This window comes from Alosa pseudoharengus, unplaced genomic scaffold, assembly GCF_046254945.1.
Source record: "Alosa pseudoharengus isolate Yale_2024_CS ecotype anadromous, Long Island Sound unplaced genomic scaffold, YU_APseudo_1.1 YU_APseudo_1.1_scf_6, whole genome shotgun sequence".
Classification (NCBI taxonomy): Eukaryota; Metazoa; Chordata; class Actinopteri; order Clupeiformes; family Clupeidae; genus Alosa; species Alosa pseudoharengus.
Genome location: NW_027468848.1, coordinates 39,773,657 through 40,062,014, shown reverse-complemented (window position 1 = coordinate 40,062,014; position 288,358 = coordinate 39,773,657). Strand labels below are relative to the sequence as shown.

At 40.8% G+C, this 288,358-nt stretch overlaps 6 protein-coding genes across 13 annotated transcripts; 3 read left to right on the top strand and 3 right to left on the bottom strand.

Moving 5' to 3' along the window:
- Positions 1-13,330: 13,330 nt before the first annotated feature.
- On the bottom strand, positions 13,331-41,380 carry tctn2 (tectonic family member 2). Of its 2 annotated transcripts, none has more exons than XM_076270179.1 (15): positions 41,182-41,380; positions 31,012-31,112; positions 27,651-27,850; positions 25,899-26,019; positions 24,691-24,829; positions 24,510-24,605; positions 24,257-24,385; positions 23,865-23,939; positions 23,692-23,778; positions 21,750-21,867; positions 21,461-21,564; positions 20,764-20,896; positions 18,859-18,996; positions 17,844-17,932; positions 13,331-14,143 (listed from the first exon to the last, which is right to left on the bottom strand). In XM_076270179.1, exons 1-15 carry the CDS (start codon positions 41,264-41,266, stop codon positions 14,022-14,024), a joined length of 1,737 nt encoding a protein of 578 aa, XP_076126294.1. In that variant the 5' UTR covers positions 41,267-41,380; the 3' UTR covers positions 13,331-14,021. The 2 variants fall into 2 exon arrangements, with proteins under 2 accessions (XP_076126294.1, XP_076126295.1); XM_076270180.1 differs by having other exon boundaries at positions 24,257-24,382.
- Positions 41,381-71,780: 30,400 nt separating this feature from the next.
- On the top strand, positions 71,781-118,996 carry LOC143106512 (tRNA (32-2'-O)-methyltransferase regulator THADA-like). Of its 2 annotated transcripts, none has more exons than XM_076270815.1 (14): positions 71,781-71,940; positions 72,089-72,263; positions 78,812-78,898; positions 79,429-79,456; positions 79,554-79,702; positions 87,994-88,116; positions 88,201-88,336; positions 108,409-108,551; positions 108,887-108,968; positions 109,064-109,200; positions 114,360-114,557; positions 114,849-115,560; positions 115,645-115,797; positions 117,935-118,996. In XM_076270815.1, exons 1-14 carry the CDS (start codon positions 71,843-71,845, stop codon positions 118,051-118,053), a joined length of 2,340 nt encoding a protein of 779 aa, XP_076126930.1. In that variant the 5' UTR covers positions 71,781-71,842; the 3' UTR covers positions 118,054-118,996. The 2 variants fall into 2 exon arrangements, with proteins under 2 accessions (XP_076126930.1, XP_076126931.1); XM_076270816.1 differs by having other exon boundaries at positions 88,201-88,321; positions 117,935-118,395.
- Positions 118,997-119,292: 296 nt separating this feature from the next.
- Positions 119,293-152,523, top strand: LOC143106511 (tRNA (32-2'-O)-methyltransferase regulator THADA-like). Of its 2 annotated transcripts, XM_076270812.1 has the most exons (18): positions 119,293-119,379; positions 120,426-120,586; positions 123,137-123,291; positions 124,479-124,637; positions 124,973-125,118; positions 127,723-127,860; positions 127,970-128,074; positions 128,626-128,826; positions 129,290-129,440; positions 130,186-130,435; positions 131,113-131,352; positions 133,462-133,666; positions 133,758-133,946; positions 140,422-140,645; positions 141,974-142,144; positions 147,515-147,790; positions 147,898-148,091; positions 152,043-152,523. In XM_076270812.1, exons 2-18 carry the CDS (start codon positions 120,564-120,566, stop codon positions 152,309-152,311), a joined length of 3,096 nt encoding a protein of 1,031 aa, XP_076126927.1. In that variant the 5' UTR covers positions 119,293-119,379; positions 120,426-120,563; the 3' UTR covers positions 152,312-152,523. The 2 variants fall into 2 exon arrangements, with proteins under 2 accessions (XP_076126927.1, XP_076126928.1); XM_076270813.1 differs by lacking the exons at positions 119,293-119,379; positions 141,974-142,144; positions 147,515-147,790; positions 147,898-148,091; positions 152,043-152,523 and adding an exon at positions 140,736-141,967 and having other exon boundaries at positions 120,382-120,586.
- Positions 152,524-155,275: 2,752 nt separating this feature from the next.
- On the top strand, positions 155,276-185,715 carry LOC143105740 (V-type proton ATPase 116 kDa subunit a 2-like). Of its 2 annotated transcripts, none has more exons than XM_076269826.1 (20): positions 155,276-156,069; positions 156,769-156,847; positions 157,983-158,080; positions 161,454-161,591; positions 168,404-168,501; positions 168,692-168,818; positions 168,958-169,040; positions 169,137-169,230; positions 171,146-171,358; positions 171,897-172,047; positions 172,646-172,785; positions 173,114-173,271; positions 176,002-176,092; positions 176,186-176,304; positions 177,476-177,686; positions 178,656-178,775; positions 178,898-179,017; positions 180,099-180,216; positions 182,477-182,648; positions 185,359-185,715. In XM_076269826.1, the coding sequence occupies exons 1-20, from the start codon at positions 155,956-155,958 to the stop codon at positions 185,381-185,383; spliced, it is 2,469 nt and encodes an 822-aa protein (XP_076125941.1). In that variant the 5' UTR covers positions 155,276-155,955; the 3' UTR covers positions 185,384-185,715. The 2 variants fall into 2 exon arrangements, with proteins under 2 accessions (XP_076125941.1, XP_076125940.1); XM_076269825.1 differs by having other exon boundaries at positions 185,281-185,715.
- An 18,896-nt stretch (positions 185,716-204,611) lies between these two features.
- Positions 204,612-233,617, bottom strand: LOC143106554 (zinc finger MIZ domain-containing protein 2-like). 2 transcript variants are annotated; one of them, XM_076270877.1, is made up of 21 exons: positions 232,773-233,617; positions 228,082-228,181; positions 224,713-224,827; positions 224,437-224,630; positions 223,017-223,197; positions 221,809-222,012; positions 221,263-221,433; positions 220,486-220,584; positions 219,998-220,181; positions 218,992-219,133; positions 217,786-217,864; positions 217,290-217,421; positions 216,576-216,681; positions 214,400-214,557; positions 214,234-214,301; positions 210,350-210,418; positions 209,954-210,240; positions 209,351-209,514; positions 208,901-209,095; positions 208,430-208,510; positions 204,612-208,091 (listed from the first exon to the last, which is right to left on the bottom strand). In XM_076270877.1, the coding sequence occupies exons 2-20, from the start codon at positions 228,129-228,131 to the stop codon at positions 208,454-208,456; spliced, it is 2,655 nt and encodes an 884-aa protein (XP_076126992.1). In that variant the 5' UTR covers positions 228,132-228,181; positions 232,773-233,617; the 3' UTR covers positions 204,612-208,091; positions 208,430-208,453. The 2 variants fall into 2 exon arrangements, with proteins under 2 accessions (XP_076126992.1, XP_076126991.1); XM_076270876.1 differs by lacking the exon at positions 208,430-208,510 and having other exon boundaries at positions 232,773-233,616.
- A 1,894-nt stretch (positions 233,618-235,511) lies between these two features.
- LOC143106173 (2-oxoglutarate dehydrogenase complex component E1) lies at positions 235,512-287,296 on the bottom strand. 3 transcript variants are annotated; one of them, XM_076270386.1, is made up of 23 exons: positions 287,189-287,296; positions 285,162-285,557; positions 267,452-267,640; positions 266,918-267,011; positions 259,427-259,542; positions 258,441-258,595; positions 258,036-258,182; positions 256,834-256,924; positions 256,547-256,726; positions 255,596-255,724; positions 254,664-254,843; positions 254,311-254,463; positions 244,189-244,291; positions 243,742-243,870; positions 243,456-243,606; positions 243,052-243,179; positions 241,777-241,955; positions 241,483-241,554; positions 240,427-240,552; positions 239,954-240,026; positions 239,660-239,823; positions 239,001-239,155; positions 235,512-236,731 (listed from the first exon to the last, which is right to left on the bottom strand). In XM_076270386.1, exons 2-23 carry the CDS (start codon positions 285,384-285,386, stop codon positions 236,611-236,613), a joined length of 3,060 nt encoding a protein of 1,019 aa, XP_076126501.1. In that variant the 5' UTR covers positions 285,387-285,557; positions 287,189-287,296; the 3' UTR covers positions 235,512-236,610. The 3 variants fall into 3 exon arrangements, with proteins under 3 accessions (XP_076126501.1, XP_076126499.1, XP_076126500.1); XM_076270384.1 differs by lacking the exon at positions 266,918-267,011 and adding an exon at positions 266,490-266,592; XM_076270385.1 differs by lacking the exons at positions 266,918-267,011; positions 287,189-287,296 and adding exons at positions 266,490-266,592; positions 286,451-286,550.
- Positions 287,297-288,358: the final 1,062 nt, after the last annotated feature.

The window sequence follows — 288,358 nt, the reverse complement described above, 5'->3', positions numbered from 1 at the left end:
GGCTAGTAAGGCCTACGCAATTAAAATAGGCTGCTGTAGCTCTGCGGTAGCTATAATGGCAAGAGAAGTAATGAGCAGCAACACGTTATTAGAGAGGATTCCGAGGAACAGAGCAGAGCTACACGCAGGTGCAGGTGCTCCCTTGGTCAGCTAGGGAAGGGCTTTAATATGCTGACACTCAATGAACACAGGCGAAAGCGAAAGAACTCCGACATTTAAAGGAGAAAAATTCCTTCCTTGCCCTTTTGGCAATAAGCGACAGAGCAACAGCTCCTGTGTATCAGCTGCCATGCGGCCAACGCTGGCATTGAGTTAAATTGATGCTCCCTTAAATACATTTTGTGATCATCACCACATAGATTATATTGTATTACTATTTTATGTAGACATGGTCTCAGATGAGATGCCGATACGGTAGCCTATAAGGTGGTGGCACCAATCCAGGGAAAGAGGGGTGGGGGGGAATCAGGGACGCGGTCCCTGGCTGGGAAAAACGCGGGCTCGAACGTGGTTCGCGCCGGCAGGAGATGATGGGGAAAGGGGAAAAAAGTAGAGACGCGGTCACTACGGGGGAAGGGGGAGGAGGTTGCGCAGCACCCTAGGTAGGTGATGGTAATTTTGATACCATAGATTTAATAGAGAGCCAGTCAGACCAATAGTATGAAAAATCAGGAACAGAGTTTATTTACAATGATGCGCATCAAGGGAGAGACAGCATGACTTCACCTAAAGATCCATCAGCTGCTCTAACTAGACAAGGAAATAGTTAGAGTTTAAGTATCCTTCCAGGCTGACGGGAGATGGGGTTGGCCATCCCATCTCACGTGGACTACACTGAATCAGACCCTGATTAGTGGCAGCCTGGCAATCCGGAGCAGATAGCTACTGACGCAGCCATGCAGAACAGTAAAACACTGCAAAGTCATAATGTTCCTGCTTATCTCTAAACACAGTCACACAGAGATATACACAGGGACAGTACAGATATCATACAGTCATTACATAGAATCATACTTTTAGTATCAAAGTGACCTACTAATGAGAAATGCAGAACATTAAACCACATATTGGAATATTGGACATAATGCAGAACATTAAACCATATATTGGAATATTAGACATAATGTTCTATTCCACTTTCTCTCATAGGCAAAGAGAAAAGTGGGGAGGGTTGATTAGCTGAAAAAAGGGAAAGAGGCCGTAGTAGCGGAAGGCAAGGTAGAGGGCTGCACGCGGGCTGCCATAACTTGCTGAGTTGAGTGAGCAGGGGAAAGCTGTTTAGGAATAGAGAAAGAGGCCGCAGTAGCGGAAGACAAGGTAGTGGGCTGCACGCGGGCTGCCATAACTTGCGGAGTTGAAAAACATGTTGCATGAACAGAGGGGGAGACGCCGGAGGAACGGAGCTCGCGCTGCGGCGCTGGTGCTCAGTTGATCGGCTATAGTAGGAGAGGAAAGATAAACTGATTGTTGGAGGAGGCGACGAAGTTCTGCTTTCTTTGCGAAACGAGGGCAATCGATCCTACATCCAACTCTGCTCTAATCAAAGATATGGTCCGCGGAGTAGCTCTCCTTCTTGCAAGCGGAGTGGCGCCGATGCTGCAACTTCGGCAGATAGAGGCAGACTGCGAATAAATAACCTGTCTGATTGAAGGAGGCGTGGCAAATTCCGTCATGCTTCTCCCGAACTTCCGTTTGTAAACGCCGTTTATTAAAGAGTTAATTGAGGTTATTTGTAACTTGCTTTTGTATTCAAAATCAAAGTCTGGCTTTTGGGATTTTAATGCCACCTAGAAGGATAATGAGAAAATCAAAGTTCCATCTTTTGGCCAAATTTAAAGAGGTTGTGACAGACAGTCTAGTTCTATTTTACATAAAATCAAGCTTCTTTTATGAGGCTTTTTAAATTCTGAAGTTAAACGATGTGGGGCTTGACAGGAGTAGAGTTGTATAAGTCCGGCAGTTACTTCAGGAAGTAAAAGACATGTATTGATTCTACTTGTGCACTACACTATTTAGCTGATCTACAGTACCTGACTGAGGAGGAGTTGTGGTAACTAGAATCTGTTGGTTTAATAAATGGTTGTGTGGGGATCTACACAAACAGGCACACATAGCTGCATCACATCCACACAACAGCTAGGATCACATGATGTCTTGAAGTCACATGACTAATTAGGAAGTGATAAGTGTTTGCTGGCTGCAAGTCAGATTCTCTTTGTGTTGGTGCTGGACACTATTGTGCGAGTTGGGCTCCCTTTTCATGCAGGGTAATTTCTAGAAGGTTGTGTCTACTCTTCACGGAGGACACAGGCTTCTGCATGGAGTTTTAACTTTTGTGATCACCTCATTGTGACCTGAGCTGCTGGGCTGCATTGCAACGGAACATTCACCTTTTTGCCCTCATGTGTCAATGAGCTGTGGACAGTTGAGCATATTGAAAAGGACCAGGCCAGCCACTGTTTGCCTGTAATTAGTATGCATTTCTTTATTGTTTTTGTTTGTTTGTTTGGTTATCTGACTTTGCCTCTGGGCCTACTACCCATGTGCCCCGATCATAGTATTGTACATTAACAAGTGGTGCTATTGATGCTGGTGGTTCTCCTCCCTAACTATGTCCTCTGCTTAGGCTATCGCTGTACAAGGCCGGATCCACACTGATGCTTTGCCCCTTCTTGCCAAGGGACCACATTGGGAGACGCTGTCTTGGTGTGTACTTATAACTACAACACGGTGTGATATTTTGTAGTGGTATCGAAAGACCTTAAGTGTGTAGTGCTTGCTGCAACAGGACACGTGTGACATTTTGTAGTGGTAGCTGAAGATCTTGAGTGTGTAGTGCTTGCTGTGTTGCATGCTTCGTCTGGTGTTGGGCTGCTGTCTCCTGTTTTTTCTGTCTCACCAGGGTCCTCCTGAGCAGGGGTTTTGCATTGGCTGATCCGACCTTCCTAGACTGAAGAAAATCCACCAGTTTATAGCAGTATTTTAAGATTTAGAACTTTTCTACTCCTTTTGTACTAAATTGTAATAAATTTGAAATACATTTATATATCTGCCTCTTGTCTACTGTCCCTTTGCAGGGAACATATATAATTAGCCACACTACATTCAGGGAAAGATCTGTGGGTCCTCCTGCCCATCATCAGGGGGTGGCGTAGTCAGACTGTAAAGAAGGTATACCGCTTGACTGGTACCACATTTTGGCGTAGCCGTGTAGGATGTAAACGAGGCATTGATATTTTGTTTTGTTTGTATTGTTTTGTTTGTGTATTCTTTGATTGTTAAAATAGAAACAGTGGCTGGCTCTGGACAACAGAAGACTACAAGTGGACGGCCAAGACAAAACACAATGGGAACCAACGGCCAGTAACTACTACTTTTCAACTGAAGTGTTTTTGTTATGTCTTTGGCATTGTTCCATATTCTCTTCTGTGGTAGTGAGGCTGTTAAGCTGGTAAAATGAGTGAGGTGGAGGAACATGTGCCTGAGGAACTTCTGACTCTTCGGGAGGAAGTGCAGAGATTACGAGTGGCTAATGAACAACTTCAGAGAGGAAGAGGTGCCTCTGGTAATGGCATTACTATTGGTGGGACAGCCCCCAGTGGCGATTTGGACTCACCAAATTTTCCAGAACGGTTTGTTTATATTCAAAGAGAGAGAAAGTGTCCCCACTTCTCCGGCTCAAAATCTAAATCTGATATATTGATTTATGATTGGATAGAAATTATTGAGTCATGCGTGAGGGATAGGAATATGAGCGCTAGGGAGAAGGCCCTCTTCCTTTATGATCATTTGGAAGGAGAAGCAAAAGCTGAAATCAGATTCCGCTCGTTAGCTGAGCAGGAGAATCCGGACACCATCTTAAACATTTTAAAAGAAGTTTATGGTTCCTCCTCCTCCTTTGTCAGCCTGCAAAGACAATTCTTTGACAGAAAACATAAAGATGGGGAGTCTTTAAAAGAATTTTCTCACTCTTTGTGGGCTCTAATTGAAGAAATCAAGCGTGCTTACCCTAATAGGTTGGCAGACCCAGATATATTAGTCAGAGATCAGTTCATGGAGCATGTACGTGATGTTTCCTTAAGACGAGAGCTAAAGAGCATTGTGCGACAAAATCCGGCTGTTGCTTTTATAGCACTACGGCATGAAGCAATTAGATGGATGGAGGAGGGTGAGCGCCCCTCCGGACAAACTCGAGCCGGGCTTCACCACTGTGGGGTGGATCTAAATGTTGAAGGGGCTTGTCATGCAGTGGGGGTGGGAAAAGGGTTGGACGTTTCTGTCCTGCAGGAACAACTTAACCAACAGCAGTCACAGATTAATAAAATCCTACAGAGTCTGTCTAAAATAGAATCTGTGTTAAGTCAGCCTACTTCTCGTCCTCATAACCCCAATTACCAGTTTACCCCAGAAAGTCAACCCATCTGTCTCCGGTGTCGTAAGCCTGGACACGTCCTCCGTCAGTGTCGACAGGGGCCGAGGCAGCGAACAGCCAGTCTACATAATGTCCAGCCTGAGGAAAATCCTGCAGTTACAGGACAGTCAGGTATGCATTGCATTGATCCTAGCACTGTGACAAACAATCCTAGTCCCTCTAATCAGGTCTTGCCCCCTTCAAACGAGTCAACCTCACTTGTAGGTAAATGCCCTGTAGTGGAGGTAAAGATGGGGGGTGTTAAAGTAAAGTGTTTACTGGACACTGGTTCTATGGTGACAACAATCACAGAGTCTCTTTTTAAGGAAGTCTTTCAACATTGGGGAGCACCTAGGCTCAAGTCATGTGGGTGGTTGGCTTTAAAAGCTGCCAATGGTTTAGATATCCCCTATGTTGGATATCTAGAGTTGGATATCCAGGTATTGGGTAGAACCTTTTCAGGACGGGGGGTTTTGGTGGTGAAGGATGCCCCTGGCACATTACAACAACATTCCGTTCCTGGGTTGTTAGGAATGAATGTAATTTCTCAGTGTTATAGGGAGTTATTTGCACAACAGGGTGAGGATTTATTTGCTTCTCTATGTGCTGTTAAGGCAGAGGCCTGTTGGGAGTCTGCTTTCCGCTACTGTCGCCGCCAAGATGTGTGCCATTTAACTCATGAGGGTCGGGTGCGGGTCCTAGAAAGGGGTGGGGAATTCATACCAGCTGGGTCACTTAAGTTTATTAAGGTCACCTGCCCAAAAGTCCCACATACGCAACCTGCCACAATGCTGTTGGAACCTGGAGGCTCAGATCTCGCCCCAGGTTTGCTGTTGTCCCCGTCGTTACTCAGTGTTACCAATGGTGTGACATATGTTCCTGTAGTTAATGTAGGAGCCACTGGTGCCGTAGTCCACTCAAAGCAGGTGTTGGGGATGTTACACTCCGTAGTTGACATTCAGGCAGAGCAGGTGAAGTTTGAAGGAGAGAATAGTGATGTTGCCCTAGTTAATACACATGCTGCTGGGGGGGCACCTGCCTCCATCTCAGAAGTCCTTGCAGCTTTACACTGGTCAGAACTTTCACCTGAAGAGGAAGGCCAAGCAAAACAGCTGTTAGAGAAGTATAGCGATGTCTTTGCTAAATATGATGGAGATCTGGGTTGCACTAATGAGATTGTACATGAGATACCTCTTTTAGATGACGCCCCAGTCCGACAAAGATATAGGTGAATACCCCCTACACAGTGGCAGGCTGTAAAGGACCACATCAAACAGCTTCTGGATAGCAAAGTGATCAGGGAGAGTAGCAGCCCTTACGCATCACCCATTGTCCTGGTGCAAAAGAAAACTGGAGAGCTACGGATGTGTGTTGATTACCGTCAACTTAACGCCAAGACAAGAAAGGATGCTTACCCATTACCTCGTATTGAGGAGTCGTTGGACGCCTTGTCAGGTGCCCAGTGGTTCTCAACTCTGGACTTGGCTAGTGGCTATAATCAAGTTGCTGTTGCTGAGAGAGATAAGCCAAAAACTGCATTCTGTACCCCTTTCGGCCTTTTTGAATTTGAAAGGATGCCATTTGGGTTATGTAACGCTCCCGGAACTTTTCAGAGGCTCATGGAGCGAATATTTGGTGATCAGAGCTTTCACTCAGTTCTTTTATTTTTGGATGATGTCATAATCTTTTCTTCTTCTGTGGCCCAGCACTTGCAGAGACTGGAGATGGTCCTCAGCCGACTCCAACAGAAAGGGCTTAAGGCAAAGCTGAGTAAGTGCCACTTTTTCAAGAGGGAAGTGCAGTACTTGGGACATCGAGTGTCCAAAGAAGGTGTGGCCACTGATCCAGAAAAGGTATCTGCTGTGAGTAACTGGAGGAGGCCTTGTGATGTGACCGAAGTCCGATCATTTCTTGGATTTTGCAGCTATTACCGTCGCTTTGTTAAGGGGTTTGCCCAGTTAGCAGCTCCACTTCACCAACTAGTGGCAGATGTAATTAAAACTGCAAAGATGAGTAGGACCAGGCCAGCTGCAGTCCTACCCAGTATGTGGACTGAAAAATGTGAGGAGTTTCACTGAGTTGAAGAGGATGTTTACAAGTGCTCCCATTTTAGCATTCGCTGATTTCACCAAGCCCTTTGTCTTGGAGATAGACGCTAGCCACCAAGGGCTAGGTGCAGTCCTGTCCCAGGAGAAGGAGGGAAAATTGAGACCAGTGTCATATGCTAGTCGCTCATTGCGTGGTTCAGAGCGTAACATGGAGAATTATAGCTCCATGAAGCTGGAGTTCTTAGCATTAAAATGGGCAGTTTCAGAAAAATTCCGAGAGTATTTGCTTGGCAGCAAATGTACGGTTTACACTGATAATAACCCTTTGAGCCATTTTCAGACCCTGAAGCTGGGATGGGTTGCCCAGTTGGCAGCTTTCGACTTCACTGTACACTACCGACCAGGAAAAAATAATGCTAACGCTGACTCTCTCTCCCGCCAGTACAGCACCCAGGCAGAGACCACAGATCTGGAGACTGACCAGCTGAGAGTTCAACCTTACCAGCCACTCATCCCCGAAAAAGCTGAGGGAGCCATATCTCACCAAATTGGAGTCCTTCCTAGTCGATCTAATGCTGAACTGGCGATGTTGCAGGAGGCAGATCCTGTTTTGAAAGACTTTCTGTTGTTTTGGAGACTAGGAAGGCCTCCCAGCAAGGAACAGCGGGCCGAACTCACCAAGGAGGTACAACGTCTCCTCCGACAGTGGGATCGTATCCTGGAGAAGGATGGCCTGCTGTACCGGAAGACAACTGCCCCTCATGGAGAGCTATACACCCAACTGCTCCTGCCCCAGTGTCTTCACCAAGAGCTTCTCCGGGGTCTCCATGACCAACACGGACATCAAGGAGTACGGCGAACTACTGACCTAGTGAGGCAACGGTGTTATTGGCCAGGGATGGGAGCGGAAATTGAGAAGTACTGTCAGAACTGCCAACGCTGTGTGCTGTCTAAAGCTGTCCAGCCCAAAGTCAAGACTTACCAGGGGGTTCTGATGGCTGGTCAGCCATTAGAAGTACTTGCTATAGACTTTACCCTGCTTGAGTCTGCAACAGATGGTAAGGAAAATGTATTGGTCATGACAGACGTTTTCTCAAAGTACACACAGGCAATCCCAACCAAAGACCAAAGTGCCAGTACAGTGGCGAAGATCCTAGTTGACTGTTGGTTCAACCGTTTCGGAGTGCCTAAACGGATACATTCCGACCAAGGCAGAAACTTTGAGAGTGCACTCATTGCACAGTTGTGTCAGCTATATGGGATTGAAAAGTCTAGAACAACAGCATACCATCCCCAAGGGAATGGCCAATGCGAGAGATTTAACAGGACCCTCCATGACCTTCTCCGATCACTCACTACGGAAAAGAAAAGGGCGTGGCCAAAGTACATCTCCCAGTTGGTGTGGGCATACAACACCTCCACCCACCGCTCCACTGGTCATTCCCCTTACTCGTTGATGTTTGGCGTGCCACCTCGACTCTCCATTGACTTCCTTTTAGGGGCTAATGACACAGAGGAAACAAGCTCTTGGGATGAATGGGTCATACAGCATCAGGAACGGCTTCAGGTAACTCGTGAACTGGCCCGCAAGAACATGGAGGAGGCAGCAGATTACCGGCAGTGAAACCACAACCAACAGGTCTCTGATAAGGGTTTTACAGAGGGCCAACTGGTCTACTTAAAAGATCACCGCAGCCAAGGTCGTCGTATAATCCAGGATGTCTGGTTACCAACACTGTACAAAGTTGTCAGGACACCGACTGACCCGGGTGGGCCCTACACTGTAACATTGGCAGATGGAACTGGTAATGTCCGGCAAGTCCACAGAACAGAGATTAGAGCATCGCAACTGGATACTATACCATCAGTACCAAAGGTCCCTCAGCCATCCACAAAGACTACTTACCCAGAAAGTAACTCAACTTGCAGTGAAGAAGATATCCTTACCTGGATAGAAGAAGCAAGACCTACTCCAATAGCTGCTGTCACTCCAGGTCCACCACCAACAGCCCCCAATGAAGTTGAAGAAGAACCTGTGGGGGAGGATAGGGGCGAGGGCGATGATGATGATGATGATGATGATGACTATGATGATGGCAGTGAGGGCAACCCCCAACTTCAAGACAGGTCACCAGGTCTTAGACGCACCAGGCGGGCAACAGCTGGAAGACACAAGAATCCTCACAATCTGCCAAGGTCCACAGTATCAAGTGTGGGGGTGGTAAGGGCTGCCTGTAATTAGTATGCATTTCTTTATTGTTTTTGTTTGTTTGTTTGGTTATCTGACTTTGCCTCTGGGCCTACTACCCATGTGCCCCGATCATAGTATTGTACATTAACAAGTGGTGCTATTGATGCTGGTGGTTCTCCTCCCTAACTATGTCCTCTGCTTAGGCTATCGCTGTACAAGGCTGGATCCACACTGATGCTTTGCCCCTTCTTGCCAAGGGACCACATTGGGAGACGCTGTCTTGGTGTGTACTTATAACTACAACACAGTGTGATATTTTGTAGTGGTATCGAAAGACCTTAAGTGTGTAGTGCTTGCTGCAACAGGACACGTGTGACATTTTGTAGTGGTAGCTGAAGATCTTGAGTGTGTAGTGCTTGCTGTGTTGCATGCTTCGTCTGGTGTTGGGCTGCTGTCTCCTGTTTTTTCTGTCTCACCAGAGTCCTCCTGAGCAGGGGTTTTGCATTGGCTGATCCGACCTTCCTAGACTGAGGAAAATCCACCAGTTTATAGCAGTATTTTAAGATTTAGAACTTTTCTACTCCTTTTGTACTAAATTGTAATAAATTTGAAATACATTTATATATCTGCCTCTTGTCTACTGTCCCTTTGCGGGGAACATATAGAATTAGCCACACTACATTCAGGGAAAGATCTGTGGGTCCTCCTGCCCATCATCAGGGGGTGGCGTAGTCAGACTGTAAAGAAGGTATACCGCTTGACTGGTACCACAGTTGGAACAAATATTTGGTAGGACTTTAACTCTGTTGGTGCGCATAGGGGAGAAAACAGGCAACTCTGGGCATTCTTTCTAGAAATGAACGACTCCCCTGAATCATCTCCTTCCCTTCTGTGGGAAACAGGAAAAGCAGTACTCAGAAGAAGAATCATCTCATATTCAGCATACAAAAAAAGAAGGAAAAAGAACAGGAAGTAGAACTCAACAATAAAATTAAACAGTTAGAAGAAACCAATGCAAGCAACCCAACTGAAGAAACACAGGCAAAACGTATGAAACATAAATTCAAACTCAATGAAATACTCAATAAACACACTCAATTTATGATTCACCGTCTAAGGCAGGAAAACTTCCACCATAGCAATAAATCAGGTAAATACTTAGCAAATCAAATGTAACAAAGAAAAATCAACAATCCCGGTCATAAAGAACTCAGCAGGGAAGCTAACCAGCTCACCTGAAGAAATAAATCATGTTTTTTTTACCAGTTTTACAATAAACTATATTCTTCAGAAATAAACCCCAACCAGGAATTCATAGACTATTTCCCAAACAGCATCAAATTACCACAACTCAATGAGACCCAAATAAATAACCTGGAATCACCTATAACTCAACAAGAACTGTTTGATGCCCTGAAACAGATGCCTGATAATAAAGCACCAGGTCCGGATGGCTTCCCTGCTGAGTTCTACAAACAATTTTGGACCATCTTAGCTCCACTTTTCACCAGAATGATTAATGAATCAAAACAGAAAGGACGTCTTCCAACTAGTTCCACCACAGCCTCAATTTCACTGCTCCTCAAGCCCAATAAGGACCCAACATTGCCATCCAGCTACTGGCCAATCTCTCTCCTCAATGCGGACAATAAGATAATCGCAAAAATGCTAGCACACAGATTAGCAGAGGTCACCCCATTCATTATCCACCCAGACCAAACAGGCTTCATTAAAGGCAGAATTTCATCCACCAACACCCGCAGACTGTTTAATATAATGTATCACTCCACAAATTTTCAAGATAATACCATCATAGCAACTCTAGACGCAGAAAAAGCATTTGATAGGGTGAACTGGAATTTCCTGTTTTCCACTTTAGGGAGGTTTGGCTTCGGGGAGTCGTTCATTAACTGGATTAAACTTCTATACACCTCTCCTTCAGCCACAGTAATCACCAATGGACTAACATCACAAAGTTTCACTCTTCACCGGGGAACGAGACAAGGGTGCCCACTCTCCCCCTCCCTATTTACAATCTTCATTGAACCCCTAGCAGCTGCCATCCGTCAGAACCCCCTCATCAAGGGTGTCCAGACTCTATATATGCACCATAAAATCAGCCTTTATGCCGACGACATTCTTCTCTTTCTTCAAGACCCCACAACATCAGTAAAAGAAACCATCAAACTCATTGACACATTCTCTAAAATTTCTGAATACTCAATCAATTGGAAAAAATCTGCAATTCTCCCATTACATCCCAACAGCTGGGATGTGACAGCCAACTCTTCACCTATCCCACTCTGCACTAACTATATCACTTACTTAGGGATAAAAGTCTCCCCCAGGCTGTCAGACTTATTTAGCCTAAATTATTCCCCTCTACTCACTTCAATAGATGATGACCTTCAACGCTGGAAGAACCTCCCATTATCCATCATGGGCAGAATCTCAGTAATCAAAATGACAAAATGACAATAAACTATTTACTCTCTATGATTCCAACCCAGCCCACCCCACTCTGGTTTAAGTCTCTCGATTCATTAATCACTAAATTCTACTGGAAAGATAAGACCCCAAGGATCAAACTCACCACTCTCCAAAAACTAAAAGCACTGGGAGGACTAGAGGCTCCACACTTCCAGCACTATGCTCTGGCCAATCAGCTCCACTTCATTTACAAATGGCTACACCCCACCCCCTCAGACAACACCTGGTTAGACCTAGAACAAACAATCTGTAAAGAAATTAAAATCTCAGATCTCCCTTTCTGCAGTCAGTCAATCAAAAAACATCCATCCAAAGCCCCAACAATTTCATCTACTCTGACAGCCTGGTGGAGATTCTACCACATCACTGATTCACCTATAGCACCATCAATTCGCACCCTGATTTGGAATAACCCAGATTTCACCGTCAATAAAAAAACACTTAACTTTCACACATGGATGGGAAAGGGCATCACTCACCTTCAGCACATTCTTCAAGACAATAATCTGGCCTCATTTTCCTGTTTTGTCCAGAAGCACGGCATCGAGAGTGAACACTTCTTACAATACCTGCAAATTAAATCATCTATCCTAGGAAAAATTAACATCCAGACAGCTAACCTTGACATTCCCCCACCAATCTCAGAGCTGCTTAATATTCCCTCTCCCAAAAAAATACTCTATATATATACAAAATTATATCTCGTTCAGAAAAAACAATTGGCCTGCCATATCACAAATGGGAATCAGACTCGGTCCTGGCGGGTCGCTGTGTGGGTTTGGCATTGGTTGGGTCCTGTGGGTTATCTATTGGCCCTGGGCCCCCGTTGTGCACCCTCCTCATACGCTCATGCACACGCCTTGTTCTGGAAGCACACAGCACGCTTTACTCTCTTTTAATTGCACTACATGTTAGGTGACATTCATCAAACATAAACAAAAACTACAAAACAGGCTAGGGTAAGAGTGGAGTGCAGGTAGATGCCTCATCAGGTGTCTATCTGCATGCCTCACTTATTTTAATGCACACATTACAGAGGAGGCATACATCTTACACAGGGTAAGTGTGGTGTGCATGGGGAAATCCTGACAGATATTCACCATGCATGCCCACTTCTTTTAATGCTAGATAGAGCCCTCAACCTAGCCATTCACATACATATTTAGGTCAAGAGTGGCGTGTTGGGTGGAGGTCTGGGGGCGAGGTGTGGTTGGTCGTGGTAGTGGGGGATGTGTGCATATGCTGGGGGCCTGGGTGGCACGCAGGTCCTCCCCTCTGTCAGCTCGTCGCCGTATAACTGCGGGGGCTGGATGGAACTGTGGCCATTAATGGGTGCCCAGGTTGGCAATCAGTCAGGCAATCAGTTATTCTTATTATTACACTTACCTTTAACAGAATAATTACAACTCCTCTCCTCTGAAACCCTCCCTCTCTGTGTTCCAGCTTCTCTCCTCCTGGCCCAACAGCAAGCCAGCCTTACACATATGCACACACACACACACACATCCATCCTCACACACTCACTACCCCTCACCCCCACCCCCATCCCAACACCACCTTATTCACACTCTCAGAGCTACCATCCGCACCCCCCCTTCTTTTCATTCCGGTCATCAATTTCATCCCTGATAATCATATCTGTAATCATCCTGGACGCAAATCATCCTTAGCCTTTCTGTTTTTAATGTTATGTTGTGTTAAGAAGCCAAGTCAATGTGATGTCTTGTTAAGTTACAGTATGTGTTTGTGTAATGTACATCTGTTTGTCTTATGTAGTATTCTTGTGCATGTCGTAGTGTTGCATTTTCTGTAATGTCAATAAAAAAAAAATAAAAAAAATAAAACAGGCAACTCAAAAGTGTGTAAGCCTAACTGATAGTATGTAAAAAATGGAATGGGAAAGCACATCTCATAGTGATTGGTATTGCACACTAGCTCTAAAGTTACAGGATATATATATATATATATATATATATATTTATTTATTTCATACACAGCGTGTCTTTCTGAGGTTCTTATACTAGATAACTTCTAAGTTTTCTAGTTCTGATACATTGCTGTCAAGCAAGTGCAAAAATACTATAGAAATGGCCCAGCAGACTAAAGACAGTTCTGTGAAGACCTAAAATAAACATTGGTGTTGTAAAATTAACACATGAAGGGTTGTGATTTATTTGGGGAAAAAAGTAACAAATGCATTCAAATAAATTGTGCACTGACCATGATTTTGCCTCAATGTCTTTCATAGGCTGGAGTCATAAGCTCAATTCTACAGCTACAGTGTTAGCACAGAGGTAAAGAACAGGAGGGTAATAGACATAAATAAAGCAGTGATTTTCTTTGGTCTGAATAAAGAAGGGGAGTTTATTTTTGAGGTTGAGAACAATTTTCAGATTTTAGGTTTTATAAAAGATTGGTATTTATTGACACCTTTATGCAATTGCATTCCACTATCTGTTAAAATATCACCATCTGAGGGGAATTTACTGCACGTCTCTGTGCTGCAAAGAACTTTATTGTACAAGTTTCTGTATTCTCTCTAAAATGAATGGGAACACAATTCTGGACATCCTACTGCTTCTATTCCTGAAATCATATCTCAGTTTCTGCACAGAAACCCCTTGTTCAGTTCTACCCAAAAATATGAAAGACACAAACACACACACACACACACAAAATTCATCCTCTTACATTATTGGCACTTACATACATAATAATATCTACATTTATTTACATAAACAGAGAAAAAAACATAGTATTTTCCAAAATCAAACGGGAAAAGTCAGTTCAGTTCATTGATAACATAGTTCAAAACGTAGCAGAAGTATTAATGAGGTCCTCTATTAGATTTTCTATTGTGTACATTTCTGCTACCGATAGTTTAAAGTTCAGTATTGCTCAATGCCTGCCTGATCTGTGTCCATGGAGATCCCAGCAGAGAAGCGATAATGAAGAGGAATATTAAATAGATGGCCTTAACCAAGGCCTGTGAGGAAGGCTCACCTGAAAAAAGATGGAAGTAAATGGTCATTCAGAAACCCAAAATTGTCATTCGGTGCAACAAAATTCACCCGTTGTGTCCTACTTGTACCATCCGTCGTCGCACTGAATGAGAATGACAACTTTTAATATTTTAGTCTAAATGTAAATGAAACACATATAAGAAGCACATTATTTTCTTTTATGCTTACTTGTTACTTGCTTTTTTATCATCTATAAAGATTTTGATTCATCTGTCTATCATGTGTAATGATTCTTTTTTTGAAATCTAATGAAGGAAGGTAACATGAAAAAACATGTTCTGTCACTACCAACAGTTTTTTCTATGGCTACAATGGATTTAGTTAGTGATATTCAATTTCTTTAAATACACATTATACTTAATTATTTGTATGATCATCGAAAAATATGGGTGCAAATATTTTAAATGATTTCATTATAAAACTTAGGAGAATTAATCAATATGCTAGTTTCTCTTAAATATGCATGAAGAATCATAACTGGTTTATAGAAAATGTTTATAAATTCCTTTTTGAAAAAATCCGCTTTTTAATTTAGAGGCCGGAGCATCCGCTCTGTTCCGCTCCAATTTCGCTCTGATACTGCTCACACCACGGGTCTGAGGCATGCATGCCCAAATCCACTGATAATTCATGTCTTCCTAAAAAAACCAAGACCATTAAATTTCAAAGATTGGCCATTGTAAGTTTGTTGATGGGGATGGAGTTCGTTAAATATTTTAGAAAGGAAACTGATAGTCATACAAGTGTAGGCCTACTATTTCTACACAACAACTAGATACTAACAATGTAGAGCAAGAACAACCATGTGATGACACTGTTTCAGTGAGTAAAGATTAATTTTGGAATGTAAGAAGACACATTTAGCGGAAACATTAGAGTGTGCTACGGAGACTTCAGTGACAGACATTCTGAACTCAAGAAGAGTCTTCTGGCATCCCCCCCATTTATCCCTTTTTTTAATGAGCATAGTGTTGTTAGGTGTTTGAAATACTGCAATCCAAAGAAAAGCCCTGGCCCAGATAACATCAGTGGCCGCACGTTAAAAGTGTGTGCTGAACAGTTAGGCCCCATCTTCCATCACATATTCAGTTTGTCACTCTCCTTGCAGAGGGTGCCATCTCTATGGAAGCAGTCTGTAGTGGTGCCTGTTGCTAAGGTCAGTCGGCCCCAAATCCTAAATGATTTCAGGCCGGTTGCCCTCACATCTCTTATTGCAAAATCCTTAGAGAAGCTGATTAAAGCGGAGCTCCTAATCAAGGTGCAACCTCTCTTGGATCCTTCCCAGTTTGCCTATAGGGCCAAGAGGGGGGTGCAGGATGCTACCATCACTCTACTAAATCTTCTCTATAAACACCTGGAGGAAAGTGGGAATCATGCAAGGTTGCTCTTTGTAGATTTCTCCTCTGCATTTAACACCATCCAACCCCACCTACTGATTGAGAAACTACTGAACAACTTTAGCCTTGACCCAAGCCTGACTGGTTGGCTACTTGATTTCCTCACGCAGAGAGTTCAGAGAGTGAGGGTAAATAAAGTGCTGTCTAGTGGCTTAACATCATCCACAGGCTCACCTCAGGGGTGTGTCCTTATTTACAATAGGCACTGTATATACACCGTGTTCCAAATTATTAAGCAAATTGGATTTAAGTGTCATAAACATTTTTTTTTTTAAACATTACGTTTTTCAATTAAACCCATGGATGGTATTAAGTCTCAGGGCTCTTTGGATCATTGAAATCAATCTCAGACACCTGTGATAATTAGTTTGCCCGGTGAGCCCAATCAAAGGAAAACTACTTAAGAAGGATGTTCCACATTATTAAGCATGCCGCAGGTTTCAAGCAATATGGGAAAGAAAAAGGATCTCTCTGCTTCTGAAAAGCGTGAAATTGTGCACTACCTTGAACAAGGTATGAAAACATTGCATATTTCCCAAAAACGTATGCGTGATCATCGTACTGTGAAGAAATTTGTAGCTGATTCAGAGCACAGGCGGGTTCATGCAGACAAAGGCATAATAAGGAATTTTCTGCTAGAAAAATTCATAGGATTAAGAGAGCAGCTGCTAAAATGCCATTGCAAAGCAGCAAACAGGTATTTGAAGCCACTGGTGCCTCTGGAGTCCCGTGAACCTCAAGGTGTAGGATCCTCAAGAAGATTGCAAGTGTGCATAAACCTACTATTCGGCCACCCCTAAACAATGCTCACAAGCAGAAATGGTTCCATTGGGCTCAGGAATACATGAAGAGTTTTGTTTATGGATGAGTGCTGTGCAATCCTAGATGGTCCAGATGGATGGAGTAATGGATGGTTGGTGAATGGCCACCATGTGGCGGAGTCATGTTTTGGGCCGGAATCATGGGGAGAGAGCTGGTAGGCCCCTTTAGGGTCCCTGACGGTGTGAAATTGACTTCGGCAAAGTATGTAGTTTCTGACTGACCATTTTATTCCGTGGTACAAAAAGAAGAACCGTGCCTTCCGTAGCAAAATCATCTTTATTCATGACAATGCACCATCTCATGCTGCAAAGAATACCTCGGTCATTGGCTGCTATGGGCATAAAAAGAGAGAAACTCATGGTGTGGCCCCCATCTTCCCCTGACCTCAACCCTATTGAGAACCTTTGGAGCATCATAAAGCAAAAAATCTATGAGGGTGGGAGGCAGTTCACATCCAAGCAGCTCTGGGGGGCTATTCTAACATTCTGGCAGCTCTGGGAGGCTATTCTGCCTCTGACATTAAAGCAGAAACTCTCCAAGAACTCACAAGTTCAATGGATGCAAGAATTGTGAAGGTGATATCAATGAAGGGGTACTATGTTAACATGTAACTTGGCCTGTTAAAATGTTTTTGATTGAAATCACTTTTGATTTAATTTATATCACCTCCTAATGCTGCAAATTCAACAGTTTTTAGTTCTATACAACCTATAAAATGTCTTGAAACTCTGTTGTGCATAATAATTTGGAACAGTGCATTTTGAGTTTTTTATTTTTGAAAAAATACTGTTATCATTGGGAGGTTTGTTCAATCAAATTTGAATTATACTCTAATGGTTGATGATTTGAAAATTATACTGACTGTCATTTGCATCAACTATTTAGAAAAATCTGAGAAAATTGTATAGGAACGTCACCTATTACCAACCGTCCCGTATTTCCGACCTCTTACGTGTGTCACTTAATATTCATTTCTATACAAACCAAGACGGCGGATTCCTAAAGAAACGCAAGCACCCACACCATAAGTGTATCTAAATTAGCTATGTACCAAAAAATAAATTTTACCGTGACTCGAAGAGCTGTAAACAGTGTTGTAAGGCTGCGTGTACAAATCCGCTTGGATCTCCAGTGGAATTTTGATTTGCTACGAGAATTCTCGGTCTAACCGTTGATGTGCCGTGAGGTTGGAAATAGGCACCCACCAGCCCAGCACTAAACCTGGTAAGAACCAAACTAGATTTTGTTCAAATCTACACACCTATGGCTACTGAAAAATGTAAGGTTCATTTATCAAATGTTATTTTGAAGTATTTAGAATTTTCGAACGAAATGGTTGGTGATTGGTGGTTTTACGATAATTTGTATAATAATTTGGAACGCAGTGTATATATTTAAAATACAAATATCTCTACAAAGTATCTAAAGTTTTGTAAGCTAATAAGTACCGAATGCACTCACCTGTATAATATCTAGTGAGAGGAAATGTCAGCTCTGGCCAGCAGACATCATTCCTAGCACAGTCAAATTCTGTAAAGGTAATCTGGAATCTGTGGAATAAATAGCTGAATGTCTCAAAACACTACTTCAGCTGAATACAGTCAAATAAGGACAGGGGCATTCTGTACTGTTGGGACAATACATTTGAGAGTGGGGAATGGGAACATGGTCTACAATGTTCAAAGCTCAAAAGTCTTGGCTATAAATATTCTGTTTTTCAAATGTGCACCTTTTTTGGAGGGCATCTCAGGGTGTTTTGAACATGAAGACACTGGGTTGCTCAAAGTGGGAAAACTATGTCTACAACAGAGCATTGACAAATCAACACTATAAAACAACGTAAGCCGAAGTAACTACCCAATCCCAAGTAAAGAATATAGCCGCAACTGACATTTTAGAATCCAACAATGCACTCACATGTGGTGAGATGTAAGAGACTTTATCCAAAGAAGTAATTAGAATAGGCTAGGTTTACTGTATAAGTCAGGCTCCGTGTTAAACAGTCCATCGCCAAAATTATTGTAAATTAGGGCATTTACTATTACCAATATTGAAAGGGAGGATAAAACAAGTTAATCAAGACCATTTAATTACTCAAGTAGACCATCAATGGGCCTATCCATGGTTTATTTTTTTCCACGAGTTATTATCCATTCTCAGATGCGTGTGGACTAATAGACCGGAGCTGTACTATAGCCTGCTCTGGCCTGCGGGCCGCTGTCTATTGGCCATGAAAAATACTGGCCCTCGGCCAAAGTTACTGGCCGACCCCTGAGTGTAACCAATGGGAGTCAAATCTCATGTATATAACCTCAGTTCTCTGAAGGAAAACACAATCCTATGATGATGGTGGATCAATCTGAAAGAATGTATGATCAACATATGTTTCATTTTTTATTGATTACTCAGGGCTATAGTTCTTAAAGTTAACTTGGCTTTGCTGATAGGCTATATTAGGTAATGAAGTTCTGCTCACCTTGTTTTGGGAGGAGTACTGTGCGACAATTCTTCACTGAAGGTGATGGTGGAGGTGAGAGGAAAATACTGAGTTGTATTGAGATCCTGACAGTAAGTTCCAGTTTCACACTGTAACCTCCATGTTGTTGGTTTGAGACTGGAAAAAAAAACATGGATATATACATATGACACATATGGTAATAAAATACAGAATTTAATTTAAATGATGCAGTATTCCAATTTGTTCAATTCAGTTAATTACTTCAGTCAGAATTACACATTTGTGTTTCATAACTTATAATGGTAAAGACATGCTGATGAATATGAAAGCATCGAAAAAAGCAACTATAGAATTTTGAAGCTAAGGATTTCAAGATCTGTGCTCGAGTAGCGGCAGCCAGCTGGTCCATAGCTGTGCAGTATGTACGTTGGTAAACCTCCCTCCCAACGCCTTAAGAGTCATGCTAGTGAGAGAGCTAGCTAGCAGCCTGGGCTCTTAGCTCGATTGCTAGCATGCTCAACTTCTGATCCTAGGAGATGTTTGCGGGCTCGAGTCCGGCACGTGCAGGGCTGAGCCGTGCGGTCAAACACAACATAGGTTACACTAGGTTACTGAAGAACATTGATTGATTTGACATTGCACATTTCTGTGACCACAGTTATCTTATCAGTGTTTTCATAACATGTTTCATACTGTAGCCTACATTCAACACAGCATTTTGGTCATTGCTTTTAACCTACTTTACTGAAAGCAATATGTTGCATGCCATTATGTAGGCTAGGCCTACAATCCACCTGCCTGGCCATGCAAATTACGGGACTTTTCCGGGCGAAATAACAAAACGGGAGGGCACTGGGAGATGACCATGAAATAGGCTACGGGAGACACCCAAAAACTGGAGTGTTGGCTGGTAGCCTATGCCCAATGTTCACAGACCGCCACCTTCGACTGTGTGCAACTTTCCAGTGCTACTGGGCTGCACGGAAAGGAAAATTAATATAATGTTGCAAGAAAATTGCTACAAAAAAGAAAAACGGTAGCCTACAATTGAACAATATTGCTTTCTAATAAGATAAACATATAATTATTACAGGCTATGTATGCATGCAGGCTAGGCTCCTTGTTGAATAGGCTGCAATCTTTTACATGTGCACTTAAACGTGACATTAGGAACACCTGGGTTAACACTGTCACATTTAACAAGGATTTCATGTTAAATAAAACCAAAATTGAAATAAGAAAATAGAGGTATGGGCACTGTGGACTGCCAGTTGGTTTTCTAAATGTAAAGACTGCCAACTGACGAATGCCAACTTTAGAATGTTGGGGTTTGTTGCCATTCGTTGGGACAGTGTGCAAGCTGCTTTAATTAAGTTTACCCAGTATTGTAGAGACATTGATCACTGAAGAACTGTACATGTTTGTTTTAGCATTTTCAGATGTTTTCAGCTTTTGGAGGTTAGTAAAATCTAACAAAGTGTTACCAATCTTATATCAAGATCAAAAAATCTGTTTGGTATTGTTTTCAGCATAAAGAGACTTACCTAGTGCTTTCTCTTAAAATCATTTGACTTAAAATTAAGATGTTTCATCAAGAAAACAAGCAAATTTGTCAGGCTTTTCCCAAATCACAGAAGTAACGTCAACGCAGCAGAGAGTAGAAGCAATCAGACAAGTGTTATTTATTCTTGTGAACCCAATATTGTGTCTTGTCTCGTGGGCTGAGTGTATTGTTGCACCCCTACAGTTTAGCCTATGGTTATATTTGCTTAGAAGACATTTATCCAAAAGCAGCTACAAGAACAATTTATCAGGGAAGGCTTAAGCTAAATCAATTTCTAAGTCTCATTTTGGTTCCCTCAAAACTCTTGACAAGTCACCATCAGCCACCACTGATTTAGTGTCATGTGTCATGAGACTTACTGAATTTTTACAGCTGTTATCTCAGTCTGTGGTCCACCACTGCAGTAGATAACAACATAGAGTTGAGAAGGGACACCCTCACACAGACCAGGGAAGGCAGGACTTATAATTGTTCTGGAGTTATGTACAACACCTAATGGAAGAGACGGGAAGAATATCAAAAATGCTACTGAGGAGAACATTTTCAAGAATAATTATTATACTATTGTTCAAATGTGCTATATAATCTGACAGCAAATTCAAATGTATACTTTATACATATATACATACAAATTAAAATACATTTTAATTTGTTGTCAGATTATATAGCACATTTGAACAGTAGTTGTATCAAAGAGCTTTCCAGTCAAACACAACTCATTTCAAAAACAGTTGGAACACTGTGTAAAATCTAAATAACAACAGAATGTGATGATCTGCATATCATGTATACCCACATTTATTTGCAAAAAGACAAAGACAAAAACTAATTTTAAAACTGAGAAATGTTTTGCAGAGATCCCAGAGAAATGTAAAGTAAAGATGGGGACATATTCCCTGATTCTGATTCTGACTGAAGTAGTACTGCTTCCAAACTGAACAGGTTGGTTTCTTTTTAAACTGAACTAAATGTGGGCAATATACATGTGAACCTAGATACAGGCAACCGGGGTATAATTGTGATGACATTCACTGTAGCATATTTGATGTTACTCACTGGTAACATTCACCCAGTCAGCCAGGCTGTAGAAGTTAGGATTTCCATTCCTAGCAATGAGTGTAGAGGTCACTAACGATGTTAACATGGTTTGGACAGCATCTCTAGAAAAAGTAAATCCAAAAATGAAAACACATTGACAATAAGAACATCTGATTCAGCTGTTTTGGTGATTAAACAATTGACTGGGGCTTTGTGAAGAAAGCCTAATTTCAAACACACTTTTAACACAATGTATACACGTACCCATGTAAAATTATCTTAGAGTTTGTTGTTAAGGTTAACCTACCTGAGCCTGCTACATTCAGTGAAGTTATCCAGGCTAACAGGAAACATGCAGCCTGAGGTGGAGTTGACTCCAAAAAGCACAGGTCTCATGCTAGCAGACTCACAGAGCCCATGTTCACCTGATGAAAGATGAAAAAAGGTCTTTAAGAGGTACTTAAGGAGTACTTAAGAATACTGCTCTGAGTATTATTTTATAAATATTTTCAATCAGTTATAGATTCCTTGAATTATCTTCGTAAACATATAAATTGATAACATGAAGGGGATAAAAACAACAATGTGACTGTTGTGTTTTCATTGTATGTTGTACAGTCACTTGGCGTGACCTCATTGAGAGCTTTCTCGGGAGATCATCATACATACAATACAATCCTAAACATAAAACAAATAGTGATTTAAAAAAAAAAAAACAGAAATAAGAAATGTTTTACCTTAAATACATATGTGATAACTTAAATGTGACACATGATGACAGTGTAAGAAATAACTTCCCAACTCTATCGTGAACTGTAAATTACACTATATGGGCCATGGAAATGACAGGCAATTCATCCACTTCTGATTTCAAAATGAAAAACACTATGAGATCTTGTATGACAACTTTGCATGAATATTCTTTGCAAGAATATCTGTGACCACAGATATTGCTGTGGCAGCTCTCTCAATTTGGCAACATACTAGTTGTACATTTTGAAAACAAAGGTCTAATATTTCTATTTTAATTAGGGATGTCAAACGACTAAAATTAACCAATTAATCTCATATTTTAAATTGAATTAATCGTGATTAATCACAATTAAAAACAATATTGCCCCATAAAGATTAAAGCTTCTTAAATAGCATTTTAAATACAAAATAAATCACCAAATTGACGAGTAACCACAAAGGATGTATATTTGTGACACAACTCTTTAATAGCATCATAAACCACACACAGAACTATGTAGTTTCAGAGAGAAAACTTGAGCCAGTAAAGAGCCATGCGTATGCACCAAGAACTATATTAACAACAAAAAAAATATTAGATGAACAGAAGGACAAAGATGGAGAGAGAGTGTTTGTTTGGTAGAGACAGAGAGAGAGAGAGAGAGAGAGAGAGAGAGAGAGAGAGAGAGAGAGAGAGAGAGAGAGATCAATCAATCTGGAATGGGACAGCACAGCACTTTTTTTCACTTAGTTTACAGCAGCGTGCACACAGCGCATCACTGTCCATTTAACTCAAATGTATGATCCAATTAGCAATTAGGAAGTAATGTGCAGTTCACTTGTAACTATGTTAAACTAGGATATTCAGTGAATTTCACTAATTTTGACAAGATACTTTTGAAAATATCCTTAAAAGTTTGGGCATATAATGAAAGACAGATATATATATATATATATATATATATATATATATATATAGAGAGAGAGAGAGAGAATAGCATACAGTAGAGTGCATATCTCCACCATGGAGGTTATGTTTTCATTCCTATCTGTTACTTGGTTGGTTTGTTAGTAGTATTAGGCAATGGGCCAAAGAAAAACTAAACTAAACACTAAACAAGCATTTTGTGTGTACATATTTTGTATTTCTTTACATCATTATCACAAAGACATGTATGTATTGCTTTACAGCTTTTGTTGCCACTGCATGAGAACTGCAAAGAGTCAATTGATCTAAATAAACGTCTCCTCCCATTATAGAAAGTGAAAGTTAACCAAGGGTTCGATAATGAAAATAGGACTCCGTGTGACCTTAACCTTTGTATCTAAATCAGAAAATGTACGCTTTGGAAGTAACAGTGCAGAGTTTAGTGAAGATGTGTCAACCCCTTTGGGAGATATCACTCAACTGTATTGTTACAGATGGAACTATGCACGTCAGTCCACATAGCATGGGCAGAGGTATAATTATTCAGTTGTAATATATTACAGATACAAATAGTCAAATCCATAGTTACCTGAATGCCATAAATTCAAGGCAGCTCTGTGTATGACCATGCTTGGTGACATCACACCACCAACGACATGCTTTCCAACTAGGTAACCTAAATAATAAAAGACGTTTAGAAGAAATTCACTAGACCAACAGGTTATATTACATGTTAGGAGCACCACATTATTACAAACTAACCTGACACCCCCGAGTGAGTTGAAGCTGCAATATCTCCATTCACAAATGTTACAGAGATTTTGGTGATAAATGGCACTAAACAGAAAAGCAGGAAAGCATGGAAAACTGTGTTACAAATTGGACAAAAATGGAAAGCACCCCCATAAATATACCTGCAAATCATGTGTTCTACCTACCTTCCGTAACCCTTTCATGCTCTAAGTTGTGCACTCATATTAGGTATTGTAAGTACAGAACTATGAAAATTGGAACACAGTCCTGGTCTACACATCTAGCCTTAGAACCATCCAGCCCCCAGAATAGGCTTTAAAAGTGTTGCATTTACAGTATATTTTGTTCAGTGTATTTTAGCTGTATAATAATCCATATCAAATAATCAGCAATAGACTTACAGTGGTGGTCCAAAAAGACATTTCCAAAGGTGCGCACAAGAGTGATACCAGAAAGGCCTTCTCTTCTCCAATAAAAAGTGTAATTCCAGGCCAAGGTCACATTCTCACACAAAACCATATGAGATTCTGCTGATCAATACAAAAGGGCAGATATATAGACAAATAGACTTTCTATTTAAATTATATGAACATTTTATATTATAGAAAAAATATACTGCACTTCAATTGTACCTCAATATAATTACATACTGACCTGATAAATTATTGGCATTTTGGGAATTTGGGGCCCACGACACAGAGGGTGTTTGGTCAGTTCCTAACTTGTGAGTTACATCGATAGTCACTAACCCTGAGCAAAAGGAATGAAAACAAATTTGATTTCGGTATTGCTTAGTAGTCATATAATCACCACCCATAAACTGTTGAAAAATTACCTCCATGGCCATTTCTTATATCCTCTGCCAGATTAGTTGGCAAGGGTGGGCAGAAGAGGGGGTATCTGATGCATTCAGTCTGAACATTTTCCAGGAAACCTACAGGTGTGTTTTCCATACATTGGCCAAGCAATGACCTCTAAACATGGGAGAGATTGTAGATCAGCAGATAGGAATAAACTCTGAGTGCAAAGACTATAAAAATGCTCTTGTGATGTGTGTGTGTGTGTGTGTGTGTGTGTGTGTGTGTATGGGTGTGTCTATGGTAGGGGTTTCCCCAACTAGGGATTTTCATGGTTGAATCTGATTCGTCTTACAAATCTTCGACTAATAACGGAATCAAGTCTTCTCTTGGAAAAGATAAAGCTACACATCTCTCATTTGCTCTTCCTTTGGTAAGTCCATACCAAGATGATACCAAGAAGAACCCAATGTGTACATCTAAGCATTATAACAGCATCTCCTCCAAAGGGGGACATGGTTGCTTTAACAACATGCATAGACAGCAAAGAATCTTTGCAACAGGCAAGTTAATAGTAGTTATATGGTCCGTGAACATTCACATGAATGTGTTTCGTTAAGACCAAGTGTAGTTAAGCCTAGGTGTAAGTTTGGTCGGCGCAACCAACCAACCAACTTCACAGTTTAGACCAGGCCTGATAAAGACCAGTTGGTGCAACTGGCCCCAGACACCTAGGGACCTATTATCATCAGCTTACAATATGACAGAAAATTCAGGAATAATGTGATATCTGTGTGCTGAGTATGCCGTGAGCAATTCAATTGAGAATTCAGACACGTCCGACGGCCCCATACGGTTACATGCACACAATGCAGGGAGACCATCAACACATTTTGAATTGCCTGAATATCACCCGATTCATATTGTAAAAGCAGAGTGAGTGAGTTAGTGGGCCATTGCTAGAAAAATTGCTGTCCTGTGGCTTGTTGAATGATGTTTATTATTCATCCAACAGGTGGTGGGAGGGTCAAACCTTCCTTTCTGTCTACTAAATCTTTTATATAATGGCATCCATATAACTGCATAGGTCACTGGGCTGATGGGCCTGTATGCAAGGGCTGATTTCTGCTGCAGCACAATTACATTTGCATTTCCTTGCTGATGTAGAAATGTAGGTCTAGTTATTATCCACAAACACCTATAGAAGTTAGCTATTGGAATACACAGCAAGAATACCAATTCTCACCTGAGGAATGGTGAAATATTCATCTGTGGCAGTAATGATTGGCCTTCCTTGCCTATAACTGGTCGCAGAATGTGGAAGGGTCAGCTTTGGATTTTTAAATGATGGAGTACCCTTGGGAGCCCTATAGGGAGAAAGTGTAGAACAAACCATAATCTTTACACTTCTGGTGCTAGCACACCCAACAGTATTTGACTGTAAATGAGGTACCACTTTAAAATGAGGGTATACTTACAAAGGGTTTATGAATTAATTTATAAATGTTGGTAATGAAATTGTAAAGACTTTACAAACCATTAATAACCCGTTATAACCCTTAATAACCTAGATAGGGATGTAACGGTATGAAAATTTAACCTCACGGTTATAGTGACCAACATTATCACGGTTTTCGGTATTATTGCGGTATTTTTAAAAATATGTTCAGAAAGCACTGATAGGCCTACACAAGCTGAAATAGTTTCAAAAGTGTCCCGTTCACTTTTTCCTTGGTCATGTTTAATTGGCTATATACTTATAGCTTAACTTACCCTACCATGACTTGGAGTTTGCTATTTTTGTCATTTGGATCCAATGAGTGAGACCAAAGTAAATGTTCGAAATAAAACTTTAGGCTACTGTATTCTCCTGATAACATGAGAGGAATGGATTTAATGTGGACGCGAACATAGAAAGACGCAGAGTGGCTACATGATACAGTGCACGTTTTGTGGTGAAAATGTTACTCCTTTTCCGAGTCTAATCCGAGTCCCAGTTAAAACCATCAATTAGACAATAGAATTAGTAGGGTACCAGTTTTGTTTCATTGTACCAGGCCTACTGTATGTCAAAAGCAGGCTCGGATGAAGCTGGGAGGGATTAAACACATGGTTTCCACACCATGGTAATCAACCACAATAATTATGATATTTGAAATGATATTTAATAACGGTAATTATTATCGTTAACATTTTTATTGCGGTTTACCATTATACCGGTAATCGTTACATCCCTAAACCTAGATAATAATCACCTTTTGGTTGTGAAATAGTGATCCCATATTCATTTGTTCAAATCTCATTGGTTTTAGCTTACTTTGTCCTGCCAGTATCCTTGATATTTATTGTTCACTACACATAGTGCCACCACTTCAACTACGCACATCACAGACTATGGCTCTTTTCGAAATGGCAGCGGCGGAGAAAGGGCCCCATTCCTGTCCATGTTATGCCCTCAAGTCATTGGATATGAGGTACTACCTAGTACCTACCTAGCAGAGTGTATTTTGGGGATTTTATAATGCACCTGACACAACAGCAGAAACCCTTTTTCGTTGCATCAAGGACATCTTGAGGCTGAACCTTCCTTTGGAAAAACTCAAAAAAATCAACGCATGGTTTTGTTTTGCACCTGGAGCATCAGAGACTCAAATGGATGTAAATAAGTAGAAAGTAGCAGTAGAGTAGAGAAGTAGATAAAGTAAGTAGAAAAAGTGAGTTTTGCATATACATAGACATGAATAAATGGTCAAAAATGTAATGCCAAAAAATTGTCAAGGTGGACAAAGAATCCAAGCAATGTCACAGATGTCAAAAAAGCTGACTGGACAAAGCTAAAACTACTGCGATCCAAGGCTGAACAATATGAATATGGGATCGCTATTTGGCATTTACTGTTTTCTTATGTGTAAACTGTATATTAATGGTTTGTAAAGTTTCAACAACTTCATTAATAACCTATTTATAAATAATTTCAGTAGACCCACTGAATGCTTACACGGTCTTTCCATTATAATGGAGTCCCAGCAGTGGATTGTTTTCTGCTGGTGATGTGACACACAGAAAAAGAAACCAGTCTGGTGTATTTTCAGAGGTTTGATTAGAGCACTGGTAGTCCGGGATATGACTGGCATTACCACCCAATGGTCCAGGCAGACAATAGGACTCAAACAACTGGCTGACAGTAAAGGAACAATCCTGACAGAAAATAAGAATGTAGAAAGAGAGAGAGAGAAATATATGTTATCTTCAGTCTCAAGAATACATTGAATACATATTAGGAGACATAGGAACATTGAATACTGTATACATATTAGGAGACATAGGAAAGTCCAATATTCTTCTATGCTAAAACTCATCTGGCTCATACAATGGAAGCTTATCGGGAACAACGAAAATGTTGAAAAGTAAACTACTTCTTTTCACCATTGACTAGGCTGTCAAAGATAGATCCCAATATAACCACACAGTCAATTTCTTACCCGTCTTCTTCATGATCTCTAACCTACTGCCTAGCATAGTATTCAGTCTATACCAGTCGATTCAGTGTTTGCTGTCCGATAATCCGAATACAATTCCCATGCGATAATCAGCTAGTAGGGACTGAGCTAGGTCAGAAATATTCAATCTATTGGCACCCCTGGTAAACTTATGTAAAAAGAGGTAACAAATCTGCTTTTTAGTGATTTATCTAAAAAAATGACACAAGCGGCAATGACAGGCATTTAAAGCATTTATTTGTACACAGTGTTGATTCCATATCTTGACACCCATAAAATAATGCTGTTTGAATTCACCTATTGAGGCTGTGATATGTGCCTACGAATATTTTTAAATATTCAAATAACCAACAGTGTTATTCGTTATTATTCGCTATCAGCATTGCCGATACTGCTATTTTGAGGGTGCATTATCAAGAGCATAAGGTGGATAGTGTCTGGTCTGGTGTACTTAGCAGCAAATCTCTAGCAATGCAATGCAAAGACAGTCCTTCATTAGACTGTGAATTCCTTGCCTAAACTTTAGCAAATCAAGTAGATTTTAAGCACACAAAGGGGCAATATCTGAGATTTACCATCTTCTCTGTTTTTCGTGGTCAAATCCGAAATCACATAAAATGACAATTATGGGCTTAACACTGCGTATAACACTGTAAAATGATATGTAATGTTTCAAATAATGATCGATGTACTCCTCTAGTCTTAAAATCTCAGTTCTCATCTTGCTTGACCCATCAGCTGCCTTTCACATCCTGCTATCCATACTCTCAAACATTACAGGGCATTACAGGTCACTGGGCAATCGTTTAATGTGTCATGGCTAGGACACATGTTCACATCTCACTGACTCACATGTCCTCACCACAAGGCTCATTGCTGAGGCCCCTTCTTTTGCTGTGTACACCACCTTGTTGGGCCCAGACATCCACTCACATGTCTTCTCATATCACTTTAGGTTGCAGCGCCAGCGGAACCCTAGCGTTGAACAAGCTGAACGTTGAATTGATTCAACTTTCAAAGTGTAACTCAAACGTATTCAATTGTCTCTTAGAACTTATTATGGTCTGAGCATTGTGTTACATCAAAGATACTTTAGTTTAACTATTCGGCAATAGAACAAAAATGGTACTAGTTCCAGACTCCTAAATAAACGTGACCATAACATCACAAACATCAACCTTTCTATGAATAAGCAACAAAAAAATATAAAGCATGTACTGTTTTATTGTCATTGGTTGTGTGTGATGCCAATAAAATATTCTTTCAGACACAAATAATTAATTTGCCGGTTAGCCGAATTTGCCTGTTAGCCAAGCTAGCTAGCAAACTAGCTAACGTTAGCACAGGAAACGTTTGTGAATGGGAATGGCTTGTGATGTTCGCTAGCTCGGTAGCAGCTAAGGATTGTGTATTGCTGTTAACTAACCTGAGATGACATTCGTTCAGCAACTTTAAGGTAGGCTACTAGTTCTAGAAAAGTATGTATCAACTCTCTCTGGGTTTAGTGAGCCTTTGAGAACAGGTGGCTGCACGCAACAGCTTTCCTGGAACAGTGACAGATCATGAACAAAGTGATTTTTCTCTATTTATTTTGTTGGAAAATAGCATTTCAGTCTCAGAAGGAAGACATGTGGCTTGTGGGTTATGGGTTCATTACTCACATTGCGAACGTAGGGCTAAGGACTCGATCATAATCCGAGATCATGTTTATTTCTACCATAGGAATACATAGAAACGAGACCTCTCATTAGACTCATAAAGGGGCGTGACAGTTGTGAAACCCACTTGACACTGACAGGAAATGGCCATGTTATGAATCGTCTCACTTTATCAACAGTTTCTGGTTACATTTAACCACTGCAGATTTGTTATTTCCAATGTGATTCCTGCTTTAACCGCTTGCAAAGTCCTTAATGCTTGCATACAAAGTGATTGCTGGGTCTGAACCCATACTTAATTTAAGTGCTCTCATAAAGGCTTATGTTACCCCTATGCCGCTGCGCTCCTCTAAGATCTGTCAGATCTTGAAGGCTTTACTCTTCCAAGGATACCTCCTCTCTTAACACTTCTAATAACCGTATACACCTAACACACACTTGCCATGCACTTCCCTCTCTTCCCTTCACTACCTCCTTCTACCACTTTCTCCTCCACACTTTGACTATGAAAGTGTTGTGAATCAGACTCATTGCTGTAAATGTACATACTGTGTACTTCTTATGGTCATTTGTGATTTTTGTACCCATGTGTACCCTGTGTGTGTCTTTGGTCTGTATGCAGTGTATCCATTGTTTATCCATGAATGATTAGAATTCAATGAAAGCCTGTCTAGAGGCCTTTTGCTTATCACCAAGTGTGACATGTTAATGTTTGTAGACACAGTGAGGGGTCAGGCCTCTGAAGGACTTCCCAGGAAAGGGGGTAGTTTTAATTAAAAGACAATAGAAGCTGGCCAGACTTGATGGCACCAAAAGGCCACATCCCCACCTTTACATTGCATATTCATACTAGTAGGTCACTCCTTCTCTTTGTGTGTAACTTAAATATGATGGACTGTTTCTGTATAGTCAGAGAATACTGAGAATCTGGTGAAACCCATGATGGGGTGACACAAACTTGCATCTCTCCCTTGAGGGGCACTGGCCCCATATTGAAAAGAATAAAAGCCTGGATCCTGATTTTCCATCGTCCTGACTGAGTCTTAAGAAAAATATGGTAGAAAAAAAATTACTATCAACTAGTACAATGAAAAAAAATCTTCTAAATGAATGCATTCCAAATGTTCAAATATATGTAATTGTTGTGGTGAGCATCAGACTAAAAATAACAATGCAGACAATAAGGTAAGTGTCACATTACCATATCACAGCAGCAACGCAGATCACAAATATCTGCTGTGAGATCACATGGACAGGACCCCAGAGGCTGGTGCACTTGATGAGGAATCTCTGTTTTATTATCTGCCAAAGAGGAAGTTATGACAAAATAAGTTAATAAAAAAAGCTTAAAGGAAAAGTCTAATGTTACAACAACCTGGGTATATTTTTGGATGATAACGATTGTAAACTTTTGTTTAGGATCGATACAAATTTAGAGCAGTTTTGAGTAAGGTTGGAATATGCAACAAAATAGCATATGGTGATACAGTAGCCTTGGGGGCAATTTCAGTTGTCGCTAAATCGCTACTTTAAGCCACTGACAAGGCTCAAAATATCATTATCAATATCTCTGCAACTGTGGGGAGGATCCCTGCAGACAATCTGAAATATTTTTAACTTTGTTAGTGTAAAGAGGAAGTAAACAAAGGGCCATAAAAGGGCCATGGACTTGTACAGACTTTATTCAGAAATGAACAATAGATGTAATAATAGTTTTAAATCATGTCTACCACCTAAACAAACACTAGCACATAAGCTGCTATCCATACATGAGCTGTAGTTTGTCAGTTCTGGATTTGATGTCTATCTGGCAAAATGTCTTTTTTTTTTAAGTGTTGTTACCATCGCATGTTTTGTTCAGTATGCAAAGTCCAAATAAAAAGAAAGTATTGCTGTGCTGTAGCACAAGTCAAAAAGTTAGATATGGCTGTAGGCTAGCTGTAGTTTGTTACTGTATATCCAGCATGTATGCTTCCTGATAGCCTAGTTAAGTCTACTAGTTCTATGTGATATGTGGATAACTTTCAGTGGACCATATAGCCTAAGGCTAAAGGTAATGTTAGCTTATCATAACGTCTAGCTGTGATTGCTCCTTGCATGATGCCAACACAATAAACAAAACACAGCCGGCGGGAACTGCGAAAGTGTGCTTGCCCTGGTCCGGTCACCAACATGAGCAGACAGTGACATACGCTATGCTGAACCTGGCTTGATCCAAGCATTCTAACAGTGCCTTTCAGTGTTGGAGCAGTGGCAATACCTCAAAAGCTCTATTCAACTATTGCCTTGCGGGGTGAATGCAGTTCGTTGGATTTTACCTGTGGCCTGCCTTCGAATTTAGCTTCTATGACTAAAATCAAATCAATAAAATGAAACAACAGCAGTGATTGGCTGCAAAAATAAATAATGTCACGCGTCTTGCACCTCTCAAACTGGGCTATCAGGTAACCTAGAGAAAAATGTGAAATTATGAAATATGACTAAGGCATTAAAGATGAACTGAACTGAAAGAATCAACATTGATAATGTGTTGATTATGACAATTAAAAATAAATGACACTAAAAAAATAATTTAAAAAAATCAATACGTAGCCTTTTTTAAGCAACACCAAAATTGCGTTTGTTAGTATTAGAACGCTGCCAGGTTCAATGACGTCACTGGCATGGTAGGACCTGAGAAGTTCTATAGGCAACAGCTGCAGCATATTATGTATACACGAAAATTTGTAATTTTAATGGCATGGGTTACAAATTTGAGCCTGTGAGGGACAGGCCTGTAGTGTCTTGACTACCACTAGATGGGTTTCAGGCTCCAGCTCAACCTTCAGTAGGATCATTTGGGTGAAAATGACTGTGTGGGCGCTGCCGGAGCATGGACACTGGAATCTATCTGTTGCAAAGCAGTGGCGAAACGTAGGGAAAATGTTCAAGGAAGCCAAAGTGACGGGAAAAATGTGTTTATTTATGTATGTGTTTATTTCGGGGGGTATACATTTTGTGCAATGTACAACATAGATACATTTTGTGCGGCACAACATAGGCTACTGTAGACCTAGCCTAGGTCATGTAGAAAACTGGACGAGGGGCGCTTGAGACAGCAACACGCACGCTGTCTCTCTGTCTCCCTCCATCCCTCACACACATACATTGCCTACTGTACATCCTCCACACAACTGCATACTCACTCACCACCACTACATTAGGCCTATGCGAAGGCTACGTGCATATACAAATAAGCTATATAACACGCATTGTCACGTCAATGTAGGCTAACGCAGTATGGACTACTGGCACTAGTAACAGCAACTCACACGGGCTCTCTCTCTCCCTCCCTTGAAACTGTTAAAAACTTCGTTACCCCAAGTTGACCCCAGATACACGGAGGATACACGAGTTTGCCGTTTATTTTAGGCTAACGTTAGTGGAGAGTTTGCAGATTTTTACCTTGTGGATGTTGATATTGCACGAGTCTCTTGGATAGCAGTACTGCGAGTTAAACTCCCTCGCATCAACAATCTGTCCTGAGACGGTGAACAACTGGCTTCAGGGTGAGTAGAAAGGGACATTGGATTCTGTTTACAGACCCGCTGTGGTTTAGTTACCAGCTAGTAAAAGCATTATTATCGATCTGTGATATCGTCGGAGTCATGGTTTACTCTCTATGGTCGGAGTGCTAGCTTGTGGAGTTTGACATAAGAGTGTTTCCAAGGTGTTAGCTGCTAGCCCTTTCCTAGGTTGGATCGTATGGTAGCCTATCTAACACTGGACCTCACCTGAGGCTACTTTGAGATATTATTCCAAAGGAGACAGATAGGCTACTGCACTTAAAACTTTAAACGATTGAACGAACCTTCCCAGACTTTGTAATTGCGACCAGTGACTGCATTGAATGAACGAAGCCGAAGTTGAAACTTAGGCTCCATGGCACATAGACTGTGGGCTCGCCTTTCTATGAATTGAAAAAGACTACAAGCTGTTCCACCGAGTTTGCGATAAAGTAAGCAAGAAAAGGGTTTTTTAAGTCAGGATATGGCAAGTCAATGGCATTTATTCGTCCAAAGTTACAGACCAGTTTCCATAGTGCACATCTTATCAATAGTTTGAATGTCGTGTGTGTTTCTGCTCATTGACAAAATAGCGTTCAGTATGATTCATGCCAAATTAATTTCCCCTGTTAAAGTGTTCGCCTTTGTTTCACTAGTTTGGTTTCATTTTGTATGAGATTTTGTGATGTAGGCTAGCCTATGATAAATGGCTTATGGCCAATATGTAACTCAGCTAGGCCTAATGTTAGTTTCCTCAGCCATGTCAGCTAGCCTCAGACTCATTATCTGCTATGGCTGCTAGTGCTAGTGCAGAGTAGCTTACCATGCCAGTGACGTAGCCGATTGTTGAAATCCAACATGGCGGCGCCCGTGTAACAACAACACCACTTTCAACGTACAATTTTATCCCTTTTAATAAATTCAGCCATTTTAATCATTGTACCAATGAGAAGAAATAAAATACATCTGTTATATCACCTTTACTTCAAATTCCAGTTCAGTTCATCTTTAAAATGCTGCTTGTTTGTCAGGATACTTTTTCACTGATTTATTTTAAAAATATGAGCTATGAGTGTGAATGTTATATATTCCATCCCCTAATTCTGTTTTACTGGTTTATTTGACAAATAATCTATATAGATTTGCTCTATAAAGACCTTATGTCTGTTTGGGATTGTTTTGAGAGCCTATTGAGGTATCTCAGAATAAAGGAATGTCCACAACATTAGTGATGTTTTTTTTGTGTGTGTGTATGTATTTTACTTAACTCATTGAATGTAGCTGGATATTCATGAACGCATGTCTCTAATAGCCACAATAGGAGTAATTTTAGCAACACCGTATTTTGTGTGGCCCATAACGACCCAGTAGATCATGAAAATGTGCCAAAATTCACATTCCTTGCTTGTTGTTGGTACATTAATCCCATTCAGATTGCCACTTATTTGAGATGTAAGGAGTATGAGTTCAGTATAGGTTTAAGGTCTGGGGCAGGGATTTGACATTCTGTGACTTCTTCATTGAGGGCTTGCTTAGCAGCACTGTCCGCTTTTTCATTTCCTCTCAGACCAACATGGCCTGGGACCCAGCAAAAAACTACACTCAAGTTCTGGTTCTTTAGACGTTCTAGTTGATCAAGCTCAGCTTTGGTTGTACTTTTTGCGTGACATTAAAGCCTACTGGAAAGATTTTTAATTACAATTTAATTGAATGCAATTTACTTTTACAATTAAATAAAATTAATTTATCCCTCTCACCCATAGTTTTCTATTTATTTACAAATGTACATAGGCCTACTGTAATTACATTTATACAGTTATTCTACTGATCTTTATACTATTCATCCTGCACATTAACTTATTCTTACTACTCTTATAATGTTGTTTCTGCACTACAATGACACTGTTTCCACACGGCACATAGCTGTATGTTATGTACATATCTGTTATATATTTGTCATATTGAATATCCATATTTATTCTGTTTTATTATATTCTGTTAATACACTGCATATATCTATATTAATATTTCTACTATTATAATGTTACTGCTACATCTACATAGCCTACATTATTCTACTTATTGTATGAGAACTGCTAATACACTGTACATATTTACATTTAATTCATATTACTCTAAACCACGTTCTGTAAATCAACTGTATACTACTGTCTACACTGCACTATATTTCTTGACCTGTCTCTGTATGTTTCATCACCTTTCTATACTTTGCCTCACATTGCAACACAGCTCAGATCTTTGGTTGCTATGAAGGCCAGTTGTTCTAAATGGATGGTTGCTATGGCCAAAGGCCAGTTCTATCTCTGCTGTTGTCAAGCCGTTGTCAAGCGGGCATATCGTAGAATTCTGATTAACCTTATCTTATTGAAAACATCTCTATTTTACTTAGCCCACTTCCATACAGTGGGTCCCATTAAGAAGTGGCCACTTCATTCACCGTGATTACCGTGATTCACACAGCAGCATTATTAAATTAATCTGTCACCATACGCCTATGCCTACGTTTGCAAAGAAAACATTTTAATTTGATTCACATGAAATGTTACATTTCATGTACATGTTGACAATGAGTAGGCTAGTTTTGGTTGTTGGTGGTGTTATTGCATCCCTTAGTTATGCCTACAATGCAAGTTCCCTCGCGATTGGAAGCTCCTGTAGACAATAGTAGATGCATTTCAAAACATCGAGTTAGGAGTCCTTGCCACTTCTTTTAAGCTGTCACAGACGTAGGTGCTACTTTTAGGGCTAAAGTGCTTCGTGAATTACTGTTAGTAAAAAAAAATAGCAGTCCTAAAGTTACACGTGACGAAGTTACGAGTGCAAGCATCTCATATCAAATGACCATGGCATTACCTAAACAACATAAATCCCAATTAGCAACATACATCTCCTCCCTATAGCTAGCCACACAAGAAATTAATGATACTAAGGGCCCGTCCCAATACCTCCCCTACCCCTAGATTTTTGCCCTAACCCTCGTTTTTGCGCGTGCACGTGTAGGGCTAGGGTGTCCCATTACTTTAGGGAGCCAGGGGAAGTGCTATTTTCCCCTTAAAATCAACCCTCAAAACATAGCCAGGACCGATGCAGGCTTAAAACGAAGTGGGAGATGAAATTACCCTGGATACCGTGCGAGCTCAGCGAGCCGGCCAAATTTTTCATATATTTTCGCAAATAAGCATAATATATATTTCGGAATATGTTGGAATATCTTAGCTGGATGCACATCTGATGGACTGTTGAGTTTTGAACACTAATGTTAGAAAATATCTCACGAAGCTATCTGACGATGTTCATGATATCTGCTGAGTGCTTTGAGAGAGTCTGCCCATCAAATAACGTTATATATCTGATCTGGGTAGTTTCGTCAATATTTAAGGTGGGTGTTCTGGCGTTCACATGAACACGAATATCTTTGTTGATTAACTAGACGTAGATAAACCAGCACAGCCCACACAACAACGACCGCTGGAACGGGCATGTTCCTGAATGAAAATAGTAGCAGGCTACTACTGGTAGACACGTCGGCGCTGCGCGTGACGTAGGTGAGCACGTTCGCTACGCTAATTTGCATTTAGTGGTGTCCCAATTCATAGGGAAAGATCTTCACCTTCACTTCCCTTGTCGAGGGGGCTTTAATGTTGAGGGCAATCAAAACCAAGTGGAAGTTTTAAGGGGGGAGAAATGGGATGGGCCCTAAATCTCTGCTTAGCATGCTTCTCCGCTTAGCATTCTAATAACAGAAGGGGCACATTTATGTTGACCACTACAACATGACTCATTATGTCTGTAACGTTAACTGTATAAAACACTTACTTTCATAAAGGACGCACACCATCCAGCACATGGAAACCGATATTTTAGGTTCTTGGCCACAAACTCAAAACGTGTCTCTCTGAAGCCCTGTTCTAGAATCTTTGCTCTGAAGGCTGTGTTGCTAGGCGACATCAAATAAACGAAATGATAGTCTTTCAGTATTAAATGTGTACGTGTGATTCCGAATGGATGTGTGTGGTTTGCAATTAGGATAAACAAGAAATAACATTTCCAATAATTTCCCATAATAAATTACATAATATTTGCACCTTCCTTACTTGTGAATCTCACACCGTATTTCAAGTAGGCTACACTAGTGAAATGTAATACAACGCTGCCACCTAGCGTTCAGATAGGTAGGCTATTTAACATTAACGTGACGCTTGTTTATTCTTAACTCCATGCTTTTAGGAAAACAATCTTTTTATCATAGTTCCCTCTTCAATGGCGATTACCAGCTCGTTTTTGTAACAGAGATAGCTGTTTATTGTCCCTAGGTTTACAGAAACACCTATTCATATTAATACGTAGCCTATGGAGTGCTGCCGACCACTGTTCATTACGGCCCAGAATGCCTTGCATGTCTTTACAACAAAACAACACAGTAAAACCTAAATGCCCCTAAACATATGCATTTGCATACTTGTAACATTTTTAATAATACTCTCCCATCATGATATGTAACAATAATGAAAAATGTAATTTGAATACCGTCAATGTGAAAACAACTCTATTATGTAAGCTATATATAGCTTCTGTTCTCCTTGCTATTTCAGTTCGTAAGTCCATACTATCCCATGGCAGAGCAAGGATTTCATGATTGGGCAAGGTTGCCCGGAGACGTTGTGGCTGCCCAGAGACATTGAGCATACTTGGAAGGCATTGTGATAGAAGGTGAATGGTGTAATGGTGAATGGTGAGAGTTACCAAATACCTATGGGTGGTTTGCAAAATGATGGAAACTTTTGGAATATTTCTTTTTTTTTTTTTAGCTTATGCATCCTCACATTGGAGTCCCCAGTTAATATACAAAATTTGGTATCGATATGTGACAGTGTTCCTGAGATATGGACGACTTCCTGTTTCGGAGCTTCGCTGCCGATTTCGTTTGGCTGTGACGGGCAAACGCTTTCGAAAATCAAAAATCCTTTCTGTAACTTTTGTGAGGCTTGGTCCAAGGATCATGTACGTCAAGTTTCGTGAAGTTCGGACCAAATTTGTGACCTGTGAAACTTTAGTTTCGCTTTCTATTCAATCCAGTATGGCGGAAGAATGACAAGGGTCAGTGACATCATTTTCAATATCCGCACTACACCGGTTCCGGCCGGACGTTCCAGAGTTGGACCGGTGGCGATATCTCAAAAGGTCTAGGAGCAGGAGCTGGCCAAAAATCGGGCTTACAGGAATAATAAGAAAACTTAAGAAGAACAATAAGTGTGCTGCTTTCAGCAAGCACACTTAATGAATAGCACAATGGTGCCTGGGCTTAAAGGAAAATTCCGGTTTTAGCACTTTAAGGCCCTTTTCTGGTTTGTTTTGGATGAACTAGAGTGGTGGACACCGAAATTTTGACGATTGGTCCTGTCTCGACTTTTCTGACTTGTTTTGAATCCACTAAACACTCGGTGAGTTGCACAGTTTTGAACGTTAAGGGTTGTTTTAGGACATGTTTGAGTAGCCTACTACAGAATGCCCATTGCCAGCCACCGTGAGAAGTGAAAAGGCGATTCAAAACGAGTCAGAAAAGTCGAGACAGGACCAATCGTCAAAATTTCGGTGTCCACCACTCTAGTTCATCCAAAACAAACCAGAAAAGGGCCTTAAAGTGCTAAAAACCGGAATTTTCCTTTAATGGGTACGCTTATCCTACCCCTTACAACAACAAAAAAACTACAGGCCTAGTAATAGGCTACTTTAAGATTTGGACTTCGTACAGTAGTTCTATAGTAGTAGGCTATACAATACTTAGATGATGTTCTGTGATGTATAATAGGCTCTCCTTACCCTCTATAGTCTTCCTCTAGTACAGTCTTAGAATACTTCCCAAAATACTATACGTTTCCTATAATATCTATAGCATTCCTATAAATGTCCTCTTCTATGCTGTGGTAGGCTGGGGGGAAGCACTAAAAAGAGGGATGCTGGACGACTGGACAGGCTGGTAAGGAAAGCTGGTTCTGTTGTGGGCGCTGAACTGCAGTGCATCACTTCAATATAAAAGGACCCTGAACAAACTGATCAACATTTTGGACAACATTTTGTTACCCTATTACTTCAAACCTCTCAAACTTCTTACATTGACTGTTGATTTGTGTCTCTCCTATTTTCTACTAAACTTTATTCCATATTTGCTGCTATCCTTGCACTGCTATAGTTTTTATATTACTAAGTCTACATTATTCTGTCTACATTATATAGCCCATTTGCACAACCCCTCCCTCCTACCCCCAGTCTGGACTTTGGCCATACTAATTACTTAATACTTGACCAATGGCTGTAACCCTATTACTTCAAACCTATCCTTGCACTGTTTTTATATTACCATGTCTACATTATGCTCTTATATTGTCCATATTTAATGCTGGTCTCTAGACTGTATCATTGCACCTCTGCATTGCATCTCTTACTGCCCATATTATTCATGTGGATTTGTTATTTTATCATACTTTTTATGCTGTGTGCTGTGTATTTTTTTTATCATACTTTTGTGTATGCGGTGTGTGTTGTCTTTAAGCTACTGAGACCTGGAATTTTCCCTTGGGGATCAATAAAGTATCTATCTATCTATCTTGTCCCAAAACACTTCAAGATTCCATTAGTTATTTTTCTACAGTCTTGCACCTAGTGTCAGTTGGTCATCAACGGTCATGGAATTCAAATTCATCAGCCTGTGGAGCATGCATAGAAATGATCAGAGAGCACTGTGTTTTAGTCATTTTTGTTTTCATCATCTCTTAAATGTTTAGCTCCACAAGCTTTGAACCACATTTTGTATGACCCTTTTTACAGTCATCAACATTCATATCAGTACCAACAGTTTGTTAATAATTGATAGGTCATATTGGTTTTCAAAATTCACCAGATTGATGCATTTAAATTAAATACAACATTGTCTCCATAGTCTGCAAAAAGCCTGTGGGAAACACTGTAAATGGTTTACCATTTGGAATGTTGTGGAAGTGGATACTTTTAGTAGCGTAAAACAAATAATGTAATACGGATGACCAAAGAGCTTTCTGTCTGGATCATAGAAAAGGTAATACCATGGTAAATATACAAAACTACGGTCAATACCCAACTTTGTAACATCATCGACTGTAGTAGTTACACGGTTACCATGTTAAAACCATAGTAGTAGGCTACCACTGTCACCATGAAGTGTGATAGGGGAACCATAGTGGTACCAAAGCTACTGCTATGAAGAACTATGCATAAACCATGGTAGTATGGTCGGGAGCATGGTGATCATCACCATGGTAAAACCATAGTTATTGCATTAAAACCATAGACCTAGGAAACCATAGTGAATTTTAGTAAGGAAACTAACCATTGAAATAATTCGATTAGGTATTTTTATTCGTCATAGACGTTAATAACATACCACATTATTCGCACAGAGCCGGATTTATTTTCTTCGCAGAGATACGTAGGCTGAGGTAACGTTATTAGACAACAGTTTGTGAATTCAGTGTCGCTAACATCTGCTGTCAAGCTAGCCAGGTAAAACTAGCTTGTGATATTGTTCATGCACGTTTTTCTGATCTATGTTCATTTCCAGTAAACCCGCCTTATTTCCATAAGACACGCAACGCACCGCAACACACCGGTCTAGCTTCCAATAAGTTAAGAGCATGGTGGGTGGTTGTGGTGCACTCGGCGTGTTCTAGGCTGTTAAGTTAACTAAACTGTTAGTTTGCAGCGGTGACCTACCGTAGAAGCTAGTTCTAACCTAATCGCAGCGGCTTTCTAACCAACCTAATGTTACTTACCTGTACTGCTGTTCACTTCTTTAGAAATAATGGTGATAATGAACAAAAATTGGGACCAGGTCCAGAATTTCAATTCAATGGCCATAGCAACAAAAGAACTACGTAAAAAACGTTAACAACCAACGTTATTCACTAATCCCAGAGACGGTTGGTAACCAAACCATCTTTGCTAGTCCTAAACTTGCGGGCGCCATTTTTGTTTTGCTGTTGAACCCATGGCAACCAAAGATGATAAGCGGAAGACGGACCTCGTGAAGAAAATCGTCAAAATAAAAGACAACTCTGTGTGGAGTGAGACATTGGCTGCAGATCATTTGTCTTTTTGGTCACTTCTTGGCCGAGAATAAACAGACACGCAAATTGCAGAGAATGAACCAAAGTCTCAAAATACAATATGAACATAGACCAATCCCACTTAGTGAGCCTCATATGAGACTGGGAATGTGGGACACCTCCTAAACTCCAGTGGGTGTGGCTCTTCCCCAAATTAATGAATGTCTGTGAAAATATAGGTAAGCCAAAGCTGTAGGGTCCTGTGATCAAAATAACATCTGAATTGTCCAGTCATAAATTAGGGTGGGGCAACATAGATTAGAGTGATCAAACAGGAAGCACCTGCTGTGAAAGCTACCAGAAGGTCAGTGACAGTTTTGACCAAAGATTCTAGAACAGAGCTAGAATCTTTGGTTTTGACCAAACTGGTGTTAAGGGTATAAATTAGGCTAATTATTTTCAAAGTAGGCCTAATCATGCTACTTTTTATCTTAATGTGTTTATGAAATGTTTGTTAATTTAAAAATAGTATCATGGTATATTTAAGCTATATATGTGATTTTAATGATTTCTCTGTAGTATGATTAGCCTAATGTAAAGCTACAATCCAGTCAAGAATATGTATTGGAGCTGGTTGGTTATTTAAATGTTCTTAGTGATCTTTTGCAGTATTAAAATACTTTATTACAGATATTTAAGGTCAAGGGGCCTTCATCCGACAGAGAGAGAGGCAGATAAGAAAATGAAATTAAATCAGTGGAGACAAGACAGATGAAAGGAGCAATAGAGGAGTATCAGGCAGGCCATTGACCCCCCCTAACTTGAGACTGCTGGCTAAGGCATGGAACATACCCAAGTCTACTCTCAAACGCAGGGTAAGGTAATGGTCACCCTGAGCACATAATAGGAAGAAAGCCAATCATCAGCAGTGAGGATGAGGTAGGGCTTGGGGAGACGATAGTCACATTATATTGTAATATGCAACATTTTATATATTTACCTTTAAATATATTTCATGAATTTATAATAAATGCATCAAAACCATCAACAAACCATATTGTTTTATTTTTATGTTTCATCATAAACCTTGGTTTTATAACAGGAGCAACATTACAAATGGTAAAATGACTGAACATAAAATTTACCTATGAAATTACTTATTGAGGAAGTGTTACTATCATTCATGAATTAAGGTGCACCATGGTTTAGGCCTTTTAACATAGACTTTACATTGTCCCACATTAGGACAACTGACTGTCCCACAGGAAGCTGCACATTTTCTCAGACAGTTTGGCACTAAGAGCCAGGGCCGTAGTCACCATAGACATTGAGGGGGACGTGTCCCCCCCAATATTCAAATATGACCAAAATGTCCCCCCCCAATATTCGGACATAGAAAAATAAAGAAAGAATAAAGCGCTATACTAGGCCTACAGGAAACCAACACGTATCTGAAATGTAATCAAACGTAAGTAACGCACAAATTAGTGACCTATGGTTCCAGAGTAGCCTACACCCCTGAGTGGTTTGTCCTGGTGATTTTCCGTTTTTCGTTAGTGGCGTGCGCTATCAAAAGCTTCCATTTACTGCACCCTACTGCGGTGAGTGAGGTAGGGCTGTCAACAATATCGCAAAAGCTACCGGTACACTTTTCACAAAACTTCTTGGAAAGGTGTAGCACAGGCTTAGGAAATCCCATACATGTTTGGAGCCAATCAGACTGAAAGGGAACATTTTCCATATTGTAGCCTATTCTCACAATGATAGCGAAAGTGAAACGTTTTATTTTAAATTATGAATTTGTGCAAGCCTGTGTCATTTCTTTCACGTCTTTCAACATAAATAGTGCATTCATATGCTAGTAGTAATGCCAGAAATTACCGTGTATAGGCCTCTTAGAAATGATTGTTGCATCTTGCATATTATTTAGATGCGCACTCAATCGCGCATCCATGCAGGCAAAACGTGATCAAATGTGGCGACGTTTACAATACGTGACAGCCTACAGTTAATGTGAATCGCGGATAATAACCAAAGAAAGGAATTTGCACCTCCATTCACCAATTAAAGGCTGTAGTAGGCCTAGTGTTTCTACATGTTGGCACAAAACGTCATTTCTGTCAGAAGCCAGTCTATAATGCATACAGGGGTAACATGAGGTGAGTCAGACAGAAGAGGGGCCTGTTTTAGTAGTCTATTCCTGAATCCTGTCCCTTTCAAACTACGTTAAAATTGTGTGATTAGCCGCCAGCATAATAAAATCTAAATTAAAAGACAAAATCTCAAACCTATGAGTCTAAGCCTTAGTTTAAAAAAATCTTCAGGTGTAAGTAATAAGTCAAAGAACCACATTCTGTGTAATATAGAGGTTATCATAAGATACTCTAGTTTGTAATTTATTTTAAAGTATACATTTTGAACACAAATGGAGTCACGGGTCCAGGGACGGACCAGTGAAGTTGCTTCTTCTCCACCCTTCTCTTTTCACGGGGGGGGGGGGGGCGTAGTCATGATGTCAATGTTGACATCATGACTACGGCCTTGCTAAGAGCACTGATATCTGTATAATTTCTTCTATGAATGTGTTATCCGCATTTTCTCTTTTGATTTGATTAGGACGCCCCCTAATCAAAATGGTATTGGGTGTGGATTTAATGTGTTGCCTTCACATTGTAATCTACTTCAGAAGTCCGAAAAGCAAAATATGCAATCCACCCTAATGTTTGATAGTTCTCGAGTTCCCTACAATAAGAACAAAAAGCATAAACTCTTTTTAAAGATGATAATTGATAATTGTTGATAATGCCAGCATATAAAGGTCTTTTATTGATCTATATAGGCTACTACTACAACCCCAAAACAGAAAAAGTTGGGACATTGTGTAAAATGATAATGTAATAATCTGCAAATCTCTTAAATTCATATTTAGTTGCAAAAAAGACACAGACAACATGTCAAATTTGAAAACAACAAATTTGACAATCTCATGGAAAATATGTTAATTTTAGGGCTGTCAATCGATTAAAAAAATTAATCGAATTAATTACATACTCTGTGATTAATTAATCTAAATTAATCGCATATATATTTTTTGCTGTGAAAGTATTTAAAATTTTTAAATTCAAATGAATCATTGAATAATCAGCATTAGTGACATTAAAGTTCAAAAACTATTTTATTATTATTTTCACTGTTCAAATAATTGCCATAATAATCTATGATATGACCTAATATGCTGAGGAAATAAATTCAAAAGTGCTTTGGGAAGAAGTTTTTTTTTTCACATACAAGGCATTTCAGGCCACAGATATAACCTAGGGGACACTATGAAAATAAATTAACACTCCCCTCAATATCAAAACTTATTTCTTTGCATTGATGTGCGACTATAGAGTTGATGAACTACGGTGATATGCAAATTCCTTGCTGCAGACATTGCAGAGGACTTTATTTTCAACACTTTATTTTTTATGAACACCATCAGGCCGTTTTTAACAAGTAAATGTTCCAATCAATGATCCAGGCAGCACGTTTTCTTCTCTCTCCTTCATTTTACAGTCTAATTTTTACTGACTAGAACGGCTCGGGGTCAAAGGTCATACGGAATCGATTAATCTGCACAAATTTTTTTAATCAGTTATTTTTTCTCAAATTAATTAATCGAAATTAATCAGTTATTTTGACAGCCCTAGTTAATTTTGAATTTGATAGCCTACCAGCAACATGTTTCAAAAAAAGTTGGGACAGGGATAACAAAATGCTGGAAAAGCTGTGTAATGATAAAGAAAACAAAAGGAGGAATGTTTGACAACTAATAAACTGGCCACACAATTGGGTATGAAAAAGAGCATCCCAACGAGGCAGGGTCTCTTAGAAGTAAAGATGTAGGGGTATTCATCACTATGTAAACCTGTGTGTAAAATGATGAAACAATGTAATTGCAATGCTTCTTAACATGAAGTTGTGAAGTATTTGGGGAGTTCATCATCTACAGCAGTGTTTCTCAAAGTGTGGTCCGGGGACCACTGGTGGTCCGTAAGCTATCTCAAGTGGTCTGCGAGCAGACGTGGTAAAATATAATATAGATGAGTTGTTTGCCATATGTAAATCCAAAAAGTTCTGCAACAACACTGTAAGCTACATCAATTTAAATCGAATTCTCTGACACAATAAGCAAGGTGCAAAGACAATAGGCAAGGTGGTTCAGTGAGTAGGCCTATATTGTGTAATACAGTGTTTTTCAACCACTGTGCCGGGGCACACTAGTGTGCCGTGAGAGATCATCAGGTGTGCCGCAGAAAATTACCCAAATGTCAGTCACTGGTCCAAAAAAACAACTGTTGCATCAAAGAATTTATAACCACATACTCGTATGATTGCACTATTTGTGGTATGCAGGCATTGTACAACGGGGGCCCCATATCCAGTATTCACAGAATCATCACATATCCAGTTCATAACAACAATTAAATTAGATATAGTCACCTACAAATGAAACAGAGTGCGCTTGTTTTATTGAGCAGGTCTTGCATAGAAGCCATAATAAGGCCATATCTGTGTTTAGGCTATGGTATGTTTATGTTTTCTTCACACAGGATGCTAGTGTGCCGTGGGACATTTTAAGTGTCAAAAGTGTGCCGTGGCACAAAAAAGGTTGAAAAACACTGGTGTAATATACTGAATATACTAAAAAACTAAGAAGGCTCGACACAACATGAAACTTTGATCGAAGTATCACTAGGGTCTGTAGCCTACACATGAGCTCGAGCATTGAGAACATTGGGCCTCATTCACCAATATCATGAGAATCTTTTAAAACAATTAGCATATAAACGCCCAATCCCCATAAAAGGGCTTGATATTGCAGGGCCATGTGCAGACAAATTGAGGCTGAGGCACCAGCTTTCATTTGTACCATATATTATACACTACATGACGATGACAATTTGATTACCGTGTGACACATGCTTTGAAGTGAAAGCACTGCTACAGGAATGGAACAGCAAGGCTTTGAACAACTCGGTTTTTCCACTTGCCACCATCTTGCCAGTCAAGAAGTGAGTTGTCCAAAACATTTCTTTTTAGTAAACTCTGTGTACACAAACAATGTTCTCAATGCTCGAGTTCATGTGTAGAAACATACTTCATGTTGTGTCGAGCCTTCTTAGGGTTTTAAAAATAGTGATTTTGATGTGATCGTGCATCAAAATAGTAGTGCCCCTACCACTGTCATTCAAAAGGCCATTTGACCGAAAACGACAATACAGTCAAGCTTAAAAGTGGCGCTTCCGACGTAATTATGCTTTTAAAGGAAAGTTTGACTCGGGTACATTCACAAGAAGACCCTACAAAATATATGGGCTAAAATTGGGTGTACACTGAATGATAAAAAAAAGGTAATACACCATATTGTCAAGTCAAGTCAAGTCAAGTCAACTTTATTGTCAATCAAACCATGCAACAGTACATTACACAGCAGACTGAAATTGTGTTTCTCCCATACTCCAATGTGCAGTATTAAAACAAGATTTGACACACACTAAGCATACATTAAACATAAGACTGACCATAGGACACAACTAGACAAGTGCAAATAGGTATTTAAAAGGTATACAAATCGACACAATGTGCAATATGGCAAAAAGTGCAAAGTGCAAAGTAGCAGCAGTATTTTGCAAACATTGAGTTTATAATCCAGTTTTCATGAGTGATTTGCAACGCATACTGCTGTAGTGCTTGCCAGATGGTAGGAGGGTGAACAGTTTGTGTGTGGGGTGGGTGGGGTTTTTGATGATGTTGGTGGCTCTTTTGTGGCAGCGGGATGGGTATACGTCTGGATGGATGGTTGGGCTGATATGGTGACCTTCTCAGCTGACCTCACCACCCTCTGTAGAGCTTTCCGGTCAGCAACAGAACAGCTACCATACCAGACTGAGAGACTGCTGGTGAGGATGCTCTCAATGGCACCCCTGTAGAAGGTGGTGAGTGCTGATGGGGGGAGGTTGGCTCTTCTCATTCTGCGTAGGAAGTGGAGGCGTTGCTGTGCTTTCTTGACAAGGGAGGTGGTGTTGGTTGACCATGACCGGTCATCAGTGATGTGCACCCCCAGGAACTTGGTGCTTTTCACTGATTCCACAGCGCTGCCATTGATGGTGAGGGGTGTGTGTGGCTTATGATTTCTCCTGAAGTCCACAGTTATTTCCTTTGTTTTATTGACATTGAGATGTAGATTGTTGGTGTCACACCAGTTGATGAGTTGGTGTACCTCATCTCTGTAGAGTGAGTCATCGTCGTTGCTGATGAGGCCTACTACTGTTGTGTCATCTGCAAACTTGATGATGTGGTTTGAGTTGTGTCTGGCACAACAGTCATGAGTCATCAGTGTGAACAGCAGAGGACTCAACACACATTCTTGAGGGACCCCAGCCTTACTAGTATATCAATTATTATATAAAAAATTGTCAACACTGTCATAGAAAGCCACAAAACGGAAAGAAAATTCTTCTCTGTGAAGACTGAAGACTTTCCTGCTAGATCAAGGAAAACTTAAGAGTTTGGAGCAGTTTCTTTACATGCTTAACATACAACACATTTATGTCGCTTGGCTCAACTGGATGCTCCATGATAGGTGACATCTATGTAAATAGCCTGTCCTTAGAGAGGTCAGGGCGGAATAGAGAGGAGGTTAAATGCTGGGGGGGGGGCATTTATTTTTCTTTTCTGTTCTTTTTTTGAAGAGCCGGTGCGGGGAAATTAGACAAGCCACCCCTCCATCGGTACGCTTGTAGACTCGCTCGAGAGAGTATGTAATCATATTATTCTACATACAGTTCTGCGCCCATTTCCCTACCATCTTCATCTCATTCATCTCGGTGGAATAATACTTCACAAACTCTTCACTCAACACATGACAAACCATATCAGAATAAACAGCAGGCCTCACTGAACACAAAGGTGTAAAGCAGCGGTTCCCAAACTTTTTTTCCCGCGGACCACCTTTTACATCCTGACTCGGCTCGCGTACCCCCACCATCCGACTAGGGCTGGGACAAAAAATACGTCGACGCAAAATATGAGCGTCGATTTGTCAAGCATAACGTGTGCTGATAAATATTTTTAATTTTACACCTTCAGTGTTTTCCATACGTTGACTAATCTGTGGCTGGGCACCACGAAATCAAAACCGGCCACCACACATTGATGTTCTATGTTGTAGGCCTACTATTTAAATTAAAGATAAGATAAAATAATTTCATTGAGCTGCACTTTTTAGCCTACTCACACAGCCTTTCCTCGCCCTGCATGCCGCTCTCTCTCGTAACGAGCCCGCTGCTCCTCCTCTACATGTGCATTTAACAAAATATTCACGATTGTTGAAGGATTGTTGTCACATAGAAGCACTGCATAAAACACAGTGGGCTAAATTGCTATTAAATCCGCTTAGCATCGTGACCATGCTGCGCAAATTTGTTCAAAACTGCTGCATTAAAGTTAAAGTAAACTCTGGTCTTATCACAACATCCACACATTGAGGAGACTAAACTAAGTTAAGTTACAGTATGCAATCAAGAAGTATCTCAAAGCTAACATTAGAATACTGTATACCTGTATTCGTTACTCATGCAGGGCTCATGACGAAATTTTACTCATTTTATTGACTCTGAATGTTTGCAAAATCCCGATGTAAATGGAAAAGTGTTTTCCAAGACTCAAAAGTGCTTGTCCAAAGGAGAAGTACGAACTGTTATTTGAACTAACTACGTTATGAATTGCATCCACACATCAGCAGTCTTTTAACTGTGTTAATGTAAATTGCAAGGATTCCCACACGAACGTCTTAAAATGACAGGCACTCAATTAGACATACACTACTGAACTTTATTGAATGCTACCTCTGACTAAGAATGTATTACTTTGCACTTGTATAGTCTTTTATTTTGGAATCTTTTGCAATGTTAAAGAATTCATGTTTTTTTTCATTCAGATATGTAAATAAACATGTATAAGTTGCTATTAGTGAATTAATGGGGAGATAATCGAATCGAATCGAAATCGAATCGGACTGAAACAATTAATCGTTAGATTAATCGATGCATCGAAAAAATAATCGCTAGATTAATCGTTTAAAAAATAATCGTTTATCCGACACATAAAAACGGAACACATTCTATTGACGCATTCCAGACATCAAGTTTAATTAGCCACCCTACATGATAACAAATAACAAAATCAAAATGTGCTACTGGTCTATGAGCTTTCACGCTAAAAAAAACAGTGTGGAGAACAACATTAGACTGGTAAGATAGCACCTCACTGCAAACCACACACTGTGGCTTTAGGCAGTCTGTCTCCAAATCCACGTGAGGCCTAGGCCTATATTAACCTGACTCTCGCCAGATGAATTTCGGTCCACTTAGCTCCGCCTAGCTTCACTCACATCCATCTGGGACCTCTTCCATTGAGAGTGAATTCTGCACCCGATTTTATGGTACAGCCAATCAGGACGCAGGGCGGGAGTTTCATAGATGTGACATAGCGTAGAAGCGACTGTGAGACTGTTATCAGCGTCACGGGTTGGCTTCGATGTGAGTGGTTGAAGTAGCACGTCAATAGATGACGTACAAGTGGCTTATTCAATCATATGCAAGCATTTTTTGATTAGGCCCAGCCTTCTGAAGATGGATGAGTGGAGCTAGGCGGAACGAAATTCATCTGGCGAGAGTCAGGTTAGGCCTATGCCTCATCATACTTTCATTTACTTCGCGCAGTCTTTTCTGTCTCGTCCTTTCTTTCTCCCGAGCCACCTCCGCCTTCATCATTCTGCCCCCCATCCCATCGTTATCTGTCTTCTGCTCTGTTTCTCTCGCTTCTCCTCTTCGTTCGCTTTAATTAGGCCTTTTGGACAGTGTCCCTCTTTTTAGCCAGTTTTCCATGTTTGCATGGCCTCATACTTCCACGAAACTAACGCGCCAGATATTCTGGCTGCCCGCAGAAAGTGCATTGTGGGTAGCTTATTTTTTAATGAAAACATAGCCTACTATAGAGTTTACAAATGATTTCCTATAAAGAAAATTTCCTTTTCACGTTTCCATATCATTATAACTCTATTCGAAATGTATTATTTATTAATTAATTCGATTATTAATTAATTAATCATTTTTAACACGTTTCCGACATTGCCCTTTTCATCTCGCGTACCCCCTAGTGGCAGCTCGCGTACCACCAGTGGTACACGTACCACAGTTTGGGAATCCCAAAGCATTCCCCTGTACAGAGTAATCCGGTTCTGAATTTTAGCAAATTTCTACATGAATGTCTCCAACTTTCAGCTTTAAGTTTCACAATCTGTTTAAATTGTTAAAGTGCGTATGTCAGGTTAAAAAACATTTTTGACAAATGAAGGGACATGAAGCAAGATAGTAGTGAGTAGTGATTTTTCTTGAAAAATCAACTTTAAATACAATAGAACAATATTTACAGTTATTTTTATAACTGAATTTATCAACATTCCAGGAAACATTCCAGACACAATGATGACCTCATAAGAGGGAGTCCAGCAAAGTTGGTCAATTAAAACACATGGGATAAGGGATCATAAAGTAGGTTTTTTTTACACTGATGAGGCCAAAAACATGACTTCATTCCAGTATGTCATGCTAGTCTACTACCTGCCTGACATAAAAATATCCTGATACATTTTTTCTTTACTGGCAACCATTATTGATCTTAAAATGTGATGAAGAGGATATGGGTAAGTAGCAATGCTTGAAAATGCCAGTTGTGTCACTTGCCACCACATATAGGCCATTATATAGCCTAAACTAAGTAGAATCAGTAAGCAACTCATTAGTCTGTGTTCAGCCAACCATGGGCATATGCTTTTCTTTAGAGACCTGACTATAATACCATCAGTGTATATGTGCTACCACACATTTGCTCTTTATATATATACATCTGCTTATCAACTAATGTTAGCTATCGACAGACTATTAATTTGCTTACTGATTCTACTTAACTTGTTGTATATGAAAGCCTATGTTATGGCAAATGACACAACTGCCATTTCTAAGCCATGATACATACTAATAGTGATCTGATCCTACTCACACCCCTAATCAATTTCTCACTGATGATTTGATGGCCATTTGTAGCCTATTCGTCTTTACTTTGTCCCTGCCCGTCAGGCTCATGCTTATGAACCACTGGTATGTCATAGAAAACATTTTTGGCCTTATCAGTGTATAAGAAAATGCAGTTAAAACCCATTCTCCCCTATGCTCAACTTTGCTGGACTCCCTCTTATGAGGTCATCGCTGTGTCTGGAATGTTCATAAATTCAGGTATAAAAATAACTGTAAATATTGTTCTATTGCATTTAAAGTTGTTTTTTCAAGAAAAATCACTACTCACTACTATCTTGCTTCATTTTTTTTTTAACCTGACATACGCACTTTAAATACAAAATAGGCCAAAATAAATGTTACAAATATCGCCTAGATATCCGTAAATATTAAAATCAGAGGATATACAGCTGACTAGAGTTTGTCATGAAGTAGCCTTAAAGGAGAATTCCGGTGTGATATAGACCTAAAGTGTTGAAACATGATACCGAGTGTGAACGTATGTCTCATAGCTCACCTCGGCTTGTCCCCTGCACTCAGAAATCTGGCGCTAGTTAGCCAATGCTACCAACACAGTGTTTCGTTGTGGTGCCTCGGGCATCGGCCTAGCCATGCAAATAAATCACTGTTTTACACCATTTACGAGGCTCAAAGTAGCTCCATACTTCATTGGTAGACTTCCGAGGGCCTTGACATTTAAAACGAGACATAGAGAACTTTGAAAAAGCACTGGTAGTTTTTTTACAAGACGATTTATACAGACAGTACCTTAAGGAATTTTACCGTTCGACGCCATCTTGAATCTTCACGATAAGTCGAGCGACGAGTACGAACGAACGAAATAATTCTGTGAAAATGCATGGATTCCAGTTGCTGCTACTGGAAGCAACTGAATCCATGCATTTCTACTGAATTATTTTTGGAATCTGATCCCTTATCACAGCGGTCCCCAACCACCGGGCCGCGGCCCGGTACCGGGCCGCAGAACATTCCTAACCGGGCCGTAGCCTACGACATAAAAAAAATGCATGCAAACTAAACTAAATTTAATTCGCAATAATGTCACGTTTTTACATGGTGTTAAGGAGAGTGGCAGTCACTGGTCAGTAATAATTAGTAGCCGCTGTGGTGCATTGGATTAAAATGCCGGAGATGATGTACACTCAATGGTTGTATTTATTGCAGGAATGTGATGAATATGAGTTTGTGTATATGTGAGTGTGTGTGTGTGTGTGTGTGTGGTTCTGGAAAAGAGACAAATACAGAAATACTTACTATTCACATCAATATAAACATCCACAGCTTAATGCTTAAGGCTAACGGTGACACACAGCAACCTAGCAGCAACCTAGCAGCAACCTGATATAAGCTAGCAGCAAATCTTCTCCTAAAGTGTGTAAACTAGTGCATTACATTCTTTCCATAGGAGTTACAGTTAAACACGCTGCACATAAGCCTTCAGAGGGAAAAGGCACGATACAAAACATTATACTAGCAAACTAGCAATGTATACAGTAACCACGAACATATAACAATAATTAAATGACACGCACTCGCGTTAATACCGCGGCCCATAAACAAACACTTGCGTTCTAATAGCACATTTACCACACGGAATATTATTGGCAATCTCAGCACAAATATTAACAAACAATTTGTAACTATGTAGCAGTACTTACAGGTCTTTGAACGCACACAATTTAACAATACAAATACAGTGTCCAGTCCAACGCAATAATCCACTCTGTAAAGGCTATAGCCGTCTCCAATGTATCTGCTCCTTCTCTATTCCCGCCACTGAGCACCCTCAGCGCAAGCATCCCCAGACTCACACTCTGATAGGTTGAACAAGTGGAGTCAGAAGGGGTGCACGCGCTGCGAGCATGACCCAGCGGTGACAACTGGCTGCTTACGTGAACAGCGTTGTGGCTGAAACAGCAGTCCTTCGCAACACATGGCATAGGCCTATATGCAGTTGTTTGATTGCACGCATGTTTGCATTTTGCAAGGTCTATTTTCGCAACAGCCACCCCCAAATTTGGTCCACCGAATTTGCCCTACTCCGAAGGGCTGGTTGGTTCAGGGTCCACATCCGGGATAGCGGGAAGTGTGATGAGACGGGCTACTGGCCTAAGGTAGTATCTTCCGTTGACCTGTACTTCTGCCGTCCTGATGCGTCCGTCGACTCCAGGGTGCACTTTGGTGACTCGGCCCACAGGCCATTGAGCTCGTGGCAGGAGCGGGTCTCCCACCATCACAATGGCTTCAGGTTGTAGTGCTGGAGTGTCCTTCTGCCACTTTGTGCGGGTTTGGAGGGCTGGAAGGTAATTCCTAATAAAATGCTTCCAGAAATGATCTGCAAGGATCTTTGAGTGCCTCCAGCGTCTTCGGCTCAGAAGTTCTGACTCAACATAAACTGCTTGGGGTAGTGAGGGGTCCAGCCGCCCCATCAACAGCAGGTTTGGGGTTACTGGATCTGGGTCAGCAACATCACTAGATACATATCCCAACGGCTTGGAATTCAGCATCCCCTCTACCTCTATCAACACAGTCCGCAACACCTCCTCTTGTACTGCGTGGGGTTGTACAGTGGCATACAGGGCAGTCTTCACTGACCTGATTTCTCTCTCCCAGATGCCACCAAAGTGAGGTGCGCCAGGGGTGTTGAACCTAAAGCTGATCTGATGCAAAGACAGTTCCTTCTTCAGTTCAGGTTGCAATGCCTGGAACGCCTCACGGAGTGCTCTCTCCCCACCCTTAAAATTAGTGCCCTGGTCTGACAGCACCTCAGCAGGTTTCCCTCTCCGAGCAATAAATCTGCGGAGAGCCATCAGAAATGAGTCAGTGTCCAAGCTGGCCAGGACATCTATGTGGACTGCACGCGTCGTCAGACACTTGAACAGTATCCCCCATCTCTTTTCTGAGCGCCGTCCAATTTTGACAGTGAACGGCCCAAAACAATCCACTCCAGTGGAAAAGAAGGGGGGCTTAAACAAGCGCAGCCGTGCTTGTGGTAGGTCCGCCATCTGGGGCACTATCGGCTGTGCTCTCCACCTCTTGCAGTCTGGGCAGGTGTGTTGATGGCGTTTAACAGCTTCACGCCCATGTAGAATCCAAAATCTCCTCCGGATCTCTGCAAAGAGGCGCTCAGAACCTGGGTGTCGAAGATCCTTGTCAGCATCATGGATAATGAGCTTTGTGATCTTGTGCGCTGGATCTAAGACCATGGGATGAACAGCATCGGCTTCCAGTTGCTGAACGCGGCGGAGCCGTCCCCCAACTCTGATTAATTTTGTGTCCGGATCGTATTCAGGGGCAAGTGTAATCAGTCGACTGTTGGATGCCACTGATTTGCCAGCAGCTAAATGGGCATAGTCTTCGGGGAAACTATCCTGCTGTGATTGCCGTAGGATATCCCTTTCTACTTCCCGGTAATCATCTGCAGTCGGACCAGTTTGACTGGAGGCCGCCCCATAGCGGGAGAGAGTAACAGCATGCACCATGTACCTGAAGGAGTGGAACAGGTCTGGATCTGGGAGTGGGGGCTCTGCAGTTGTTGTGACGTAACTGCAGAATGTGGGCTTCCGCAGTTCAGCATCTTCCTCCACCACGCCTGCGGAGGGAGTGGAGGGCCAGAATTCTGCTGGTCGTGATAGAAATGCTGGTCCATGCTTCCACCGGCCGTCCTCAGCTATCTCCAGCAATGTTTTACCCCTTGTGATGTCGTCTGCGGGGTTACTGGCCGTATCCACATAACGCCATTCCCTGGCACCTGTCAGTTCCTGTATCTCTGACACTCTTGTGCCAAAGAACACCTTGAACCGACAGGACTCTGACTGGATCCAGGTAAGGACGGTCGTGGAGTCTGTCCAGAGCACAACATCCTGTAGAGGGAGTGTGAGCTCCTTTGGCAGCAGAGCAGCCAGCTGAGCTCCTGTCAGCGCTGCACACAGCTCCAGTCTGGGCATAGATTGTTGCTTCTTAGGTGCCACTCTGGATCGTGCAGTGAGGAATGACACTTCAACCCGTCCATGTTGGTCTTCTGTGCGCAGATAAGCGACAGAGCCATAGGCTCGCTCAGACGCGTCACAGAAAATGTGGATTGTTCTAGTGCATGCCACACTGTCCATTTGAGAACTCGCATAGCAACGGGGGATGGATATTTTCTGCAGGTGTTCCAACTCCTTTTCCCACTTTGTCCACATCTGTAGGGCATCTTCAGGCAGAGCTGGATCATCCCATTCTCTGGGTTTGTTCCACAGGCCCTGCACAAGGAGTTTGGCCCTTGTGGTGAATGGAATGATGAAACCCAATGGGTCATAGAGACTTGCCAGAACCCTGTACTGTAGATATTCCTCATAGTAGGTATGAGGTGACCCCCCAGACTGCATTTATACCCAAGGGTATCTGAGTGGCAAAACCACCTAAGGCCCAAGGCCAACTCCTGCGGGTCTGTTTCTGATGCATTTAGCCACAACTCGTTGCTCTCCGATCTCAACTCCTTTGGCAGGTGGCTGATAGTCCCAGGAATGTTGCTGGCCCATTGACGTAGCTCAAACCCCCCCTCAGACAGGAGAGATTGCAGCTTATTTACCAGTAGCTTAGCTTCATGCTGGGAAGGTACAATTCGGAGACAATTGTCCACATAGAAGCACTTGTCTACTGCTATCCGAACGTCTTCCCCTGGCTGGCTATGATCGGAAACATGTTTCTGCAATGCGAATGTCGCACAACATGGGCTACAAGTGGTTCCGGACGGAAGAACTTGCCACTCAAAGACATGCAGGTTTTCCTCCTTCTGTAGGTCTCTCCACAGAAAGCGGAGAACAGCCCTATCTTCAGGCAGAAGCCTCACCTGGTGGAACATTCCTTTAATATCGCTACTGATAGCGATAGAATGCTCCCTGAAACGTAGCAGTACTCCCAGCAGGCTTGACGTTAGGGTGGGCCCAGGCAGAAGTAGGTCATTCAGATTAGCACCCTTGTATGTGAAGGAGCAATTGAAAACAATGCGGTTCTTCCCATTGTGACAGACCATATGGTGAGGGATATACCAGGACTCAACACTTTTCTTCAGCTCTTCCTCTTTGACCCTCACAACATATCCTGCTTGTTCCAATTTCTTAATTTCCTCACGGTAAGCAGCTGCCCGCTCAGGATCTTTGGCAAGCCGCCTCTCCGTGCTGCGGAGATACGTAAGTACAGCTTCCTTTGGTGCTTGAAGCTTTGGCATGTTCTTTACACGCAGCAATGGGTGGCATAGCGCTGAATCCCTTCTACATCCATCCGCACAGTTCTCCTCTCAAGCAGGTCGATGGCTTCCTTGTCTTGCTTGGAGCGGGTCACCAGTTTTTCACTTCTGTAGGACAGAACGTCCATCTGCCAGAGCCTCTCGATGTGCTGGAACAACTCTGCGGAGGGGAATAGAGTAGACACGTGCAAACACTGGCTTTGCTGGAGCTGCTGTTGTACAAACCTTGTTGGCCCCTGAAGAGTCCAGCCCAGTCTGGTCTTTACTGCAGCTGGTCCACCAGGGGGCCCCAGGCGCACCGGCTCGATTGGGGTTATAAGATGTGTGTAATCTGAACCAATCAGAATGACTGGGTGGACTTGACTGAATGCTTGCAGTGGCAGTCCCTTCAGGTGTTTGTATTTCCTCTGCAGCATCTTCACCGGGTAGGTACACTCTAAAAAATACTGGGTTATTTTCTCAACCAAAACGTTGGGTTGAGGCTGTCAGGGCATTTTGTGAGGTTGTTTTTACTCATGTTGGGTTATTTTCTGTAACCCAGCTTGTTGGGTTGATAGTTTAGGACAGCGCCCCTCCTCTCTCCCACCTGACGTGGAGTACACTACCCAGCACCTGGGTAACTTTAACACAGCTGCATAGTTATTTGAGAGTTCGAAAAAACATCGTTATTCTTCCAACCGTCCAGTCCACCAGCTGTCAGCATGCAATGGAAATCAGGCGATTTCGTAAGGTATGTATCTTTAACTTTTTTTTAAATGTTTTATCCAGACTGATTTTAAAAGTCCACCCAGAGATGTAGAAGCTACCCTTCATGATATGAATGGATATTCTGCCTGCCAATTTCGTTCAGCCTCAAACAGGTTAACAATTGTGTCATTCATGCTAACTAACGTTAGCTAACATTAACTTACAATTACTGTTCATGTTAAATATACACAAAGACAGACTCATAAAAACATAGTTCTTTGTTCACTGGGTATGAACTGCTGACAAAAACAAAACAAACTTTTACAACGAACTAAAATGAGCATACCAAGCTGGTTGACATTAGTAGACCATATAGCTAGCATCAATGCTAATTAACCCTTAGAACCCGATTGACGCAAAGTGCGTCAAAAAACACACCCTTTCTTCTCTGTTACATTGCTCCGGAATGGTTCATCGCAGCAAGATGAAACCTTTATTGCACGACAGAGCAGAAGTGGGGCTTTCCAACGAGACTACACACTTGTCTGTACGATCAAGTATGAAAATTAAAAAAAATCATGAAATTAAATCAAATTGCATCATATTTACAGTCTATACTTCTCTGCGTTCACCTGCACACACATTACTCTAGTTTGAATTACTCGCGAACCCGTGATCGCATCGATATGGCAAGCATATCAGATGAAAGAGGGGGCACAGGGCTATCCATTGGTACCATGTTTATCGATCCTTCTGGCTTATAAAACCAGACGAAGTGACTGCAAAATAATAACGTCATGTACACAAACCAACACTGCATACTCATTACTCTCGTTTGAATTACTCGCGGACCCGTGATCGCATAGATATGCCACGCATGTCAGATGAAAGAGGAGACTCAGAGCTATCATTTGATACCAAGTACATCCTTCTGGGTTATAAAACAGACGAAGTGACAGCAAAATAATAACTTCATATAGCTGGACTTACCCCACGTTTTTGTCTGTTCTTGTGGCAAAGCATGTTTATAATCCAATGCTATCATGTGTTTCTCTATGGCAAAGCATGTTCATATTCCGGTTTTGTGATCCTAGCAAATTCCTGCATGGCATCCAATTCAAGGCTCACATTGCATCCCAATTTGTTCAACAAATAAACACCTTTTTTGCCTTTACTTTGTTCATGGCAATGCAGTAAAGAGTTGAGAATTATTATGACTGCATACACACAGGCACGCAGGCTAACACGCAACCTCGGGTCAAGTCAGGTCAGATCAGTTCGTGTCACAGATATGGAGCGCAGAAAGGTCATTTTTCATCACTAAATAAAAAATAGCATTTATTTCCGTAAATCACACAGCAAATATTTCTGTAAATTGCTCAGCCCCAGAGTATCCCTCCAACATGGCAATTATATCGCCCGATTCAGGACAGTCTGCCCTACACACACATGAAATGCATGTAGAGCTGTGAGCTTGCTGTGGTGAGATACATGTCGAAATATAAGAATTTTTATAATACACTTTTTATATTTTAATTCTTTAAAAATCAAAATAAAATCAATGCTAGTATTAATACATGAAATGATGGCAGATCTGAATAGCCTAAACTCTCCTGAAAAAAACAATATATAATATATGTGTGTGGCACTTACAATGACCAGAATAAATCCTTATGAATAAAGGTAGTGAAAATGCCCTAAAAACAGCTTAGGGTTCTAAGGGTTAAATATGCTTCGTGGTGGTTGTAGCCTAGACTATGGTTGCAGCTAACGTTTGTCAGCTAATATTAGCCAACACAGTTGAAGTAATGTTAGTCTCTTCACAAGCCACACATACGGTAATAATAATGGCAAACAACATCTTATTAATTCATTCAGGGTAGCTTCATATTATAGCCATGTAACTTAACGTTACTGGGTGTTTTTGGTTGTAGCAGAGAAGACGGGCTCTGGTTGTAGTAGCACTATCAGACAGTCATTTAGATAACGTTACCCGGTAACGTTAGCATATAGAACTAGAAGCTACAAGTTATTATAACTGCATAGGTGGTCATGGTTTCCGAGTGTGTTGCGCTAATATTTTGTCTCCTGGTGGATTTTTAATGTTTGTCAACATCATTCAATGATAATGGATCATGAAAATCTTGAGATAAAGTTCTGTAAATAACAGTGATTAATGCACTCTTTTTTTCTTTGATTCACAGGGGTGATCCCCAAAACGGACGGTGGAATCTGCCTGCCTTCATGGAAGTATCACAAGCTTTTTCTAGCTATCTGTTCAAAAAATAAACTGCCAAATAAATACATGTCGAACTGTTTTATTTAATTGCCTGGCTATTGTTGCCCATTGGATGGATTTTAAAACATTATATTGTAACATTAATGATTTGCAAACATTTATTTAAATTATTATTAATTAATAATGATTGGATTAAGGAGAAAAATAAGATACTTAGAATAACCCATAAATTAGGTCAGCATAACCCAGAGATGACAGTGAAAATAATATAAATCCTGGGTTGTATAAGATAGCCTACCCAACAATTATGTAGGTTTAACCTAACAGTTTTGTTATGATAACCCAATGTTTGGGTTAGACTATCAACCCAACTCATTGGGTTGACCGAACAACCCAATTTTCGGGGCTAATATAACTCAGTGCTGGGCTCGACCACTATTTACCCAGTGGATGGGTTGAAATTGGGTTGTTTTTAACCCAATGTTTTTTAGAGTGTATGCTCCGCTAAGCCTAGCTGATCTGCAGTAAACGCTCCACTAATCTTGAAAGTCCTGTGTGGTTGACAGGCAGGAGAGATGGAGAATGTAACAGAGGCCCCATGTATCACTCTCATATCTTGACGCACTGAGGGAGAGGTCTTCAGGTTCTCCTTGCAGCTTTAGAGCCTGTGCTGCCTTGGCCAGCAGAATTGTGCGCTCTGAGCCATCGTCCAGTATGGCATATGCCTCCATGTGGTGCTTACCATTACGCAAGATAACCTTGATCACTTTCAGCATTACTGGACTGCAGCCTGACCGTCGATCCAAATAGAACACATCATTCGTCTTCCCGACAGGACAAGAGCTGTTCTCAGTTGCTGGTTTGGAGTTCACATCATGGAGGATGTCTAGATGCTTCCCTTTACATTTTTTGCAGGTAGTCTTGAGACGGCACTGTGCAGCCTGGTGACCTCTACCACAGCGCCAACACTTCTTGTTGGTCTTCACCCACGAGGTCTTCTGCTCTGTAGTCAACAGACTGAAGTTCGCACACTCGTTCAAATAGTGCTGAGAATTTGAGCAGTACGGACAGTACACCTGTCTGTCCCCTGGCTTGTTACTTACTGACGAAGGTGCTTCACTCACAGCTTTCCTGTCAGGCTGATCTGCTCCGTGTAAGATACTGGTGGGCCGGTTTGACTTAGGATCCCGACGCTTGTCTTTCTTTAGGTCTCCATCTGCTTTCCCACTCCCACTGAGGATCTCAAACACAGTCTCCTGCATCTTCAGCTCATACTCTAACCACTCAGCGAAGTGCAGCAGAGTGGAGATGCGGATACGCTGAGGGTACAGATATCTTTTAAACTCTGCTCTCATGTCTTGTGGGAGCTTCTGCAGTAATCTTGTCACATGTGATCCACACTGCAGCTCTATCTGGCCACTCTCTCCAAGATGGTCAAGCATTCCCACTAGCGCTCGTGCTCGCAGCGCAAATCTCTTGAAGCCACAAGTCAAGTCAAGTCAAGTTTATTTATATAGCGCATTTCATACACAGAGGTCAATCAATGTGCTTTACATAAACAAAACCAAACAATAATAACAAATAAAAGCATAGAAGGGCAATATAGTCAAAGAATAGTTAAAAGGTAAAATAATAAAAACAAAAACATAAGACACATGGTAAAATCATTTAAAAATAAAGAATAATTAGTAAGCAAAAACAAAGGCAAAGTAGTAAAAAAAAGTAATAAAAGACAAAGTAGAATAATTATCAAGGCAGATTCAGAATTTGTAACTCGGCACAGTTAGCAGAAAGCATCTGAGAACAGTTTGGTCTTAAGTCTAGATTTAAAACTGGCTACAGTTGGGGCCTTTTTGATGTCATCCGAAAGTTGGTTCCATAGCTGAGCCGCATAGCAGCTAAAAGCTGCTTCACCATGTTTAGTTCTAACTGTAGGTTTTACGAGCAGGTTTTTCACCTGGGACCTGAGAGGACGAGAAGGTGTGTACTGCTGAAGCATGTCTGACAAGTATTTAGGTCCTGCTCCATTTACTGATTTATAAACAAGCAATAGTGCCTTAAAGTCAATTCTGTGACTTACTGGAAGCCAGTGCAAGGACTTAAGAATTGGAGTAATGTGGTCAGTTCTTTTAGTTTTTGTTAAAATCCTAGCTGCTGCATTTTGTATCACCTGAAGCTGTTTAATAGTCTTTTTAGAAAGGCCTGTGAACAGTCCATTGCAGTAATCAACCCTGCTGGAGATAAATGCATGAATGAGTTTTTCTAAGTCATGTTTTGACATTAGCCCTCTGAGTTTGGCAATATTTTTGAGGTGGTAAAAAGCTGATTTAGTTATCGCTTTCATGTGGCTGTTGAAATTTAGATCACTGTCAATTAATACACCAAGATTTTTAACAGTATCCTTTGCCTTCAACCCTTTTGTGTCAAGGAGAGTGGCAACCCTAAGTCTTTCCTCATTTTTACCAAATATAATTACTTCAGTTTTTTCTTTGTTCAGCTGAAGAACATTTTGAGACATCCAGGTGTTGATTTGTTCTATACACTGACACATAGATTCAAGAGGACCATAGTCGTTTGGTGATAGAGCTAAGTAAATTTGTGTGTCATCTGCATAGCTATGATATGAAATCTAATTATTTTGAATGATTTGTCCAAGTGGGAGCATATAGAGGTTGAATAATAGTGGCAGGTGTCACAGGTGTCATTGGTGCGTATGTTGGGGGCTTCCATCAATTCTGCGATGCGTCTCAGTGCCAGCTGGTGTGGTTGACCATAGTGTTCAGTGAGGGATGCCATTGTGTCTGTGTATGGCTGCCTGGAATTGGTATAAGAGTCTGAAATTAAAAGAGCCTCCTCAAACTTTAGGTGATCCACCAGTATCTGGTATTTAAAGCGCTCAGTTGCATCAGCAGGTAACAAATTGTCCAGTGCTATCTTTAACCGGGTGAATTCTCTGGGGTCTCCTTTTGTAAAGTGGGGAATGCTGGGCTTGGGTCCACGATACACCCGCTCTTGCTGGTGGTGGAAATCCTTTATGTCTGGTTGATGACCTGCTGATGCTCTGCCTGACACAGGGAGGCTGAACTCTGAATCACAAACTGAGCCTGCATCTGGCTCACAGTAAGCTGGGGTGGGCACTGGAGGGTGCTGTGGCATATTCCCCATTCTCCTCATGTGCTCTGTGAGCTCCTCCACCAAGGGGCTGTGTGTAACTGCAGAGGGTGCTGGCATTGGGTGATTGGGGGCCGCTGGCTCTGCTGGAGGTGGCGGCAGTGGCCAGTCATCCTTCTCCTCCTTGAGTGCACCATGGCGTGCACCTGTGGGCTGCATGTTGTGTGGTGGAGGTGGAAGGCTACAGTCCAGTGCTGGCCTGAATAAAGCAGACCGGGGTAACACTGAGAGGGCGGGGGTGGGGGAGGCATGGGGACCGATCCTGAACCAGTGGAGTTGATCTGTCTCTGCATTTGTATGACTGTGTAGTGCAGTCTCTGGTTGTCCTCCTGGAGCTGCTTAAGAGCCTCCAAAATCACAGAAGTGTCCTGTGCTGCTGGTGGACATTGGGGGGCAGGAGTGCTTTGATACTGTGGTCTGAGGGGCACCGGCTGGCTCGGGTTTCTAGGTGTAGCACTGGCATCCACAGATACCTGGGTTACAGGTGCATGGAGGGCAAAAGGGACCATCTCGGCTGCCATCTCCGCTTCCTCTTGATAGGATTCCATAACATGGACCGTATAATCGTCAAACCAAGCTGGAGGTCTTCTCTCACGTCTAGGCCGGGCATCGGCTGTTTGGTTGGACTGGTGGTACATCCTGGTTGATCCACAGCAACTACTCTTCCCGGGTTTCGGCACCAATTTGTTAAGGAGAGTGGCAGTCACTGGTCAGTAATAATTAGTAGCCGCTGTGGTGCATTGGATTAAAATGCCGGAGATGATGTACACTCAATGGTTGTATTTATTGCAGGAATGTGATGAATATTATTGTCTGAGTTTGTGTATATGTGAGTGTGTGTGTGTGTGTGTGTGTGTGTGTGTGTGTGGTTCTGGAAAAGAGACAAATACAGAAATACTTACTATTCACATCAATATAAACATCCACAGCTTAATGCTTAAGGCTAACGGTGACACACAGCAACCTAGCAGCAACCTAGCAGCAACCTGATATAAGCTAGCAGCAAATCTTCTCCTAAAGTGTGTAAACTAGTGCATTACATTCTTTCCATAGGAGTTACAGTTAAACACGCTGCACATAAGCCTTCAGAGGGAAAAGGCACGATACAAAACATTATACTAGCAAACTAGCAATGTATACAGTAACCACGAACATATAACAATAATTAAATGACACGCACTCGCGTTAATACCGCGGCCCATAAACAAACACTTGCGTTCTAATAGCACATTTACCACACGGAATATTATTGGCAATCTCAGCACAAATATTAACAAACAATTTGTAACTATGTAGCAGTACTTACAGGTCTTTGAACGCACACAATTTAACAATACAAATACAGTGTCCAGTCCAACGCAATAATCCACTCTGTAAAGGCTATAGCCGTCTCCAATGTATCTGCTCCTGCTCTATTCCCGCCACTGAGCACCCTCAGCGCAAGCATCCCCAGACTCACACTCTGATAGGTTGAACAAGTCAGAAGGGGTGCACGCGCTGCGAGCATGACCCAGCGGCGACAACTGGCTGCTTACGTGAACAGCGTTGTGGCTGAAACAGCAGTCCTTCGCAACACATGGCATAGGCCTATATGCAGTTGTTTGATTGCACGCATGTTTGCATTTTGCAAGGTCTATTTTCTTACGTCTGTCTGTCCCGCCTTCAACACTTTTACATACAGTATTGCCTTCAGCGCTGCGCAGCCTCAGTTCAGCTCACTTCACTTGATCAGTTCTTGGCGAACGGTAGTGTCACACGAAGTTAGCTAAACTGCTCTTTAGCAGGTCACTGGCCAGAGTGTTTGAGTTGCGAGAGCCGCTGCAGAGATTTCTTACAGAAAAAAAGTCACCGTTAGCTGCACATTTTAGTGATGAGGACTGGGTGTCAAAACTCGCTTACCTGTGTGACATATTCGGGTTGCTTAATGACCTCAACCTGTCACTCCAGGGGAGAATGACGACTGTCTTTAAACTGGCAGATAAAGTCGCTGCATTTAAAGCCAAGCTTGATTTGTGGGGACGACGAGTGGACCGGGGTGTATTTGATATGTTCCAAACAGTAGTGGGGGTTTTGGGAGAGACTGAGGCAGGGCGCTTTATCTCGCAGCTGGTGCGCGATCACCTTGTTGCGCTTTCAAATGAGTTTGAGCGTTAGGCTACTTCCCATCCTCCAAAGATCCACGGCAAACCAATGAGTGGGTCCGCAACCCATTTGTCAATATCCCGAATAGTCCTAACTTGTCAGCGCAGGAGGAAGAGCAGTTGATCGAAATTGCAAATGACGGTGGTCTTAAGAGTGTGTATAAGGAAACCTCTCTGGCGGGTTTTTGGATCAAAACCAAAGCAGAATGAATGAAAACATTTCCCACCATGTATCTATGCGAGGCCGGGTTTTCGGCAATGACTGCAACTAAGACCAAATTGCGCAATCTACTGGACATTTCAATCACACTGAGGGTGTCACTGTCTTCCATCACCCCCAGATGGAAGCTTCTTGTTGCAGGGAAACAAGCGGGGCTCCCACTGATTATATTCGTAATGCACGTTTAGTTCCCATGTTTTGTTCCCATATTTTGTTAAGCATGTTCACACTTATAGATGTAGCTTCAAGTTGTTCAATATTCATAGTTCATATTGTTCAATTTTCACTTCTTCAAGTTCACGTTTTTCACAAGAGATCGTTACCTTCACTTCTTTTCAAGTAATGCATGCACAACACATATGGAACATGGAACCCCGAACCCGGCCCTCCCCCCCCCCCGCCGTTCCGTGAAAAAAAAAATAGGAATCAAACCGGTCCATGGTACATAAAAGGTTGGGGACCCCTGCCTTATCATACTTGTTGGTTCGTACTCGTCGCTCGACTTATCATGACTAAATTCAAGATGGCGTTGAACGGTAAAATTCCTTAAGGTACTGTCTGTATAAATCGTCTTGTAAATAAACTACCAGTGCTTTTTCAAAGTTCTCTATGTCTCGTTTTAAATGTCAAGGCCCTCGGAAGTCTACCAATGAAGTATGGAGCTACTTTGAGCCTCGTAAATGGTGTAAAACAGTGATTTATTTGCATGGCTAGGCCTATGCCCGAGGCACCACAACGAAACACTGTGTTGGTAGCATTGGATTTCTGAGTGCAGAGGACAAGCCGAGGTGAGCTATGAGACATACATTCACACTCGGTATCATGTTTCAACACACTTTAGGTCAAAATCACACCGGAATTATCCTTTAATGATCACAAAATGCTAAGCATGCATGTAGGCTATTTGAGTTTCTTAAAGCTGAGCTCTGCTTAAATTGTTCAATACATGATTTCATAACAGGCCAAATAGAAAATAAATGTTCAATATACCCTAGATATCAAAAAATAAATATTAAAATCAGAAGATTTACATATGTCATGTTTGTAATGTTTCATACAGTGATGCAGGTCTACTGCTGTGAATAGGCTAAATACAACTTTGATATTTTTTATGTACTGTAGCCTATAGTTAACTTTGGCCTTGGTGCCCCCTGCCAAATATGCCCAACTGAGTGGCTTTGACCCTAAAATTATGAAGTTCCAAGCCTGGCTGTGCAGTAAGTTGGGAAATCTCCCAGAGCTAGCAGGCTGGGCTTTTAGCTTGATTGCTAGCACGTTTGACTTCCGATCCGAGTTGCTGCTGTTTGTGGGTTCGAGTCTGGGCGTGTGCACGGCTGAGCCGTGCGGTTCAACACAACGCCAGTGACACTGAGCTAGGTAATTGCTTCAAATGTGATATTTTTCTGTGGACTTATTGACCTTTCTGTTTCTCCAATGTAGCCTACTTTGCCATGTTTGAATGGCTGTGTGCATCCTTATACAAAAACCCAGAACCAGGTAAATAGACATAGCCTCGTGAGACCATCCTGATCTCGCGAGCTTCAGGGTTTCACTCGCAGATCAGTCTGGATACTTTCCGTTAAAGAAAATTTGGAGCAGTTCACCAAACGAACGTCCAATCAGCGTTGGCTTTGAGGCGGGTTGAGGTGTGACGCAACGAACAACATGACGGCATCCACAGAGATGAGCATAGCTATCGCGCAAGTTTTATTCAAATTAGAAAGTATTCCTGGGTAAACTGTGAAGCTATGAGTCTCAGCCATGCAGCTGGGAGGAATGAACGACACAGACATCCTCCACGGCTGATTCCAGTTCATAATGGAGGAATATACTATCTTCAGAAGTGTAGGGCCTACCGTGAAAACTTGATGGGAATTGTCGTTGATTTGGTTCATAAATGGTAAGTTAAAACATCTTAACGTTTGTCACGTTACCTAACTTAATTGTATGTTAAACGGCATTAGAAGAATACTTTGTTCATGTAATTGGTTGATTTGGCCCGTCGATAACCAACAAAGGTGGTGATAGACAGATGGTTTATCCAATCAGCTAACCAGTATGTCCGCCCCTTCCCAAAAGTTCTTCAATGAAAAGTTCCCAGATGGATATGCGGAGCAAATCCATCTGGCGGAGTCAGGTTAAAATAGACATGCCAGGACAGAAGAATGACATGGTCAACGTGGGCTGAGCTCAACGTTGAGCCCCGCCCACATTGAGCATAGTCTCGATCTGGATCTGCACTTGCAGCAAGGTTATGGTTCTTGCTCAGAGCCATATATCTATCATATAGATAATATCATGGCTCTGTTCTTGCCCAAGTAACCTGGCTGTAGCTCGCAGCGGGGCTGGGCTGAATGTGGGGCGGAGCCATATTGGTCATCACATCAGAATACACTCTGTCTCAATTGGTGTACTTACGTGAGTACACTTTCGTGTAGTACACTATGTGCACTGTGTGCTTACGGCGGAGTGCGCAAATTTTAACAAAATAGTATTGTCTCATATCAAACACTAACTCCGTGCACTTCACGGAAATGACGATCGCAAACATTTTAATATAACTTTATTGGCGTCCTCAATTCGACAGTGTCATGGTCATACTGTGTCAAAACATGAACCGTTTATGTTATAACTTGCTTGTACCTCCGTAAAGTCTGTTTTCCACTGCTGCTGCTTCAGCTTTCTCAACCGCGATTACCACGAGTTTGAAAACGCTCCCTCCCCTTCCGCTATTTGGGCAAGATGGCGTCCGTTAAGGGCGAAAAGTGTCCAGCCAGAGAATGTCTAATAAGGGGAGAACCGCCACTCTCGGGAAACTTCCGGTTTCTGAACTGGTTGCAGTTCCTGTTCTGGTTCCACATGAGGGCGCTCACGAATAAGTGCAGAATGAATGGAGGTCTATGGAGCTGTACCCCTCAAATCCACTTTTCTCGGGATATAATTTTTTGGCCAGAAATTGGAATGTTGCATGCGAAAGAGGGGGCAGAGAAAATATACACCGCTGAGTATTATATTTTTTGAGTCACTTATTTGTTCTAAAAAGCCTTTCAAATGCGTCAATGACGTCATTCATTAGCAGCAAGCTAGTGAGTTGTGGGCAACAACGACCCAACCTGTAAGAAATCGAAAGGACGTAAGTACTCGTTCATTCAACTTTTGACCTATAATCCATATTGATCTTGCAGAAACCACAATCCAATCTTCGATTTGTCAACGACAACCAGGTGAAAGAGACACATTTAGCCGTCTAGCTCCATAGACCCCCATTGTTTTTGCACTTATTCGTGATCGCCCCTAGCGGAACTGCAGCAGATTGCAGGTACAATGGAGTTAATAGGGAGTGATCCGGCTCTCCGTAAACGGGCTCTGGTCCAGCGTTGCACATTCAGCTTTTTGACCGTTATGAGTGCACCATACGGGAACTTGCAGCGCCATTTGTGTCAGTGACGCCACTTCCACTTGCCTCCATGGGACCTATCTTTCAAAAAATGTTGAACGCCAGTCTATACACGGGTTTCCCGTTTACCAACAAAACTAGATGCGCGCGCAGCCGCGAGGCAGAAGACGCTTGGTGGCCGTCCACAACGTTATAAACTTAACCTAAATAGTCGGCTGCTGTAAGCTACAATCGGATTTTTTTGTATACCCCTGTTGTCTCAATGATAATAACATCTCATTTCAGACTATATTTCAAAGTTTGACGTTCATTTGGATTATTAATATAACATCATATTTTGTCATTTTTGGCGAAGACATGCATTCCGTTAGGGATATTGAACATATTTAACATTCTCTCTAGCCATCGTGATTTCGAATTGGTGCAGTTTTCAGCACAAAAACTCATTTTATTCTTTTGCTCTTTTGCATTGCTCTATGCTGTTCTGTGGTGCTTTCTGCCTGTTGGTTGCGCACGCATGTTTTTGTGACGTTCCATAGAAATCCATGTATGGCGAAAAAAAAAATATTTTCTGGTCCCGGTTGACTTGTGCCTTGAATTACCCATATGATGTTTGTCAATTTTAAAGACAATTTTTCATGTAAAGACATTTGCAGTTTGTTTCGTAACTATTCAATTACAACATTGTGAAAGATCGTAATTCCAACGACTACAAACCCATCAGTCGCGCTAGTAACGTTAGCTCATTCACAGCCACACTAGATTGTACAAGCATACCAGCAACAGGTCTTAATTGGGCTTTCCTTGCCGATGAAAATACCATGAGACCATTAAACACATCAGGTAAGTTGTATTCGTCCATAGACTGTACATTAGATACTGTTAAGTGACATAGCAGGCAGCAAGATGCAACGTTAACTAGCATAACAGCTATCAGCTAGCTTCTAATCTTATCGTTTCATTACGTTGGTGACGTACATCGTTCGAGACGAGAGATGTAGTCCACTGAGCGGATTCGTACAAAATCAACATAACTTTTGAAGTCTATCGAACAACAGTACTTTCTTGACGTGAAAAATTATCTTTTAAATTCACACACATCATATGTGAAATTCGTGGCACAATTCAAATGGGACCGAAAAATAATTGTTCTCTCTCCATTAACTCCCGTTCATATTTTTTTGAAAGACAGGTCCCTTGTAGCGGAAGTAAAACGGAAGTCACTGGGACACTCTCGTTGGAATTTTCAGTGTGAACACCCTCATGCACTCAAATTAGGTATTGTAAGTGCAGAAGTAAGCGATTTGAGACACAGTCACTAGGGGAGTTCGACTTGCGGCAGATCTGTGCAGATCTGACTTGATGTGATGCATGCTGGGTTGAACACAATGCATACTGGGATGGACGCAATGCATACTGGTTAGAAATTCTGTCCGACTTCTGTCAGCCGGGGAGGGACTTACCACCGTGACACCATGTCACATGGCCTTAAAATATCGCGGGAGTCTTAGCCTGCAGACAGATCTTGCAGTTGCCTTCCACGTTCCACGAGCTGCACGAGCTGAAACACGCCCTCATGACGTCAGTTCAAAGACGTGATAGGGCCATTTGGGAGGAATGTCCTCATGACGATTATGACTGGAGGCTCATGCTGCTTCCTTATGTTGGAATATGCGAAAATAAACAGAAATCGAAGGGATACCTTCTTATATGTGATTTCTGCAACAATGGTAGGCTAGCCTACTGAAAACGTTTGGATATTCTGTTATTTTCTGCTGTTGGCTAAATAGATAGACACACATATAGGGAAAACACTTGATATTGAATTTATGTGCTACAATGCAGGCCTGTTAACTGTATGACAACAGTGGTTTATTTAAACTACATCATAAGAATTTATTTCGTCAGTCATCATGCTCATTTTAATGAGTAAGAATGAAAGTTCTGCTGTGTTTATTGCAAACAACATTCCGCGATATCTCCCGCCATGTCTCCCGCGAGTCACGTCAGGCAGATTGTAGCCTTTCCTAGCGTTCACGGGCTTCGGAAAAACCTTTCTCCGAGTGAAAACATCATCATTCCGCGTCATTCACGTCACTTAATGTGTGAGTCAGAGGTCGGAAACTGGGGCTAGATTTTGCTAACAGAGTTGCCCAGTTAGGGGCTCGTCATCACTTTTGTCGTCACGTTGTAGTTCGTTTGTAGTCCATGTGGCCTTTCATGTCCAACAGTTTTAATGTGAACTTGGGAATTTGCCCTTTTTATCACTTGAAAAGCTGCATATCTTTCTTTCACGAGCATCTTACACTATATTTTAAGCAAATACAGTTGTTTGTTTAGGATTAGTGAGTGTATGTTTTAACCTTTGTTGTGGCATCCGTGTTTGTCACACATTCGATGGCAAAGCACTTGAACACTTGCTGTCGGAAAAACAAAGTAGCCATGGGGGCGGTCCTTGTCATTCCGAGGTGCTCTGAATGCACCCTTTCTGTCCGGGATGAGCTGGCCTCTGTTGTAGCTCCTCCCGGCTAGCCTCTGAAGATCACGTTTACGTAGAAAGCCAGACGAAAGTCAGACTCAGACAAGACGAACAAGCCTATTAGGCTTGTTTGACTTCGGCTGAGTCTGACTTGGTCTGCTGTTGGCTAAATTGGTCTGACTTGGTCTGTCCCTCCCCGGCTGACAGAAGTCGGACAGAATTTCTAACCAGTATGCATTGCGTCCATCCCAGTATGCATTGTGTTCAACCCAGCATGCATCACATCAAGTCAGATCTGCACAGATCTGCCGCAAGTCGAACTCCCCTAATGTCTTCACACAAACTTGAAGTGCACCATAAGAGTAACCATTCACTCGTCCAGATGAACTAACCACTGGACGCTGGTTTTCACTTTCCCTCCCACATGGTGCTCTGACTCTACGGTATTTACAAGGTTTTGTAGGTATTTAGCTCTTTAGTTTGAGACGAAAACTCACATAGTCCTGCTTTAAAAACGTATGAATAAGTTATTGTTGAGAAAAAATACAACTGGACTGGACTTTTATTTTGACGGCGGCCACGTGGGAAGTTGCTGCTTACACCGGTTACACTGACGCATTACGAGCGTGCGTGCAGCTCATGTTCAGTTGAAATCTTTTCAAGTTAGTCATCCCACGTTGAAATGGATGCACATTTTGATAACCCTGAACTAAGAGACATATCATCATCTCATTTTGATATTCTGGAGCTTCTTTTCGGCAAACTAACAGAATGCAGAAGGTAACATTTCACGTGTTATGTTAGCCAAGTGAAGTTGACTGATGGGTCATGCAGAAAGCAGATCAATGGCATTTGACAAGATATAAGGATTTGTAAGAAAATATCACATTGCTAAGATCATTACATTTTTTTATTTTTTTTATTACAGGAGCTCCCTAAAACGCTGCAAAGAGCGTTCGCTCCAGGAAGCTTTCAAAATTCTCAAAGAGAGAGTTCGGCTGGAGTCTTTGGAAAGGTTACAGCTTCTCTCCCTCGTGAAGCTGCTTGTTGCTGTTCAGATGGAAGCGGTTAACATTCCTGTGCTGTGTCGAAAACTTGACCAGGTGTGTCTCTTTCTCTCTCAATTTCAATTTCAATTAAATTCATAAACAAAACATCACATGCACAACATGGCCTCAGACTCAGAGCAGCTGCTCATGCACTCAGGTTCGGTTCATAAAGTGTGGGGCGGGCCCCACAGGTGGGGTTTGAGGAACAGGAGGATTTTTTTTTTGTCCCTATCTAAATGATGCCTTTCGTTTTTTTAAGGGAGATCATAGATTCAAAACAAAATAACCACACACACGTTGTTAGGTTGTTGCTAGGGTAGATATAGAGGTTGTTATGCTAAATAAAGTGGTTGCTATGTTGGTTGCTAGGGTAATTAGATTAGATTACTGTAGTTTCAACTTTATTGTCATTGTGCAGAGTCTGTCTAACCAGAAGTGCAAAAAAGCAATATATACAAAGTAGGTGGTGCACATGTAATCTGCGTTGTGTTGAACCTGTGCGATTCAGCCCTGCACACGCCCGGACTCGAAATTTCCAGTGTATGTACATTCAGTGGACAATAAAGTTTTTATCTATCTATCTAACCTGCGAACAGCAGCACCTTGGATTGGGAGGCGAGCATGCTGACAGTTGAGCCAATAGCCCAGGCTACTGGCTCGCATGCTAGCAGCACTCTTGAGGTGTCGGGGAGTGAGGTTTACCAACGTTCCACAAGCACAGCTAAGCGAGCTGGCATCCTTTATAGGGCTGGGATAAACGATTGTTTTTTAAACGATTAATCTAGCGATTATTTTTTCGATGCATCGATTAATCTAACGATTCATTTTTTCAGTCCGATTCGATTTCGACTCGATTCGATTATCGATTAACTACCCATTAATTCACTAATAGCAACTTATGTTTATTTACATATCTGAATGCAGGGTTCGTACGGGTGCTTGAAATCCTTGAAAATGCTTGAATTTTAATGTTGCGTTTTCAAGGTTTGAAAAGTGCTTGAAAATGCTTAAAATTGTAAGTGTATTTCTTTTGACACAAATAGCTATCTGACGGAATAGTTATATAGCTTAGCCTATTAGATGCAGAAAGTCGGAGAGTTTAAAATTAAAACTTCTCTACCATGGTCCTCGCTTGCGCCTCTGCGTGTGTGACTGATCTGCCCAGTGTATGGATCTGCCTGTTTTCATGCGTGACAACGCCCCCCTGCACACAGTCGGAGATGACCATGAAGTGAGGTTGCCGTTTTAATGAGCGTTGGTTAGAAAACAGCTATTTCGGACTGCTGAACAGAAATCATGTAGGGTCATACAGATGCATTGCTAGCTATGTCGCCATTAAAGCGAACATATTACTGAATAGGCTACTTAGCTCCAATCATTGGAAGACAAGGAGAAAGTTAGGTTGAAGAGGGAGACGAAACTTTATGGTATGTGAATGCAAAACCGCACCAGTCATGTTTATGGCCGTATCTACCATAGAGGTCACCTTTCTTTCTTCAAATTTCGTTTTATTTATTAACGAAAAATAGCCAAGAAGACAATTATCCTTGCATCAACGCACCGTCACGCAACACTTAGTTGTAGATACCTCTTGACATGTCAAAACGAAAGTAGAGTTGACTGCCATCGCGGAGCTATGTCCTAACTAACGAACGCAACACAGTGTCTCACGCAGCTCAAATAAACTCGAATACCCACAAATCCATTGTCCAAAATAAATAATCGTCAGACCTGAACAAAGGCTGACTTCAAGGCCTACTCAAAATTTTATGCTAAAATTCAGTGGAGTTGCAGCTAGCTAAACTGCACTGAAAATTAGATATCAGAGTCTGGACCAATAGTAGCATATAGATAGTAGCATAGTAGATAATAGTAGATATTTATATGGATATTATCTAAGCATGATATTGATTATTGGTCAGTTATTTACACAGGAGACAGGAGAAGGGAAATCAGGCAGAAAGGCGGAAAGGAGGAGAAAGAGTTAGGAGAAGAGAGGGAAATAATAGGCAAAGGGCCCTCACAAGTGAGTGAGAGTCAAGATGTGACAGTCACTGTGTCAGAAGGTACAAGCTCCGCAGCCTATGACCCTAAGCATGCTAAACTTGACATCCAAACAGTATTCTAACGTTAGCTTTGAGATACTGCTTGATTGCACACTGTAACTTAACTTAGTTTAGTCTCCTCAATGTACTATGTTGTGATAAGACCTTAGCAGAGTTTACTTTAACTTTAATGCAGCAGTTTTGAACAAATTTGTGCAGCATGGTCACGATGCTAAGCGGATTTAATAGCAATTTAGCCCACTGTGTTCTATGCAGTGCTTCTATGTGGCAACAACAATCCTTCAACAATCGTGCATATTTTGTTAAATGCACATGCAGAGGAGGAGCAGCGGGCTCGTTACGAGAGAGAGCGGGCGGGGCGAGGAAAGGCTGTGTGAGTAAAAAGTGCAGCTCAATGAAATTATTTTATCTTATCTTTAATTTAAATAGTAGGCCTACAAAATAGAACATCAATGTGTGGTGGCCGGTTTTGATTTCGTGGTGCCCAGCCACAGATTAGTATGGAAAACACTGAAGGTGTAAAATTCAAAATATTTAGCAGCACACGTTATGCTTGACGAATCGACGCTCATATTTTGTGTCGACGTATTTTTTGCGTCGACGTCATCGATTACACTCACCCCCCTAAACCTCACTCCCGATCCGGGTCACGGCACCAATGGAACCTGCGTTGTGTTGAACCTGCGCGATTCAGCCCTGCACACGCCCGGACTCGAACCAGTGAACAGCAGCACCTCGGATCGGGAGGCGAGCGTGCTGACAATTGAGCTAAAAGCCCAGACTCTTGAGGCGTCGGGGAGTGAGGTTTATGGAGTAAAACTTGTGCCACCTTAAACCGAATTTCAATATGTTGTATTTGCATTTGAATTGCTGAATTTGAACAATTGTATTGGAAAAACAAATTTGAATAGTATATGTTGAAACTGAATTCATTAGATTGTAACTGAATCCGTCAACTTGAAATTGAATATAATATTTTGAAATTGAACTCATTTGCTCTGATACATAAATTATCCTGACTGAAAATGTCGCTCTTGGAACTTTCACATTCAGTTCTCACAATTCAGTTTCAAAACGTGAAATTAAATTTCAGTCTACCGAGACAAAAACAGCTTGTAGCTAAGGAAGAGCAATCGAGTGCAGAGCTATTGTGATCGCGTGACTAGTGCCAAGCGCGAAGCAAAGAGCATAGTGTGGGCACTTGGTTTGCACGGTTATTAGATCTGCACGCACGATTCATAAAACACATTACGATTGTAGGCCTACTGTCTCACCTACCGTTTATGTAATTTTAACCCACCCAGCCATCAAACATCGATGTAGCCTAGGCCTACTTACCTACCTTTTTTGTAATTTTAAACAAATAAAACATTTTTTGCAGTATTACATCTAAAACTTCTAGCCTGTCAATCCTTGAAGTACAGAACTACCCAGCTAGCCATCAAACATCGATGTATGGTCTTACCTACCGTTTTTGTAATTTTAAATAGGCTAAAACATTTTTTGCAGTAGGCTATTTCAAACTTCCAGCCTGTCAGTCCATACAGAACTACTCAGCTAGCCATCAAACATCAATGTACTGTCTACCAATTGCAGTACTAAATTGCAAACTTCTAGCCTGTCATTCTTTAAAATGTCATGGGCATAACTTTCTCTCGTTTTCGTTTTTCCTACTCAACTACTGCTCTATTTCTTATCCTGGACTGCCACCTACTGGATAGAAAAGGCAACAACCTAGTAATTATGTGAATAAAAATCTACATGTTTGAATGACCAAAAAAGGACAAATCATTACCGTTTTCTTACGTTTAAAGCCACTCTTGTAATACTATGATGTGTAGGCTACCTTTATTAGCTTCCAATTACATATGGTTATGGTTACGCTTTTGTCCAAAGCAACATAAATACAAAACAATATAATACTTAAAATTTAACAGGGAACAAATTAAGATGTTGGTCAGACTATAATAAAGAGAATAGCAATAATAAACAACCATGTCAATTCAATCAATAGCCTAATGACATAAACAATGAGAAAAAAGGGAAAATAGTAATAATAAACAATAATGTACATTCAGTCAATAATATAATAAAAATAACAATAGCATGGTAAGACTACATTATGGAGAATATCAATAATAAACAACAATGTCAAATTAATCAACAGCCTTATGAAAATGAAACAATACTATACAAACCATAGGTGTTAATGAACTAAGTGCATGTTGAACAGATACGTCTTTAGACCCCTGTTAAAAGACCCAAAACTATCACAGGAACAGAGAGCACTGGGCAACTCATTCCACCAACATGGAACCACTGAGGAAAAGTCTTGAATTTGACCTATGTCTGGTCGACACAACAGACGCTCTTCAGAAGACCGCAGTGGGCAGTTGGGGATGTACGTCTTGATCATTGAATTAAAATAACAAGGAGCAGATCCGGTCAGTGTCCTATAGGCCAAAGTGAGAGATTTAAATTGAATTCTGCCTAATAGGGAGCCAATGGAGAGTAACTAGGAGAGGAGTTACATTAATCCTCTTTGGCTGATTAAAGACCAGGCGTGCGGCAGCATTCTGAATCAGCTGTAACAATCTTACTACACAAGCAGGTAAACCAGCTAATAGTAAATTACAATAGTCCAGCTTGGAGATGACCATGGCCTGAACAAGAAGTTGTGTGGAATCCTGTGTCAGATAAGGTCTGATCTTCCTTATGTTGCAAAGGATAAACCTACATGATTTTGCAATTGCATCATATCTAATAGCTGATTACACACATAAACTAAAATTTAGATTGCCCATACATTTGGAAATCCATTTGGAAATCCATCACCACCAATGGCAAACAAATCAATTCCAGAGAAAACAACAGTGGACATGTTTATTAGTGTGTAAAGTGTTTTACAATATGTGTTGCATCTTGCAAAGATATTTATTAAGAGAAATCAAGCTTCGGTGTCCATGTCTGATCGGTGCCAGTCCAAAGGTCCATTGTCCTCAGTCTATCTCAATGTCCACTGTTCATTGAGGCCTCTCAACCTATGAAAATAAAACCAACAAATAATCAGTGTTTAGCTTAAAGGTCTACTGTGAGTCTTTCTCGTTAATTGTTTATTCATCTCTGCGCAAAGAGGTCTCATAAGCATCAGGCAATCAGGATACAGAGACAAGTCTGTGCACCTAAGAGACAATCAGTTGTTTCTCACACACACATTCATACCTTGCATCGTATACATCATAATAAATATCATTACACCTTCTCTGCACACACACGACTTGGTCAATACAATGAGTTAATTAAGAACCAAGGACATTTCTATCGTCATACAACACATTATTTGCAATCTACACCCACATTACTGAAACAGAAGTATCAAGACAACACACAGTTAAAGTATAATAATTAGGTTATTGTAATATAATGTGTCTATTTCTCAATAACTTTTACAAAATCTGCATGGAGTCGATGAAGAAGCATAAATCAGCCTGTAAAAAATACTGTTAAACTAGGGTCTCTTGAGTCTTGATCATATTATCGATATAGAACATATTCAGTTTGAAACTCTTAGAAGCTAGCTAGCTACCATTTGCTAACAAAGTTATCGCAATCCAGTTGCCTGGCAACATCACGGCACGAAAAAATTGCCCCACGCCAGGTAGCATTAGCTAACAGACAACACAATGATGAAAAAAGCTTAACTAGGGGGACATATCCAGTTTTCCATGAATGATACTGTTTAACCTGAGATTGTAACGTGTTCTTACAGGCCTAAAAGGCACAATGATATGATAATGATATGATAATGACCAATCATATTGTTCTATCAAAGAGTAACGTCTGCTAGTAGCCTAACTGGTTCTGAACTATGGAAAAAACTTTAACTTAGTCGATGAAACTATGCTGGCTAGCCAGACAGCGCTAGCATATAATGTACATTATATACAAAGTAACGTTAACAGACATGACATATGCACTCAGATTCTCAAAGGCATCAATACTGTCTCGATCGAGGCGCCTGTCCCATACCTCAAGGTTTTTGGCGAATGCAGTAATCTTTCCAAATATATCGCTAAGATAGGCCAAAGTGCGGAGAACAGATGCGCTTTTAAGGGCCGGGTCTTTATGAAATTCGCCAATCTCACAACCTCGTTCAAAATCTCATTCAGGTCGGGACTAAGCTGCCTTGATGCGAACGCTTCTCTATGAATAACACAGTTGCGCATAGGGTGCTACCTAGGCCTAGGCTACAGATAATTGTTTTTTTTTTAAAATCCTGTTTTTCACGTCAGTTCGCACCTGGCATGCCTCCGCGACCCACAGTTTGAGAAACGCTGCACTACATCCTTTTGTTATATTGAAATTTGTTTTCATCACAGCCTTGTTACAACATTGTAACTGTCTGTATGTATAAATGAAGTATTAATCAATATTTGTTAGATGTGAAATAGATAGATAGACAGATACTTTATTGATCCCTAGGGGAAATTCAAAATGCAGATTGTCCATAATTTGTCCCATTTTTGCCTGCTGTAGATGGTCCAGTTCATTGGTGAAATGAATTCAGATATTGTTTATGAAGAAATTCAGCTACACATTAATACTTTAATGCACAGCGACCAGGTAAGATGTATTGTCAGGTTAAACCATATTGCACTACTCCACTTGCACTACTCCACTTACACTTGCACACTTTGCAACTTGTTGTTGTTGTCCTGTTGTCCTGAAAACACTTCTGAACACACTTCTGCTGCTCTTACATAACTTGCACCACTATGCCACTTGCATACTTAGGTCAAACAGAACTACCTCAGCCATTTATTGGCTTGACTTTTGCACTATTATATTGACTGTCTACTGTATGCACAATTGCATTTCAACCAAATTTTGCTGCTCTTATTTCTTCATTGTATGTGCCTTCTTATTTACTTTTTATATTGTTTATTGAATGTTATGTTTGTCTGTGGACCTAATTGGTTAAAATATGTCTTGTCTCCACCGTGGGATAGTGGGAAATGTAATTTCGATCTCTTTGTATGTCTTGACATGTGAAGAAATTGACAATAAAGCAGACTTTGACTTTGACTTGACTTTGATGAAGGAACAACGGTCTTAATCAAGGCAGTAAAAATGTTTTATGTTCTCTTTTTCAGATAATGTCAATTGGAGATCTCCAGTTAGGTGTGTCAGATAAATATAGAACATGGGCATTATATAAATACTGCATTTTCCATTTAATTCCATTTTATTTCATGTTTTTATATAATTTCTTGTACAGTGTCTATGTTCCTGGAGAGCAGCACTCTTGGCCAAGGAATTTTAAGACGAGAGAGCCATTCTGTACTTGCTAAAGTTGCTGAAGTCTTTGTGTCTTCTCAAGAAGAGGATGTTTTGAGAAATGAAACTTTGTGTTACCAGGCTGTCAAGGTATGAAATTTTACTATGCAATCTACTTGCTGATTTTTAGAGATTGACATTTCTATGATCTGCAGGCATGGTTGTTCATATAGGCGAAATGGGTGGTCGCAGCATATTTCTTTTTGCAAAAAATAACAGGAACATTTGTGACCTTTCATTTGTGTGAATCGGTTTGCTGTCATTTGCTCTTCACATTGATTATATCAGGTCACTGTGTAGACAGGAGTGGGCGCCCTCTCTATTTTGTGCAGGTGTCAGGTTGCTGTGAAGGTTTCACACAGAGATTTTGGAAGGGGAGGGGGCAGGGGTAACTATAAAATAGCGCACAAGTTGCCTACCTATAGAGTGTGAAAGTGACCACCGTCATTTGAATGTGGCCGATAAGGGGTAACAAGCCTCCATGACAACTTTTAAGTAAGTGGTAGAAGACCCAGCAATCACTTTGTAGACAAGCATTAGTCACTTGAATTTGATGCAGATGGCTAAGTGTGACCCCTGTGAAATTGGCACCCCATATGATGAAAACATTGATACAATTATTCTGATTTGTTTGTGCATGTTTTTGCACAAACCGTCTAAAAGAAATTAAACATTAACTTGTTTTGTGACCTGGGTTCACTAAGCACCCACTGTTTGTGCAGTCAAAATAAACATTTGTGCATCATTGTTTCTTATGTTATTTAGCACTTTTTAGTTGAGGATTGACATCACTCAGCACCCCATTAACACCCAAATGACTCCAAAATGGTTAGAATTGTTTGTGTATCTTTTGTGCACATTTGTGCAGTCAACATAAACATTTGTGCAGCATAATTTTTTTAAAACATTGTTTGCTTGGCGAGTGATGTCACTAAGCACCCCCTTAAAGGACAATTCCGGCGCAAAATGAACCTGGGGGTTAATAACACATTTGTACGAGTTTGACCGTTCGCTGGGATTTATTTTCATGCTAGTCGAATGTGACCAGTTTTATTGCAAACCGCTAATTAGCTTTTAACACTAGCCTTCGGGGCACACGTACAGTAGAAAGAAATCGCTATTTCTATACCACTAACAAGGCTCAAAATAGCACCACACTTAAACAGTAGCATAATGAGGGTCTCTACATGTAAACCGAAGCATTGAGAACTTTGTAAGTGTACAGGCAGTTTATTAAAAAGAAACACATTACCGTTCACGTCTGGTTGTTCACATATACAGGCAGGCGATGTGAACTAAAATCATGTAATTTGCTCAATATAGGCCTATCAGAAATAAGCTCCGATGTAACATAACTTGTATAGTGTACTTACTTAGTGGATGTCCATCTGGTCTCTCTGGTATGGATCGCCTCCAATTTCTTTTCGGGACATGGAAAAAAGTTTCAACTACAGCCCTGTTTATCAATGAGGGGGAATCTTCAGACTCTACAAAACACTGCGTCTCTTGGGGGTCGCGACGCAACAGGTCCCACTCCATGCAACACAGGCACTCCTCTTCGGTGGCTATAGCTTCACAATGTCCGCAGGTAGCCTACAGTTTCTAGAAGTGCGAGGCTGTGTGCAGCATTGACTACAGGTAGCTCTCTCTCTCTCATAGCCCTTTCACGGAGCTCCGCAGCTCTTCGTTGGTAGGCTATATTCCGACGTCCAATAAGGGTTCATCCTCGATGTCTTCAAATTCGTTCAAATAGCCTGCCATCTCTTATGTCTCCTGTTGCGTTCAGTGCTTCTCTTTTGCACAGTCCTTTCTTTCAGCAACAACGTTTCACATGAGATTCACTTCACATCCCAGAGTTTCGTTTTCCCAAGGCGCCTGCCTGTATGTGAACCAGACGTGAACGGTAATGTGTTTCTTTTTAATAAACTGCCTGTACACTTACAAAGTTCTCAATGCTTCGGTTTACATGTAGAGACCCTCATTATGCTACTGTGTAAGTGTGGTGCTATTTTGAGCCTTGTTAGTGGTATAGAAATAGCGATTTCTTTCTACTGTACGTGTGCCCCGAAGGCTAGCGTTAAACACTAATTAGCGGTTTGCAATAAAACTGGTCACATTCGACTAGCATGAAAATAAATTCCAGTGAACGGTCGAACTCGTACAAATGTGTTATTAACCCCTAGGTTCATTTTGCGCCGGAATTGTCCTTTAACACGCAAATGACTCCAAAATAGTTGGAATTGTTTGTGCATCGTATGTGCAGGCAAAATAAAAATGTGTGCGCAAAACGTCTTAGAGAAATAAAACATTAACTTGTTTATTGACTTGGGGTCACTCAGCACCCCATTAAAGGGATATTCCACCATTTGTGGAATTACACTCATTTTCCACCTCCCCTTGAGTTAAACAATTGAGTTTTACCTTTCTCCAGTTCATCCAGCCGTTCTGAGTCTGGCGATACCACGTTAAGCTCCAGCCTAGCATAGATCATTGAATCGGATTAGACCATTACCATCTTCCCTGCTAGCATCACGTTTAAAAGTGACTAAGATTTCCAGTAATAAAGTTTGAAACTGTAATAAGACCAACGGAAAATGAAACGTGCTGATTTTCTAGGCTGATTTGACATGGAACAATACTCTCATAATAATCAAGGAAGACCATGGGCGCAGCAGCACAATGATATGCAGCACCTGAAAATAGTCCCTGTAGGCTAACTTCCAGCAACTAGGTTGAGCTGCAGCGAGATGCTAATGGTCTAATGAGATTCAATCAAGGGCATAGTATAAAACTTTTTCTAAACAACAAAAACAGAAAGGTTGCAGACAGAAAATGTAGAGGAGTCATTTCCGATGGAAGAACAAAATGCTGAATGAAGCCCAAAGCTTCACTGATGTTAAAGCACACCCACATGACGGTAAAATAAAACTAAACAAAAGGTAAATTTAGCAAAGGTGGCCAAATTAATACAGTATAGGCTATTGCTAGGCGTGAAATTAGGCTACTTTTAGCTGACTAGTGCCGAACTTGAATTCTTTGAATGTTGCACCCTGTTAGAGACCAACTCAAAAGTGAAGTTAATTTCCAAAATGACTAACGAGTAAAGTAATTTCAGTGACTTGTAACTTGTTACTTATTTTGAGTTACGACCCCAACACTGTATACGGCTCTGCATTCCACAAGCCTAGAGCATCCTCTCGCGGCTGTAGATGGTAATGTTTACTCCTTGGTTCATGTCAGACAGTATGAATTAACATTTGAAATCATGTTAAATTATATATATTTTGATATATAAGTCACCAGCCAAACTATGAAAAAAAGTGTGACTTATAGTCCGGAAAATATGGTAGCATTCGAACTGCACAGGAGTTCTAATAAACCGTAACCTAGACCTCCGTTTTCTAGCGGACCCTGGTCTGTACCTGGGTTCAGTAGACTGCATTCACATTAGCAAAAATCAAACAAACTCTGGTCTGGACCAAACGGTCTAGTGTGAATGCGCCCTTAGTTAGTTCTGCGCAATATTTCCACAGATGTCCGCAGTGGTAAGTCTTCCAGCAAACTTTTACAGCTGCCTTTTTTGCTTCTTTTCCCGCATGGAGTTTGATTAGGCACCTGTGATTTCTATGTCTATCTTTTATCTTCCCTAAACCCCAAACATTTTCTAAACCGGTAGTTTGACTTAACAATAGGCTACGTTGTTAGGCTATGTTCACACGTGGTCGGCTACTTTCATAAGCGGACATTTCACCCTCTCCGTTTTCAAAAATAACATTGTCAGTTTTCAGAAAAATGTTTGTTTACACTAACCTATTACATTACATCTAAAGAGCTGGGTCTTCAGGAGTTTTTTTAAAATGGAGAAGGATGTCCCTGCCCTTGTAGGAACTGGCAGTGTGTTCCACCAGCGAGGAACAACAGATGAGAAAAGTTTGGTTTGGCCTGAGCGTACCGGTGGTAGAGCTAGACGTCGTTCGTCTGAGGAGCGCAGCTGTCTGGTGGTAGTGTATGTCTGTATGAGGGCATTCAAGTAGGTGGGAGCAGAACCGGAGACTACTTTGTAGGCAAGGGTTAGAGCCTTGAATTTGATGCGGGCCGCCATAGGTAGCCAGTGTAGCTGGATGAGCAGCGGGGTAACATGTGCCCTTTTGGGTTGGTTGTAGACCAGGCACGCCGCCGCGTTCTGGATCATCTGAAGGGGTTTCACTGCGCAGGCTGGGAGACCTGTCAGGAGGGCGTTGCAGTAGTCGAGTCGTGAGATGACTATCGCCTGAACCAGGAGTTGGGTAGCATCTTGAGTCAAGTAAGTCCTGATTTTCCGTATGTTGTAGAATGCGAAACGGCATGACCGGGCAACATGATCTGAGAAGTTCAGTTGGTTGTCGAGAACAACTCCTAGATTTCTTGCAGTCCTGGTAGGTGAAACAGACAGGGAGTCAAATTTGATGTTGATGTCGTGGTGTATGGTAGGTTTAGCTGGGAGGACCAGCAGTTCAGTCTTTGAGAGGTTCAGCTAGAGGTGGTGTGCCTTCATCCATGTAGCTATGTCTGAGAGGCAGTCCGAGATCCGTGCTGAAACCAAGGGGTCATCAGGTGAAAAGGACAGATAGAGCTGTGTGTCGTCTGCATAGCAGTGGTATGAGAAGCCATGCGAACGGATAATCTGTCCCAAGGAGGTGGTGTAGATAGCAAAGAGAAGGGGGCCCAGCACTGAGCCCTGGGGGACCCCTGTGGTGAGATGGTGAGGTGCAGATAGTTGACCAAGCCATGATACGTTAAACGAGCGTCCTGTGAGGTAGGATTCAAACCAGGAGAGAGCAGAACCGGAGATTCCCATGTTAGCGAGTATAGAGAGAAGGATGCGGCGATTAACCGTGTCAAAGGCAGCCGATAAGTCAAGCAGAATGAGTACTGATGACCGAGCGGTCGCCCTGGCTTCTTTTAAGGCTTCTGTTACAGACAGCAGAGCCGTTTCGGTAGAGTGGCCGCTTTTGAATCCAGACTGATTTGGATCCAGAAGGTTGTTCTGTGAAAGGAAGTCAGAGACCTGTTTGGAGACTGCTCGTTCAATGCCTTTGGATAGGAAAGGCAGGAGTGAGACAGGGCGGTAGTTCTCGACTTGAGCAGGGTTGAGAGAAGGTTCCTTAAAGGAACACCCCCCCCAATGTCAGTAGTAATATATGTTCTTACCTTAACTTTCACGAGTTGAGTCATACCTCTCCCGTGTCCGTACGTGCACTCAAACGCTCTGGTGCGCGGCTGGACTGTGTTAGCATGTTGCTATGCTAGCGGGCTTTGACGGCAACTAAGCGTAGAAGTAATCAAAAACATCCACGTTTTACCGACTTAAATACAGTTGCACGAGTAGTTGATAGAAATGCTACGGCCACGCAACGTGAAACGTGGCGATTTTCCAAGCGAATAAACCGGAGAACTACAATGTGTGGCGCAATAGCACTTGGGAGTACTTCGACCTAGCGTAGTAGTATTGTTAACACCTAATTGTAGATCCTATCCACCACAGAGTTTAGAATCCATGCTGGATCGACCCTCAGCCTCTCCCTCCCCTCTGAGCGAGAGAGAGGCACACACACTAGAGATGCGCTGATGGGCTATTATTTCAAACATAACTGCATAGCAAAACTTATCATCCATCAGCCATCCATCAACACCAAAGTTTTTTGACCAATTTTCGAAACGGCACCCGCCGACCATCCGCTGGTTGTTTTAATGTAGGCTATATATATAGAGTTCCGGTTCCGGCGCCGTCAGGTGAGGCAGCCTACTCATCCCCTGGGGATCAATAAAGTATCTATCTATCTATCTATCTATCTATATGGGTGATACAGCGCTGCTGACGTGAGGCTAGAAAGCCCTTGCCTGTTCTAGGAAGACTGATCCAATGCAGCAAATATATTAAAAGGCTAAAGTCGTACATTGGCTATGTTGTAGCCTATCCCCAGAATATCAGCAGCAAACTCAGTCTCTGTCTCGCAAAACAGTCTCCAAATAAAACGCACATCGGCCTGTTGCCTATACTGCCAGCTTGTGAAAATATATCGTCCAAAATGCTTGATTGCATTGCATTCTCCACATTTTTAGCTACATTTTCATGTACCACATCAGCATTTTTGTTCAGTGAATCTTTTGTAAATTGCTTTAAAATGAATTGCGCTGTCTGTCTGAAAAAGACGCGCTCGTGCAGTCAAAATGAATGGGAGTCTTCAGAACAGGCTTTCAGTCACCCTGACATAACAGTGTGTAAAGTAGCCTATAATGTGAATGACTTGTTATTTTATCAAGGATTTCTTTCTTTTTGCAAAAAATAAAGTACAATAGGCATTAATTAGTAGGCCAGGAGCATGTTGAAATTATGTGGCAAATTGCGTTTTTTATTACAATGATAAAATTGTAAAAGGACATGACCGAAGCTGAGGCAAGCCAGCAATAGGCCTATGGGCCCGACGGTAATTGTAAAGCAATTTACAAAAGATTCACTGAACAAAAATGCTGATGTGGTACATGAAAATGTAGCTAAAAATGTGGAGAATGCAATGCAATCAAGCATTTTGGACGATATATTTTCACAAGCTGGCAGAAAAGGCAACAGGGCGATGTGCGTTTTATTTGGAGACTGTTTCGCGAGACAGAGACTGAGTTTGCTGCTGATATTCTGGGGATAGGCTACAACATAGCCAATGTACGACTTTAGCCTTTTAATATATTTGCTGCATTGGATCAGTCTTCCTAGAACAGGCAAGGGCTTTCTAGCCTCACGTCAGCAGCGCTGTATCACCCATATAGCCTACATTAAAACAACCAGCGGATGGTCGGCGGGTGCCGTTTCGAAAATTGGTCAAAAAACTTTGGTGTTGATGGATGGCTGATTGATGATAAGTTTTGCTATGCAGTTATGTAGCCCATCAGCGCATCTCTAGTGTGTGTGCCTCTCTCGCTCAGAGGGGAGGGAGAGGCTGAGGGTCGATCCAGCATGGATTCTAAACTCTGTGGTGGATAGGATCTACAATTAGGTGTTAACAATACTACTACGCTAGGTCGAAGTACTCCCAAGTGCTATTGCGCCACACATTGTAGTTCTCCGGTTTATTCGCTTGGAAAATCGCCACGTTTCACGTTGCGTGGCCGTAGCATTTCTATCAACTACTCGTGCAACTGTATTTAAGTCGGTAAAACGTGGATGTTTTTGATTACTCCTACGCTTAGTTGCCGTCAAAGCCCGCTAGCATAGCAACATGCTAACACAGTCCAGCCGCGCACCAGAGCGTTTGAGTGCACGTACGGACACGGGAGAGGTATGACTCAACTCATGAAAGTTAAGGTAAGAACATATATTACTACTGACATTGGGTGGCGTGTTCCTTTAAGTAACGGTGTTACCCGGGCCATTTTGAACGCTGTTGGAAATGTGCCGGAGGTTAGCACAAGAGCCGTCAAGAGCATGACAAACATCTAGGTGGCAGTGTAACGAGAAGCTCAAGCCCACATTAGCCAATCAGAATCCGAAAATAGCAACAACAGCAACAAATCACTTCCTCTTTCTCTTTTGAACTGTATTTGCAACATCCAACATATATGCGACTACTACTCTGAATGCATCCATGATCATCATAGACAAATGAAAATGTAATCATAGGTCGCACTTTTGGTGCAGGTGCAAGTTTTGGCGCATACTGTGATGTCGGCTGCCTAAAACTCTGTTTTTCTCAGTTCACATGCAAACAAAGTTTTCCGAAATCTCCACTCTGGCCTGATTTTTTAGAAAGAATCATTTTCAGAGGCGAATTTTCCATTTGCATGTAAATGCATGGGGACAAACAAAGGGAAATGTCTCCATTTTTCAAAATAACCATGTACGTGTAAACGGGGTCTTAGTCAGGCTATTGTGTGCCATAAAGTCTCATAGTTCTGCCAAAGTGTTGAAATGTAATTAGCCTATCTGAAATGCAATGGCTTCAGTTTGTCATTTTATAATCTTGGCTTCGTAGCACACAGTTGAACAATCATCTTCGACAATCATCAACGCATTAACCATTTTTAATTATTATTATACAGGATTATATCTTAATTGGCTGCCTACAGACACCCTTTTTTACATACTGTAGTGTACTCACAGAATAGGCAGCTAGCGGATGGTGAGGAGGTGATTGCTGAATGTGACAAAAATGTTATGGGTTTGTAATCGCGTATGATTGCTGACTGCACCTTTAAGAGAGGTGTAGTTGGAGGTCTGGTTCCTTCATCCATGTGAGGCACCTGGAAAAACTTTAGATTACCTTTTATGATGCTTGAAAAGCAATCCATGATTACAACCAAGACACTGTTGTGAAGAATTTACATCCACATGTACGGTTTGCTTTCAGGTGTGTCTTCAGATTTTTCAGATATTGCCCAAAGAAGTGTCATCTATGGTGTTTGGGACAGAACAATCTAATCCAGTTTTGACAAGCATTTTGGGGTTTCTCATGGACATCATTCTTGGATGGGTAGGTCCTTTGCTTATCTGCCTGTCAACTATGTATTAACACATGATTATCAATTTCACACAAATGCCCTCTCTTTATGAACAGAGTATCAACAAAGATACGCGACTTTTGGCAGGCACTGCAGTGGCCATGCTTATTAACACTGCTCCAGAGGAAAAAGTTGGAAGGATGGCTGCATGGTCTCTCCTTCAGTTCACCAGACCAGGTGACCCATATCTTGGTAATTTTCACAATTGTATTAGTAGAATAATGCTATGTTTATAGTTCTTAGCAGACACTTTTGTCCAAAGTAACGTACAATGATATCAATAAACATTACATAACATTAAAATGATAAAAAATGTACAAATACAACAACAGTGGGGGTTCCACTACTGTATACAGGTATGGTGAATCTATAAAAAAATATGTAATACCTAAAATACTAGGAAATACTGAATTACTAAAAAAAAATAACACATTGAGGGCCAGATGCACTAACGCTTTTGCGCCCACTTCAGGCAGGGGCGCCTTAATACCACCCGAGGCCCCTGGGCTATATGTTTTTTAAGGCCCCCACCACCCCCACCAACCGCAAATGTTAATTATGATTAAATGATACCCGGCCCGCGATCTGACCCGACACATAGCGTGCGCTTTTGGTTAACCCTTAGAACCCGATTGACGCAAAGTGCGTCAAAAAACACACCCTTTCTTCTCTGTTACATTGCTCCGGAACGGTTCATCGCAGCGAGATGAAACCGTTATTGCACGACAGAGCAGAAGTGGGGCTTTCCAACGAGACTACACACTTGTCTGTACGATCAAGTATGAAAATTAAAAAAAATCATGAAATTAAATCAAATTGCATCATATTTACAGTCTATACTTCTCTGCATTCACCTGCACACACATTACTCTAGTTTGAATTACTCGCGAACCCGTGATCGCATCGATATGGTAAGCATATCAGATGAAAGAGGGGGCACAGGGCTATCCATTGGTACCATGTTTATCGATCCTTCTGGCTTATAAAACCAGACGAAGTGACTGCAAAATAATAACGTCATGTACACAAACCAACGCTGCACACTCATTACTCTCGTTTGAATTACTCGCGGACCCGTGATCGCATAGATATGCCACGTATGTCAGATGAAAGAGGAGACTCAGAGCTATCATTTGATACCAAGTACATCCTTCTGGGTTATAAAACAGACGAAGTGACAGCAAAATAATAACTTAATATAGCTGGACTTACCCCACGTTTGTGTCTGTTCTTGTGGCAAAGCATGTTTATAATCCAATGCTATCATGTGTTTCTCTATGGCAAAGCATGTTCATATTCCGGTTTTGAGATCCTAGCAAATTCCTGCATGGCATCCAATTCAAGGCTCACATTGCATCCCAATTTGTTCAACAAATAAACAACTTTTTTGCCTTTACTTTGTTCATGGCAATGCAGTAAAGAGTTGAGAATTATTATGACTGCATACACACAGGCACGCAGGCTAACATGCAACCTCGGGTCAAGTCAGGTCAGATCAGTTCGTGTCACAGATATGGAGCGCAGAAAGGTCATTTTTCATCACTAAATAAAAAATGGCATTTATTTCCGTAAATCACACAGCAAATATTTCTGTAAATTGCTCAGCCCCAGAGTATCCCTCCAACATGGCAATTATATTGCCCGATTCAGGACAGTCTGCCCTACACACACATGAAATGCATGTAGAGCTGTGAGCTTGCAGTGGTGAGATACATGTCGAAATATAAGAATTTTTATAATACACTTTTTATATTTTAATTCTTTAAAAATCAAAATAAAATCAATGCTAGTATTAATACATGAAACGATGGCAGATCTGAATAGCCTAAACGCTCCTGAAAAAAACAATATATAATATATGTGTGTGGCACTTACAATGACCAGAATAAATCCTTATGAATAAAGGTAGTGAAAATGCCCTAAAAACAGCTTAGGGTTCTAAGGGTTAATAACATGCAGTGTAGCCTATCATTATTCAGCCTATGTAAAACCTTTACATAAACAGGAACAGAAAGCCCTCGAATCACGTCAGCCTACCCATGACATCGCTTATCAAAAAGGCTAGCCTACTGCACGAAAACAAGCGTTGGACTTTTACAACACTGGCTGTAGGCCAAGTTAAAAGATGGGTACACATATGGACGTTTAAAAGCTTTTCAAAAGTGCATGTGTTTGTCGTGTTGGGGGGTTCCCCAGGAGTTTTTTGAAATTCTGTCTACTTAACACACCAGTTTAACGCAGTTTGGGAGGGACAGAAATACTTTTAGCCTACATAACAAGCTGGCTCATGTGACGTGAACGTGGCTACCTTATGCATTATCACTACACTACGGAGACATATCTCACGTTAACAAGAAAACATAACATAGACTTATATGTGAGAATGGGTTAGCACAAACTTTGCTGTTGGTGAACGGAGATGCAGAGCACTAAGTAATTTATTTGCGCCACAGCCCATGTTCTGCGTTCACTCCAATGAGACAAGTGAAATACGTTTTTAAAGCCGTTTCATTTCCAGGCTATTTGCTACGATATTTACCTGCTATGCCTTCTGTTTTCATGGACAGTTACAGGAATCCACGTCATTCGTTTATCATTCCTACCCACGTTATCTCCAGAGTTTGTATGATAAGTTTGTCAGTCAGTTTCAGCCTCTCCTCTAGCTACACCCGTTGGGATTTATTACGTTTTGTTACATTTTGTTACACTTTAGAATTGGAGAAGACAAAGGGGGCCTCTGCATGGATGTAATTGTAGAGCAGTACGATGTGCTCAATTATTTAGGCTAGCTCCAGAGTAGGCTAATGACGTAGTGAATACGGACACGCCGTTTATTATTATTGATTATCATTATTATTATTAGGAGGCCCCTAATTGGTCGAGGCCCCTGGGCTGAAGCCCAGGTAAGCCCCTGCCTTAAGGCGCCAGTGACTTCAGGCATATTTGTTTCGCAATGTGCGTGTAAAATCATTAGGAGGTATGTACAAACAGGCCGCAATGATGTAAAAGCGCAAACTGCCTGTCGCGGGACCTGAAAGTGGCAGATTGCGTTTGTCATGCCATGCATATGCATTCATGGGAGGATCCAGGGGAAAGTGGGAGTTTAGCGAAAAGATGGGAGGGGAAGAGTAAAGAGCGCCTAATTATGTATTCCGCGGTATGTACAAAGACTGCTCCTGAAAGCGCACGTCTATTCTGCGCCTAAATACTTCCGCCTTGTAAAAGCAGGTGTTAATCCAAATTGCAGTTCAATGCGTCAATAAGAGAACCTTTCAAAGACAACAGAATCGCTATTTAGAGCACCAGTTTTTGTGGTGAAAGGATTTGTACTACCAAAAGCAACCTCAACTTTCGTTGGCCTTTCGAATGTCTTACTTTCACTTTCACGTCATTCACTTAAACTTTCCTACTTGCTAGATTTGACCAATCTTCCATAGCCTACGTGCACAAGTAGTATGAGTAGAACTACTGATCTTCATTATCTCCCTGCTTGTTTACATCTTATCATGTATGATATTATTTCATGATCGCTAAACATTTGATTCTTTTTAATGTTGTCATCAGTTAACTTCATTCAACTGCGCTTGTATGTAGGCGCTGCCATTCAGTTGTGGACGTTCGTAAATTGCGTTTATGGGCGGAGAAAGGCAGAGAAAGGTGCAGTTTACACTAAGGATTGAACGATTGCTAAATACGACGGAAACTTGGGTCTGACAGCGTTTGCAATCTGCGGTGTGTCCATGACGCTGATAACGCTACGTTCGCAAATGTACGTATATCTGGCCCTGAGTGCCAAAAACGCAATATTGTGTTTTTTGTTCCCATGCGTTGAGTGCCAAAATCGCAATATTGTGTTTTTAGCTTTTTTTCGGGGAAAAAAGCTAAGTTTCGTGCGATTTCGGGAACTCTATCATGAACAGAACTGAAATAGATGACTATTTATCTGGACATTTTATCATAACTCGGCTGGTTGCCGTTTTGGGTCGAATCAGTGACGCAAGCACGTCAGGTCAAAACCAGGCCATTTTTATTTTCGTGGGTTTATCACTAGGTGGCAGTCTCACCAGGTCTCGTTAGGGCACCACACGCCAGGTCAAAAACATTAGAAAGAGTAGGCCTAACTGATCACCGTGCTGAGAAGGGAGTTCCATCTCCACCACGGGCGGAGTGGGTAATAGGCCGAGTCGCGTTTGCAAGAGGGCACGTCCTTGCCAGAGTGACGAATATGTCGGTGATAGCAACACAGACGTTACCGACCAAGAGGAGGAGGAATTATGGAGCCCGACTAGACGCACCCTAGTGGCAGCAAATGTAATTTGCCAGGGTAGTCTAGCAACTCTCCGTTGGCTTGCGAGCTGGAAAAATTAAACTTCGATAAGGCCAATCACATCACACAATGTGATTAGAGTCGGTAGGCGGACTTAACATAATGATTGATGGCAGAGTGGCAATGGTTTGGCTTGAATTCCCTGCTACTTGAAAACAAATAAGATGGATGTTGCTGCTGGCGAACAGTGTGACACGAGTTAAGCTTTTATTATGTTGGCAAACGTTTGAACTAGCAACTCCGCTGGTGGGAAACGCATGGGACTCATAGCGCTGCCGCTGTCCTATTGCGTGCAGAGGGAATTTGAAAGACAACTCATTATCCCGCCCCTCGGACTGAGCACTGCGAACGGTGAGTGCCCAGACCCTACATTTTAATGTGGGTCTGGCTCGCCAGGCTAAGAGCCTGTTATTCGTTTTGCAAAAATCCACAGCTCCAGGTTCTTCTGGTCCAATCAGAGCAGGGCTGTGTGAGATCTGACTGTCAATCACAGTCTGGTGTGCACTGACGAGCACAAACTCGATGAGAGGATGCTCGGTGATAGTGGGGGAGGGGCACAAGAGTTGTAAACAGGCTTGGAATTTCACCATTTTAGGGGCAATGCCACTTGGCCTTCAGTTGGGCATATTTGGTGGGGGGCACAAAGGCCACATGTCAGGGCACCAAGGCCAAAGTTAACTATACAGTAGTAGGCTATAAAAATGGTATTTAGCCTATTCACAGCAGTAGACCTGTACTGTTCTTCCTAGGCTTCTTATTATTACAGTGCATGAAAATGCACTGTACTGTTCTTCCTAGGCTTCTTATTACAGTGCATGAAAATGCACTGTACTGTTCTTCCTAGGCATTTTATTACAGTGCATGAAAATGCACTGTACTGTTATTCCAAGGCATTTTATTACAGTGCATGAAAATGCACTGTACTGTTCTTTCTAGGCTTCTTATTACAGTGCATGAAAATGCACTGTACTGTTCTTCCTAGGCTTCTTCTTCTTATTATTATTATTATAGTGCATGAAAATGCACTATATTGTTTTTCCAAGTCTTCTTATTAGAGTGCATGAAAATGCACTCTACTGTTATCCGAATTCTTCTTATTACAGTGCATGAAAATGCACTGTACTGTTCTTCCTAGGCTTTTTGTAGTGCATGAAAATGCACTGTACTGTTCTTCCTAGGCTTCTTTTTATAGTGCATAAAAATGCACTGTACTGTTCTTCTTAGGCATTTTATTCTTATTCTTCCGCTAACGCATTTAATGCAGCTTCAACCGTTTAACGTAGAACTTTTATACTTTTTAAACTATTAATTAAAAACTATTCAAAATTTCCCCATTGACTTAACATTGGGCCTTTATGACATCACAGCAATTAGAATCCTATGGCAGGTGTTCGGGCCAGCTGCATCAACTGCCATTCTCAGGCATTAAGCATACAAACTGGCCCTATTAAGGGCCTGTTTACACGTATCTAGATGTTTGAATAAACGCATACTTTTGTATGCGTTTGGGCCTTTCGTTTACACGTAAACAGAGATTTATCTCCCTCAAACGCATACTTTTACAAACGCACTCCAAAGTGAAGATTTCTTAAAACGATGACGCGTTCAATTGTGTCGTGGGTCAATTCGATTTCATATGTGCAGCAAAGATTCTAGAGCGGAGCTTTTGACGTGCAGTGCAGTGCCTGCCTGAACATTTACATTTCACACAAACTGTAGCCTACACACCACACGTGATAGTCGATTATTTTTAATATTTCGCATACTATTTCGTGCTCACCTCACACAGTTTCACACAGCAACTGTCTGTTGACTTCTGAGTTAATTATAGAGTTGTTTAGTTGTTTACTTCATGTAGCTAAGTAAGTCTCGTCTTGTGACGCTAACATAGCCTAGGCTAGGCCTACTCAATGGATTATAACATGTTGGATTAAATCATCTTCATTTCCAAACCTAGAGGATGTACATGTATGTAGAAGATAAGGTAGGCTATGTTTGTTATTCTGGCACACTGTGGCATGATTAATTGCCGTATCTGAGAAGTTATGCTATGGTGAGTTTTAAATGGGTTTGCTATTCTGGTTAGTTTTGGCATGACGTGCGAGTTTTAGCGTTATTAGCGCATTGAAACGTGTTGTGATGTTGGCTCTGCATGCTGCCAACACTGTCATTAAAACAGCCCCATTCCCCCAACCTTCTCAGTTAAAAGGCCCTATGTGTGCGTGCAGACTAGCTGGATCATTGTCCATGAACACTAGCCTGGCAACTCATGGATACTCAATATCCTACCACACTTACATCACGGCAGTGTTATTACATGTCTTTATTAAAATGCAGATATATTCTCATGAATTAGCCTAGGCCTATTATTGGATGTAATTAAGATCGCAGGATGTGTGGGCGTACTGTATACACGCACGGCATTCTAAATCGCCTGTTTACGTTGTGGATAGCTAAATAAATGTAGCCTAATGTTTAATGTTAACCAGTCATGGGTGTCTTTTGGGTGTAAAACCAATGAGAGTGGCATTCGTCATTCCAGCAAGCAGTGCAACATAACAGCTCATCAGTGTTTTCATTACTGATTTGGTGTGGCGTTGATATAAAGCAGGCGCCAACCTATTTTCATCCAAGAGCTGCTTTGACAAAATGAACATGGGCGAGAGCTAATGTTTATAGGCTATTAGTAGGCTAGCATGTAATCCGTGCCCTCTTGAACTTTCCTCACTTTATACTGTACTAAGAGAAAGTAGCCTAGTTCTACCTCGTCGGTCCACATGTAGGCTATGGGTTGCTTTATGAGTAGCTTTTTGCCATAATTTCCCTTCGGTTTAATCAGCCTAAAACGCGTAGCCTTCTGTACATTTTAAATTTACCTAAATTTATTCTCGGATCTGCAATTGAACTTTGACTGGGATAGTGCAATCTGTTGGCCTGGCGTGTTACAGACGCCGAGTTGTGTAAAGTGAACAGTGAGATGTTGGTAGGCTTTTGCACATTTTAATCGTTCCTTGCCACGATATAACATAACTGACAACTCATCTCCATCTCATATTGTGTATCGTTGGCCTATCATAGCCTACTGTGTTGTGCATGTAATTTCTGCCAAACTGATAAACTAGTACTGGTAAACCAAAGCGTCTTTCCTCTCCTGCTATTAGGCTAATTGAGGGGAGGAGGGCAACGCAGACAAGTAGATGACCTAGACGACACTTTAGGTTCTACATAAACATTCGCCTTTGGAATCATTTTGCGTTCTAGTGTGTATGGATATATTTTCTAATCGAATGTCGTGTAAACGCGATTAAAAAAACAAACGCATACAAAAATATCCGGGTTTTTTTTATATCTAGATACGTGTAAACAGGCCCTAAGACTACACATCTTGTTCAACTGCTTCCTCTGCCAAAAACTGTTTCAAAATAAAAGTCCTCACTACAATATTTCACTGTTAAACAATTTAACCCTTTAAACTACTGAACTTTTTAACTGTTCAGCCATTGTAACTGTTACTTGTCATCAACTATGACTCCTACCCACTGTAGCTAGTTAGCATAGTTAGCATGCTAACATGTTAGCATGCTAGTTAGCATTTTTAGCAAAACTGCTAAAAATGATTAGATAAGTTAGCTAAGTCACATGGTTAGCATAGTTAGCATGCTAACATGTTAGCATGCTAGTTAGCATTTTTTGCAAAACTGCTAAAAACGATTAGCTAAGTCACATGGTTAGCATAGTTAGCATGCTAGCTAGCATTTTTAGCAAAACTGCTAAAAATGATTAGCTAAGTTAGCTAAGTAACATGGTTAGCATAGTTAACATGCTAGTTAGCATTTTTAACAAAACTGCTAAAAATGATTAGCTAAGTTAGCTAAGTCACATGGTTAGCATGTTAGCACGCTAGTTAGCATTTTTAGCAAAACTGCTAAAAATGATTAGCTAAGTTAGCTAAGTAACATGGTTAGCATAGTTAACATGCTAGTTAGCATTTTTAGCAAAACTGCTAAAAATGATTAGCTAAGTTAGCTAAGTCAAATGGTTAGCATGTTAGCACGCTAGTTAGCATTTTTTGCAAAACTGCTAAAAATGATTAGCTAAGTTAGCTAAGTAACGTGGTTAACATAGTTAGCATGCTAACATGTTAGCATGCTAGTTAGCATTTTTAGCAAAACTGCTAAAAATGATTAGCTAAGTCAAATGGTTAGCATAGTTAGCATGCTAACATGCTAGTTAGCATAGTTAGCATAACTATTAAAAATGAAAACATTAGCTAAGTTAAGTAACTTGGTTAACATTATTATCTTTGATAACATAGTTAGCATAACTGCTAGCAAACATTAGAGCCATTCCAACTGTCAGTTTGAGCTATCGACGAGGTTCGAACGCCAAAAATTCAGGCCCGAACCGGTGTAACTTGCTTGTTGATTTCGTGTCGCTGGCCCTTGACGTTTTCGCGGTATTCAGGTTTTTCTGCGTTTTTTGGGCCCATTGAAATGAATGGCGGAATGTTCAGAATTCAATCAGTGACATCACAGCTCTAATTGCTTAAGCTTGCACCTGGAAGAGTTCTAAGCCACCTGGCAGAGCTCTAATGGGCTGGGCTGGGCTGTCTGTGTATATGAAGGTGTGTGCATGTAACTTTTGACCCGTATGTCCGATTTTCATAAATGAGGTACCGTTGGAATCCTTGGACGAGGCCGAGTTCCATGCCCCTGATCAAACCCACTCTTGCAGTTCCTCGGAACCGCAATTCTAGTTTATTTATTATTCCTGTTCACCCACTTTTTGGCCGAACTACTGCTCCTAGACCGTTTGAGCTATCGACGCGGTTCGAACTCCAAAAATTCAGGCCCGAACCGGTGTAACTTGCTTGTTAATTTCGTGTCGCTGGCCCTTGTCGTTTTCGCGGTATTCCCGTTTTTCTGCGTTTTTTGGGCCCATTGAAATGAATGGCGGAATGTTCAGAATTCAAATTTCGATTGTGACATCACAGCTCTAATTGCTTAAGCTTGCACCTGGAAGAGTTCTAAGCCACCTGGCAGAGCTCTGATGGGCTGGGCTGGGCTGTCTGTGTATATGAAGGTGTGTGCATGTAACTTTTGACCAGTATGTCCGATTTTCATGAATGAGGTACCGTTGGAATCCTTGAATGAAGCCCAGTTCAATGCCTTGCCAGCACTAAGTGTAAAGGTAATGTAAAAAAAGAGCGCTGTCTCATCTTTTTTTTAAAGCCAAACCATGTTGATACAGGTCATTAAAAAAAAAATATATATATATTTTCCAAATCCATTCAGCCCAGTTCAATGCCTTGCCAGCACTAAGTGTAAAGGTCATGTTCGCGCTGTCTCCTCTTTTTTTTAAAGCCAAACCATGTTCATATAGGTCATTAAAAAAATAAATTAAGTATTTCACCAATCCATTCAGCCCAGTCCTATACCCAGCTAGCTCCATTTGAACTTAGTCATGTGTACAGTTGTATAGATTATTACATTGAGAAACACACTTTCATACAGATATCATGCATATCCACGCAGCATTACTAATCAAGTTACTCATCGTTGCCCAGCAAGAAGTCCTCAATCAATTCAATTGTCTTGCCACGATCTGTGGAGCTTACAGACAACGTTATATTACTATAGGTTCTGTATGCTATTTAAAGCCGACCTAACGCTGAGTCCCTTCTAGACGGTGTGTTGCAATGCATTCTGGGTGCTGTGCTGTGATTCGACGGCTCGTCACCTGACCCACCAAACAACAACTCTCTGGGATGTGGCAAATATCGCGTAAAAACCTTGTTGCCGGAACAACAGGGAAAAGGCAACAGGATAGCAGCACGAAAGATACACAGGATACACACGGAATTTTGATGGACGTCCTTATCAGTCTATGGTCTAACTTATAAACGTGTCGGGTCAACGTCAACGATAAGTAAGTTAGGCTAACGTAAACGTTAGCTATTTGCTGTTGTCATATGCTAGTGCTATATGCTTTAGGCTACGTGATGGCCATTTATCACACTAATTTTAGGTACTACTTTTACGAGGTCTGTAGTTCTGTCAAAATGTATCTTATCGTTGAACAGACTACAAGGTTATCTTCCTTAGACTTCGTAGATGTAGTTACTACAATTTGGAAGCGAATTTCGAAGTGTAAATATGGTTTTAGTGTGTAAACAGACCAACCGCGATTTTGCAATGAAGTTAATGGAGTCTTTTATGTAGGGCTTCTAGGCTACTTTCACGAAGTCTGTAGTTCTGTCAAAATGTAGCTTATCTATGAACAGACTACATGATTATCTTCCTTAGACTTCGTAGATGTAGTTACTACAATTTGGAAGCGAATTTCGAAGTGTAAATATGGTTTTAGTGTGTAAACAGACCAACCGCGATTTTGCAATGAAGTTAATGGAGCCTTTTATGTAGGGCTACTAGGCTACTTTCACGAAGTCTGTAGTTCTGTCAAAATGTATCTTAACCATGTAGTATGTTTATAGATATCTTCCTTAGACTTCGTAGATGTAGTTACTACAATTTGGAAGCGAATTTCGAAGTGCAAATATGGTTTAAATGTGTAAACAAGACGCCTGATGTTTAATGTTAATGAATGGGCACAGTATTATTGTGTACAGTAATGGGCTATCAGTACTATGTAAACAGTTCATGTGTTATGTGATTTACATAAACTAGTAAACAACTGAAATGTTAAAAGCTGGTATTGTGTTTCCTGAATTCTTACATTCAGGCATTCAAATGAAATGTAATTAAATAGCATATCAATCATGCAACAATGCAAAAACAATGAAACTAGTGTAGGCCTAATTATATTTTACATTAGTAAAGCAGTACTCTGATGTGCATGCTTTCACAAACTTTTGTGAACAATCTTAGCACTTTAAACATTGACTGTTTTGAAGTGCATGTATAGCAATATAGTATAAAAATAATAATAATTGTGATGATATTACAATTTGATGGGGGGTGGGAGGAGGGGGTGGGTTCATGTAGGTGGGCCCTATGACCCCAAAGTATGCCTTGACTGGGCCTCAGGTCAAAGAAGTTTGAGAAAGGCTGATGTAGACGACAAAGCAGCAAGGAGGCGTCGTGTGATCATTTAAACAAGTTTTATGACAAGGTCGATGAGGGTGGGAAAAATCGTACATTTCTGTGCAAACTTTGCCCGCACTTCAGTCACATTGTCTTTTAAGAAAATGCAGTCCATTTTTCGGTTTCAGCAGTCAACAACCTTGACTATTTGAAGATACTAATCTATTGTGTACAGTGATGGGCTATCAGTAGTATGTAAACAGTTCATGTGTTATGTGATTTACATAAACTAGTAAACAACATAAATGTTAAAAGCTGGTATTGTGTTTCCTGAATTCTTACATTCAGGCATTCAAATGAAATGTAATTAAATAGCATATCAATCATGCAACAATGCAAAAACAATGAAACTAGTGTAGGCCTAATTATATTTTACATTAGTAAAGCAGTACTCTGATGTGCATGCTTTCACAAACTTTTGTGAACAATCTTAGCACTTTAAACATTGACTGTTTTGAAGTGCATGTATAGCAATATAGTATAAAAATAATAATAATTGTGATGATATTACAATTTGATGGGGGGTGGGAGGAGGGGGTGGGTTCATGTAGGTGGGCCCTATGACCCCAAAGTATGCCTTGACTGGGCCTCAGGTCAAAGAAGTTTGAGAAAGGCTGATGTAGACGACAAAGCAGCAAGGAGGCGTCGTGTGATCATTTAAACAAGTTTTATGACAAGGTCGATGAGGGTGGGAAAAATCGTACATTTCTGTGCAAACTTTGCCCGCACTTCAGTCACATTGTCTTTTAAGAAAATGCAGTCCATTTTTCGGTTTCAGCAGTCAACAACCTTGACTATTTGAAGATACTAATCTATTGTGTACAGTGATGGGCTATCAGTAGTATGTAAACAGTTCATGTGTTATGTGATTTACATAAACTAGTAAACAACATAAATGTTAAAAGCTGGTATTGTGTTTCCTGAATTCTTACATTCAGGCATTCAAATGAAATGTAATTAAATAGCATATCAATCATGCAACAATGCAAAAACAATGAAACTAGTGTAGGCCTAATTATATTTTACATTAGTAAAGCAGTACTCTGATGTGCATGCTTTCACAAACTTTTGTGAACAATCTTAGCACTTTAAACATTGACTGTTTTGAAGTGCATGTATAGCAATATAGTATAAAAAAAATAATAATTGTGATGATATTACAATTTGATGGGGGGTGGGAGGAGGGGGTAGGTTCATGTAGGTGGGCCCTATGACCCCAAAGTATGCCTTGACTGGGCCTCAGGTCAAAGAAGTTTGAGAAAGGCTGATGTAGACGACAAAGCAGCAAGGAGGCGTCGTGTGATCATTTAAACAAGTTTTATGACAAGGTCGATGAGGGTGGGAAAAATCGTACATTTCTGTGCAAACTTTGCCCGCACTTCAGTCACATTGTCTTTTAAGAAAATGCAGTCCATTTTTCGGTTTCAGCAGCCAACAACCTCAGAACTGACCCTTCAGGCCTCTCAGGAGGCGCTGGCCTTTAACCGCAGCCAGAAGAGAGTCAGCAGAAATTTGATTGCCTTTAAAAAATCTGACTTCTTAAAAAATCTTAAACTGGCTGCATTACTTGATTATTTCTGAGATTCTGATACGTTTTTAACCATGACCTATACACAGTTCTGGTTTGAAAATGTATCTCTTAAAATAATCACTTTATGCAGTCAGCTTAAGATGGCTTACTAGCAACTAACTAATTACCCTAGCAACAACCTAGAAACCACCCCTGTAATGTCAACCTAGCGACCACCATAGCAACCAGCATAGCAACCATGTTATTTATGCGTTTTAGCTTATTGGATGTTGCGTTAATGCAGACAACTTTTGATCCGTGTGCCCGATTTTCATAAATGAGGTACCGTTGGAATCCTTGGATGAGGCCGAGTTCCGTGCCACTGATCAAACCCACTCTTGCAGTTCCTCGGAACCGCAATTCTAGTTTATTTATTATTCCTGTTCACCCACTTTTTGGCCGAACTACTGCTCCTAGACCGTTTGAGCTATCGACGCGGTTCGAACTCCAAAAATTCAGGCCCGAACCGGTGTAACTTGCTTGTTAATTTCGTGTCGCTGGCCCTTGTCGTTTTCGCGGTATTCCCGTTTTTCTGCGTTTTTTGGGCCCATTGAAATGAATGGCGGAATGTTCAGAATTCAAATTTCGATTGTGACATCACAGCTCTAATTGCTTAAGCTTGCACCTGGAAGAGTTCTAAGCCACCTGGCAGAGCTCTGATGGGCTGGGCTGGGCTGTCTGTGTATATGAAGGTGTGTGCATGTAACTTTTGACCAGTATGTCCGATTTTCATGAATGAGGTACCGTTGGAATCCTTGAATGAAGCCCAGTTCAATGCCTTGCCAGCACTAAGTGTAAAGGTAATGTAAAAAAAGATAAGACAGCGCTTCGCGCTGTCTCATCTTTTTTTTTAAAGCCAAACCATGTTGATACAGGTCATTAAAAAAAATATATATATATATTTTCCAAATCCATTCAGCCCAGTTCAATGCCTTGCCAGCACTAAGTGTAAAGGTCATGTAAAAAAAGAGGAGACAGCGCGAAGTGCTGTCTCCTCTTTTTTTTAAAGCCAAACCATGTTCATATAGGTCATTAAAAAAATAAATAAAGTATTTCACCAATCCATTCAGCCCAGTCCTATTAGGCTTATTCGATCTACGTAATAATCAGGTAATAACGTTCGCAGCGGCCATTTTGTTGATATAGAAAATGCATAGGTTGGTCTATTTAATGCAGCTGTCAATTGACAAGCGCCGGTATGATCGCTGTAGGCTATTTATTTATTTGTACAAAATTTAACGTGATGGTAGGCCTATGTTGTGCAATATGCCTAGGCTACAGGGCAGGCCGTTCTAACAACAGCAAATAGCCCTAGAGTCACCCACTGTCAGAAACATACCTGTCAACTTTTTTCCAGCTGTCTTCCTGTTTTAATATTTTCCCGTAAAATATCCCATATTTTATTACTTTCATAACATTAGCCCCATCGGACTTGGCCGTCTCTGTAGCCGCTGTTGTCCTGTACCCCCTGCCCTTCCAGCAAAAATATGTTTTTAAAGCATCGTTTTGCTTGCCTGAAGGCGACCTTAGAGTGATCAGAACAGTGTGGGAGAGCACGCTTTGACGCCAATCTCATTAGACCTAGATTAGCTTCACATCTCGTTTAATTAGTGCAGCAGTTTTGTAGTAGGCCTACGAATTCTTGCTCTCAGCAGAGGGATAGCAACAGAAAGACGAATGTTGACATTTCCCTGTATTTTGGGTGAGTAACCCGGAAAATCTCCCTTATTTTCGTTGCTCAATGTTGACATGGTCAGAAAAAGATAATGAGACTGAGCAGGAGAGACTTGTGGCTACATAGGATAAATAGCCTAGGCTAAACTTACAGCCAACTCCTCACATCGCCATTATTATATTTGTATACTATATTATACTATATTATATTGTCCTCTGTGGGCTTAAGTTAAATACGTTTTAGACAGCGCACAGCGCAGACAGCTGCCCCTATGCAATGCGGAGACATCAGTAGCCTGATGTAGTCGCCTACCGGCGACGTGTGCCGATGTATGAACAAGACAGTTAGGCTATAAATAAATATCGGGGTAATTTACAGTTGACAATAATTACGGATCTTTAGACTACTTAATGCTATTAGATATGGGTCCATAAGTTTATTTACTTATATTGACGAGATGAAGCCGTTAGGCTACTGTGCTCTGCTCAGATCATCTACTTGCTACAGGCGATTGTCACATAGAATAGCCTATAGAACTGGAATGTCATATCAACAATATGGCCGCGGCGGTGTTTGCGAATAAGCCCTATACCCAGCTAGCTCCATTTGAACTTAGTGATGTGTACAGTTGTATAGATTATTACATTGAGAAACACACTTTCATACAGATATCATGCATATCCACGCAGCATTACTAATGAAGTTACTCATCGTTGCCCAGCAAGAAGTCCACAATCAATTCAATTGTCTTGCCACGATCTGTGGAGCTTACAGACAACGTTATATTACTATAGGTTCTGTATGCTATTTAAAGCCGACCTAACGCTGAGTTCCTTCTAGACGGTGTGTTGCAATGCATTCTGGGTGCTGTGCTGTGATTCGACGGCTCGTCACCTGACCCACCAAACAACAACTCTCTGGGATGTGGCAAATATCGCGTAAAAACCTTGTTGCCGGAACAACAGGGAAAAGGCAACAGGATAGCAGCACGAAAGATACACAGGATACACACGGAATTTTGATGGACGTCCTTATCAGTCTATGGTCTAACTTATAAACGTGTCGGGTCAACGTCAACGATAAGTAAGTTAGGCTAACGTAAACGTTAGCTATTTGCTGTTGTCATATGCTAGTGCTATATGCTTTAGGCTACGTGATGGCCATTTATCACACTAATTTTAGGTACTACTTTTACGAGGTCTGTAGTTCTGTCAAAATGTATCTTATCGTTGAACAGACTACAAGGTTATCTTCCTTAGACTTCGTAGATGTAGTTACTACAATTTGGAAGCGAATTTCGAAGTGTAAATATGGTTTTAGTGTGTAAACAGACCAACCGCGATTTTGCAATGAAGTTAATGGAGTCTTTTATGTAGGGCTTCTAGGCTACTTTCACGAAGTCTGTAGTTCTGTCAAAATGTATCTTATCTATGAACAGACTACATGATTATCTTCCTTAGACTTCGTAGATGTAGTTACTACAATTTGGAAGCGAATTTCGAAGTGTAAATATGTTTTTAGTGTGTAAACAGACCAACCGCGATTTTGCAATGAAGTTAATGGAGCCTTTTATGTAGGGCTTCTAGGCTACTTTTACGAAGTCTGTAGTTCTGTCAAAATGTATCTTATCTATGAACAGACTGCATGATTATCTTCCTTAGACTTCGTAGATGTAGTTACTACAATTTGGAAGCGAATTTCGAAGTGTAAATATGGTTTTAGTGTGTAAACAGACCAACCGCGATTTTGCAATGAAGTTAATGGAGCCTTTTATGTAGGGCTTCTAGGCTACTTTCACGAAGTCTGTAGTTCTGTCAAAATGTATCTTATCTATGAACAGACTACATGATTATCTTCCTTAGACTTCGTAGATGTAGTTACTACAATTTGGAAGCGAATTTCGAAGTGTAAATATGGTTTTAGTGTGTAAACAGACCAACCGCGATTTTGCAATGAAGTGAATATGGAGCCTTTTATGTAGGACTACTAGGCTACTTTCACGAAGTCTGTAGTTCTGTCAAAATTGATCGATCTTATCTATGAACAGACTACATGGTTATCTTCTTTAGACTTTGTAGATGTAGTTATTACAGTTTGGAAGCGAAATTCGAAGTGCAAATATGGTTTAAATGTGTAAACAAGACGCCTGATGTTTAATATATGTTAATGAATGGGCACAGTATTATTGTGTGCAGTAATGGGCTATCAGTAGTATGTAAACAGTTCATGTGTTATGTGATTTACATAAACTAACAACAGAAATGTTAAAAGCTGGTATTGTGTTTCCTGAATTCTTACATTCAGGCATTCAAATGAAATGTAATTAAATAGCATATCAATCATGCAACAATGCAAAAACAATGAAACTAGTGTAGGCCTAATTATATTTTACATTAGTAAAGCAGTACTCTGATGTGCATGCTTTCACAAACTTTTGTAAACAATCTTAGCACTTTAAACATTGACTGTTTTGAAGTGCATGTAGGCAATATAGTATAAAAATAATAATTGTGATATCATTACAATTTTAATAGGGGTTGGGAGGAGGGGGTGGGTTCATGTAGGTGGGCCCTATGACCCCAAAGTATGCCTTGACTGGGCCTCAGGTCAAAGAAGTTTGAGAAATGCTGATGTAGACAACAAAGCAGCAAGGAGGCGTCGTGTGATCATTTAAACAAGTTTTATGACGAGGTCGATGAGGGTGGGAAAAATCGTACATTTCTGTGCAAACTTTGCCCGCACTTCAGTCACATTGTCTTTTAAGAAAATGCAGTCCTTTTTTCGGTTCCAGCAGCCAACAACTTCATCTTTTTTTTAAAGCCAAACCATGTTCATATAGGTCATTAAAAAAATAAATAAATAAAGTATTTTACCAATCCATTCAGCCCAATCCTATGCCCAGCTAGCTCCATTTAAACTTGGTTAAGAGTATAGTTGTATAGATTATTACATTGAGAAACACACTTTCATACAGATATTTTGCACATCCACGCATCATTACTATTCAAGTTAAGTTACTCATCTTTGCCCGGCAAGAAGTCCACAATCAATTCAATTGTCTTGCCACGATCTGTGGAGCTTACAGACAACGTTATATTGCTACAGGTTCTGTATGCCATTTAAAGCCGACCTAACGATGAGTCCCTTTAAGACGGTGTGTTGCAATGCATTCTGGGTGCTGTGCTGTGATCCGACGGCTCGTCACCTGACCCACCAAACACAACGATGCTTGAACCAGAGCACTTGAACTAAACGTAGTAAAAATAAATAGCTACCAAGGCTCCAAATAGCAACACACTTACACTGTAGCATAATGAGGGTATCTACATGTAAACCGAAGCATTCAGAACTGTGTAAGTCTACAGGCAGTTTATTAAAAAGAATGTCAACGTCAATGGGTCAACGTCAACGATAAGTAAGTTAGGCTAACGTAAACGTTAGCTATTTGCTGTTGTCATATGCTAGTGCTATATGCTTTAGGCTACGTGATGGCCATTTATCACACTCATTTTAGGTACTACTTTTACGAGGTCTGTAGTTCTGTCAAAATGTATCTTATCGTTGAACAGACTACAAGGTTATCTTCCTTAGACTTCGTAGATGTAGTTACTACAATTTGGAAGCGAATTTCGAAGTGTAAATATGGTTTTAGTGTGTAAACAGACCAACCGCGATTTTGCAATGAAGTTAATGGAGCCTTTTATGTAGGGCTACTAGGCTACTTTCACGAAGTCTGTAGTTCTGTCAAAATGTATCTTAACCATGTAGTATGTTCATAGATATCTTCCTTAGACTTCGTAGATGTAGTTACTACAATTTGTAAGCGAATTTCGAAGTGCAAATATGGTTTAAATGTGTAAACAAGACGCCTGATGTTTAATGTTAATGAATGGGCACAGTATTATTGTGTACAGTAATGGGCTATCAGTAGTATGTAAACAGTTCATGTGTTATGTGATTTACATAAACTAGTAAACAACTGAAATGTTAAAAGCTGGTATTGTGTTTCCTGAATTCTTACATTCAGGCATTCAAATGAAATGTAATTAAATAGCATATCAATCATGCAACAATGCAAAAACAATGAAACTAGTGTAGGCCTAATTATATTTTACATTAGTAAAGCAGTACTCTGATGTGCATGCTTTCACAAACTTTTGTGAACAATCTTAGCACTTTAAACATTGACTGTTTTGAAGTGCATGTATAGCAATATAGTATAAAAAAAATAATAATTGTGATGATATTACAATTTGATGGGGGGTGGGAGAAGGGGGTGGGTTCATGTAGGTGGGCCCTTTGACCCCATAGTATGCCTTGACTGGGCCTCAGGTCAAAGAAGTTTGAGAAAGGCTGATGTAGACGACAAAGCAGCAAGGAGGCGTCGTGTGATCATTTAAACAAGTTTTATGACAAGGTCGATGAGGGTGGGAAAAATCGTACATTTCTGTGCAAACTTTGCCCGCACTTCGCTTAGCTAAGTAACATGGTTAGTATAGTTAGCATGCTAGCATGTTAGCATGCTAGTTAATATTTTTTGCAAAACTGCTAAAAATGATTAGCTAAGTTAGCTAAGTAACATGGTTAGCATAGTTAACATGCTAGTTAGCATAGTTAGCATAACTGTTAAAAATTATTAGCTACGTTAGCTAAGTAACATGGTTAGCATAGTTAGCATGCTAACATGTTAGTTAGCATTTTTAGCAAAACTGCTAAAAGTTATTAGCTAAGTTAGCTAAGTAACATGGTTAGCATAATTAGCATGTTAGCATGCTAGTTAGCATAACTTTTAAAAATGATTAGCTAAGTTAGCTAAGTAACATAGTTAGCATGCTTACATGTTAACATAATAGTTAACATTTTTAGCAAAACTGCTAAAAATGATTAGCTAAGTAACATGGTTAACATAGTTAGTATACTAACATGCTAGTTATCATAGTTAGCATAACTGCTAAAAATGAAAACATTAGCTAAGTTAACTAAGTTAAGTAACTTGGTTAACATTATTATCTTTGATAACATAGTTATCCATTCCAACTGTCAGTTATCGTCAATTATCTACCTTAATAATTTAACCATTTAAATTATCCACCTATTTAACCGGTCAATCATTCCAACTATATTAAACCTTATCTACCAAGAAAATCATTTAACTATATAAACTATCCACCTTTTTAACTGTTCAGTCATTCCAACTATATTAAACCTCATCTACCTAGCAACCAATATAGTTTGTTTTTACTCTCTATGATATTTTACATCATATTTTTTGCATTTTCATGCACTGTATTTCCTTCAGGAGATGCTTTTCTAGTTATCTAATAGTAATCTTCACATTTGGCTAATGTTATCCACTTCCACGAGTAGAAGTAATTGACATGCTGTAACGTTATAGTGTTCTGTTCCGCAACAATGTAAGTTTCCAAAATTCCATATTGAAGTCAATGAACCCAGATATTCTTTAGAACGTTTAATTTCCAACATTCCTGTCACACCGATGTGACGGTACCGCATCTGCTGATTGATAGGATCAGAGATTGACTTTGTATTGTTTGAATGCCTATTATGATTAGTTTCTTTGTCTCTTAGAACCCTGGAAGCTGACTCTGGGAGAACTTCAGGTACAATGTCATTGCAGAACGAAGGATAGATTGGAGAGACTGGCTTTGAGCCGAGGTTTACTGACTGCCTGCAGAAAGGACATTCTTGCCTATGACCTTGATCATAACAGGGTAGGTTTATCAGGGTATTAAGTGGTGGGGCAGGGTGGTAATGGTGGAGTAGGAGGTCATTAATGTATTTTTTTACTTGATCACCTGATTAGAACATGTCAGTGGATAGATAATTAGTCCGATTACCCCATTGCCCAGTTTGTAAAGCATTGTTGTAAATATCAGATTTTTAAATTTATGACACACAATTTACATTATTTGTGTCATTGTGACTTTATTTTCACCAGCTTGTGTGCTGGGTCAGAAGTCTACACTACACACCTCCTCTTGCCATGGTTGTTTTTATGAGGTTTTCTTTGTGTGTGTGTATGCAAGTACATGTGTTTGTGTCCTAGACTTGCCTTCTCCTGGATATGTTCCCTGTTGTTTCTGCTATCTGTGAAGAGTCATTAGAAGATCATTACTATGCATTCCAAGGTATTTTTGTGTTAAAGTTCGTTCATTGTATTATCATTATTTGTACATTATTTTTATTGACCCATACGATGTGCTTAATGTTTTGTTGATTTTAGTGTTTACCCTTTGGCTAAAATGCCTAAAAGAGTGTCAGCCATCTATATTGGAGATGAGCAGTGTGCCACTGCTGGGACAAGACTCAAGTCTTCAGCACCAAGTCATTGAAATCATATGGAAAAATGCAGAGTCTCCAGTGAGTATGATTTTTTTTAATCCAGGGATTCCAGGAATTGATCCTCTGCTTTTTCAATTCAGTTAAATTCAAAATGTTTCACTGGTCCCAGAGCATCAATTTGTGAGATCTTGTAGAGAGATATAATACAAAATACACAAAATATGAAATGTATGAAAATTGATAAATCAAATGTTGTGAAGTGTGTGCATACTTGAGCAGTAAATAAATAAACATCCAACATGATATTGATAAAAGTCCAATGAGGTGTGAAGTAACATGTACAGCTAGTTCAATGAGCCTAATTAAGGCTCAAAGTTGGGTGGCATAAATAGACCAGGAGTGAGGCTAGTACCAAACAATGTATGGCTGTGATGCCAATTTAGGTGGATGGGGAGGAGGAGAATCTGAATATGTGAGGAAGAAGGGGCAGATAACTAGAATATGTGGAGGGTCAGAAGTGATTGAGAGTTGAGAAGCCAAAAGTTGCCAACTTGTATACATAGCCTACCCCAGAGCCATAGTCAAAGATCTTTCGTCTCCGTCTCAACTTATGTTTGATGCTGACATCATATTCAGTGGTCGTTCGGCATCATCTCAGAACACTGCGCGCTCAACAGAAGTGGCTGGCTTATGTTTTATTTTAGACTTGCTTCAAGGCATATCTTCAACGACTGGACAACCATCGTCGTCTTCATGGGCAAATGCAAGTGTTCTGATAGCTGGGTGAACGACCCAGTGTTTAAGGACTGGCTCAGGCCTGTAGTAGGGAATAACAGGCAGGCTTATTGTTGTGGTGTGTCAATCAATGTCAACTGGATGGGAGCTAACGCACTTCGGTCGCATATGCAATCCACTAAACATAAAAATGGAATGCGTGCTCGGAGAGAGCAGTTAATTCTACCACTCTCAGCTGTCTGTGCAGCTGCACCTCCACCACCACCGCCGCAAATTAGTGCCACGGTAGGCCTACTGGCCAATGCTACGGCTCCAGCAACGTCTGACCTCCGGGTGGCCATGGGCACCACACCAATACTGCGCGCGGAGGCTCTGTGGTGTCTGAACACTGCAGTTAACTCATTGAATGCCAAGCTATTTTCGGAAGCTTTGTCCTAGAGTGCCAGTAGGGATGTAACGGTATGAAAATGTAACCTCACGGTTATAGTGACCAAAATTATCACGGTTTTCGGTATTATCACGGTATTTTTAAAAGTGTGTTCAATATGTTCAGAAAGCACTGATAGGCCTACACAAGCTGAAATAGTTTCAAAAAGTGTCCCGTTCATGTTTAATTGGGTATGTGCTTATAGCTTAACTTACCCTAACATTATTTGGAGGTTGCTATTACTGTTATCTGGATCCAATGAGTGAGACCAGGCTTGGAATTTCACCATTCTGGGGGCAAGGCCACTTGGCCTTCAGTTGAGCATATTTGGTGGAGGGCACAAAGGCCACATGTTAGGGCACCAAGGCCAAAGTTAACTATACAGTAGTAGGCTATAAAAATGATCAAAGTTGTATAGCCTATTCACTGCAGTAGACCTGCATCACTGTATGAAACATTACAAAAACATGAAACATGACATATTACATAGAACTGCAAATTATCTGATCATCTAATATTTACAGATATCTAGGCTATATTTAACATTTATTTTATATTTGGCCTGTTATGAAATCATGGATTGAACAATTTAAGCACAGTTCAGCTTTAAGAAACTCAAATAGCCTAGATGCATGCTTAGCATTTTGTGATCTACTTTCACAAACTCTTAGTCAGCTGTCCTCTGATTTACCGATATCTAGGTGATATTTGTAACATTTATTTTGTATTTGGCCCGTTATGAAATCATGTGGAACAATTTAAACACATTGTAAAACTTAAAGCCCAAATTTGGAGACATCCATGCATGTCGAAATGTACTGCAAATTCAAAACTGGATTACTCTGGAACGGCTAACTGTACAGGTGACTGCTTTACATCTTTGTGTTCGGTAAGGTCTGCTGTTTATTCTGATATATGGTTTGTTATGTGTTAAACGAAAGGTTTGTGAAGTATTTCACCGAGAGGAATGGGTAGGGTGATGGACGCAAAACCTTCAGTAGAATTTATGATTAAATTGAATTATATTATTTACTTTTCTCGTGAACCGTTCACCATAGCAATTCACGGCTAACATCGTTTAAAAGCTGAGAAAAAGCTCTTTCATGTGATACTGATGTCTGCGTGATAAGTAGGCTAGTTCGCGAGTAGTTCAACTGAGAAGAATGGGTGAATTTAGACGCACATTCTTTCTTGCGCTGTCACTTTCTCCACTGCATAAAATACTAAATGAATTTGCGCTGTGAATATTTTGACAGGCCATAGGCTAAATAAAAATCGCTATTAGTAGGACGCAAAGCAGGATATAGAAAGAAGGGCACCAAGGCCACCGTGGCCTGTAAACCTCTGATTTTCAAAGGGACATCACGGCCAACGCAAGGGGCAACGACGTGGCCGCCGTGAAATTCCTACCCTGAGAAATAAATCTTTAGGCTACTGTGCTCTTCTGATAACGTGAGTGGAATGGATTTAATGTGGACGCGAAGATAAAAAAGAAAAACGCAGAGCGGCTAAATGATACAGTGCAAGTTTTGCGGTGAAAATGTTCCGCCTTTTAAAATCAGTTGTAGCCTAATCCAAATAGCAGTTAAAACCATCAATTGGACAACAGAATCAGTAGGGTACCAATTTTGCTTGATTGTACCAGGCCTACTGTATGTCAAAAGCAGGCTCGGATGAAGCTGGGAAGGATTAAACACACGGTTTCAACACCGTGGTAATCAACCGTGATAATTATGATATTTCAAAAGAAAACGGTAATTGTTATCGTCAACATTTTTATCACGGTTTATCATTATACCGGTAATCGTTACATCCCTAAGTGCCAGCAATCTAGACCATTGTTGATGATTTTTGTACAGCCACAGCATATTCTGTGTTATAGCTATGAACACATACAATGGCTCGTTTAAAAGGTGAGACTTTAAGCTCTCAGTGGGTGCAAACCGTGTATTTCTACACGCCTCTGTTCCTGAGAAATCCCAAGCTAAACAGTGGCTAGTTTTCATCAAAATCGCTGTTTTTTTTCTAGAAATGGAGATAAAACGTCTTTCATGAAATATTAAGTGTTGCCTGTAAACTTTCCGGGAAGTGATCAGCGAAACCTGGCGAGACTGCCACCAAAGACCCACGAAAATGGCCTGGTTTTGAGCTGACGTGCAAGCGTCACTGATTCGACCCAAAGCGGCAACCGAGTTATGATAAAATGTCCAGATAAAATGTCCAGATTGTGCGTTTTCATGAGTTTTCGATCGTCATATATTTCATTTCCATTCATCACAAAGTTGCCAAAATCACATATAAGGTGTTAGAGTGTCTAGTTTCGTAATAAAAAAAAAAAGCTAAAAACGTAATATTACGTTTTTGGCACTCAACGCATGGGAAGGAAAAACTTAATATTACGTTTTTGGCACTCAATGAGTTAAACACCACTCATTGAATTTCGGAGCTATTTAAAGAAATGTTTCCCGACTCTGACATCGCAAAGTCATTCACGTGTGGTAAAAACAAAACCGGGTACATCATCAGATTTGCCCACAAGTTCATATTAGGCCTATAGCACACGTGCAAACAATAGTTCACCAGTTCATGTAGTGGGTGCCAGTTTGTGAATCAGCAGTTCATAAGATGCCAGTTTGTAATGCATCAACTTGCAGTGAATGCCAGCCAGTGTGCTGGAACTATCCATTCTCTCCATTGCACATTTTATGTAGTTTGTTTTATTTTTATTTACTGAAAAAATATGTGCAATATGTTGTCAACATCAGTGAGTCTCTAAATCTATTCTTTTTTGTATGTTATATATGTCAAAATCTGTAAATAATAGAAAGGTCGCTGATTAACACTTGCAATTCAGTGTCGTGATGGTTTTTAAAAAAATCTGAAGGTAATAAAAAAGGTATTATAAAGTAGTAAATTTAACTTAAGGATTGATGTATATACCCTGTGGAGGGCGTAATCAATTAACTCATTGACTACTGACCAAGTGATTGGCCGTTTTAAGTTCCAAAACTGGCATGGAAAAGCGCTGTCATTTTTTTCCACGGACTCTTATGGGAGTGTCGCCACTCTCTTTTCTCTACCACTCTGGCCTACCCTAGGTCCTTGGCTACTCATAGCCTAAAAAAGTCATATTTCCGTGCTTCTGCAGCATTGTTTCATGTGTGACATCCTCAACCTGCATTATTATGTAGGCTATAACGACATCAAATTAGATCATGTAGCAATTAGATCATGTAGCAAGCAAGATCCGTAGAAGTCCAGTATTTTCGGTCAGGTTATTGAGTTGTTCTGTCATGTGGAATACTAATCATTTCTAAGAAAGGAAATAACAAATAATCATACAGTATAGGTTAGTGCAGCTGTAGCCACTTTGCCTGTTCCTGTTTGGTGCTGGAGAGAGCTCACTATTGGTTGTAATCACTTTGCCCGTTCCTGTTTGGTGCTGGAGAGAGCTCACTATTGTTTGTAACCACTTTGCCCGTTCCTGTTTGGTGCTGGAGAGAGCTTACTATTGTTTGTAATCACTTTGCCCGTTCCTGTTTGGTGCTGGAGAGAGCTCACTATTGGTTTTTATAAATTGCCCACGGCACTATTTGCATGAGACAAGACTAAAAGACTTGGATATGTCACGTTGGATATGTCGTTTTGCATTTTGCAGGCTTTGGTTGTTCTAGATCTGATGCCGCAAAACCGAACCAATTTTCAAACAATTTATGACACTGTGCCTCTCCTGGGAACAACCTCTTCCCTGTTTGCTGCCATGTAGTTTGTGTGTGGGAACTGGGAAGCGGTGAGCCAACTCTGAACTATCGGAGCCCAAGGGGAAGGCGTTAAAGAGGGGTGGAAGTTAAAGAGAAAACTGATTTTCATTCAAATTAATCAACCTGAAATTTGAATTGATCGATAAAATCGATTTATCGCCCAGCCCTAGTATCCACTGCTCAGATAGGGAGGAGAGAGTTCTAAGAGGAAGACAAATAATTTTGGACCAGAGTTTTACTGCATTTTGTAAGCAACTGCACTTAACTTCAGACATTAATGGTTAACTTGAAATGTTTTTCTTATGTATTTCCAGATTGAGGGGATCACAGACTCTGCTCGCAATGCTCTGTGTCTATTTCTGGAAATTTATGAATTGGATTGTCAGCATCATGGTGATGTAGAGAGGGTGCTCTACTTGGAAATGCTGCATCGTACTATTGAGTTGCCTTGGGAGACCAAAGCCAAGTACTTGTTCCTCTGTGTTCTCCTGCCATACTTTGGCTCTGAAGTGGTATGAACAGATCTATCTAAATGGAATGCATAGAAATGTCCTTATCATTTAAATAAAATCACATTAAATTGCTCAGTAACATACTGCATTCTATACATGGTTAGTTTATTCAGCAATAAGCAATAAGCCCTGTAAAGTCAGATTACAGTGATTATAGCACAACTAAGGCATTGTTAATTAGATTAGTTTTCATGGAAACCTGATCCCAAACCTTTGTCTAGTGGTTGTAAACATGACTAATCCAGCTAACAACTCCGTAGTCAAGATTACCTTTTTTTTTTATTTCAACAGGTTTTAAAAAGTTATAATGAGTTTCCTGCTCATCTCTTGAAATGCCTCTCCACCAATCAGCTTTCTTCATGTGCATCTGAGTTCTATAAATTACTCATTCAAGAGTTACGGAAAGAGTTATGCAAAAAGCAGACGTCACCACCTTCAGAATTTGAACTAGCCTCTATATGGAGTAAATATTGGCAAGCAACTCTCCTGGAGGCATTGACCTCAGATGTGAAACTCTTGCAGACCAATGCAGTCAGCCACCTTCTACCCTGGACTCTGCGTACATTTCCATCTGCTCCAATGATGCTGTTGGATTTTCTGGACCCCACTTCACAGGGGCATCTTAAAGCATGGACCTGTATAATGAGCACGCACAGAGCCACCTGCGGAGAGTCTTCTTGGATATCTGAGGAAAGCCATGCATTTAGGACTTTGCAAAATGCCCTGACTTGTCATGATGATGATGTTCGTTTGGCTGCTTTCAACGTGCTGTGCTGCAGTTCAAAATCCAAGGAAATGCCAAATGCACTGGAGTTCTCAGCAATGAGGAAATATATCCCTCTCAATCTGAATAGTGAGGCACCCCCTTTCCGGCAGCAGTTTTACTCTGCTGTGAAGAAGTTTCTCTGCAGAGTTAGAGACACTTGTTTAGCTAAAGTGCTGAAAACCAAGAGCAAGATGGGCTTTTCTCTAGAGGATGAGAACACACTCTGTAAAGGGGTTGGTGAGTGAGTCAATGTGTTAATTTATAAATTTTTTGTTTTCCTTTGAAGCTTGTATTGATCTATTGATTTGACTTATCTTTTAGAGTTTGTGGATTGGGTAGCAGAACTTGCCTTCCACTACTTAAATCCTGGAAGCAAGTACCAGAGAAAGAAGACTGTTTTGTTACTGTTGTCTGCAGTGTTAGAGACTTGCTCTGACACCTGGAGCCCTGAAAAGAAAAAAGGGCAGCCACCAGGTTTGTAAAATGAATATATCACTGGATGTCTCTGGAAGAAAGTCACTATGATTTTAAGCAATAGGCCCCGAGAGGCCCTAGGCTCCTCTTCACATCGTGCCTAACAATGCCCCTTAGCTGTTTTAAAATCACTGCAACCTACAGACTCGAGACTTATTGCTTTTCTAAAACGGTTACTACATATACCTGACAAGATTTCATAAAATAAAGGCACGTTAACGAGACATTTAATTATTTATTCATAGATAATAATTTTTCTCCAAGAAATATGTATTTCTTCTATCAGAAAGGTTGTCAAGCAAAGTCATGTTACAGCAATTCTAACTTTTGTATCAATTCGTGGTGGAGTAGTTATTAGTAATTTAGAATGAAATGTGGTCTACCTGAAGTGTTGTGCTGGGTTTTACAACGGCATTGAACATGATTCAGCCAATCATGATCAATGATCAAGGACCGGAGATATCCATTTTAGAATTTGTACTTAAAGCATCACTAGATTTGCTCTTGGGGTCCCTCTACAGTTGAGAAGCACAATAATAAATGAACTAAGTGTGCATCATTGCAACAAACTATAATCAACTCACAATATAGAGAGAATGCACTGACAGCAGTCTGTAGAAAGAGAACTCCAAATTCCTGTAAGTAGTCCATCTATTTGTACTGTACAGTCTATAGCATAGCAGCTCTTTTCCATTTATATTGTGGGGGAGTGTTCCTTCCCGAACAGCAACTTCCTAAGGCTATTTCACAAGCGATAACACCGGATTATAACAATCAATGATTTTAGAAACGTTTAAAACTATTCTTCCAAAATGTAAAATTGGTCTAGAAATGTAGATTATTCCCCTTTCTTTTTTGCTCCTGAACCAGTGATTGACTGGAATTATTTATGGTTTTATGAGAGCATTTAAGTAAATGGGATCTGATCCCATTGATCACTTTGTATGCAAAACATTAATGACTTGAATTTGATGCGGATAGCTAAGTGTAGATCAATGTGCAGGGGGTAACGTGCCTTTTTTGGTTGGCTGAAAACCATAAGTGCTGCCATGTTCTGAACAATCTGTACCGTTTCACTGCATAAGCCGAGAACCCCGTTAGATGAGTGTTACATTGGTCAAGGCGAGAGATAGTCATGGTCTATACCATGAGCTGGGTGGCGTATTGAGTTAGGAGTTAGATTATTTTATTGAATAGTACAAAACTGCACGACATGGAGACAGAGGCCACATGGTCAGAGAAGATCAGTAGGTCTCAGTCATGACACTAAACATGGGTTTCTCGCAACCATGGGTACTTTTGTGATACTGTCTGGAGTACAGGATAGTCTAACCTGCGTTAAATCATCTCCAGCACATTCTAGAGACTTTCAGTGGGTTTAAGGTCAGAAAATGGAAATTATTCCTGAATCACTGTTTTATAATTTCAGTCCAGTGAACCCTGGCATTGTCGTCCTGGAATATGCCTGTGTTGTCGGGGAAGAAAAAAAATGCATTGGTGGGATTACCTTGTCATTGAGATGGTCATTTGACTTTGTTTCATAGCTACATAACATTGCTGATCCTTACCAACGCAGGCAAACCCCTATCATAACACTGCCTTAAGAGGCTAGTACAGTGGGCACTATGCACAATAAATGCATTGCTTCACATACTTCCCTTCATGCCCAACACTCTGGAATAGGTTGTTTTGTGTGGCCACACATTTGTTAAATTCCAGTCTTATGAGTTCACGTTGCATTGTGAGTGAAGCATTAAAGGTGCCATGTGTAATGTCTGCCAAAAAATCAATTCATACTCCACATTCCATAAAAGATGGGGCAGTATACCTCCAGAAAGTGAGTTTGTCTACCCTAGAGTAACAACCGAGACACGTGTATTGCAGTTTGGCAGGCGGTTATGTTGCCCGCATACTGCCTCCCATGGCCGAAACTGGTATTATGACACTTGTCGGGCTGTGGCTAGTAATTTAGCATGCTAATTCAGGTTGATATCTCTTCAGCACTATACCTTGTCATTTTTTTAATGACATCATCGCCCTTTTTTCCTCTCATTCTTTTGATGCGTGTAGCTCATTTTTTGGATATTTTTACCTCAATTCTTACACATGGCACCTTTAACCCCTCATTATTTTCCAGCAAATATATCCAGTCTAATTACCTGGGCCAGGTCAAAGGGAAGATGGGACTTTTTTTCCAAGTCAAAACAACTGGCTGTCATCAGCTGTTTGGAGGACATGACAAATGAGTTAAGTTAATATCTGAGATTAATATCATGACAATGACTTGCATGCACACCATATTCCTGTATTAATTGGAGTAATGACAATATTTTGATTGCGTGTGAGTTTGGTAAACACCTTAACCCGATTGCCATAACCCGAATATGATCTTAACTAACAGCCTGCAAAAGACCCCCGGCATATACCTGTACTAACCACAATATTAGTATGGAGGTATATTTGGGGCAAAACTCCTAAGCACTTGTGGCAATAGATTTTGTACTTGTAGCCAAAAGTCACAAATGTGTATCCTTCGGTACACGTGAACACATGACAAATTAAAAACATCCTATGCTCACATTTGTGCTACTATCACCGCAGGATATCTGATATCGGTTGTCCGTTGAGTGCCCACCCCTATGCAGATATAGATACAAGGATATTAATAAGCCAGATATAATAACCAGATGATTAGTGTGATTTTGGTCTTACTACCATAATGCCATCCTTATACCAGAAGACTTTGCAAACATTTGGAAAAGATTTGTGAAAGACTACGGTCTCAGACCCTTTCACATTGAAAGACAAGTCATCGAGTTTTAGAGTCACAGACTATGATTTTGGAACGACTAGGGATCTTGCAGGGTCACTATTTACAAGACTGCATTTAGATTCCTTTAAATTATTTCCCATCGTGCACTAGATATCAACAGGAACTCAAACAATAGCCTACTCATATCAAAGTCATTGTTTCTGCAGCATTGTTTCATGTGTGGCATCCCTAACCGATATAGAGTTCTTCTGCCATGTGAAATAGCCGACTAATAATTTATGAGAAATTAAATAACAAATAATCATATATACCACAGCTATCACCTACTTTGCCCCTTCTTATTTGGTGTTGGTGAGAGGTCACTATGGTTTTTATATTGTTCACGTCACTATTTGCATGAGCCATGACTAAAAGACTTGTGATAATATCAAACATGTTTGATATTGACATAACGGCAAGACTAGAAAAAGACTGACTCGGACTGACTTAGAATCGCTAAGATTGGCACCTTAAATTAAACAATTTAGTTGACAGGAGCGCGCCGTGACTCTAGTAAAACTCCCATGATTTCATTCCGACTTTGGAAATTTAGTTGCCGACTGTGAAATCATTCAAAAATTGTATGGTGTAACGCTGACATTAGTTGCCCTGAATAAAATTTTTAAAAATCCCAACTATTTGCAATTTTCACTTCCTCCCCCAATGTCCTTCCTCCCGAAATCAAGCATTTTTGGCCGCACCAATCTCAAAAAAGGCCTGTGAAATCCTGGAAGGACTGGTTGGAAAGTTCTCCTTAACTGAATATTGATGTACGTCTACCCCTGTTCAATTTGCAAGTAGTTTTGGTTGGTTGCTCTAAAACGTGACATGGGGCAAAGAAAGATTTGAATATGATGAAGTGTTGAGACAACACAATATAAAGCTAGAGCAAGAATATTTCATTTTCATTAATTTGTAGACATGGGATGAAAATTATTGCGAGAAATGATGTGCATAGTTTATTCAGATCTCATGACGCTGCTGCTGCTACTACTACTACTACTACTGTACATCTCTAGTATATTCAAAATAAGCTGAATAACATCGAAATGGAAATATTCCCGTAATTCAACACTTTCAGAATATGGACCCTAATCAGAATATGGTGTGCATGTAAATGTAGTCAATGTTTTGTAAACCTAAACTTTTTTGAATGTTAACATAAGTCAGTCATTGGTAGTACCATTAGTGGAGATCCATACCAATTGTGTATTTTGGGTAAAAGTATTAGATTTCCTCTGGTGTTAAAACATACCATAAGGTTCATTTTCAGATATGGAGGTAAGCCAGAAATCACCTCTGAAGACTGGGGGAGTTTACCCCATATAGGGTTTCTAAGTTTACAATGCTACAATTGTACGTTGCTACATTATAGTAGCTATTACACATCATCACAGTTATACAACTATGAGAGGTCAACAACCTCTAATGAAGATATGACTAACATTGGTATTGGAATTGTAGAATGTTTATGTGCATACAGATGCATTACACTGGGTTTTTTCTATCCAATACACTATTCTTTGTGTAGCTGCAAAATAATAAAAATTAGGCCATTCTGAGGTCATTGACCTCTTTGAGGTGCTATCTAGTTTACTTCCACATCTGAAACCTTTTCAGGGCTAAGCTGCTTTACGACATTCAAACTAAATAATGAAGCATTGATTTCTGCTGCCCTATCTTCACACTTTTGCTAAATAAGCCAAATATGACTGATAAATATCACTGTTAATGTCATGGAGACGTATAAAACATTGCACAATGATTCCAGTTGTTGTCAGATATTGTGATTGTAAATCTTGTTTCCAATTAACAGATATGTGAACTGTCTGCTGAGTTGCTTGTCTTGTATTTTCCAAAACATTTTCCGGATGACGTGGTGCCCTTGATATTCAGCCGTGCTGAGCATTTTCTCCACAGTCCTCGAACCCAAGAGTCTCAAATAGGTGCCCTCATGATGAAGGTCCTTCTACAGAAGTAAGGGCTTTGCATATTATACACAACCTGTACAGCATGGTGTCACTGGAAAAAGTCACATTTCATGTTAAAATATTTTTATCCATCGACTTGGAATGGAATAGTGTCAAGGGGCCCTATCATGACAGTCGAAATATGCAGTATATATGCAGTAAGTTACTTTCACTATTGACTGGCAATGGGTTACCATCAAAAACATAGGCTGGAAAAAGCAACACTTACCCTAATATTGTTCAAATGACTCAATAAAACAACATTTATCCTGCAGAGGAGAGGAGTTGCTTATATCTCGTGACAGTGCGTCTTCAGCTGTGCTCCATACGTGTCTCTCGCCTCTCCCCTAATCACTTTGAACCGTCATTACCAATTTGCAAATGATGGTGAATAACTACTCATCATGAGATGTACTTCGTAATATCTTTATTATAGTGCATGAAAATGCACTATACTGTTCTTCCTAGGCTTCTTATTACAGTGCATGAAAATGCACTGTACTGTTCTTCTTAGGCAACTTCTTCTTCTTATTACAGTGCATGAAAATGCACTGTACTGTTCTTCCTAGGCAACAACTTATGTTTCTTATTACAGTGCATGAAAATGCACTGTCATGTTCTTCCTAGGCTTCTTATTACAGTGCATGAAAATGCACTGTACTGTTCTTCCTAGGCAACTTTTTCTTATTACAGTGCATGAAAATGCACTGTACTGTTCTTCCTAGGCAACTTCTTCTTGTTATTATTAGTCCGCTTACCACTTTTTCTAGACGCAATTTCTCTTGAACAGTTTAACTTAGAAACTTCATTCAAACTTTGTAACGTAGGTCTTCAAACAGATCGGGTTGCTATATCTTTTCAACTTTGAAACTTTTATACTTTTTAAACTATTAAAGAAAAACTTTTTAAAAATCCCCATAGACTTAACATTGCCGATTATGACATCATAATACAGCCATTAAGCAATTAGAATCCTATGGCAGGTGTTCAGGCCACCTGCATCAACTGCCAGTCTCAGGCTTTAAGCATACAAACTGGCCCTATTAAGACTACACATCCTGTTCAACTGCTTCCTCTGCCAAAAACTGTTTCAAAATAAAAGTCCTCACTACAATATTTCACTGTTAAACAATTTAACCCTTTAAACTACTGAACTTTTTAACTGTTCAGCCATTGTAACTGTTACTTGTCATCAACTATGACTCCTACCTACTGTAGCTAGTTAGCATGTTAGCAATGCTAACATTGTTAACATTTTTAGCAAAACTGTTAAAAATGATTAGGTTAACATAGTTAGCATGTTAGCATGCTAGTTAGTATAGTTAGCATAACTGCTAAATATGATTAGTGAAGTTAACTAAGTCACATGGTGAGCATAGTTAGCATGCTAGCATGTTAGCATAGTTAGCATAACTAATAAAAATGATTAGCTAGGTTAGCTAAGTCATATGGTTAGCATAGTTAACATTTTAACATTGTTAGCATGCTAGTTAGCATAGTAACTTGGTAAACATTATTATCTTTGTTAACATAGTTAGCATAACTACTAGCAAATATTGGAGCCATTCCAACTGTTAGTTATCGTCAACTATCTGCCTAAATAATTTAACCATTTCAATTACCAACCTATTTAACTGTTCAGTCATTCCAACTATATTAAACCTTATCTACCAAGCAAATAATTGAACCATATGAACTCATCATATTTTTGCATTTTCATGCACTGTATTTCCTTCAGGAAATGCTTTTCTAGTTCTAATTATGTTTCCCATTGTAATCGTGCAATTTGTAATGTTTTGCATGGACATGCGCTGGTGTGCATTCATGGACGATAGAAGGATGGTGCGTTGTGCACCCGCCAATATGACTGTTGACAATGTGCTCTTAAAATAACATATAAACAACTCGCCATAGACTTCTGACCAAGTGTACAATAGCGATTTTTAGACAATGCGCTAGGCCACTCCCTAGGTTGTTAATTGTCACACCCTTGGGCGCATTGTTTAAAAAATAAACGTGCAAAATAAGGAATTAAACTTTGTGCCGGCTGGAAAACGAGTTTTACGGCATGCGCCAGGGTGCAAAATACAGCCCAAGGTTAAAAATAATAATTGCAACATTTTTGTACTTAAAGGATAGCTTTTAAGTCTAAGCCTAGAAACCTGATTTACATTTACATTTAGATTTCATTAGATAAGTGTTTTTGCAGTGTAGGACACTACTTTTGAATATAAAAATCTTAAGTACTGATTCCAGTACTCTTGGTAGTGAACCTGGGTCAAACAAGTTTTACAGCCAGACAGAATATGTTTTCATAAGCCAACATCTGCATACAACTTGTAGCATTCCCCACCATGCAGTGACTGAGGTTCTGTGGAGTTGGGAGGTGGCTCCAACAATAAATGTAATAGAATTAGCATCCATAGCCCACAAGTAATATCTTTACTTTAAATTGCTTCAACCCCTTAGACTAATGTAAGAGTTGTTATAATTCTTTCTGTATGACATTTGTCGTTCAGTCAGGTCTCTTTCCTCTGCTCTTGGTTTGGGTCTGCAGGTCTGTGGATCTGTCACAAGCATGGCTAAACAGCAGAGTTAATGGAGATGTAAACATCACCTCGCTCTGCCAGTACCTCCTTCAGTTGATGCAGCAGCACTACTTTACAGCCAAGACTGATATGCTGATGGCTTCACAGACAGCACCCATACATGGTGAGAAAAATACACTGCACGACTGACATGTTTCACAGGAGACTTAATGTAGTGTTGCAGGCTTCAATGGAGATGCTTCAAATTAACATTTGATGATGTCATATGTTGCCAAACTTAATTGTGGTTCAGTTTCTTTGCATTACTTGTGGTAGAAAGTTGAGAAAAGTGGCAGCACAGGTGCCAACCAATCAAATAGAGTTTTTTTCCAATTTCCTGAGAGTTCTAAACTGGAAGAAATAAACTGAGATTGTGACACGCACATGTTATGCAATATGTTTGGCTTTAACAAAAAAAATACAGAGATATAAACACTGCACAATTTGAAAACCCTGTTGTTGTAGCCAAGAAGATGTCTGGGGTGATTTGCAAGACATCTGCCAGCCAACTATATAATGTTAGCACATTAGGAAACTTAGACTGCTTCCTAACTAAGCATTAAGGAATTCATTGGTTCTGTCAATCTCCTATTATGTATTGTTATACCACTCTTACGAATGCTACAGGAAGTTCAATTGACTTGATAAACCGTCCTGAGGCCCCATATTGTTATTCTTGAAAAGGTTGTCTTGATGCATCTTTCAGACATGTTGAAGGACCATGGCATCATGGAGAAGTTTCAGTCAGACTTTCATCCTATGCATAGCACTGAAACTGCCCTTATCAGATTCACTAATTACTCATTGATGGCAACTGTGCAACTCTGGCAACTCTGTTTAAGTGCTACTAGATCATTCTGGTCCTTTTTACACCACTGAGCATGCCATTTTAATCAGTAGACTAAAATAATGGGTTGGCTATGTCATTCATTTTTTAATGTAATTTTTAATGTCAAGTTGACATTTTTTAGGACACACCTACTTGCCGAAACAAGGAAAGAAACTTCCAATAATGACCCTTTATCTCCTTATCCCTTACATTGGTCACCATAGGTAAAGTTTTCTATGGATGTTATGACTTATTTATATATGATGCAATGTTTGACAATATTTTGTCAAAACAATTATTTTTCAAAATGTTTCGGTAACACTTAACTTTAGGTTTCTACATAAGAGTGACATGACACGGTCACACTCTAACACTAATCCTAACCCTAACTTGTCATGATAAAAAATTAATGACACTTGACTTAACCGTTATGTCATGAAATGTAGATACCTTCAAGTAAAGTGTAACCAATATTTCTTTAGGTGCAGTGAATGCTTTGCAGAGATGTTTGCTGGAGGTGCCGGGTGTCATGTATAATGAAATGGATGAGGGCATGTTTGCAAAAACCCTCAGCTTGATGGAGAACATGACAGTTCTCTTACTTGGTGTACTTTATGGGGACCAGGACACAGAAAGTAAAGGTAGATATATTGTATAATGTCAGTCTTTTGTTTTCTTTAAATTAATGCAAAATATTTAATCGAATAATACCTCATTTCCATGTTTAAACATTAATTGTAATACGTTTTTTTGTAATACGTTTTCTTTTATTAATCTATGTAATTAACTAAAGAAGTTTCATGGTTGTATCTTAGTTTTAAAAGTAACAAAGGTTATATCTGTTAGTCTTAAACCTTTACCCTGTATTTACCTGAAGTGTCTCTAAATTGACTAATTTAGTCAAATTAGCTCTTGGAAAGTAAATAATATATCTTAAAATTATGTTAAAAACTGACATTCATCTTTTCTTTTGTAGAAGTCCCTCCATCCTTTTGTGAAATGGGAAATGCAATCAGCTCTGTGATTGGTCATCAGTTAAGTTCAGATGATCATGAAGAGGAGCATGTCCTGCTTCCAGAGGAGCACAGTCTGGTGCTCACTTGTTGCTGGGTCTCACTAAAGGTGAGTAAGTAGCATACAGTTACCATTATTGTGCTTCAGGCCATTATGGGCAAAAGGGACACAGTTTTCTAGCCGTCTGTATGTGTGTGTATGGTTTGGTCTGTTATGGCACAGTGTTCGCACAATTTCTCCCAAGCAAGTTGAAGCTTCTACCTCAGATTTGGCAGAGTTAACTACTAAAGCTAGCTGAACTGAGTACATACACAAGGTCACATCCAGGCAAGATCCAGGTGATAACACAAGAGCAATATGTATCGTATGAATGTATGTACGTGATTGACACTTTTAATGTAGTGAGCTAAGCTACCCTATATAATATTAAATTATGCTTTAATACAAAATCTTCCTCAAGAGCAAGTGTAAAAAGCTAAATTACATATATTTTGCATAAAGTTTATTGCATCAGAAGCTACTTTATTTATTTGCATTTGTTTGTAAATTACAAAGTGAACCAGCTTGAAGACAAATGCTATTTCAATGACCTGGCTAGCATAACTCAGTCAAACAGACATAGAGTAACCTTTAGTTACCTTTATTTGCACAGGTAAAACATACTGTATGTTCAATAAAAAAAACTATTACCCTTAATTGTTACTCTCACAACTCCAAAATCAAATAGGGGAACAAGGCTCCAGATAATAATAACTAAGGCAGGTACTGAGAGTGTGTGGATGGATATGGGTATGCTCAATTTAGATTTGGGAATTTGTTAAGTTTGCAGGATAAACTGCAGGTTAACTCAAAACTCAGCAACTAAATTTAAAATACATTAGCAAAGGAATACAATGCTCTAAACTGTAGGCTAACAGCACAGGTAGGCAAGTAGACACAACTAAAGGACAGGTAAACACACAGTGTGCATTTGCACACGCAAATCTTGCCAGAGCCTTAAATCATTAAACTGTACTGCATTTGTGTCTTCACTGTCGCCTGTAAAAGCTTCACCTTCTCACAAGTTAAAATTAATACAACCAATTTTGACAGCTTATTTTATTGACATTACTCTAGCAGACCACCAACATCTTTTTTGACACAAAAATATTATTGCTTCAGCTCTGCCATGGAAAATTATTTTGCCTTACAAATTTACACCGAATAGAGTATGTTTCCCAGACAATGTAGTGAACAAGGACCCATGCCCGTCTCTTCTCAGTTTTCATTGGACAAACGCGTCATATTTGCCAGATTCATTGAATAGAGCTTAACTTGCATGGTCGGCCAGAAGAAAGCTCTGCTGTGAATGTAACCCGTGTTGTGTTGCATGCTAGCAATCGAGCTAAAAGCACAGGCTGCTAGCTCTCTCACTAGCACCACTCTTAAGGCTTTGGGAGAGTAGAGTAGGGCCTGGCTGCGGAACACAAGATCCAAGGGCTGGAGCTGATTCTAAATCCAACTCCTCCCACTATATCCGCAATTGCGCCCTACTGTACATTGACGTGATCCCGTAGGTGGCGGTAATGCATCGAAGGGTGCCTAATCTGCTAATAAACGCTCACCAGAAGAAGAGGAAGAAAAAAAAGAAACCAGGAACGTATCCCTTTCTATGATCGCTAGCGGTAGAAGTTGGGGAAGAAGTCATGGCAACAGATATCCTGAGCTGGGCAGCCTCACATTCAGGCTGATCTGACCAAAATCCAGATCCACCTCTGGATCTTGTGTTCAGGCTGATCTGACTCGGCCCACTGGACCGAGATCCAGCTCCACCCCTTGGATCTTGTGTTCTGCAGAGATACCTACTTACATTGGTAGAGCAGTTTACTATAGGTAACAGTAACCAGGGTTCTAAATTAACTTTTTTGACCACCAGCCAATGTGGCTGATAACTTTCTAAAGTTACTAGCCAATCAGAATTTCTATTAGCCAATTTTTTTCCGGTGAAAATAAGAGAATTATGAGTTTATGAGATGAGTGTCACTGAATGCATTTGGTCATTGTATTAACATTGTTGGCATGAATACATACCACAAAATATACACAGAAAGTGCACTTCACTTCATTTCATGTTTGGGATCTCTATCTATCTATTTCTCTGTCGATATTCTCATCCCCTGCTTCATTCCTATTCTCGCCCCCCATCAGTCTGTACCAACCACTGCCACATTTAGTTTAATCTTAACTTAATAAAAAGGAGATATCAATTATCATCAACAATGACAAGCCAGCTACGGCACAGTGGTCATGGGAAATGTAGGAAGTACTGCCGGGGGATATATGACCGAAAACAGAGCCTTATGTATCATGCATGTAATGCCTCATGCATCACCGGCCAAACTGGCTAGTAAGTTTTTATTAACACCCGCCAAAATTAATTTTAACCCGCATTTGGCGGGTTGGCGGGTGTTAATTTAGAACCCTGACAGTAACAATAAAAACAATAGCTTTCTACAGGTTCTTTATTGTTATTGAAGTAAACAGATACAGACCTTTCTGTGGGGAACCTGCCATGTTGTCAGATAAGACTTTTAACCTGCTGAAATCAGTCTGATGTGCATGATTGCCCTGTATGAATGCATTTCATATTTGATGATTTGTGTAGATTTTGTTGTTGTTTGTTGATTCCTTTGCAACCCACAGTTTGACCAGGAATAGGGTTTTTTTGTTCAGGAAATTGGAATATTTATGGGCTCCTTGATTGAGATGATGGCTGATGAGTCGAATAAGATGGAACATTTAGTCACTGCAGGTGATATGAAAAGGATGTCTAAACTGTTCAAAGACATCATCTTGAAATGTCGACACTGGGTGAGCCCACTTTGTTTAGAGTGAATGATTTCACTGTAACATCCTAGTCTTTTTTCTTCAGTACATCAATGATTTTCTGAATACACTCAGATTCTTGTTTAACTTATAGGGAGCAGTAGAAGGTTGCTGTCGTGGATTCACCAAGTTTTGCAGCACTCTGCTGGTCAGTGCTGACCGAGAGATCCGAGACATCCCTGCACAGTTGCTTAAAGAAGTAAGTAGTGTTGGGATGGTTACTTTATAAAGTTTCCTCTTTTAAGTCCCTCATCAAAACTGATCTATAGGAAAACCTATCCTAGTTTTAATATTGGTAATCTCTAAAAAAATGTATTGATTTTATTTTACAATAATAATAATAATAATAATAATAATAATAAGCTTTATTTGTATAGCACCTTTCATACACATAATGCAGCTTTACATTTGGAACATTTAACACTATAATAGAGAAGAAAATAATATTAACAATAATGATACATTTTGAGGCTAACGCAGCAAGTTGTTGCGGTAGTATTGTATAGGCTCTGCTAACAAATGCTTATAATTCTATTGTTTTATTTGTTTTCTTTAAACCTATGTGTTTTTTGGCCTTATATTGTATTGCTTTATACATTTGGTTTTGAAAATGTATTACTTTTATGGTCTGTTTGATTTTGCTGCCTTTGTAAAGCACTATATATGAAAAGTGCTATATAAATAAATATGACTATTATGATGATGGTGATTATTATTATTATTATTATCAATTATGATTTCTTATACCAGGGTCTCCAACTTCTCCAGTCTCCCCGCGGCACCTCAGTGACTCGTAGAGCTGCAGGTCTCCCAATGCTTTTCCTCTGTGTGGTTTCAGCAGCAGAAACCAATCAGAGCAGGTCTTTGCTCTCTCTCAGTATTAACACCCTTCTGGAGGTGGCAAATAGACCTCTGCCAGACAACTGGGACCAGACAGTTGATCTACCACAGGTTGTATTGTGTATTTTTCTGTGATGTTCCATTTTATGCAAGAGCACATGGTAGTGAGCCTAGTATGAGTATCAACTTAAAGTAGTTGAAATATACATATTGTAGCAGAACTTCAGTACTATGTGAAAGATTTTTTGGGAACTCTCCTTTTACAGTTTCCTAATATGTTAGTAATTAACTAGTGAACACATGGTAAATCCAAGTATATTATTGGGTAATTATTACCACAAACAACATAAAGATAAATACAGAGAAACTACATGTGAGATACAGAAGGTCCTTCTAAGAATGACTTGCTGGACTGTTGTTTTTAATTGGTTCATCTGAGTTGTTTTAATCTGTGCATACAAAAATGTGCTATATAAATTGACTTCATATATTTCATTGATCCAAAATATTAAGACAAACAGCTCAGTGTAACATTACTTAACTATAGCTTGTAATGTACTGTATCTTTTTGTAGGTGTGTGCAGTTCATTCTCTGAATGCTTTAGTTCGTGGATCTGGTCTCGCTGTTGCCATTCTTAAGTATTGTACAGTCATGGCCACCCTTGCTCTTACACTTCTCAATTCCCGCTGCTGGGCTGTGAGAAATGCAGCATTGCAGCTTTATAGTAAGTGATGAATTCACTTCTTCAAGTGGCCAGAAATTATTGTTAATTCCAGCCATACACATCTCTCCTTCCAGATGATATACTTTGGATAGAAATTCTGACTTTTTCACTGTATTTTGTGTATGTGTGCATGCGTGCGTGTGTGTGTGTGTGTGTCTGTGCGTGTGGATGTGTGTGTGTGCATATGTGTGTGTCTGCCTGTGCGTGTGTGTGTGTGTGTGTGTGTGTGTGTGTGTGTGTGTGTGTGTGTGTGCGCGCATGCGTGTGTGTGCGTGCACATGTGTGTTTATATATGTGTGTGTGTGAGAGAGAGAGAGTGTGTGTGTGAGACAGTCCTGCCTTGATGCTCCTCTCCTCATCATTCTCTACCAGCAACCCTTTGCTCAACACCACCATCTACAGGCCGATGGATGTATAGTCACTAAATGTACACATAAATTCATTTATTTTTTATGCCCCCATGGATGAAATTCCATGAAACTTTGCATACCCCCAGGGGATGTCAGGTTAATCCTACACATGGAATTCGATGCAGTTCAGAACATCTCAACTGAAGATAGGGGCAAATAAAGCAGTATAATATTGCATTTTCATGATACTGAACTGATGCATGCTGTTCAACACAAATTTGGACTCTAAACAAGTGTTTGTTTTATGAAAAAAAAGGCTTTTCTAAGTGACCCGAAACTTTTGAATGATGGTCTACAGTATATAGACAGAGATTATCAACCTGTTGTGTTGGCAGGTTCGTTGTGCACACGGATGCTTGGCCAGAGTCCCGGAGGTGATCATGCCACTGCCCAGTGTGGCATGAGCGCGCTGACCTTCTTCACTCACTACCCATCACTACTGCCCTTCCTTCTCGGTGAACTAAGAAATGCAGCCATAGATCTTCATCATTCATCTCAACAAAGACGGCTTTGTGTTCACCCCTCTCTGTATCCTGTGCTAACCCTCCTTGCCAAACTTCAGCCTGGTATTCAACCTGAAACAAGGTGCATTGACCGTGACGACTGATGACTGAGTGAGTGACGAGTGACTGAGTGACGACTGATGAGTGACGACTGAGTGACGACTGGTCACACTGACACAATGGGTCATTGCTTGACTACTTATCTTAGCTAAGTAAGGGGGAGCTAGCTGTTTAACTATGATGTCTCATAGCAACAGCATATTGTATACACAATCAATTTCTAACTTGTGTTTTTTTTCCACACTCATCATTTTGGAATACTCACATCTTGGAGGTGAACAAAGTGTGTCAGTGCGATCGCTTCCTAATACTGCTTTATATAGGATGTGTTATTAACCATTTTGGTCATCAGGGAAAATGAATTAAACATTAAAGACAAATATCCGACAAACCCCCATCATGCCCCATTATAAATAAAACATTAAAGATGGACGGGGTGGTAATCGGGAGGGTCGGGAGAATTACTCGGAGGACCTCACTTTAAAATTCCAGACATCCAAAAGTGTGTCCATGAGATCAGCTCGGAAAACAAATAGACTGATTATAACTCAGCAAACGTTATAATGTGTCTGATTTCAAAATTACTGTTACAGCTAAAATAACTTTGAGAAGTGGAGCGAGTGCACATCTTTGGGATGAACCGGTGACTTTTGTTGGACATTGTCTCATGTTATTCCTGTGGTGTTTTTTTTTCCTTAGAGAACTGTCAGAGGCTGTGACACCATTGCTCCAATTAGCCTCCAGTCCTGTGTACAGCGTCAGAGTGATGGCTTCCAAAGCAATGGTGGCCATGATGCCTTCCTCAAAATATCCTGCTTTCCTCTGCAAGATGGTTGAAGAGTTACCAAGATCCACCGAGGAGCCCTACTCTCACAACTATTTGCATGGTCAACTCCTACAGATCAGAGCTATTCTAACTCAAGTTATGCAGACTGATAAGTAAGTATGAAAGTATAATGACTAGGTATGGTTAGTTAGGATTTTATTGATATCAATATTGATACTGCTTATTGATCCTGGTTTTTATCAATACTTCTCCATATAAATAAAGGAGGACACTTTTGTCTAAAAGTGATGAGAAATAAATTATGTTAACCCTCAGAACTCCAGCGGCACGCCGGCGTGCCACTGATGCACCCTTGGGAAATGACTACGGTAACTTTAACAGACTTACCCTCGTTATCCAGAGGTGCCAGGGGAGGGTTCAGGGATGGGTTTTCCGATTATTAAAAAGAAACAACGTTATCGTCATTTTAAAAACATGTAATTTTTACCGCGACCAGAATGTTTCAAAGACGTTGCGAAAATATAATAACGGGACAAACTCCCAAAACATCGTTTTATCATTATTTTTGGGAAGCAAACTGAAATGACCATGGGACGTTTGTATGGAAGTCATTTCCTGTCCAGGGATTAACTAGATCAGCAACAGCGGCATCTATCCATAGACCGTAATCCACCCATTAACTTGCATTATAGAAAGTAGTCTCAACATGACTTTGAGGAGGGATATCTCTCTGACTATAATAGTTGTAGTAAAAATGTCAATGGTATTTATTTCAAAATAAGTGTGTATGATATCAAAATAAGTGTGTGTTATTTCAAAATAAGTGTGTGTATAAATCGGTAACGCCTGAAGCCTCAGATGTCTGGTCAGCTCCACCACCACCAGAGAAAAAAAAGTGTCGGGTGTATCTGTCCGAATCAGTGACATTGGAAGTGGAGGTGCGGGGGATACAGCCGCACCAAGACACTTGTCATTTTCCGCGTAGACAGACCCCTGGCCTCCTCAATCAACGAGGAGATTGCTGGTCCGTGGATAATTTACGGCACAATTGAATGGTATAATTTGCTCAACTTGACTAATTAAGAAGCGATAATATTATATTTGACCGGATATCATCAAAATGTCCGGAAAAGGAAACCTCTGACCGGCACCATTTTCAAGCGTAAACTCTGCCCCTAATAATAATAATAATGCTTGGACCCCTAATAAAAAGGGTAAACATAAAAAGACTATAATAAACTGTGTATAAAAAACAAATGGAGGTCAGACCCAGTGACATAACATGCAAGACAATTAGCTAAACAATTAAAGTTTTTTTAAGTTTACTGAATGGGTTCACTTTGGGGTAGATACTGAAGGTCAGGCTGCTAACGCCCTCTGCATGTCTCTGGAATGGACCTGGAGGGAGGACATAATGTATTAAAGAATTATTGTAGCAGTGGATTGTGGACAGTCAACAGAATAATGAGAGAACTGAAAAAAGTGTCTGTCTAAAACACCCCCCCCCCAGACACACACACACAGGTACGCACACACTCACAAACACGCACGCATGCACACACACATAAGCACACACGCACATAAAGACACGCACACACATACACACACAGTAGATATGCAGGCATACATACGCACGCACATGCACACACAGACACGTACACACAGTCACAAGCACACACATACACACATAAACACAAATACGGACGCATGCACAAACACACCCACACGCGCACACACACACACACACATAAACACACGCAAACACGCACACACACACATAAAAACACACACATGCAGGCAAGCAGGCACACGCGCACACACACATAAACACACACACACACACCATTACCCCCACTCACAAGCGAACACACACATGCAGGCAAGCAGACACACACACACACACACACATACACACACACCATTACCCCCACACACACACTCACAAGCAAAAACACACACAGAGAAGCACACATATGCACAAAAGAAAACATACACATGCACACTCTCATTTACATACACAAAAGCAAGAATAGAGGATGGAGAAGGAGATGGAGATAAATTGACAAGCGTGATTTATTTTTGCAGAGAGAATGTGCAGGACTGAGCAGCGGTCATATTTTTGTGGTACATCTATCCATCTAACAATCTACAGTTAAGATCGCATTCTGATTTGACAAAAAAGTATTGTCAGTAAAATATGATCGTGTGGTCTTTTTATGTTTAAAATCTTTTTACATGGTTGTTCTTCGTGTTTATTGCAGGGCTGCCTTAAATTCACACAGTCTTATTGTGGAAGTGCTGGAGTCCAAGATGTGGCTTGTGACAACAACACAGCAGTGCCTCATGATCAGAGGGTTATATTTGGATGTGATCAGTCTTGTCAGGAACAGCTGCTCTAAGGACTTCCTGCACCAGTTGTGTGCACTGCTTCTGTCAGAGCTTCATACCTCATCACACCATTTGCAAGTGCGCACTATCCATATGCTAATAAACTGACATTTGCATCAATTTCAGTCACTGTTTGTGTGCCAAAATCAAATGTTTTGTTCACATACAGGTTGGCTCAGACTCCTTTTACGGTGTGGCCCTTCACTTCCTGTGTAAAGATCGAAGTTGGATGTGTCTGGTATGGCAGAATTTCTCCCGTTGGAATGCTGTTTTTAAACTGTCATTGCTCAGATGGGCATCAGAGACATGTGGTTCAAGCATGACCAATATGCCACATCTGCTAGAAAAAATACTCCAGGTATGTTGGCTAATCATATCTCTTACTAATTGTAGATACATCAGTGCAGCAGTGAAACTAGTCCTCAAAATGAACTTAAATGGGTGCTCAATGGTATGTACAGGGCATTGTTGTGAAAGTGAAAAGCTTTGTGTTCGTAGGCATTTGATAAGGGATGTCATGGGTAAAGAGCGCCTGCAGGAATAAATGTTATGCCACGCAGACTACGCACAGCCATCTAGTCTATCTATGCATAGGTTATGGTAGGCATCCTCTGCCGTTTGTCCAATTGTAGGTTCGCACATTGGTCAGCTTAAAGGACATACTGTATAGTAATTTAACGGCAGACAATATTAGCCTACATTAATATGGGCAACTTTACACAGCCATGAACAAAATAAAAGTTACCTTAGTTCGCTGTGTGTGTGACTTTAAACAGTGTAAGCTTTGACATACAGTAGGGCTGAGCGATATGTCCTTAAAAAAAAAAAACTATTTACGATTTTAATCTACCCCCCTACCCCACCCCATCCCCCCATATGAACTACAAATGACAAACAAACTGTTCTGTTTTGTTTTAATTTTCCCTCTGGAATTTTAGCCTATCTACAGTTTGGTATTAGGCCTAATAATCCTTTGGTAGTACCAGACAAGTTGGATGGGGGATATAGTGCAGATATTAGGCCTACTCTTGCATTTACTCATGGTGCTCATATGTTTGCTGCCCATCAGCTACTGGATAAAGTTTAGAAACATTGGACATAGCCTATGCCAGATCGTTTTTCAGTGATAGAATTTAAAGAGAAAATTTATTTTCATAAAAAACAATTGTTCTATTTCGTTTCTCCTGACCGCCAGAGGCGGTGCTTTCAGCACATGGATATTCATCACACGAACGTGCAGGTTGAGTATTAGTAACAACAAAGTCACCTGTGACCTGGGTGACGTAATCGATGTGCACCGGCACAAAAGAGAGGTCGACCCAGGAAGTGACCTTGAATCTTCTCGCGATTGAAGCAGGATTGCAGTTGTTGGACTAACACGCTGAAGTTTCGCTACCCACAGAGGTTGGAGCTGTGACCAACTGGTTCACCCTCCTAGAGACTACGTTAGTCTACATTATAATTCTTCAAACCGGTAAAGCCATTCATTGATACTTTGCTTCGCGTCTGAGTGGCCTCGCTCGGGGAGTGTTGAGTTCTGCGAGGCGGTGTTTCTCGCCGCGGACTCGCGGGCGGAGGTTTTCAATGGCTAGCTCTCCGGTTCATTTAAGGTAAGTTATACGTTTGGTGAATTGTTTCGCTGCAGTCAACGGGTGTCGCCGACGGTGTTTCTCGCCGTAGACATTGTTTTCTTTTCTTAGTTGCCTGTTACAGGCGAGTCGTGGCAAAGTGCGCCATTTAAATTAAGTTGTGTGTATATATGTTTGGCAGCGTGATATTCGCTCCGGTGAAGGGACAAAGCCAACATAATATATATATTGTTTAAGTTAAACATCTTTGCAGAGATTGTTATTGTTTACAGCTGTCAGAGCCAGGGTGCACTCGCCGGTGGCTACAGCTTTATCTATTGATCAGCCTGGTGTTCTCCCGCCTAGCTACATAGGGCACTTTGCTGGACATGCACTCGTCCTGTGCCGGCTGTCGGGCCCCCCTCGAGCCAGAGGATGGCCACACGGTATGCCCCTCTTGCCTGGGGGTTGAACACCTGAGGCAGGGGCTGACTGAACAGGCATGCATGAATTGCATTTGCCTCAGTGTGGCAGCGCGGTCAGCTAGGCTAGCCCAGGTGGATCAGCAGCCCGGTACTTCCCAGGGCAATGGGGGGCAAGAGGTGGCGCCAGCCGTGAGACCTGGCACGCGCCAACACGGGGCTTCACACACAGCCTCTAGAGGTAAGAAGCAGAAGGCCGACTTAGCTTCTAAGGTGGAGAAGATGGCTGAGGAGTTTGAGCAGATCAAGACTCTGCTCACCGCCTTACGACCACCGGTGTTGAGTGCGCAGGGCAGCAGTGTTCTCGCTGAAACCCCTTTAGCCTGGCAGGATGTGCTATCTCCGCCGTCATTGTCACCCGCGGTCAGGGCCCAGGGCGAGGACGAGCTTTCTATCAGGGCTTCAGAGAGCTTAGAGTTGGGTGAACCTGAGCCGCACGAATCTGCCTCTCGTGACTCTCAGACCAGCTCCCACGCCGCCAGTCAGAGTACAGGGGCAGTGTCAGAGGCTGGTCAACCTTCGATTCAGCCAGCTTTGAAGGCAGCGTTAGCCCGTTTGGGACTGGATGCGGCGCCAGCCGCCGTGCCTAGGCAGAATGCCTTTTTTAGGGGCTCCATGCATCCCTCCACATTGGCGGTGCCGCCCTCGGCCCCGTATATTGAAGAGCTGCAGAGGTGCTGGGCAGACCCTAGACGGCTTTCCCATCTCCCCAGGGACTGCAGGGCGCTAGCGACCATGCAGGGCGCACAAGCCTATGGTCTGCAGAGCATGCCGAACATAGAGCCATCAATGGCAGCCCTGGTTCTGTCTCCCAATGAGGCTCTTAGACCTGATGCCCGTTGCCCCCGGGCACAGTGCCGTCACGGATGACTTGATTGTCAGGAGCTATGACACGGCAGCACGTATGGGACGCATTGGTAATTCGATGTCCCACCTGATGCTGGCCCTCGCCCAGACGTCACAGGGAGCGGACGAGACATCGTCTCAGGAGCTGAGTGACGCGTCACTCCAGGCCCTCGCCTACATGACCAGAGAACTTGGTAGGCTAATGGCATATTTAACCCTCGCCCGCCGCCAAATATGGCTAGCCCAGTCTCCGCTAGCAGAGCCTGACAGAAGGGTACTTCGCTCTCTCCCTGTCCTCCCTGGGGAGTTGTTTGGTCAGGCCGCACAGCAGGCCCTTGATAGGAGTGCACAGGTAGTACAGGCAAGACAGCAGTTTGCCAGTCTCCGTCGGGTGAGCCAGCCCATGCACAGGGCTCCAACCTCAAGGGGGCCAGCGCCGGCGCTTGCACCATGGCCAACTGCCCGCCAGGAGCCACAACGCATGTATGACTTTCGTCGCTCCGCCACCTCCCGCACTCGCGGCCCTGCACAGGACACCAGAGCCGATGCACGTCGCCCCTCTAGAGACCAGAGGGGGCGGGCGGGCAGACGGTGACAGCTTTACACCGGCGGTCGGCAGTTTTTCCAGCCAGCAGCTCGAACGCTGGAAAACAATAACATCAGACCCCTGGGTGCTGGCAACCCTGTCAGGGGGCTACAGCATCCAATTTCGACGCCGACCGCCAAGCTTCAGAGGGGTCAAGACCACCATCGTGAGCAACCCAGGGAAGGCCCTAGCCCTGAGACAGGAGATCAACGCTCTCTTAGAAAAGGGGGCCATTACGCCAGTCGACAGGCAGACACAGGAAGGTGGGTTTTACTCAACGTATTTCATTATTCCCAAGAAGGACGGCGGTCTCCGCCCGATTCTAGACCTGAGATCTCTCAATGCCCACCTCAAGGTCCTGAAATTCCGTATGCTGCGCACTGTGGAAGTTCTCCAGAGCATTCAGGGGGGCGACTGGTTCACAACCATCGACCTGAAGGATGCATACTTTCATGTGCCGATTGCACCACATCACAGGCAGTTCCTTCGGTTTGCCTTCGAGGGACGGGCGTACCAGTTCTGCGTCCTACCTTTTGGCATTGCGCTGGCGCCTCGTGTGTTCACCAGGTGTATAGCAGCGGCGTTGGGTCCATTGCAGGCACAGGGAATACGAATTCTGCCCTACCTCGACGATTGGCTGACCTGCTCCCAGTCGGAGGCTCAGGCCCACATAGATGCCGCTGCAGTGATCGCGCATATCTCAGCGCTAGGGCTCAGGGTCAACCACCAGAAGAGCTCTTTGGTGCCCAGTAAGGAGACTGTGTTCTTAGGCATAGAGTTAGATTCACGGACAATGAGGGCAACCCCCTCCCAGAGGAGGGTTCGCAATATCCGCCAGCTGATTGGCCGCTTCAGAGAGGGCAGGTCACTGACTCTGAGAACATTCCAACAGTTGGTTGGCATGCTCACTGCTGCCTCATCCCTGGTCCCACTGGGCCTTTTATCACTTCGGCCACTTCAAAGGTGCCTGAACAACCTCCACCTTCATCCGGCGCAGCATGGGCACAGGTTAGTGAAGGTCACGCCCAGCTGCAGACAGCTCCTCTGCCCATGGAGGAGGAGGGGGTACCTGACACAACGGGTTCCCTTAGGCTCTATCCCTTCCCGGAGGGAGGTCATCGCCACGGATGCTTCTCAGGAAGGGTGGGGTGCAGTCTGGCAGTGCCGTACAGTCAGAGGCCGCTGGAGTCCACTGCAGCGGCAGCTGCACATAAATGTGCTAGAACTATAGGCGGTGTTGCTCGGCCTACAACACTTCCTCCCAGCAGACGTGGCTGGCAGACACGTACTGGTGAGGACAGACAATACAACAGTGGTGTACTACGTCAACCATCAGGGAGGCACCAGGTCTCTGCAGTGCTTGGGAGTAGCCTAGCCTGCACAGGATTACAGTGGAACACCACGAGCTGCTCCTGATCGCCCCAGGGAGAGTTTGGTTTCCCAAGTTGCTGCAGCTGCTCGACGGAGAACCCTGGGGCCTTCCAGTGAGGAAGGACCTGCTGTCACAGCTGGGTGGTCAGATCTGGCACCCGGATCCAGCTCGGCTGCAACTCTGGGTTTGGCCACTGTGAACCAGCAGTGGTCAGCACCATTAATAGCTCTCGGGCACCCTCCACCAATGCCCTCTACGCAAGCAGGTGGATAATTTTTTCTGAATGGTGCCAAGCGCGGGGACAGGGGCTGACAGGCTGTCCCCTGCCAACCATCCTGCAGTTCCTTCAGTCACTTTTCGACAGGGGACTTACACCTTCTACCATCAAGGTGTATACGGCTGCCATCTCGGCGCGGCAAAGCAGCATTGAGGGGAGGACGGTAGGGTCCCATGCCTTGGTGGCCCGTTTCCTGAAGGGCGCTCTCCGGTTGAGACCCCCCCAACGGAGCCAGGTGCCCTCTTGGGATCTCCCTCTGGTGTTGCAGGCTCTCTGCAGAGCACCATTCGAACCTTTGAGGACAGCAGACATTAGCTGGCTCTCCTTGAAGACAGCCTTTCTCCTCGCCATAACGTCAGCAAGGCGAGTCGGGGAACTGCATGCACTTTCAGTCAGCGGGGATTGCCTGCAGTGGCATCCTGGAGGCAGTGGGGTCACTCTATGGCCGAATCTCTCCTTCCTTCCGAAGACCCTCTCTTCCACATTTGTCAACCAGCCTCTTAGCCTGGCAGCTTTCGAGACAGCTCAGGATGGAGGGTCAGACTTGAGTGCAGAGCTTTTATGTCCAGTGCGCGACCTCAGGAGGTACGTCACAAGTACAGAGGGATTCTGCCAGTGTGATGCCCTGTTTGTCTGCCATACAGGGCCAAGGAGGGGTCAGGCACTCTCCAAGCAGAGACTGTCTAGGTGGATAGTGGACGCCATTCTGCATGCCTACAGGCAGAGTGACTCCCCAGTCCCTCAGCTGGTCCGGGCACACTCCACAAGGAGTGTAGCAACCTCGTGGGCTTCGCTGAGGGGCGTGTCCCTTTCTGATGTATGCAGAGTAGCCTCCTGGGCATCAGGCTGCACTTTCACAAGGTTCTACAGGGTCAATGTTGTCCCCCTCTGGCAACAGCAGTGCTCCCAAGCTTGGCACAGCATCTCTAGAGATGGGTAGGCACTCCTCATGACCTTTGTTGGTACTAGTCATCCATGTGCTGAAAGCACCGCCTCTGGCGGTCAGGAGAAACGAAATAGAACGAGGGTTATGCATATAACCACGGTTCTATGAGTTTCGGATGACCGCCAGAGCTTGGCCGTCACTCGGAGGGAACACGAGAAGATTGCCATGAGGTCACTTCCTGGGTCGACCTCTCTTTTGTGCCGGTGCACATCGATGACGTCACCCAGGTCACAGGTGACTTTGTTGTTACTAATACTCGACCTGCACGTTCGTGTGATGAATATCCATGTGCTGAAAGCACCGCCTCTGGCGGTCATCCGAAACTCATAGAACCGTGGTTATATGCATAACCCTCGATTTTTGGTTTGTTGCCTAGCCCTACTTTAACATTAGTAAAGCCTTGTGCTTCATTCAGCATGATAATTCACTTCCTCTTAGGCTAAGGTTTTGACCAGCAATTTATCTTACTCTTGCCTATCTTTGATGCCTTCATCATTTCTGTTTTCGAAAGAAAAAAATATTTCCTGCTAATACAGGTTTTGAGTCTGAGTATGGAAATTTAGGGGGAAGTCCATGCAGTGGTTGTAATTTTTAAGCAACACACACATACACACATTTATGCATAAACCCTAGGGCAAAAGTCAACATTAATCAGCTGTGGAATCAGAATTACTTCTGAAAATAGACCATTTTAATTGTCATAACACCCCAACCCCCAAAATATTAAGCTAGCAGTCATCATATTGTCTTTCTTAGGTTAACCTGAAGGAGGTTTTACTGAATGAAGATACAGAAATCCGGGTAGTGTATCTCAAAGCCTTTGTATCAGTCATGACTGGAGGAGTTTGTTCCTTGGTACTTGAGGAAGCGGCCATCCAAGAATGTTCAGAGATCCTGGTTAGAAGCTTGGAAGTCTCAGATGGGGGCTCAGAGTACCTCTCACAGGCCCTGTGTGCTGCCAGCCTGCTACTCTCTAAAAGGTATTATCATAAAAGCTACTTTATCCTTTCTATTTTATACTGTATTTTCTAAAATCATATTCTCTAATATGACATTGCTTTTGTCACCAGCCATAATTACCATAACGATCACCAAAATCACTGTAAAGCATGGGTTCAACAATGGCAGTAATGTGTGGTCCATGCCTAATGTGTACCTTTTGTTTGCTTGCAAGCAATGAATGATTCTGTTATTGACCAGGTGACTGTTTTGAACCATTAATAAGTGAAGTGACTAAACTTGTACTATATGTATAAGTAAGTATAAGTATATATACTCTTTTGATCCCGTGAGGGAAATTTGGTCTCTGCATTTATCCCAATCTGTGAATTAGTGAAACACACAGTGTACACACAGTGAGGTGAAGCACACACTAATCCCGGCGCAGTGAACTGCCTGCATCAACAGCGGCGCTCGGGGAGCAGTGAGGGGTTAGGTGCCTTTCTCAAGGGCACTTCAGCCGTGCCTACTGGTCAGGGTTCGAACTGGCAACCCTCCGGTTACAGGTCCGAAGTGCTAACCAGTAGGCCACGGCTGCCCCCATGTAATATATATGGCTGCACAATAATATTCAAAATGGCTTTGAAATCAATATCGCTCAATGTAATTGCTCAATATCGTAAATTGTATTGATTAATGATTGTAGATGGTCATTCTGCTAATTCAGCTTCAACTTCATGGGCCTCATTCACCACCTATTCCTATAAAGTAATTGGATTTGAATTGAATAAATTCCTCAGTTTTCACAAAGATTCTGACATTCATTATTTAAGTTATGCAAATTCTATCACCTCGAAATAGTTCGACGCACTCACTAAGGCCCCACTGATAAGCTTATAGACCGAATAAATTGGTTGATGTCTCTCAATTCCTGTAATTAAGAGAAGACAGAGGTCCTAATTATTGGACCTGAAGCCCAGATAGACATGTTGGGCACTAATCTGAAATCACTGGCACTGGCACTTCTCTCTCAAGCAGATACAGTGAAGTTATTACAAAGATTTATCACTGGCAGGCTCTCAGATAATTCTGCATTATCCAAATAGGAGGTTGGATAGGCTTTCTTGTTTCTACAGTTTCCACAGTGGCTGCCTGCACACAGCTATGACTCATTCATATAAGCTATGACTCATTCATTCAAGATACACACACACACACACACATTCCTCATGGAAATGTAATCAATTTATAATCAGTAACAGTTGCTTTTGAGTATAGCCAACCCCACTTTGTGTGTCTTTGGTGCTGTCACTTTAGATCTTTGACATGTTGCTCTCTCTCTCTCATTCTCTTTTCTCCTTTCTCCAAGCCTGGACCATACATTGTTCCCACGTTTGTGCAACATATTACAGCGTCACATGGTGCCAAACACCTCAGAGGCACTCAGAATGGCTTGTGCTGAGTCCCTTAGCCTTGCTGGGGTTCCTCTGATGTGTAAAGACCAGAAAAGTAATCCACACAAACTGGGATTGAGCATTAGGTAGATATATCTCTTTAATTTACCCTCTATCCTTGAGATAAACCCATTTTACAGTAAATATTGTTTTGTGTGTTCAACTAGGTCCAAGTTTCCATATTAAGTTAGTACAAATGATCATACCTTATGTGTTGGTTTTGTTGCATTGTGCAGCCATTTTTTCTGCTGTGTTGTACAGTAGAAACCAATTATGTAAACATTTTGTGTCCATCTAAGCATTAAATAATGAATACTGAATATTATATTATATTATAATAAATGTGCAGTGAACAGAATTTAAGCATGGCTGCATGTGACATTTTTAACAGATCAGAATGACATGCCTTACAGCTGTTTTGAGTTAAGGTTATATGTTTAGCCTATTCAAGGATTAAAGTTCTCCGTCGTAGGACGGATTTCCGTCAATTTGATTTTAGAAATGTCATATTTGAGATCGATGCAGATCCGATGAGAAAAAAAATAGGAGGGGGGGGGGGGGCTGTCACCTTTGCTTTTCCTTTTTTAAGGCAACTACAAATATTAGGTAAATGTTTAAAGACCTAATAGTGTTCTTGAGAACTTTCTGTGTCTCAATCAGTGACCGCTCAAGAAGATAGCCTACGTCAGCCATGAGTTTCGCATTGTTTATGTTGTAGCTACACACTTGTCTCGAGCGTTTGCTTTAAAAAAAAAGAACACGTATGGAGGACTATAACGGTATAAAAGTTGGATTATAGTGACACAATCGAGACAGCTGATGAGGTTGGCCAATCCGTTTAACTTTTTTGGATATGAGAAGAAGCGTAGGCTGTGTTCTTTCCGTGCATCAATGTAGACAATTTCGCGAACTCTTGTCAGGGGAGGTCATTCATTTTGGGTGTCACCTATGACTTGAACTATGAGTTTTTAATCAGTGCAACTAACATTATGTGTAAAGCGACGCAATATAAACCATAGCCTATGCAATTTATTATCCCGTCTGTTATGACAACAATGTTTTTCACAATTTGCGACGGAAGGTTTTGACTGAGCGTGTTAACATAAAATAATAATAATATTGTCATCATTGCGAACTGTCGAGTAAGGGGGTCAGTCGTGTTTGTGACGCACAGACAGCCTTGTAGCCTATTTTGCTTAGGCCTCACTTTTAACGACAGTAGGTTGTGAGTGTATGTTGACAAAAAAATATCATGCAATTAAAATAATCAACTTAAAACTTTGCTATAAAATATTATTAATTTATAGCACAAAACCATAACCAGTAGGCCTACCAGAACCTCGCATATTAGCGTCATGATTTGTGTGCGTCTATTTGGCAAGGCCACTAGCCGTCATGGATGCGTTGTTGCTGAAGGAAGGCAGGTGTCAAAAGTTAAAAAATAAATGGAGATGGGCAGCTGTTGGAAACGGAGGAGAACTAACAAGCCATGGTGTAAAGAAATTAAAGTGCCAGGGGTTTGCTTTTGCGCGGTTCGCTGCAAGAAAATTGTTTATGGATGCAATAGGAAAACGTTTTAGCACGCCACCAATCAGAAGACCGCCATAAGGTTAACGTTCGTGCACTTCAGGACATCTTCCCTACCTGGTGCAACTAGCCACCACGACAGAGGTGGGCTACGTTTATCTATGGCTGACCGTTTTTACGTTTAGAAAGTAGGCTACGCATGTTCTTTCATAGCGCAACACGACCTGTCCTTCACCATATCGCAACCTCTTGTCAAACTTATACAATCTGTTGCTGAAGACAAAAGCGCCGTCTCCAGATTGTCGTTATCAAATGCGCAGACCTCCTGCATGAGCACACACAGTATTGCTGCTCATTGGAAAACTGAGTTGTCTGTAAAACTCAAAATTACCATGTTTTCATTAAATGCGGATGAGGCAACAAATGGAAATATGAACAATATCTAGAATGTTCTGAATCGTTACTTTGATGAGGAAATGGGAAGTCTTGCAAACTTGATTTTATAGATTTTACTTGGTGTTGAATTGCATATTAACAAGAAAAAAAATCTCCCCTTTAAACACTTTTGGCCTGAAGTAATTAAATAATAGTGTGTTAAAGCCTTTCTACAATATTGCTGCAGTAGAAAAGAACAGCAATGGCTAATCAGCAATGGTCAGGGATGGTACTAAAATATATTTTTGTTCATCAGGAAAACTCAATCTCAATCAAGAACACTCTCAATTCGCCTTTTTCACATGGTGGCCATTGGCGGCTAAAACGAGGCTACAGGGTACACAAACCATAGGATTGTTATGTTCTATGCATTCACCTGTAGGTGGCATTAATTATATAGTAAGTGTACCCTGTAGCCTCGTTTTGGTTTAAACAATGGCCGCCGTGTGAATAAGGCAAATACTCCCTTTACTTTGCTGTTTGCATCTTTTTGTACATTAAAAACCAATAGGTCGCGACCGCAAAAGGGGTGCTATCTCTATAGGTAGATATGAACAACGTATGACTTATGGCCTGAAAAAAAGTTCAGTCAAACGATTTTGTTTCACTTTAATCCCTGCCTATTGAATAACTTGATAATATAGAAGATAAACCATTTAGTAGAATGATACATCATATAAAAATTTGCACCAGTGTAACTCAAAAACAGTCTGTGGTAGCCTATAAGTGGCATCACACTCTGTCTGCCATTCGTTGTCTGTAGCTAGCTGGTCATGCTGTGCATGTGTGGCATTCTGAAACGTCCTTAAATTCGGGACCATTATCTGTCGTTTCAATTTGGGACCTTGCAGTTGGAATTGTTGTTTGTTTAAAAGACAGTCCAAAGGATTGAAGCACATAGTTTTTATGTTGTTTTGAATAGCCATTGCTACCCGTGTTTGTTTGCGTGTTGCAAAATCCACAGAATTACAGTATTTTATACAAATTGCATACAGAGGCATTCTTTATTGTTGAGGTCAGACATGATAATCAGTGCTGCAAAAACATTGCTTTGCATGACGTAACCTGCACGATGAGGGAGTAGCCCATCATTTCCCAACCTTGGGGTCGGGACCCCATGTGGGGTCACCTGAAATTCAAATGGGGTCGCCTGAGATACTGGATATCTTACAATTGACCAGTAGATTACATTAAAATATACATTCATTAGATGAAAAATATTAAAAAAACCCATGTAATGAGATCATTCATTACAATCTGGCTAGATAAAAATAAACTTAGACAGCCCACATTAGGTGCTTGATTGAGGTAATCATGCTTGATCAACATCAACAAACATCAAAAAAAGAAACAAAGAAACACAAACTAATTAGCTTGCTAGGACATTTGGGGAGAATCAAAGTCCCACTCTCGACTGGGTGTTACAACAGAGATGTTTTGAATGATTGGGGTCGCCAACTAGCCTGACGTTGTCATACTCAAAACTCCAGTCAGAATATGGGTCTGATAATGCTGGGATGTGATTATGGGGTGTTTTTCAACCAATACAGGGGGTGAATCCTGTATGAAGAACACCCGAACCATCCTTCTTCTCCACAATTGCCTTAACATTGTTTTCTGGTCATTTTTTCAAAACTATTGCACTATCAATATCTTCTACAACAGACAAAATGGCGAAATCTAATGTCTACCTTCTAGCAACAGCGTTTCTGTTAGGGAGATCCGGGATGAATGAAATACTTTGTAATTAAACGTCATTTACAAAGACATTGTACCATACTGAAAGCTAATATTATGTCACTAGCAACCTACATCTGTCCTCTGTTAAACACAGTTGCATTTTCAGCTCAGTTTTTCTGGTCCGAACTGCTCTGGTTCAGGCATAGTTGCACCACAACGGAACAAGTCCAGAAAAATAGTTGGTGACCCCTGGACTAGCCTGTGCTTGTGTTGGAACAGTCTAATAGTCTAGGACTCTAAGTTCTGAGGAGCTTGGTAGGTTATTGCTAGACCACAGTTAAATGACTCACCCCAAGACAACACACCACACAAGATTCCTTTTAAATGCAAAATATGTTTATTTTAACATTCAAGATCATTCAGTTCACTCTATGCAATCATAAGGTATTCTGTATATTTAATGAAGGTATCAGTGAAACTATAAAAATATTATTACTATTGCGACATATATTAAACTATTTAATTTGATTTATATTTATAATCTATGTAAACCTTATTTGAAACCATTTGTTAAGTGACTTGGTTATTATTACATATCATAGATAATAGTTAGATAGATAGATAATTGTTTGGGGTTAGCGACTCACCAAGATTGAGGGTTTTCGGATTAAAGTAATGTGTGATTGCAGTATGTTCTATTTTGGTCAATATTATTTCGTTTGGAAACTATTCGTCTATTCAAATCTATCTCTGTAGTTGTCAGCTCCTAGCCTGGGTTTTCCCATGCTGCCTTACGCGCGCAATTTTATTTACGCTGCTAGGCAGCCTGGATTCTATGGACTTCGTTTTCACCTCAACGAAGGAACCAATCACAGAACGGAGGGAGGTCAGCAAGACGATGACGAAACACCGAAGCCGTTATGAACTACGTACAGATGCATTTGATATTGGACATTCGTAGTGCCCAATCAACGGCTCTGGGCATTCGTAAACCATGTTTCAAATACGAGAAAATGAATGTTTAGTTCCCAGACCCCATCTCAATGAGATGAGATCTGACGTTAGCCAGGCTAGTCAGCTCCAATGTCCGTCTCGAATTTCAAGTGGCAGTTGTTTATTATTATTTGATTGTTTGACATTTGTCTAGGGGCTATCAGAGAATTATCGGTACAGTACATCATAATGGATTTGGCAAATCATGTGGGTTACACATGCACTGTAATAAAAATAATAAGAAGCCACCGGATTACAATACAGCGTGTTGCTTTGCATGCACTGTAACTACAGTGGTAATTCCAACGATGGAAATGGAAACTACTGTAGATTGGTTGCTAGGGTGCCTAGGATCAATATTTCTAGTTCATTGACGAAACGCATTGAGAAAGACAGCTTTACAAGTTCTGTACCGTGGGCAAGAGCAGGGTCAATTGGTTTGCTGGTCAAAACGTTAGCATTAGAAGAATTGCACTGCAAAAACTACTCATCTAACCAGGTGTTATTAATCTTCTATTAAGATGAAAAAATATAGTTGGTATTCTTTTTAGTATAAAGAGCCTTTAACCAGCATTTTCTTGTAAAATCATTTGACTTAATTTAATAAGAGTTCATTTATAGAGAGCTTATTTTAAGACATCTCATCATGAAAACAAGTAAATTTAGGACATTTTTATTTAATGTTTTGTTGAGGGTGGGAGATGGGTGTGGATGCATAACATGTATTCTTGCAAGCACCCTTGTTATGAATCATTCATAAATATGATCAATTCATAAATCAGCAAATGGCCATACTACACACTTTTTTTCTTCTTCTTTAGGGTGGTCAATATTGGCTTATGTTTACTGCAGGATCAGAGTGAACAGGTGAGGGTGAAAGCTGCTGTCTTTGTGTCAAAGGTGCAGAATCCCACTCCAGGTGGAATAGAACAACAGCAGAAGAGTTCATTTCTAGCACATGCCAATCAATCCATACTCATGCTCCTGGATCTGCTTTTAGAAGATTTCTGGGATCACTGTGACCTTTTAGGGGTTTTGTTATACCATTTACCAGAGTCAGACTTCAGCAGACTTCTTAAAGATACTAAGGAAACAAAGTGAGTGAACGATTTGTGTGTTTCTGAGCTTAATATGACACATTACATTTTATTTTTGTGTTTAAGCATACAGTATATGATACATGTTTCTATCTCTGATTCACCAGTCTGTATGAACGAGATGATGCTAATATGTATGCGGAGCCTTTGGCCATCAGTGAGTGTGTTCTGCCATATTTGCTCCAACTGGCTAAGAAGTACCCAGAATCTTCAGGGCTGGCACAGATACTTGATAACTGGGTTCATGATAATCTGGCTCAAATGCTGGAGAACCTTACAATCTGTAAAAAGATTATATCAGGTAAGAAGAAATGACAGGCCTTGACCACATTACGCAATGCATTATGCCGAATGTCTTTTTAAGTATTGCAAATTCTGTGTCTGCCTTTTACTGCCAACTATGGTGTAACTGCCTTATTAAGACTGTTTATCAACCTTATGAACTGGACTGCTTGCAGAAATGGAAAATTATAACCGAATTATTGGTTGTTTGGATATTTTGAATTATTCGTATACACACCCCTAACCCTAAGGTGATCATACTGTATTTCCTCTTCAATGCTTGAAAGATTGTGTCCAGCATTCCTCCAGCATCTTTTCTTCACAAGGCTTCTTCTTAGCAAATACTTCATTTCAGGTTTTTATGCTTATAAAATGTTTGTAATCTTTCACCAAAAATCTCCTTCTTTTTGCCACATTAGTCTTTTTCTTTCACTGGCCCGTTTCAGAGATAGTCTTTTCTTTAAAAACTTGGCCAACATTCCAGAGCCACTTGGGCTGAGGACCTGGTATCTTTTTCTCATATTAAACATTCTGATACTTCAGTCAACCTTCAGTCACATAATGATTCAAATTATGGGAAAGAAATTACAGGAATATATTCTTGAAACTACAGGAAGATGTTTCGTTTAGGTGTTTAGGTACATAAGGCCTGTTAACAAACCATTAGCAAGCTATTACTAAATGGTTGATTAACAATTTACTATTCATTTGATAATGTTAGTAGATTACTTAAGCAGTTTATAAAGTCACTTATACCATTCATATTGTAAATGCTTACATGTCTCATATTTAAAAGGACACTGAACATACTACTACATTTTACATATACTATTACATATTACATACTATTACAACATATTGGATCTGTTCAAAATGGAAGGCAGTGCCTTGCTGCCTTGATAGAGAGGTGTCTAATAAGATATGACTTTGGAGTGACATCTTTTTAAGAACGATGGTTTTGAATGATCTTTTAAGATAACTTTAGCACAATTATAATGATGATAATAAATATAGCCGCAAGCGGCAATGGCGGGCCCGAGCACCTGCGGGCCGCAACCTGTGACATGTCGGAATCCAACAAAGCACCGACGTGGAGCGTTTGTGAAATGTACATATTTGATGCGTGTGCTATTTGTTTTTGTATTTTATTTTTTGCCACATGTACTTGCTTGGCCAGGTGGGGGCGCAATGCAAGGCAGGCCCATTGGGTGTCATCATAATCATAATATATATTAACCTGAGAAATTTCAGACCATTCATTTTAAGCAAAGAACATTTCTGATACACTTTTTGGTTGGCCAGATGGTGGCGCTATGTTAGACATGGAAATTACACATGTGAATATCATCACAATAATGATATCCAAATTTTTTGTAAACGTTCAGATCAATCACTTAAGGCATTGTCCATTTTCTGGCACATTTCCTGCTTGACCAGGTGGTGGTGCTATGCCAGGCAGGCCCATTGGGTGTCTGGATATCATCATAATTATAATATCTATTAACATGAGAAGTTTCAGACCATTTATTCAAAGCATAGAGCATTTCTGGCACATTTCCTGCTTGGCCAGATGGTGGCGCTATGCTAGGCCTGTGAATTACGAATGTGAATATCATCACAATAATGATGTCTGATATTTTATAAAGTTTCAGATCAATCACTTAATGCATTGTACATTTCTGGCACATTTCCTGCTTGGCCAGGTGGTGGCGCTATGTCAGGCAGGCCCATTGGGTGTCTGGATATCATCATAATCATGATATCTATTAACCTGAGAAGTTTCAGACCGTTCATTCAATGCACTGTGATTTATGACACATTTCTTCTTTATGTGGTGAGATTAAAATCATATCAAATATATAAGTTATCAAAAATCCCTTCACAATTTAACATCAGCGACATCTTGGCATAATATTTGCCAAATTTCAAATGAATCTGACAAACCGTCTAGGAGGAGTATGTTCAAATTTATCATATGGCATCAGTGTAATTGTCATTCTTTCTGTTGCCAGTTGGTGGCGCTATGCCAAACATGCATTATGGGCATGTGAATATTATCATTAACATGGTCTTTAATGACCTGTGAAATGTAAAACATTTCTAGCCATGCATGGTGAATTATGACACATTTATTGTTTATGTGGAAGGGTATTAAAATTAATAATTTCGCCATTTCGTCAAATTACAACATATCAACATATCAATTTATAATCAGGAACATCTCGGCGTCATGTATACCAACTTTGACATGAATCGGATCAACCGTCTAGGAGGAGTACGTTAAAATTGATGATGTCCACAACGCACAAAATCTCAATTACCTCACTTCCTGTGGGCGTGGCTAATGGCATGTTAATACAAAAGTTGTTTGTTTTTGGGAGTTACATACACCCACCAAATTTGGTGTGTGTATCTAAAACTATATGCCAACCACAAGTCATAGTGACATAAATGGGCGCTATGGAGTTCCTGGGCAACGCCCGGTGCCAAGCTTTTATCCCTGTGTATTCATGGTACCTCTTGACGTGTGTGCCAAATTTCATGCGTTTTCACCGATGGGAAGAACCTCTTTTGGCATCACAATTCATCACATTTTAGTCCGCACAAAAGCCCAAATACCTCACTTCCTGTTGGGTGTGGCTAATGCATTGTACATACGTAAGTTGTTCATCTTGGGGAGATACACACACACCTACCGAATTTGATGCGTCTAGCTGAAAGTATGTGCCAACCACTGCCTCAATCACCCAGGGCCAAGCTCTTGTACCTAACTGCTTTGCGTGACACCTGATATGTGTGCCAAATTTCAAGACTTTTCACCCATCTTAACCACCTCAAAATAATAATACTCGTAATAATAATAATCCTTACAAAAACAATAGGGCCTTGCGCCCTTCGGTGCTCGGGCCCTAATAATAATAGTAATAGTAAGCTTTATTTGTATAGCACCTTTCCTACACAGAATGCAGCTCAAAGTGCTTTACATTTGGAGCATTTAGCACAATAATAAAGAGAAAAGAAAAAAAAGTTGTAATAATACAAACAAACAAACAAACAAAGTAATAAATTAAACATACATTTAGAATTAAGTAAAAATGAGATTTCAAAAGAGATAGACAATACAACAACAACACATACAATACAATTCATGCAGTGAAAATAGGAAGACCCTGTAAATAGCAGCAGTAGAATGTAAAATAATGTGAAGAAATATGTTACAAGATAAAGGTGAGTTAATTAAAAGCTCTCATATACAGGTATGTTTTCAGGTCTTTTTTGAAAGATGTTTTACAGAATTTGCCTGTTTGATGTACAGAGGCAGGGTGTTTCATAGCTGCTGTGCATAATGGACAAAAGCAGTGCTTTGGAAGATCTAAGATTCTTTAAGTGGTTGATAAGATATAAAAGCTCAGAGATATATGAAGGGGCTATGCTATTTAGAGCTTTTTAAGTCATTAACAGGGAACAGGGAGCCAGTGCAGTTCAGCTAACACAGGGCTGATGTGCTCCCTCTTCTTGGTCTTAGTTAAAAGTTTAGCAGCAGAGTTCTGTATAAATTCCAATGGTGTGACGTTAGCAGAAGTAATAATGTTAAATCAGCTTACGGAAGCTAGCAGGCTTCTTGCTAGATTTTGACAAATCTATGCAAAACAAATGACATTTCAATACAATCAGCAGTTGTTTCAATGAGTTGCCGCGCAGATTTGTGGGTAATAGGCAGCTTCAAGGATTCAGTATATGCTGTCTTCAAAATTGACCTACACATGGACAGTTTGAAGGTATCTTAGAAGGCAGGAAAAGACAGATAGGTCATTTGTTGCCTCACTCCCCTGTTAGATATCTTAAAAGGCAGCGTTTTTTACCATTTCGAACAGAGCCATTTTTACACAGATGTTATTTGTACATGAATGTTCATAGGAAGATGCATTCTGCTCTAAACTTACACCCCCTTTCTTTTCTTTCTACACAGGCCAGCAAAGTCTGGAGTGTTCTTGGTTGAGCGTTCTCTCAGAGCCTCTTTTCCACAGCCACCTGTGTGGACTTTTCACAAGAGCAATCTTTTTGAATCAACTTCTGATGCTCTCTGCTGAGTTGCATCTCCTCTATAATAGCACCATTCTATCAAGAGATTTACTGGATGTCTACAGACAGCTTTGTATGAATGGTGTTTTCTTGCCACAAGTCTTTCCTGATGCTATAATGAGCTTTTTGGAGAAATCAAATGTTCAAGTGCTCTAGGATGGTTTATATTACCAGTTGACTGAAGCTGATATCTTGAATTTAGCAGTCCATGGATCATCTGCCATCGCTAACAGAATACACACTGGGACAAACAGTGGCTGCTGCATATTTTATTGGATTGAGGTCCTAATATTAGTGTAAATGTGTTGAGAACATGGGTGCTAATTCAAATGCTGGACAAAGTGCCAAGTCTATAGCCTGACTAAAGCGTGCTATTTGCAAATGTAATACCATGAGAAAGAAGCACAAATATCAGTACAGTAGGTCAGATAAAATGGTCTCATGCCACATGGTGCTGTTAGTTTGTGCACATTGAACTTCGCTCGTAGACTGACTTTGCACTTTGACCAACATTTAAATTTGGGCCCATAATGTTTTTTCTTATCATATGGTTATTGCAGATGAAGAGAAACCACTAAACGGGAGTAAAGTGAACTTCTTTGTGCCTTTGTAAACATTTTGTTTTAGTAAACATATATACATTAAAGAAAATGAAATGATTAAGACAGTCCCAATGCTTTTGAAAATCATACCCACTATCAAGTGTACCACATCTGTTAAGAATATCTTCTGTTGTAATTATTTGTCAGAGTAGATTTCTTTGTGATTCTAAAATGGATAGTTCCGGTCCTTGAATATGATTGGCTGAATTGTGTTCGATGCCGTTGTAAAATCCAGCACAAACATACACACACACACACGTAAACAAACACACATAGGCCTATACACACACAGTAAACATGCACGCACATGCACACACAGGCACACGCACGCACACACACACACGACACCCCCACACACACATAAAAACACACACATGCAGGCACACACATAAGGAAACATAACATGGAAACATAAGGAGGAAGGAGAGAGAAGATGAGAAATTGATCGAAGAGATCGCAATAAAATCATGGAGGAGTTCAGCAACATTCTCATCCCTTAAAAGAGAACCAGCAAATTCTGTACAACATCATGAATGGACAAGTGGCACCAGACTCTGTGAACGTGCAGAATGCTCTTCAGATTGATGAACAGCAGAGCAAAGATTTTGCAGATTCTCTTCCAGAAGGCTTCCATAGCCCCATTGGTAAGAGAATCACAACCATGAAGGTGATGAAGAAAGCTCTGACTGTGAAAGGCAAGCCCTTCTACGACCTGGAAGCCCTCTTTGCTCGACTCTTAGTCGTGGGGCAGCAGCGTGGTATAGAGTTGAAAGATGTTTTTGATCATGAGCTCAGTCCAGTTCCACCATCACTCATTGATGAATTTGGTTGCCTGAGGAAGGGAGACAAGTCTGTCCTTGTCAAAAAATTAGGAGTACCTGATGAAAATGCTTCACTTCCCAATGTTGTTCTAGTTGATGAAAGTCAGTTGATATATCACATTGTCTGGCCGGTGGTATGATTAAGGACATTGCCTCAAGCATCAATACACGCCTCTCCAATGCCTATACTGCAGCTGGAGTTAATGAGATCCTCATCATCTTTGACCGGTACAATGATGAACCCAGTGCTAAGGATCATGAGAGGAGAAGGCGAGGAGGAATTGGTGTAACTGTTTATAAGCTTACAGTCAACTCACCCCTTCCTTGTCGAGAAGCTGTGATGAAGAGCACATCAACTAAGACCCAGCTATCACGCCTTCTGTGCACATTTGATCTCACCACTAATAACATCTTATTGGTGAACCACACAGACTGCATTGTGAAGCATGAGAAGGCTGACATTACCCTCATTAGCTACATGCTGCAAGCAGATGAAGCAGGGGCTCCGACAATACGTATCCTAAGTGATGACACTGACATATTTGTTCTATTGGTGTACTGGGCTTGGAAGGCCAATGTTCGATCAATAGTGCAGATGGAGAAGTGGAATGGCACCATATAAATGCCACTGTCAGAGAATTGGGTGACCGATGTCAAGGTCTCCTGGGGATGCATGCGCTGTAGGGATGTGACACTGCCTCCTATCCCTGTGGGAAGGGCAAGACATCTGCACTGAAAGTACTCCTAGGAAATACCATTCCTCAGTCTCAATACAGTGCTTGGGGAACCTGATGCCACTCATAGTGACCTAAAAGATACTGGGACCGAGTTCTTTGTCGCACTGTATGGGCAGAAGAAGGCCAAGTCGATGAACACTCGCTACCAGATCTACAGTCGCAGCAAAAAGCCTCCTAAACTTAAAAAGCTTCCTCCAACTGATGCCAACCTGATGCTGCACATACTGCGTGCTCATCTTCAGGTCATGTTGTGGAAGGCTGCAGGTCAGAGAGAGCCTCGTGCAGATGCCAGAAACCAGATTTGGTGTGTATGCAAATTTGAGCATTTTTAATGAGATAGGGCCTTATTTGCATATTTAAACATTAAAATATAAAAACATACGATACATTTTTTTCTCATCTTAACATAAGTAACCAACTGAGAAAGTTTCATGGTGATATCTATTTATTTATTTTTTACCCTATTCACCTGTACCGTCTCGCCTTAATTGCCTATTATGCTAATTATGCTCAAAGTGCAACTTTAGGCAACCAAGTTAAATTCCATCCATTAGGCCTATAGATGACTAGCCTAGAAATCTAGACGCGCCCCTAGCGGCAGCAAATTACATTTTTAATGTGGGTCTGGCTCGTCAGGCTAATAGATGACATTTGATTTCTGCAATAAAACTTTAGGGTACTCAACATTTCTGGGTTCAGGAAATTATGATTAGACTAGGCTACACACTGATTTGCATGCACAAAAGTTGCAAGAGTAGGTGATGGAGTAGAGCTGGAGACAAATTGACAAGCGTGATTTATTTTTGCGGAGAGAACGTGCAGGACTGAGCGGCGGCCATATTTTGTACCGCTTTCGGTACATCTAGTTGAAAAAATGCAACGAATAAGTTCCGACTTTTATTTTGAAGGAATGCCAAAAAGCGACGATATTGTAACTTTCGTTATTGTCGCCGGCTCCACGCAGCTGCTGTTAACGACAGGAAGTATCCCTGCTTGGTTTGCCTCTGTAACTTAATTTGCCGTTGTTTTTGAAAGGTTTGGGTTATATATTGATATCGAACGTGAACCTTTCGTATTGTTGAGTGTGTTGTTAGCTGTTTGGCCATACATACTCGTGTCTCTGGTTATGTTTACACGTCAGCACACAACTCATACGTAACCTTTCTTTTACTGTCTATGTGCGTAACAACTCAAAGTGGACTGAAGTTGAACGTGGAAGGAAACGTCGTCTAATGTGGGTACCAAACAGGAGCTGCTAAAAGTATATAAAACAATGGCATCTTGTCATAGTTACTGTTTTATTGGTTGATGACCTAGGGTAGTCTGTACTGTCTATGGTCCGACACCATCTACATTTCTGTCACAGTCTTAGTAGTCACCAGCTAGCGTGGGAAGACAGAATTGTTCAGTAGTGCATCAGGTAGAACTAGAGGCTATACGTGTCAAGTGATTTGAGTAACATTAGGAATTAGCCGGTTGTTCGTTTAGCTATTCCAGCTTTGTTTTCACTCACTCCTTAAGAACAGTAGTGTAAATGTGCTGGCGAATAAAACTCGGATAACGAGCGCACAAGGCTACATCGCAACAACTGCCACAGCCTTTTTGACATACAGTCAAAATAACATAAGGAAGGACTCAACATGGGCCTGTTTCGGAGCGAGGAGATGTGCTTGGCCCAGCTGTTTTTGCAGTCGGGATCTGCATATGACTGCATCAGTGAACTAGGAGAACTGGGACTTGCGGAATTCAGAGATGTGAGTGCATAACCGTATTTATCCAAGTACTGTAAAATAATTTTAGCTGGACGTGATGTTTTTGCTGGTTAAAATCAGCTTAACTATAGTTTTAGATGTACTCAACTGCTTAGGCCTAGTTTGTCTACAGTCTATACAAAGGCTTGCCTAAACTTTTGTCAGTTATTCGTTAGTTGCTTATTCCTTCAAGCACCCACAATTCCATTTTAATGTGTAGTTGTTGCAAATTCTATATCCGGAATATTCTACTCTACAGAAACTTTTTTTTTTCTCACTGGAAGAAATCTTGGAAAAAATATTTGTATTCTTGAATCTGAACATTGAGTCATATGGAGGCAATCTTAAACTATGAGAAACACTTATTGTGCTATCTCAGGATGTTTTTTGTTTTCTTGCATTTTACATGCATTTTTGAAAATCACTTGCCCTGTAAGTAGGGCTGTCAGTAATTTTAGTGGCCATGTGAACATTCTAGGATTTTTACCTTTTCAGATTACAACAATTCCATTATTTTCTAAGATATTTTAGAGTGACGTAAAGTAGCTATGCAAAAAACTTTAAAATCAAATAATTTAATGAGAGGACTTACCCATGATCTATTCCAGCTTCACCTTGGTCAAATAATGTCACAGCCATTGAGTAAAAACTTTAAAAATGTCATGTCCCACCTGACTAAATACAGGTTTACTCTCTTTCCAGCTTAATCCAAGTGTCAACACCTTTCAGCGTAAATTTGTAACTGAAATTAAAAGATGTGAAGACATGGAGCGGATTTTAGGTAAGGGGGAGAAAGGTAACAATTTTGTCTACTGCTTCATCTCTATCAGGGCCATTTGATCCCCCATGGGCTTTGTAGGTCTCATTAGAAGTTTTTCCTAGAGTTTTTTTTTTATATACAGTATATGAAGAGATATTGGATGAGGCAGAGGCAAGCATGGTTTGTTCCACCAAGTCCATATTTCCATTTACCTGGTTTTCACATAATAGCAAAACATTTGGTTCAGTTGAAAAAGACGCCAACCTGTGTAGTAGTACTAGCATGTTAGCAATAATGACCACTGCTAGCACAGCACTATCATAAAGGTTTTGTAAACATTGTTTACAGTGTAGGGCTGGGATAAACGATTATTTTTTAAACGATTAATCTAGCGATTATTTTTTCGATGCATCGATTAATCTAACGATTCATTTTTTCAGTCCGATTCGATTTCGATTCGATTATCGATTATCTCCCCATTAATTGACTAATAGCAACTTATACATGTTGATTTACATATATGTAACGAAAACGAAATTGACAAACAGCTGTAAGCATGCTAAACTCAACATCCAAACAGTATTCTAACGTTCGCTTTGAGATACTGCTTGATTGCATAACTTTGCTAAGGTCTCATCGTTAAAATTGCATATTGCAACTGTTATTTTGATAAATAATTGTTATACATAATAATTGTTATAAATGTAGTACAGAGTGTTTAGTCTATCGCAGAATCACCCCCCCACTCCCCCGTCATCGCCGTCCACGTCTCGCTTATCTCCCTCCGAGATCCAGGGTTACATAACGTAACCAATAGTTCTGCGTGAGTAGTCTACAGTATGCCTCAGACAATTCAAGCTGTCATAAAGAGGTGCCAGAGGTGCAACAAAGTACTAATTATGAACTTTTTGGGTTTGTGATTCCATATTTTTTCTTTTACATGATCTGAAAAGTAAATATCCTTTAATCACTACAATGTTAATTACTACAGTGTTAATGAGCTATGTTTCACAAAGCCAGAATGTTCATCTGTTAATAAAAGAGCTGAATGAACAATGTCCAAGAGTGGCGATTCCATAGTTTTTGCCAGGGGTTGTAGTAGGGAGGGAAACGTTTTTACAGATTTTCTTATTATGTTTTTTTACCCTAATTGCAGGATATTTACTAAAGGAGATCAAGAAGTCAGATATTCCACTACCTGAGGGGCAGGTGAATCCAATTGCTCCCCTACCTAAACAAGCTTTGGCCGTTATGGTGAGTTCAAGTCATTCACTTTCAGATACGGATTTTGTTCAAACCTTGTCTATATCATCAATGGGTCCTAAAACCAAGGCCTGTGAAATATTTTTGTGCAAATCTTCTGTCTTCATATCTTTTTCAGACCTTGAAATTCTTTCATTTATAGAGCTTGAAAAACACATGGGGCTTGGTACAATATTGGTACTTTACACACTCAATGTCCATATTTATCCATTTCCACATAAATGTTCATGGCTCTACAAGTTACCCCAGTGAGGATAGGAGCAGGCTTCACTCAATTTGTCTATTTCTAAACTTTAAGAGTGCTGGCCTGGATAGTTATACATACAAGAAAAATAGGAGAGAGGCCGCACTATGCATACATACTCTTTTATTTGCACATACGCGTTTCGGCGTGTGCCTTCTTCAGTGTGCAGTCTACAAGTTACCCCACATACCATTTCAGTTGCATGAAAATGACACAAAAATACAAACACGCCTTGTTTTATCCTCATTATTGTCATGGCCATTTGTTTTGGAGACTTCGCATTTTGGGACATCCTTAACAAAGGATTATATTTCTAGAGAAAATACTGATTGATGGCAGGTGTGTCCCAATAAAAGAGTTTTGAGACTTAAAAGTTAATCTGAAACTAGTTAGTTCTATAAAGTCAATGAGACTGTGGTACAAAGTTTTAATGGCTGAATCTTACTGAGAACATGTTTGTCTTCCATTTTACAAGGTTTTGTCAGGCTAGGAATAGTACTTTTTAAGATATGATATATGTCCATAGATGGCCTCCAAGATAAGGCCTTTTAGAAAGTGTAAGGGAAAAATACTATGAAAACAATAAAAAATATTTTACAGGTTTTAGTTTTGGAACCTAAACATTGTGTAGACAAATGGAGTCGGTGCTGCAGCCATTTTCCTGGATTTTGTCTGATTTCACACAGAATGACTCTTATACATTTCAGCTCATCTTAATGAGGTGTTTGTTTGTCAGCTTATTACATATTAAAATAGTCTTGAATTTATATATTAATTAATATATTTGAATTTCTTTGACATCTTGGTGGTGATCTGAGTACTTTCAACCATCTCATTTTACAGTCGGATTGCACAATTGATTGTACAAAGTTTTCATCAGTATAGAGATCCTTCAAAGTAACTATAGGGTAATTCCACATCAACACAACAATGTTGGTTTTCGATACCATGGTTTGGAGATTTTTGCTCAAATATTGTCTAAATTGTCTGCCATGTCTTTTCACTATTACACAAAAACATCAGCCAAATATCTTCTTTTTTTTACTTGATATGTCTATAGGGAGGGAAAGTGAAAAACAGCACCCCTAGTGGTTTTGTTCCTATTGAAGAGCAGTTTGAAAAATATATATTATGAAGCCAAATCAGCAAAATTGATATAGTGTATACAGAAATAATCTACTAACTATGAAAATTTCAGACAATATTTTGCCGCCTTTTATAAAATTGCGTGAGTAGAGGCACAGCACAAATTACCTGTACATAAAGGTCATCACCACTCAGTTGATATCGTTCTCTGCCATTAGAAAAACTGTTCAGCCAGTCAAGCAAATTGGCATTTTGATCAGTTCGATGAAGCACCCAATCTGGTGACAAGAAACTGTAGTTTTTTACCATGTTACAAAAAACTTGAAACAAACCATACTGGCGCTAAAAAAAAGTATGCAATAGACATTACCCCAATGCATATCATCTGGAAGCCATTCCACTAACTTCCCGATGTGGACTGAGATATTATTTTCTTATAAATATAATATATAATAATATAATAATCTTATAAACATTTTAAATAATCTTATAAAAAGATCTTTATGGAGCAAGTGTTTGGAACCAAAATCAGTAGTGGGCGATAAAATTGCTCTCCCTCTCTATTCAATCCAACTTATTCACGAAACTGGAAATCCATCTGGTTTTCATCTTCTGTCTGTTCTATTTACATTATAACTTAGTGCAGTCTCAGAAGGATAGATAGAATATGCTTCAACTATATATCTTTCTAAATGTTAAAGGAGCTGTATGTAAGATTTTCTTTGTAATAAATCATAAAATACCATCAGAGAGTAAGGAAACATGTTGTTTTCAAATTCTGACTTCACTGACAACAATGGTACAGCCTGGATATTCACAATGTAAACGTACACTTCTTACGGTCCGCAAATACTGTTTATATTTTGAGTTTGTGCTTTGGCTTGCCACGTCACCCTTCGCCAAGTTTACCAATCACACACCTATTAGTAATGCGACCTTCAGGTTGCCAGATAAATCAAGATAGCACACAGAGTTCAGTAGATGGTCCTAGATGAGTGGTTCTCGAGCTTTTTCTGTCATTCCCCACTTTGGAGCTGGGGAATTTTCAAGCCCCACCTGACCCCATCAACCCGGCAAAATGGTAATGTTATTACACCCACCTTTACATTTGCCGTCTCGGTGTGCTGGATCAGATGTTATTTTGATTCATATGTCCGTCTGTTTATTACTTGTTTGTGTGTGGCTATTTTGTTTTGAATCTACAGTATGATCTTCCTTCCTTGCCCCCCCCCCCCCTCTCTATTCCCCACTACACTCTAGGAGCCACTGAACTAGATATATTTGCAGATTAACATAATTTCTTTGGTTTTTAAAGATTGGATTTTGTGAAAGCTAGCGAGAAATAGACACTACATTCTTAAAAAGGCCGTTCTTGTTACGCTAAAACTGAAGTCTAAAGTGTTAGCAAGCTACCTGCTCTGCATTCAGCTACTAGCAGCGACTGGTTATTGAGCTGTCTCCCTTCAACACAAGCATAGGCTACCCCGAAACCCAAACTTTGACTGAAGGAAGCATACCATCGCCGAACAGTGGACTTTTGTTTTCGGGATATCTAGCTAAGTTTTGGTCACCTATGCATTCAGATAACACTGACAATAGATAGTTTATGTGTGCTAGTGTGCTAACATCCAAACAGACAGTAGTGGCTTTCATTGACAGAAACATTCACCCAAGTTTATGGGGGAGGGGGGTGTAACAATAGCACCTTTAACAATTCTGCACTCTGCACTATATATTCTATATAATATATGACTGACAAAAATATAGAAGTTTGCTTTTACATGGCTTTGGATACTTGCATTGCAGGGCTATTTAAGCTGTGCACTCTGAAATGTTCTGCTTGTGCTCCTAAAATGTTCAGTAACATGATACAATATGCCTGGTAAAACAAGTCAGTCTGGAGCCCTGCATTTAATTTTTTCATTTAATTCTAAAAAATGCCTTTCTCATACTATACTAGAACACTTATATGATAATGTTGTGTCCTATAATTAATTTTAAGATGATTGTCTTCCTTTCTGCCCTGTTTTTTAGGAGCAGCTTCAGAGACTTGAGCTGGAATTGAGTGAGGTGACCAGGAACAAAGAAAAACTACAGAAGAATCTTCTGGAACTGACAGAGTACACCCACATGCTGCACATCACAAAGAATTTTGCACAGCGCAACACAGAGGTGTGTAAGCGAACAGTGATTTGCTGTAGCCTTTGCTCCTCAGTGTCACAGATAGCCTAATGGAAAGTTCAACTCATCTACTGTCAAATTGTTAAGTTTAAGGCCTCTCTGAAGTGTCAGAAGTGTGGGTGTTGAAGGGATAGCTTCTCATGACCATGAACGCACTACTGAGTTATAATGAGGTGATTTCACTCAGTTATAATGAGGTTATTTTGGCTGTTTTTATGGTCTATTGGCTGTACATTACTGCAACCATGTAGTCATGTGGATTATGTCGTTAAGTCATAAAAGGCTTCAGAGTACATTTAGTTTTCTGCTTCTTTGAAAAATATGATAATAATATTGAGCATCAATGATACAGAATACATCTATGATACAGGAAAACAGAAATGGTTAGATACAAAACCTTTCTCCTTCCTCTCCTACAAAACTCATTCCTCCTAGATACAATAAAACAAATCCAAACCCACCATAAGGGAAACTAGAATAACATTTTTACCCTTGAAGAATACACTCTGACATGACCTCCCAAAACTAGTTTTGTAGAATATACTCAAAATGTCATTACAAGACATTGTATCCAGTGTTTGTATAGTTTGTCACATACCTCTGTTTACCTCGGTCACTTCCTGTAAAGTCGAAACATTGGATTTATACTGTTTCTTCACAATTACTAACTTAAACATCCATAGTGGTATCTCGTAAGGATCATGTTCATGTTGCACAGCACTTGTAAGGACATTTTAGGTCTGTTAAGAAACACAAACACACATTCACAATGATTTGATCTCAGAACAAAGCACTGTAAGATTAGCTTGGTGAATTTTAGTTTATGTGGCAAAAAACATTTGAGCAAGGCATTTTAACTAAAGCTGCTCATTTGGCGTTTTCAATTCATGCATTGAAGTTAAAGGTTTCAGTCTATGTCACGAATGATTTAGGATACAACAGAAAGATTAACTTTGTAGCCTAGAGCTTCAGTGAATAAACACTAGGGGTGTAACGGTTCATGTATTCGTATTGAACCGAAACGGTACGGGCGTCACGGTTCGGTGCATGAATTTACACGGAGAATACACGGTATCAAAATCAGTGTTGGGAGTAATGCGTTACAAAAGTAATGTAATTACTGTAATATATTGCTGTTTGCGGTAACGCGGTAATGTAAGGCATTACAAAAAAAAATGTGGGTAATATTTACTCGGTACAAACTTCAGTAACGCGCGTTACAATGCAGTTTAACCCAAAATTAAGCGCTTGTTTTGTTTTGATACATATTCGCAAACACCACGCGAGAACAACAGAGGAGAAAAAATCCGCGCAAAATAGTAGAACGTTATCTCCTGATGGTTGAATATGACTGTGGCTGCAGCAGACTCGCAGGCGGACTCTATGCGGGATGGACATAAACCTACGCTCATTATTTTCAGCTTGTCAGAGACAAGGCTATGAAGAACATAATAGTTAGTGCACTTTGTGTGCGAAACCGAAAGATCTCAGCTCGCGAAATAGCACAAGTAAATTAATGAAACATCTAAAGTAGTGCCACGCTAATCTTTTTGATTCTTGATAAAACACAAACTATGCTGTTGTGCATGTAAGCTTTGTGCTGTGAACTTAAATTGAAGAGAATAAGGGGATAGAAATGCAGTGCCACCGCTCCCACCACGCACTTGGGCGTTGGGCACCAAAGGACAGAGGGGGCACCCAAATGTAACCAATGAATAGTAGCTTTACTGCAAACTGCGTTTCACTCTTCATCACGTTTACAATGTCAAAATGCACTAACACGATGTTACATGCAAGTTTGATACCTTTTGGGTTCTCTCAATCACCACGTAGTACTAGAATTGGTGGGTCTTCAATCATTCGTTTTCCAAGCATTTAGGCTACACGAAGCACATGATATGCTGAGTCGACTGAAACGCATTCCATTCAGATAGCTAGGTGGATACCAGGCTCATAATTCACTTGTATTCGCAAAACGAAATGTGAAGCAACATGTCATTGCATACTTCCATTTCCAAAGCAATGAAGGTTTCTTAAAACAACTTAACATTGTGCATATTATTGTTAATATTGTGCTATCAATGTAACTCAAACAAATAAGGCTTGTAGGCCTAAACAAGAGCTAGCAAAAGGGCATTATGACAACGTAAAGATCAATGCTCTTAAAGTGACAGTGCACCATTTATAAGTAAAACAGCATTTCTTCAGAAATTAATGTTTAAAAATACACAGTAATGGTCTGTAAATAATAGGCCTTTTATTTTACTTTAGGTGTTTGGGTTATCATTTAAATGTCACTCACTCAAAGCCACTCACTTAGGGCACCGAAATGGCCAGCAGGCCACCATCTTGACATGTCTTTATTAAAGGAACCGTATGTAAAAATTGTATTTCAATTAATCATAAAATTGCCCTGATATGTCACTAGACATTAAGAAATCATGTTCATTTCAAATACTTATATCACTGACAACAGTAGTCTGGCCAGGATATTGTCATTTAAAAAGTGAAGTTGCAGCCCTCAACTGATGTTGATGTTGTCATGTTGTGTTTTTGCCTAATGCGCCACCCTCCACCTATCTACTAATCACAAAGTCAGTAGTGTTTCGTCATCCGGTTGCCAACTCTGCCAGTCAGAGGGGAGGGGAAGGGGATACACCGCTCTACAGTAATTTGAAAGTGATTGTAGTACCCGTTTTTGGCCACAATCTTACATATGGTTCCTTTAAGCTTTGATTTACAATATAGTAGGCTCTCTATTGATTTTAATGAGTAGGCCTAGGCCTTAAAGTTACAGTATTTCTATCACAATTTACCAAACTTTGACCTTTTGTCGGTTTTTAACAAAATTCTGACTATGATTGTTCCTTGTATTGCATTATGAGCACTGCGCCTATTGCATTCTACTGTTGCCTTAAGCCTAGCTCAGTCATTATGCTATACCACATCTCCCTCCATTGGAAGAGCAAGCTGCATTGAGCGTAATCAACTGCATTTAGAATGGCAAATCCATATTTCTAGATATTTTGGTGAAAGTAACTTAAAAGTAATGCAATAGTAGTGTAATGCCTTACAATTCAGAGACAGTAATATTATAATGTAACAAATTACTTTGAAATGACAGTAATAAGTAATGCATAGTACATTACGATTTTGAAGTAACTTGCCCAACACTGATCAAAATACATAAAACTCGTGTGCGGATTAATTAATGTCATGCGCAATTACTGTTAACTAGCGAGAGTTACGGGAGTTCTTTAGCGACACCTAACGCTAATCTGTAGCCTCGCCTTAGCTCTGAAGCTCTGATTGGCGCCTATGTTCTTTTTTTGTCAGGTCGTCCGTCAAGTCAGAGATAGCAGCAACATAAGCAAGTGGTGGCGACCCAAGAGTTAGAGGATCCGCTGGTCTCTTTAATATCGCAAGTTTGAGAACTTCAGTTACAGTAACGTTAGTACAGGCGAAAGAGTGGTGGATAAGATGAAACTGTGTGTCGGCATTGTTCAGCAGTTGTTGTTGGGTATGTGAGTGGAAAAAATGCTACACATATTAGAAGCCATCACCCAGATGATGTAGTAGGCTAGCTACCAATCACTGAAAAAAAAAACTTCCCCTGCGCTTCAGCAGCCGTTGGATACATACAAATAGGGCCAAAACCTATGGCTTAAATTAAACGATTTCGTAATGACAGAAAGCTATGTAAATCGCGTGGTAACTTGTAACTTCTCACATGAGGAGCTGGTAGTGTTAAAGATGAACTGAACTGAAAGAATCAACATTGATAATGTGTTGATTATGACAATTAAAAATAAATGACACTAAAAAAATAATTTAAAAAAATCAATACGTAGCCTTTTTTAAGCAACACCAAAATTGCGTTTGTTAGTATTAGAACGCTGCCAGGTTCAATGACGTCACTGGCATGGTAGGACCTGAGAAGTTCTATAGGCAACAGCTGCAGCATATTATGTATACACGAAAATTTGTAATTTTAATGGCATGGGTTACAAATTTGAGCCTGTGAGGGACAGGCCTGTAGTGTCTTGACTACCACTAGATGGGTTTCAGGCTCCAGCTCAACCTTCAGTAGGATCATTTGGGTGAAAATGACTGTGGGCGCTGCCGGAGCATGGACACTGGAATCTATCTGTTGCAAAGCAGTGGCGAAACGTAGGGAAAATGTTCAAGGAAGCCAAAGTGACGGGAAAAATGTGTTTATTTATGTATGTGTTTATTTCGGGGGGTATACATTTTGTGCAATGTACAACATAGATACATTTTGTGCGGCACAACATAGGCTACTGTAGACCTAGCCTAGGTCATGTAGAAAACTGGACGAGGGGCGCTTGAGACAGCAACACGCACGCTGTCTCTCTGTCTCCCTCCATCCCTCACACACATACATTGCCTACTGTACATCCTCCACACAACTGCATACTCACTCACCACCACTACATTAGGCCTATGCGAAGGCTACGTGCATATACAAATAAGCTATATAACACGCATTGTCACGTCAATGTAGGCTAACGCAGTATGGACTACTGGCACTAGTAACAGCAACTCACACGGGCTCTCTCTCTCCCTCCCTTGAAACTGTTAAAAACTTCGTTACCCCAAGTTGACCCCAGATACACGGAGGATACACGAGTTTGCCGTTTATTTTAGGCTAACGTTAGTGGAGAGTTTGCAGATTTTTACCTTGTGGATGTTGATATTGCACGAGTCTCTTGGATAGCAGTACTGCGAGTTAAACTCCCTCGCATCAACAATCTGTCCTGAGACGGTGAACAACTGGCTTCAGGGTGAGTAGAAAGGGACATTGGATTCTGTTTACAGACCCGCTGTGGTTTAGTTACCAGCTAGTAAAAGCATTATTATCGATCTGTGATATCGTCGGAGTCATGGTTTACTCTCTATGGTCGGAGTGCTAGCTTGTGGAGTTTGACATAAGAGTGTTTCCAAGGTGTTAGCTGCTAGCCCTTTCCTAGGTTGGATCGTATGGTAGCCTATCTAACACTGGACCTCACCTGAGGCTACTTTGAGATATTATTCCAAAGGAGACAGATAGGCTACTGCACTTAAAACTTTAAACGATTGAACGAACCTTCCCAGACTTTGTAATTGCGACCAGTGACTGCATTGAATGAACGAAGCCGAAGTTGAAACTTAGGCTCCATGGCACATAGACTGTGGACTCGCCTTTCTATGAATTGAAAAAGACTACAAGCTGTTCCACCGAGTTTGCGATAAAGTAAGCAAGAAAAGGGTTTTTTAAGTCAGGATATGGCAAGTCAATGGCATTTATTCGTCCAAAGTTACAGACCAGTTTCCATAGTGCACATCTTATCAATAGTTTGAATGTCGTGTGTGTTTCTGCTCATTGACAAAATAGCGTTCAGTATGATTCATGCCAAATTAATTTCCCCTGTTAAAGTGTTCGCCTTTGTTTCACTAGTTTGGTTTCATTTTGTATGAGATTTTGTGATGTAGGCTAGCCTATGATAAATGGCTTATGGCCAATATGTAACTCAGCTAGGCCTAATGTTAGTTTCCTCAGCCATGTCAGCTAGCCTCAGACTCATTATCTGCTATGGCTGCTAGTGCTAGTGCAGAGTAGCTTACCATGCCAGTGACGTAGCCGATTGTTGAAATCCAACATGGCGGCGCCCGTGTAACAACAACACCACTTTCAACGTACAATTTTATCCCTTTTAATAAATTCAGCCATTTTAATCATTGTACCAATGAGAAGAAATAAAATACATCTGTTATATCACCTTTACTTCAAATTCCAGTTCAGTTCATCTTTAAGTGACAACGCTAACCAGGCTAATAAACAAACCATGCTACGGTGAGTTAACGTCAAAGGGCAAAGTCACGTGACTTCTAGTTGTAGTCTCTATGAAATGAAAGGAGCAATTTCGCCCCAGTGGGTGTTTTTTTTTTTTTAAAAAAAGGCAAAATAGTGTGATATTTTCACAGTTAGTAGGCTAGATTATTACTTTACACACAATGAAAAATATTGAGGCAAATTGTAGACCCTTCCATATACAACTAAACACAGATGTTGAAGGTCTTGGCTAAGTGGATTTTTAAAAATAATTTTTCTATGTAATTTGCACTTTCAGAAATAAGAGATGCTGTAGGCCTATTTTCAGTTTTATAGCTGATTGTTTTATTTTTTTTACAAGTTACAGGAGTCTGGGTACTTATTGTACTGTTTAGCCTACATCTTACACACTTCAGGCTGTTGCAGATAGCTCAGGAAAGAGACTGTAGGACACTAGGTGGTACAGCCTGAGAAATGTACCAAAAAAAATGCTTTCTGCATTTTTGTTTTGCTTTTCCCTCCATTGTACCAAACTCGTACCGAACCGTGATGTCCGAACCGAGGTATGAACCGAACCGTGACTTCTGTGTACCGTTACACCCCTAATAAACACTGATTCAATCATTAACGATGTCTAGGAAAATGGTTGAACAACTTGCAGTTGTCTTTCAGAAGTTTTTTTTTTTTTGCATTCAGGGCCACAGTAATTGCCTAGTGTCTTGATGAAGTCTTTCCTACCAGTTGGCTGTTAAAAGTACAGCTGACAGACTGGCTCTCCTCAAACCTTTCTCTACAAGTACAGCTCAAAATTATTGATGACATCAGCTCAGTACTCTTGATTCCTTTGTTATTGTGATTGTCTTTGAGTGTAATTACTTTGGTGTGTGTGTGCGTGCGTGTGTGTGCGTGCGTGCATGTGCGTGCGTGCATGGGTGCATTTGTGATGTATGTGTTTATGTGTTTATTTCAGTATGAGTCTATTCAGACCCAGTATGAAGAGTTCCCTTTCTTGGAAAAAGAATCCATCATGGATTATAGCAGTATGCAGAGGCTGGGGGCTAAACTTGGGTGAGTCTAACTATGAATATTTTAACAAATATGAATTTATGATTTTGTTGGTCATGGACAATCATAACAGTATTGTGTGATTTATTACAAAATAAGTTCAATACATTAAAATGTTTTGTAATTTCAATTGCTGCATAACTTTATTATGTATTTATTTTCTATTTGTACATCAACCCACACCTTTATCCAGCTTCATCTCCGGCTTAATCCAGCGGGTTAAAATAGAGGCCTTCGAACGGATGTTGTGGAGGGTCTGCAAAGGCTACACCATCCTCAGTTACTCAGAGATTGATGAATGCAATCAGGAACCTGAATCGGTACCACTGCTCTAAATAACCACTGCAGTAGATGTAACACAAAAACACACAGAAACTATGACAGACAGACAAATCAGAAATTGTGGGAAATGGGTCCACTAAAACAATAGTTTCTCATTGTATTTGCCTCTATTTCTAGGCTGAAGATCCAAGGACTGTGGTGTTTCTAATATCCTATTGGGGTGATCAGATTGGACAGAAAGTGAAGAAAATATGTGACTGGTAACTACTTTTAGACAATATGCTTGATCAGTCAAATAAACCAAACTATGCGTGAAAAGTTGCTGAACAGATTTTGTGTCTATGTTTTTTTTCCAGCTATCACTGTCACCTTTATCCATACCCCAATAGCAATGAAGAAAGGGCTGATGTGATTGATGGGCTGAAAACACGTATCCAGGATCTGCACACAGTAAGTACTCTCAGTTCTTTCAGTTTCCTTTTTACCCTTTGACAAATGGTTTATCACAGTCTCATCAGAACACACAGACACTCTCTAATACACACACACACACACACACACACACACACACACACACACACAGTGCAGTGCTAAGTTTGATGTTGTTTGGATAAGAAATGCAAAAGATATCGGTAAAAGAAGCACAGATTGGCTTTTGCCGCTCTAGCCGCTGGCCCCTCCCCCTTTCACACACGCAGCACCAGAGAGGGTAGAAGTGGCGGAGCTTTGGCAGCACTGAATCAGTAGGCCTACAGATGGGTAAGTCAGTGAGTGCAAGATGTTTGGATGATTATCATGTCTGACCCCAACAATAAAGACTGCTTCTGTATGCGTTTTGCTTGCATAAAATAATTCAGTGGATTTTGCAATATCACCAACCCACACGGGTATGCAGCGGCTATATAAAATTATGTAAAAAATGATGTGAAAACTGATACTTGAATAGCCTAGGCTATTTTGGACTGTCTTTGAACTGTTCCGAACGGTTTCAGGATGCCACACATGAAAAGCATGACCAGCTAGCTACAGACAACGAATGGCAGACAGAGCGTGATGCCACTTCTAGGCTACCAGAGACTGTTTTTGCAGTCACATTGTTGCAAATTTTATATCACTATTAGGGTTGGGCACCAAAACCTGATTCTAATATGGCAGACCGCCATATAGTGCCGGTAGTAACGACATTGAATAACTGTGGATTTTGGTACCTCATTCAGTGCCACTGAAATCTCCAGTGTTTTTTTTTTTTGTTGTTTTTTTGTTTCAAATACGAGGCATATAGCTTTACTGCTTGCTTGAGTATCCCAACTTTGTTTATTCAATCCCATTCATTCATTCCTGCTTTTAAAAAAGTAAAAGATTCTCGAACACTACGTGGCTGTTCTGAAATCATTGGTCAGTATATTGTACCATTCATTATATAGTAAGTCATGAAAATTCAAAGGGAAAGTCATGAAATTTTACATTTGACTTAGAGTGGGAACCCTGTTTAAGTGAGCCCGTATGTCCGTGTTACAGAATTTGCAGTGTACCTTGTTGACTGCATTAAAGGAGAATTCCGGTGTGATATTGACCTAAAGTGTGTTGAAACATGATACCGAGTGTGAACATATGTCTCATAGCTCATCTTGGCTTGTCCCCTGCACTCAGAAAGCTGGCGCTAGTTAGCCGATGCTACCAACAGTTTTCCGATGGGGGTGCCTCGGGCATTGGCCTAGCCATGCAAATAAATCACTGTTTTACACCATTTAAGAGGCTCAAAGTAGCTCCATACTTCATTGGTAGACTTCCGAGGGCCTTGACATTTAAAACGAGACATTGAGAACTTTGAAAAAGCACTGGTAGTTTATTTACAAGACGATTTATACAGACAGTACCTTGAGGAAGTTTACCGTTCGCCACCATCTTGAATTTAATCACGATAAGTCGAGCGACGAGTACAAATGAACAGGTATGACAAGGGATCAGATTCCAAAAATAATTCCGTGGAAATGCATGGATTCCAGTTGCTTCCAGTTGTGTATGTAGGTGCATAATGTAGGTGCATAATCGTTATGAAAACCCGCCAAACTGATTCAAACCAGCCCAATTTGTTCGCCTGTCTAAACCATTTTTTACCTGCAATATAGAACTCAAAACTGCCTAATCTGGTAACACTGTCAGAAATAGATTATTAGATGTATAAATAGAGAAAGGAATCTATATAGTTTGGTCATGACAACTAGTTATTGATTTATGCAAATATTTATTCATTCATTTATTTCTGTTATGCATTATGGCACACTGCACTTTTCATCACGACACAACGGTTGAGAACCACTGTCCTAATGATGTGACCATTGTTTTTATATAACCACTTTATCAGGTTCTTCATCGGACTGAAGACTATCTGCGGCAAGTGTTGAACAAGGCGTCTGAGTCTGTATATACCTGGGTAATCCAGGTAAAGAAAATGAAGGCCATATATCATATTCTAAACCTCTGCAGCTTTGATGTCACCAACAAGTGCCTAATTGCAGAGATCTGGTGCCCCCTCAATGACCTACCAGCCCTGCGAAGGGCACTGGAAGAAGGTTCGGTGAGTGTGTTTAACTGTGAACCTGTGATAAAGTTTCTTGTTGGTGGAATGAGCTACCTAGCACTGCATGAAAAGTGGGATTTTCATCAGTATGCGGCACTGTAGATTGTCGTGGAAGTTCAGGTATATGACTGTACACGGCAATTTGCAGGCAACAGCGAAAACGGCCATGAATTGTCGGAAATTGACGTGGGCCTTGCTTGGCAGTCGTCTCCCCATGACCCCCCTCCTCCTAATTCTAGGGGAGGCTTTAACATGTTTAACATGAAAATGCTGTGAGCTATACAAATGCAAATCAGGGTAGCAGTTCTCCACTTACCTTGTGAGAAAAAAGAGAGTAAACATCTCAGAACTCCTTTGATTAAAGTAATTTAGTTCGAAAACAAAAGATTGAACCCATTATCATCCATAAATTCCTTTAAAGGCACTTCTTCCCATTTGCTTCGATCCCGATAATCACTGATTGCAGTTATGATTTTATATTGTTAAATTATTGTTAAATAATACTTATGTTACTTTTAACATTTTTTAAACGTAGCGAAGGAGTGGAGCCACTGTGCCATCATTTGTGAACCGCATTCCCAGCAGTGACACTCCACCCACTCTTATCAGGACCAACAAGTTCACCTCAGGATTCCAGAACATTGTGGATGCCTATGGTGTGGGGAACTACAGAGAGGTCAACCCAGGTCAGTATCAGTGTGTGTGTGTTGTATTCTGAGCTAGAAAAAGGTATAATGAGAATTGCATCATGCTGAAGGTTACAATGAAGAATATTGGTATGGGAAACCGACGAGATAGCAGCTTAAAATGAGTGCTGTTCCTCATTAGCAGTCATCTTTGATATTTACAAAAACTGTTTCAATGTCGGTGCTCTATCATAATCGTCTAAAGCCTGCCTCAATGGTGTGATTGGTGCCTGAATTTAGGCACATTGGAAATGGGCTTGAATGGGCTCTTGGTTAGGCGGACCTGCAGAGCAAATCCCAAATTTGCCAGAAGTTCATCTTGATTTCCCAAGCTAGCGATCACTCACATGTTGCATATAATCAGAGCCGTACAGACCAGCGATATTAATAACTTGGCTCATCAATATATCATATTCATCTCTAAGTACACAATTCGCTACAATAAAACATTAATATAAAGTTATAGTTATCATTAATGTTCAATAAAACATGTGGTTGACTAATTTACTCTTATCACTATCCTTTTCAAATAGCTGTAATACATTTACTAGCTTTAATTAGCATAAATTCATATTTATTATAAAATGTTTTTCTGCAGCTCCATATACCATCATCACCTTTCCTTTTCTGTTTGCTGTGATGTTTGGAGATCTGGGCCATGGCATTTTAATGGCATGCTTTGCTTTGTGGATGGTACTGTATGAAAATGATCGTAAATTGAAACACACCAGAAATGAGGTACGTGTTGTTCATTCATTTTGCTTGTTGGAATTTCTAATGTAACTTTGCAAAGTCACTATATGGTGATTTTTTAAGAAGGTAATTTTGGAAGCCTATGCCAATGAAATAAAGACTTTCCCATAGTTTTGACAGCAAGAGCTTTGCACACTAACGTACTGTAAATGAATGTTTGATGAATGTAATGTACTTACTATTGAATATATGGTACAGCATTATAACACTTCATATGTCAAACTGTCTGTGAAATTGCAATGTAAATTAGTCTTTATTGCCAATGTTCGAACTTCCAAGAAATGAGACCATCACAATTCCCATTTTCCCATAGATCTGGAACACCTTCTTTGAAGGCCGCTACCTTATTCTGTTGATGGGACTGTTTTCGGTGTACACAGGACTTATCTACAATGATTGTTTCTCCAAGTCCCTCAACCTCTTTGGCTCTAGATGGAATGTGACAGCCATGTTCACCCATGGTAACTGGACGTGAGTTCCAATTTTAAGACTAACTAGTGCAGTGCCCGTTCAAACATGACATTCCTGTAGAAAACTTGTAGCCCAATTACATGTCCGCAGGTGTGCCTGCTTTAAAAATAGGATGATGGGGAAAAACAGCTTCCAGCTAAGCATCCAATAATGAATACTGAGTATATAATATATTAGCCTATAATTAATTTGCAGTAGGCAGAATTTAGGCATGGCTGCATGTGATATTTTTACAGATAAAAATGACATAGGTCTAAGCCTAACACCTGCTTTGAGTTAAGGCTATATGTTTATTGGTAAGCTTATTGAATAACTTCCTGATAGAGAAGACAAGCCATTTTGTGGAGGGATGCATCATCGTATGAAATTTACAAGGATGTGAATCTTATACCATCACGCTGTCTGCCACTCGTTGTCTGAAGCTGATCGAAATTACATAAGCCTAAAGCTTTGATGTAAGGTTATATGTTTAGCCTATTGAATAACTTAATGATATAGAAGACAAGCCATTTTGTAGAAAGATCCATCATCATATGAGATTTTCAACGATGTGACTCAAACAGTCTTTGGTACCATAAGTGTCGCTCTGTCTGCACTCGTCGCCTAGCTGTGTGACATTCTGAAACGTCCATAAATTCAGGACCATGAGCCTATCGCTCATTTCAATTTGGGACCATTTGCTCAAGCCATTTGCATCAAATCCAAAGTAGCCTGGGCTATTCGAAGTGTCGGTTTATTCATTTTCATTTTTACGTCATTTTGAATAGCCACTGCATAGGCCTACCCGTGTTTGACATCATTTTTACGTCATTTTGAATAGCCACTGCATAGGCCTACCCGTGTTTGTTGGCGTGTAAAATCCGTGGAATCTTTTCATGCAAACTGCATACAGGAGGACATGAATATCATCCAAAACATCTTGAATCTTGACCCGTTCTGTCTTGATTCAGTGCTGACAAAACTCGGCTTACCCTCTGTACTTACTACCTTTACTTTTAAACTCTTATCTTGGTCATTGTAAGGGGCATCTACACATGCCATATCTTGAGGGGGGGGGGGTTCAAGACAGCCTAGGCTAGAGGAAGTCTTGGTCCGCACCATCTAACAAACTCTGGTACGGTCCCGCTGGTGAGAAAGTAAACCTGAAAGGAATATGTCCAACGGTCTAGTTGTAATGAATTATGGGAGTTAAGATTACTGGACTGTGGGTCAAATTAGGTACATTTAATTTCCTATTCACTTCCTAAATAAATGCGAAATTGGTCCTAATAACGTGAAACGTGGACAAATGTGGATGCAGGAGGTAACAATGTTTCATAGATGTAAGGTCGGCTAAGTACACGTCAACACAAATAAGATTATTTTCTGGTCGCAGTCACGACTCGTTCCCAAACTCTACAATTTGTCAAAAGTGACCAATGCAAACAATGTAGTCTAGAAAAGCGGTCAACTTGGATCAAAATTGACAAACACAAACTGAAAAATCGGTACTACCTAGTTTGAGTTGCTGCAGCCAACAGCCAGGGATAGACAGTATTTCTGATACATGTGTTTTTAAAATAAGTATTTCAAATATAAAATACTATGTTGTCATTTGTATTTTATTTTGTTGAAGAACTTTGCTTTGTATTTTGTATCAAAATACTTTATACTTTATAGGTGTGTATTTTTGTAGTTGTAGTGACATCAAAAAAGTGTAAAACAATAAATGCAGCCTCTGACTGGTGCTGACTTGTAATTTGCGCAGAGTTGTTGTTCTAGGGATATTCCAAGTATGTGGTTTAGTGACAAACCTGGGTATGTTAACTCAGAGTAAGTGGTAAACCTCCTACAACAAGAGCCCTGTGACATTGTTTTGTAAGGAGAATGAAGCTATGGCTCTTCTATTATGTTTGCCACTTACTCTGAGTTAACTTAGTTCCTGTCTCACCCCCATATAATGGCTCTGACGCGCATGCATGGATTTATTGTAATCACAAATCTGATCAATGCTGAGTTGTTAAATTGTCAATTCCTGGGGAACTGCATTGTTTTACTTATCAAACTTTTCATCATGTCATAATTGACTGCTATTTTGCAGTCAAGTCAGTGATGATCGTGCTGTGGGTGTATATTTACCAAATGGAGTTTTCAACATCAAGGATATTTTTGCAGTATGTTAATGCAAAAAAATAGATGTACCGCAAAGTGGTACAAAATATCAACGCCGCTCCGTCCTGCACATTCTCTCCGCAAAAATAAATCACGTTTGTCAATTTGTCTCCATCCCCTACTTTTGCAACTTTTCTGTATGTAAATTAGTGTGTGCATGTGTGTGTTTGCTTTTGTGTATATGTGTACTTTTCTGTGTGTGAGTTTTAGCTTGTGAGTGTGTGTGTGTGTGTGGGGGGGGGGGACGTTCTTGAGATGTTCACAGAAAACTGTGTCCGGCCTACCCTCCTTTCGGGGGGTCCAGTCCGGCGGGGGGGCGTGACGTAAAAAACAATGGTTCTGTGTCATCCTTGTGGGGCTACATGCCCACCAAGTTTCGTGCACCCCAGTCTTTCAGTGTACCAGGAATCGTTGACACAAAATTACTGAAGAAAAAAAAAGAAAACCCGGAAGAAAAAAAACTTTTTTCTATGTCTTATCACATTTTTCTATGTGGTATGACACTTTTGAACAATAGTTTATGTCTGTCATTAGCTAACTCTATATTTAATTATACTCACATTATCTCCCATACTATAGGCAAGGAACAATAAGCAAAACTGGATTGCACGCTCTTGATCCCAGTGTCATTGGAGTCTTCAGTGGGCCCTATCCGTTTGGTATCGACCCAGTGAGTACCTGTTATATGGGCAACATTTGCAGTCAGAGCAGATGTACCGGTCACTAATGGTTTCCTAAAAGGTCTCTCTCTCTGGTGTTTCAGATATGGAACATGGCATCAAATCGGCTCACTTTCTTGAACTCTTACAAGATGAAAATGTCTGTGATTCTGGGAATCATCCATATGAGCTTTGGTGTTATCCTTGGAGTCTTCAACCACCTGTAAGTGTATCTTTTGGGTGTCTGGATCATGGCTATACCTAATTTACACACACCTTGGCTTAAATCCCTTTCAAATCGTTCTACTTATTTGCTAATATTTTAGTGAGAATATTTTCTCCTTGATAAATCATGATTTGACACTGAGGTCATTGGATGCCAAGTCAGGTTGTTGCTGTGATGTCTAAGATTTTGTTCCTACCTTGTCCATATCATGAATGGGTCCCAAAACCAAGGCCAGTAGCATTTCTGCTCCAAAGCTAGGTCTTCATATTTTTCAGCCATTCATATTATTTTAGTTTTAAAGCCTGAATCAGAGCTGTAGTGGAGGCTAAACACACGTAATTGCGGTTTACGCACCTCCTGAATTTCGGATAGAGTTCGAGATAAACTATAAACTCCAAGAGTTTATAGTTTACATTCCAAGTCATCAAACCTTCTGGAATTTGTTGCCATTTTTTTAGCTAGAGATCTTGTGTGCATAGGCCTACACACATGACATTATTTGCCACCTGTTTACGGATTCAACTCTGATGGTCTTAGAATTAGAGCAACCAAGAGTAAACTGTTAATTCATTAAAGGAAAGATCCGGAGTTAAAACAACCTGGGGTCCATTTATAGATGATAACGAGTTCAAAGTTTCGTTTGGGAGCAAAATTACATTAATTACATTAGCATCAAAATGGTTTATAGAATGTAGCAGCTATAGAATAATCGCTATTTTCAAACCACTGAATAGCCTTACACTTTGGTAGTAGCGTGAATAGGGTCCCTGCAGACAAACCGAAGTATTGTAAACTTTGAAAGTGTACAGAGAGGTTATAACAAGGGCTGTTTCTGAAGGCATTGCATTGCCTTACTTCCTGTTCCAGTAGCATCAAATCAGTGGGCGCGTTTGGCTGCTTCTCACTGCACAGATCAGGCTGAATACAAACATGCACCACGTACAGTCAGATCTGAACAACACTGGAAGAAGTCGAACACGCCTACTGAACGGAATGACCCATTAATAAATATGTTATTTAATTGTGTAGACAACTAAGAATGTCTTATGTGTTAAAGGGGTTGAATCTACAGTACTGTATATATAGAATGAGAGAGAGAGATAAAATTCACACAAGTAATGCAACACATGACTAAATCTGTTTTTGTTTTCTGGTTGTGTTTTCACAGGCATTTCAGAAAAAAGTTTTGTGTATATTTGGCGTTCATCCCTGAGCTTCTCTTCTTGTTATGCGTGTTTGGATACCTAGTCTTCATGATAATTTACAAATGGCTGGCTTTCTCTGCTAAGGACTCGAAAACTGCACCCAGCATCCTCATCCATTTTATCAACATGTTCCTGATGCAGGGGGACACGGCCCAACTTTTATATTCAGGACAGGTGAGAATTCTCAGAGACAACTTCCAAACAGTTCTTCAGTAAGACTGTGACTCATGAAGTCCTATAAACTGTAGGTACTATCAACTGTAGGGGGACCCTGAAGCAAATATACTTTAGTGCTACTTTAAGCATCAACACATGCATGTTTATTTTCGTACCAACATTTTCTCCACATGACATTTCTCTCTTGCCCTCCTAAGCTGTAGATGGCGGCATGCAGACTTGATGCAGTCCACCTTAAGTTTGAGTGTTCACACATCTGTTTCGACTTGTAGTATCAACCTACCAGTTGTCGTTGTTGGATTAGTGCCAAAATTGCACATAATACTGTCACAAACAAATTGCTCAACAACTCGAGACACCTTGATAACTTAATGTCCATGCACTGTAGTGCAAATAAGATTGTCCTTTTAGAAAGTATTAGCTCTTCCGCGAACGCAAAATGGACACAATAGTCCTATTTTAAAAACCCTGCGTCTCACCACTCTGTCTGTCGTTGCCAAACATCCATCCAGATTAGATCCCGAATATAATAAAAACAAATGTAAAAACATCCAATAATCTGTAGTCCTAGAAAAAAGGGTAATACGTACAGTGCGGCAAAAGTCTGTCTAGCAAATAATACATGTTTGCGCAACCTAACCTGATAGCAGAACATAAAAAAACTTTCCCCTGTCCCACGAACGCCTTCTGTTGTTTGACAGACCAATCAATAGTTGTTTAGTCCTTAACCTGTGTGAATTCAGTCCAGTGTATTTGCATCAGTTCTGGTATCTTATGTTCATGTCTCATATAAGTTTATACATTATTTAAACAGTCAATCCATGTTCAAAAGAAAATGCATCATTTTAATGGATGACCATTGAATGATTTTTGGAGTCTTATAGTTTTACTGTACCAATTAACTTTCTGATGTTGGTTGTGGGATAGTTGTGACACATTTGATTCTTGATTCCTCTTGTGTTTCAGGCTGGTGTGCAAGCGTTCTTGCTGGTCATTGCCTTTCTTTCTGTGCCTGTCCTACTTTTTGGAAAACCATTGTATCTTTACTGGCTCCATAAAGGCAGAAACCATCTCCATATGTATCAGGTAAGTGTTAAATCTGAGAGTTTGTGCAAGTGTGTTATTGAGATATACAGTATAGTTCAATATCAGATTATTGTTTTGTCATATAATGTTGTTTTGATGCACTGCCTTGTCTTGTCTCACAGGGCTATGAACGGGTTAGACGCTGCAGTGAAGAAGAAATTTGCCTCATGCGGGCTCATGATGTGGAAGAGGGCAGTAGCCATGATAGTCTGATGTCTAGTTCAGAAAGCCAGTCGGAAGAGGTGAGTCATGAGTGTAGCGCAAAAAGCTACTTGGTGAATTAACTGTAAAGTATTTTGGTGTTTGACTAGATAATGGGTCTGTTCGAAACAGAAGGCAGCTGTCTCGTTGCCCTCAGCTCTCTAACGAGTCACTTGCCTTAACAAGTTGACCGCTAGAGCAACAGAATGTTACTTCCAAGAGTTGATGACACAGGGAAGAAATCCAATCAGCAGAAAAAACTGCATTGCAATTATTAAGTTGCATCAATCAGAGAAACTTTGTTATTCATATAGGGAATCATGAATTAGTTTCCGATATTTGATTTAGTAGGAGAAGAGGAGACATGTTGTTACACACATTAGAAAGCCTACCAGCAGGCTTTGGCTCAGATAAGTTGACCTAGCTTAAAACTATTGATCAAGCTAGTGAAAGTTACTACAAGCACATTCATGGCAAAAAAACAGCATCGGAGTAAAATATTGTATTATTATACATCATTAGGCCTATAAAGACTCGTGTTGTGTACGACTGGACAGTGACACCAAAGATAGGTGGAGCGACAACCCATAGCCATAACATCTCTGTCTACTTATGTATAGGCTGCCGCCGGCTTGCCTGAATCGCCTGAAACATAACCTCTCTGTAGATGTCCTGAATAATTAACCGGTTCCACGAGGATTTGATGTACTAATCTCAGTAGTCTGACTCAAAAAAAAACAAAAACGATTCAAGATGATTGGCTGTTGTGCTTTCGGTGTGCAAGTGAATGTCATTATTACCCATGATATATCCTGATCATGTTACGGAGTCTAAAAGTTAAGCGCTCTCGGAGGGAAAATTAAACCGACATAGCCAGTTCCATTGATTCTAATGGAAGCTAATTGTTGCAGCATGTGCTCTGTGAACAGAACTCTTTGTGTTGCCTGCCTGTGAACCTCTCTGCTACATTATTATATTATGTTTCTTTTATAATTGTTGTGCTTTTTTCTCCTTACTGTAACGAAAATGAACCAAACCGTGACTTCAAAATCTTTTGTGTACTGTTGCACCCCTAGTATGTGTGTAATTTCACTCTGTTTTTGGACTTTGTGTCTTCTACAGATTGACTTTGCTGACGAGTTCTTGCATCAAGCTATTCATACCATAGAGTACTGCCTCGGCTGTATCTCCAACACGGCATCCTACTTACGACTATGGGCTCTTAGTTTGGCACATGCACGTAAGAAACCTGAAACACATTGTTTCATACTCACTCCCCTTAATCTCCAAGACTTCTGGTGTTGTGAGTACAATTCAATGAAACGGCATCAACAAAGACTTACTACACTAAAAGTCTACCTGACATGTTTTAAAGAAACCCTAATTCCTTCCACAGAATAATATGCAAAATCATTCTAAACAGCAAAAGTTAACAGTTACGCCAATACATTTTTTATAATAGCTTCAGACACCTTTTCAATGGAATATTAGACATTGTCTCATGTGGTATTCCTAGACTTCCATGTTATGTCTGTTTTCACTGCCTATCCATGATCATGTAATGACAGCACCCCCACGTGAAAAAAATGTGTCCATAAGATCTACTATTGTGAACCAGTCCTCAGGACAAATTGAATGAAATAGTGTTTTGTGAGTGAGAATTAGGGATGGGCATTCGATAAAATTTTCTTAGTCTATCGTCGGGAGAATTAACGATCGCCTATCGATTAATCATTAATATTTCTAGGCCTATATTAAAATTCATTATTTATTTACCTTTTTATAAATTTTAAAAATGCAATGAAAACAAAAATGTACAAAAATACAGTGTGTTTTTCCTTGAGGAGATCTTTATCACAAGAAGAATAACTTGCGGCAGTTAAACTGGACGTTCGGTTAGGCTAAACTTGAAGATATTAAGCGCTGCGGTGCTCTAAAGCAGCGGAATGCAAGCCTGCATTCAGATTAAACAGAGACCCTCGTTTGTTCCAAAATAATAAATTATAAAAAAGAATCATGTTAAACAATAAACTTAATATAACCAAAAACATAATAAAGCTTAGATCTGACTGGTTTTGTCAAAATGTAACTCAAAACTATCCAAGGCACGGAGTTGAGAAAGAGGGTGAGAGATTAGCCTATAACAATTAATTAGGCTATTTAACAAAGCCTCATAAAAAAATAACTACCGTAAATCCTCAAATTATGGCCGGGGTCTTTTATTTACGACGTGTTGGAGACCCATGGTGTACGACTTTTCATTGAGAATAAGGTATTAAACCAACCAACAATATGAAATATAAAGAAGAGCTCTTATTTCATTGAGTTAAATCGAAACAATGTCTTCTACTGCTTGTGCACTGATAGCCCTACTGGTAGGAAATTATTACATTGCAGTGTTTGCAGTGAACTAACGTCCCACGCCACACTTCACCGTGAACTCTTCATAAATCAAAATGGAAACTCGTAGGTAAATGAGCGTCAAATATTGTCCCCTGGTGGTATAATGTTTAATTGCTGCCACACAGTGAAATTCATTTCATTGCTTCAAGACACACTATGTAACGCAACCTGCATTAGTTTAATCGACAACAAATTAACGTGATCGATGAAATTCTTAATGATCAACTATCGATCGTCGATTAATCATGCCCATCCCTAGTGAGCATTCTGGTGAATTTGCGTAAATGACCATTCAGAATATTCAGATTGAGAATAGGGTGAAGCCCCTGTCTCTGGGAATTATGAAGTAGCGAGAATAAAAACATTCTGGGTTTCTTTCTCAATAACTAACATAACTAACAAATAATACCAACATCGATAGATTAGCTATATATCAAGAGCATAATAGACTACTATAGCCTGCTCAAGGTTTACATGGGAAATGAACCTGAAACAAGCAAGGACGACTGAATTTAAATGTCGTAGTGGTACAATTTTCAGTAAAAGTGTCACTCCATATTAACTAGTAAATATGTAAGCCCATGCTTGGCGAGACTGTCTGACTGAACAGGCTAGTTCAGTGTAAGCCACAGTAATGGAATGGAATTCTCACTTAAATTAGTGAGACTTTTAGCTTGCTTGACGGAATACACCTCTGGTGTAATGAAGTTTTGGATTAGTAAAGGCCTGTACATAACTGAAATACAGTATTTTTGTCACACTGCCTAGTATGTGATTTATTAATGATATACTGATAAGGGTTGAACAATTTTGCTTGTGGATGTTTTTGGAGAGATTTTTATTTTCTGTTTGAACTAATTGTGAACTGAATTCAAGTCACCTGAATTTGTATCAGTAAACTTTGTACTCTAATCAAAATAATACTTTGAGAGGATTAAAATGGTTGAATGTAGTGTTTTTCTGTCAAAAATCACAATTCAAAAACCTACCTGATAGTCTGCTTGGGCCATGGTGCACACTAAGGTTTGTGATTATTGTTTGTGTGACAATTTGCTTCCACAGACCCTAACAGATTTCTCTGCACTTTCTTCTTTCAGAGCTGTCTGAGGTGCTGTGGTCAATGGTGATGCGTGTAGGACTACGGGTGGACACCAGAGTGGGTGTTGTTTTTCTGGTGCCAGTTTTCGGTCTGTTTGCGGTGCTCACTGTGTCCATTCTGCTGATAATGGAGGGATTGTCTGCATTCTTGCATGCTCTGAGGCTCCACTGGTTAGTGTTATGCTTGTATTATTGAATATTGATTTTTAAGAAAACGCAATCACTTTGTTTCTTTTAAAAAATATATGTCACTCACTCAGACCTAAACAAATGCACAGTACTGGAGTGCATCTGCACATCGTTGACTTACCTGTTAGAATGAGAGCGGTCTGCAGTTGGAGTGTTCAAAGCATAAACAGTTACCTAAAATTCAAAGAACATTGGTTACATGGAATGCATCTGTGATCGAATCTATCTGCAGCCTATGACGCAAATCCAATAGCCTATTGCCCAGTCTGTGGATGTCTGGTTTAGTTGTTGACAGTGTAGTGTAGAGAATTCAAATGATACAAATGATAGTTTTTGGCCAAGCTAAAGACTGGCGTCTTTTATTGTGTGAAAAAATATAGACTGATTCATGCCCCTGATTCATGCACTCTGGCTCAGGTAATACAGCCTATTAGAACAGTACACACATTAACCTGGCAACACATGACGTTACTGAACAAGCTTCAATACGTTCATAGCAAAAATTGATGCATGCGATTAATTTAGATGAATTAATCACAGGGTATGTAATTAATTCATTTTTTTTAATCGCTTGACAGCCCTAGTTTTTATTTAAGTTGTCTTGGTAACATACTTTATGTTTTACAATATAGCCTTTTTACTATGTTTTTAATCCATTAGCATATTTTCCACCAGACATTCCGTCCATTTATACTTTGTAATGTTGGACAACTACACGTAAAACTTGCCAATTTCTGGCTGTAGCCGGGTTAACCTAAACCCTGCACATGTGTACTAAACTAATTTTTAATTTGTTAATTTGAGTTTTTGATGTTGGGAGCCCTAATTGCTAAGTTCCTGGTGGTGGCACTATAACATAGTCTTTTTACATGCAGATGGCATTAAGGTATCCTAAATGCATAAATAATTATGTGTGGTTTGATAACTTGATCATGCATAACTACAAAAATAAAATTGTATCTCCCCCTCTCCCTAATTAATAGATTCAGTCATAGCCTTCAGCCTAATGAGCGAACCAAATGTGAATCACCCATGCATTCAACAACAATACATTTCATTCAAAAGTAAAAACTCTTCACAAAAAAACATAGGAGTAAGGCGTTCAGCAACGATTGGACTATAAGCCCAAAAACACATGAAATGGCAAGGTTTGGAAAAGCCTGATTCATTTCGATGGCTATGAGGAATGGTAGGATTCTGTTTTACTTTAAAGATGCTCCAAGCGATGTTGGGTAACGTCACTTCTGTTGGCGTTCAACCAAAACAGAAAGTTATCTCATCCCTCCCTCCCTTCCGTGCAACTGAAACTCCTGAACGCACATCTCGTCTGCGATTGGCTGGAACTGTTTGTTATGGTTCACACTGGACCAGGCTGTTTTTGTTGCCGTTTTTGGAGCCTGGCTGTCCACAGAGACCACTTTTTTACAGTGTATTCAGGGAATAGGCAGCTAGCAGAGGGTGAGGTGATGTTTGCTGTGTTTTTTTTATCCATACACAGCTCACTGTATATTGCATGAAACGTGTGTGTGTGTTAATGTGACGCAGCCATCTGGAAAATTCTAACTTGCGGTACTTAGTGTTCTAACAAGCTGACAAGTTGAACTTACGTCTTTGGGGGTGTTTCATTTGCAATTCTGGCTTATAACTGGGAGGAACGACTCGGGTAAAATGACTTGCAAGTACAAGCACCAATAGGCCCTTTTTGAATGGATATTCCTTTTTTTAGTGGGGTTGCACCAAAATAAAATCTCGCTGCCCTGTATGCCCCCATTTTAAAAGCTTTACATTTGTCTAAACTATACAAAACTGTAGCTGGACAAATGATACGGCTATAATTACCAAGCTAGTTAGATAACAGATGGATCATAAGTTATTAGGTAGAGAAAACTATTACTGTCATAACATGTTGCATTCCACAGTGGATGAAAGAAGCTGAGATGATGAAATTCATTCCTCCTAGTCATTAGAACAGTCTTCCTGCACAATTTACAAATACTGTGGTCTGGTCATGGTCAGACCTTTTGTACAGTTAATTACCTTAAGATAACAGCTTAAATCTCATTTTAATGCTACACTGGCACTATGTTACAATATGTAACAATGGAGTCTCTGACATTACCATTGTGTGCCTGGAACGCCTAACATTGTTGTTGCGGCAGGTGCATGACCCTTTTTTGTCAGTTTTAAACAAATAGGTACCTTGTTAGTGCTAAATGGGTATCCAGTAAGTTGAACATTGACAAAAAGGGAATTCCCACTGCGTGTTATTTTAATAGTAGAGTGAGTGTATAGTATTTACATTAGCACACCCATTGTGAAATAAGTTTCCCTTGCGTGGTTAAAATTGTACAAAGAACAAAGTTCTACGATGCAAGTATTTATCATCATTTTTTCTGAACTAAGATTGTTTGCTCATGGAGTATGAAACGGCACTACAGTCCCGTAATTTTGCTTGTGTAGGTCTGAATGAGAAGCATATATTAATCAAGAAAATGGTACTCTCATTTAAAGCAAGATTAGCCATGAAAGCTTGATATACTGTATCTTACATTGCAACTGTATTATTGGTCTGTGGTGATGTGTGTGTCACTTTGAATTTCTATTTGTTTTTAAGGGTGGAATTTCAAAATAAGTTCTACAGTGGGGCTGGTACGAAGTTCAACCCCTTTACTTTTTCTGTCTTCCACAACAGTATCAACAGTGAAAGCCTTCTCTAAGTACAGTAGGAGCCAGTAGGAAACCAACTTTCTTTATCTGCTTTTTTTCTGTACTACCACTGCTGACTTAAAATAAATGTTAAGATGTATTTTTTCAGATATCCTTGTACAAATTCAGCTAAATGAGTATTGTTTCATTCCTAGTGCTTGGAGACCAGTTTGGAAATCAACTTATTTTAATAAACATTATCTTCTGTGTTTATGAGCACTTCTTTTTTAAAACATGCTCATAGGCTCTACTATGAAGTAATTGCAAAGCATTCTCTCTCTGTGCACTGAAGGTTGACTTGGTATTTTATCTATCTGTGAATTAAAATGGTATGTGGAATTTAGACTATTTTTGGCTGTTTTGTGCCAAATTGTTTCATTGCATTTTATTTCTGATTAAATGTATGAAATCATTAAATAATCATTATTGTTATTATTTAATGAAGATCATTCCGTGCTTTGTTATAGAACACACCACTAGTATGTGATAAGCAACATCCCAGTGCCTTACATATCAAAGTGAAAGAGACAACAGCGCAAATGTCGTGCACGAGGGGCTACAACTTCCCCAGAACACAGGCCTCAGATCCACCCAAGACACATGCAACAAAGTTTAATTTAGATTGTTATTTTATTTATTTATACAAAGGCACACAGGACTGGAGATCAGCAGACTGATAGAAAATGGCACCACTAGGGGCAGTCACACACCCGGCTAACAGTCACTAGGCTAGGCAGGTTGAACACCCCCCCCACACACAGTGCATTCACCCACAGGAGACACTTCAGAAGATCACAGCAATAATCACGCAATCCGTTCAAATTCAGCAAACTTAGTTCAAATAGCAATGCACACTAGTGACACAATCCACACAAAGGGAGGGATGGGGAAGCCGCCAACCTAGGCAGCAGCTGGTTCTGAAACACCCCCAGTAGCCCACAAGTCCCCTCCCCACAGTCCCTTAGTAAAAATTGTCCGTACTGGTCGGCTGTCCCCACCGACCAGTATAAAAGAAACAGTCCAAGCTCGGGGCAGCCAAATACAATGTTTAGTCAACCCCACAATTTAGGCCACCAACCCAAGTTCACAGTCCAGCCTCCAGTGAGGACAATGGGCCGCGTTGTGCAGTTCTGGCCTCAGCGAACGCTCCCTTGTCGACGGCTGCAGGCGTAGTGGTTCAGGCTCCGCCCCCACGGCTAAAGCGGAACAAACAAACAGTGGCTTAGTCGTCGCCTTCACAGAGCAATAGGCAGAGGTTACGAGCTAAATATCAAGCGATTAAGAAGAAGGACTTCCCTTTTCCTCGGAATAGAGAGCGCTGAAAAAGCTTTTTAGATCACGTGCTGTTCGTCGCAGGTCCAAGATGTTGATCGGATCACCCGTCGCTGTCCACACACCTCTCCCAATGTGTAGCCCCTCGTCAGCTGTTGGCCTCCTCCAGCAACACTTCCCCGCTGCAAAACAGCTGTAATCAGACACAAGCCGCTGTGCACCGCGGCTCTTCACACAGGTACAAATGCACAATATCGCAACAATCACATCCCTTTTTAGAATACTTAGCTCGCGTTGAATCATTGAGTCACGGCGTTGCTCCTTTGGCCGTCTGCCAGTAGGTCCACACAGCCAGCGGCGTCACACGTCCCCAGTCAGCCGGCGATCCCTCTCCCCCATCATTTCAGAATGCCCTTTTTATGGAGAGGGAGAACCTATCCCTTTCCAGAGCTCATTGCAGACCCATCAAGCAATCGTACATCATTGGCAATTAGTCAGGTGTCCCACACGATCGCAGTTTAGTTCATCAACACAAAAGCAACAGTCCCATCGCGAGTCACCATACAGTCCATCATACACAAAATGGTCATTATATCAACAATCAGCCAGTACACATTAAACAGGATATACACCATATAACATCAGTACCCAGTAATCAAGCCCAATACACCATTGTCCATAGCCACCCACGACATTTTCCTCCCCCCTTTACCAGTGGTCGTCCCGACCACTAAGCTAATGTCCGAACCGTGCAGGGGGCACCCCAAAGTTACCTCTGTTGGAACGCCTAGGTTCGAGCACAGTATTCCCAGTATCCCCATTCTCTGCACCACTCACTGAGGTAAGCAATGGCCTCGCCCCACCCTGTTGCACTGAACTTGGGCCAGGTTCGCTTACCCCTACTTGGTTCTGGGAAGGGACTGGGTGCCTCATATACTGAAGATTCACAGGCCAGAACCCTACCCCCTCCTGCGAAGCCACCCTTCCTGGCTTTCCCACTTCACTGCTCAATGGCCAACCCCCAGGACAAGAGCGCAGATTGTTTCGGTGGATTGTACGTGTGGGGCCTTCCTTGCCTTCAGGACGTATCACGTACACAGGCTGTTCTGGGTTGAGCTGAGAGACAACAACAAAAAGCTTCGGTACCCAGTACGGCCCCAACTTCCCCCTAGCCCTCCTCCTAAAGTTCTTACACAGGACCCTTTCCCCTGGCACCAGGGGATGAGCTTTGGCCCATCGGTTGTAACGCTGTTGATCCAACTCTTGCCGGCGTTTGCTATGCCCCTGCACCTGCCTATAGGCCGTAACTAGTTGTCTCTGGTGGCGTTCCACCCACCCATCGATGGAGCCCCATATCTGAGGTGGGGAGATCCCCATGGCCATGTCCACTGGCAGCCGAGCATGTCTCCCATACAAGACATAAAAGTGAGCAAGGCCTGTGGAACTATGGGGGGTGTTGTTGTAAGCCTGTAGCAAATATGGCAACTGTTCCACCCACCGCGTCTGGCCCTCCTGGTCTAACGTGTTCAATAGCCCCAAGAGGGTCTGATTAAACCGCTCACAAGCCCCATTGCCCTGTGGATGATATGGGGTTGTGCGGCTCTTTGTGCATCCATACACATGGCACAGCTCCTTCAGGAGCTCAGATTCAAAAGCCCCCCCTCTGTCTGTTAAGATACGTTCAAACATACCATACCAAACACTTTGATGACATACCTCCACAGAGCCTTCACGGTTGTCTGGGCCGTCTGATCTTTTGTGGGGATGGCCACTGCATACCTGGAAAACAGGTCAGTAATTACAAGTATGTAAGGATATGCATCATTGGCCCGCCCCAAAGAGAGATAGTCCAAGGCCAGGATCTCAAACGGGTACTGACTCACCACTGGATGGAGGGGAGCCCTCACCTCTGGTCCTGCATGTCCAAGCACACACTGCCGGCACTCAGCCACCCATTGCCCAGAATCTCGAGCCATGCCATCCCAGTAAACCCGACTTCGGAGGGCTTGCACCATTCGCTGACCCCGGGCATGGCCAAACGCCTGGTGGTATGATGTCCACAACTCCCGCTGAACTTTGGCTGGCACAATTGCTGGAGTCAGAGACTGTCCTGTCATCGGGTCCCGACTGGCCCGGACTAACACCCCGTCACACAGCTGTAGGCGCTCCCATTCTCTTAGCAACCTCCGTCCACTGGATGTGAGGGGTTGTGGGTCCAGCTCTTGACGTGACTTACTTTCGGCTTTCCACTGGCGTATCAACTTAAGGTCTCGGTCGGCTTCTTGAAGAGCAGTCCACTTCCCCTGAGGAACGTCCACCTCAGGGGACCCCCTGGTGTCTTGTCCATCTGGGGGTCGGGGAAGGACTTGGGCCTCAACTAGGTGGCTGTTGACTTCTACCGGCACCCGGGACAAGGCGTCTGCATTCTGGTGTGAAGACCCAGGTCTATAGCAGAGCTCAAAGGTGTAATTGGCCAACTGCGCCATCCAACGCTGTTCTGTCGCCCCCAGATTTGCTGTTTGGAGATGGGTCAAGGGCCGATTATCCGTGAAGACCTTGAAGGACGCCTCCCAAAGGTAATCCTTAAACTTTTCAGTTACCGCCCACTTTAATGCAAGAAATTCCAGCTTAAAGGAGCTGTAATTCTTGTCGTTCCTCTCGGCTGGGTGAAGGCTGCGACTGGCGTACGCGATTACCCGCTCTTTCCCCTCTTGCACCTGAGCTAGCACTGCCCCTAGGCCCTGGAAGCTAGCGTCAGTGTAAAGCCAAAAGGGAGCCTTAAAGTCTGCATAGGCCAGAACCGGAGCCTGGAGGAGGGCCCCTTTCAATGTCTCAAAGGCAGTTTGGCAGACAGGTGTCCAGGTTATGGCGGCAGTCTTCTTGCCCCCTGTTCCCTGGAGCAAGTTGTTCAGCGGCAGCGCCACCTTCGAGAACCCTGGGACGAAACGTCGGTAGTATCCGGCAAAACCCAAGAAGGAGCGGACTTCTTTCACTGTGGTGGGGATAGGCCACTCCCGTACCACCGCAGTCTTCTCTGGGTCTACGGACACTCCCTTCTGGCTCACTACATGGCCCAGATACTTTACCTCCCGTCTAAAGAGCCGACACTTCTGGGGCTGCAATTTAAGTCTGTGATGATGGAGCCGATCAAACACTTGCTCGAGGTGGGTTAAATGACTGTCAAAATCAGAAGAGAATAATTACATCATCAAGATAAATCAACAGGTAATCGTGGACCCGCTCCCCCAGACACTGCTGCATGAGGCGCTGGAAGGTAGCGGGCGCATTACAAAGTCCAAACGGCATCCGCTCCCACTGGAAAAGCCCCATCGGTGTTACAAACGCAGTCTTTTCTTTATCTCGGGGGTCCACCTCAACCTGCCAATAGCCGCTGGCAAGGTCAAGGGTCGAATACCACAATGCCTTCTTCAAGCCTGTCAAAGATTCCTCAATGCGAGGGAGGGGAAATGCGTCTTTGTGGGTCACGGCATTAAGTTTCCGATAGTCAACGCAGAACCGCCAGGTACCATCTTTCTTTTTCACTAGTACCACTGGAGCGGCCCAGGGGCTGGAACTCTCGGTCACAGTCCCACTAGCCAACATCCCCTGCAGCAGGGTGCGCAGCTCTGAATACAGACTGGGTGGAACTGGCCTGTAGCGCTCCCGTACTGGGGGGGCCTCACCGGTGGAGATTGGGTGCAGCACTGCACTGGTCCGCCCGTAGTCCTCCTCATGGGCGGCGAACACACATGTCCATCTCCGCAGCAGGTTGGTCAGTTGCGCTTGTTGGTCCTCCGTCAACCCCTCTCCCTGGAGGGACATGGCGGGATGGTTATGGTCGTTCTCAGCTCTCACTGGACGTACGTCGACCTCGACTTCACCTCCCCCCACAGGCCGCAATACCAGCTGTTTCTGGCCTTGAACATCAGCGGGGTCTATCTGCGTGACCTGGGCCAACGGCTTGCGGGGGGGTAGCTCCACAGGGTAGGGGTGTGGATTGCATACCCGGAGGGGTAGTTTGCCTGCCTTTAATTGCACAACTGACTGGCCTATTCTCCACTCCCTCTCCTCTCCCCCCAGATCTTCTACCACTACACAGCAATTGGGGAGCCCTTTGGCCTGAGGCACAAAAGGGGGGGGAGCAGGATGGCGTCTGCTGGCTGCAGCCGTGCTGTTCCCTGGAACTCAGTACTCAGTAAGTGAAAGGCCTTCTCCCATGCTTGACCTGCTCTACGTGGGAGAGTGGATTTAAAAGCAGTCAGACCAGGGTGAGTGTCTTTGAGAAGGGCCTCCCAGCAGTGAGTAATCACATTCATTCCTAAAATGCCAGTCCGATTGAAGGCAGTCATCTTTCACTATCACAACCCCCTTTGCAGGCACCACTACTCCCCCAATCTAGAAATCTAGAATGGCGTATCCAATATAGGGTAGGTTAAGTCCATTGGCCGCTTTTAAAGTCAACCAAGGAATCTCTTTAGCATCATGGACCTGCTCTTGCACATAATGCTGGAACAATGACTGGCTAAACAACGTCACCTGCGAGCCTGTGTCAAGAATGCAGGGGATATTTCTCCCCTGCACTGTAATCTCCACTTCTGGACACTGTCCAATAAAAGCGGGCTTAAGGGGGGTTTCAGTCTGGGTTCCCTCCTCGGCCACCTGCCCGACAGTGGCCGAGGTGGTCAAAAATCCTGGGACGGGGCTGATCGTTGTGGGCACTCCCTCTGCATATGTCCAGGCCGGTCGCAGTGCAGGCATATTGGCCGCCCTTGGTCGTCCCACCTCAGTGCTCTCTCTCGACGTCGTCATGGGGGCGGATCAATGGTCTCCCACCGGCCACGATTCCTAGCACCACGTGCGTCAGACTGTGCTTGGGGGGTTGACTTGCTCGAAACCCTTGCCGTATTTCACCTAAGATGCTCTCCTTGAGTGTGTCGATCTGCTCCTTCACCTCTGACAACACCTCCGCCTTCAGAGTCTCTCGGATCTGTTGCCAATCCTCTGTAGTCTTGGCTGGCGCGGGGGCTGGTGAGGGCATGTAGGTCCGTCTAGTGCTGGCCTCTTCAATGCTGTGGTTCTGCTCCTGCTCTACGACCTTGGCTTCTCTGCTCACCTCTGAGAACGTCATGGTGGGGTTCCTCCTTAACAGCTTCTGCAGCTCTGCCTGTAGTGGACCGGAGCGAAGACCCGTCACCAACTGGGACCGCATCATCTCATCGTGGTTCGCGTCACCCACCGGCCTCTCCTCCTTACTCCGCCACCTGGCAAGACATTCACGAAGACGTAGGATAAATGCCCCCACCTCCTCCCCAGCCTGTTGCCTGCAGGTGAAAAAACGGGCCCGCAGCTGAACTACAGTGACTTGCTCCCCATACACCTCTTCCAGGGCTTTAAAGATCTTTGTTGGGCTGTCACGGTTGTCAGGGGTGAGTAGCAGGATTTCTCTTCTCGCCTCCCCTTGTAGAGCACTCAACACAAAGTCAACTTGCTGGGCCTGACTTAGGTTTTGGGCTCGAATGAATGTCTCAATTTGGAAGCGCCAATCTGCTAAACCTGTCTGTTTCTCTTTGTCTCCAAATTTAGGCACCCAGGGCCCACCCAAGAACCATGGCATCATAGCCACATTACTAGCCTCTCTCGGTGGTGCCTCTCCCTCCATGTTGTCTGTGTCAAAGGTGGATCCTGCCCGACTACGCCAAAATAATGTCGTGGACGAGGGGCTACAACTTCCCCAGAACACAGGCCTCAGATCCACCCAAGACACATGCAACAAAGTTTAATTTAGATTGTTATTTTATTTATTTATACAAAGGCACACAGGACTGGAGGTCAGCAGACTGATAGAAAATGGCACCACTAGGGGCAGTCACACACCCGGCTAACAGTCACTAGGCTAGGCAGGTTGAACACCCCCCCCCCCCACACAGTGCATTCACCCACAGGAGACACTTCAGAAGATCACAGCAATAATCACGCAATCCGTTCAAATTCAGCAAACTTAGTTCAAATAGCAATGCACACTAGTGACACAATCCACACAAAGGGGGGGATGGGGAAGCCCCCAACCTAGGCAGCAGCTGGTTCTGAAACACCCCCAGTAGCCCACAAGTCCCCTCCCCACAGTCCCTTAGTAAAAATTGTCCGTACTGGTCGGCTGTCCCCACCGACCAGTATAAAAGAAACAGTCCAAGCTCGGGGCAGCCAAATACAATGTTTAGTCAACCCCACAATTTAGGCCACCAACCCAAGTTCACAGTCCAGCCTCCAGTGAGGACAATGGGCCGCGTTGTGCAGTTCTGGCCTCAGCGAACGCTCCCTTGTAGACGGCTGCAGGCGTAGTGGTTCAGGCTCCGCCCCCACGGCTAAAGCGGAACAAACAAACAGTGGCTTAGTCGTCGCCTTCACAGAGCAATAGGCAGAGGTTACGAGCTAAATATCAAGCGATTAAGAAGAAGGACTTCCCTTTTCCTCGGAATAGAGAGCGCTGAAAAAGCTTTTTAGATCACGTGCTGTTCGTCGCAGGTCCAAGATGTTGATCGGATCACCCATCGCTGTCCACACACCTCTCCCAATGTGTAGCCCCTCGTCAGCTGTTGGCCTCCTCCAGCAACACTTCCCCGCTGCAAAACAGCTGTAATCAGACACAAGCCGCTGTGCACCGCGGCTCTTCACACAGGTACAAATGCACAATATCGCAACAATCACATCCCTTTTTAGAATACTTAGCTCGCGTTGAATCATTGAGTCACGGCGTTGCTCCTTTGGCCGTCTGCCAGTAGGTCCACACAGCCAGCGGCGTCACACGTCCCCAGTCAGCCGGCGATCCCTCTCCCCCATCATTTCAGAATGCCCTTTTTATGGAGAGGGAGAACCTATCCCTTTCCAGAGCTCATTGCAGACCCATCAAGCAATCGTACATCATTGGCAATTAGTCAGGTGTCCCACACGATCGCAGTTTAGTTCATCAACACAAAAGCAACAGTCCCATCGCGAGTCACCATACAGTCCATCATACACAAAATGGTCATTATATCAACAATCAGCCAGTACACATTAAACAGGATATACACCATATAACATCAGTACCCAGTAATCCCCAATACACCATTGTCCATAGCCACCCATGACACAAACACCTGTGACCACTATGCAGATTTCTCTCAGAACAAGTGGGCATCATAGGGCTGGTAATACATAGAGCTTCCCAAAATGCACATTGTCCATTGTAACTGTGCAGGTTCAAAAATAGTAACATCATCAACACTTATGCCTTTCTAGATTTAGGCAGCTCTGCTACTTTTTGCACAGAAAATATCCTGAGCAGACTTAACATCACTGGGAAACATAGTAACATCCAGCTAAGAACCATAAATCAGGAAAAAATCTGTGAATACTTACATAGTAAAAGGATTAGAGGTCAGTAAATTAAAATAACTTCATGGCGCTTCCAGAAGTGTACAGTCAGAAAAGTATGCCTGTGGATATCAAAAGCATTCCTGAGTGAGCTCCATATCCCAAAACTCAAAGCTGAAGTGGGAGTTGTTGATTGGAAACAATGCTCCTAAAGCCATGGAGCCATGGAAAATAATCAACAGCCAACAGCTCAATACAGATTCAGGTAAAACATCAGTACTAGTGCTACTGGACCTTAGTGCAGCATTTGACACTGTTGATCACAATATTTTATTACACAGAGTAGAACACTGGGTTGGTTTTACAGGCATAGTTATCAACTGGCTGAAATCATATCTACAAGAAAGGAGCTTCTTTGTTGCCATCGGAAACTGTACCTCAACACCAACGTCCTTGACCTGTGGTGTTCCCCAGGGGTCAATCTTGGGGCCACTATTATTCAACCTCTATATGCTCCCACTTGGACAAATCATCCAAAATAATTTGATTTCATATCATAGCTATGCAGATGACACACAAATTTACTTAGCTCTGTCACCAAACGACTATGGTCCCCTTGAATCTCTGTGTCAGTGTATAAAACAAATCAACACCGGGATGTCTCAATTTTCTTCAGCTGAACAAAGAAAAAACTGAAGTAATTATATTTGGTAAAAAGGAGGAAAGACTTTAGGGGTTGCCACTGTCCTTGACACAAAAGGGTTGAAAGCAAAGGATACTGTCAAAAATCTTGGTGTATTAATTGACAGTGATTTAAACTTCAACATCCATATGAAAGCGATAACTAAATCAGCTTTTTACCACCTCAAAAATATTGCCAAACTGCCAGAGGGCTGATGTTAAAAGATGATTTAGAAAAACTCATTAATTCACAGGCCTTCCTAAAAAAGACAAAAATCAAACAGCTTCAGGTGATACAAAATGCAGCAGCTAGGGTTCCCACAAAAACTAAAAGAACTGACCACATTACTCCAATTCTTAAGTCCCTGCACTGGCTTCCAGTAAGTCACAGAATTTACTTTAAATCACTACTGCTTGTTTATAAATCACTAAATGGAGCATGACCTAAATACCTTTCAGACATGCTTCAGCAGTACACACCCTCCAGACCTCTCAGGTCTCAGGAGAAAAACCTGTTGGTAAAACCTGCTGTTAGAACTAAACATGGTGACGCAGCTTTTAGCTGCTATGCGGCTCAGCTCTGGAACCAACTTTCGGATGACATTAAAAAGGCCCCAACTGTAGCCAGTTTTAAATCTAGACTTAAGACCACTGTTCTCAGATGCTTTCTGCTAACTGCACTGAGTTACAAATTCTGAATCTGCCTTGAAAATTAATCTACCTTGTGTCTTTTATTTTGTCTTTTTAATTATTCTTTATTTAAATGTTTTTACCTTGTGCGTTTTATGTTTTTTAAAATGTATTTATTTTATTTTTATTATCATTATTATGATCTTTACCTTTGCAACTATTCCTTCACTATTGCCCTTTTGTGCTTTTATTTGTTACTACTGTTTGGTTTTGTTTATGTAAAGCACATTGAATGACCTCTGTGTATGAAATATAAATAAACTTCATTTGACTTGACTTGACTAGTGTTACAACAAATAGAATATCAGTTGCACAGCTGGAAGATTTTCTTGTACAACAGTACAACCAGTGGTTAAATTGACTTTTGTAAGGAGGGGGAGCCCTTATTTACGGTGAATGGTCATCATTCAAAATCGCGCCGTAAAATGACAGTGTTTTTACACCAAATGGGCTCTTTTTCCAGTATTAATGTAAGGTAGGACTACTATTGTTGGGGGGGGGGGGGATGATTTCCTGTAATCTGGTGCATTTTGGGGATGGCCAATACTAAATTCAATCAGATTCATAGCCTATCCTGATTTGTTGATATTGAGGCAATGATTCCGTGCAAAGGCTTGGGCCCCCTGACCCCTTGGGCCCCTGGGCCTGGGCCCGGTAGGCCCGTGCAGTAATCCATCCCTGGCCTACTTTATTGTTTTTCTACTAAATGCATATTTCTATGGCCTACTTCAAAATGACTGATTCTGCACAGTTCTAGGTTTACATCTTCAATCTCTACCGCCCCTCAAAACATCTTCCAGGGTCCGTTTCATCGTTATAGATCAGGGGTGTCACTAGGCCTAAACTGCACTGGGACACAAGCCCCTAGGGAGGTCCGGGGGCATGCTCCCCCGTAAGAAAATTTTGTATATTTTAACGTTTAAATGCATCAATCTGGTGCACTTTCAAAAGAAATTCAGAGGTTAGACTTAATAATTACATAATATTATATAAAATTATTATAAAATATATGGATGGAAATATTTGTGCGGTTCAGAGTTTTAACCATGCACACACAGAATAGTTATGATACTGCAATAAATTCACAACCACAAAGCATATTTTCAAAAATAGGTCAAAAATAGTGTACATTTCAGCCCTCCATGAAATGATGCAGTAGCCTGTAGCAAAACAACCTGTGTTGTTCAGCTAGTTAATCTAAGGCTTAAGCTAGTCATATTGGTTATTGAGTTATATTGGTCATTGTAATGGGCATCTATACATGCTATATCTTCCTTTTTTTCAGGACAGTCTGGGCTACCCATATCTGGGAAAGTAGATGTGATAATATTTGTCTTAAATGCAATATGTCTTATGTCAGCCTTTATATCAAGAAAAAATTATTTGCGTCTCATGATTTTTCCCCTCATATTTTTGCATTCATGGCATTAGGAAGCATTATATTATATTATATTAGGCTATATTATAGCATCTGGCAATATAACAAACATGATGGTTGGATACTCTGGCTAAGCAATTTACAGAAACGTTTCTACTGACATACTGTAGGCTAAATAGTTTAGATGAGAATACATTATAATTTTGGCCCAAAGTTGGAGACCATGTAGAAATGTATTGCAATTTAAAAAAACGGATTACTCGGGAACCGCTTGTTGTAGCCTACAGATGTATGCATTATATCCTCGTATTCGGCAAGGTCTGCTGTTTATTGTGATATACGGTTCGCCTTGTGTTGAGTGAATAGTTTGTGCAGAGATGTGTGCAGAATGCAAATATGACTAGGTCTACATTTCATTACAAGTTCAATGTTAAGTTTCTCGCGAACCATTGATCACAGCCACTTGGCGTTAATATCATTGGACAGCTTAGATTCCGCTCGTTCACGTGATATCTGTGTGACGAGTACACCGCGAGAAATTCAATTCAATGGAAGTTCAATATTAGGCTAGTCTTGCTAATTATTCAGTCTCATATGCCATGTATTTGCTAGGAGATGAAAAATAATTCTAGTGTAATAATAATATTTGGTGCTGAAGGAGACGGAGCTGAGCTCCGGCAGGGTGTGTTGTGGACCTGAATAGGCGGAGCTGCGCTCCGGTGCGCTGCGGCCCAATTTAACCTCTGAGTACAACTATGATTTTATGAGACACTGGATGACAAAGAAATGTCAGTGAAAGAAAATATTGCTGAGCAGTCAATCAAACTGCAAGATTGACATTACCGTATAGACTTACCTTTCAGGAGTAAAAAACCAGTCAAGCCCACCAACTATCAGGTCACAGAACAGCATCTAATAAGTTTGAAAAGAAAGTTCCAAAGAAGCCAAACTTCAAAGTTCAGATGGAAAGGTAATGGTGCACTTTGGCTGTTGGGATGCTGCAATATAATTGGGTCCCAGGGTACTGCAATCTGATTGCCTGTTGGAATCCTGCAATCTGATTGGCTCACAAAACATGCATTCTGATTGGCTCCCATAATCCTGCATTCTGATTAGATCCCATAACCTTGCAATCTGATTGGCTGTGGAAATCCAGCAATCTGGTTGGCTCCCAGAATCCTGCAATATGATTGACTATTGGAATCCTTCATTCTGACTGGCTGTTGGAATCCTGCAATCTGATTGGCTCCCAAAATCCTGAAATCCAATTGGCTGTGGAAATCCTGCAATCTGATTGGCTCCCAGAATCCTGCAATCTGATTGGCCGTGGGAATCCTGCCATCTGATTGGCTCGTAGAATCCTGGAATCTGATTGGCTCCTGGAATCCTGCAATCTGATTGGCTCTCAGAATCCTGCAATGTTATTGGCTCCCAGAATGCTGCAATCTGATCTGATCTGATTGGCTGTGGGAATCCTGTCTTCTGATTGGCTCTCGGAATCCTGCAATCTGATTGGCTCTCAGAATCCTGCAATCTGATTGGCTGTGGGAATCCTGCAATCTGATTGGCTCTCAGAATCCTGCAATCTAATTGGCTCCCAGAATGCTGCAAACAAACAATCAAACACATTACATTTATATAGCGCTTTTTTCCTCAAGACTCAAAGCGCGTCACATGGATGGGGGGACCTCACTAGTAACCACCACCAATGTGTAGCACACACCTGGGTGATGCACGGCAGCCATTATGCGCCAGAATGCTCACCACACACCAGCTTGAGGTGGAGAGTGAGGGAGTGAATGAGCCAATTACAGTGGGGGATGATTAGGGGGCCAGATTGAATGAGCCAGGTTGGGAATTTAGCCAGGACACAATCTGATTGGCTTCCAGAATCCTGCAATCTGATTGGCTCTAGGAATCCTGCAATCTGATTGGCTCTAGGAATCCTGCAATCTGATTGGCTCTCAGAATCCTGCAATCTGATTGGCTGTTGGAATCATGAGTTCTGATTGGCTCTTGGAATCCTACAATCTGATTGCCTCCCAGAATCCTGTAATCTGATTGGCTGTTGGAATCCTGCCTTCTGATTGGCTGTTGGATACCTGCAATCTGATTCGCTGTTGGAATCCTGAGTTCTGATTGGCTCCTGGAATCCTGCAATCTGATTGGTTCTCAGAATCCTGCAATCTGATTGGCTTTTAGATTCCTGCAATCTGATTGGCTGTTGGAATCCTGCAATCTGATTGGCTCCCGGAATCCTGCAATCTGATTGGCTCCCGGAATCCTGCAATCTGATTGGCTCTTGGAATCCTGCAATCTGATTGGCTCTCGGAATCCTGCAATCTGATTGGCTGTGGGAATCCTGCAATCTGATTGGCTCCCAAATCCTGAAATCCAATTGGCTCCCAGAATCTTGAATTCTGATTGTTTGTTGGAATCCTGCAATCTGATTGGCTGTTGGAATTCTGCATTCTGGTTGGCTCTCAGAATCATGCAATCTGATTGGCTGTGGGAATCCTGCATTCTGATTGGCTTTTGGAATCCTGTAGAAAAGAGCAGATTAGGTAATCGCTTTATGTTGATGGTGACTGACTATGCAACAAAATATCCTGAAGTATTTCTCTTAAGAACAGTCAAGGCTAAACAGGTAGCGTTCTGTTTGGTGCAGCTGTTTGCGAGAGTTGGATTCCTAAGGGAAATCCTTACTGACCAAGGCACCAACTTTATGTCCACTCTACTAAAGCAGGTCTACGAACTGGTATCAGAAGCCTACCTACAACCCCTTATCATCCCCAAACTGACCGACTCACTGAGAGATTCAATCAAACGCTTAAGCAGATGTTGAGGAAATTTGTCAATGACACTGGTTCTGGTTGGGATCAATTGCTCCCTTACCTTCTGTTTGCATATAGGGAGGTACTCCAAGCCTCCACGGGCTTTTCGCCATTTGAGTTGCTTTACGGCCATGAGGTGAGGGGGTCCCTGTCACTCCTTAAAGATATCTGGGAGGGAGAGAAAGGGAAGGAAGATCCCATTAATGTAGCTGCTTATGTTATACAGATGCAGGAGAAGCTGCAGCAGATGTCCACTCTGGCACAGGAACACATGGCCCAAGCGCGAAAGAGTCAGAAGTCCTGGTACGACCGGTTAGCACGCCACCGAAACTTTACTGCTGGTCAGAAGGTTTTAGTGATGTTGCCTAGTCATGACAGTAAATTGCTTGTGAAGTGGCAAGATCCATTTGTCATACAGGAAAGTTGAGCCAACTACTTACCGGGTCTCAGCCCCAGGGAAGAGGCGATCCAAAGTCCAATGCCAACCTGTTAAAGGAGTGTTTCCCATGGAAGAGGACAATGATGAAGAGCAGTACCTACCCAGGACAACACCACTGGACTGCTACAACATCTCCCTGAGGACCAACAGCATGAGGTGAGGGCCCTGTGCACTCCTGACATTTTTTCTGAGACTCCTGGACTGTGTTTAAAATCGCGTACTTCTGCACTTACAATACCTAATTTGAGTGCATGAGGGTGTTCACACTGACAATTCCAACGACACGAAGGGCGCTGCAAGTTCCCGGATGGTGCACTCATTACGGTCAAAAAGCTGAGTGTGCAACGCTGGACACTTTTCGCCCTTAACGGACGCCATCTTGGCCAAATAGCGGAAGGGGATGGAGCGTTTTCAAACTCGTGGAAATCGCGGTTGAGAAAGCTGAAGCAGCAGCAGTGGAAAACAGACTTTACAGAGGTACAAGCAAGTTATAACATAAACGGTTCATGTTTTGACACAGTATGACCATGTCAGCTGTCGAGTTGAGGACGCCAATAAAGTTATGCTAAAATGTTTGCAATCGTCATTTCCGTGAAGTGCACGGAGTTAGTGTTTGATATGAGACAATACTATTTTGTTAAAATTTGCGCACTCCGCCCAAGGGCGTAGGTTTGGTCTGAGCTTTGGTGGGGACACTACCCGGGAAAAAAAATCAAGATAAAAGCTAAGATAAGATAAAAAAAAAGATTAAAATGTGCTACTGTCCAACTTGATCTAACTACACTGTGTAGCCTACTTAATCTGATTTTAATATGTAGGCTACAGAGATATGTAGGCTATATTTAACATTTATTTTCTATTTGGTCTGTTATGAAATCATGCCCATTTAAGCACAGCTTAGTTTTAAGAAACTTAAATACATGCATGCTTAGCATTTTGTGAAAAGAAATCATTAAGGCTACATTGACAAACTCTTAACCGTGAGAATTTTAAGAAATGCAGCCGAAAGACCATGTTGAATTTTGCTATAATTTATTTCAAAACCGGATTACTCTGGAACAGCTAACTATACATGGGAATGCATTACACTTTTGTGTTCGGTAAGGTCTGCTGTTTATTCTGATATATGGTTTGTCATGTGTTGCGTGAAGAGTGTGTAGGCCTACGATATTCCACCGAGACGAATAGATGTGGAGATGGGCGCAGAGAATAATTATTAAATCTCTTGAAATTATTTTTCTCGCGAACTGTTTATCACAGCAAACAGTGACTAGCTAGCACTGTTTAAAAGCTGAGAAAAGGCTCTTTCATGTGACACGTGTGATGAGAGTAGCCTACTTCTCGAGGAGTTCAACAGAGAAGAATGGGTGAATTTGGACGCACTTCATGGTTGTATTGAAGTGAAGCTGAAGCACTGCATGCTGCGCAGGAGACTGCGGCTCACTGGTAGTTATTATAGGTAACTTCAAATCAGCGCGATTTACCCTTAGGCTACTGCACATTACAAGATCTGTAGCCTACGAGATGATCCGCAGCACTGAAGTGAGAAATGATTTAACTCTTTGTGTAGCGCATGTGAGCGCTTTTTCCCCCATTTCAACCTGAATATTGGTGGGGACATTTCAGTCGTAATTTGACATTGGTGTGGACACGTCCTTCGGTCCCCTAATTGGCTGTACCATAAAATCGGTTGCAGAAATCACTCTCAATGGAAGAGGTCCCAGATGGATGTGAGTGAAGCTAGGCGGAGCTAAGCGGAACGAAATTCATCTGGCGAGAGTCAGGTTACCTTTGCTAGGGCTGAGACTGAATATCTGGGCTTTGTTATAGGCAATGGGGAGATCAAGCCCCAAGTCCAGAAAGTTCAGGCAATTAAGAACCCTCTGCCTCAAACCCGAAAGCAGCTCAGGTCTCTTTTGATGGCTGGGCTTTATAACTGTTTTATTCCCAACTTCTCCTCTAGAGCTGCACTTCTGACAGACATGGTGGGTTCCAGGTGCCCCAATCAAGTGCAATGGACAGAGGCAGCAAAGGCAGCTTTTGAAGACCTCAGACAAGCTTTGGGTAAGGATCCAATCTTATACAGTCCAGACTTTGAGCAGATGTTTATCCTTCAGACTGATGCCTCTTGATTCGTTCAGATATTACCTGCTGGGAAGGGAATTCATTCTGGAAACTGACCACAAGGCTCTGGAATGGATGGGAAGGATGAAGGACACAAACAGCAGGGTGACTCGCTGGTCCTAGCAATGCAACCATTCACCATCCACCATGTCCTTATTACTTATTTAACATTTGACATTTTACAGATATGTTTCGCACGGGCGCATCTCTTCCTGGTTCCGGTAAAAGACCCGAGGTTGGAAGGAAGCTAAGTTGAGTCCCTCGGCCACAACTACCAGCCTTATGACGTCATGGGGACAGGAGGAACTTATGTTTACTTTAGTTATTAGATTTATGACTTGTTGATATTCTTTATATTTATTTATAGTTATAGGATATTAGTTACTCACCTTAGTGATTTATGTTAAACTGGCCTGGTCTTCGTGGTTGTCCTCTTGTCAATTGAATGTTGTTGTGGTTCTCCCTTCTGTGTTTTATTGGTTTGATCAGCCGATATGTTCCCTTTGTGTCTCAGTCTGGTAGGTCAGTGGTTGAGTTCAGTTCTGTTATCGTTTGTGTTGAGTTCTGTTCAGTTGACCTCACTTTGGTTTAGAATGTCTTTGTTGATCTATTCTTTAGTTAAAGATTTGCTTTAAAAGGCACAAATTATGTTTTTTTTATTTTTGTAAAAATAAATCCTCAGTTTGAAACTTTACTTTTGCGTCCCGCTTGCCTTACTGCCTGGTCCCTGACATGCCTTATATAAAACAAATGGGCATGCAGTGCCTTTTATATTTTGCTTGTTCTGATTTGCTTTTATTTTCTATTTTAAGCCATATCCTCTGTACCAGGGGCGTCACTAGACCTTATTCACTGGGGCACGTGCCTTAGTAAAAGTCTCCAGTGCCCCAGTACAATTCTAGCGCTGCTCTCGATGGAAATGGCATTCATGAGCGCATCTCCGTGCCTGCTTTAGTTATGACTCGAGCCGGTCACTTACCAGCCAATAAAAAAACAAGGAAAAAAGAAAGGGGCCATAATAGCCAATCAGGAAATAGCACCTCTGTAGCTGGGTAAGATTGAACGCAACAACCAATGAAAATCGTTCACATGATTCTTCCGAGTATTTTGTCTGCTGGAGCTCGTCATATCACTTTGAGCACAGAGTAAGTCGTCCCCTGTTTTAATGTTACAACAAATTCACAACTTGTTTGACAGAAAAAATGACAAGTTGATCGCTGTTAGAGAATGTTGCCCACATAATTAGCATCTGTTTTTCAATGCTTAGCGTCGTAGCCTAAATTTAGCAACAGTTTACCAGTTTGTGCTCTCTCCCTCACACAAAAACCGCACACATGCGGACAATTAACATTTATGCGGACAGGTAACATTTATGCTGATAATATAGCCAGTGCTGTGATTTGATCAGTGGTTTAATGGCAAACTTAAATAAGTTTGCTGCATTTGTAAATGTAGCCTATAATAATCTACACAGAATCAGACTCTGATTCTGTGTAGATTATTAGGCTACATTTGCAAATTATCACCAAAAGTCAGTATGAAGGCTTTAGTAGGCTATTTAAGCTACAAAGAACTGCAGTATTGCCAGGATGACTACTGGACCCTTGCCTGGGAGGGAAGTATATCTCAATTTTGACTAAAAATAAGCTTCCCTTGTGTAGGAAAGCCTATTAAATTCATGCAGTGAGTAGGCCTACGTGTTTGGATGGCCTATGTGTTTGGATGTTGCTGCAGTGGCTGCTACAACAATTGAGGGAGAGAGTGGAGGAGAAGGAGAAGGAGAAGAAGGTCGAAAAGAAGGAGAAGAGAGGGGAGAAAGAGCACAGGCTGGGCAGTCCAGTACCAGGCAGGAGGAGGAGGAGGAGAGAGACAGGCAAGAAATGGATGAGGACATGATGGGGGGCTAGACAAAAAAGCCATTAATGTCATATTGCGCACATTTAAATGTTTTTTTTTTATGTATTGGGAGTTGGGGGCCTGTGCCCCAGCAAAGCTCTAGGTCTAGAATCGCCCCTGCTCTGTACAGCACTTTGGTGAGTGGAAACTGTTTTAAATGTGCTCTATAAATTAAATTTACTTACTTACTTACTTACTTACAGTGCAAACTTTTAACAGTCCAGTCATTCTAAGAACATGTCTTCCACCCAACAAAGTTTGGGCAGGCTAGGAATAATACTTTTCAAGATATTAATGCCCAAACATGGCCTCCAAGATAAGGCATTCATGAGAGTGTAAAAATGATACAAAATCAAGGGTGAAAAGTGTTATGAAAACATTGGAATTTAACAAACATATTTGACAGGTCTTCGTTTTGGGACCTAAATATTATGTAGACAAACTTTGAGCAACATCTGAGACGGTGCAGCAACCTGGATTTCCTGGATTGTGTCTGATTTGACACGAAATGACCCATAATGCAGCAATAAGCACTGGACAATTCTGAATAATAATAACAACAATAATAATACCATACTCAGTGCTTTGTTCTCTTTACCATTTATTAAATTAAAAAGAATATTTTTCTTGGTTCAAGGTGGACTTCACCACTACCCACAAATAGGTATTTGGGCATATCCACCATACACATTGCACTTGTGCAATTTACAACTGCACTGATTTAAATGTACAATACATGTGAGAAATGAGCTCTCCACACTCACGCACAGACAGGAGAGCAAAACCTCAGTTTGTCAACTAAAGCTGTGAGTAAAAATTAAGCTACAAGAGGCAGTTGTTGACAGATATAAAACATTAAAATATTATCAGAGTTCATAGTAGACACAGCGACACAGATATAGGCCACTGTGTCAAAAAATTATTTATATTTTTTGCTTTCCCACTTTGCCAGTGAATTTAACAATGTTTATATCTTGATCAATTTCCATTACATTCTTAGATTCTGCAATGGCTTGCAAAAGTATTCAATCCCACTTAGTCATCACCATTTTCACAATAACAAAAGATACTTACACTTATTTTCCCAATCAGTATTTTTATTGTGAACATTTACACTTAATATTGCCAAAAGCAGTATATTTCATTTGTGTGACATTATATATAAATTAAAACCTGACTCTTTGTGTAAGTATTAAAACATCTGTGCTTTTGAGTTCCAGTTTAAGGAAGCTGACAAATTATTTTCAGATGATGCTTTAGTTAAATAATCATTATTAGGTACTATCTATAAATGGCTTAGTAAAGTATGTATGTCCTTTATCCTTACTCCTCCTTGGATATAAAAATCACTGTCTAAAGGTGCGTACTCATGACTGCTGTTGGGTGGTCAGAGCAATGCTAACCTTGGGCCTGATGCGACGCTCTCTCTGAAATATATCTATATGCATTCCCAGAAGTGTTGTTTTAATGAGCATGGGGGGGATTTGGTAAAGGCAAAACCTTTTATTTTCAAGGTTGTATCTGAGCTTAAATACATGTGCATGTGTTAAATAGCCTGCATTAAATTAACTACCTGGAAGTCCCATCCCGCCGTTTTTTATCTCTCCAGGAGTTTTTTTTTAATTTAGATCATGGTAAGCTTTAGATGTAACGTTATACAGCGCCGGGAAGCTCAAAATGCATGAAATTAGCCTCTTCATTTTGTAGTGGAACCTTTTACATTTCTGCCCATGCTTGTGTCACACTGTCAAATCATTGTCTAAACACTGAAAAGTCAGCGGCAAATGGGGTCGAACTGGGGAGCTTCAACTTGAAGTTACATTTTTTGTTGTGCCACAACTCTGACTTTGATCACAGAGCGGCTCTGACCGGGTTCACTTCACTTCACCCTCTGCAATTATCGCAATTATCTGTTACCACTGTACAGCGCAAGAAATGTCTCTAACAAACTATAAACATACCTCGGATACGATATAGAGGCAATGCATGGACAGCAGTCTGGAGAAAGAGAGCTGAGGATTCCTGCAAGTATCTATTTGTACAGTCTATAGCATAGCAGTTCTATCCCATTTACCTTTTTGCTAGAGATTCAAATGGAATTGTAAGGTAAGCAAAAGTCTTTCGTGCAGCTCTCCAAGAAAATATCCAAGTGTTTTGATGTTCAAATTAGCACCACTGGATCCAGAAGAAGAAAACTGAAATTTGCATTACATCACTTGCTTGCTTTGTAGGATTGTCCCTCCTACAATGTTGTGACTCTAACTAATCTTTCCAGGAAATATTAAGTTGTGGAGGAGGTTAAGCAGAATTCAACCACCACCCCGAAATATCTTCAAAGTTCAGTGTTCAGTGACTGGAATTTGGAAGGTGGTGTAGGTGGTGCAATCTTAATAAGTATTAATGAAACTGGACTGCATTAGACATGTGTGGAGATTGGTAAAGATGTGGAGTTTTCTATGGCCATGCAAAAACCAAATTAGAGCCGTCTGGACAATCCTAAAAGCACTACCTGTGGCACAAATCAAACCTGACAATGCCTCAAAAAATGCCATACCAACTGTAAAATATGGGGATAGTTCTTGTTTGTAGGAAAAGGGAAACTTTTTAGAATTTAAGTGAAAATAAATGGAATTCATTTCTATACAATATCACAAGAAAGCTGTTGCAGTCTGTTGTAAAAGTGAGGCTTGGAAGACAATCACCCGAGGCTAAAGCAACAGTGGAGTGGCTCAAAAACAACAAAGTGAATATTGTAGAATGGCTCAGAGCCCTCATCAAAATCTTACAGAAAACCTGTTGCACTCTACTGTAGGACAACTATCCAATCAACAAAAAAAGTCAGAATCAAATTCTACCAAGAAGAAAGGGGGTAACACTTCAGAACAATGAACATAGATAGTTCTGTCTTGACCGTCTGAAAATCTTAAGCTGTTATTGCAGCAAAGGTTTCTCTCCTATTATCGGGTCAGTTCCAAACGGAAGGTATTGTCTTGCTGCCTCGCTGCTGTGGTGGAGAGGGTGTCTCATAAGACTGACTTTGGAGTGACGGCACCTTTTAAGAATGATGGTTTCGAACAGTCTTTTAAGATAACTTTGATAACTTAGGATTTAACTTTGGAGGACTTTTTTTTGAGTCTCTTCATTAGAAAGTCTCTGCTTTAGCACAAGCAAGAACGTTAAACTAGCTTACAGAGGCTAGCAGGCTAATGGTAGAAAGTTGTCTGACAGACGGCACATAAATCAGACCAGACGCCATCAATGGTAACAACAACAGTATAATCAAATAGTACAGTTATTATTTCTTGCTAGATTTTGACAAATCTAAGCAAAAGCGGTCTCAGAGAGTTGCCGCATAGATTTGTGGGTAATAGGCAACACAGAGGATAAATGGCCTTCAAAAATGACTGTTTTGGGGGTAGATAGAAGGCATGAAAAGAGTTTGATCAAACACACTTGTTGTCTCACGTCCCTGTTAGATATCTTGAAAGGCAGCAGTTTTTCCCGTTTGGAACAGAACCATCATTTACGGTTTATGCTTATGCTCATATACGGTTATACTTATGCAAGTGGAATATTTTAGGTTTTTAGAAAAATAACTTAGTTTTTAAAGGTACTGCATAAGTGTTCAAAATGAAAATACTGATTTGAAAAATGTGTGAGTATCTTTTGTAAACCAGAAAATGGCGATGACTTTCAGGAGGGTTGAATAAAATCTATGTATCTCTTCAGGAAGCAAAGGAGGAACCAAATATGTGTGAGCACATACGCACGCACATACGCACGCACACACACACGTGCACGCACGCACACACACACACAAACAGACACACACACGCACGCACGCACAGACAGGTACACAGATATACACACACACACACACACACACACACTTAGGTTGGAGGACGGTTTGAGAAGATCTTAAAACAATGTGAATGAAGTCCTTTTCAGTTGCTCTCAAAAAGAGAGAGCAAATCATCATTGCTGTTGTTTGGGAGATCAGGAGGACCAAGGTATGACAGCAACTCGTCTGGATTGGTCAACTCAGGGAGCAACTAGAGAAGAGAGGCAAATACAGAACTGAATAGCTGTACAATATAAAACACACAAGAGCCAAACTTAAATAGAGTCAGAGTTAAGTAAAGTAATTCATATACACCTTTCATGATTTTCAAACTGAATAACTGAATTATTCTTCACTTAATTCTTTAATCTAATTGCTATATTCCATATAGATTTGTTGTGCATTCTGTAAGTAATGTTAAATTAAGTAACCTACTGTATAATGTGAAAACATAATCCAACTAATATGAATGGCTCCATGGCAACTTGTATAATATTCTGTTAATAATCCAACTATATGTCCAATCAGAATGAAATTTCATGTAATCACCTTATTCCGATGGTTCAGAGCATCCTACTTATGATGGTCTGAACAGCTGGATTGGAAGGGCTGGATTAAACCCTTGACATTCTATTTGATAGGAAAATATCAGCGACTAAAAGCCAAGTAAACGTACAATCCACATAATGACTGCAAAGCAGACAATGTAAACTCCATGATTTTTGTATGTACACCCCACTATTTTTTTAGTGCATCAAGATACTATTCTTGGCACATTTTGAGAACATGTAAACTCACTTAATTAGATCAGTATTCAGATCAGATGTAAAAGGTGAATGGAGTGTTTCAATTGGAGTGATTTCATTTAGAATGAAAGAAAAACCTTGCATGCAAATTTTGCTAGAGCGTAAATCATATAAAATTGCAGTTGTACAGCAGTGTATTTTGTTGAAGTATTATTACTTGTGTTTAAAGCTTATATGTTACATAAGTTTAATAACATAAATGTAATATTCTTACATCCAGAGCAGGATCTGCCATCTCTGCTCCTGAGGGCCCCACAAATCCAAAAGAGCCCTCTGGGTTCAGCCGTGGATTTTGGGAGGTGTGTGGAGGCAAAGGTACTCCTGAACTCTCAACATTGTTGTGCACACTCTGCTGTTGTTGCTGCCTCTGCAATGAATTGTGGGAGTCCATTCTGCCTGCATGGGCCACCTAAATGAGAGCACAAACAACCATACTGATGCTGATGGGAGTAACAGCTGCATATTATTATTATCATGAGTAATTGTCATCATCATTATGACACTTAGCCAGTCTCCTTGGAGCATATCAGGGTTAATTGCCTTGCTCAAGGGCACAACAGTGGCAGCTGGGAATCAGACCCATGACTTTCTACATGCTAGCCTGGTCCTTAGCCACTACACTCCCATTTATGCAAACATGGCGATCAAAGAATAAGAGACAGACCTGTGAGGGTGCAGCAACTCCTGCTTGCTTTTCTGTTGTGACACCTCTGGGATGGTCAGCTTGGTAGGTCATAGATGGGCGTCCAGAGGAAAACTCTCCCATGGTTGGAGTTCCAGGGGAGTTTTGGAATTCTGTGAAGCCTGACTGGTTGGTGAATCCTGAACCTGCAAAATGACATGTGAGAACAATGCGACTTAAAGAGCATTGCTAAATTGCTAAATGATAGGTAGGGAGGGAACAATATCCCACATTGTTGGGACGTTACCTAAAAAAGAAATCTAATGATCACTGCTCTCAGATTAGCGTGATTAATAATAGAGTACACCACTTTGGGCTAAACATTATTTTTTCCATAGGGGAAAAATAGAAATATACAACAGCATGTCAAATAACCATATCTCAAACGGGCTCAGAAAGGGTTCAGACTCCAGAGTGCTGTTGGCCTAACAATGACATAATATCTGAAGTGACAGCTGATTGCCTTTTAAGCTCACATATTGGCAATCTTTCTAAAGACTCACAGACTCTTCCCAGAAATACTTCTAAATCTTCCTAAATATATCCCCATTGGGTTAATACAAAAATGCCCAGTTTGCCATCTACCTGGAGCATTGTAGTCCTGACCCCCTCCAGTCCCTCCACTTGTTATGGAGGGGTATGAGGAAGGGGTAGGTCCTGAGCTTGAGGTGGATGCAGGTCCAGGTCCTGAAGAAGGCCCAAGGGAAACTATCATCTCCATGACATTGGGCAGGATCATATGACTAGGGCTAAGGGTGCGGCAGCGCTTCAGAATAGGCCCGTCAGACTCTTCCTTAATGTGGATGTCTGGCTTGACTGGAACTGGCTTCCAATTGCACACTGGATCTATTGTAATTTCCTCATAATCCGAGCTAAAATAGCATGATGGTTGGAGTGGGAGAGACAGAACAGGCAGTTATTTATTATCCATGATTAAAAACTGAAACATATCTGGTCATAATTGTACAGAAGAAAACTTACTTTTGGATGTAAATCAGAATGCCCAGCATGTACTGGTCAACTTCCAATCCCTCCAGCAATGCTGTTTTACTGTGAAAAATGCAGCATGTCAAATTGTGTTTGCACCTAAAGTTAACGTCATAAGATACTGCTGTGTAAGTGCTAACATTTAACATGGGTGTCATTCACTTGTTGGAGCCACAAAAGAGTTGTAATGAGCTACAGGCATTTGCCTCCAAAGGCACCAACATAAAATGTGTAATTTTTGGCGCAATCAATAGTCAAGCTATTGCTAAAAATGTGTTGAGCCTATCCAACTTCAGAGGGGCCAAATTTAAGAAAGTCTATTCTTAGATGAAAATGAGTCTAAATTTTTGTTTCATGCTTGACAATAAAAATGTGTACACAGACAGTAATGAAATGTATTAATACACGGCTCTTCAGAGTGCTGCAGAATGCTCCATTCACTTGAATGGGCCTTCCCAACGTTCGGTGGTCTGCTAATTCTCAATAACAGACCGTTGCTAAGTATAACAGACCGCTGTCAAGGAAAATGGGCTTTGTGCTTCTAATTTACGTCTTTCATATCATGCTGTTGTCGAACTATTTGTTTCTCACCAAATGCCACGATGAAACGGTAACAAATAGGCTATAGCCTAGGCTATGTACAGGCATGCAAACTGGTCAGGGGTGAAAAAGGTGAGAAGGGCACGCGAAGTGACAATAGTGCATAGCTTCCACGGAGTATGAAATGGCCCAAACCCAGAGATTTACACAGAAAACAAACTATAAAATCACTAAAAAAATTGTTGTGGCCAAAAAGATCATATGTATGATAAAAATAAGTGAATATAAAAAAAGTGTCTTCTTCTCCTATTTCTCCTTAAGTGTGAGGGGCCCGTTGCACTGTTTGGCAGCATGCTTCAGCATGGCCCTCCTCTCCTCCTAAGCAATCTACATGAGTTTTCTTTATTTCTTTTTTCTCTGTGCCTGAAGTTCAGACATTTCTGAAGATTTCAGGCCTATTGGACATGAAGACATAGTAGGCATAGTATTAGAATAAAGATGATAAGTTTGAATATTTGTTGAACCAAACCAGGTGAAACTTGCTTGAGACACACTATTTCAGACTAACATTATATAAAATAGGGTAGACTAGACTAATTTGTAAAATTGATTTGATATATGGGCATCAAATATATGGAATGGGCATGTTTGTGTCTAGACCAGGTCTTGTGAAGCCGTGTGCAAAAGTAGATCAAAATAAAATGAAAAATTAGTCATTTAGACCATTATTTGCTAAGGTATGCTCATGTGTTTTGTAAAATGCCCAATAGAAACTCCCCATAGGACTTTTGGTTACCCAAAATGCATACTGACAATAAAAGCCTTACTGTGTGGTTTCTGGACTATTTGGATTGTTTGTCAGAGGTTCTGATGGAATGACTACACTATGGAATAATTACAGAAATGTCTTTGCATTTTCTTTGTTGGTTCAATGGGTGTGGATAAGATGAATTATACATCTGCACAACAAATATTGGATAAAACAATGTATAAAAATATGGATTCCTGTGACTATTTCAATACCCAATTTGCTGCATCTATCTTATTGATACACTGCAGCTAGAAGGTAGGGAAGCACAGGAGGGGGAGGAGGGCAATTTGATACAATTTAATTGAGACATAGTAAGATTAATCTGACAATGTAAAGCACTATACAGATTGTACATGAAAAAGGTTGTCATATATGGACTTCCAAGTGTCCAAGCTTTCAAATGGTGTATAACATTACTATGCTACATAGCAATATGGTGCAATTGATTTATAATGTTGGGGGGGGGGGGGGGGGGGGTGGGTGTGTTGTGGAGGGCACACTGTTTCATAACAAGTGTTATCCTGCAGCCTAGGTTACTTACAGATTGTGGCATTGTGCTAGTTAGTTTGTTTAACCAACCAATAAAGTTGTGTTGTGTGAATAGTGTTCACACTACATGTTAAACTGTAGCCTACCCTATAGGCACAGGCTACTTCAGATCAGGTCACTGAACGTTTCTTAAAGACATGTCAATCAACACTGATTTTGTCTCTGAGCAAGATCAGTATAGCAAAGATCAGTATAGCAAAGGCTAATGTGAATAATTAAAGAGTTAAATGTGAATAATTAAAGAGTTAAACATTTTGCACAGCCCAGTTTAGGAGACATTTAACTCTTTAGGTTATTCACATTAGCCTTTGCTATACTGATAAGGTCTGTGTATTTGCTTCACCTTTTGCCGATCTAGACCAAGTACAGCACGTAACCTATTCATCAAATTAACTCGTTGTGTCTATATTTCTGTCTCATATCGCTAACTTTAAAAACATTAAAACAAAACCGCCAATGCTACGTTGCTACACTAATCTCAACGTCTTTTGCTAACAGAAGTTGAAAGTTTCAACTAGACATCTCTAGGCACCTCTCCTCGCCGTGCTCACATTCCAGCTGACATTTCAGACGCATCTAGGCCTATCTGCGCTCACAAAAGGAGGCTATACCTGTGCAAGCGTTCTGTTCACGTTGCCTCTGCAGCAACAAGCTTCCACTGATGTTTAGTAAACGCACATAGCCTAACATTCGTTGCTGAAATTTTTAATGGCGCTCTAGCAACACCAAGATGTGTTTGCGTCTGCACAATAGTAAACTCAGCTCACGTTGACCCCCCCCCTAAATATTTTCTCATCGGTTCTGCACAAACCATGTAAGTCAGTCATTTTGGATTCAAAACGGCGAATTTCGCAGAAAGGTTAGGAGTTTGCATGCCTGTATGTAGGCTAAAGAGTCACATTGTGGGGAGTTTATAGTTTTGTTTTGGCAAGTAGCCGTGTAATAAGCGGGCTAATGTATAGAACGCCGGTCATTATTGGGAAAATAAGTCCCTTCAGGGCGGAACAAGACCGGTTCGCCCTGTCGGGACTTATTTTCCCAATAATGACAGGCGTTCTATACATTATCCCTTACATAACGCCCAACAACTTCATTTCAAACCATGTACTTAAGGAAAATTATCTTATGTATTGAAATTAGTGGCTTAGCATGAATAGTAATTGGGTTGAGCATGAGTGAATGCGTTTCTAAATTAACCATAAGGACATGGGTTATTCATTTTTTGGGCATTAATGTATTGAAAAGTATTATTCCTAGCCTGCCCAAACTTTGCACGGTAGAAGACAAACATGTTCACAGTATGACTAGACCGTAGTTTGTACTGTACTGCAAGCCCATTCGTTTTATATAAGGCCTTAGATATGGAAGAAACTGGTGATATTAAGGGTCATTTAAAAAAAAATTTGCTCTGACGAATTGCTCAAATCTTTTGAGACCTAAGTGCGTGGACCCTGGTTGAATTGACATGGAATGACCCAAGAAATATAACAAGAAGTCGAGAAGAGTTACAAACGCAACTGATAACACATTTATTTCACCTGAATAGTGTTTTTAATCCTGTTTGTATTCACTGGAAAGCACAGGTCTGCACAAAGCACAGATTTCATTGCTGTTGATCTGTTATCACAGATTTCATTATCCATATTAGCAATGTAGTTACCTTTACAATTTAACTGCTACAGTAGCCTAGGCCTGTGAAATTTTCCCACAACACAAATACAACAAAATAACCACCAGCAACTAGCTGGCAACTGCTGATTATGCAAATTATATTTTACAAAATAAAATATAAGAACTCCTATGTCGCTGGTATACTTTACTGTATCTACAGCTGTTAATGTGATTACTCATATTTCAAGCTGAATTTCTCAGGCCCCTCAGATGAACTGGCCCCCATTACTAAAAAATATTTTTAAAAAACCTGCTATATATGAATGCATGGGTTTAGTGTTGATGCATATAGCAAATGATGACTCACTTGCATACAGGACAACGCCAGGTTCCCCTCTCGCAGTTCAGCTGCAGGTATGACTCTAGGTCGAAACACTGGACAGGGAGAGGTTTTTTAGGGGAATAAATACACCAATAATCACTTCCCCAGAAGACAATCCATATCTGCATTAGTAAGCTCTGTAGCTGCTAACCTGAATGTGCCTGCAGTCGTGACCACGTGCTGGAAGTTGAATGCGGCGGAATGTAATTGGGCATTGCAGGGACACCCTGATGGCTGTCTGCTCCACTCCGTCCTCTCCATTTGGCCCTACAGAGCCTGGTATCGTGCCACTGGTGAAGTTCCTCTTAACTGAAGAAGAAGCGAAGAAGTGCACAGGAGTGAAGCTGGGATTTTATTATTGTTCTAAACAAATTATGTTGGGACAAGATGACATAATTAGATGGGTAGGCTCATACAAAGCTGAGAAGAATAATTGCAATAACAGCATCCTCATGCGACTCACCACACGGCGGGGATCACATTAGCCAGCGGCAAGCGTTAGGTTTCCTATTGGTCTCTATTGTTCGGCAGCGGAACGGTGGCAACGCTGGCGTAACGCTAGCGTTGAACAAGCTGAGCGTTGAACTTGGTTCAACTTTCAAAGCACAACACGAGCATGTTCAATTGACAAACCATTTGTGTTGCTTAGGAACGAGATAAAACTTATTATGGTCTGAGCGTTGCGTTGCGTTACGTTTGCCGCGTGCCGCTGGCTGATGAAATCCTCGCCTTATGGTCTTTACTTGATTTGGAGTAAATTACATTTCTGCATTGTTTGATCAGTCAAAAAACTATGTTAACATGGGCATTAAGGATGCAATGGTACAGTATGACCATGGTTCACCATATGCATCACAGTTTTTGGGCCACAGCAATGGCATAGTTTCGGTAGATTAATGTAAAAAAACATTAGATTAGATTCAACCTTATTGTCATTGTGCAGAGAGTACAGGTTGCCTTGAGATTCCAGACCCAAATCCGAAAGGGTCTGGCCATGAATAATGTAATGGCCCAACTCGAGGGGCGGCACCAAGCATGCATATGAAAATCTCACTGCACGCCTATATTAGATAGATGTGATTGGTTCCTCGCGATACAAGGGACAAAAGTAACGTGCATCATTACTCATTGCCAGAGTGACTTGCTGAGCAAAGAACTCTGCCAGAACTTTGGATTCCCAGGGTAGGGTTGTCAAGTACAAAGACAACGAAAAACAATAAACTATATATTTTGCCTACAGTATAACCAAAAAAGGTACTGCAGCGAGGTAGCTTTCAATTGCTCTGGACAGCAACTAGACAAAGTGGCTCAAAATATGACCGCCGCTCAGTCCTGCACATTCTCTCCGCAAAAATAAATCACGCTTGTCAATTTGTCTCCATCTCCTACTCCATACCCTACTCTTGCAACTTTTGTGTATGTAAATGAGTGTGTGCATGTGTGCGTTTGCTTTTGTTTATATGTGTGCTTCTCTGTGTGTGTGTCTTCGCTTGTAAGTGTGTGTGTGGGGTTAATGGGGTGTGTGTGTCTGCTTACCTGCATGTGTGTGTGTGTTTTGTGTGTGTTCACTTGTGAGTGTGCGTGTGGGGGTAATGGGTAGAGACCGACCGATATGGTATTTTGAAGGCCGATACCGATATTGATATTTGAGAGTTTCAAAAGCCGATAACAGATATATCGACCAGTAGTCATTTTAACACAATTTAAAAACTTTCTCACATTTTGATAATATTGTTTTCTTAGTGTTGCATGTAAGAAAACAAGATGACTTACTTTCTACCGTTTGCATTGAGTAAATTCAACTTTCAAAGGTGAGAAAAACTGTTTTCATCAGATGGCCACGCATCGCTTCTGACTGCCTCTTCCTCCATCTTGGTTCGAGCAGTTCGAGGAAATAAACGAGCTTGCCGTGGCGGGAGTTAATGCATTAACATTTACATGGCAAAGGTGATCTACTAATCAAAAGGCTTTTACATTTTTTGAATTTTGGGTAGTGTAGTACCACTTTTCTGTTCAATCAAATAGCCTAGGCTTATGCATTTTTACTGTAGCCTACTGTCCTGCTTTTTCACAGAATGTCCCATTCTAACGATAAAGGGATGTTTGCACTTTTTTTGCTGATATACAGATCAGAATTTAACATGCTGGTTGCATGTGACTGGTTTATCGAAATTCACTTCAGGTCTCGCCCATTTCAGAGTCCCTGCCTTGATGTAGCTTCCCACTACCGTTACTACTACCACTTTGCTGCGAAACTCGCACCCTTATAGTGTTATCCAACAATTCCAAATGTGACTGATGCAATGACTACAAAGTAGAAAACTCACTCTTAGCGATACAGTGATCGGCAGGCAGCAGTCTCTTCTTCATTAGACCTTGAAGAACGGACTGCACTGATGGTCTGTGAACCAGTTGCAGCACAAACAGATGGGACTGGATAGAACATCCAGAGACAAAGAGAGTCCACCAACACATAGGGAGAATAAGGGAAAAGAGGATACTTGTCAACACCTAAATCACTCTCCACTTGATAGTGCTAATCAATGGCGTAATCAATCTATTGCTCATCACGACTACAAAAACTCAGCTAAGAATAAATACTAAGGGAAAATAGATTTTAAAATGAATGCCAGTGCAGGCAAAGCCTTTTTTAAATATTTAAATTGTAAAGTAAATGATAAACCATTAAGATCGGAGGCATGTAAATAAATACACAGATGAATAAAATGTGTGTACGTAGATAGATAGATAAATAGTTGGATGTAGATAGATGGATGGATGGATGAGTGAAAAGATGTTGAAATATAGATGGATATAGATAGATGGATGGATAGATGAATACATGGCTGGATATATGGATGGATGTAGATAGATGGATGATGTAGATAGATGATGGATGCATGTGAGAGTTAGACAGATTGATGGGTGGATGAGTGGACGGATGTAGAAAGATAGATGGATGGATGGATGGATGAATGAATGTAGGTAGATGGACAGATGTGTGATGTAGATAGATGAGCTTCACATAAAGTTGTACTCACACAACAACAAGCAGAGACTGTGATCTGGATTGTGTTGCGTCCAGGCTGACACACAGTCTTCAGGTAAAGGGGCTTATGAGAGGTCTTGTTGTCCCCACGTTCAATGGTAAGTGGAGTAGCATTAACACTCACCTGAGAGATAAATAGGCTTGTAAATGTCGTCTTGGGTATAAACTTGTACATATGTTCACATTCAATTCTGAGAAAAATGTCAACAAGACCGCAAGAAAATTATGTAGTACAGTTAATGTTTTCCCTCTGATGAGCTCTTTGACAGGGTTCCATGAGCTTAGCCAAGCCAGCCTTGACCAGGAAAAGTCAACAGGAAACACGGTACAATGGTTATGAGGAATTAACCAGAATTTTAAACTTGCGGGTACATGTGTTACCTACAGGTAATAAGTACTCACATTCCTATTCATTATAAGACTATAACACTATAACAATGCTTTTTTCCTCAGTCACAGGTTTAGTCCTAAAACTATGCCGGACCGACCTGTACAGAGGCTGGCCAGTTAGTGTTCATCTGTCGATCCTCATGGTGGTAACACTTGAACTGCAGTTCCAGATCTGGTCTGGGGGTGAATGAAATTTAAAATTTAGAGTTAATCAAAAAATAACAATTCGCAGTATGTAACATGTATGCTATGCAGGCCAATAATAGGGCTACCGTATCATGATAATAATGGTGTATTCAAATACTGTTAACTAAGTCCGAGCTTGTGCATGTCTGACCGTGCATGAGCAAATTATTTTGGAGGTCACACACACTGGATAAACAGCTAGGGGAACAACCTCGTCACTCTGCTGCCATCTGGAGGGCGTTGCAGATCTTTCCAGGGTCGCACTTCCAGACTTTTGAATAGTTTTTATCCAAGTGCCATAAAACACCTGAACTCATGACCCATATGGACTGCACTGCACTTTATGGACTATGTCTTCTTTTAGACACTATCAATTCTTATCATTTGTTCACAGCGTTCCCACTCTAAGTCAGATGTAAAATTCCATGACTTTTTCATGACTTTCCCTGATTAAAAACCTGAATTTCCATTACCTACTATTGAACGAATCGTACAATATACCGACCAAAGATTCCAGAGTAGCCGTATAGCGTTCAATACTTTTTTTTTTTTAATGACAGATGGATAAATGGACTTTGAATAAACAAAAGTTGGGCTAATCACTACCACTTAAGACAGCAGTAAAGCTAATTACTGGATATACTGCACACCAATTCTGCCTGGAAATATATTTGCATTATTGCATTTTGGCAAGTACATTTTAAACTGCTAACAAAATTCCCTGATATTCCATGACTGCCCCACAAATGATACAATTCCCTGACTTCCCATGTCTGGAAAAGACCATCAAATTTCCATGATATTCCAGAAATTCCATGACCCGTGGGAACCCTGTATTTACCTATTTTATTTATTACTGTGTTCATATTTCTTAGCTCTCTTTTTTATGTCTTAATTCATGTTTTACTATGTTGTCTTGTCATACTATGTGTCATCACTAGGGGAAGTGCAATTGAATTTCATTGTTATGTACAATGACAATAAAGGCATTCATTCATATTTTCGCTGAATTCAACAAAAGTGTGATAGTGGATTATAATCGAAGACTACACAACTAAATAGCTGATGTCACTGAGGCACTACAGAAGTGGTTTAAAACCTGATCACCCTCTGCTTACCTCATCATAAGCGTTTTAAAGACAGTCTCTCGAAGCTGGTAGACATGGTTGCTAACAGCCAAATTGTGCTCCAGGCGGAACGGTTCTAACACCACACCATCACGCACAGGGAATGTAAGCCGCAGTTCGTCTACTTGATTGGCTATATGGGAGGTTAACAGAGGAAGAGTTAGTGAGCATCTCCAGCAAAACTGCAAATTTCAGCCATCTTTTTGTCATTGGTAAGCACAAACTCAGTAAGGAGTACCAGACTCTGTTAAGTGGTAACAAAATTACAAATACAATAAATACAAATTACTTCTTTCCAAAATGCAAATGGTTCACGTATGAATTAACAGAATTAAAATAATTTAAAAAAAGGTCACGGTGACTCGCTTTACATTATTTTCTCTTCAAGAAAGATGCTAACTTGTCCCACAGGTTGAGCTGGCAATATCAGCAAGTTAGAATGGAGGTTTATTACAGCATGTTTACATAAAAAGGCATATCTGTGAGCTCCCATGTACATGCTCCCAGACTCTAGCGCTGTAGCTGCCTGGCTGCGTTAGCTGCTAGCTGTAGCAACTCAAGCTAGGCAAAACCGATTGTTGTCGTTTTTTCTGTGCCGACAGTACTCGGTGACCTCGAGAAAAGGAGATCTATGTGAAAACTCGCCGGATTTCTCCTTTAAGGTTAAGTGCACACACATAGCAGTCACTACAACTGTTCACCCCTGGTTGCTCATAAAACTGGAAAAAAGCACATTGCGGAGGATCAGCTACTGGAGCTTTGTAGTTCACAACTACATTACAAGTGATATGGCGCCTTTTCATCTGGACATGAAAAGAACTTCTGCAGTTGGAAAGCTCATTTTATAAACTGAAGCATAACACAAGAGTTTCTTAGTTTTTTACTTGAATTTTGTACAGTTCTTTCTTTACTCTTAATTAGACAAAATAGGTAAGACATAATTTGGCTCGACTAAACACTGGCATAAACACACTTGGCAAACTTGTAGTGCTTTCACCTGTGGGTGGTGGAGGTGCAGGAGGCTGCAAGGTGGTGACATTTGGCTTGACATCAGACAGGTAGGGGGATTTGACATCATGGCCAGGAGACATGTAAGGAGCCATGGAACTGCCTGGAGTCATAGGAGGGGTTGGGTTTCCAGGCAGTGGTGAGCTGGGGTAATTGGGTAATGCTCTACCAGGCTAGAAAAAGGAAAAAAATCAGTGGAATTATGTTACTTATTTGAAATCATAGCACCACTGGAAACATACAAAACACTTCTTGACGGTTACATACAGTACATTAGCCCTTATTGACACCTCCAAATATCTGATCGTATACACTACAACCATAAGGGGTCTTTACCAAAACCAAATTATGACGGGGTCTTTTTGCTGTATCTTATTATTACATTTTTGTTTTTATAATATTTAATCACAATTCCTATACTTTACTGAGATTTTTAGTAGCTGTCAGCTGGGAAATTAGCATGTTTTCATATCTTACCCCATTGACTGTGACCTGGTTAAATGTGTTGTATGGTCCTCCAGCACTCCCCGCTAATGTGTTCAGAGATGTGTTGCCTGGTCCATTGAACTGCTCTGCCTGGAACACACAGGCATGTTGATCAACACTATAACAGTTAGAAGTTACTTTATACTCCATATTTATAAGTTAACAGTTGATGGCTGATTGTCTAATTCACAAATTCATACTGTGTCTGTCTTGCTCCAGTTGACTGTGGCTATTATTGTGCTTTGTCTATGGGCACCCTTTCAGGGAGGCTACACCGGGCACGGAACTACAGTAAAGCGTTCCATTCGCGGACCATCTTCTGCAACAATTAGCTTCAACTGTAATCAATGGAACTGGCTACACCAAACATGACGGCGGGGTGTACGTTTGGACATTTTTATACCCCCAAACGGAGCGCTTCAGTTGCGGACCTGGTGTTGCCCGGGGCTCATTATCAAGGAACAGTTTGAACATACTGGTTTTCTATAGAAATTAGGCACAACATTCAGTGCTCTCCCACTTCTTTACTTGGCTCTGTACACTGCAGTTGACCTCTGTATATTCTGTTCTGAGTCTGTATTACTATTTATATTACTATCTGACTATTTACAAAATAATTACACAAAATAGACAGTGAGACAGAAAACAAAAAGGATTTCATCCTTTTTTTTAAAAACAAGTTACAGATACACTCAGCCATTGATGTGTACATACATTGGACTTTCTAAAAAGAGTTTTCATTTCTAACAAATCCATGTGAAACCTTACTTTGTAGTACTGGCCAGGATTTCCAGGTGCAGGTGGGTATTGTCCAATGTTCCCTTGCTGTTGAACAGCAGGGTAGGAGGGAGAGGAGGAAGCCTGACCAGAGTACTGCATAGGTTGCCCAGGATAAGGACCCGGTCCTGGCCCTTGACCATATGGTGGACCAGGATATCCCTTGAATAGTAGAAGAAAGACTGCTTAGAAAAAGAGCACAGGTAGTGACCATGAAAGATTGGTTGTATGATGTTGGGGAAGGGTTTTTCATTTGGTGTATACAAATAAAGCCCTATTTTCATGATGCAATCTCCTATGACTAGCATGTGAAATCTTAATGCACAAATGATTGATTGTTTGTATCTGATGTCAATACAGCATCAAAAAACTAAAGTCATAAGAGACAACAGAAAAGGTCATTTCAAAGGACAAGTTTAAAAATTCAAGTTGATAACTCTAATTTTACATGATTTAATTTACTTTTAAGATCTGTGGGACATCATTTTAGGTGATAAGTTGTGTTGTGTTAAGGTCTTACTTCCACCACAGATATACCTCTGAGTTGTAGGGCCGTTTGAGGCCTTGAGGGAGTCGTGGAGGTCCTTGCTGCCCTACAGAATATGATGGGTGATGGGGCATCCTCTGACCCTGAGCAAACATAGGACCCATGGAGGGTGGTCGTGAGGGTCCCATCCCAGGGGGATATCTAGATCCAGAGGGTGGAAGGAACTGGGAGCTGTAGGGGCCAGAGTTGCCCATCTGGGAATACAAAGACAAAAGTGTTGTGCATGACTTCATTCTGAGGTCAAACATCTTTATTTTCACTCGGCTATGCCTATTTCTGTGTTAAGCTTTAATTTTGAAATACTAGGTCAGAATTCTGAGATACTAAGACAAAATTTTGAAAAAGTCTTGAGATAATTTATTTTATTTTAGGGCCTTTTTGGTGAAAGGAAAACTCTTCCTCATTTTTAACACAGAGCTCAGTTGATCGTGTTCACGGAATACTGTCCATGCACCTGATCAAACCCACTTTTGCAGTTTTGCAGAAATGCAGTCTAGTTTATTTCTGTCTTTCTATTTCTTCATTTATTTATTCATGCATTTCCACACTGCTTCATTTATCTATTTTTCTATTTCCACATTGCTTCATTTATGTAGGCTATTTATGTACCGGTAGCCTAGGCTATTTCTATATTGTTTCATTTATTTACTATATTTCCTGTACATAAATAAGGCAGCAATTAGGTAATTGCAGAAATTAATTAAGCCTACCAGTTTGAGCAAACTCTAGATAGATTTATTGATTTGTAGCCTACATATCATCTGCATTTATTTATTTATCCTGTCATCTTTGGTCATCCATAATCCATTCAGTAGCATGCCGTCCTATCAGCTGCTACCATCAGCTACCAATCATTATTATCTTTTATGTCTGATGAAGGGCTAGGGCCCGAAACGTTACACATGGTGATATACAATTAAAAAACGCTAAGTAGCAGATTCTGGTGTGCGGACTCATCGTTCTTTAGCAATTATTAGACAGATGAAACACAAACTCATGTACATGCACAATCACTGCATATTCTTTGTGGGACACGCATAGCATAGAGACAGCCCATCCGGATGCAATGGGGATTATAGAAATCATAATCAGACAAGCAAATCATGATCATAGTCAGACAAGCTTTCGATATAACAATCAAGTAGTGGATAAGTACCTTCGGTGAAGAAGTACAGTAAAAAACAGGCATTTTCTTTACCTGGCCATAGTTCATTTCCTGGTTCTGCTTCTCTTGGATGGCAGCAACAGTTGCTGTGGCTGTGGCTGTTGCTGTGGCAGCGGCAGCAGCTACAGCAGCAGCGGCTGCAGCTTGTGTAAAATCTGTAGATCGAGCCCCATGGGGAGGCATGCCCATAGAGCCTCCTCCATTTCCAGAGTAACTGAGAATGCAAAAGTTAAGATAATTTTCCATTATGCCTTATGTTCCATAATGCCATTCGTATAGGTAGGTTATCATTTCGAGAACACAGCAGGATATCAAGATGTGTTATTACAGCACCACCTTGAGGTCAACGTGTGTCATTTTATGAGCCTAAGCAGTGGGTGGTATTTTCAACACACCAAGTTGGACGTTTCTGGGCCTTAAGGCCTTGGCAAGCTTCTGCACAGTCCCACTGGCGTCCGTATGTTTTGAAAAGTGATGGGGACAATAACCATCAACTTAAGTGTGCTTAGGAAACTGCTGGGGACAATGACGTTTTTTTTTTTTTTTTTTACTTTTAGTAAGGCTACATAATATGCATTTGCAATTTCTCTATGAAGCATTCTACAAATGTTTAACAGTGTTGAACCTAAACATCACCATTAAAAAATTACCTTGTGGACTGGCGGACATTGGAAATAGTTTGTCATGCAGGACTTGACCAGTGTTTCCCACTGTTCATTTTGGTTTTGATGGCTGCTTAACTCACGCCTCCTGCCTTAAATGACGCCGACGACCAAATTCACACCTCTCCTTCTCACACCTCTTACTGCATTTCAGTGTTAATTTTTTACAGTGCGGGTCCTGCGGGACCATTATCGCTTGTTTGAATTTGGCACCTTGCAGTCAAAATTTTCTAAAGACAGTCAAAAGTAACCTGTGCTATTCGAAATGTCAGTTTATTGCACATCATTTTCTACGTCGTTTTGAACAGCCACTGCATTAGTTAGCAAATTATTGCAAAATAATTTTATGCAAGCAAACTGCTTACAGGGGGTCTTTATGTCATATGATAATCATCCACACATTTTGCACTAGCTTAACTTTTTACCCTTGTAGCCTACACTGAATCATTTCTGCCAAAGCCCCACTTCTATCCTCTCTGGTAGCCTACAGTGCTTTATGAGAGAGGGAACGGCTAGTGTAGAGCGGCGAAAGCCAATGGTGTGCTTCTTTTACCGATATTTAACGATATGTTTTGCATTTCTTATCCAAACAAAGTCAAACTTGAGTGGTTTCAAAAAGTGGTGGGGACGAAATTAATCATGACAAAAAGTGGTTGGTTCACATCCCAACTGTCCCCACCTAAACTGACGCCTATGCGGACAGCTCATGGTTACTTCAATTATTACAAATATTTCCTATATTAACACTATTATTACGCCAATATTATGTTGCCACAAACACACAGACTCACCTCCCGCCATAACCAGGTCCAGATTGGTATCCTCCCCCTCCTCGCCCATAGACACCCTGCTGCATGTAGCCCTTATTTGCATCAGGGTAACCCGGCTGTCCCATGAACTGAGCAGAATTCACACCAGGCCCTCCACTTGACATCATAGCACCACCCACGTGATTCCCACCTGGTCCAATAGGAGTGCCCAGAACCTGCCAAATCATAACATTTCATCACTGTTGTTGGTAGAACAAATATCTGGACAATTTAGTCAATGCATAATAAGGTCATTACCTGATTTGGCGTAGGATTACTCACACCCCACACTGTGGTTACCACAGAAAGGGATCCTGCTGATTGGTTGCTTTGTTGTTGCCAGGATGCAGGGTCATATGGGTAGGAGCTGTCACTGAGACCATAAAACAACATTGTGAGTCAAACTATGTTAGACAATTCAACATTAGAATTTGCTAATGGATAATCATACACAGCTGTATTACCATGTAGTTGATTTCCCCTTTTGTTCTTACCTCCAATAGTTTGATAATGTCATGTAAAATGTGATTAAAAAGGGCCTGTTACAGGGTGCAAGCAAAAGCTATAGGGTTATAGGGTGCTAGCAAAATTCATTATGTGTGTTACTTATGATTATACAACAATTGGGTTCTATGAAACTATTTATTTGTTTCTGATTGGCCGAGAGACATGAGTTGGAATATCCCTGAACATATCAACTCAGACTTTGCACAGCTAATAATAGGCCTAAATCACTCCGCGATACAATGGGAAGATTCGAACGCTTTGACACAATGTAGCAATAATCGTTAAATTAAAATTAAATGAAAGTTCTCATAATTCAAAAAAGCAAGTAGCCTTGGCAATTGCAACTGGAAAAAAAAATGGAGATCGATTTCCCTAAAATAACTTTTGAGTTAATATATGAAATGTCGGATGACGAGGAGGAACAGACGTTCAAGCGGGAGGAGAGTGCATCTTCATCCAGGTGCTGTAACCAAGCCACGGTTTATTTTTAAACGAAATTACAAATGTTTTAATGAACAAGCTTTTCTTCATGAAATCTATCGGAGTGATTTAAACTTAGTTTGTGTTATGGGTGATGTTGAGCTGGTCTTATTTTAAAAAGACCTTTTTAGCCATAGTTGACAAACATGCCCCTATTAGAAGATATAGAGTGAGGGGCAGAGATAATCCTTGGTTTAATGACTCTATTGCAACTGCTATTAGAGACCGGAATGAAGCATGGATCAAAGCAAAAATAAATAATAATGGTAAATGTTGGTTAAATGATAGGGTATTAAGAAACAAATTCACACAACTAATAAAAAGTACAAAAAGTGAATATTATCTGAATATAATAAATGAAAGCTTTAATGACCCCAAAAAGTTTTGGAAAGCAATTAAGCTTAAATCTTCTTCAGATGACGTGCCACCCCCCACTATCCCTGAAGTTATAATAACAAGCCAGGGTGAAGTAAGGGGTAAACAAAATATAGTAGATAGTGATACTTTAAACACAGAATTGAATTCGTGGTGGTTGGTTTGCAGAATTAACTTGAACACAACAGTTTTTAACAAATTAGCACAGGGTGGTTATGATGCTAACCAGATTTAAGCACAATTTAGTACAACCTGGAAAATCATTGTGTGGTGGTCAATGTTGATATTGTGGTGGGCCGCCACAAATAAGTCAATGTATGGGAAACACTGTTCAACAAGCACTTTATTAATGCAGGAATAGCTACTCAGTCAACACTTCCAGCCAACCCCACGGATAGTGTAACCTCCATCACAGACTCATCTAATGCAAGTTTGAATAATTTCAACTTTACTTCTATATCTGTCTCTGAAGTACGAAAGGCACTGTTAGGCCTGGACCGTAAAAAGTCTGCTGGCCCAGAACAGATTGAGCCATATTTCCAAAGCCTGGCGGGCCATCCTATATCATTGAAATGTATAGTCTGGAATCGACGCATTCACCTCGCTTAATCCAAGGGGCGGGCAGAGAATTGTCTTTCAAACTGCCTAGGCATGCAATAGGCCAGTGCTAAGACCATATCCGTATCCAGTCGGCAAAACGGCAAATACATCCTTCTTCGAAAGGAATGACTTAAGAGCATTGTGTTGCTCAACTTTAAAAAAAAAGTCCAACTCCTCCATATTGACGGCAACGCCGATTCAAGCAACCACTCTTCGTTCGCCATAGCCACCTTCCTTGTTGTTCACCGTTGCAGGACTGTCGTCATCCTGTTAAGCCCGCCTTAAGACTCTCTAACAAAATAGAGCACTGTGATTGGATGACGTCCACGGCGTCAGCCAATAGAAATCCCTATTGTTTGCTACTAGACGTACAGGCTGAGCAAATTAATTTGCCGCCGCTAGGGTGCGTCTAGATTTCTAGGCTAATATTTCCTCAAAACTGCTGCAAACTTCATTGCTGATCCTATCTCCTCCATTTTCAATCTTAGTCCACACAGTGATTCTATTCTCAAGTCATGGAAATCTGCATTTGTTCTCCCACTTTTAAAAAGTGGAGACCCGTCGGTCTTAACCTTTTTGACGCAAAGTGCATCAAAAAACACACCCTTTATTCTCTGCTATACTGCCCCGGAACTGTTAGTCGCAGCGAGATGAAACCTTTATAGCTTGGAAGAGCAGAAGTGGGGCTTTCCAACGAGACTACGCACTTGTCTGTACGATCAAGTATAAAAAAAGGGGGGAAAAAATCATGAAATTAAATCAAATTGCATCATATTTACAGTCTATACTTCACTGCGTTCACCTATGCACCCATTACTCTCGTTTGAATAACTCTCGTTTGAATTACTCGCGAACCCGTAATCGCATAGACACAGAGACACAGAGCTATCATTTGATACCAAGTACATCCTTCTGCAGTATTGGTGCACCGTGCAACACAGGTCAAAGAAGAACAAACGCTTGGTAACATGTGCGGTCAAATTGGTCGCGCTATAGAGCCCTGCGATATAGCCTTAACTCAAAGCTTTAGGCTTATGCCCTTTTGATCAGCTACAGACAACAAGTGGCAGACATTTGAGTCATATCATTGCAAATATCTGATGCATCATTCCACAAAATAATTTGTCTTCACCATCAAGTTATTCAATAGGATAAACATATAGCTTTAACTCAAAACAGCCGTTTTACTTTGTAAAAAATGTCACATGCAGCCATGCTTAAATTCCGCTCACTGCACATTTATTATAATGTATTATAATGTAATACTCAGTAGTCATTACTGAATGCTTGGCTAGAATGATGTTTTCCTATCATCTTATTTTTTCTGTTGGCCTGTAATTGGGCTATGGGTTTTCTACAGGAATAGCATGTTTGAACTAGTACTATTAATAACACAGAAAAACTGAATGGGTAGTATTGTCAGTTTATCTCCAATTTCAAGTTAAAATGCGTAATTGCTGCATAGTAACACCTAAAGCAAGGGTGTAGCAACATGTTTTTGCTGCAACAAACACAACATCCAATTGTAGACTAACTTAAAAACACAATCATTTTTGTATGTTGTTTATAAAATATTAGATAATGTTCAGTGCCATTTCACCAAAGACATGTTGGGTAGGTGCCTAACATTACATTTTGCTGCCAGCATGGTTTTATTTTGTTTACCTGTGCGGTGTTGGAGGCAGCCCAGGTTTCATGGAATTGATGGGGATCATTGGAGGAACTGGGGGTTACCACACCCAAATCTGCTCAACCTAAAGGCAGTCTACAAAAAATAGGAAGATGTTAACGACACTTGTGACAGGCTATTACCACATAATCAAGCTAACCTTTGTGTGTAGTGAAGACATCCCTGTAATCAACAAATAAATCCATAACATGTGAAGAATAACTGGGTCATTCTACAAAAAAGGTGGAAATGGCTGGTACATGAACTTGTGAAAATGATGTCCAATTTGTAAATTCCGTCAGATCGTTTTGGCCATCAACTTAAGATTGTCAGTGTTTCCCACACATCGAGTTATTTGTGCTGCACCGGCACAAATTCAAAAATGACCGCCACATAAAAGATTTTTTTCTTGTCTTTTCAAATTCAGTGAAGTCCTGTTTAATTACGCACCCTTCTATGTGCACCTCTAACTACAGCTTCTGCCCCATTCTCCCTTTCTCTCTGTACGGACGAGCCACTCCTCTGCTCATCAATTGAAATGCTATCGTGCAGGAATTGTTTTTTTTTTACAGTCTATGGTTTGAAGAGAACAGGCTAAAATGCTATTAATTCCGATTACCATCATGCAGTGGGCTTTTTAAATGCCTTCCTATCGAAGCGCTTCAGATGTAAATCATTGAATGTATGGAATTTGGTCTCTGCATTCCATTTAAAGGCATTGCTCAAGACTGCTATTGGTTTGCTTTCACTAAATCTTATATGAATTAACCTAGGCCTGACTCTGCCCACTTTGTGCATCTGACTCGCTCTGGCCACAATGCACTGGTGGCATAATACGCTGCCTAGACTTTATGTCAGTAGCATCATTTTCAAAATGCAAATGTATTGCCTCTGCAGCAGCTGGACGTTGCATTGCGTAACCTATGCAATTACGTGGATGCCATCAGTCCCCTTTGAAAGAAAGATGTGACTTTCCTGCCACCTGTTGGATAATAAATAAATAAGCAATGCTCTAAGAAAGGTCCACTCTGCTGAAAAAATGAATGCCAATATTCAAAATGAGCAGATGGCCTCTGTTCATAGTGTGTGATGTACTTTATCAGATACAGTGGTGGAGAATACTTAAGTAAGCTACTGTACTCAAGCACAGTTTTTCTGATGTTTGTAAATCAATAATAATATTGAATTAATAATAATTCAATTTTACACTACTATATTTCCACTCGAATTAATTTCAAAGGAAAATATTTTCCACTCCACTAAATTTATTTAGCTTATTTATAATTTTAAATGGTCAACACAATTGATAGGCAACCGACAGACATACCAATACCAACAGCACTAGAGCACCTCAACATTAACAGACCTCCCCAAATTATAATAAATTATAACAAGGCGCAAAATCCTCACGTACAGTTATAATTATATTTTGCAATTTGTTCGGAAATTTGTCTACCTAATGGTTTCAGCTTGTATGCTTGAATAGGAGATGGGACACTGCCTGCCTACTCCTCACTATTCAAGACCTCAGATCAGTCACACAATTTTTCTGTTACCGCAATCTTACTAGACATATTGACTAGGCCAGTGGTTCTCAAAGTGGGTTCCTGGTAGTCTGCGACCCCTAGACAGGGTCAGCAGAATAATTTGCAATTACAAAATTGTGCGGCATCATGAAAAATGCATACAGATGGGGGCCAATAAAGCAAGAATATTTTGTCTGTTACTTTTTCTCATGTTAACTTTAGGCCATAGAAACTCTAATATGATTGTGACAGATCATGTCAGTCCGTCATGAATCGCTCACTTTGCTCAGGGAACAAGGAACCATACTTACTGCTACTTATTCAATTAAATTTAAAGAACTTTATTTATCCGTTAGGAACTTCACATGTGAAGGAGCAGCAAGATGTGTCCAGACCCAACAGTACAGACAACAAATAAACAAACACACATGCACACACACACACATTAGACATATGGCAGATATGGCAAAGCCTAAGCAAATAGTACCCCCATAATGGAGGAGCAATAAATAAAATAAAAATGAAAGAGTCCAGTGTTAAAAGAAAAAGAAAAAAAGAGAAAAAAGTCCAAAAGGTGTTCAGCCATTCAAAACTGGCTGCCATTCAGCTTAGACTGGCTTATTACGAAGAAATGTCCACTTTGTCATGTGACACTAAGACCAAACAAGCTAAATTGAGAAACTGTTACATTGAATGACTGAAGGCCATAATGCATCACGTGTTTCAAGTGCTCACAAACAAAGCCATGAGGCCACCCAAACATAATTGAACACACCAACGTTTGGCAAAGTGCGGAAGAATTGATTAAAGCAACCTATGATCACAAAACTCCTTGAATGTAAGGACAAAACTAATTTCCTCAGTTGAACCAACAGCAGAAAACATGGATTGTAAACCTGACCACAACTTCATTGTACATGTCCCCAAGCTAAATGTATTAATAGGCCCCCTAAAATCCAGAATTAAAGTGCAAACGAATATCGGTTTCAATTAGAACTGATTGAAAGTAATTTTGTACTCGTGTTGAAATATTCAATCAAAGTATTCCACAAAACTCCTGGACTGGTTACACCACACTCCATGAGAAACGTAACCAAAGTTAAAGGTATACTATGCAGGTTTAGGTATTTTTGGTGAGTTTAGAGCTCCCTATAGAGTCGCGATGTATTTAAGCTTACAGTATGTTACTCTGCTTTTGTAAATAGCAAACTTCTCGCAACTTATCCCCCCTGTACACAATGCTTTTGTTGTGGAGGTGAATGATTAACAACAGGCAAAAACTATCTCCAAAGAGCTATATCTACTGACAAGGTAATGTTTCAGATTCTCACGAGTTTTGACGGAGCACCACTCTTGGAAGTTGCATGGCTGGTTTTCTCGGTAGGGACTCGCTAGTTCTATGCTGTATAGCTATGCTAGGTGAACGATTCGCCTATTACAAAGTTCGTTTATTATCAAATTGGCTTCATAAAGGTGAAAATCTTGCATAGTTTGTCTTTAAAGCTACAGTCAGGGATTTTATGCGATTTCAAACCCATAACATGTTTTGTCATATTCAGAAATGATCTCTTCATGACCACACTCCAGGCTCAAAAAACTGGAAACAAACAAAGTGGGGGCAGCCTTCCCCCAAACAAAAACTAAACCCTGTGTGGAATTTCTCTGTGAATACTAAAGGTAGAGGTAAGCAACCTTTCTGGCGTGTTTCGTTTGTTCCCTGGTTAAAATATAATGTACATTTTTTGCACAAAAGCGTCTGCTAATAAATGTAAACATAAACACAAACAAACATGACTCCCTGCGAAATCCCTGACTGCGCCTTTAAGGGGCTGTGAGAAATTACATACCTCACCTTTAACTCATGGTAACGTAGAAACGTCTGTATACCTTTAATACAAGTCAGATATTTCACCCTGCAAGAGCTATGAAAGCCCAAGGGCAAGTTTCAAGGCCCAGTCACTGACAGGCCATAACTATTCCTCTTCTCAACTCTGAGGCCCTGTCCAGAGAAGAACTGACTATTGATACCTGCTGTCAAACACATCCCTATCCCACCTCCAGAGAACAAGCAGTTACCCAAAAACATATAGAAACTGGAGATATAAATTAAAATGCAACAGAGTTTAACAGTCCCTCTCTTTATAAATAATCGTTTGACATCCTGCGTCTGATGTCTGGAGCCATGTCATCTGCAGCTTATCTTTTCTTCGGGAAAAGGAAATTAGCCGCTTCTGCCAAAATGCTCGCAAAGCTGTAACGTAAATCTACCGACAAATAGTCAGTTTGTTACCAGCTGAAAGGTTAGCACGCTCACCCAAAGATATTGTAGTCTGACGTTAACGTAACTGCACACAAAATGGCACAACATGCTTTAACGTTAGTCATTATACAAGGACGCAGGTCAAATCATGTCTCTGACCCACTCTCATCCACTTAGGTTGATAGAATATTCGCAGTTGTTTCATTCCAGTAACGTTACGCTTTCTAAAGCAACAGCTATAATTTTGAAGAAATAATGCTGAGTTAGCCTGAACAATTTCTCATTTTACGTTGCTGACTTCGATAGTGTTAAGTTACTGCACTAACAATGAATTCAACCCGGAGAAAAATAACTAGCATACCAAGGGAAACATTGTGCATTTTCATGGTCTCGCGAAGAGAGACTGAAAACTATCGAACTGTAGGGACTTGCTAGGGAGTGGTTGGAAACAAAACACACATTATTTTCATGTTTTCTGCATAGAACCGTTCACGTTGTCAGTTGTCTTCCGACTTGTATCGCAAGCTCATCTAACGTTAGCTAGCTAGTGCTACCAAGCAATCTACACTCTTCCTTATCTTAGCAAAGGGTAGACTTTACTAGTTAGCTTATAGCTAACTTAGCACGTTTCTTCTATGTGCAAACTAACATTAGCCATTGCTAACTAGCTAACGTTACACTTAACGAAACAATGCCATATTAAAAGCATACCCGTGAAATCGAATCGAATCGAATTCTAACTTAGAGATGTCAAACATGTTAACAATATAAATGACAACAGATAGCTCAACTAAATCAACGTTATAGTGATAATGGCAGCAATACATCAGCCTACAACTTCATAGCGAGAGACATCTAACGCTGGTAAACCAGCTAACTTGCGTTGACAAAGGAACCTTACCTTTGCCTCCTATCCACCGTTGGTCGTTGCAATATTTGGTGCGTAGGATGGGCCGCAGCGCATATAGCTAAAGATCACCTATACGGATCTTAATTCAGCAAAGCTATTGGTGCGTTTCATTAATCGTAACTTAGCATTACCTTCCGTAAGTTACATGTCAGATCAGGTAGCTAGCAAGCTACCTAGCTCTCCAGCTAGCGTGGGTTGACTGCATAGATGACTGCAGCAACATTAACGTTAATGATAACGCTTGCTAGCCTTTTCTCATTGACGACAGCTAAACGTGTTTGTGTTCTTAAACAAATTGTATCCATTTGCTTGATCCATGTCGATTGTGATAATAAAAAATAAGATAAAAGGGAGTTTACAAAGATGAAACTCTATAACGACTTAAGATGACAATATTTTACGTTGCCCATCTTCAAGGATCTTCGCACTACAACGTCAGCTGGCTAGACCGTGAAACCGCTATCCCAAACAACAAGACAGCTATGACAGCTCACAGCCTAGGAAGTAGCAATCCGTGTTTTACTCCATTCCATTCGTTCTATTGCACAACACTGCTGTATTTTAAGGAGTATCGTAGGGCAAAACAAAAATGTAGAACTATCCACGTCAACTAAATTATTACATTTGCCCAGCCAAGATGTCCAAAGGTGAAAGTGCCATCACACTTTCGTAGACACAAAATCCGTTAAGTTCACCCAATAATCACGTACAATTGCACTCCCTGCATTTATCACATTTTACATTAACATTAGCCTACATTAAATAGGACATTGAGCTGGGAAAAAATACGATTTATTATTACCCTAATGAAGTAGAATAAGGTTATTATTAACGACCGTTAAAGTATGTCTCAGTGTACAGGACACTTTCCTGGATCAAGAGGTCACTGAAGGAAGTGCATTATTGGAGAAATACACTTAATATCATAATTTAGTTTACAGTCTATCATTTGTGTTACTCGTTTCATGGGGGTGAAAAATAGGTCTACTGTTTGACACAAGTAACACTGGCAGCGCCACAACACCCATTTTTTCAGTGATTCTTGTTATTTTACAACTGTAACTCCTCCATGGTCATCTTCATTGGCCTCGTAGCAGCCAGAACACTGGACATGTACTGGACCTACACTTTCATATTTAACTGTAGGCTACTCCCCCTCTCCAATTCTGTGATCCAAATGATGTGATGTGGTGACATCATGGTGACTTCCTGTCCAGGGGAGGAAGTTGGATAGCATTTCTAACCAGCATGCATTGCGTTCAATCCATGCATCACGTCCATCATATCAAGTCAGATCTGCAGCGCTGCCTCAAAGTCGAATGAGCCTTTTAGCTATATGATAATTCTAACAGCCAATCATTAGGCTGGATTCCAAATGCCAATCAGAATGAAGGATTCCAGTAGCCAATCAGAATGCAGGAATAATTCTGCGCATGCATCAGCTGTCAAACAAAAGTTTGGCCCCGGGTGTGGCCCAAGGACTAGCTAGCACCCTCTTATGTCACTGAGTCTTTGACCTATGTAAACTTTTTCATGATTTTTTTCCTACTACATCATAACAAAGTCCTTTTAGGCAAGTCCCTCCACTCCACAGCTATAATGTAATGCTTTTTGGCCACTTATGTTGGGGGTAAGCAACAGATACAATGGACATTCTACAGAAACAAGCAGCCGTGCTTGTTGGGCAGCTGTGGCCTACTGGTTAGCGCTTCGGACTTGTAACCGGAGGGTTGCCGGTTCAAACCCTGACCAGTAGGCACAGCTGAAGTGCCCTTGAGCAAGGCACCTAACCCCTCACTGCTCCCCGAGCGCCGCTGTTGTTGCAGGCAGCTCACTGCGCCGGGATTAGTGCGTGCTTCACCTCACTGTGTGTTCACTGTGTGCTGAGTGTGTTTCACTAATTCACGGATTGGGATAAATGCAGAGACCAAATTTCCCTCACGGGATCAAAAGAGTATATATACTTATACAAGTTCTCAGTTTTTTAGGGTCGCATTTTTGCAAAAGGAGAAAAATTCTCCTTTTGTAAAAACAATATTTTTGACATTTGTAAGCACAGAATCACAGTTTCTTGATCTGTGTTCAGTACCTTTGGAAACCTTTTCTTAAGATTTTTTGAAACTTTGACATAGTGGTCGACTGGACTGGTGCTTTTTATGTCTGGTCTGTTCTTATGCTTGTTTCGGTGCCACCACTTCTAAACCTATCATATACTTCGGCCCAAGGATCTGGCTACTTCCTGACTTATTTTTGAACCCTTTCAAAGGGTTTGTTTCATTTTGCTTTGTATCCTTCAAATCCTGTTTTGCTGTAGCCTACGTGTAAATGCAATCTTACCTGTATTGAAATAAAATGTATAATTATTTAATTTATAAAAAATATACTAAATATTTTGATGGGGAGATCTTCATGTCATATTGCTGTGGCAACTCCACCATCCTGATCTTTGGTCCCCTGCTATACAAAACAAATCATACTGTGGTCCGAGTTGGCCTAACACACCATTAGACCATTGTAGGCCTAACATACCATTAGAGACTGTTGGAGATACAATGGTAGTACTAATAAAGATAATAATAAAAATATCAAATATAAAGCACAAAATATGATTCCCTAAAGAAGCTAACAGGCAAACATGGACAAAATGAGTCATAATGAATGGCATTGAAATGTTGTACTCATCAATGTTGAATTAAAAAGCAGCCTTAATTTAAAGCTGTAACACATGGCGGGTGAGAAGATGTCTTTATTCAATGAAGCAACATAACATGGAAAGAATTAAAATATTCCTTACGAAAATAAATAAATTATTTGCTCTCTCCACAGATTTTTTTTTCTAGTTAAGTGTCGAGCTAAAATGACATGATTTCCTCTGTAGAATGTTGAATTATAATTCAACCCCCTTCCAACTTTTGGCACCGGAGTGTAGTGAAGTGAGCATAAAACTAACCAAGATCAGGTGCACCTTACAAAATTGCAATTCCATCATACTGCTGTAAGTGCATGTACGTTGAGCACATGCTATTCAGTACGCATTTCAATTGTGATCAGAGTTTTTCTTCTATAGCAGAAAACCGAGATCAAGGCCACAAACGCAATATACAACCCCTACATTTACACTACACATCATTTTTATGGAAAATCTGTAATTATGAGCCCAGGAATATGTGCCCACCCATGTGCCCAGTACCCTTATTCCAAATTACAAACTAACTCACTGTGCAATAAGGGAAGGTTTACTTCTTTTAGATGCTGATGCACTGCTCCATTCTGAATTACTACATCGCTGGAAACTGATCATACTTCCCTTATTCCGTTTTCTTGAACAGTTAATGGACACTCATATTGAAGCTAATACAATCAAAAGGAAAGAAAGAAAATGCATCACAGCACAAAATAATTTAAAGCCTTGTGTTGCCACAAAGTGGTGATGTAGAACTGGCACCCAGAGAGAGATTAAAAGTACAGAACATAAGGGCATTAGTTTTTGGATTTTAGAGAAATACAATTATTTTCAAACCTGGGGTAAAATATTAAACTTTGTCATCAATACATTTTCTCCTGAGGACGTAATAACGGTGTAATGCAGTAGATGCAACTTTACTTTATCCATAAAAGGGGTTGCAGACATTAACCCGACAAATAGTTTGAGCTTGGGGTTCTGAGTCATGATTGTTTGGGTTAAGGGAAGTGGGTGGATATGAAAAGAGGGCCAAATGACCACACAAAAAAAGACAAGGCATGGGAGGAACGCCTGACTTAGAGATAGGATCTACACTGTTTTGAAGTTAAATATGGACACAGTAATCTGCAGGACTGTGACAGTTTGTTACTCATGCTCTTTGAAGGCGTCCAAGTCTAAAGCAGTATTCAGGAAGCGAGTCAACTCTAGCACGTGGGCTTTCTTATTTCCAGTGGCTGGTGCTGCCGCTGGTCCACGTCCAGCGTACCTGCAGACAGACAAGACATATAGGCGCACACACACACACACACAAACACACACACACACAGCATTGCAATGTCAGACAGGGTCTTGAATATGCAGTATTCATAGCTCAATTATGCTTTAGATATATGGCAGTGAATTGATGATGTAAATGTGAAGTGAGAAACAGATTGTTCTGTTTGCTTGCTTTAACCCATTCGCGCTGGATGCTGCATGACGCAACATTGACCCTCCTGCTGCGTAGTGCAACATTGACCCTCCCGCTGGATGCTGCGTAGCGCAGCATACTTTTTATGTCATGTTTCTAGGTGCTACAGAGGCTTAGATATTACATTTTGCTAGACGTTGACAATTTTTAGTATGTTTGCAGAAAACCCTCAGGAAATAAGGCTATTTAGTCTAGAATGCCATAGGATTCTATAGGCGTTTTTAGCAGGCATTTTAGGAGTAAATGGGTTAAAAACCATCTAATTCACAACTGTTAAATAAAATCATGTACCTCAAACCAGGGATGCAAACAGGTAAGGGGTAGAAAAAAGGTGAAGATTGGGGAACCGTAGCGCAGCAGTAGCGTCGGCATCCCATGAACAGGTTCAGTATCCACAGGCACTCTGGTTGAGGTCATTTCCCAAACCCACTACTCACCTCTGTCCCTCACTACCCCGTCATATCTCCTCACTATCCCGTCATATCTCCTCACTACCCATTCATATCTTCTCACTATCCCGTCATATCTCCTCACTACCCATTCATATCTTCTCACTATCCCGTCATATCTCCTCACTACCCATTCATATCTCCTCACTACCCCGTCATATCTCCTCACTATCCCGTCATATCTCTTCACTACCCATTCATATCTCCTCACTATCCCGTCATATCTCCTCACTATCCTGTCAAATAAAGGATAAAAATGGGACAGGCTATACAATGACAGAGTAGGACAATTGGCATCACTTTGTGCCAGGGATGGAATTTAAACATTTTGTCCACCTTCCACTGTGGCTGGTGGATTCCAGCCACTCAACCTTTTTACCAACCACTAGAAATGTAATGGTATTAGCATTTGATATCATGATTATAGTAACCAAAATGATCACAGTTATCAGTATTATTGCGACATGATATTTTCTTTTTTATCTATTTCTAAACCTACAACGAATGTTGGACAGAACTCATAATTGGCCTGTCCTCCACGCACTGTAGCAACAAAACTAAAGGTCAGCAGAACAGCATTCATATACCAAGGTGTCTTGTAATGAAAGTGGTGTGGGGCAGCCGTGGCCTACTGGTTAGCGCTTCGGACCTGTAACCGGAGGGTTGCCGGTTCGAACCCCGACCAGTAGGCACGGCTGAAGTGCCCTTGAGCAAGGCACCTAACCCCTCACTGCTCCCCGAGCGCCGCTGTTGTTGCAGGCAGCTCACTGTGCCGGGATTAGTGTGTGCTTCACCACACTGTGTGCTGTGTGTGTTTCACTAATTCACGGATTAGGATAAATGCAGAGACCAAATTTCCCTCACGGGATCAAAAGAGTATATATACTTATACTTAAAAGACACTCCGTTTGTGTGAGTTCTGAAGCATTCATAATCCAACTATCCAACTTGATTTAAGTATATGACTACAGTCTGGAGCTGAGGCAGGAAAGACAAACATAACGCTAAACAGACTAGATTTCTCTACTGACATGTCCCTCCACTGAGTGTTTACATTTCCTTTTTCTGAACTGGTGTGCAGAATTGCAGACCTACTGACACACCAGTGCAAGTAGCCTAAAAACAATGAACAGTGTGTCACTTCAAAAGAGACCTATCTGTATCTGTGTATCTCGCTAGGTTTATGTTGAAATAAGCATAGCAGTGGCACATGGAAGCATAGTGGCAGTTGCAAACAGTGACGCGCTGCGCCAGTGGCTGCTGCGGGGGAGACGGCGGCTCACTGGTAGTTATTGTAGGTAACCTCAGCGTGATTTACCCTTATAGGCTACTGCTAATGTTACATGATCCCTACCAGACACTTTCTTATTTTTAACCATCAGTGCCACTGGATCTGACTGTATATTTGTGGTGCTAGCTAGCTAGCTCTATATATTGACCTGCCACAGTGGCTGGTAAGTTGAACTAATTTCCATCCCTGCTTTGTGTGCAACCAATGGCTGCCCTAATGAGGTTAGTATTAAACAACATAGACGTGTATTTTCTTTGAAATTGAAAAGCTAATGTAAAACAGTTTTTCCATTCTATGTCTGCTTTAAGCAAAGATGAAAAATTACCAGACAGGCTTGACACGGTCTATGGTAGTGCGCATGCGGGGTTTCACGTAGTCGTAGTAGCCCTGGTTCTTGTGCTCCTCCTGGCACCACACAAGGTCAGCATTTGGGTACTTCTCTGTCTCACTCTTCACCAAGTCAAAGGGAAATGGAGAGAGCTGAGAGAAAAAGAAATGGTTAGTGAATGTCAAATGTTTTTGAGTCAATACTCATTCCTCCTTATCTCATAGCCTAGTAAGCCTAAAGGCTCTATGAGTATGATGCTTTGCAGCTTAACATGTCATATAATGCTTAAGTTTGAAATAACAAACATTTGGCTACAGATTTCTCACTGGGGAACATTTAGCCAAATCTATAGAAGCTGGTTTCCACCACTATACAAAAAAGATTGTGATTACCGGTAATTGTTAATTTCTCTGAATTCTGAGTCAATTTCTTGTAATTTTGATTTTTGTTCTTGCAATAACAGCTTTATTTGTAATTCAGATTTTGTATTCATTCTGTGTGCTTTTACAACCAAATACGTGGAGCCACCTGCCCCCATTTTCAGGAACGGACATTCTTTCACGTGCAAACTTTTTGAAACATCTGCTTTTTAAAATGCTATTGATATGTATAATTTTGTTTGACATTTCCCCTATTTATGATAAGAACTGGGTTACCTGCTCGATGCGAACAATAGCAACAGTGTTTTCCATGCCTCTCGCCTTGCGTTCACGGTTCAGCTCATAGTAAACCTTGCCTGTGCAGAAGACTATACGCTTTACATCAGCTGGGTTTTGTGCTGCAGGCCCAGCCTCTGGGATCAGTCGTTGGAAATGAGTACCTATCGAGATAGAAGGTCTGATAGAGTGATTCTGGTACAATTCATTCACTTTAAGCAGTTACAATCACAGACGAAGATCATAATCATACCATCATGAAACAATAATGTATTCAAAACGCATACATCATACCTGGAAGCATCTCGTCAAAGTTGGACTTGGCCTCAGGATGGCGCAGAAGAGACTTTGGCGTGAATACAATGAGCTACAATGAGCCAGACAGGGAACATAAAATATTTCGCCACATTACAAATCTTGTAATTCTTACAAATGACCATTTTAAAGCATGTAGTAGAACGAAAAGAGGTTTCCTAAGTTTTAATATGAAATTACAAACTCCAACAGGAGCACTCCTGACAACAATGACCTTAACAATGAAAGAACTCCTGATTTCAACAATAGGGTGATCAACACTGCATGCAGTGTTAATGCAAGCATGTTTGTATTGGCATGGCCCAGGCACGTTTTTCTCAGCCACTACACTACTTTACACAAATGGTCACACAATCCTACATGTACCTCTCAGTGTTTGTTTACTAAGCCAAAAACTGCCAAAGGATTTTACAGTCTTCATCTAGAGAACTGAAAACTCCACTCTGACTTACAGGCTTTCTAAAGGGCTGCAAGATCTGTCTCCTCAGAACATGGAAAAGGTTTCCTGGAGTTGAGCAGTTCACCACAATCCAGTTGCAGTCATACAGCTGGCGCACAGCAAAGTCCTCAGTGATTTTCTGTGAGAGATCAGAGAGAGTGATAACATTGGTTGGAGAGAAAAGGGGTGAGGTGAGGTGGAGGTGCATGGGTGGTGCCATCTCAGTGTTTCCCATACATTGACTAATCTGTGGCGGGGCGCCACGAAATCCAAACCGGCCGCCACACATTAATGTTGTACTATTTAAATTAATGTTGTACTATTTAAATTAAAGATATGATAAAATCCTTTCATTGAGCACGGTTCATTGAGCTGCGCTTTTTACGCATGCAGCCTTTCCTTGCCCCCCCCACTCTCTCTCGTAACGAGCCCGCTGCCCCACTCCTCTGCATGTGCATTTAACAAAAGATTCACGATTGTTGAAGGATTGTTGTTGCCACATAGAAGCATTGCATAGAAGACGTCGGGCTAAATTGCTATTAAGTCCGCTTAGCATCGTGACCATGCTGCGCAAATTTGTTCAAAACTGCTGCATTGAAGTGAACTCTGCTAAGGTCTTATCACAACATATAGGCTACATTGAGGAGACTAAACTAAGTTAAGTTATGCAATCAAGCAGTATCTCAAAGCTAACGTTAGAATACTGTTTGAATGTCGAGTTTAGCATGCTTACTTACAGCTGCTTGTCAATTTCGTTACTCATGCAGGGCTTATTTTATTGACTCTGACAATGTTTGCAAAATCCCGATGTAAATGAAAAAGTGTTTTTCAAGATTCAAAAGTGCTTGTCCCAAGGAGAAGTACGAACCTTTATTTTAACTATGTAGAAAACGTTATGAATTGCATCCACACATTAGCAGTCTTTTAACTGTGTTACAATTGCAAGGATTCCCTCACGAACGTCTTAAAGTGACAGGCACTCAATTAGACCTATACACTAACCCCCCCCCGTCCAAGTCAGCTACCGCCACAAATTGAATCCAATTCTATGGAAAACACAGCATCTTACCGGAAAGACGTCAGGGTCATCATTACACATCTGGAGGAAACGCTCGGGGCGGGCTGAAGAATGTTCAGGTCCCTGTAGCAAGGGGTAAAATGATACAAAACAATTAACAGCAAAGATTTGGGAAATAAAGTCAACATTCCATACCGAATCAACAAATGCCTTTAGTCAACCATTACAGATCTTCATTTGTTGATTTGAGGTGGAGTGACTCAGTTATGACATTCCTTTATGTCCACTCAGACAAACAAACAACTTGCAGATCCAGGATGAAGATAAGAGAAAACCACTACTCACCATGCCTTCCATACCATGTGGCAGCAGCAATACAATGCCATTCTGACGAACCCACTTGGCCTGCCCAGGACAGATGAACTGATCAATGATGCATTGTGCAGTGTTGTGGAAGTCACCGAACTGGGCCTCCCACAAGACCAGGGCATTTGGACTTGCCATAGCAAAGCCAAGCTCAAAGCCTATGAATCATGCAAGAGAACAGACAAGAGAAAAAAATAACTGAACACATCATTCTAAACCCAAGGGTATAAACATAGTTTTTGTCATTATTGGCAGCCTCTACTCATCTTGGAGCTTTTAGTAAGACACTGGATCCTAGCTGCAGTAATTTGTTCCCCTTCAGCCACAAAAGCATTAGTGAGTTTGGGTAAGAATGCAGACATTCCTCATACTCCCAAGGAGTTTAGAGGGGTTGAGGTTAGGACTCTGTGTGGGCCACTACAGTTTTTTCATAGCATACAGAGGGATATTTCTTTAAGGACCTTGATTTGTCGATGGGTGCTCTCTAGAGATAGACCAATATATCAGTTTTGCTGATATATAGACCACTACTGCCCCACATTGATGCTTATTAGTTTGTATCGATATTAGGCTTCTTATATCGGTGTTGCTGACCATCAGAGCCGGCTCTGCTGACCATTGTTCAAGTGTGCCCTCTTGTGTATAAGATAAATAACACAGGCTTACTTGCATACAGAGTTAAACTAATCACCATTCATTTTGGGATACTGATCGTTGGGAACCATGACCTTAATGTTATGAAATTCACAGACACATTTTTGTCAGATTGCATCTTAAGAATAAAGCTAATATTATATGTGTAGCCTCATTTCAGATGCAAAATTGCAAAATGGCTCAGCCTTTGCGTAAATATATCTGCCCACAACCTTGGCCAAATATCAATTATTAATCAATTGCTGATGAACAGACATCCTTCGATTGACTTTGGCTTTTATGTGATGCACTGTGTGCGCCTGTGTAGTCTGCAGCCTGCTTTACAGCACAGTTACAGCATCATTGGTGTTCAATCCAAAACAGTAAGTAAATACACTACTGGAGCCATTAAGCTGTAGTGCAACCCACACTATTGCAAATGTCTTGCACTGTACGGCTGCATGGTTCATTTTGTGCACTTGCAATGGGTGTGGCTCTGGAAACTCAACCTACTAATTAGGAGGGATGGTCACATACAATCTGTACAGTATTTATTTTACAACTTGTTTTAACTTGTTTCTAATTGTTACCCTGAGTGAAAATGATACCTTACTCACTGACCTAAGACTCCATACTCAGACAGAGAGCTGTTGCAGACGGTGTATGGTGCTTGGTTGGGGTCCATGTGATTCATGGGAATGCAGGTTCTCTTGTCCACATTTTGGTCGTGAAGTACATGGTGACGGTGGCTGACAGAAGACAGAAACAACTGTTCTGAAAACAGCAAGGGCTTCAAAGAACTCTTAGCCAGTAACAAACAGCTGAGAAGATTTAAACCCCAACGTGGCAGCAGTAGACTTTTAAAATTCTGCCTCACATATATGCTGCAGCTATGACTCTACATTTCATTTCTTATGAATGAATACTCAAAAACCTCCTTTACGATTAAGAAAATAATCTGTTCCAGCATTCAACAGGGGACTCTGGAATCTTTTCTACTGTCCAGATATCTATTCTGTTGTTACCTGAAGGTGCCTCTCTCCACATCTTGGCCACTGAGCCTCACGTGAATGCCCTCTTTCAGCAGAGAGCCAAAAGCCATATACTCTCCCAGAGCCCAGTCGACTGTGCGGTTACGAATCATCTCACCTCTGCTCTTCAAGATACGACTTAGCCCTGGCAAGAAGGAGAGGAGAGTGGTAGATGGGAGCCAAAGAGAAATACAAAGGACATGAGAGACTCATAGGAAGCATCTGTTATTTTAAAGGTGATGGAATTTAAAAAAATTAGCTTGAGGTTTGAGAGTGTCACCTCCATGAATAGTGAAGTCCTCTACAGGTACAGATGATGCCACCTGTCCGATATGTGTCAGCTCTTCCTCGCTCAGACCAGTAGAGGGACAGCTCATGCTCTTGGGCTGACCGTCCAAAGTGAAGAAACCTACAAGACATGCATATACATTACATTAACAACCTACAAGACATGCATATACAGTACATTAACAACCTACAAGACATGCATATACATTACATTAACAACCTACAAGACATGCATATACAGTACATTAACAACCTACAAGACATGCATACAGTATACAGTACATTAACAACCTACAAGACATGCATATACATTACATTACATAATACACATTAACAACCTACATATTAGTCGTTCTAATAATGCAGAACAAAAGTGAAGGATTTCTCACATCATCTGAATCATGTATTCCCAAAATGGAAAATATTGTTTTCTACTTACCAGGCCAAGGGGAGTCAAGCCAGTGCTTAATGTGGAGGATTTTCTCATCTTTTGAGCGTGCATGTGCTTCCTCACAAATCTTATCATACTTAGCAATCTCCTCCTAAACAAATGTAAAGAGAAGGATACAGTATGTGCATCAGAATATGACCAAAATATCAATTGTCTTTTTGTGGCGAGTCACTGTTCTCACTCACTTCAGGGCTTAATTCAGTGCTAAATTTGCTTAAAACAGAAGTGTACTGTATCTCTCCATGGGCCACATGATAAAATTGTGATGAGCACTTTTCTACACATAAAACATTTATGACAAGTTACTTGACAGGAAAACATGCACACCTGTGTGCATGGTCTTGTGGTGGCATAAGCATAGTATCTGTGATTTACTGATAGGTGATGGCAAGTAAGCAAGAGGAAGTAACGATGATGCACAGAGCCTACATGATCAGTGTGACTGTGGTTAGGAATTCTTACATATTGTTAACTACAGTGAGGATCATACGTTCTTGAACCCATGCTAAAGTTGACTAAAAAGAGGAATATAAAATAATCTTTTGAAAATTGTAAATCTTAATGCCTTAAGTAAAAAAATGAGGAAATATCCAACCTTTAAGGACAGCAATTTTCTTTGTGAATGAATAATGTATCGTAAATAAATAAATGTTCTTCCTTAAAATACAGGGGTCATAAGTATTGGCACCCCTATGCCTGTTCCCATAGAGGCAGGCAGATTTTTATTTTTAAAGGCCACTTATTTCATGGATCCAGGATATTATGCATCCTGATAAAGTTCCCTTGGCCTTTTGAATTAAAAAAGCCCCACATCATCACATACCCTTCACCATATCTCACGATTGGCATGGGGTACTTTCCATAAGATCATCTCTCAATGCAAATCAAACCAGCTATTAGGTTAACTGAAATAAAACCATGCCAAACTCTAGGTATGGTGAAGGGTATGTGATGGTGTGGGGCTATTTTAATTCCAAAGGCGAAGGGAAATTAACCGGAATATATTAACTGGTACCATGTGTAGTTGAAAGATGAACATATTAATTATGTAACCGTCAGAAGGGAAATATACCAATTATATCAAATTAAGCGCTTCTTATGCGTTATGGTTTGTATATTATAGTATTGTTTATTTTCATTAGGCTGTTGATTAATTTGACATTGTTGTTGGGGGCCAAGCAGCGAAGCTGCGAGGCAACCCATAGTGATTCTACGTGTTCTTATTATTATTATAACAAAACGCTAATTTGCCATACAACCATACAGTAAAAAGTTGGGAAATTTGGCACATTGATTCGGTTCAGTCATATGTTTAATTTCACAAAGTTTCATATCTGCACTTCCGAGTGCTCTAGCGCCACCAACATTTCAAATTGTTTATTACATCTATGCACTTAACGTTTCAACCATACACCACATTTTGAACATTAAGGTATATCTGGAATCCTTAGATGAGACCGAATTCGACGCACCCCATGACGTCAATATCCGCCATGTTTGACGTTCCGCCATATTGAATTTCTTTAAAAACACTTAAAAGTTTTCACAGGTCACAAATTTCATCCAATTTTCACGAAACTTTTCACGGCACAGATGATCTTCAGACCATGTCTCATAACTACATTGTTTTTGACACCCATACTCAAAACTGTTCGCCAGTCACGACCAGTGATGGGCAGTAACGCGTTAGAAGTAACGCGTTACTGTAATCCAATTACTTTTTTCAAGTAACGAGTAAAGTAAGGGATTACAATTGCAAAAATAGTAATTAGATTACTTTACTTTCCTGCAAGCAGCCTGCGTTACTGCGTTATTAAACCGTGATTTTGTCATAGGCAGTAAAAGAATTTGGGATTTTGCCATATGGATTTTGTGAGACTAACTCATGACAATGATGTAGGCTATAGCTGCGCGATATAGATGTAAACAAACACACTTGTGCAAGACATGGAGTGCGGGAGAGAGCGCGAATATGGAGCATTTAATTCATTGCAGTTCAGAAATTACGAAAAAAACATTAACGCTGTACACTCTTCATGGGAAGAAACATGTTGTCTATAGCGAAAAATTCCACCTCAAATCTGAGCAAGCACCTAGCAAGCCGGCACAGAAATGTGAAACTCATTGAGACACCCCCAGATCCCGACATGACGGCTGCAGCAACAGGTGAAAATAGAGGACGTTGCGGGTTCCCTGTAGCCTACTGGCCCATTATAACAGAAGCCAGGGCATTATAATATTCTGGCTGCATTCACTGTGATTTGGAAAATGGGCAAAAATATAATGTGGTCTTTGCCTTAATGGGGCTGGTGAGTGTTGAAGTCTTCAATAATTCGTTTCCCTTAAACCAGCGTTTCTCTACTGGTTCGCGGAGACATGCCAGGTGGGGCGCGAAAAACAGGAGTTTTTTTTTATTTATTTTTTTATCTGTAGCCTAGGCCCAGGTAGCACCCGATGCGCAATGGACGCACTGTGTTATTCATTGGGAAGCGCTCGTGTCAAGGCAGCGTGAGCGCATGTTTGAATCTGCAAGCACGTTCACTAATGAACATTTCTTAAAGCTGGCCTATCTTTGCGATATATTTGGAAAGCTCAATGAGTTAAATATCCAGTTACAAGGCAAAGACAAGCACCTACCTCACCTAGCAGATAAGATTACTGCATTCACCAAAAAACTTGAGGTATGGGACAGGCGCCTCGATCGCAACAGTATGCCTTTGAGAATCTGAGTGAAATCGCTGAAATGTCTGCTTCAGGAGCCACTCTTGTGATCCCATGTATTAAACAGTAGGCCTACATCACATCCCTGCAAAGTTTATTTCAAAAATATTTCCCAACCAGCAGTGCTCAGTATGACTGGATTATGGATCCATTTAATGCAGCATGTTGGTATTTCATTGAATATATTGTACAAGGCTGTAAAATATTGGCTTATGCTTCCTAATATGTTGCTGGAAAACAGAAATATGTGTGTTTAATTTACAATGGCACATTATGTATTTATTTATTATTATATCTGCAGCACCAGCTGATTTTAACTCTGCTGAAGAGGATATATTTAGAACTTGTCATTATTTCAATACATTTGACAATTTTAAGCTTGACCTACCACTTTCTTAGAGCGATGAAGGACAGGTGGGGCTCGAAAAAAAGGCCCCCCTGATCAAAGTAGGGAATGGACTAGCCATAGGCTTATATTTGAATGGAGCTGATCATTATGAGAGTTGTATAGATGCTCTTAAAGTGACAGCGCACCATTTATAAATGAGTTAAACTGCATCAAATTAGTAGTATTTCTTAAGAAATATTTTAAACTAACAGTTCTGCTTTGGGCACCATCACCATATATTTACATCTATTCGAATGAAGGAGTATACACACCAAAAAGTTAAGATTGAAACTAATAAAACCAAGTTTTAAAAAAGCGTATTCAGGTTGTGTATAGCTAGTGTGTTTTTGTAAAGTAACTAAGTAAAGTAAATAGTAAAGTAACTAATTACTTTTGAAAATAAGTAATCAGTAAAGTAACTAGATTACTTTCTTGGATAAGTCATCAGTAATCAGTAACTAATTACTTTTTCCAAGTAACTTGACCAACACTGGTCACGACCAATCAAAATTGGCGGCAAAGCCGCCAAACAGGATGAACTCCGATAAAACAGAAGTCATGGTTTTAGGTCCTAAAAAGATGAGGGATATCCTATCCTCATCACAGGCTACATTTACTGATCTTCGACTATCCTCATCCACAAGTGTTAAAAATCTAGGAGTTACAATTGACCAAGACCTATCACTAAGTAATCACATAAAACAGATTACCAAAACTTCATTTTATCATTTAAGGAACATTTCAAAGATAAGGAAGTCTTTATCCTTACCAGACGCTGAGAAATTAATCCATGCTTTTGTCACCTCAAGGATTGATTATAGCAATGCTCTATACGCTGGCTGCAATAACACCTGTCTAAAGAGCCTACAGCTTATACAAAATGCAGCTGCTCGCACACTCACTAGAACTAAAAAATATGAACATATTTCCCCTATCCTGGCATCTCTACACTGGCTGCCTGTTAAAAGTCGCATTGACTTCAAAATATTGCTTCTAACATACAAAGCCATTAATGGCCAGGCACCAGAATATATTAAAGATCTCCTAGTCCCATATAACCCACCTAGACCGCTACGATCACAGAATACTGGCCTTCTTGTAATTCCAAGAATCTCAAAAACTACAGTAGTAGGCAGAGCCTTCAGCTATTTCGCACCCCTCCTCTGGAATAATCTTCCTTCCTCAATTCGACTAGCAGACACCCTCCCTATTTTTAAGTCTAGACTTAAAACATACCTCTTTACTGCCTCCCATAGTTAGGTATGGTGCGGTGTGGAACTTCACCCACCTCAGGGATTTTTGGAATGGACCACCCTGCTGAGTCCTCGTGTGACTGGCACCCCAGTCGCGCGTGCGATGGTGGTCACTGACCATACCTGCGCTGGTGCCGACTACCCCTCACCATGCCTTAGCACTATGCTATAGCAGCATAACTGTCATGGACTTTTCATGTGTCATGCCGTACAACCCCCCCCTCTCCTCTCTCCCCTTCTCTCTCTCTCAACTCTCCCTCTCTTGCCTATTCTCACTATGATATACTGTAACAATATATAATACCACTAATTATTTATTGACATTAACAATTTAGATTTTCAGTAATACTAACCCACTCTACATCTCTCTTTCTTTCCCCTTACTGTACCTCACTTGTGAGGTATATCATCACCAGTCATCAACCATCCATGTGTTGGCCCTCCTCTCACCCATCTAACCTGAAGTCCCATCCTCGACTGCCCTATTACTGTCCCCCTATCTGGATTCCTGGCCCGTACAGCCTAGCGACCCATCGCCTGCCTATGACAATTCTTCCCGGATTCCTGGCCTGTCTGCCGACCCACCACATGCCCCTTCACAACTCCCTTCCCCTGGACAAATCCAACGCTGGACTATTTTAACTTTCTGTCACTACATCAGGATTAATGAATTATCAAACCAGATACGTAATCACCCCACCTCTTGTAACTTTCAGCTCAAGTGCTTTTTAACACCATGTCTTATTCTCTACACCTGACTATCATATGCATTTGTCATGTATACAGACCTTACTGTCCTGTATTGACCCTAGGCAGATGGGTCAGGCCCTTGAGTCGTGGATCTGCTCGAGGTTTCTTCCTATATGTATCTCCAATTCTAGGGAGTTTTTCCTCGCCCCTGTTACCCATGGGCCTCTCTTTCTTTTATTTTCTTCCTTTCTTTCCTTTTTCTCTGATTGCCTACATTCTGTAAAGCGCCATGATACATGTGTAATGTTTTAGCGCTCTATAAGCACAATAAATTGAAATTGAAATTGAAGTGAACTCAGATCTCGGCAAGGGTTTCACGTATCAAAACCAAACTCGGTATATGGGCTCAGGACCCAATTAGGAGGAGGCTCAATAAATGTGATGACTTTTGACCTACAGGTGGCGCTATAATTAACAAAACTACGTTTTGGCCTGTATGGTGTGATGTGTTTGAAATTAAAACATATTAGTGATCTCTGTTAATACTTTGGGAGGTCCTTAGGCTGACACATATCAACTTTTGACATTAACATAATTGATTGGACCGCCATATTGGATTTCATCAAAAACACTTAAAAGTTTTCACAGGTCACAAATTTCATCCAATTTTCACGAAACTTGGCACAGATGATCTTCAGACCATGCCTCACAAACGCATTGCTTTTTGGACCTTTATTCAAAACTGGTCGGATGTGACGACCAATCGAAATTGGCGGCAAAGCCGCCAAACAGGAAGTGAAATGTTATCTCAGCCAAGCTTTCACATATCAAAACCAAACTCGGAACATGGGCTCAGGACCCAATTAGGAGAAGGCTCAATAAATTTGGTGACTTTTGACCACTATGGGGGCGCTATAATCACAGGAAGTAGGCTCATATTTCAGCAACACTTACACATATCAAAACCAAACTTGGTTCATGGACTCGGGACCACATCCTGATGACGCACAATAAATTTAGTCACCATTGACCACAAGGAGCGCTATAATAAACAACACTTTCTCATATCAACACCAAACTTGGTACATAGACTCGGGACCACGTCCTGAGGACGCACAATAAATTTAGTCACCGTTGACCACAGGGGGCGCTATGAGTAGCCACACTTTCTCGTATCGACACCAAACTTGGTACGTAGACTCAGTTGCTAGGTTACGGGGACGCTGGCGAGACATGCCGCTCCGTCTGGCATCATGTTTTTGTTTGTTTTTATGTAATGTTCGTAATTTTATGTAATGTTCTGTTAATTTTTTGTATTTATTTTTCTAGTTAAATGTAATCACTCTTTATTCATATTATTTTTGATCGTTTTTGTGTTATTCTTAGTCCTTTTTTCTGTTTAACAAACTCGGCTGACACCATCAACGTCAAGTTAACGTTAACGTTAACCACCTTCCATTGGGCTGATGAGCGCCTTGGCTAGCCTGCCTTATGTCTCTGAAGTCCCTCATCCATCCGTGACGATGCACATCCAATGTCTGGATGGAGGGATTGCTCAGCAAGGGTGCCTAACGTCAATCTGCAAGAGATCTGCAGCTGCCACGACCACCGAGCTGCGGCTGACTTGCGAGCTGCCATGCTAGCATCTACCGGTGCCTGGAGTCTGGATTGAGTGCTAAGAAACTCTGATGACAGCGTCAACCATGAAACAACAAACGGTCACTGTCTAGGACCACCGAGCTGATAATCCGCAGGGTCGCCCATCACAAATTCGGACTGTCTTGTCCTTCCAGTGCTCTCCAGACTGCCAGTGAATTCTCCGGATTGGTCAGTTATAAAGAACTTTGTTGGTGTTGCATCGTGAGGACACAGCTGTGCGCAGTTTTCACGCGGGTCATCTTTGCCCTTGGACATTTTCAGCCGGTTGGAAATTCGACTAATTTTATTTTATTTATTAATTTGTTTGTTGTATGTCTTGTATGTCTTGGTGTCACGGGTACGCTGGCGACTACGCCGCTCCGTCCGGCATCTTTTGTGTTTGTTATTTCTTAAATGTATGTCTTGGTGTCACGGGTACGCTGGCGACTACGCCGCTCCGTCCGGCATCTATTGTCTTTGTTAGTCTGTGTCAATGACAATGTCTTATATGTGGAGCGCTTTGGGTTGCACTCTGTGCATGTTAAATGCGCTATACAAATAAATCTGACTTGACTTGACTTGACTAGACTCGGGACCACATCCTGAGGACGCACAATAAATTTAGTCACCATTGACCACAAGGGGCGCTATAATTAGCCACACTTTCTCGTATCGACACCAAACTTGGTACGTAGACTCGGGACCACATCCTGAGGACGCACAATACATTTAGTCACCGTTGACCACAAGGGGCACTATAATTAACAACACTTTCTCGTATCGACACCAAACTTGGTACGTAGACTCGGGAACACATCCTGAGGACGCACAATAAATTTAGTCACCGTTGACCACAAGGGGCGCTATAATTAGCCACACATTCTCGTATCGACACCAAACTTGGTATGTAGACTCGGGACCACATCCTGAGGACGCACAGTACATTTAGTAATGTTTGACCACTAGGGCGGCGCTAGAGGAACAGGAAGTGCTGATGCATGTCAGTTGCAGTGCAGTGCAGTTGAGAGACCCTGGGCAATGGGCAAGTAGTGCAGTAGAGACCTTTAGGCAATTGGCAGGCGAAGCAGTAGAGACTAAGGGTGTCACGATTTCGATTTTATTTCGAAATCGATCGAAATTACATCTCAATCTCGAACTTCGAACTTAAAAGTAGAATCGACGATGCAGCCACACCCCCAATGTCACGTCCAGCATGTATGCCAAGAGCACAAACACACATGCACGTGCTGAACTGCAGCGTCAACACTCTTCTAATTTTAGGCTGCAGCAAGTTAAAATATAGGCCTACACATCAACCTACCGAAATCAAAGGCCCTCTTGCTACTTTGAAATCACCGGTGTGGAAGTATTCGTTCATTCACGTCAATTAAAACTAACTTAGCCTACTCAACTTAGCAAGTGAAAAGATGGTCTAATTACAGTCCAAAGTTACTTTAAGGCTTAAAATGCAAATTTATAAGTACATATTCCATGAACACTAACCTTGGGTCCCTTCGGAGTGTGCTGAAACAATCAAATTAACATTCTGTGTTGTTTCATTTTACTATGTTCACGTCTCTGTTTTAGCCTAAAGTTCTGTTTACATTACAACCTCGCGGTTGGAACGGTTTCAAAGCGGTTTCAAAATAAAAGCCCCCCGAAAAAGAAAAGGCCAAAAAGAGTAAATAACATATAAGGAATGCATTAATAGTAATATTTTAAAAAGATCGAAAATCGAATCGAATCGTGACTTTAAAATCGAAAATTACATCGAATCGAGGATTTGGAGAATCGTGACACCCCTAGTAGAGACCTTGGCAATGTCAAATTTATCTGCCATCTCGGCAGCTCAAGTATCTGCAACCAGCTTGGCCCCCTCATTGCTGCTTTGCAGCTATATTTTATTATTGATATTCTCCTTAATGTAGTCTTACCATGCTGTTGTTATTGTTATTGTATTTGATTGAATGGACATTATTGTTTATTGTTGCTATTTCCCTTCATTTTCATTAGGCTATTGGTTGAATTGACTGAATTGACATTGTTGTTTATTATTGCTATTCTCCTTAATGTAGTCTGACCAACATTTTTAAATTGTTCCCAGCTAAATTTAAGTATTATATTGTTTTGTATTTGTATGTCGCTTTGGAAAAAGGTGTCTGCCAAATCCCATAACAATAACCATAACCATACCAAATAGCCTAATATCGTGTGATCTATAAAACATGTTGACAACTCAAATATTAACTTGTATTTTGCATAGGTCTGGTTTTGCTGTTACAAAAAAAAAAGGCTTTACTGATCATGTAACTTATAGTGCCTAGCCTATAGGGTGTTGCATGCACTCATTATGAACAGCCCTGCACTTTTGCTCTACTCTACATATTAGCAAGGCTCTGAAATATCTTCACAGACATCCCACATTTTTTGGATTATTGCAGAAAGCAACAAACTTCTAATAAAGAAATGGAGCAGGCAAAAGACAAAAAACAATCAATCAATGTTTCAAACCAGAATAGCAGGAAAGGTTGTAATGGTTAAGACATTAAAAGGTGGACAGAATTATTTCTTGTAGACCTAGTTATTGCTTAATTTAGCCTATTTTCAGCTAATTTAATTCAACAGGCAAAGATCCTGAGGTCTGCATCTCAATCGCTTTGTACTGACCCACGGTCTGCTTGCACAAAAAGAGGGTCGTGCCTTTGCTGTCGCTGGACCAAAATACATTTGTTACATTTTGGGCTTGTGTCCACCAATCACGTTTTTTGTGTGCCCTCAACCTCAACAGATTTCAACTTTCAGAGCTCTGAGCGTTGCGAAAAAAAAAAAAAAACGGATAGCGCCGTCCTGAACTTCACAGGATTTGTATAGAAAATAGCCGCTGTCAGCGAAAAAAAACGTGATTGGTGGAGACAGGCCTGTTCTGTTCTATTCTGTTGTACTGTTAAGAAAATATGTTTCATCAGCTATAATGGCTTTAAGCACTTTGGATCAATTCTGTGGTGTTAAATGTGCTATATAAATAAAGTTGACTTGACTATAAAACATACACCCAGTAGTTGTTCATTTTGTGTGTGGCTGGAATTATGAAATATGAATGTCCACATCGGTCAGTGACGGGTAAACTCTACCAGTACCATTTAACAGTGTGGAAACCAGTATTAAAATGTGTTTTGCGGCAATGTCAGCTTTTCACAATGTAATCAATGTAACAGACTGTAGGTAATTCCCCTAATAAACCTATAGGGCACAACAGGAATAGTTCACCTCCATCCATAGACGACCCTTCTGTGGGGAGATTTACCTGCAAGATGTATGCTAATCTGGCAAATGTAAAGTTTGTCTCGACCCATTCAAGGATAATTGTAGGAGGATCCTATAGCAAGTTGTACAAAAAGATCGGTACATTGGGCCCCTTACCTCATATTCCTGTCTAGTTACTGAGCCCTCCGCAATGAGCTTTTCAGCATACTTCTGCATAACACCCTTCTGCTTCTTGATCTGTTTGTACATGAGTGGCTGAGTGAACATGGGCTCATCCATTTCATTATGGCCGTTCCTCCTGTAGCACACCTAAGGAATAGAGGAAGACACACACACCAAGTCACTAAGGGCTCAATGACTAACAGAACAAGCTCTTTGAAATGCACATGAATAAAGACAGAATAAAATATACTGAGACATTACTCTTCAAAAACATGCAACACCACTCAATATTCCAGTTCCCTAAAAAGTCAGAATGTTGATATTCTAAAGCAAGCAAACACACTCACCAAATCAACCACTACATCCTTGTGAAAGGTGGCCCTCCATTCTGCGGCAACATTACACACATACATCACAGCCTCAGGGTCATCTGCGTTCACGTGAAAGATGGGAGCATTGACTACACGTGCAACATCAGTGGGATAGGGCGAGGAGCGCGCCATTCGAGGGTCGGTGGTGAAGCCAATCTGGATAGACAGAGGGCAGATAAAACTGATGAAAGTGTCAATAAAAATCTCTCTCCTTATATCAGAGACAGAATGTTAACTTCAGCAAAAGACTGGTGCCTATCATTATACAAGGTGACCAAAACTGGACTACTTTTATAGAAAGGCCTTTTAACCTATTTAAAAAATGAATTGATAGTTGATTCTGGGATTATACCCATCTAAAACTACACTAGGTTGGAAATTTCACCAAGCTGCCTTGCAGTTCACACACTGTTCCTACTCTCTGACATCCTAAAATTGAGAGTTTCCCACTGAGATCCCTTAGTTTACTGGTACCTGTCTGTTATCTGTCTATTGCACAGAATTAGCTCTAAACTCGGGCTGCAACTACGATTACTTTCATAATACATTAATCTGTCAATTATTTTCTCGATTAATGGATTAGTTGTTTCATCGATAAAATGTTGAAATATTGACAAAACCCTAGTTTATGTCCTCAAATGCCTTGTTTTGTCCAGATATTTAGTTTACATTCATAGAAGAGTAACTAAAGCTTAACATTTTCTAGTTTTAAATGCTGTAATCAGAAAATTCTGAGGCAACCTCCTTAAAAATGACACAAACCGATTTCCAAAATAGTTGGCAATTCATTTAATTGTTGACAACTAATTAATTAATTGTTGCAAACCTATTCTCAACCAACTGGTTCTATGTGCTTATTCTACAAAATGCTGGAAATGAGTTGCCACTGTGCTTTTATGGTCAGGTACCTGGTTGTTAGCAACAACATGCACAGTGCCATGAGTGGAGTATGACGGCAGGTCACTCAAGTGGAATGTCTCATAGACAATACCCTGACCAGCAAAGGCTGCATCCCCGTGCAACAGGATTGACATGACCTGAAACATACATACATACATACATAAAGTCTGAATTTTTGAACAAGAAAAAAACATGAAAATCATATGAAATAAAGCTGCAAGTAGTGATGCAGGAAACACCTTGATATCAGCAATTAGCATAGTGATCTGAGCCCAAAGCTATAATATCTCTGCATACCCTCAGGATTTCTGCAGGCTTCAAGTAGTTAAATTGAACTTTCTTTTTAACCTTTTTAAGATGTAAAATACGAAGGAAAACACAGCTCGACATTAATGGCTGCCCAATTGCCCTTGGCCACCAAATTGTTACAAGTGACAAACACATTTGGTAGGCTTTGGCAGCCAAAAGCTCAAAACAAGGGGAGTTGAAGCAGGAGACACAGCTCTATACGAGACAATATAAGAGTGTACAATATCACACATAGCCACACTATCTATACATGCACACATTATACAGCCACATATAGTGTACATACACACAACCACTATACTTGCATGTAAGGCGACTATACATAAAACCGCAGGCCACATGGACATGGGACATCAGTTATCAGTTCCATATTGATTTCATTTGTAGTTATCATAATAATTTCATAATATTGATACCATTGAGGGAAACTACAATGTACGCAGAATTGTTGAGCAAAAATGTAACCACTGTAAAGTAGCGTTAAATTAATGTTAACAAATTAAGACCAACCTAAACGCTTTTAAGACATACTGCATGAAAAGTATAACACTCATTACATTTTAGAGTTTTTTGGACTTTTTAAGACCCTGTGGAAACTCCTAATGCCTAATTTCATTACAGCATGAAACATGTCTGGGGATATCCATTACCCTTTTGCCATCTGTGTCTCCACAGTAGAACTGCTCGGCCTTAGTCTTGCCCTGAACCACTGGATTGACTGCTTCCAGATGAGATGGGTTGGCAACCAAAGAGAGTGTGATGTTCCGGTCAGTCACACGATTTATCCTTCTGTGGTACATACCAAGGTGATACTTCACATCACCAGAGCCCTGATAAACACAAAAAGGCATGGTTACGCCCGTACCCTTACAGTGTGTTGGCTGGTGTGATCTGCACATGGATGCAGACTGCCCACTGTATTTGTAAGTGGACTCACCTCATCTGCAGCCTCCAACTTCGAGTCAAACTGGCAGAAGATCTGCTCTAACTCTTTGCGAATTACATTGGCCAGGACATTCAGACGACCCCTAGACAGACAGAACACTGAAAAGCTCAGACATACCATGATCGAAGGAATGCTTTATATGTGAGGATTTTCAGGACTTTCTAGGAACCATTGGTCATTGGAATACTGATCAAAGATGACCGTATAAATGCACAGTAGTAACTCTGAAGGAAAGAAACCATGTATGAGTTATCTTTCACAAGAGGTAGGTGAAGAGGGTTTACGTTTGTAAAGAAATAATGAATACAAAACATACAGTGTATGCAATACATAATAAACAACATAGATACAACAACAATTACACTGTGTTGTGGCATGTGATAACATTAACTTGCTCCACATGTGCATACATATTGAATACGTCGGCCTGCACTTCTCAACATTGAGCATGGTTCCATGCAGCCAATAAACGGTTTCAAACCAGTTTATTGGGAATAAACCGAATTTGTGTGTCTTGTAAACACCTTATTCTGATTGAAATAAACTGAAAAAGGCCATATTCGGTTTACTAATAAACCGTTTGCACACCCTAGCATATGCCTGTTTTAAACAGAAAATTGGGTCATGAAAACACCTTAAACGGAATATGCTTCCAGAAGGAAGAGTGTTGTAGGCCTGCGCATGCTCAATTCACACAGAATTAGGATAAAATGAACCAACTGCCTCTCACGCAATTGCCTCTCACTTTCCTAATCATGGCGAAACAACGTGCACAGTTTTGGAAAGACGAGGAGACAAACTTATGTCTTGCAATCATGCAAATGTCATGGAGTTCATCGACGGGAGAAAATGTTGTCAGCGTTTTTAAAAAGATTTGTAAAAAAGTTAATGAGGCTGGCTATTGACATACACCTGAAGAAGTGAAATACAGATGGAAGACCCTGAAGCAGCTCCACCCTCCACCAGCGGAGATTTACATCATGACGTTCGGAGCCTATTTGTGGGCTGCGTCGCTGACTTATTCGGAATAATGTTGATTGCTATGTAAACAGGAATATGCTCAAAAAGTGACATTCTATATGTAAACAGGTTAAGTCTTAAAAACTTTTTTTCTTATTTTTCACACACATTATGCTGGCTTGGTCAGCTCCCAACACCATCAATCTCTGCAGTGGTCTGAGTGTACTACTAACCTGTGAGGCATTCCCATAATGACATTCTCTACTCCTTTCTCACTGGACATATCAATGATGGTTTTGAGTGCCGGGATGAGTGATTCACAGCCCTCCAGGCCAAAACGCTTCTCAGATGACCATTTCCTTTGCAAGAACTCCTCAAACCTGCAACATACCAGTACAAATGGCTTGATCTTACAGTACTGTAGAAAAAGCAAGTCATATTTGGTTGATCAGGCAAAAAAGTCAGCACCAAGACACCTCAAACAGCATTAAGATCCGCATTTCCTTTTTCTACATCATTACAACCTCCCATGAACAAAAACGTAAAAATAGAAATGGCCATGTTCTATTCCAAGACAGGTCAGCCTGAAAAACTAAAGCGCATGTTTGTTTATAGAGGTACGTTTTTAGTAGGCCTACCGGGTGGATCGAATCATACGAGCCAGGAGGGTTCTCTTCTCTTCTATGGTGAAGTGCATAATACCAGGTTTCTCAAACTTCTGTCGGATCCACTGACACTGGTCCAGGTCATTGATGAACATGAATTCAACACCAATGTGCTGGCAATATGCCATCTAACACAACACACAAAGAATGGGCTTATGGGCAGCACAAGGAAAAGACTGTATTAGAAACATTTACAGTTTATATTCCATTAACAAATTGGTAGATTAAGGGTGTTTTCACACTTGGTCCCTTTCAGCCAACTAAACGAACTCAGGTCGATGACTCAGCATTTTTTGTGCATATGTGAACACGTCACGCCAACCGAACTCTGAATATCTTTTCATCCAATCTATTGGTAGGCTAACTAACTATGTAGAAATCAGGTCACTTTGGAATACATTGCTCACCATTTTTCATGATCTGCTAGGCTATTATCTCATTGCATACATATACAAGAGACAAGAGGATCTTTGCAATAACTTCAGATCAGAATTCTTTCTGAAAATATATTATAATATTTATATTTCAGAAAATGAAACAAAATCACCACACCAATTATGGGTTATGACAATTATTTCAACCTGATAAAGAATGATAATGAAAATACATAACCCAGAGCAACTACATAGCGCATAATCCATAGCAGGTCTGAGACCCGCAGAGAAGGTATGAACCGAGTCCCTTTTGTTTTGGTCCATATTCTGGTCCCCTTTAGTGGACTGAGTTTGGTTCTTTTAAAAGGAACTATATGTGAAAACACCCTAAGACTAGACCTAGGTTGGCACAATACACACCTGTACACATTTTACACACCTACAGTAACAACATTATCACAATGGAAAAACTGTGATTGTACTGTATGTGTGTCATTTGGGTTAGGATGCTAGGTTACTGTGAGATGTGAGATGTGTGTATGTGTAGTGTGGTGGTGAGCTAACAGAGCATGTGACTCCATTCACCTCCAACCGTCTGATGATCTCTCGGAGGGGCAGTGCACTCTCATCCCCACCAATAAAGGTTGTGGTTGGTAGGCGGAACACTTTATCCAAGTCGGATTCATCTAAACCATAAAAGCCTGATATTCCAGCAACCCCAGTGAGATGGGGTTGGGAGGGAGGGGATAGTGTAACGGTAAAACAGGAGCAGAAGAGGACAGATGCCAAGGTAAAAATGAGAAGATAATGAGACAATGTAGTCAGTCCACAGAAATGGAATAAAGGATACAGAAAGAGAAGCCAAACCAAAAAAGCAAGGGTGGTAAAAATGGGAGAAAAGAAAGTTGGGTTAATTGGGAGTGCAAAATGGAGATGTTTCATCAGGAAAACACAGTGATTTTAATTTAAAAGCAAACAAATGAAAAATGTCAAGCCAAAACGTGTTAATAATGTTATGACAACATATATGCAAGGTAGCATATAAAGGTAGAGTTTTTTTTATGGCCACCGATAACAGAACAAACACAATGAAGACACACAGAAGACAAGCACAGTTAGAAAGGGTGAGAAATGAGAGGCAGGAAGACGGGGTGAAGTGAGGGGGGATAGAGATTTAAATAATGATAGAGGTAAAGACAAAAAAAGCATATACTGTTAAGTAACACAATTACCGGTATGTAATCACAATATACAAATTGTAAAATGTACATGATTGAACAGTACATACACTCTCCAAATCTGACAGTAGTACTGATATACTGTATGTTTATGGCGGTCTAGTATTGGCTTATGTTGACTTATAAAGATTGTTGCACTTCGCTCATAATGGTAAATGCCTCAAAGAACGTACTGTCACTGCATCTACACCAGTGTACGTTAATAAAATCATAAGAGAAACTAATGCTGAAATTCATTTGCAATGAACAAAACTTTTATTAGAAGTTTCACCAGCAATTACGTTTCGAGCCTCACGCTCTTCATCAGACTTGTAAAATCTGTGTGAGGCTCAAAACGTAACTGCTGGTGAAAGCTCTAATAAAATAACTAAAAGGGGAGCAAGTGTGCAGACATTCCCTGCTGTTGTACACGTTTATACTTTTTGATCCAGCACCTGTCTCTTGTACCACAAAATGTTTTTCGATGAACAAAACTTGCTCATAATAACAAGCAGACTCATTTTTTAACGGCTGTATTGATGTATTCCAATGGAAAAAGCTCCTGCTACTGCACTTAGACATAAATGAAATGAACAAGCACGGGCAAATGGGCCAGAATTAAAATCAATTATGTAAGGGATAATGTATAGAACGCCGGTCATTACTGGGAAAATAAGTCCCGACAGGGCGAACCGGACCCTGACGCGCAGCGGAGGGGTCTTGTTCCGCCCTGAAGGGACTTATTTTCACAGTAATGACCGGCGTTCTATACATTATCCTGCTTATTATACGGCTACTTGCCAAAACGAAATAATAAACTCCCCACGATATGACTTTAGCCTACATAACCTAGCCTATTTGCTATTGTTATTTGTTGAATGAAGTTCCAGTCCTTGCGTAGTGATATGAAAGACATTAATCAGAAGCACAAAACCCGTTGCCATTGACAGCGGTGATTAAATGCTTTGCCGGTGATTTATGTAGATTTAACATTGGCCCGAACGTTGGGAAATCTCATTCAAGTCAATGGAGCGTTCTACTAGCATTGTAAAGAGCCGTATAATAAACTGAATTACCTTTCATTCATCTATCAGCAGGTGTGTCTACTACTCCCATATTCTAAAATATACCTAATATTCTTGATGTTGAATCCACTACAATGGTATAGGCAGATCACAGTTAGCAAAAGGCAGATGACCATCATGCATAAATGGATGTTGGCAAATCACTTTTTGTTAATTAAACCATTTAGTGGCCATGAAACAAAAATATTCATTATATATAAAAAAAGATAAAAAAAATCACTGAACCAAGTTTTTCAGCCTTTCATAGCACTATCTCCGAATGTGCCAGTCTGCGCATAACACAATATATTGTGCACATGCAGAATTGATGCAACATGACAGATAAACATCTGCTACTGCCATTGGTAAATGTCATATTATTTGTTAACAGGCCATTACCAGTCAACAAGGCAGATATTGACTGATACCAATGTATATCGGTGCATGCCTAGGCAAAAGTAAAAAAAAACAAAACGATCAAACACACTCTCTCAGGCAACTGCAGGAGGCTCCGTTTAGACCAACTAAATAACCTCCAAAACACCTTTCTATCCCACAACAAAGAAAATGCAAAATATGACTTAGTTGAAGCCAAATGATGCAAGCACTTTGAAGACCAGCAAGTCATGACATGGCATTGATTATAAAGTGTTTCAAAGAGGAAGCAGCAGATGTAAGTGTAGAATTAAATTCTGTAGTGGTGACGGCACCAACATGCACAATTTAATTTCTTCTTGCATTTGAATATCCTAACATTAATACTAATAATATGTATACTAATACTAGTATGAATTAATACACTGCACAACATCCTTTTGGCAAATCATACAAAGTAGCATACTGCATAATGTTGTGTAATTATGGGTCAGCCATTGATGGAAAAAATATTGTAGCATTTTATGTACAATGAAATAGGTTATATGGGAGACATGGAATATGGGGAACACATCTTCTATATTATATAGCATCTTGAACTTATTCAGATAAGTAAAGGCAAACTCGAAATTGAGGAAAATTATTAGGAAAAAAATAAGTCTAGTCTAGCGTCTAGGGAATAGGGATTGAAAATCAGTAAGATGATGGGTGTGAGTGATCCTATGTGAGAGTATCATTGTGTGTCTACAGGAGTACATGACTGAATCTGGATATGCTCAAAATTGTAAATGAATATGATTTAGAGAGGTGAGTGATGAGAGTGAGAAGAGATGAGAAAGGAGAGGAGAAGAGAAGAGAAGGAAATTAAAGAACACTCAACAACCCAAAAGCAGGGCTTACAGTGTAAGAGTATCACAATGCAGTTGGAAAAAAGTTAAGGCTTGAGCCTCCAGCTGTGGTACAAAGTCCAAGGGTAACTGCACCTCACCCCAACCACTACAATGTGAAGTCACAGGCACACATGGAGGTCTTCAAGGTGCAAGTAGGCAGCAAAACGTTTTTATATGGGCAATATAAAGATCAAAGGAGAAAAAGAGGCCCTCCTTGAGCAACATGCCTTTTTGTACAGATATTGATTTTAAGTATCAAGACAGAACAACTCCAAACCATGACAGTGTCTCGAGTCCTGAGTGACCTTCAAAGACTAAGAGCAGATCAGCATCCAAAGCCGAATGCGAAATCGTATCTTTCAGTGCAACCTTTTATCTTGCTGTCAAAAAACCAAACTACTGGGCACAAGGTGAAAAAGCTATAGTGTGTGATGTAAGATGAGTATTACCCTGTTCCACACAGTCCCTAACATAGGGAACACAATCAGATTCTGAAAAGTGAAAAGAGGAAGACAAGAAATAACACACATATGCTGGTGTTTGTTTTCAGAAGGGACTAAAGAGTAAATGTTTGAAAATTAAAGTAATGATCACTTAGCCACTCATATAACAACCCATCTTTAAAAATATTTACATTTAATATTTAACTACTATGATGAGTTATTGCAAAAACCCATGATTTAAATACCCATTCAAATTGTGTATCGTGCTCATGAGTTTAATTCAAAACTGCATGGTAAAGGCTGCACAGACACCAAGTAAAAAGAGCACTGTACTGTAGACAATCACTAGAAGAGAAGAGTTCAGTTATAACTCTGAGATGCACTAGCCCATTAGCCACAAAATGGAGCACTGTATAGCCCATATCAGACATTCTAAAGCTGTATGCAATATAAAGAATACTGTAGAAATTCTGATTATAGAGATTGTCTGACTGTCTAAAAAAATCTACATGAAAAGCTCTGGCTTGACCAAAAAACGCAAAAGACGACAAACACACACACAAACACCTCGATCCTGTACAGCCTACCTCCAACAGTTAGAACACTGAGTCGCTCCTTGACAATTCTCATGTCTGGGGAAGGCAGTGGAAGAAACAAAGAGACCCAATGGGGTTAGTCACCCACCCAGTTTTTGCTTGGGTCCTCATGAAGTTACGATGAAGCAGGACAAGAAGCTAGCGCTTCGCACCACATCTGCTGCTGATAGCTCACAGCGCATAACATCAAATGTTTCTACATACTGCACACAGTATTCTACACACAAAGCGTCTCAAACTATAACAGGAAGCAACAACTATTACATGCCACCTTCACACACACACAGACACAGACACACACAAACTATTGACCTATTGCTAAGCCCTGCCAATCGAACGCAAATAAGCCAAAAGCAGATCAGTACCAGCCGCACTCAGACTTCAGCCTAAAACTCTGTAGAGTTGCTTTAGAAGCTATGATTTTCGATCAGTGATCAGATTTTTAAAGGGATTCAGTTGAAAACAATGGCTAAACGATAAGCATTGGATTAATGTAACACATGGAATAGTTACTTTCAGTCTGGTATGATCTATCTGCTAAAGGCGTTAAATTAAATCATTCCTCCCAGCTCTCCCTATGGATTCCTAATATGTAACCTTAACAAAATAGAGCTATGTCTGTGGATAAGCCACATAATCACCTCATATAATATGCGTGTCACTTGAAGAAAACAAATATAACTTTTACTTTTAGACAGCTAGCATTACATTACACCAAGCCATTGTCAGGCAAACCAACATAGATTTCGGCCTCAACTACCAGAAAAATTGGTTGGGATTCAAAGAAAAACCCTCGAGCTACTTCACTATAAATTAGTATTTCATTGCAAGAAAATGGTGTGAGGCACTTGAACAAAAATGAGCTGCAATTGGGTCGCCAGGAAAAAAGCTATTACTGTGCCAATGTCACAAAACGGCTCACTTACAATATGCCAAACAGCATGTGGACAAGCCTCAGAACTTGTGAAACAAGTCATTTGTAGTGTTGAGACTTTATTGTCACACAACCTTTATGGTCACTACTGGACCGATATCAGGTGACTTTACATGGAATGACCCCGAACTGCTTTTCTGCCGAAACAATTTCTTTCTTTTAGTGCATAATATCAACCCCGGACATTAATTTGGCAATAAAGGTACAATATGCAGGACTAACTAGCAAAGTGGGGGCAGGTTGATCCAGACCTACCTCCTTCCTCTCAAAGGATGAACCAAATAGTCTGGTTTAGAAAGAGGAGGCTAAAGGCTACTTGTAGCATGAAAAAGTGCATAATGTATCTAGGTAATCATTACTGGCTTTATCAAAACAGTTTGATGTTTATATGTTATAGTAATTTAGCGAACACAAATCGACCCTTGCATATCTGTACTGACGATTTTGAACTAGATGACAAACTAACCAATAATGTTAACCAATGGGCTTGTTACTAACTTGCAAAACTGACTGGCCACTTCAGGTACTGGTTGGTTAGCATGCTAGTTTTAGTAGATTTCTTTGTCATAAAGTGCAGTTCTGCTATTGACATTATGTGACATTGCTGATTTTAATGACTACAATCAAATAGCAAATAATATTAAAAAATCTATTATCATGAAACTACATCAACACTGCTTTCTATCATTCCCCTTCACTCAAATCAAATTACACTGACAAGATGTTCCTTCTGTACAGACTTATTTTGCATCCAGCATTGCCCAGGTTTATAATGTAATTATTGACCTATGGAATATCTGTACATTTCATTACATGGAAACAGATGTTGTACACACCTAATAAATATTCAACAGCCCCATCAATAAAGTTAGAAGGTGAGCGCTTCATATATGATAGGAGTGACATTACAGACAGCCAACAGTGACTTCTGGTGAGAAATTGTCAGCAACACAGCTTATTTCCCAAAAGTAAAAAACGGCATTATGTTTTTTAATCTCCTTAATGTAGAACATGTTAATTGTGTGATTTCATGCGAGGCTGGTGACTACACAGTGCAAAGCATGTCAAAATTCTAGGGCACTACAAATGCACAAAAGCCATGCCACCCAAATGTAAAGCAAATGCACCACATTTATGTGTACAATACCCATTTTCCCCCATTTTAAAACAATAATATTAGGTGTGCACATTATACACAATAACTAAATTGTACTAAATGCAAAGAAACATTTTTCAAATTTAAAGTCACGTCTGAGTTTGCTGTTTTCTTTATTTATGTTGTATTTTAGTAACTATCAAAGAAACATTTTCTTTTTAACAGATTTATATGGTAATAGCATGTGTATTTTAGTAACTAACCTGAGTAAATACACATTTTTCCATACATCAAGACATGGCCTGCCGCTGACGATCTGAATAATAATAACGAAAAGTCAGTGGGCATTATAGACGAGTATGTATTGTACTAGAATAAATATGATAAATTGCTGTGTTTATAGTCTGAGAAATATGCTGCTACATGAAGAAAGCGTAGTCAGTATTTAGTGCAAATAAAATTCTTTCCAGCAATATGCAAGACAAGCAGAAAGATTAGTACGGTCAGTCAAAGGAGAAAGCAGTGGAAGCAGTCTTCAGTCATTTCCCAGTTTAACATTGAATCAAATTTTGCTTCACTTTGTGCTAATCCTGTAAAGTTGAGGTGAGATATGCATTATTTTGAATACAAGCATGATTCCAGCCTTAAATAAACCTCTGAGTTAATCAAGAGGGACCCAAAAAGACAGGAGCACTGGTACAGTCTGAATATAGAAGGCAGGTAATGGAAACTAGACTACAATATCTTGAAGGGAACTGAAGCTGAAAAGACACATAACAGCAGCTAAGGTGCCCAACGCTAATATAGAAAAGGGCAAGCTTAGCAAGAAATAAGCATCGTGATAAACCCAGGTGCAAGACTTGCGCTAGGCAAAACACGGGAGCAGGCTTGCTCTTTAGAAATAAAGGCCAAACATGGCCAGTAAGCAGAAGCAGAGGGCCTTGCTTTCCCTGTGGCCATGTCATCCAGCAGTGAGAAGGTTCATAAAGGCTCAGACAAATCAGTCATCTTTGGCTTGCTTTTGTCTCCTCACCCAGTTTGTCAGAAGATGTGATAATGTCAGATGGAACGCTAGAGTCCAGATCGGCGTCCATTATTCCCAAAGGATCCAGCTGAGCAACATGATGCCCTCGAATCTACAGGAGAATAAAACCCCGAAGTGGGGCCGGAATGCAACAACGACCAACAAGGGGAGAGAAAGAAGAGAGGAGGTAGATAGGGGAAAAGGTGGGGAAACGTAGAGGAGATGGGAGAGAGTAGCACAACACAAACACATCAGATGTGTTTTGATGAAGTCAGAGGACAGATGTCACAACAGGACAGTGGACAGGACAAAAGTTGTGAGAAAATGAAAGGGAAAGATGGGGGACAGAGAGGAGGAGGGAGAGGGAAAGCAACATTAACACAACACAAGCTCATTAATGGTGTTCTGCAGAGCTAGAGGAGTTGAGCATTTCTCACCAACATGTTGGAACCCAGTATTTACTGGGGCATCGTCAAAATTTACACAACTGATGCCAAGGGGATCGAGATGGGCATTGTGATGCCCCATCACCTGAAAGTAAGGTAACAGCAGTCATATGATAATATGTGACTACTGTGCCATGTTCAACTGATCTGACTAAATTCTCAACATGACTGATTTTATTTTAATTTTACCTACTGAATTCATGGAAATCACTGAATCATCAATTTCACTGAACACTACTTCATTCTCAAATTTAGCCACTTATCTTTATCTTTATCTAACTTATCTTTGAATGTACTTGACAACTTACTGTAGAATATCCCCCTGTTCGACTGAAATACATCCTGTAGACTGTTAACATCAATATTATACCTTGAGCAGTTATAGCTGCAGTTACCAATATTAAACCTAGAGCAGTTCATCAAACTACAACCATGCTTTTGATGTTTTAACCATCACTTGACTACTAGATTACATTACAATTATTATTTTCATTATAAATAAGGCTGGCCTGGTTGTGGTCTAACCTGGTATGCACGGATGAGGGACTGCACTGCCAAGTGATCCTCCACCATTTTATCCACATTTGGTTGTGCCCCAACCAGAGACTGGGCCTGTGTGAGGCTTGCTAGGCTGGTGCCCAGTGGAGGGGGACTTTGGTAAGCTGTGCCGGGAGGAGCCCCTGCATTAGCATTCCTGAAAAAAATATCCCAAGACTGGGAACGGGAAAAAATATAATTAGTCTGGGAGACACAAAGGGAGACTGAACTGGTTTTATTGCATTAAATAACTTGTTCCACATTCTACAGATACGTGATTGTATGTAATGTACAGAATGCCGGTCATTATAGGGAAAATAAGCCCCGACAGGGCGAACCGGACCCTGACACGCCAGCGGAGGGGTCTTGCTTTACCCTGAAGGGGCTTATTTTCCTGTTAATGACCGGAGTTCTATACATTATCCCACTTATTATACGGTTACTTGCCAAAACAAAAAAAAATATTTTTGACAGTTTTGTCGTGGCTTTGGCTGAGAAACAAATAGTTCGCAACACACGTTGAACTTAAATCAAACAGTATTTAGAACACAGCTGATCAACCGTCTGCTTTCACTTTTGAATGAAGTTCCATTTCAAGAAGTTACCGGACTACTTGTGGAGTGATATGAAAGACGTTAATCAGAAGCACAAAACCTGTTCCATTGACAGTGGTCATTACATGGTGCATATTTGACCGCAGAACGTTAGGAAAATCCCATTCAAGCCAATCGAGCATTCTACTAGAATTGTGAAGAGCCGTATTATAAATAATAATAGATTGAATGCATTAGGGGTGTAACGGTTCATGTATTCGTATTGAACCGAAACGGTACGGGCGTCACGGTTCGGTGCATGAATTTACACGGAGAATACACGGTATAAAAATACATAAAACTCGTGTGCGGATTAATTAATGTCATGCGCAATTACTGTTAAGTAGCGAGAGTTACGCGAGTTCTTTAGCGACACCTAACGCTAATCTGTAGCCTCGCCTTAGCTCTGAAGCTCTGATTGGCGCCTATGTTTTTTTGTCAGGTCGTCGGTCGAGTCAGTCAGTCATTAGCAGCACTAAGGTTAGACCCACAAGAGTTAGAGGATCCGCTAGTCTCTTTAAGATCGCAAGTTTGAGAACTTCAGTTACAGTAACGTTAGTACAGGCGAAAGAGTGGTGGATAAGATGAAACTGTGTGTCGGCGTTGTTCAGCAGTTGTTGGGTATGTGAGTGGAAAAAATGCTACACATATTCGAAGCCATCACCCAGATGATGTAGGCTACCAATCACTGAAACGAGGGGAAAAAACTTCCCCTGCGCTTCAGCAGCCTTTGGATACACATACAAATAGGGCCAAAACCTATGGCTTAAATTAAATTATTTCGTAATGACAGAAAGCTATGTAAATCGCGTGGTAATTACCTTTATGTTGGGGTAACTTGTAACTTCTCACATGAGGTTCTGGTAGTGTTAAGTGCATAGAGTAAAATAAAGTGACAACGCTAACCAGGCTAATAAACAAACCATGCTACGGTGAGTTAACGTCAAAGGGCAAAGTCACGTGACTTCTAGTTGTAGTCTGTGTATGAAATGAAAGGAGCAATTATTTCGTTTTTTTTTTTTTTTTAAACTGTTGACTGAAAATAGTGTGATATTTTCACAGTTAGTAGGCTAGATTATTACTTTACACACAATAAAAAAAAATATTGAGGCAAATTGTAGACCCTTCCATATACAACTAAACACAGATGTTGAAGGTCTTGCTTAAGTGGATTTTTAAAAATATTTTTTCTATGTAATTTGCACTTTCAGAAATAAGAGATGCTGTAGGCCCAGTTTTATAGCTGATTGTCTTATTTTGTTTACAAGTTACAGATGGAGTCTGGGTACTTATTGTACTGTTTAGCCTACATCTTACACACTTTAGGCTGTTGCAGATAGCTCAGGGAAGAGACTGTATGACACTAGGTGGTACAGCCTGAGACATGTACAAAAAAAAATGCTTTCTGCATTTTTATTTTGCTTTTCCCTCCATTGTACCGAACTCGTACCGAACCGTGATGTCCGAACCGAGGTATGAACCGAACCGTGACTTCTGTGTACCGTTACACCCCTAGAATGCATGCTACCTGAGGTAACTAGGGAACCCTTACAAATCAATAGTTAGTCAGGCCCATACAGTACAGCTTTATAAGTTATTTTATCCTATTACATGGTGATAATGAAGGTCACTAGGAGTTTTGGAAAGATGGCGTAAGAGGCAAAGGTGGGCTAAAAAGGCTATACTCTTTCCAGTGTTTCCCACAGAATTGAATTCTATTTGTGGTGGTAGGTTTGGAGAATGAACTTGAATTACTAGCTAATACTATACTAACTAATTAGCGCAACGTGGTTATGATGCTAACCAGATTTAAGCACAATGTAGTACAACCTGGAAAATCATTGTGTGGTGGTCAATGTTGATCTTGTGGTGGGCCGCCAAAAATAAGTCAATGTATGAAACACTGCTTCCATTTACTTCTTTTGTATGTAATATAGGGCTGCACGATATATCTAAAATCTATCGTTATCGCGATATCAACACTTGCGATGGACATACCGCAAAGATTACTTAATTTTCGATAAATTCGATACATTTTCTGTGCCGTGCGCATTCCATACAGTCTATGGTGTATTCACATTCTGAATGTCAACATATTTTACCAAACTGATGCGGTCATGCAGCCCAAGAAGCCCGTCCCCTACCAGTTTAGGTGTGTGGTGTTTTAGGTGTTAAAGCGGGAGCTAAGTCGTGATGGCTGAAAATAGTGAGTCGATCGAGGTAGGCTACACTTGGGTGAAGAGGAATTAGTGACTAAAAGGAAAAGCACGTCTGTTATATGGGAATATTTTGGTTTTATGAAGGATGCCGTGTTACAAACAAATGCGCAAATGCGTCCTTCTCCACCGTGTTAAAATAAACAATTTCTTTCGTTATCGTTATATCAGAAGTTGTCTTTCACTGTCTGTAAGGCTTGTATTTCATGATTTGCATTTAGCAAAAGCCCCAGACAGCAGCACAGAGGTAATCAGGATTCGTTATTTGTAAAAGTTGTTTAACCTACTTCTGGACTGTGCGATTGCAGCCCAATTACTTTCACTTTCCGCTGCCCTCGTAGTCGGCATGCCGGTAGCCTAATAACGTGGGATGCGCAGCGTACTGTATGAGGTTACAGACTGAGATGATTGCCGCGATATAGCTTAAGTAGGCCTAGCTTCTTTGCTAGGCCCATCGAAGGCTGGCAATGTGGAATATTCCGCTGGTTGCTGCACAAGTGTTCAGATTGGCTGTCCACCCGTCTTTTATGAGGATTAGGAGCAGATCTTCCACACAACTTCGATAACCTAGTCAGTAGGTCTCTTAGCTGTCCACTTTCATCAGGCCATATAGGCTACATGCTATTTTATATTATTTAAAAATTATACATTTATTTCTGTAATTATACATTTACCCCCCCCCCCCCCCAACCCTACAGTGTATGTTTGCAGCAAGCAGAATGAAAAAAAAAACATTAAATATACTGCTCAAAAAAATTAAGGGAACACTTCAATCATACACTGAATCACTCTGTCACTGTTTGGTTCTGAGCACAAGTAAAACTTTTGAGGCGAGTGTTTTATTTTGCAAGAACTGTCAGACATTCTGTGAATGTAGTTTGAGAATGGAGAAAAGGGTGGAAGGTTTCAAAATATGTGTGGAAAACCTTTATTGAGCAGTATATTTAAATATCGCAAATTATATCGTTATCGCAGTACTCAATAATGGTATCGCATATCGCATGTTTTCCTAATATCGTGCAGCCCTAATGTAATACAGTGCCAAACGTGCTACAAAGTGGTATCACAAGGTCAGCCCAACACTAGCTGGTTTGGGTGCCAACTTTAGTGGATATCTGGACAACACAAAGCAATGGCATTGTTGACATTATGTCAAATCAGTTGTTTCTTCACCTTCTGTTGCTACTTCTACATCATTTTTGAACATTATAAACTACCGGTACACATCTTTAAATATATAATTCATATAAATTAAGTACATCTCTGACTATTTTATTCCACTGAATTACAGTTCCTATGGCCTTTTAAAAATGTCATTCAGTACAGAGCTGTGGGCAGTGGTAGCGTAGTTAAGTTAAGGAGCTGGGATAGCAGGTACTAGCCTGAAAAGTTGTGGGTTCAATTCCCGGCTTCCACCGTTGTGCCCTCGAGCAAGGCACTTGACACCAAGTTGCTCAGGCCCTTGTAATATAATTGACATATGAAGCGACTGCTAAATGAATACATGTAAATGCAAATGTTTAGGCAGTTGTTGTTGATGTAAGTCTTTGACAAGTGACTAGTGTAACCAAAGGTTGAAAACAATAGCCGCAAATCCTATATCGAGCCAGGCCAAGATAAGGCAATATTCGAGATAACAGTTGGGGCTTCACAAAAAAAAAACATCTGCTTCCCCATCATCAGGCTGATAGTCCCTCTGTGACTAAATCCCGCCCACAATGCCACCTCGGCATTAACGTCATAGCGAGGAACGTTCAGGCCAAGTTTCAGAACTTGCTGTTGTTATCTTTGCCCAGTGGAATATTAACAGTTAAGCACATAAAGCATCCTTCACAAGGTATAATTTCCTGTCTATTAACCAAGATTTATTGATTTTGCAAATGTCTTCTGCTATGAGGTTAATACACAGGGGAGGGCTATACATGGGAATACATTTATTTTCTTTTTTTTTTTTCTGATTAAAGCACTGAGGTGGAGTCATACTACAGTGGCTCTAACACCAGGGACACATGGAATGGGCTAAGGACAATTACAGACTACAAAGGAAAGCGATGCAGAGTAGAGGAGGTGTCTGCTTCTCTTGCAGAAGAGCTGAACTCCCTCTATGCCCGTTTTGAGAACAGAGGGCCAGATGTACTAACGCGTTTGCGCCCACTTCAGGCGTATTTGTTTCGCAACGTGCGTGTAAAATCATTGCGAGGTATGTACAAACAGGCCGCAATGATGTAAAAGTGCAAACTGCCTGTCGCGGGAGCTGAACAAGGCTAATTGCGTTTTTCATGTTATGCTATATGCATTCATGGGAGGATCCAGGGGAAAGTGGGAGTTTAGCGTAAAAAGATGGGAGGAGAAGCATAAAGAGCGCTTAATTATGTATTTCGCGGTATGTACAAAGATTGCTCCTAAGCACACGTCTATTCTGCGCCTAAATACTTCCGCCTTGTAAAAGCAGGTGTTAATCCAAATTGCAGTTCAATGCGTCAATAAGAGAACCTTTCAAAGACAACAGAATCGCTATTTAGGTGCAGTTTTGTAAGTATTTGTACTTTCAAAAGCAACCTTAACTTTCGTTGGCCTTTTGAATGTCTTACTTTCACTTTCACGTCATTCACTTAAACTTTCCTACTTGCTAGATTTGACCAATTTTCCATAGCCTACGTGCACAAGTACTTTGAATAAAACTACTGATCTTCATTATCTCCCTGCTTGTCCCTGCTCCATTATCTTATCATGTATGGTATAATTTCATGATGGCTAAACGTTTGATTCTTTATAATGTTGTCATCAGTTAACTTCATTCAACTGCGCTTGTATAGGATCTGCCATTCAGTTGTGGACGTTCGTAAATTGCGTTTATGGGCGGAGAAAGGCAGAGAAAGGCACAGTTTACACTAGTTTGATAAATACGACGGAAACTTGGGTCTGACAGCGTTCGGAATCTGCGGTTTTTCCATGACGCTAATAACGCTATGTTCGCAAATGTACGTACATCTGGCCCAGAGTCTCTGTTACAGCAAGATTGCTGCCCATTTCAGATATCTGAAAGAGATGTGTGTAAATCCTTTAGGAGGGTGAATACACATATAGCTCAAGGACCTGACAACATCCCATCACGGACATCTTTAGTCTCCCTTTGCTTCAGTCTGTTATCCCTGCATGTTTCAAGAGGACCACCATCATTCCAGTTCCTAAGAAATTAACAGTGAGCTGCCTTAATGATTACCGCCCTGTTGCTCTCACCTCTGTTGTCATGGAAGTGCTTTGAGCGGTTAGTTAAAGATCATATTACATCCTCCCTGTCTTCTACATTAGACCCACTCCACTTTCCCTACAGGCCAAACAGGTTCACAGACGATGCAATAGCATTTGCTTTGAACACTGTGCTCTCTCTCACCTAGATAAGAAAAAGACCTATGTACGGATGCTCTTCATCGACTACAACTCTGCTTTTAAAGAACAACTTGCAGGATGGAAACTCCTATAAAGCATAGCGTAGATAAATGATGAAGGACCTAGATTATTAAAAAATTATAACTACGCCAGAAACAACATATTGTGAGAAAATTGTGAGAAAATAACTTCTGAATTAATAAGCCACTAACCGGAAGTGAGGTAACAGGGTAAACAGGTCAAGTTCAATGAATGGTGTAATGGATCCTGACACAGACTCAAAGGAGATTAGAAACAACAAAAACACCTGTGACAGGCCACAGCCCTTTAATTATGAGCAACCTAGGCGAGATAGGGGCCAGGGAGAGAAATGGGGAAGGAACGACGGGCAGGAGAGCGGCCTAGGGCCATATTTTGCACCCTGGCGCATGGCGTAAAACTCAGGTGGGTAAACAATGCACCATCCTTCTATCATCCATGAATGCACACCACCGCACGTCCATGCAAAACATTACAAATTGCACGACTATAATGGGAAACATAATTAAAATAAAGATATTACGAAATACTGTACATCTCATGATGAGTAGTTATTCACCATCATTTGCAAATTGGTAATGACGGTTAAAAGTGATTAGGGGAGAGGCGAGACACACGTATGGAGCACAGCTGATGACGCACTGTCACGAGATATAAGCAACTCCTCTGCAGGATAAATGTTTTTTTTATTCAGTCATTTGAGCAATATTAGGATAAGTGTTGCTTTTTCCAGTCTATGTTTTTGATGGTAACCCATTGTCAGTTAATAGTGAAAGTAACTGCATATAACTGTCTTGTCGTTGACTGACACCATGGTGAAGTTAGTTTCACTTTGCCAATAATATATTCAAATAATAGAGGAGTGCAAATGCATGAAGGCTACTTTATGCTAGGTTTTAGTAAAGCATGGTTTAGTGGAATGACTATTCCATACGGTCTCGCAAGTAGCCTCCTTCAAATGCGCCGTTGAATGTCAAAATACCGATGCATTTATTTCACATTGCGCTTTGCGCCGTTAAAGGGAATGACAGATGTCATTCTCATTGGTTTAAATGATGTTACGCCCCAAACACACCCATGACTGATTAAAAACCTAGGAACCACGCATGTTTGATAACAAAAACCCTCCCAATGTGGACTGGACATCCTACTAAATTTGAATAAGCTTTTGACGAGTGACGATGCGCTTTTGATTGTCATGATAGGGCCCCTAGAGTTTTGGTGAGTCACTCAGTGATAACAATGGCTAACACTGTGTCTACATCTATTGACATTATCTTGATATCGTTTAACTTAATAAATCTGCACGTAAACGTTTTGTGACAGATGAGACGGTGAAGTCCCCTCTATTTAGGCTACCTGCACAAAACACACCCAAGCACGAAAACCCTTGCCTTTCTTAGGAAAATGATGGACATGATATATCGACAGGCTAGAATTAGTGCAACCTGCACAAACACAATGATTGACCATTATGAACCACTACTCAGGGGTGCATTTTCCAAAACCATAGTTGCTAACTAAGTTAGCAACTTTGTTGGTTGCAATGCAATTTCCCAACAGGTTAGCAACTATGGTTTTGGGAAACGCACCCCAGACTAGTAACTACACCCACAATGACAGCAGAGCTCAAGCACCAATTTAAGATGTTTACCTTCTCCTACGTAATATGATGCATTTGTGGGTGGGAGAGGCATATTTAGAAGCCTGCTTAAAATGGGTACACTTTCTTCTGAATTACTGTTCACAGGTTTTGTAAAACATCAATTTGTACATACACATTTTCAAAGACATTTTCAGACAAGATTATGTATAAATTCAGTTTTGAAATCAGCCTGCAAGTTGCTCTATAACTATATGCTCTATGTAACTATAACGGGCTATTTGACGTCTTTAGAACACTAACATATCGGAGGTGTCAAATGTTGATTTACTCCAGTCTAGATTTTTTGACGTTAATCACTCCTATGATGTATTGCTATTGTCTATCTAAAGTGCCTGTTTCAAAGTTAACTGATGGTCAAATCAACCAAAAATCCGGTATACAGTATGTCCATCGTACAAGCACACCTAAAAAGATCATACAGTGCAAGGGAAACTGGCCCAATATGTATACTTGCGTATATATGTGTATTCAAACTTTCATTACACATCATTACAGAATGAAGGTAACATACTGTTTGCTTGTTTTGTTAGGCCCAACTTATCAAGTATACTAATGCTCAAGCACTGTGGTAGGCCAGAGTCAGAATTTGCCTCAAAACTCGCTACTCAGTACAACTACCAATCCACACCACATCGATATTTACACTGCATTACTACATTCTATTATACCAGCAATTTATTCAAGTTATTGTATTGGAAAGTAAAACAAAAAGTACTTTATCAGGCTGTAGTTACACAGGACATTGTTGTTTTGTGCTTTGGTTAAATGGGGTTCACTCTTTATTACGACATCCCGTTATTACGACAACCCTCTATTACGACATACCGTTATTACGACATGCCTCTATTTAGACATGCCCCTACTCCGACTTTTTTTAGTACCGCTATTCCGACATTACCAATCCTCATTTTCAATTTATCTCAGTTCCTGTATCCTATCAAATTCCAACATAGATGCATGGATGAGTCATGTCATCTGCACCTGCAGCTACATCAACAATCCACCCGCCATCCACTCCAAACAATGTTTTTCCCAATAATTGATATCGGCACACATTTCAGTCAAAACCTTAGGTGATTTTGAACTGGCCATGTGAATAAATGTTACACATTATATGTAAAACACAGGTAGCTCTCCTCATTTTATTCTCTAAGCTCTCAGGGGAAAACGGTCGGAAACTCCATGCATCAAACAAACTCTGCGCGTGCAGGCCACCTATATTAAAGGAACACGCCACCCAAAATCAGTAGTGATATATGTTCTTACTGTAACTTTCACGAGCTGAGTCGTACCTCTCCCGCGTCGGTAGGTGCACTCAAACGCTCTGTCGCGCGGCGCGAATGTGTTAGCATGTTGCTATGCTAGCGGGCTCTGCCGTGGCTGTAGAGAGAGGCACATAGCAGTATTCAAACACCTCCACGTTTTACCTACTTAAATACAGTTGCACGAGTAGTTGATGAAAAATTTTAGGGCACACAACATGAAACGTGACGATTTTCCAAGCGAATAAACATGAGAACTACAATGTGTGGTGCAATAGCACTTGGGAGTACTTCGACCTAGCGTGGTAATATTATTAACACCTAATTGTAGATCCTATCCACCACAGAGTTTAGAATCCATGCTGGATCGACCCTCAGCCTCTCCCTCCCCTCTGAGCGAGAGAGGCACACACACTAGAGATGCGCTGATGGGCTATTATTTCAACCATAACTGCATAGCAAAACTTATCATCCATCAGCCATCCATCAGCACCAAAGTTTGTTGACCAATTTTCAAAACTGCACCTGCCCACCATCCGCTGGTTGTTTTAATGTAGGCTATAGCCTATGGGTGATGCAGCGCTGCTGACGTGAGGCTAGAAAGCCCTTGCCTGTTCTAGAAAGACTGATCTAATGCAGCAAATATATTAAAAGGCAAAAGTCGTACATTGGCTAGGCCTATCCCCAGAATATCAGCAGCAAACTCAGTCTCTGTCGCGCAAAACAGTCTCCAAATAAAACGCACATCGGCCTGTTGCCTATTCTGCCAGCTTGTGACAATATATCGTCCAAAATGCTTGATTGCATTGCATTCTCCACATTTTTAGCTACATTTTCATGTACCACATCAGCATTTTTGTTCAGTGAATCTTTTGTAAATTGCTTTACAATTACCGTCGGGCCCTTGTCAGCAGACTTCGGCTTGCCTCTTGCCATATTCACTCCTTGTCTTCCGATGTCATTTCTGAGTCATCTACAAATGTTCACCTCCCTAAATAGAACCAACTTCAACCTGTGTTATATCCTAGATGAGACTGCCTGGGTTATTTTGTTTAGATATTAGCCTATATATAAAACACATAATTGTAGCCTACCATTCAGGGAATAGGCATTTAAAAGAGACAGAGAGTGATATGACTAAGAAATGACATCGGGCGATGGCAGTGCGAGATGTTCAGAACGTAAGAGCTAAAACTTCTACAAACTCACTAACATCCACAGCGGAAAAAGAAGGTAAGAAAAATAGTCGGAAAACTTAGATGTGTAAGGCAAGCAAGCAAGTTTGGCGGTTGTTACTAAAAATGTGAACATGCACGTTGCATTGTTGTGCGGTGGACTTTCAGAATGAATGGAGTCGGAGTTTCTTTAATATCGAGGCGTCATATTTGTCCGATGGCCTGCTATAAAATGAATTGCGATGTCTGTCTGAAAAAGACAGAAATGAATGGGAGTCTTCAGAACAGGCTTGTCAGTCAACCTGACATAACAGTGTGTAAAGTAGCCTATAATGTGAATGCCTTGTTATTTTATCAAGGATTTCTTTCTTTTTTCAAAAAATAAAGTACAATAGGCATTAATTAGTAGGCCAGGAGCATGCTGAAATTATGTGGCAAATTGCGTTTTTTATTACAATGATAAAATTGTAAAAGGACGTGACCGAAGCTGAGGCAAGCCAGGCAATAGGCCTATAGGCCCGACGGTAATTGTAAAGCAATTTACAAAAGATTCACTGAACAAAAATGCTGATGTGGTACATGAAAATGTAGCTAAAAATGTGGAGAATGCAATGCAATCAAGCATTTTGGACGATATATTGTCACAAGCTGGCAGAATAGGCAACAGGCCGATGTGCGTTTTATTTGGAGACTGTTTTGCGCGACAGAGACTTTGCTGCTGATATTCTGGGGATAGGCCTAGCCAATGTACGACTTTTGCCTTTTAATATATTTGCTGCATTAGATCAGTCTTTCTAGAACAGGCAAGGGCTTTCTAGCCTCATGTCAGCAGCGCTGCATCACCCATATAGCCTACATTAAAACAACCAGCGGATGGTGGGCAGGTGCAGTTTTGAAAATTGGTCAACAAACTTTGGTGCTGATGGATGGCTGATGGATGATAAGTTTTGCTATGCAGTTATGGTTGAAATAATAGCCCATCAGCGCATCTCTAGTGTGTGTGCCTCTCTCGCTCAGAGGGGAGGGAGAGGCTGAGGGTCGATCCAGCATGGATTCTAAACTCTGTGGTGGATAGGATCTACAATTAGGTGTTAATAATATTACCACACTAGGTCGAAGTACTCCCAAGTGCTATTGCGCCACACATTGTAGTTCTCATGTTTATTCGCTTGGAAAATCGTTACGTTTCATGTTGTGTGCCCTAACATTTTTCATCAACTACTCGTCCAACTGTATTTAAGTAGGTAAAACGTGGAGGTGTTTGAATACTGCTATGTGCCTCTCTCTACAGCCACGGCAGAGCCCGCTAGCATAGCAACATGCTAACACATTCTCGCCGCGCGACAGAGCGTTTGAGTGCACCTACCGATGCGGGAGAGGTAGACTCAACTCGTGAAAGTTATGGTAAGAATATATATCACTACTGATTTTGGGTGGCGTGTTCCTTTAATTCATTAATGGCCGTCAATCAATGGCCAATTGCGCAAAGACGGGCGGAATTCTTGCTCCAGTAGCCTAAAACACTTCAGTGAACGTTCAAATAACCCCCAGAGTTCAGTGTCCATCATGGTGTTCAAACTGGGTGTGCAATATATTCAAGTTGCTTATATTGCATTTTAGAGGACAATGATAAAGCCATGTGCAACGCATTTTGGCTTGCCAGCAGGTTGGATAAACTCAATTTACTACACAATAATGTAGGCTAGGAATATATCTTTGCGTGCAGTTGTTGAATTACACATAACACGTCTGCATATTTATTTAGTCTTCTTTCTCTCGACTCTAGGCTAGCGCATGCATTATTATGGCCCTATAATTGTGCAAAGACAGGCGGGATATCCGACGCTCCTTTTACAGTAAACCACTTCACAACGAACGTTCAAATAACCCCCAGAGTTCAGTGTCCATCAGTCCCAACATTTAGAAACATAATCGAAAAGTCCAAGCGTGAATTGGGTGTGTTTTGATTTTGAGAGAGACTGGAGAACGGCCGTATGTCTCACAGCAACTGCGATAACCTTGTTTCTTTAAGGCTATCCTAACCTCCAAATATCCACATCTAATGAGGGTCGGCGACTATCCAATACCCAATACTATTTGCAATACCCTCGATATGCATATTATTGGAAAGTTTAGTTTATGGCCGTTCGTGTGAGTATAACTTAATTTTGTAAATTTTACCAAAACGACTGGTTTCGCCTTGCAGGGTACATTTCATTTGTTGTCTTATCTTTTTTTATTCAAAACAATTCGTAGGTATCTATACTCAAGTCTAATTACCACCAGACACAAATAATCATCACCTAGGTTAAATCTTCTCTCTCTCTCTCCAAAATCTCTTCCTCTGAGATGCATGCGCTATAGGCTATAATTTAGACTATCCGACATTTTAAATGTGACTCTCTAATCAACTTGTTTTAGCTCTTAAACACGAAAAATATGTATTGAACATTGATGTTCAACGGAGCTGGTGTGTGTGAGGCGCACTCTTAAAGACGCGACTAACCTTTCGGTTTCATTCGGTTAAAGTTCTTGTGCGTAGGCTATTACAGAATCCAATCCTGTCGATGCCCCTGCTATTTATCAATGTAGCCTTTTATTGTTTTTTGCCATGAATCGTCTGAGCTGTGATGAAATCGTGTGTTGTTTAAAGTTGGGACGATTACTGTAGGCCTAGGCTATACTGCCCATATTGGAATAAAAAAAATAATGGCCCACCCTAGGCCTACTTCGCAAAAGTCCACTCCGTTGAAAAATCCTGGCTATAGCACTGTTAATGACCTCGTGTCGGAATGACAGGACGTTTGAAAAAAGGTCAAGTGCCGCTACTCCAACAATGAAAAAAAAAATGTCGCAGTAGTGGGACGCCTGAAAATTAATGTTAATGCCGCCACTTCGACAATTAGACGCCAATGTCTAAGTAGCGGCATGTCGGAATAGCAGCATGTAACCTGGTTAAAACGTCTAATTTGCTGCCAGTAACATGTAGAGTAGGTGACATTGTGACATGCTTTTATGGCTGTGCTGCTGTATGCTATTTTTACTCAGAAGATCTCAAACAATTTGACCTTGCAATGCACAGGTCACATGCTGAACTTTTTTTCTTTCCCAAGGTCAATAGAGCTCTACAGTGTGGAGGATGTGTGCTAGAATTGTTCAAGTTACAAAATAAACTATTTCAGCATTCAAATCACAATCTTCACATCAAATGGTCACAATAAAAGGCTGCAATTAAATTCGTTTGGACATTGATTAAGTTCTGCATTGATCAATTATAAAGTCAGCTAGTTAATTAATATCATACAGGTACGGGCCAGCCCTAATTTGTTATGTCAATATGAAGTAAAGTAGCTAGTTGGCTGCACAATTAATATTGTGGGGTGAAATTTATGAAACATACTTGAAACATGGAGAGCATACAAACAAGAATAGCACAATATAAAACACAAGTCTTGAAGATGCTACTTTGCTTTAAAATCATTCTTACAACAAGCTGTGTGTTAGTTACTTACAGTCAAGGTCAAGGTAATTTATTTACATAGCACATTTAAACAACAGATGTTGAGCCAATACTTTACAATTAAATATGCATTGGAGTTTTGGTTTGAAACTAGCCAAATAAAGTCCCAGATCAGATCACTGAACTACGTAGTAGACTGCCAGTGAATTCACCGGGTTGGTCAGTTGCTAAAGAACTTTGTTGGCATTGCATCGGTTGTGAAGACACAGCTCTGTGCGCAGTTTTCACGGATCATCATTGCCCTTGGACATTTTCAGCTGGTTTGGAAATTGGACTAATTTTAACATCACTTTTTCCCCTTTTAAAATATATTTTCTTTTTTTTATTTGTTTATTTGTTTTGTTGTCTGTCTTGTATGTCTTGGTGTCACGGGTACGCTGGCGACTACGCCGCTCCGTCCGGCATTTTTTGTATTTGTTATTTTTTAAATGTATTTGTCTTGTCTTGATGTCATGGGTACGCTGGCGACTACGCCGCTCCATCCGGCATCTTGTGTCTTGTTGTTATGTGTCTTGTTTGTGGAGCGCTTTGGATTGCACTATGTGCATGTTAAATGCGCTTTAAAAAGAAATATGACTTGACTTGACTAGTAGCTAGTGGGAACGAAATGTGTGGTCATCTGTGCTTCATATGAGCATATAATGAATCTGACAATGATACTGGAAAAGGTTTTCCAGCAATGTAATTGGCATTATCATATTGTAGGCCTAAAAGTCAATTACATAGTCAATACAGGGCTGTACGTTAACTTTTTTTGCAAGTAGCACTGGTGCTACAGAGGTTAAAAGTTTTGTAGCACCAGCCACAAATTCTGTAGCATCGATATAAAACCTCTAAAATCTCTAAAAACAATCAGTTCATCACAGTTCATCAATTGTGTTTGGGATCTAGGCCTACTGCAACTGGATTGATAAAAGGTCATGTAGTTGTAAACATCTCACCTGGCTACATTGTGTTTGAGATGAACAAAAGCTATCAGCATGATATGTTATTTGGTTGTTGTGTTTTTGTAAAAACAAAAAAAAAATCCATGACAGTTCCATGCAGTTAGACTTTTCAATGGGTATCAGGAAGACAGGTCATGACATTGATTTTTTGTTAATTTTTCTTATTCATGGATTGGAAGTCAGTTCAAGTACAAGATATGCTGAAGATTTTATTCCACTAAGATTTAATTCCCGTTTAGTTCATATTTCTAAGTTTTTAGATTAGTGTAACCCTACATTCAACCTTATTGTCATTGCACGAGTGAAATACCCTAATTACATCTAACCAGTGGTGCAAATGAGTAGGCTAACTGACATGTCAAATGCATCCCTAGACTGTTCCATACACATAGGCTACAATAGGTAGCCTACTAAAGATAGCTGAAGGTCTGTGGCTAACGCAGTCGTAGGCTAATTAAAGTGTCGTGAAGGTTTTTTCGGAACCGATCTTGTAAAGGTTATTAAGCACTAAGCGAGACTGTTGCGCATGAAGTGGGCTCATATTTGACAGATAGAAGCGAACGTCCCGGTGGACTTTTTTCTTCTAAGTTTTAGATCTGAATGGTGTTGTTTGGATAAGTTGTTCGTTTTAAACTGAACTAAAAATGCAAAGCAACAAGGCGATTGCCACAAACTTCTACCTCTGCTTGCCTAATCTAATCACCTCAGCCCGGCCCGGTCGGAAGATACTTTCGCTTTAGGCTAAACATAGCCATCACTTGTTTGATTCGCGAGGATAATTAAGGTGTTGTTTGATTTGGAGTTGGATTGTTTGGATACTATGCCTACAAACAAGTAGACATAGTTTTTAATCGCGTAGACTGCAAATAAGTTGAAATCAAAGTAGCCTACATCGATTCCCCTCTCACAGAAGTAGTCTATACATACGCACCTCAAACAAACAAACAAGCGTTTCACCGGGAGCCTACACTGGGCGCGTAACGAAGAGCTCCGTTCGCGACGCGCAAAAACAGAAGACGGGTCTATTTTTTTTTTAACGTAGCCTACGAGCCGCTATGACATCTGGTGTAGCCAGTTGCACTGATCACAGTAGAAGGTAATTGCTGTAGCCTCCCTGTCAGTCTCACACGCATGCATTGTATTGCCATAAGCAAAACTGTATAGGCCTACTGTAGCACCAGTGCTACGTTGGTAAATCATCCATCGCACAAACACATTTTTTTGTAGCATGTGCGACATATATGTCGCACTGTACAGCCCTGCAATAGAATGAAGAATGACATGTTTACCTCTCCCTTACATGCAATGATACATAAATGGCATAAAATTAATCTTACAATTATATACATATTATGTTGTATTAATCTACTTTCATTTTAGAACTTTGTAAACTTTAACAAAAACCTTAAAAAATGAACTTTTAAAATGTCACCAATAAGGTCGTCATATTATAAGGAATTTCCATCCAATGATTTAGGGTAGCACGATATATCATTTTTGTTTTGTATTTTTGCAAATCAGGCTACATCATCTATCATGCTTTGTTCTTAGTATATTATTAGGTACAGACCCTATTACAGTTTTAAAATAAGTAAAAATGCTTGGGGGGAAAAATGCATTTGCAAAACTGCAAAGTAATGAATTCACTGACAGGATACAAAATTGTACATGAAAATAAATTATTTGGAGAGAAGAACTGTCAAGTGAAATGCAATGATAGTAAAAGTGAAACTGATTTGGTTGAGCCAACCTGTCCAACTGATCTGCACCAAAACTTAATGGATTCTTCTATGACCTTATGAAACACCTTTTCACCAAGAATCATTAAAATAGAGAAAGTAATCTTTGGACATTCCTGCTTACAGACTTGCAAACTGACAATCCACACAGAAAACATAACTTCCTTAACAGAGGAAATGATTGATTGATGGAAAAGATTTGGACCTCAGTCATCATAACCTTTTTGCACGCTAGGAAAAACATCATGTCCTGTTTCTCAGAGAGACTTGGAGAGGGGCAACAATGTTCCCCTCAGCACTAAAAACTGGTGCACTCATTGGTTGTACTTACAGGCTGAGGAAACCAAACTAATCTATGTTGGAGTATGTGGCCCCTCCTGTAAAGCATGTGGGTTCTGTACCAAATTTCAATGTATTATTTGTCCCAGATGGGTAATTTCTACTGCAACAAGCATAAAGACACAGACCATGCATGAGACAGTACAGTACGTCTTGGGCATCTGTGGAAAAATTCTGCAATGTGAAGATATTTTCTAAAAATCAAGTTTGTCACTGTGACATTACGATTTCTTGATAGTGATTTCTGTTTCTAAACAATCTTTTGAAGTGGCATTGCGTGTGACATATGGCGTCGTATCTACATAATCAATTGCTTTTGAATGTCGGCTATAGCTGTTTTAACATGTTTCTCTGCAAGGTATAGCAGCTTAGCCGCATGACACAAACCAGTCAGGTGTAATAGTGAGACAAAACCTCAGTATATGCTTCATGTCCTAAGGCTGGCAACAAAAAAGATTGATGTTTATTTGCCTCAAAAGTAAAGCAAAGACACGTCTGTGACTTTAGGGATTTTAAATGCAGGCTGTGAAGTTAACTGCGGCTCTCTTTTATAGAGGAAACCCATGTTAAAATAAATCTCTAGTCTCTAGTTATTAAAATAGATTAAGAAAACCAATACTATGGTCACCACTGGTAAGATTGATATCTGGGGAAATTGCTACCATTGCAACACCACGTCATAGCGTCAGTTCTCTTTATACTGTACAGTTTGGTATAGTGTGGGTAAACAATCACAAGCAACTGGTAGGGTGCAAGAGGACAGGGAGCTCGTGAGACTGTCTCCAATTTTCTGTATTCCATACTTTACCTACCTTATGAACACTCTTGGGATTCTCAAGCCATGCATAGTACATTTCCTCCACATAGTTTGAACTTGTTCCGTTCAGAAATGGCTCAGCAGCCACAGGTGCAGTGTAGCGCCTGATTGACTGTAGTGTCCTGTTGAGAACGGCTGGCCTCTGCTGTGATGAGCTCTGAGCAGTCTGAGAGGATGTGATTGGCCGCAGCCTTGTAGCACAAGTCCTTAAACGATGCATTGTAGTCCTTTATACAACCACAGCACTCAACACTGCAAGCCAACCTCTGTTCTGTCTGGACAGACAACGAGGCGGATGTTGCTTTAGTTCCCGTCAAAACAAAGCTGGTCTCTCAAAGGCACCTTCTTTTAGTGGGTGTGTGTGCCTGTCCTCTGGTTTTAAATTTGGAACCTGTGGGAGATATAATATGAACAGTTTAATCCCTCAATCATCCATAGACAAAGTGAGCGTGTAAATGCAGAAGACTTCTTCAGAATTTGAGCAGATCAAGGCTTAAGTTAATAATGACCAGGCAATGACTGCCAAGTCACAAAGACACTCACTACCCAAAGATAAACTCACAACAAATGAAGAAACCAAAACACAACAAATGAAGCATCTTGCTCTTAAAACTGAGATCTCTTTTTTTGTTTTTTGGCTTAGACACAGTGGTCAACTGTAATTAAACACATTGTGCGCTTAATTGTAAATAAATGATATATACAATTTATGTGTCATGTACTCTTACATATTGAATCAATATTCTACTTCAAGTGTGGAACAGCTAAGCCACGATCAGAATACACATGACTAGGAGACACTTGAGAAAGAAAACGCAGGACAAAATTGCCTATGGCTCAAGTACTTCAGTTATTCTATGGAAAAGCGCTTCCGCAGAAACACATGACATCAAATTATGAAACGTTACATCGATCAACATGGCAATGGCACATACATGAAAACTGAAGCTGATGATAATTAAAAAGAAAACGTCAACCAAGGTCCAGGAAACAATTGCTAGTTGGCGTGCTGTTCAAACTGAACTATAACGTTAAACATTATAGCGAAGACAGTATTTTATGTTAAATTGTAAATGAAAATACAAGTATTTCAGACTTGCTTTTCACATTATGATTTCTCACCAGCCAACTTCGCAAATTTCTCAATGGAGAGCAAAGTAATGCATAACGTTATGTAGCATAGTTCAACTGCTAAGCTATCGTTATAACATGCGTTTCATCGCTGGAATTTGGTCTAACCAGGGGTGTTATAAAGAATCACCACCAAACCAGATAAATACTCACTTGCGAATGCCTGTAGGGGAGAACTAAAAGGAATCAGTCCAACACCCCACGCCTATGTTTTGACCTTGTGTCCATACCACAAATGTTCCCCACTCCCCTTCACGTGAAACTAGCTCTGCCCCGGCCCGCCCACTCTATTTTATCTCGCAGCTCATTGGTTCCCTATTTTCATGTCCCTCCGAAAAGGAAGACGAAAAGACACGAGAAATGTCAATCACTGTGTCCTTCACTAAACATGGGTCTTTTCAAAATGTTAGCGTAGCCTACTAGCTACGCAAGTCCTCCCGTCATGTCAAGTACAAACAAAGGCATTAAGACGTTAACGTTTCAGCAACACTGGGCTAAAGTAAACCATTTCATTAGCTGCTTACTACTGTCAGATGTTCTTCACAGGAAGAGCGTCAAGCGCTGGTGTTGCCCCAAGCAATGTTAATTGATGTAAGTTAACAACGTTAACATACGAGTCATGCACAACAACATATATGCATTACACATTTTTTGAGCTACGTTATCTAACAAAAGGAACAAAAATCCACAAACGGAGCCCACTGCAGTCAAGTTACCAACTGGCATTAAACGTTCAAACTAACGTTAATGTCCCCTGCAGACGAAGCTAACTAACTAACATTAGCAGCTAACATTAGCCAGCTAGAAATGCTGCGATTTACTATGTCGTCAAACTAACATGCAAATCAGCCTGCTTTTAGTCCTGAATGTGATACTATTATGACTACTCACAGGTATTTACGCAAAGATAACCTTGAAGGGTTCTCTAGTGCTGTTCCCACAACACCAGTTCCCAGCAGCCTCAACTCCCCCCAGTTGGAGCAAGTGAAACAAGTGTGACACACCAGACTCACTGAAAGAAGAAGCCGTGATGCCAACGTTTACGTCACTCAGAGAGTGGTTTTGCCAAAACTGGCCCCTACATTCAACCCTCTGGTGTTAACATTATGAATTCAGAAATCAACATACATAATACCTTATATTAAAAGAGAAAAATCTCCGCTAGAGGGAAAACCTACTGGAACATTACATTGTCGGGCGGCAGACAGCATGGTTGCTACCACACAAATATTGCATCAATAATAAAACTAGATGTATCGCAGAGCGGTACAAAATATGACCGCCGCCTAGTCCAGCACATTTTTTCCACAAAACTAAGTCACGCTGAAAGGCATATATGATTCTAACTGTCTCACTGATTTGCATTATGCACACTCAATTCGCATGGTATCTGCTAGACAACAAGTACCAAAACATGAACATGATGGCTTTTTCAATACCAAAATTGAGGCAATCCACCAACAATTACAATGTTCCATTACTCAGTTGAAACAATCATACTCACTGAGCACTCTGGGCTCACCTTCCATCAATGAACTCCGTGAATTCAGTCTCCCTGCTGAAAGTACCATCTGTGGCCTCATCAAAAAGTGCAATTCCTCCACCTGTCAGCTGGACCCTCTTCCAACAAGCCTGGTTAAGAGCTGCCTGCCATCTATTGCTCCGGTGATTACATCAATATTTCACACCTCTCTTCTCTCTGGCACTGTACCACCATCCTTTGAAACTGCTATTGTCACTGGATTGGATTCTGATAACTTCAACAATTACAGGCCTATTTCCAACTTGCCTTTTCTCTCCAAAGTTCTTGAGAAGATAGTGGCAACTCAACTCCAGGATCACCTGAAGGACAATAACCTCTTCGAGCCATTCCAGTCTGGATTTCGTCCTATGCACAGTACTGAAACGGCCATGATTAAGATTACTAATGACCTCCTCTGTGCAGCTGATGATGGACTTATTTCCATTCTGATTCTCCTTGATCTCAGTGCAGCCTTTGACACCATCTCCCACCATCTTCTCCTGGAACGTTTAGCCAATATCGGAGTGCGGGGCAGCGTT

Coding starts and splice junctions, on each gene's coding strand:
- tctn2 (XM_076270179.1), bottom strand. CDS start 41,266: ATGGCCATTGAATTGAAATTCTGGACCTGGTCCCAATTTTTGTTCATT. Junction 23,940..24,256: donor TGTCTTTTTGGACCACCACT/GTAAGTCTATTG, acceptor TTTTCTGTTTAG/TGCCATTTATCACCAAAATC. Junction 17,933..18,858: donor AGTACTCCTCCCAAAACAAG/GTGAGCAGAACT, acceptor TTTATTCCACAG/ATTCCAGATTACCTTTACAG.
- LOC143106512 (XM_076270815.1), top strand. CDS start 71,843: ATGGATGCACATTTTGATAACCCTGAACTAAGAGACATATCATCATCT. Junction 79,703..87,993: donor TGTGTTACCAGGCTGTCAAG/GTATGAAATTTT, acceptor GTTTGCTTTCAG/GTGTGTCTTCAGATTTTTCA. Junction 115,798..117,934: donor GAAAAAAGGGCAGCCACCAG/GTTTGTAAAATG, acceptor ATTATTTTCCAG/CAAATATATCCAGTCTAATT.
- LOC143106511 (XM_076270812.1), top strand. CDS start 120,564: ATGATGAAGGTCCTTCTACAGAA. Junction 127,861..127,969: donor TCTTGAAATGTCGACACTGG/GTGAGCCCACTT, acceptor TTTAACTTATAG/GGAGCAGTAGAAGGTTGCTG. Junction 133,947..140,421: donor TGCTAGAAAAAATACTCCAG/GTATGTTGGCTA, acceptor TGTCTTTCTTAG/GTTAACCTGAAGGAGGTTTT.
- LOC143105740 (XM_076269825.1), top strand. CDS start 155,956: ATGGGCCTGTTTCGGAGCGAGGAGATGTGCTTGGCCCAGCTGTTTTTG. Junction 169,041..169,136: donor GTGAAGAAAATATGTGACTG/GTAACTACTTTT, acceptor TTTTTTTTCCAG/CTATCACTGTCACCTTTATC. Junction 172,048..172,645: donor CTACAGAGAGGTCAACCCAG/GTCAGTATCAGT, acceptor GTTTTTCTGCAG/CTCCATATACCATCATCACC.
- LOC143106554 (XM_076270876.1), bottom strand. CDS start 228,131: ATGATCCCCATCAATTCCATGAAACCTGGGCTGCCTCCAACACCGCAC. Junction 221,434..221,808: donor AACGGCCCTACAACTCAGAG/GTATATCTGTGG, acceptor CTACTATTCAAG/GGATATCCTGGTCCACCATA. Junction 210,419..214,233: donor TGGCGTTGTCCTGTATGCAA/GTGAGTCATCAT, acceptor CATTTTTCACAG/TAAAACAGCATTGCTGGAGG.
- LOC143106173 (XM_076270384.1), bottom strand. CDS start 285,386: ATGCATCGTTTAAGGACTTGTGCTACAAGGCTGCGGCCAATCACATCC. Junction 254,844..255,595: donor ATGTTGTTGCTAACAACCAG/GTACCTGACCAT, acceptor CTGTCTATCCAG/ATTGGCTTCACCACCGACCC. Junction 243,871..244,188: donor GCTTGACTCCCCTTGGCCTG/GTAAGTAGAAAA, acceptor CATGTCTTGTAG/GTTTCTTCACTTTGGACGGT.